A 288,358-nucleotide genomic window follows, 5' to 3' on the forward strand; every position below is an offset into this window, starting at 1 on the left:
GATTACAAAACCGCCGACAGGATAATAAAAAGTGATCGATAGATTCTGGTTCATTGCAGAGGTAGCATAATGGTGATGCCGCCAGACCACATCTGTGCAAGTAAAAATTTAGTTGTGGAATACGGCAACGCAGTCTTGTAAATGTTACTTCGAATTGCCGGTTGGGACACCACTGTCGATTCCAAGAATAATTTAGATGTATAAAGTCTGTTGATTTTGCTAGTGCGAAGCTTTTATTGTCTTCAGTCAAAGAAAACTGCCTATATCTGGCTGCAGTGATATACGCAGTTGCAGGCAGCACAGATATCGCCGGACCGTTTAAAGAAGCTCGTGCTAAAGAATCAGCTATTTCATTAAGTTGGATGTCTCGGCGGCCTGGTACCCATACTAAATGAACTAACTTTAAGTGGGGAGGAGCTAATGTATAAAACGTGTTTAAAGCTGTCAAATTTGTAGATGCGTTAAGCGCGCTGCATACAGAAAGTGAATCTGTGACAATAATAACTTTTGTAACATATAGCGGTAACTTTCGCAATGCAAGAATTATTGCCAGAAGTTCGGCCTGGAAAGCTGATGTGTAATCTGGCAGGCGAAGTGAAAAAGACCAATCGAGGGATGGTGAGTATATTGTCACGTAGCAGTGACGCTGAAGTAAACAGTCGTAAAACTGTGTATGACGAAACTGGTTGTTTATTGGGCGAACCTGTGCCCACAAAAGCAAGCTACTCTCGAAGCACAACGAAAGCGGCGAACACAGTCGGCGGTCGTCGAAATCTGATCCGCGGTGAAACGCGTCGGCTTTTATACCTGAGTCATCGAAGGTTCCAGATTAATCCCTGATGCCCGCGGATGTTCCAGAAAGTTCTAGGCAATTCGCGTCGGTCATACAATCAGATAACATAAGCGTCGGTGAAAACAGGCAACGGAATGAAGCATCGATAACGTTTTAGAAACTTCCGATACAGGCGCGTCCTTCGCCAAGCGATAACGTTTAACATTTGTTAGCCGGTGGAAAGCGGCCACCGGTGAAAGATAAACATGTATACGTGTCAATATTCCCACGCCTGCCTTCTCCTCACACGAGGAAGCATCAGTCGCTATTACATTTATTGGGAAATGGACCAAATAATCTTGCAAAAGGGCATTCAAATATGTTGGTGGCAGCAGTTTTGCGTTATTGGGGAAAATGTCTGCAAATTCTATTTTAAGGGACAATGTGGACCTATCAAACGGAATGATTTCCCTAATGTGAACATTTAAAGGTGCTAATTGTGCCTGCACAAATACAACCTGTGGGGTATGTAACCGAGGCCACGTGATCTCAAAAAATGAATTTGGTTCACTAATAAATGTATATTCTGTACGTCTAAGAGGCGATTCGTAAGCCCTTAAGTAGGTTTGAACCGTAAGCATACAGAATCTCGTGTGAAGAGAAGGTAAGCGCGCTTCCTGGTATAACACATTATTAGCAACGAATTTAGGCAGGCCTAAGCATATTCGAAGAGCTTCTCTCTCTAAGAGAACAAGTGGTCTTATTTTATATTGTGCACCTCCTGAAAACAGAACAGATCCAAATTCTATAATCGGTCGTACATACATACGGTAGATCATAATTAATGTGTCACTTCGCAAACTAGAACGCCGGTTACTGATTCTACGTAATAAACCTACAGCTCGTGTCCCTTTCGTTGCAATATTTTCTATGTGAGAACGCCAGCAAAGTTTTTCCTCATATGTGATACCCAGGTACTTAAGCGACTCTACTTGTGGAATTCTCTGATCATATACTAATGATAAATGTATCGGCCCGGAAAGCGGAAAGACAAGGACTGCACTTTTGTTTACGTTTAGAGACAGGTGAAGAGTGTGAAACAACATCTCTAGCATAGTGAGGTATGTTTGCAAGGACAGGTAAAGGGAATTGATGTCTCTTGCTGTCGCGAAAAATGCGATGTCGTCTGCATAGACATAGAGATGAACTTCCCGGCTCAGTGGAATCGAACTCATCAAAAGGTTAAATAGGACAGGAGACAGAACAGCCCCCTGGGGCACCCCTCTTGTCTGATCGAATTTTGTTGAAGAAACGCCGTTTTGAAAACAATAAAATTTTCTATTTCTTAAAAATGCAAAAATCCATGTCGTTATATATCTCGGAAAATTGTAGGACTGTAATCTGTCCAGTAGTAGTGGGTACTCGACACTGTCATAAGCTTTCGCCACGTCAAGAGTCACTAAAGCACTCAATTCTTTTCTATTTCTAGCAAGTTGGATACGGATTTCCAAGTCTACATGCGCACACCAGATAGAGAGACCAGGCCGGAAACCTATTTCACTTGGGTTCAGTAACGAATCTTTAGATATATGATCTATCATGCGACCATATAGAACTCTTTCAATAAGTTTTACCATATTTGAGGCAAGAGAAATAGGTCGAATATTGTCAAGATTGTAGCCAGCTCCTTGTTTTTTAAGTAGCGGAATTATTTTGGCTGTCCTCCGTTCTTGAGGAATCGAAGCATTTTTTAGAGAATAATTCACGGTGTTTAGAAGTTCCTCAGGAGACATTGCAAACAAAATTTTTAGCATGGCATTGGAAATGCCATCAGGACCTGGTGCTGAGGCAGGCAAAGATCTAACGATATTGGAAAGCTCCGACACTGTGACTTCCACAAAGTCATCCGTGATGGGAGGTCTTAATTGTCGATTCGGCAAACGTGATGTTAAGCGTTGAGCTAATCCCTTTCCTATGAATTCTAATGAAGCAGATATCTCGCGTGGTGAAAGAATTATCGATGTAGTATTCGCTGATGTCGGTATGAACTTTCTATACCGAAGGAATCTGAACAGTGCTTTTTTGTTGTTAGGCTTAGAGAGGAATTCATGATGTTTTTTATCATATTCGTCTTTGGCATTCGATACAGTTCTCTTGAATGTGGCAGCTGCAAACTTATAATCACTCCAGTTACTCGGAGACTGATTGTAAAGTAACTTTTTCCAAGCGGCTTTTCGTCTTCTATAATCCCGCGTGCACTCCGAATTCCACCAACGAGAGTGAAAAAAAGATGGCTGACTAATGGAGTAGCACACGAGGAATAAGGATTATAAACAGGGATAAGATGCCTCAGAAAGGCTGGCCAACGTTTCGATAGGAGGACCTATCTTAGGTCCTCCTATCGAAACGTTGGCCAGCCTTTCTGAGGCACCTTATCCCTGTTTATAATCCTTATACCAAGGAGAGTGAGTACGTTTATCTTTGTTAATATTGAACTGAGATCTTTTATATGAACTTTTTAATACCGCGCAAAGACTCATGGCTTTGATGCCATCCGGCACCGTTATCTGGGAGTTGAGGGTCACTTTTAATACACTCTTAAATTTCTGGTAATTGACAAAAATTCGCGACGGAGACTCTAAAGAAGTAAGAGGGGACAGAATATCAAATATAATGTGTAGATGGTCACTGTTTGAAGCAGAGTCGACTGTAGACCAGGAAGTGACGCACATCCCCGAACTGGGAAATGTTAGATCCAATGCTGATTTATAACGGCCTTGAATAAACGTAACTGTTTTCGTGTTTAAGCAACAAAATTTTTGATTAATTGCCCAGTCCGATAATCTTTTTCCACATGAGTCTGTTCGGAAACGCCAAGCCACATGGTGTGAATTAAAGTCTCCCGCTATCACAATTTCTTTCCTACAAGATTTGACAACGGTATTAAGGCATCGAATATCTTGAACACCTGCGGGAAAATATGTATTAACTTAAGAAAACGAAGAACAACCAGGAATAGTTACATCTATTGCTAGTATCTCGCACTCCCTAGACATATAGACCTACACCACGGCGCTACGTCACGAAAATGCGGTGGCGCTGTCGCCGGAATTTAGTTTCGCTTGGTAGGCACTCCGCCGCCGAGCCGTCGCCCTTGTCGCGCCTACCACAGCAGCCGCTGGGTTTCGCGGGTGGTTGTGCGGTTCCATCTGTGAGGTCTTTATTCTACGATTTTACAATGAAAGAAACGCAGTATGTGGATGAGCTGAGTTGCGTCGAAATACGCAAGAGACTAAAGTTTTCATAGGTTTCCTGTGGATGAAAACAGTCGCAAGCAATGGGCCGCCGCGGAAAAAAGCGAAAGTTGGATTATGATACCAGATCATCCATTATGCGCAAAATATTTCGTAACCATTAAGCTTCTCTTTTATTTTGATTGGCGTGCATTAGCCGATGTTAGGATCGTTACGATCTTAGGATCATATACGATCTTAGGATCCTTATTAGCGTGCCATTATAATTGCTTGCCGCACTGTGGGAAAGCTAGATTAGGATTAGCCTTGAATGTAGGTCGAGCGAGCAGATGCCCCACAAAACACGTCACATTCGAATTTGTTTTCATCTCAAAGAATTGAGCCACCAGCAGTGTAAATATCCTATCACACGTTCATATACGCAGGCAGCAGGGTCACAGCTGCGTTTATTGCAGTGTGGAAGTCATAAATGCGCTTAAACGTGTCAGTTAAATTTCGAGCGCGAAAAAAAATGTACAGTGTTAGTACAGAGTTGGAGCGATCGGACGGCCGCGTACAACAGCTAGCTCACATTGCGCGGGCCTACACAGGCGGCGTCGCCGTAGGGCCGGTACCTTGCCAGTCCCATCACCGAGGCGATCGCTTCTATCGCCGCTCACGGCGACGTAGAAATCGGCTACAGCTTGTTTTTAACATAAAATAGTTCTTAATAGAAAAGCTATCTCGAATTTACGCGTGTTTCGTAAAGCAGCGCCCAGTACTAAACCACTGGCGCGATCTGGAGCAACGACCCGACGGCATTTCGTCTCGCAGACGGAAACCGAAGCACCGGCTGTCTCAGCGATGCGGCTCGGCTGGCTTGCAAGTACTACGTTTCGTTTGTTATTCGCACCAACGACACCGACAAAACCGATTCATTTAAGCCCACGTTAATCGGGTTGTCGAAAATAAGCGCGCAATGATGAGCAGCAGGCCAGGCCGCAAGCGCTGTCGGCCGTCACTGCGGCGGTCAACGAGCTAGGCCTAGCGTCTCGTTCGGCCGTATCCCGATGGGGGCGAGATGCAAGAACGTGCATTGGGTGCACATTAAAGAGTCTCACGTAGTCAAAATTAATCCGGCGCCCCCATTACTGTGGGCTTCATAATGAAATCGTGGTTTTAACTCCCTCACCCCATTAAAAAAAAAAAATGCGTCATCCGCGCGTGCAAGCGGTGGCGGCGAACGTGGGCGGAGCCAAACGTTGGGCGGAGCCTACGCGACGTCGCTATAGGGCCTAAAATATATCGACGGTGCCTACCGCTGTTTACAAACATGGCGTAGGTCTATACTGATGTGATATTGTTGCTTTGTGGCATATTTTATTTGTTATCAGGAAAGCGAGTCCTCCGCCTCTCGATGGACGGTCCAATCGAAATAAATGGTAGTTTCTTATGTGGAAATCTTGGCCATGTGAGAGCCAAGTCTCCTGCAAAAGAATAATGTCGGGAGAAAATTGAGAACAAAAATATACTAAATCTGTGGCTGCAGAAATAATGCAACGGCAGTTCCACTGTAATACCTTTAAAACACCTATGATGAATTAATGCCTACTGTAGAAATCACTTGCTCTAAGATACTGTCTTTTAAAAAATCTTTCTTCGAAACACTGTATTTACCGTGTTTAGCGGGTTTTCATTTATGGATAGAACTTGAAGAATTGGGGTTAGCATCGGATTTTGAAATGTTATCTTTAACAATTTTTTTGGTTTTGGAGTGCGGGACAGAGGTGGATAAATTATCATTAGGTGATCTTGTGCGTTTAAGCGTCGGAAGATCCATTTCTACGTCCTCGTTTTTTTCCGACACTGATCCAGAGAAGCATCCATTGTCGGTCTGCTGAGTTGAAGTTGATGGTCTTGTATTTTTAGTGCTTTCTGCAATGACTGGCGAGGGATCTATTAGTTGCCCAGCGTTCGATGTAATGGGATTTGTAGGAATCTGTGAGCTAGTGTTATGGCTCGCTACAGAACTGAAAAGCTGAATCATTTGTGATGTCATCACATGAGCTAGAGGCTCCGATAGGTTTCATGTTAGTCGTTCCATAGCTTTTGACAGCCGTTTTTCGACAGCTATCGCAATAGCATCGGAAAGGGTTGAGTCTGCAACCATTTGTTGACGGGCTGTCACTCCTGCATATCCCTTAGATCTTCCCTGGACCTCAGCAACAGCATCAGGGCGTGAGCAACGTCTCCTTTCAATTACTTCCAGAATTTGAAGTTCCTGTGTTCTCGCAGGACAGTTCGAGTAGTTAGCGTGGTGACCACCACTACAGAGAGAGCATTTCTCTTCTTCGGATGAGCAATCAGTAAAATTGTGGTTGTCACCGCAATTACGGCAGCGTAGAGAAGATCTGCAGCCCCTCACGTTGTGACCAAATCGGCAACAGTTGGCGCATTGTAGAATACGTGGAGCCAGAGCTTCAACCTTATAAATTAGGGGCCAGACCTTGATTTCTGTTGGGCGGATCGTCCCAGCACATGTAACTATCACTGACTCAGTCGGAATCTTCTTATTGTCAATTACTCGGCTACACCGGTAAACAGAGATGACACCAGCCACCAAAAACATCTCTAAAATTTCTTCAGGTGCCAAACTGACGTCTACACCTCGAACAATGCCTCTAGAGCATGCAAGATGGGGTGGGACAAAACATCTCACCGGATGTGAAGTGAATGTTGAGCAATTCAGCAGTTCCTTGGCACAGTTGTGGTCTGGCGAGCAACATAATATACCTCCCCTGCCGAACTGGCGGACCTCAGTGATCTGTCGGAAGTGAGTTGATGCCTTCTGCAATTCCACCTAAATCTTTTTCGGGTTCTTCATATTGATTATGCCCCCGTCGGTAGGCACCATGGCCACGGGAACGTTGCCGGTTCGCAACACTACATTTGCTAGTAGGTACAGCGTTTGACCGCTGGCGCCACGCTGCGCCGCTCGCACGTACCGCGTTTCTAGGTGGTTCCGTTCACCGAGGGCGCTCGAACGCAATGATATGGTTTGCACGAATGCAACACTTGGAAGCGTGGCTGTATGGCTGAGTGGTTACGGCGCTCGCTTCGGGATCTTGCGTACGCGGGTTCGAAACCCGCTCTGGCTGCTTCTTTTTTAAATATCACGCTTTTCTTTTTTTCTCTCTCACTGTTTGCCAGCGCGGTCGCTTGAACCCCGGCGCCACGGCGGCAGCCGTGGTGCCGGGCGCCGACGCGAAGCGGCGGTCGTTGGGGTGTTGCGGAGCGCAGCGTAGCAACACCCCAAATAAAAAAATACTGCTCCAGTCAGGTAGACTGCTCCCTCCCTGATAGTGAGATTATATTTGGATCGTCAAAACAGTGATGCGTTTATAATACCACCGATCCCAACAGCAGGCTAAGTCACCACCAACCCAGCGTTTTCTCCGTCAACGCCTCCTCCGTTCCAACGGCGGCGGCTCGAAACATGGTACGCGCGAGCGGCGCAGCGTGGCGCCAGCGGTCAAACGCTGTACCTACTAGCAAATGGAAATACGCTGCCGGTTCCACTGCGGAGAAAAAAATCACAGCATATCCACGGGGTGAATGATGATGAGTGGGGCGAAGCTCCGGGGGATCATTCTGGTAAACCACAGCTACGGACGAGAGATAAAGAGAGCGCGCGTCGGGAACGAGAAAGAAAGAGAGCTCGCGTCGGGAACGAACGCCCTTGTGCAATGCAGCGCCCCTATCTACGGACGAGAAAGAGAGCGCGCGTCGGGAACGAACGCCCTTGTGCACCGCAGCGCACCTAGCTACTGACGAGAGAGAAAAACGCCGGAAGCGTTCTCCGGAATCCGGAAGCTGGCTTCCGGAACTGGAAGCGGAACCGGAAGCGGAAGTCGGCTTCCGGTTATACTATACATATACATATATATGTATATATGCGTATACATATATATACGGACACACAACGCCATCTATTGAGCAATTCATAAACTAGAGGTGGCTACATACTACTACTACTACTACTACTACTACTACTACTACTACTACTACTACTACAGAGGAGGGAATGACCCACACCCTAAGGAGCGTCGCCCCTACAAACTCAAGCGGTAGCTTGAGCTGCCATGAGCTGTAATGGGACACAGATAAGAGGTGTGGAAGAGGAGGACGTTTGCCAAGGCGTCTCTCCGTGATCCCTTGGCAAACGTCCTCCTCTTCCACACCTCTTATCTGTGTCCCATTGCAGCTCATGGCACATACCCGAATAACACTACACTTTCACGCTTGTAACGACATATATATATATATATATATATATATATATATATATATATATATATATGTGTGTGTGTGTGTGTGTGTGTGTGTGTGTGTGTGTGTGTGTGTGTGTTTGTGGTGAACTCCAAAATAACAACGAAAGCACAAAAACTTATAAAACGGAGGCTTATACGCGTCCTGGCATAAGTTATGTCGGCAGCTTTCTAATGATTTTAATTATTTGTGAAAAAGAGGTGGACACTTTGTATCATTTATCTGCAAATTAGGACTCTACCTTTACAAGAATTGTCATAATACTTATTTTGGGTACCGAAGAAGCGAAAAAAAGTATCGTGTGCTACTTAGTACTGTTCTGCTCGTGGTGCAATTGAGAATTCCATTCACTGAAGGTATGTTTATAGGTTGTAACTCTCCAGGGAGGCTTTTTGATTTTGCATTTTCATACCAGTTGGTCAGATTCTCCTTGCCAGTACCTTCCATTGAGGTACTGAAATTTAACATTTATTGTTGTATTTTAAGGACTGTGTATGCTTGCCATTTTCTCTGTTTCTCTCACTTGTGTATTCTGAGTATTAGCGGCCATGGTGTCTTTAGTGAAACCATGAATTGTCATGATAATAAACAGCAGTGAGTAGCGAACAGGCTGTTCACTGTTTCAAGTGAAATTGAAGTTTCTTCGATACACACAGTAATATTATACAGAGATGGACGAACAACATCATTGGTACATCATCGCTACTTGATTGTTAGTTTGATTTGTTATTCAAGGATTTACCCTTGATATCTAACTTCTACAATGTATACATCAAGTGCGCTGATGCAGGAAGTTCCTTGAGAGCGTGGTATTTTTTTGCGCAAACAGAAGTACTCTTTGGCTTTATTTCATGTTTCTTGGCACATTTTTGGTGTTCCTAGCATGGTACAAACTACTTATGGCAGTGTCATTTCTTGGCCAACATAAACATATATTTGCCTAATTTATAACTTAGTTGTCGAAGCTGTTTTGCCTTTGCTTTCCATAAGAATGACTAATATATTGTGCACTGGAGCATTCAGCAGTAGTGAATTTATCTACAATAAGTTGTCGAAGCACACGAATTATCATAACTGTCTAGATTCATAAAACTTCCGGTTATGAAGTGGTCACTTCAGTGGGGCCTAAACCAGCTGCACTATGACGACATTAGGCCGCATAATATTTGAAACAGGTTTACAGCCAGAGCAAGAAATGGCTGATGTCAGCAGACCACTTTTGCCTTTTTTGTCAGCAGCGACTGGCTCTGCCTTTTCTCAACAAGCTGGGGCTACTACTTCTCAGCCCATGTACCTCATCCTGTAAACCGCACTTTAGTGACACCTGTATCACACACGGCAGAAAGCAAGAAGCATCCTCACGTTGCCCTCACGCATTAAATGGTTTCACATGAAGTAATTTCAGCGTTGCCGCTGAAACCTATGATCACCAGATTATGTGGGAAAAACAAAAGTTTTGCATTAAAATACGCGTTATACTTTTGTAGAATTAGTACTGAATTAAGAAAAAAGCAGTGGCATGTTTTCTGGATTCCTTATTTTATGTGTAGGATATATTATCCTTTGCTTTGCATGCTGCCTATGGTTGGGAACATGTGTGCCGAGAGCTATCTTTCAAACTTCTTGAACAATAATATTTTCTATCCGAAGAACGCAGCTGTTTTTACCCGAACATTCCAGATGTTAGAACTACGTTGTGGGGAAACTCTGTCTTTGTCATTTTTTAAAATTAATTGTGTCTGAAACAGCGGAGCTGTGATTTACAATAGTGTCATAGTATTTGGCAGGACTTAAAAATGCGTTTTTATTCATGCAATGTGAAGGTCAAGCTTCGATGCAAAGGCAAACGAGGCTTTTGGTTGGAACGACAAGTTATGGCGGCTGTTCTTTCTAATGTTAAAAACATCTTTAGAATTCGTCTGTGGCATACAGCATAAATCTATTCGTTGAGCTCGCTAACTCGAAGAGGCGTGCATTGCGTGCAATTGCAATCAAAATGCACATTTGAAATGAAATCTTTTGAAACATGTTCATAACTATTTACTTTTCCGCGCATATTTCAATATACAGCTTGAAAACAGCGGCGTTTAAGTCCATTTATGCGTAAAAAAATTTGAAACTAGCACCACAATTGACACATGTACTGCCAAACTTGCGGCAAAATTCACTGTTGCTCACTTTTTAACGAAACACTTGTTTGTGCATAAAGCTGAAAAATTACTGCAACATCGTCGCAAACTACGGAAACACAAATGAAGCTTGCGCCATCCTCGGAATTTATTTCACGTGCAAATAACTTATGGAGACATAAATATGGATTCGTAAATTGCGACATGTGCTCCAAAGTTTGATTGCGATAGCAATTATATGGACACTTCAAGCGGATTTCTCCCGTCGCCGTGAGGTCCCGTTAAAGCCCAAGGGCGATAAAATCGTCGCCGCGCGCCGTATGCTGTAGAGCACTGCACGGGCCGATTTTTTGAGCCCGGGCCCGTTTTTACGTTGGGCTGCTTGCCCGAGCCCGACCAAAAGTTTTTTAGAGAGACCCTGGCCCGGCCCAGGCCCAGAAATAATCCACGTTACCCGCCCGGCCCGACCCGCGACCCCTTCACCCTAGGCCCGAGCCCGTGCCGAGACCGAAAAAGACATGTTTTTCAAGTCGAGATGCGTGAAAGATAACTCGCTGCACGTTACATACACACCACCAGAAAGTCTGAGCCCGGCCCGGGCCCGCGTCAAAAACCCGAGCCCGGCCCGGGCCTGGGTTAAAAAGCACATGCCAAGCCCGGCCCGAGCCGGGCCCGGGCTTTCGGGTAAGCCCGAGCTCGTGCAGTGCTCTAGTATGCTGTATGTGCGAGTGAAAGCGCGTGAGAGACGCGTGCTTTCACAGAGAGCGAACGCACGGCGGAGAGCAAACGCGACCGTCGCGCGAAAGGCCATGGGGGGATGGGAGGGAGGGGGACGACGTTGTGCTGCGGCACCAACGGCGCAAGGGGCACTGGCAACTCAGTCTGGCACGCGAAAGGAGGAAAGCGGGAAGGCAGCGGGGGAAGGAGGGGGGGGGCTTCTACTCTGCCCGCAGCTGCGTACTTGTAGTTTGCCCAGCTGCGGCAGTTGTCCGCACTAAAGCCCCTCAGTAAAAAAAGTGGCGCCATCTCCTCTCTCCTCCTCCTGCGCCGGCGTTCACTCTTTCTTCTGTCGACCGTGGCTCCCCCTACGCGTTGCTGAACTAGCAGGCGCTCTCCGAATGAAACGCTGTGGCTACGTGTTGCTCGCACTCTTGAACTCGTATTTTGATTGGAATTTTTCGCGTTATATTAGGACTGGCTGCTGAAACAACGAGAGGACGCATAAATGCAGTTGCGCTTAAATGGCTGTACTGTTAGCGGTGATACAGTGAACCTAAAGCCTCTAAGTCGGGCTTTAACTGAGCCATGCCACGCGCGACCTCGGCGTTGGTTGACCTAGCGCCGTCTTCTCCGCGTTTCCGTAGCTCCAGTCTCTCGTTGGCCAGCGGCTAATGTGCACAGCGGGCCTCTAACAATGACTACGCTGCGGGAGTAAATGATCCACCAGCTGTATATATGCTGTTGTCTTACAGGTTTCACTGACTAGTGAGCTACCGATCATTCGGCGGAAGCGGTCCGTCGATAATGAGGCTAGTGACTTCGCTCGCTTGCAGGAAGCCTTACACTACTCCAAACATTTTTTAATTTTTTTGCGGATTTGAGTAGCGCGGCAGCGGTCATCTTACAGGTGCATGCGAGGCTGCTTTTGCGGATCATATTGCCACACAGGCCACACAAACACAACGCCATGGATTGTGTAACCGAGTCAACAAAAACCACGCGCATTTCAAGACATGATGAAATCCGGCCACGAAAGTTGCAAATGCAGCGCGAACATGCAGCGCGAACAATGCGGCACTTAGGAGGGAGAAAAACTAACGAAGCCTTACACAGCAAGTGGCAGCATGTGAGATTAGGGATCATTGAAAGATCGCTCGCTTACCTCACACAGCCGGGACCATTGTGTTGGGTTGAAATCAGCCCGGCTGATTCTTTGAAGCCAGACCTTCCTTTGCGCCGCGTCTCGCTTCGCAGATGGAATCCGAAAGAGTCGCTTGCCGTCTGTTTCGCGTGTTCTGCACCCGAATGCCGAGCAACACGGCATCGCAAACACTACGCCTTAAAAGGGCAAAGGAGACGCGATGCGTGGTGCCTCCCCATACACCGCTCGCAATGGTCTGGCACCGCGATGGCGGCGGGAGCAAAAAACAAGCAAGAAAAAAAGCGCGCGAGAGCACGTGACAGCATTCGGCCAATCGGAGGGCCGAGCGCCGAGAGAACGGTCAGGAGAGGACTAAAGCGGCGATCTTCAAAACATGGCGCTACTTTTCTTTATTGAGGGGCTTTAGTCCGCACCGTATCTTGAAAGCGATCTGCAGACTGCTCGTAGCTTTGTATGCGCTGTGCGTTCGCCGCTCAGTTTCCGTTGAAGCGATAGACCGCACGAACCTTCCCACGCTGCTGCTGCTGCGCTTGCTCACGCCAACGTTTTCACAGTGGTTGTCTGCGGTCGTCGAGTAGGATTTGTTCATATTGGCTTTTGCGCACTGACACCATGCTTGTTAATTCAGTTAGTAAGCGAATCTGTCCAACTTTATACAGCCGATAAAACTACTATCATTTTTCTGATCCTACACTTCTAGAACGAAACGCAGCAGCCCAATGGCAGCGCCGCACAGCTTACCTCGAGCTACGAGCACGACGAGACCCTGAAGCGAAAGCTCGAGCAACACCCTTAATCGTCCAAGGAGCTTCGCTCCATCATCAGCATTCACTTCGTGGATCGGCTGCAATTTTTGATTTCTTGCGGAAATTATGTCCGTATCTGATTGTAATACAGTTTAGGAAGTCGAATTGTGTGAAATGCTAAGGTGATTTAAAAAATTCTGTTAACGATATAAGAAACTACGCCCGCATACTACATGTGGGGACGGCATAACAAGTGTCTTACTGGCTGCACCAAGTTTTGAAAATTGTCTGTCGCAAATAAAACAATTTTAACCCTTGAAAAATCTCTCTAGATGAAGCGGCCGATACTTCTGCGAGAAATAAAAAATTGCCGCCGATCCACGAAGTGAATGCTGATGATGGAGCGAAGCTCCTTTGACGATTACGGCTGCTGCTCGAGCTTTCGTTTCGGGGTCTTGCTGCCGTTGCCGGCGTGCTACTGCTCCTCGTGCTCGTAGCTCGAGGTTAGCTGCGCGGCGTTGCCATTGGGCTGCCGCGTCTCGTTCTCGAAGTGTAGGATCAGAGTCACGACGTTTGCACTCACGTTCGCGCTCCTCCATACTGCAGAGCTAAGTGTAGCGACAGCGGCGCGGCGCCGGCGCAACACCTGCGCGCGGTCGGTATGCACGCTGCGTGCGTGACGGGGAGCTACGATGACGACGGCGACAACGCACATCGTGAGAGCCTGAGGACCTTCGCTCCTAAAATGTCCAATTCAATAAATAACATATTTACACTGTCCGCGATAGCGCGCCCTGCTGTTATTGCGTATGTGCACACAAGTGCTTAAAAGGTCGTGCTCTGTGCGCTATGGGCCGATTCCTGGTGTAACCATGAGCCCGTAAATTGCGATATCTTTAGTAAGAAAATTTGGAGGACGCTTAAGGTTCGCCTTCAAGAGTGGAACGCGATAGCATTCAAAGATCCTTGACTGTTTCTCACACTTCCCAGCAACTGCAGCTTATGTAACTGTAGTAGTAGTAAATAAACTTTATTACAAAGATAGAGTTTTGTCTTGCCCCGAAGGGCCATCGCTAATGGTCGGGGCCCCTAGTCCAGGGCTCCGCTGGCTCTTGCCATCATCTCTGCTCTCTCTATCAGCTTGAGCTGGTCGTCGAGGGCCGAGCTGAACAGCAGTGCCTCCCATTGCTCCCTCGTGGTGTTCGTGTCGTGGTGTTCTATGTTGCGTAGCGTGCATTCCCACGTAATTTGGCATAGGGTTGGTGCGGCCACGCACCACGTGCATTCGTCCCTGTAGGCTGTGGGGTGCATGCGATGTAATATGTGTAGGTTCGTGTAAGTGCCTGTCTGAAGCCTACGCCAGGCAGCAACATCCTCCGTCTTTAGTATTCGATGGGGTGGGGGATATCGCAAGCGACTCCCTCTGTGGTAGTTCAGGATTGCTGAATACTCGGGGTCAACTGGGTCAGGGTCATCTGCAGTCGGCGTGATGAGTGCTCGGTTATGTGCAAATTCTTGAGCTGCTCTGTCGGCATAACCGTAATGTTTACCGGGAAACGCTGGCGCTTAACGCTATGCACGAAAGCGCGCTTTCTGGTAGAAACGTGGCCTCTCTCGTGGACCGGCCCTCTTTTATTGTTTGTGCCTTTAATATTTAAGCCTGAGAAGATTTAGCATAAAAGGCATGCGCAGTCGGTGTTTCGTTTTGTGGCAATTGTTTGTAGGCTGTCACTCTCAAAATTCCGAGGAATAAGTTTGTAAAGAATGCAAGACAAAGTGTGAGCAACTTTAGCGGTAAAATATATTTGGAGGGCCTGCGTGCTTGGGGATGATTTTCTCGGTCGCGGGCACCAACGCTGTCGCCGATGCCGGATTTTCTGCGACACGGGGCCCTAAACGCTATCGCGTTAAAACTGCAGATGACCGAGCGACAAAATTGGTACAGTTGGCGGGGAATGATCCATGTACAGGGTGTTTCATTTTAGCTGGACCAAATTTTTAAAAATTGCCTGTGGCAGATAGCATAATTATAATCCTTGATTTAACCTACTCGATGAGGCGGGCATTATTCCACGTGAAATCAAAAACGCCTAATTGAATAATTAACAACATTACGCTAATTAACTTTTTAATTATTATTTTACGGCACATCTTTCAATCTACGAATTATAGCCACTGAGTTCGCAAGGCGTATCCACTTGGAACGAATTCTCAGGACTGAACCAGTTTCGAGATATTAATTTTCAAAATGTCCGACGAAATGCATGGGTGTTCAGTAATATTTCTGAGGAAAACGCTGTTTTACGCATGAAGCACAAAAGTAACTGGAACACCAATGGATTTCGTCGGATAATTTGAAAATTACTATCTCGAAACTGGTTCAGTTCAGAAGGAGCACCCGCGCACACCTCGCGCTGGGTGCTCCGTCCGCCCTAAAACCAACAGAAACTCCAGCCGCTTATTTACTTCAGACTTAAATTCCTTCACTTCGTCTCACAGGACCATAACCCACGTAGAAGGCGCCATTTCATGCTAAATATACCTCGCGAGTGCGAAAAAATCTACCAGAAACTGCCGCCGAGCGTATACCACAGCATACAACACGGGCGTTCACCCAAGCCATCATGCCAACTGCCCATAGATGGCGCCACTGCCTACGCAATGGCGGCGCCCATGAAAAAACGGCCTATAGCAACAACGAGCCACGACCATGGCCGGTTGTTCGAGCGAGGCCTTGAGCTGGCATACAAACCCTTACTACTTGAGACGGGTGTGAAAACCGGCTCATACAACTTCGATGTCTTTGGTGCATCAGTTGTCAGATCGGAATACATATGTAAAGAATTTTTTTATAAGCCTGCTAATCTGCGGCTGTGTTGTATTGGTATTGTTTCTGCGTTGATGCTAAAGGGGCGTGCACCACCTTCATTTATTGACCACTGTATCCCAACACGTTGTAATCGTGTAACCTAACCATATACTTAACAATGTGCTGAATAGTTCCACAAATGCGCGACGTTATGCGGCTTGTCATGGAGAGCAAAACAGTGCAGAGCTACTGCGCAGAACTGAAAATAATGCGACAGTCGGTTTACGTATAACGAGAGGGAGGACCTTAGTGTTTCCGAGAATAAGAATTGTTCAGAGAAAGTCAGACATTAACATTCGGGTAAGAAAATGAAAGTCCACAACCTATAAATAGTATTCCCGCAGTGCCACAACATCACAAGAGTTAGCGGCAGTGTTAATCAGAAAGTACCTCGCATCAAGCAGCACGTTCGGTAAGTACTCACCTTCCATTAATCCGTTAAGCGCTTGAGCGCTGGAGTTATTTGTTGAAATGTGTTGTTTAGGTGCATATGGTGCCTTCAGCGAGATATAGTGGTAACTGCTTTTATCAATGAGACCCAGACTTTGCTTCTGGATTTCTGAGATGTTGAATTTTTTTTTGTCATGCCTCTAGAAATTTTCGGGAGGTGCTAATATTCCTGCGTTTATATGACTGCCGCTCTTCTAACCGAGGGAGTAAATCAAACAGTCAACCATAATGTTGTTTCCAACAAGACATTGGGAGAATCAATACATTTCGACGCTCCCAGTTTCTTTGTGTCCCCCGAAATAGTGCTTTGCGATAAAGGTATCACGGTTGCCGGCTGACTCGCGTCATTCATTTAAATGGAAAGCATTCTATGCCACTTGCCTGGCACATTGCTGTTGGTAGGTCGGCATCTTTTACAGGATAATTGAGTGTCCAATATTGGGGTTTTAACAACTGAAATAACCGGATGCTCTACTAACTACACCTAAACGCATTTCTTTCTTAGTTACCACATGAAACGAAAAACATACAATAATAGATATAACATGTGAGTATCTACCTGCAGTGAGTGGAAGGCTGGTTGCGTTTACTTATGTACTTAGAGATGTCCAATTACATCTAGTACAAAAAGTAGTTGAACTTCAGCACCTTGGTAGTTCAATACAATTGTACGTTGTGAACAAGGTTACCATTGACAGAACGTCTTAGAAGATATAGCTTCGAATACTTGTTCGTGACCTCCATATGCTGTGGTGACTGCATTGACAAGGTGAAATCGTATGCCATGTTCATCTATTGGAAGATCAGTGTGCCGTTTTATTTGAAGGACACCCCAAGAGAAGGCAGTGCTCCACTATTCACAGTAAACGTGTACAGTTGCTGGTTTCCGACACAGAAGGCAATTTAGTTCCCGTGCGACAAACATGCCTCATTGTTCGTGCCATCATTTTGCTCACAGCTTGTCAGTTTGAAATGCAGAATAAACTTTTCAGTCCTACAGACATTAACTTGCTTTTCACAAGTTTCAAGACATCGCTTCCTGTTTTCTCCTGATGAAGGGATTCATAAAAAATGTCGCAGTTTCGCCCGAAAGGCGAAGCATCAATTGCGATAGCAAATTGGTAAAGAGCTATTCGGAGTAGGGATAGTAGAGTAGTTTTATCGGCCGCATAAACTTGGACACATTCGCTTTCTAACTGAATTGACAAGCGTGGTGTCATCACGCACAAGCAAACATGAATAGATCACACTGAATGACAGCAGACAACGACTGTCAAAACGCTGGCGCGGCCGCTGCAGTGGGCGAAAAATCGTGCGGTCTATCGCTTCAACGGAAACTGAGCGGCGAATGGACAGCGTATAAAGGTCAGAGCCGTGTGGAGACATGGCCGGGCTCGACTGGCGCGCTCGCTCGCTCGCTTCTTAAGAAGCGAGTGCGCGCGCCAGTCGAGCCCGGCCGTGGTGGAGATAAAGAGACGGTGCGGGCGACGGCTACCACAGCCAGTGCAAGCGTATTTGTTGGCAGAGTAGAAGCTGCTCCCCCCGTCCCTCCCGCGCTGCCTCCCCGCTTTTTTATTGCGATAGCAATTATATGGACACTTCAACCGGATTTCTGCCGTCGGCGTCGCCGTCGCCGTTACCCTCGCCGTCGTCGTCGCCGTCGCCGTGAGGTTCCCTATAGATAAAATCTTCGCCGCGCGCCGTATGCCCGAGCGGAAGCGTGCGGGGACGCGCGCTATCACGGAGAGCGAACGCACTCAATCTCCCACGCGCAAGCAAGGAAGCGGGAAGCCAGCGCCGGAGGGAGCGGGGAGGGGGGGGGGGCGCAGTTCTACTCTGCCAACAACTGCGCTCGCCGCTCGCTCGCACCGTCGCTTATCTGCACACGGCCCTGACCCTTATGCGCCGTGCATTCGCCGCTCAGTTTCCGTTGAAGCGATAGACCGCACGTACCTTCGCCCGTTGCTGCGGCGTATGCGCTTGCTGCCAGCGTTTTGACAGTGGTTGTCTGCAGTCATTCAGTGTGATCTATTCATGTTTGTTTGTGCGCGCTCACACCACGCTTGTTCAATCAGTTAGTAATAGTCGGGCCACATTTTCCAACGCACGCTACACATGCAATGCTGCCCGGGTCGGCAGTGCAGCGCTACAGGTGTGTCCCTTCGCACGCGCTGCCCACGGGAAGCGCTTCTCATCAACACCACCGTTTCACACGCGCCATCTCGTGGTCATCGAGTCTCTCTTCATGTCGGTCTACTTACGCCGCAGCACACCTGCTTACTTAATCAGCTCATGTTTACTACAATTCATATTGCTACCAAAGCCGCTCACCTTACTTCGTATGACATTGCTGTGTTGCTATCGCATTCATTGCTTCGCCCTTAGAGCGAAACTGTGACATTTTTTTTTTGCTATCGCGTGGGAAATTGCGTTGCGAGTTCTCCTTGCGCTGGGTTGCAAGATAAGCATTTGGTGCCGTAGCACAGCGTCGCCCCGCCTCCCTCCCCCCCCCCCCCCCCCATACCCCCCCCCGGCCTTTTGGGCGACAATCGCGTTTGCTTTCCGCCGTGCGTTCGCTCTGCGTGATAGCGCGCGTCCCCCCCGCGCGCTTTTACTCGTACGGCGCGCGGGGACGATTTTATCGCCCTTGGAATCTATACGGAACCTGACGGCGACGGCGGCGACGACGGCGACGCCGACGGCAGAAATCCCGTTGAAGTGTCCATATAATTGCTATCGCAATAAAATTGCGGCCAGCTTGACACAAGCGGTGCCAAGTCTGAACAAACAGCGGAGCTAGGCGACGTTCCTTAGCAACTAGTTGATGTAGGCTTAACGTGGCTTAACTTGGCCTTTCCTATGCTATCGTGGCAAGGCTAGGCTATCAGGGCAAGGCTAGGCTATCATGGCAAGGCTGGGCGTTGACGCTTGACTTGATTCTCGCGTTCTCGGTATTCCGGATCGGCTCGGCGACATCACATATCAGCGACTTTTTTGGGGGAGGTAGGCTGGATCGGCACGAAGACGGCGATTCCTTTCCCGCGTGGCTTGAAGGCGCTTCTCTCGTCGGGCAGCCATATATCGGTAGAGCGGAGAAATGCCCGGGCGCCGGCGCACGCACGCTTTCATTAGCGCGGTCACATGACTCTGCTGAACACCTGCTCGGCGCAGCTATGACGTCAATGTCCAGGCTTCTCTTGCGCGCTATGCTCGCGCCGCGCCGCGCATCCGGAGCTTGTGTCCTCCCCGAAGCTGAAAACGACTGGTTGGTGGTTGTAGATAAATTCATCAAGAATGTGGTCATTTCCCCCAGCTTGTCCTCTTCTTCGATGACATGCTTAACATAATTTTTCCACTTCTGTGCATTGACTTGTGCGATGGCGTCCGCAATAAGCTTTTTAAGTTATTTCAGCGTGGCTAGCTTCCATAACAACACTGCTCGTGCCAAGCTTGCGCCTCGAGCACGCGCTGCGCATCTTTATTTTTCGCTTTGTTTACAGTCGGCACCAAGGCGGCGGCTGAGAGCGCCGACCGAAGCGCCGCGCGTTGTGGCGTCGGTGGACGCTACAACGGTATTTGATGCAGTCAACTTTCACTGCATTGATTAGCTGCATCAACTCTGCTTTTGCCATCTCTTCATTCCAAGGAATGCCTTTTTGGGAAAGCCATGCTTGCATTTTTGTTTTCAGGCTGATCATGCATGGTACTTTTTCTTGTCTCACCAAGTGGTAGGGTGCATTGTCGAGGACAATCACACTGCCCGAGGGTGGGCGCAGCAGCAGCGTTTCTTGAAACCACTTCTCACAGTGGTGCCCGTCCATCTCCTCGTGGTAGTCTCCTGTGCTATTTTTTGCTTGAAATACTTCTTCTGCCCCTTGAACCAAACCGCTCTCGTTACCGCAGTGCGTCACAATCAGTGGGCCCCCTTACCGCTGGGATTCTGCAGTCCAACAGACAGTCCGCACTTCTCGGCTTGCTCTGCCGTTTTCACACTCTCGTCGACTCACACCCGATTCGTAGTGTGTCCGACGTTAACCCATGTTTTGTCCGTGTTGAAAATTGGCCTACCTTTGCGACGCAGTTGTCATATTTGATGCAAGTACTTGCGGCGCCACTGAATGCCGTGAGTAGCTTCGATAAGGAACACATTACGGTACCGTTTTTGAAATCGGAAGCCGATCTTCCTGAGCGTGCGATGCATTGTCGATGATGACAGTGAAGGCAGCGTTTCACCTGCGTTAAAGTGGTCGGTAAGCTTCTTCACTGTAGGTATTTCATTTCTCTTGAAATAGTCATGGACCACTCTTCGGAGGACACCTGAATCGATATCGTTGACTTTCTTTTCCTTTCGCGACCTTTGCCGCCACGGGATAACTTCTTCGGGGATGCCACTTCGTCATTTCTGCCAAGTTCTGTGACCCACTTGTAAAGGGAGTGTTCGCTGACGTTTGTCAGGAGTGCGTTTCTCTTTAAAACCGCGTTAACACTGGCGCACTTGCCGAGTTCTCTGTGGACCGCACCAAACACATTTAGGGCCACCAACTTCGCCTCCTTCGAGAAATCGGATAACTTTGAGATGTAACGCCCGCCCTGGTGATTCACTGGACGCCATTTGTTGTGTACACACCCGACGGACGACACTGCGAACACGGATTCCGCCGTCCGTCTGGGTGTGAAGAGCATCCAGACGACGAACGAAGAGCGCACATTCGAGCCAACGACAACGCTGAAGTGGAATACATGGCGGTACCGCCCGAAGCGAGTGCCTTCCGACTGGAACCTATAAAGTCGTCGTTGTGCGCTGTGTGGCCCGTAAGTTCCAAAATGACGCTTGTGTTCAGCTTCAGGTTTGTGTCCTGACTCTTTAACAGCATTGGTTTAGTAACTATACTGCGCTATTTCCAAGAACCATTACCAAATTCTAGGCGCATTAGGCTTAGCAGACGTGCAAAAAGAAATACTTATCTCGCAAATAACGACAAGACGTATCTGGTGCTTTGTCCTCAGCGAGAGATGAAACAAAGCAATGGCTGATTTCATCATTTATTTATTGCTATTGGCGCAGTGCACAAGTAGCAAGCGCAAGTTCGGATCGAAGTGGGCGGTCCGTTCTGCGTGGGTGCTGCCATGTTGATTTGTAACCACAGTTGCTGGCGTTTACCGATACAACAATGAAAGGCATACGATGCACATGCGAAGTGGTGTTAAACGTATTATCTATCTTTGTGACATGACATGTGCCAAAAAAGCGCGGATGTCTCAACCCTGCCAAGTACAAGGCCGTTACATATGCAACTATGTTTTGCTGCGCAAGCATGCGGCTTGCTTACACTCCGTAGCTTTGGTAGTGGTGAACGGTAGTGGTGAGATGGAGTATAGTGGCACTGCCACAAAGTTATCGAGAAGCTTTATTTTGGGGGGCCTCCGAAATCGGGTGACCTCCAAGGTTGCACTAGTGGCGCACCGGTGCGCTTAGGAGGAACGTAGCCTCGAATCGGTGCGCCGCTCTGCTCTCCTCCTCGCACCGATATATGTGCAGATCGCCGTTTCTCCCAGCGGCAGTTTGAAACAGTAGCGGTGTCATGGCGAATTAGTGCGATTCTAACCTGTGATTGCTGCGATGTCATATAACTCAATGTCAGTGGGCTTCCACTGCGCTGTATTCGGCTGCAAAATAAACTTTCGGCAAGCTGAATGTGAAAGGCATCTTCGGCCACACCGAGTTCGTGGACTCCGCCTCTGCTGTTGCAGACAAGCGTCGGCTTCGAATTGCCAGCATAACGAAAGTACCTGATGCCATTCGCTTCGTCGCGTGTGTTTTTCCGAAGATTTTGTTTCCAGTGAGCGCATGGTGACGAACTCGGCACCCATCTTCAAACTTACATAGAAAAAACGAAAGTTGTGTATTCGAATCAATTGATGGGAATGGATCAAGTCAAGTATTTTTTCGGGCACGCAAAGTAAAGTTAACCTGTTGAAATGTGCTTCTACGAGTATCATGCTTGGCAACCAACGTTTTGGTGGTAGTTCACCGCGGACGTATTATGACAACAGTTCGTGCTGACGAAGAAAATGAAGCTGTGTTCTTTGTCGTTACGTAACGAAAGCCATGCCTATCGTGTGCCGGCCGCTCCTTGTTCAACATGGGCTCTTGGATGCTTCTGAACCTCGCCGGCAAGCTGTCTGGTTGACAACGCGCATCGCGCGCTGTATTTAGAAAATAAAGTTTGTATTGCAAAGAGTAACTGGTTGGATTTTGAGCACTCTCGAGTCGGCGAGGTGGCCTTGCACAGGCACCACTCGACGCCTAAGAGTGCACATACGCTTTAAAGGCGTTGTTTGCGTGTGGTTGATGGTGATATATTTACGGTCACTGCCACAAATTCTTTGTTTCGAGTACGGGTACACACTTGTCATCTCTCCGCGAAGTGACAAAGCATGCAAAGTCAGTCGTATATGATCCCTTAACAGCCCTTCCGCTGGAGTTATATTACAATTTTTTTGTAAAGCTTCATGCCTGGTTGGGACGTCAACGATGCTTAGGAAATTGCACCACAAAATTATTTGCGAGCACAACAGCTAGCAAAACGTGTTTCCTCTTAGCTTCGTTAGTTACCTGAATTGGAATGTACGCTGATACGGTAAACTACATGGCACGTGCAGACACCTCTGATTGTTAATATCTGAGCAGTACCTTAGTAGAGCTGAGGGCTAGATATACAATATTAATATGTTGCACGTAGGTTACTTATCGACAATGTTCAGATTTGACTTTCCTCTGATCCGATCGCAGACAGAACTGTGGCATCGCCTGTAGGTCTATCAGCATTCGATATTTCGACGACATCAAGGCTCAAAGCGTAGCAAAGACACCCCAAGAGATTTCGCAATCGTAAAAACTTGTTGCGACCTCTCCTGGGAAACGCTAACACTTGACACTCGTCGTAAACAGCGGCCGCATTCTGCGACGATCACTTCGGCGGTACTATCACTTTCGCATGACGTAGTGCTCAACCAGCCAATCAGCTCATCTGATTTTGCTCATCCAGCCAATCAGCGCGCGCCTGATTGGTGTGCTGTCACCGAGGCGACACTATCGCCGAAAGTTATCGTCGCAGATTACGTCTCCTGCACGTTCGTTGAGAACCCTCTAGCGCGATCCCATATGCAGCGTGGCGCCGGATGGTAGACAGCGCTGTTATCGCAAAGTGGCGGGGCCCTCGATTAAACAGTCTACAAGCCATGTACTGCAGCCAGCTTCTCTCTCGCACTTACCTCGGGGCGATCTGCGCCACTTATAGCACACTGGCGAAGTCAAGACGTGTGCTGCGACATTTCTTGCGCGCCGGTGCATCGAAACAATGAGATTTCATTCTTTCCTTTCTGCCGACATTCGTGGGTCAGCGCACTGAAACATCGGGCCGCTGTTCTTGAGGAAACCGTGTAACACGGGTTTCATTTGCTCAAGCAGCGGATGAATTTTAAAGGATTTCTTCTCATTCAACAGCACTGTGAGCGAGGTTAGACCCACATTTAGACGGTTCCTCTATATCAGGCGAGTAAAATGACTCGAAAGCTTGGTCCTTCGTTTTCCTGATAGCTTGGTGTCCAGAGATGAGAGTTTCCCGTGCAACATTATACACTTGGCCACGCGAAGCTTTTGGAATCACCACCTGTTGAAACGTTTTACCTGAAGCCAGGTGTTAACAGTGGCACAGAATTCCTTTATCAATAATAAATCACTGGCATGGGGCCACATTGCCGGGTATTATTGTGGCCGCGTTAGTCCCACCAGCTTTCAATCTCATGTCTTTCTCTAGTTCTTGGCGAAAAGATTGCTGCGTCACATCCAAGTTTCTAAACTTAAGAGTCGTCAGCTTTCGGCATTGTCATTTGCTTGAGATACCAGCCGGAAGTGAGCCATGTGTTTCGCATCGATCCTTGGTGTTCACTTCACAGTTGGGTGCTTCATTAGTCGTCGGTTTCTATTGGCTCGCTGACTCCTTCCATGTTATGTCTTGGTCATTAGCGTCATGGAAGCCGGGAACATTTCCTACGATGACATTGCAAAGAGGTGGCGTCATACACTTGATTGTTGCCGTTCCAGAAAAATAGGATGAAAGCATGTCTATCTTTGCTTCAGGTACCTCGATGCAACTACCATCCGCCAATAAAATGGTGGAGGTAGTACGCGTGAGAGCTACACCTGGAACTAGGGAACAACGCACAACAAGTGTATGGCTTCCAGTATTCCTGCAGACAAGGATGGTGTTGCCGAACACCTCTCCCGGTAACACCGGCAAGTGGTGTTTAATCGTTGCGGTATGTTTTTAGCGCGCTGAAAATGTGTTTATTTTGTTGCTAGTCATCTGTAGATTCGCGCGTGTCCGATTTATCGTCAGGTGACAGGATACAGGCGGCGGTCTTCTTTGAACCGCCGTTATTCTTTGGACATGTCCTCACATCATATTCTGCTCTGCGACAATACCCACGGTAGAGTTGCTTCGGTTTCGTGCGGCGTCCGATGTTCTGTGTCTCGGTCGATCACGGACGAAACATTTGCGTAGAGACTTGGTAGAAGTATACCCGTCTTGCTCTTTGGAACTGCTGTTCTCCGACTTATCCTGGAAAAACAGCAAGCTTGGTATCAGACGACCATGACAATTGCTCAAGAAGTGCTCGGCAAGAATGAGGTTGCGCACGGACGTGAAGCCCTTTTCTGTTTTCGACATTTCCGTCCCGCGGTCAAAGAAGCTCTGCAGTCTCGTGGTGTACTGTTTGCTAATTTCGCCGTCTTGCAGCTAGCTTTGCCGAAACATTTCATGATAGCCTTCGGCTGTGAGACGAAACCTCTAGAGCAAGGTCATTTTTGTCTTCCTGAAATCCATTGACTCTTCTGGTGACATGCGACCGAAGACTGCCAAGGCTTCTTCACTGAGGCACAAACTAAGAGCTGTAGCCCACTTCTCCTCGGATCACGTTTGACCGGTAGCTGCGCGCTCGAATTTCTTTCAGTATGTTTCCAGGCCGTCACGTCTCTTGTTGAACACCGGAATCAGGTTGCGAGGATTTATCAAGCTTGGATGCATGGTATGGATTTCTTTCAGGTTCTCGCTCACGCGCTTTTGTTCGCGGCTTCACTTCACTTTATTTCCTTAAAGACCCCTCTAGGGGGTATTACATAAGGGGTGGGTTTACAATATAGCCACATGACGTCACTTACAAATAAAGTCGGTTACATCATTCCAAAAAGTTGATGGACAAGCGATTGCTGCTATTTGGTGGGAAAGGCCGTTCCATTCTGATGCTGCGCGCGGAAAAAATGAAGATGAAAATGGGCAATGGTGCGGGCACGTGGGCGTGACACTTGAAGTTCATGACCGACGCGAAGAGATATGCGGGCAGGGGGTGCGATGTAAGGTGGATGGCCTTCCTTCGACTTCGGCCAGTCGAAGTCACAGTTGAAGGGCTCTTTGTTCGTTCTCCAGGCGTTCTTATGTCGCCTCTCTTTACGCGACTGGTTCTTCACACGCCTTAACGGATTCCACGTGAAGGTGGTCCAACTGCGCGTCATGTCCATGTCCTTAACTCTATATACCCCCTGTAGTCACACGCGTTCCGCTGCGTTACAACTCTTGTTGATTCATCTTAACTATAAATATCTAGACTCAGTTCAAAGAACTTGTGAGGAAAGGTTAGAAAAAACACGGTAACGGAAATGAAACCTTCGTTGCCAAGAGGACGGAGGGCGTTTGCATTTTTGACTGACTCAATTTCAATAAAATGACGAGAGGCAGCATTAGATGAACCATTTTAGTACTATACACTTGCCTACTACTAGTCAATAAATAAAGTAAGATCCCACAGAACTACAGAGTTCTAGACCGTGGTATATAGATAATATTTGTGAGCGTGCATCCTGTGGACGTCGATTTACTGTCGGCGAATTGGTAGATCCCGCTTCACGATGTTGAGAGGATTGAGCGTGGCATGGGCGGACAGGTCATTAACGGACTAGAAGCGAACAACAGGTAAGGCCTGGCACAGCCTGGCCCCAGACAATCAACAAAGTGCGCAGGGCTGCAACTCGCCATAATCCAAGTGAAGAGGACAATGGCTTGCAGAGGAATCGCCAGGCAGCTTGGATTCGGGACCAGAACCCAACGAGCTCTTGCAGCCTGGGTTGCTAGCTTCGGTGCTGCTCTCCGAGCTTCTCTCAGCACTTGTTTTTCCTTTTTCCCGTTCGTCTCGTGTTATTTAGCTATAAACCATATTTGTTCTTTCATCATTTCCGATCTCCTTTTTTTTTCTCTTCCATGCACCACATGTCAGCATCTTGCCTCTTTGTTTTCGGCGTCGTCATCGCGTCATTTCGCCGACGCACCGCACAGCACCACGGACACCGCGCACCTCAAGTGAATACCGCGCACAGTATGACAACTACCTTCATATTGCCGCAAGTCTGCTACTAAGCATGTTTTCTACGACGGTAGCCAGCGAGCCACTCTTTCCGAAGAGCGCCTCCTACGTCTCGCGCGCCTGCTTGGTTTCGTGGGGTGGCGCAACGTATGCCGCTCGTGCACGCGCACGAGACAGTGGCGTGGACCAATACTGGGGGAAGAAGAGGGAGAAGTGCGTTCGGCGCAAAGACGCTCGTGTGGAACGTTATCGTAAGATCTTCGTGTACACAGCTAGTTTTAGAGCTCAGGTTCGCCTTTAATAAACCAATTATTGCATTCTACTCCTCGTAATACTGTTGCATTCTGGTGGAGGTGAGGCGTAGGATTGGAAGTCCCCTGGGTGCCAAAGACCGGAGTCCCGAGGCTCAGCGATTGGATTCTGGAGAACTGATTCCAGTGCCGACTTCGGGGAGACCCGCCTGAATCCGGACCGCTTCCCGCTGCTACGGCAACTCAGATGGTGTGTTCCGCTGACGCCACAACGATGACTAGCCAGGCGACATCATCCGAGGTCATCTTGTACCCACCGCGCATGCCCGAGCCGTTCCACGGTGACCCGTACGAAGACGTAGAGGATTGGTTGGAGCACTTCGAGAGGGTCGCAGAGGTTAATGGCTGGGACCGGGTACGGAAACGTCACCACTTGTACTTCGCGTTATGGGATTAAGACATGGTATGAGAATCACGAAGTGGTGTTACGTTTTTGGGAAGAGTTTTGGCGACATCTACTTGCTGCGTTTGCAAGCACCGATCGCCGAGAGAAGGATACTCTACAAGCCAGGAACCAACGCACCAACGAGAGTGTCGGCATGTATATCGAGGACACGTCGCGCCGGTTCAAACGTGCCTATCCAAACATGCCCGAGGAGAAGAAAGTGAGCCATATTATGCGTGGCGCGAAGGAGGAGCTATTTGCAGGGTTGGTACGCAACTCGCCACGTACTGTTGCAGAGTTTCGCACCGAGGCGACGACGATAGAGAAGGCCCTGCCGCAGTGCACCCACCATTGCAACAGTGATGTTAGCAGCGCACCTGTGGACGGTCTTTCGGCAGGCCGGAGCAATTTCACCGAAGCGTTGAGAGAGCTGGTGCGATCGATCGTGAAAGAAGAGCTTCGGAAGCTGCCGCAACCGGAAGTCGCGTCAACTGTCGGTTCTCTCGCCGCGTCATTCGGGATGAAGTTAGGCACGCCATGTTACAACCGCAACCGAAGGTGCAGCCTGTTTCACTAGGGCAACCACTGCAGGAACGCCTCGTACCAACATACGCTGACGCTTTATGTCAACCTGCCAAGCAGACTGTACCATTCCCAGTGCCTGCCCACCAGCTCCGCGCACTGCATCTTCCCAGGGAGAGTACAGACCACGGAAAAGCGACGTGTGGCGCACACCCGACAGGACGCCGCTCTGCTTCCATTGAGGAGAGGCTGGACACATGTACAGATGGTGTCCGTATCGACCAGTCGGCCTTTGTGGATTTTCTGTCAATGCGCCTTGCCCCCGATGGACCATCGATATCGAAGGTTACTTGTCGAGAAGTCAACTTGCAGCTGCCAGTTACCAACACCTTTTCAAGTCCACCAAGACGTCGTTCGTAAGCCTGCGCCCGGAAAACTAAAGCCAGTGAGCGACCTGGGGAGGCAAGGTCGCTGACGTTCGACAAAGCGAAGACCCTCCGTCAATGTCACATCGTAGTAGCGACAAGCAGAAAGCGACGAATACCCCCGATAAGTACGCAGGAAATTCAGACTTACTTGTTGCCATGGGTGGGCGAGAATCGAATGCTTTAGTAGACACGAGTCCTGATTATTCGGTTGTATGCTATGGACTCGCAAAGCAGCTGAAGAAGGTTTTGCAGCTGAAGAAAGGTCACCTTATTAAACCTCTAGGAATATGCACCGCAAGAATTCTAATTCGAGGTCTAACTTACGTTATCGAATTCCTAGCACTTCCGGACTGCTCAAGATACATTATACTAGGTATGGATTTTCTGCACGCAAACGGTGTTATAATTCACCTGCAGAATTCTAGCGTACCCTTCGCTACGAAGCTGGCCATTGTCATGAAGGAGCCTGAGAAGCCGGACTACATTGCCTTGCGAGTTCTCGACGCAGACGTAACTGTGCCACCACCACGATGCAGTGTACTGCTTCGCGTAAGAAATGAAGAATTCGTTGACTCGGAGGGTATAGCGTACGGCAATGTCGAGCTATTGCTGAAGAAAGGTATTTGCATTGCTAGGGGCATTATTCGCTTACGCGATGGGCTTGCCGATGTATTGCTGACAAACTTCGGAAATGAACCTCAGCATGTCGCGAAAAACAGTGCCATTGCCTTCCTGCACAGCTTTACTGCAGTGACAAGCTTATGTACCCTGGAGTCAGAGCTACCTCCTGGAAAAACTACGAATAAGGCCGCAGCAGCAGTGGCCATCAGCCCACACCTATCGCCAGCCGAGGCAAAAATCATACAAGACCTCACAGGTGATTTTGCAGACTGTTTCTCTACTTCCTCAAGAGTACGGCGAGCGCAGATGGTTAAACACCTTATATTTCTCTGGGGATACATTGGAACAACTTTGAATTTTAGGAACGTTCTGTACATTTAGGAACTTTTTGCAAAACATAAATTTCGAGTTAATTTGATGTTGCCTTTCAGGAAAACGTGACAGCTGAACGCTCGAGAAAAAATATAGCGTCAGTGATTTTTCTTTGCAGAGATATGTAGATAGTTTGCGTGATTTTTCGTTTAACTAAAACTTTATTTTCGGATTTCGCGAGTTATGAAAACGAACGCTGTATCAGGTTAGATACTAGTTATTCTGCAGTCTACTTCAGCTGATTTTTAGATATCGCCGAATGGTCGTGGCCACACGCACGTGGAGAGTAGCGCGCCTTACAAACGGGCTGCGCGGATCACTATTAGTAATGGTATACTCTACAGATTTAATTTCTCTTCGACGTATTATGTAAGGGTATGTCTAAGGCTGTGCGTGTCTCACACGAGCATTTATAAGACGGCAGCATTTGAGTTTCATTTAGTGTGGAAAAGCACTTATAAATAAGCGTGAATCTCCTTATAGGCTTGAACGCGTACTTTGCGTTTTTTTTTCGTGGGTCGCCCACAATAGTTTTGACCGTAAAGTGAAAGCGAGTCTGATAGTAATTCCGTGAAGTCCACGAGGCTCTCAGTGGCACTCTTACGTGCGTTAAAACCGATGTAGATTACGAACAGACAGTTCATGGCGTTTGTGCCGCATACGACAGTTCGATGACCATTCCTGTAGGGTCATCCTGCAGTGAAGTTGCAGCATGACGGTGTTGTATACCGAGACGTGTAATGTTCTGTACAGTTTCTTTTTGTTAGTAAGCTGACGGTCGTAAGTCCAAATTCTCCAGCAGTCCACTACATTTTCAGGCATGGAGTGGCGCCCGACACCGGCAAAAAAAAAATCGCCGAGCACTAGTGGGGCTGTACTAGTCAAGGCGCAACCAAATTAGGAAGGCCCACTAAGCTTCAACAAAGTCACTCCCTCACCAGAACAGGAATTCGGCCTCCCTGGTGCATTATTCGGCCACTATCTCCAAAATGTCCCCTCCAATTTACCCATGGCCCTCAGTCCCCAGCGGCTGCGGACTACCTGACCAAGGCGGCGGTCAGACCAGCTACGCAGTAGAGGGTGCGAAGAATCTCCGGGTCCAGACAGGCCGCCAATGTAAACTGAACCTGGCAATGTTCAACACGCGCACCCTATCGAGTGAGGCTAGCCTAGCAGGGCTATTTGAAGAATTATCAGGTATTGCATGGGATATTATTGGCCTTAGTAAGGTGAGAACTGGTGAGCTTATACAGTGCTGACTAACGGCCACGCCTTCTGCTACAGAGGTCTTCCAGATAGGAGAGAATTCGGAGTAGGATTTCTAGTCCATAAGGACATAGCGGGCAACATTGATGAATTCTACAGCATTAATGAGAGGGTAGCAGTTGTCGTAATAAAGCTGAATAGGAGGTATAGAATGAAGGTTGTACAAGCCTACGCTCCAACCTCCAGTGACGATGATGAAGAAATAGAACAGTTTTATGAAAATTTCGAATTAGCAATGATAAAGGTGCAAACTGAGTATACTGTAGTCATGGGTGACTTCAATGCAAAAGTAGGGGAAAAGCAGGCTGGCGAGCAAGCAATTGGCAACTACGGCATCGATTCTAGGAACACTAGAGGAGAGATGGTAGAATTCGCGGAAAGGAATAGGCTCCCAATAATGAATACCTTCTTGAGGAAGCGCAGCAACAGGAAGTGGACCAGGAAAAGCCGTAATGGAAAAACAAGGAATGAAATTGATTTCATACTCTCTGCCGATCCCAGCATAGTGCAGGATCTAGAAGTGTTAGTTAAGGTAAAGTGCAGTGACCAATATTTCTTTCAAGGTCTAATATTTCTCTCAATTTGAAGAAAGAAAGAATGAAATTAGTCAAGAAGAACCAGGCCAACCTGGACGCAGTAAGGGCAAAAGCAGACCGATTCAGGCTGGTGCAGATTTATGCAGATTTAGAACAGATATGCAGGAAGATAACGACAACATAGAGGTAATGAATAAAACCGTAACTAGGTTGATCTCAAAAGCAGCAATTAAAGTGGGAGGTAAGGCAGCAAGGCAACCAGCAGGTAAGCTCTCCCAAGGAACAAAGGACCTATTAGAGAAACGGCAAAACATGAAAGTGTCAAACTCGGGAGGTCAAATAGAATTCTCGGAACTGTCGAAAGTGATCAACAAGAAGAAAGTAAGGGATATCCGATATTATAACCTGGAAACGATATAGGAAGCAGCAAAAAATGGACGAAGCATGAATTCTGTGACAAGAAAACTAGGCATAGGACAAGACAAAATGTATGCGCTGAAAGATAAGCAGGGTAATATCATCAGCAATTTCGATGACAGTAAAAGCAGCGGAAGAATTCTATACTGACCTGTACAGTTCTCAGAGCAGCCAAGCTACTTTCATTCGAAGTAGTTATGAACAGGATACAGAGGCCCCTTCAATAACTAGCGAGGAAGTTATAAGGGCCTTGAAAGACATGGCCAGGGGAAGAGCTGCTGGAGAAGATGGAATAACGATTGATTTAATCAAGGATGGAGGAGATATCATACTTGAAAAGTTTGCGGCCCTTCATACACAATGCCTTATGACTTCAAGTGTACCAGAAAGCGGGAAGAACGACAAAATTATACTCATCCACAAGAAGGGAAACGTTAAAGAAGGGAATAATTAGAGACTGATTAGCTTGCTCACAGTATGGTATAAAATATTGACCAAGATGATTTGCAATAGAATCAGGGCAACACTTGACTTCAGTCAAGCAAGAGAACAGGCTGGCTTCAGGAAGGGATATTCAACGATAGATCATATCTATGTCATCAACCAGGTAATAGAGAAATCTGCGGAGTACAATCAACCTCTCTATATGGCTTTCATAGATTATGAAAAAGCATTTGATTCAATACAGATACCAGCAGTCATAGAGGCATTACGTAACCAATGGGTACAGGATGCATACACGAATATATTGGCAAATATCTACAAGGATTGCACAGCAACCTTGGTTTTCCAAAAGAAAAGTAGAAAGTTACGTATGAAGAAAGGGGTCAGGCAAAGAGACACAACCTCTCCAATGCTATTCACTGCGTGCTTAGAAGTACTCAAGCTCTTAGACTAGGAAGGCTTAGGAGTGAGGATCAACGGCGAATATCTCAGCACCTTCGGTTTCCAGATGACGTCCTATTCAGCAACAATTAGGGCGAATTACAACAAATGACTGAGGACCTTGAAAAGAAAGTGCACGAGTGGGGTTGAAGATTAATATGCAGAAAACAAATGCAATGTTCAATAGTCTGGCAAGGAAACAATAATTCACGATCGCCAGTCAGCTTTAGATTCTCTAAAGGAGTACGTTTATCTGGATCAGTTACTCACAGGGGACCCTAATCGTGAGAAAAATTTACACAAGAATAAAATTACGTTGGAGTGCATACGGCAGGCGTTGCTAGATCCTGACTGTGAGCTTACCACTGCCGTTGAATGAAAAGTGTACAATCATTGCATTCCACCGGTGCTAACATATGGGGAAGAAATTTGGAGGTTAATAAAGAAGCTCGAGAACAACCTAAGGACCGCAGAAAGAGCGATGGAACGAAAAATATTAGGCCTATCCTTAAGAGACAGGAAGAAAGTGGTGTGGATCGAGAGCAAATGGGGATAGCCAATATTCTAATTGACATTAAGAGAAAAAATGACACTAGGCAGGCCATGTAATGCGTAGGAAGTATAACCGGTGGACCGTTAGAGTTGCACAATAGAGTTGCAGAACGACCGCCGGTAGTCGAGGAACGGACGACCAGCACCGAGGCCCGGAAGAGAAGCTCGTTTATTTTTATGCGTTTCCTTTATTTATTTTTATGCGTTTATTTTTATGCGTTTATGCGAAGCATCAATGGGGCTCTTGCTTTGCCCAGGGGGCGCTGCGAAAATCGGGCGCCCTCTGTCCTGAACTGGGTACTACCAAGCTCGGTCGTCTGCTTGGGAAAGCACGTTTACATTATGGACCCACCACTTTCGGTTGTGTAGCTACCACGGCCTGCAGTGAATATCGGGCGCCGAAGATTTTTTCGGGGGTGGCACGCTGCGTAAAGGCAAGAAATTATGCAATGCCAAGCACGTGTACGCCGTTCAAGAATTAAGCGGCGAAGTTTAGCGCGGTGTCTATCGCAAGTGATGCGAGTCGCGTACGAAGTTGAACTTCAGGTAAGGTTTACACGCTGCTAGATTCAGGCGCACAAACACGAGGAAATGCTTGCTATAATTAAATTAACAGCAGCGATAAGCAGACATCATGTGCACGGAACTGCTCAAGCACACGACGGTAAGCGCCAAGACGGCAGCGGTCTTCCAGCATGCCGCGAAACGGTGAGCCTCCTGCAAACTTTGTTGACTGCATGTCGCTAGACAAGTAGTTATGCCTGCCGTGTAGTAGTGGCCATCTGTCCCTTTAGCAACTGATAAATAACTGATGCAATGTATACGAGCTCGCAGTAATATGCGTGCGAATCTCACGCTGCAGCGCGAGCTCGTGCGCTGCTCGCTTGATGTAGCTGTTAATGACAGCGCTCGAACATCGATGTGCTGTAATGAATACTGCCTTGCTGCGCTGCGTTAACGTGTTGGCTTGAGGTCAAGGATGAGCACATTTAACTATCGTACCTGTGCTGCTCGTAGTGAGGTAGTGAAGTTATTATCCAGCACGCCCGACGGTCCGCTGCGTGAGACCTTGACGGAAAACTGTAGAATCTGATGTTGGGATTCAGGCCTTCTTGATCGTGGCAGGCCACGACGCAGCAGTAACGACGGTGACGCTCTTTCGAGGCTGAGCTAGGTCCCTCCGGATCGGCGTCACCGATTCCTTCTGCTTCCAGTATTACGTCCCACGGCACACGGACAGTCCACGCGGACAGTAAGGATAGTAGGTTTATCGGCTGTGTAAACTTGGACAGATTCGCTTACTAACTGAACTTAACAAGCATGGTGACAGTGTGCACAAGCAAACGTGAATAGATCCTACTCGACAACAGCCGACAACCGCTGTGAAAACGCTGGCGTGAACAAGCGTAGAGGCAGCAGCGAGCCACTGTTCGTGCGGTCTATCGCTTCAATGGAAACAGAGCGGCGAATGCACAGCGCATGCAAAGCTATGAGCCGTCTGCAGATCGCTTTCAAGATAGGGTGCGGACGACTGCCGCAGCCGGGCAAAGTACAAGTACGCAGTTGCAGGCAGAGAGAAGCCGCACCCGCGCTGCCTTCCCACTTTCCTTCTTTCGCGTGCGAGACTGAGTCGCCAGTTCACCTTGCGCTGTTGGTGCCGCAGCACAATGTCGCCTCGCGGTGACGATGACAGTGACGCCGACGGCAGAAATCTACTTGAAGTGTCCATATAATTGCTATTGCAATAAAAGGAAAACAAGTGTGGGCAAGCACGGCAATCTTATCCGAAAATGCAAGCATGAACACAAGGGAAGCACTGCAGACATAACGCTTAGCTGGCGACACTCGATACGGGCGGCGATGAATAGGAGGGGAATCACCGGTATTGATGTGATGTCTAACTGCTGCAGTTTGGGCTAAAGGACGATCGTTATAGTGAAACTATTGTGATATAAGAACAGGACGTGGTAGAGCTCATCAGCGTGTGCGGACAGCAAGTCGAGCGCAATCATTTTCTGCAAGTTGGCGATGGTACAAGTTACAGACTGCGATAGTAGAGTAGGGTCGGTTGAACTGTTGTCTATTACAATAGATGCTACTGTGTGATCCTCGAAGGCGCAAAGGTGGCCCACAGACATCCCGCGTGGAAGCACTTGTGTCGTCAAGCGGAAATTGACCATTGGCAGGCAGACGCAATTCGCCGTAATAGATAAAACTGTATGAGTTACTGTGATACCATGTGTAAGGAGAGCTACTTGCATGTAAGTCGCAATGTAGTGACCGTCGGGCACTGATGGGGATGACAATAAGTAAATGTAAGTCAGTGCCGAAGGTGGCAAGCAAATGAAGTCCACGGAACTGAGGCAAATGGGGGTGCTTGAGCGTGGTCCATAACGGGCAGGTCCAGGCGGTGAGTACGGTCTGCACACTATCAGAGCAGAATGCGTGGAGGGGAACGCCAAGCCGAGGATAATGTCGTGGGGAGAGTGGGCAATGACTGTGAAGGGAAGGATAGTAGAGTGATCGACGAAGGAGAGGATAATGTCGTGGGGACAGTGGGCAATGACTGTGAAGAGAAGGATAGTAGAGTGATCGACGAAGGAGAGGATAATGTCGTGGGGACAGTGGACAATGACTGTGAAGAGAAGGATAGTAGAGTGATCGACGAAGGAGAGGATAATGTCGTGGGGACAGTGGGCAATGACTGTGAAGAGAAGGATTGTAGAATGATCGACGAAGGAGAGGATAATGTCGTGGGGACAGTGGGCAATGACTGTGAAGAGAAGGATAGTAGAGTGACCGACGAAGGAGAAAAATCAAATTATGGGGTTTTACATGCCAAAACCACGATCTGATTATGAGGCACGCCGCAGTGGGGGACTTCGGAAATTTGGACCACCTGGGGTTCTTTAAGCACCTAAATCTAAGTACACGGGTGTTTTCGCATTTCGCCCCCATCGAAATGCGGCCGCCGTGGCCGGGATTCGATCCCGCGACCTCGTACTCAGCAGCCCAATACCATAGCCACTGAGCAACCACGGCGGGTGATCGACGAAGGAGACTCGGGTGGCACACATGCCAAATAAGGGAGTTGTTCCGCCGTCGGCGACGCGGACAACAGGCGTCGTGGCAGGGGTTGTTATTTTCTTAAGGCGGTTACGAAAGTCAGCGCTCATGACAGATCAATCGCACCAGTGTTTGTAAGAGCGCATACAGGAACACCATCTACTTGCACTTTAAGAAGGTTCATATGAGTGGGCAGCGTCAGTAGAGAATTTGGTGGCGTAGGGTGCAATGCAGCGTCACTTGACGTGCTGCATCGTCTAGTTTTTTCCGACTGCGAGCGTCCGTAGGAAGCCAGGGAAAATGAGGAACAGGGATGGGGCGAGCGATATTTACGGCGTTAGGGCCAAGGCGACCGTGAATATGGGCGGTTCTGTGCATGAGGTTCAGTGGGGGCGTTATCGGACCGTGCGGCATGGGTACGAGAAGAGTCACTTGGGCGAGAGTAGCCAGCATAGGTGCCATGGTCTGGGCCGGGGAACCCGGCGACTATGACACTGACGAGAAATGCACCCGATTCGACGGCAGTTAAAACAAATGGGCTTGTCGTCAGCAGTGCGCCATTATGACGGGTTGCGAAAACGTGGTGGAAAATAGGATGTGGGACAGAGCGGGATCAAAGAATCCGAGCGCTGGTCAGGGCGATGGGCCGAGCAGACGGAGGCAAAACTAATGTTCGCTAACTCTTGGCGGTCAACTGCCTGAATTAGGGAAACCTTGAGCGCAGGTGTGTTAGGGGATTCGAAGGCAGCCGGATAGGCGGTCTCAATCTCTCGCCGGACGATCCGAGTAACATCGCCACGGTTGTTGGGACGCGGAGCGTCGGCAGCGGAAGATGTCGCCGCGGTGTTTGGTAGACGGGCAAATTGTTGGTCGATACATCGGCTTTTTACTAGTCACAAACGGCGGCACTCTGTGATAGCTGCATCCACCGTCCCCACGTTGTTGAAGACGAGCAAATTGAAGGCGTCATCAGCAATACCTTTCAGAATGTGGGAAACCTTGTCTGGCTCAGTCATGCTTGCGTCACCTTTGCGGCACAGAGCCAAGACGTCTTGAATGTACTGACGTAGGGCTCAGTTGACGTCTGCACGCGGCAGGATAACGCCTTCCTCGCGGCAAGTTGGTGACTGAGGGTGGCCGAACAAGTCTCCGAGCATTTGCTCAAGCGTATCCCAACTTCGTGTGTCCTAAACCGTACTCGAGGTGTGCCACCGAGGTAAAAGACTACGTTGGCGAGCATGGCAGTAGGGCCCCACCTGTTATTCCATGGTGCTCAGCCGTTCGCACAGGCTGATTCAGTCCTCAACGTGTTTCCCATCTTTCCCCGAGAACACGCCAGGATCACGAGGGGCGGAGAGTGCGACATTGGTTGTCGGAGCCGGTTGAGTCGAGCTACCGTCTACGGGAGCCATGACGGAAAGCTCTGCGCACCGTCCACAGCGAAGCTCCGTGACGAGCTGCAGGGAACGTCCACCTCCACCAAATATGTTAGGTGGGAAGACACAGACGCGACGCTATATACAAGTATATTTACAAATCAATACGCTGCACTTGGCCAAAATGCCACAGCCCGCGCTATCCTGTTATCGTTGTCGTCGTCTTCGCGTCAGTGGCCTCTTCGTCATCGGACATCGGAAATACTGGTCCGTAGCAATATTGTTGACCATTTGAAATGCATTGGTGTGACATTTACTGCACACCTTACTAGTGACAAATCTAGCTCGAATAACTGAAATAATTGGTCATCTCAGATACATTCTTTCTGCAAGCCTTAAAATACTGATTTGTAATTCTATTTTTTAATCACATAATAACTACTGCCAACTTGTCTGGTGTTGAACTTCGTTCTCGAACCTATAAAGCATTTACGTTATGCAGAAACGATACCAGCGCTATGTGTGCAATAATGATTTCATTGCAACAACTGCAGGTTTTTTCATAGAACGCATGTTATCACGGCTCACAAAGTACACCACTATCATTTTAGTACTACATCTAAATATGAAGTGAGATATAATATACATAACCTGGGTACTCTGGCACCTTTAGAAAAATATCAGCAATATTACGGTATACCAGACATGGAGAATATTCGAACGTTGGACCCCGTTTGAACTCTCCCATGGAACACCTATGTTGTTCTTTGCCGTCACCGTTAAACCATTATCTGGTATTTTGATTTATTTGGTCCACTGCCAAACTTAGATCTATGTTTGCAGAAGAAGAAAACTGATTTTACTTATTCTGGCGTTTATTTTTTCAGACCATTGTGCTTCATTTTTGTTCTGCACTGAATAAGTGTTTACATTTGTTAATTGACGGTGTTACCCATTGTTGTTGCCCAAGCGCTCGTCTTTACGTTGGGGCTGCGAACTCGTCAAGCTGCCTACTGGCAGCGTTTTTTTCCGTTGTCCTCCATCTGTATTGTACATGGTGGGAAATGAAGATTTGATTTGAAAAGCACAAGCTTATTATGAGGCACGCCGTAGAGGGGAACTCGGGAATAATTCGGACTGCCTGGAGTTCTTTACCGTGCACCCACTGCACTGTACAAGGGCGCCTTTGCATTTCGCTCCCATCGAAATGCAGCAGCCGCGGTTTAGATTTGGTCAAGCGACCTTTAGCACCTTAGCGCCTAAGCCTATAAGCAAACACGGCGTGGAGTGCTGAAAATGCTATTCAAATTATTAGGAATAGGCAATGCAGTGTCTACGTCATCCGTTAAAAGTCGGTTTCAGGAAACATTCTAAGGTAAAATAAAAAAGCACAATAAAATGACATGTACAAAACTGGACAAAACAAGCGCTCAATGAGCGTTTGTGTTATTCATTGTTGTAATGAGCGCTAGTGTTGTTGAGACACGAGTGTGTCGTTCTGCAGAAGCTCTCAATGAGCGCTTGCGTTGTTCCGTCTGGTTTATGTCCTTTTTTCGGGCGTTTTAAATTTTGCTATACACCATGAACCCACTAGCTCAGCCGCAAACCTTATTGCGCCTGGATACGTTGTTCTAGCACTGAGTGGCAACACTTCTCATAAAAAAATTCAAAGCGGTGATACAACCTTCAAGACATAACATGGCAACAATTCTGGTAACGCTTACGAAAACATTAGTTAAATGCCCACAGCGAAAAATTGGCCAAGGCTTCATCAATGATTGTTGGTGCAAGCGAAAATCTGATGCCAATGTTCCCGTTCTGGGCTATGTTTCGCAGTATACGGGAAGCGTTCTTGCTCGGCACTGCATCTTCGTCGCCGTTGGAACTTTTCCGGGGTGGTGACGCGATGGGGGAAAATTTGGAGCACTTAGTAAAGGGAAAGGTAAAACCTTAAACGACATGTCACACAAACAATGCGCTAGACAGCACGTGCTGGTGAAGCAAAAGGCAAAGTGGACATTCACAACTTGTTTATGAAGGTATATATATATATATATATATATACACCTTCATAAACAAGTTGTGTAAGTCCACTTTGGCTTTTGTCCACTTTATATGTATATATTCATCCCAAGTGGATACGTCATGCAACGCTATCTGCTACAATTCGTATATTGCAATATGGGCTGTACGGTAATTATTTAGAATTTAGTTAGTGACTTTTTGGGAATTGGTAGTATGCAAAATACGTTTCATTAGTGTCCTGTAATGTCCGCCTTTCTGAATAATCCAGCTCAAGTACTATGTTTATGTTATCTGCAACAGCCAATTTTTTCTGACTTTCCATAAAGCTTAAAAATGATCACCCTACATATAACGTGGCTCGGTTCAGCCCCATATGGGATAAATCGTTCAGGTTTTCTTATCGTCATTGAAGAATAGCAAATTCCCAGCGGCATATAGCCAGAGACCCTACTGCGGCGGAGACTGCGCATGGCGCGGCGGAGCACTGCCGCGCGGGCCCTACGTTGAATGCCGTCTGCGGGTGGGTACAGAGTGCTGGCGGCTTCGTGTGTGGTGTGTTCTTGCCCACCTAGTTAGCGTAGAAGCTAGAGGCAGCGCGAAGGCTAGTTTGCTCAATGCTGCTGCTTCTCTTGCTCACGCCAGTGTTTTGTCGGCGAGTTTCCGCGGCGATGGAATGAGATGTGTTCATATTTGCCTGTGCACGCGTGACACCATGCTGTTCAATTTAGTTATTAAGGGAATGTTTACAACTTTTTACGGCCGATAAAACGGCTACCCTTATTTCGTATAGCTGTCTAAAAATTTGCTATCGCAATCGTTAGCCTTTCGGGTGAATCTGCAGCATTTTTTGCTATCTCCGTCTCTCTCGCCCTGTCATTGGACTGAAGCGTCTGCGCATCGTGCTAGTTTTATCAAGTTTGGTGTGCTTTTACTACAACTCTGACGCCTAGAACTAGGCTACGTCGTGTGTACGGTCAGAATGGAGGATAAGAAAACTACCGTTCGGCGCCCGATGTCACTGCAAGGAGGAAACGAAAATAAATTAATATGCGGCTCACAAAGAACACCAGTCGTGCAGCAAATGATACGTCGTAGTTAGCGCTGAAAACAGGCAAGGTAGACTTTCTTAAGATTAAAAGGTTCTTGCTCTGCACTTTGTCTCTTGTGACACATTACCAGCGAGTTCTGCTGCATCAACTTTCGATGCATGGCTGCCGTTTGTTGATGGGCCTGGGTGTTGTAGCTTTGTTCACCAACTTTCATTTCCCCTAACGTTATCCTTGCATTACCTTAATTAAGAACTACAGATAATTTCCCATATGCTGTCCTTCTTGCAACTGATTTTATTTCTATATTGTGGGCATTTATTGTGCACTTCTTCATCATCTGTACATTATCATCATCATGCGTGTGGCCTTCATCTTCATCGCGCGTGCGGGCGCATCATCAGCGTGTACTGTGCCGAAGGCTGTTCATGCCAGTTGTGGACGCCGCCCTTCTTCGCTGTGTCGTCTCTCAGGCTCATAAAGGCCCGCACTTACTGTGACGCCACAAGTGGTGGAGGTGCTTCTTGGTTCCCCGTCCTCTACGCCCCTGGCCTACTCCCTGGAGCTTCGTTCGGGTCGCCGCTTGTGCCCACTGTCCGTCGGAATGTCGCAGGACGAGCAGCCTGGCGCTTCTGCCCTAACCATCCCGCCTCCACAAGCCGCACCTTCTGTGATCATCAGCGGCCACCAGCGTTATCCCCATCTGTTCGCTGGTCTTCGCGGAGAAGATGCTGAGGACTGACTGGATGATTATGAGCGCGTTAACTCTGCTAATCGGTGGGAGGATCTCCACAAGCTCCGCCATGTCTCGTTCTACCTGAGCGGTGTGGGGAAGACCTGGTTTTTCAACCACGAGATTGATTTCTCCGATTGGATGAACTTCAAGCAGCAGCTTCGGGAAGTTTTTGGTATGCCGGCGGTTCACTCCACTCTTGCGAAGAAAACTCTGGTTGCTCGCAAACAACACTCCGCTGAGTCCTACACATCGTGCATCGAGGATGTGCTTCCACTCTGTCGCCGTGTCAATGATCCCGTGGCTGAGTCAGACAGGATACGCCACATTCTCAAAGGTATTGGGACTGTGGCCTTCAATGAGCTCGCCGTCAAGAACCCGGCTACCGCCGCTGACATCGTCTTGACGTGCCAGAGCCTCGACGAGCTCAAATCCGTACGCTTGCAGCCGGAGTTCAGCGAACACCGTTCTGCGGCAGACCCTGACTTGCGTATGATGATCCGGGCGATCATAAGCTGTTGCGACTTTCGACGGTCCGAGTGGCCACGAAGGGTTCCATGTATGGTGCCGTACCAGGTGCCAAAGAGGAGGAGATATCTAGGGAGATTAGAAAACTGTTTTTATATACAAAATGTACATTAATTTACAAGAAGGGCTCCATGATATTGGAGCCGACTACATGCTAACATCTTTGCATGTTGTAGTGTTTCTTACTCTGAGCGTTCTCTACATGGTCAAGCGTCTCTAGCGTCTCTACATGGTCGAGCGTGTCTAGCGTCTCTACATGGTCGAGCGTCTCACAACACTCAAGTCCCCTGTTTTATCCCTTCCGTTTCGCTCTTTCACTCGACGAGGGAATACACTTTAGTTCTTTTAGCCAATGACAGTCTTTGATCAGGTGGCCATATCCCGCACGTGATGTGTCGTCGTTTCCCGCCGGGCTCCGCCTCCAATCTTGCTAGGTCGCCCCCGAACACAGACAGTGGTTGACACCTTGGGAACCGAACGTTGATGCCGCTCCTACGGGATAAATTGCCAGACACTGACCCTTTTCAAGATTTGCCTCTCCATAGCGGTCAGTTCGCGGAACCGGGGAGGGCGGTGGCTGTCTCGAAAGGGCGCCAGGTTGGCACGTCGCAGTCGGCGCCGGGCCTCGTCGTGGTTCGGGTGGCGCTGGTAATTCACGGAACCGCACCAAAGGGGCGACGCGGCCGTTTAGCGACGCATGAGGTAGCCTGGATACCAACTGCTAATCCCTCAGTCCCAGGTGTCAATTCTCGGCCGCGAGAACGGGCGCCAGGTTGGCGAGTCTGAGTCGGCGCCGGCCTCCTTTTGTCCCGAAGGACCGCCAGACATAACAGCACCCCCGCCGCCAGATGATGCATAGGGGGGTCAAGTTGTTCTATGCAACTCGTCTGGTTTGATGCCTGCTTTGCTCAAAGCCATGGGGCCGCTGCTTCCAGGAATGAGGATCTTCCCGCCAAAGGCCTCTTCAAATAGGTATGCTCTGATTGGACTGCAGAAATGCGAGATGACAAGCTCCAAGGAGCGACCTTTGTCAGCCACACACAATGCTGCAATCGCCACTGCAAGCCACTCTCATCGCCAGACTTTACCAGTTCCAAAAATCTGACAACCCCGCATCTAAAGAAAACCCTAAAACTAAAGGTGAGCGTTGATCCGGACAAGTACCAAGAAACTTGCGATTATGTGTCTTCGCAAACTGACTAGAGCACTGCACGGGCTCGGGCTTACCCGAAAGCCCGGGCCCGGCCCGGCCCGTGGGCCGGGCCGGGCCTGGTAGAGGAGTTTTTTCACGGGCTCGGGCCGGGCTCGGGCGCGGCGTGTGCTTCTTGACCCGGGCCCGGGTCGGGCTCGGGTTTTTTGACGCGGGCCCGGGCCGGGCTCGGGCTTTCTGCGAGTTATTCTCGGGCTTCTCAACTCTGAAAAACATGTATTTTTTGGTCTCGGGCCGGGTTCGGGCTGGGTTCGAGTCGGGCTCGGGCCGGGCTCGGGCTTAAGGTAAAGGGGTGGCGGGCCGGGCCGGGCAGGTAACGGAGATTATTTCCGGGCCCGGGCCGGGCCCGGGTCTCGCCATAAAAGTTTTGATCGGGCTCGGGCGGGCCGCCCAATGTAAAAACGGGCCCGGGCCGGGCCCGGGCCGCAAAAATAGGCCCGTGCAGGTGCTCTAAAACAGACACCAACTGGGTTTATATAATGAAGCTAAGTAATTATGAATTAGAGCTTCCACAGATCAGGAAGGCGAAGGGAGAACTGGTCTTCACGTATTCACATTCCGTAGTACTCAGCACAAGAGAGCTACATAATCATTACATAATGCCGAAAATACTAAATAAACAAATGGGAAAACCATCTACGTCTTATTACAAACGCATGCAAAAGCGGGACTCCCTAACTTCGCAACTTGCGTGTGACATGCCAAACTATATGCAACTGACATTTTGCATTTCACTTCTATAGCTGTTGTTGCGTAAACACTCCCCTTTAATAGTTGGTCTAACCTGCGCCGAATAGGCTAACAACATAACCAAGAACTGCGGCATTCTTTACGCCTGTCAAACTTTCAAAACTCATCTAATCTCCCGCATACAAAATACAAAAGAAGAAAAAATCCTACCCGTCTTCCTGTTTTCTCTATTTTCGGGCCTCAAACGCACCCCTTTCTTTCAAACGCACTCGAGGGGGGTCGCGCATTCCGGGGATTTGGCAAGGTGCCGTCGCGAAGAAGGCAAAAGCCACTAATTCGCCTGACGCACCTCGTCGCTACGACTGTAGCACAGCAGCCTCCAAGTACTGGGAGGGGGAGGCAATCACCGAACCGCGCGCACACTATCCGATTATCCGCGAGGCCATCGCCTTTCATTGCCCCCGCGAGTGATCGGCCACGGTGGCAGCATACCGGATGCTTCCTTTTGTCCCTCGGGCTGCAATGTACTTGACGCGATGCGGTCAGGCGACGGTCACCACGCCTGAATCTATGCGAAACTCTCCTTTTCGCGAGGTGCGTCACGCAGATCCCCGATCTCAGCAAACGCCTAAGCTTGGGAGTTGCCCTCCTTCGCTTTTTCACATTATCTGGCTGGATCACGATCTTCGCGCGTTTATCAATGTCGCCTTGGCGCTTCGCACGTCTGACTCTAGACGCCCTGACCGCGTCTGCCTTTCTCGTCTTGAGCCTACGCCTTTTATGTTTGGCATGCTTCGTTGGTCCTGCGGCATCAGCACACGCACTTGAAATTTCATTGCCCTCTCGCGTTTCACAGTGCATCTGCCTTTGTGATAGAACATAACCAGATTTTACCATTGAGCAAGCTAGCTCGTCATGAAGTCTATCTTCAGTTGGCCTAGCTCTATCACCGCCGTCGACAGCATGCAAAACTCCTTGCTGGCCTTCGAAGTCGGCCTCTGTTTTCAATACAGCCTTACTGAATGGCGAACAGCCGTTTCTTCGCGCTTGTGAGTGTGTGCGTGAACTACTGACACAACAACCCTCTCAGCGCTCTCTAAACTAACACTGTTGCTGTCATCTTGGCCTTCGCAGTCGGCCACGAGTTCTAGGGCGCGAAAACCACCGCTCTCTTCGGTGACTGCATTCACCTCGCTTCCGGCTACTAACACGTCTAACTCATCACTGTTTACAGCTGCCTCTGGAATCGTTCCATGGTCCTGTGACCGCTGCTCAATAGGGAATGCGCCTATCAGTTTCTGAGTCTCCTCACGTGCTATTACCGTGAAAGCTCCCTTGCTGGAGATGGATTTTCCTGGTTCCGTCAGCATTTGCTCCGACCTATTCGAGAAACAATGCGTGACCTTGTCTGGCAGGCTGGCCGAAATTGCCGCCGCCGTACACACTCGGCCTAAAGGGCCTTCCGTTACCGAAGTGGGAAAACCGCCGCTCCCTTTGCTTTGTGTGTGTGTCACCCGCATCACACCTTTTCCAAAGCTTTCTAATCTAGCCTTTTCATTGCTAGCTGTACCTTCGACTGGGTCGGCTTTTTCTCTCTCATTTGGGCCTTCGAAGTCGGCCTGCCATGCTACACCAAAGCGCCTGAACAAAGCTCTCTTCGCCCTGCCGTAGTCGCGCGCTTTCTCCTCGGACAAGCAATGCAAGAAACACGCACCGACACTAAACGGGAGAAGTGCTCCTAATCGCTCGGCCCACGAGTCCCGTCTGACACCCTCCTTCTCACACACTCGTTCAAAACCGGCGAGGAAATTAACAACACCCTCGTCTGTCTCGAAAGTGTGGAGCTGGCGTCGCGCTGTCCGCCATCTGAGCATCTGATTTTCCCGTCCGAGCTCTTTCATCCTAAGAGCGTGCCGTTGCGCTGCCTCTTGCTCGCGCCTCTCTCGAATTTCGGCATCGTGCTTGCGCCTTTCGGCTTCTTCCCGCTCGCGCCTCTCGCGCTTCTCTACAGCTTCAAGCTCGCGCCTCTTGCACTCCTCTGCCTTTTGCTTTCTTTCCTCAATTGTCTCCCAAGCCTCGTCAGCTTCCTCGACCGTCACCTCTTCTGCCTTCATGACGTCGAGAACCGCTTCTTTCGTTTTTGCGGAGTCGGCCGAAATGCCTAACTCCTCGCAAATTAGAAGGAGGTCCTGCACTTTGAATTTCTCCATAGCGATCTCGTTTGCTTTCAAAATTCACACTTCCTAAAATTCGCTATTTAAAGAAGGTGAATTTCCCGAAACGGTGCCCGCCAGAAAACACAAAGTAACTCTACTAGCAACTACGTACTTGTACTAGAGAGAGTTCTGGCGACATGAAGAGCAAACTCAGGCACTAAGCCCGTCCTTATCGTTACCATCAGAAGATCGCAGAATTTCCTCTCTTCGCTTATGAAACAATTTTCCTGGCCTCTCCGGCCTTCTCCCAACACACTTCCTCATTCTGTAAAAGCTCCAATTGTTGACGTTTGCCTACCGCAGGGATAACCAAAATGCCCACCGGCTCGCAACTTTTGAGGAGTTCCTGGATTTCAATCTTATCCGCATTTACAGTACACCCTGTGTTTCTTCCCCTTAGTAACTTAGCGCACGAGACACTATATTCTTCGTCTGCGAGATGAAATCACTAACACCAAACCACCATTACCGACTTAGTCACCTGTGCTCATTAGCACAGGTGACTAAGTCGGTAATGGTTGTTTGGTGTTAGTGATTTCATCTCGCAGACCAAGAATATAGTGTCTCGTGGGCTAAGGGGAAGAAACACAGGGTGTACTGTAAATGCGGATAAGATTGAAATCCAGGTCTGGCGAAAAGAGAAGCAAACACGTAGCACTCACTACACCGATGTAGCCAACGCCGGCCGCTCCCATAAGCTGCCTGCCACTGTTGCGAAAGCCGAAGTCCGAGCGGCCACGAGGGTTCCAGGTATGGTGCTGTGTCAGGTGCCAGGAGGAGGAGATATCCAGGGAGATTAGAAAACTGTTTTTATATACAAAATGTACATTAATTTACAAGAAGGGCTCCATGATATTGGAGCCATCTACATGCTAACATCTTTGCATGTTGTAGCGTTTCTATCTCCGAGCGTTCTCTACGTGGTCAGGGGGACGCCGCTAGGGGGCCAAACGGAGCGGTCACGCTTCGCATCAGCTCCTGCCTCGACGCCTCATTTCACCCGGAAAACCTCGACGTCGCCGAAAATGCAGTACTTCATCGTCTCCTACTAATCAAGCGAAATCCGTGGATAACCGGTTTTCAACCGTAAGTCCAAATTTTTCCGTTCTGTGCTTGTTCGAAGAACCGCGGAGAAGAACGCTGCTCTAAGCCTAAGCGGCGTCGGGCCTTCGGCCCGACGGAACGCTGCTCCAGCTCGTGCGGGACGCGCCAGGATGGCTGACGACGACGCGTCTGCGACAATCGGAGCCACGACGCCGATCGAAAAGAACCCCCAACGCGAAGACAACGCTACCGACCTCTCGCAAAAGAAAACCCTTGACAACGGGGGATGGTTTACTGCAAAATACCACAACTCAAGGCTGATCGCCGTTCCGGAGGCCGGGACCGCAGCGGTGGACAAATCAGCGTCTAGCCAGCCCAAACTAAAGGCTAATTCCCTTCGCCAAGAGAAGCTACCTCCACTGCCGAAGAGCGATTTCAAAGTCATCAGTAGACCGAAGAATGGGCTCGACATCAGTCAACTGAGCACGCATCAGATGGCCCGGGCTATAACCAAAGCATGTGGAAACCCATACATGTGTAACGAAGGCAACTTGCTTATACGGTTGCACAACGGATCGAACATCGCCATAATCAGCACGCCAAGCATGGAGACTGCCAATGTTGTGCAGAGCGTTCCTAGTCTACGTTTTGGTGCAAAAGACTATGCAGTGACGGCTTACGTGGCAGCGCCGGACAATTCGTGTAAAGGTGTGATTCACGGACTGGACGCCGGTACAACGCCGACAGAATTACTAGCCCATCTTCGGGTACGTACCCAAGGAGTGAAAATACTTTATGCAAGAATGCTTGGAAACTCCCAAACCGCAGTCATTACCTTCGAGGGCAAGATCGTCCCCCGCTACGTTTACTACTACGGCGGCGAGACACGTTGCTACCTCTATCGGTCATCGCGGCAAGTCTGCTATATTTGCTTCAAGCCTGGGCATAGGGCGGATGTTTGCCCGACACCTGACGCCGTTGTCTGCTCGAACTGCGCCGAACCAGTCATCGAGGACGGACACACCTGCGAGCCCAGGTGTGCGCTATGCAAGGAAGCGCACCCCACACGAGCAAAGGAGTGCAAGAAACGCCTCAGGAAACCGAGGAGCCCACGGGCGAGAAAACAAGAGGAACCAGACGCCGAAGCCAGGAACGCCGGCGGACGTGGCCGGACCAGGAAACGCTGGTTCAGTAGAGACTCCAGCTCGACATCCAGGTCCATATCAAGGTCGAGATCCGCGTCCAAGACCCGGCAGGCTCCGGAAACGAAAAAGAAGCAACAGAAGAAGACCATAGCCAAGAAGGAAGAAGACAGTAAGGTGAGCTGGAAAGCGCATCTTTTCCCAGCCTCTCCCACTGCTCCAAAGAACACAAACACGCAGAACGACGAAGTAAATGAGCTTAGGCAAACTATTCAGACTCTCAGGGCAGAAAATGCTGAGCTTAGATAGAAGCTCAACGAGCTCATAGATGAACTTAAGGCACTGAGAACAGGGCAGCCAAACTCAAACCCGCAAACAGACGAAACTCAGTCGGCCACCATAGGGCGGCAGGAATTCACAACTTCCATGGTAGCCATGAACAATACGCTAGCGAATCTTAGCAACCTCGTTTCTAACCTCCAAGAGGAGGCGCGCAAGGATAGAGAACGCCTAGTACAATTTACGGGCATGAAATCCAGAACTAAACCCTATACTAGGCCATCAGCTGACCATGGCGAGCTGCCGTAAATGCTCGATCAAGTTGGAAACCCTCGATATATGGCAGTGGAACTGCCGTGGGATTCGCAGAAAGCAGGGTCTTCTTAAACAACACATCACTAACTGCAGAGCTCCGCCAGATATAATCGCCCTGCAGGAAACCGGCTGCTCACCCACTCTTGCGGGCTACTCAGTCTATGAGGGGCTCGGGCAAAGTAAGGTCGCGACGCTGGTTGCCAAAGCGGTCACCGCAATCAGACACGACATCGACGCAACGGACATTGACCACGTCTTTATTGAAATCATTACCCAAAAAAGAAGCCAAGAAAGCATCTTTCTCCTCAACATTTACAGCCCACCCAGCCAGAGGAAAGCAAACTTCGGCTACCTGCTACGCAAGGCAGAACAAGCAGCAGGCAAGTAGGGTCTTGTCATCCTGGGAGATTTTAATGCCTGGCACAAAAGCTGGGGCTACGTTAAGGAAACTCAAAAAGGCAGGGATCTAGCCAGAGAAGCGGATCACAGAAGGCTCAGTCTCATCACAGACCACACCCAACCCACGCGAGTGGGGAACAGTATCAACCGAGATTCATGCCCAGACTTGGCATTCGTCAGAGGGGTAAGGGATGCTCGATGGGAAAATGACGGGGAAACACTCGGCAGTGACCATTGCATTTTGCGCATCAAGATAGAAACCATCCCGATCAGGAAAAGACTTGGCAAGGCTAGGCTCACCGACTGGGTAGCCTATAGAAAAACTAGGGCGGAGTCCGAAGATGCTGAGATCACAGACATTACGAGCTGGGTCGCAGGAATCAAGGCAGACTGCAAAAGGCTAACCCGCGAGGTAGCCCTCACCACCAACACACCCGAGGTGGATAAGCATCTGTTACACCTATGGGACGCCCGACGTGGGCTACTAAAAAGATGGAAACGGCAGAAGCACAACAGGAAACTCAAGCTTAAGATCGTCGAGGTCACCAGACAAGCCGAAGAGTATGCGACAGAACTGTCAGGACGCCACTGGGACCAAAAATGCAACGAGCTACAGGGGACCCTAGGCTGGAAAAAGAGATGGGCCTTGCTAAGGGCTCTTATAGACCCAACCATGACCAAGTCCGAAAATCGTAAGACGACCCAACGAATCGCGCACGGATTCCAAGGCACAGATCGGGAAATGCTAGAGAACATCAAGCAGCGCTATGTTGGGGATACAACGGACGTCAACTGCACTTTGGCATACAAGGGTGAAGCAAATCCCGCTCTAGATGAACCCATTACCACAGAAGAAGTCAGACACGCTGTGATGTCTGCCACAAAGAACACCGCGCCAGGAAAGGATGGCATCACCAACGCCATGATAAGGAACCTAGACGAAAACTCGATCAAACGATTTACAGAATTCGTCAATAAACACTGGCAACGGGGGACCATCCCGGACGACTGGAGACATGCGGAAATAGTAATGATTCCGAAGTCCGGAAAGACTCCCTGCCTGGAAAATATGCGACCCATTTCACTAACGTCCTGCTTGGGAAAAGTATACGAGAGAATTGTGTTTCAGAGGTTGGAGACCTACCTGGAGGATAACGAGCTCATGCCGCACACTATGTTTGGATTCAGAAAATGCCTCTCAACACAAGACATCCTCCTGCAGATTAAGGAGGAGGTGCTTGCTAACATCCCGAAATACGGAGAACATATCTTGCTTGCGCTCGATCTTAAAGCGGCCTTCGACAACGTAAGTCATAGAGCTGTGCTGGAGGGGCTCAGCAACATTGGTTGCGGGCAGAGAATACACAACTACGTCAAAGCTTTCCTCAGTAACAGAACCGCCACCATTGGTATAGGAGGCATCAGGACTGACACCTTCAAAGCGCCCCCAAAGGGAACACCGCAAGGTTCTGTGATATCCCCTATGCTTTTTAACATTGTTATGATCGGCTTAGCACGGAACCTCGAAAAAATTGAAGGACTCAGGCATGCCATCTACGCAGACGACGTCACAATCTGGGTGACCAGGGGATCCTTAGGAGAAAAACAAGACCTTCTGCAGAGTGCAGCAGATACAGTCCACGCATACACCGCACACTGCGGACTTGCATGCTCCCCGGAGAAATCCGAAGTGCTCAGAGTCTACAGAAGAGGATACAATCTGCAAAACTCCATAGACATCTACATAGGGGGGAAGAAGATTCCGGAGGTATCCCAAGTTAAGATCCTTGGCATGTGGATACAAAGCAACTGTCGTTTAGATCACACAATCAGACAGCTCGCAAACACCACAGCGCAGATCACGAGGATGATCGCACGAATTTCAAACAGACGACGAGGTATGAAGGAAGAGGACACATGTAGGCTAGTACAGGCCCTCGTGGTCAGTAGAATTGTATACAGTGTCCCCTATCAAACCCCACTCGAGCAGGAAAAGGAACAATTGGAGGCAATCCTTAGGAAAGCTTATAAATGCGCTCTCGGACTGCTGGTCAACACCTCGACGGAGAAATTCTTTAAATTGGGCATAAACAACACAGTGCAAGAACACATCGAAGCTCACCTTCTCGCGCAGAAAATGAGACTCATGCAGACCCCCACGGGCAGGAACACGCTGAAGATACTGGGCATGAGGGATGCTTGCGGAGAAATTAGCAGCACGGATAGCATACCTAAAGATATTCGAGAGATCATTGAGATCAGCCCGATACCGAGAAACATGCATCCTAAAATACACAAGGCCAGAAGAAAGGCAAGATCGGAAGCACACGAAAGATATTTCGTGGGGAGAAAAGACGTGTTATACGTCGACGCGACCACATACAAGGAACACTCCGGGGCGGTAGTCAGCGTTGTTGATCACCAGCTTAGGGAAATCAATTGCGCTTCGATCAAAGGCAACAACATCCTCGAGGCTGAGGAAGCGGCAATCGCACTCGCCATCACCCACCAGGGCGAAGAGGCCACTACAGAAATACTTACGGACTCGCAAGAAGCGTGCAGAAGGTACAGCAGTGGACGAATATCCACTGTGGCCATCCGCATACTCAAGAGGAGAAAAATCACCTTCTCGAGATGCTTCATTACGTGGACACCAGGCCATGAGACTGTGACAGGGAACCAGCGTGCCGACGCCAACGCCCGAGCATACGCCAACCGGGGGGCGCACCACGACGGGGAACTGGACACAGTCACCAGACGCTATGGAGCAACTTTAGAAAATCAAAGAGCCCTAAGGAGGATCTACCCCCCTCCCCACAAAGACCTTAGTAGAGAGCAGTCGGTCGCCTGGAGACAACTACAGACTAATACATACCCCAATCTGAGTTTACTCAGCAAAATCTATCCGGCAACATATGACAATAAATGCCCGCTATGCGGGGAACGCGCGACGCTTTACCACGTTACATGGGCTTGCCAAAAACCAAATGTAGCGCCAGTACACAAAACACCAACACCGGAGCAGTGGGAGGCTGCGCTATCCTGCTCGAAGCCTGAAGAACAGCTCAAGCTGATCGACAGAGCTCGCAAGATGGCAAAGGCCACAGGGGCCCTGGACTGAGGGCTCCACCTACGCCGGGAAACCTCCTTTGTAAAAATAAAGTTTTTCATTCATTCATACGTGGTCAAGCGTCTCTAGCGTCTCTACATGGTCGAGCGTCTCTAACGTCTCTACATGGTCGAGCGTCTCACAACACTCAAGTCCCCTGTTTTATCCCTTCTGTTTCCCTCTTTCACTCGACGAGGGAATACACTTTAGTTATTTTAGCCCATGGCAGTCTTTTATCAGGTGGCCATATCCCGCACGTGATGTGTCGTCGTTTCCCGCCGGGTTCCGCCTCCAATCTTGCTAGGTCGCCCCCGAACACAGGCAGCGGTTGACACCTTGGGAACCGAACGTTGATGTCGTTCCCCCGGGATTGCCAGACACTGGCCCCTTTCAAGATTCGCCTCTCCATAGCGGTCAGTTTGCGGAACCAGGGAGGGTGGTGGCTGTCTCGGACTTGACCCCTTCAGCTCGGACTTGACCCCTTCGCAGACGCAACAGCTCCTTGCCTTGTTGAAGAAGCATGAAGCTTCATTTGACGCTCATTCTTCGACATTGGGACAGACGACCGTCACAGCGCATCGGATTCAGACAGATGGCAGATCCGTCGTGCGTCGCCGACCGTATCGCGTGTCTCTAGCTGAGCGCAAAATTATTGAGCAAAACGTCGCCGACATGCTGCAACGTGAGATAATTCACCCCTCTGCTAGCCCTTGGTCGTCTCCCATTCTTTTGGTCCGAAAGAAAGATGGCTCCATGCGTTTCTGTGTAGATTACCGAGAGCTCAACAAGATCACGCGCAAGGATGTTTACCACATGCCTCGTATTGACGATGCCCTAGGTTCCCGGCAAGGTGCCGAGTACTTCTCCAGTCTTGATCTGCGTTCAGGTTACTGGCAAATTCCGATGCACGAAGCCGACAAAGAAAAAACAGCGTTTGCCACCCCAAATGGTCTTTATGTGTCCAACGTCATGCCCTTCGGCCTCTGCAATGCTCCCGCAACTTTTGAGCGCATGATTGACACCGTTCTGCGTGGCCTGAAGTGGAAGACCTGCTTGCGCTATCTGGATGATATAGTTATTTTCTCGGCGACATTCAGCACCTGCAACGTCTCGACGAGGTTCTCACGTGCATAGCCAACGCTGGTCTTCAGCTCAACACCAAAAAGTATCATTTTGCAAGCAAGATGATCATGGTCGTAGGTCATATTGTAAGCAAGAATGGTGTTCGACCTGATCCTGACAAGATTTCGGCGGTGCTTCACTTTCCTCGTCCAGAAAAAAACCAAGGACCTACGCAGTTTCCTCGGCATCGCCTCCTATTTTCGCCGATTTCTTCGCGATTTCGCCTGTATAGCTGCACCTTTACACCACTTACTTCATTCTGGTGCTCCCTTCGTGTGGTCACCTGAATGTGAATCTGCCTTTGACCAGCTAAAGGGCGCCCTCACATCTGAACCTGTCCTGTGCCATTTGATGAGACTGCACCCACACTCTTGCACACGGATGCTAGCAGCCATGGCATCGGTGCTGGGCTCCTCCAGCTAGACAACTCTTCACGTGAGAGAGTCGTTGCGTATGCCAGCCGCGTGCTCACACCTGCCGAGAAGAACTATACCATCACCGAGCAGGAGTGCCTCGCTGTCGTTTGGTCCGTCCAGAAATTTCGCCCTTATCTCCACGGCCGCCATTTTACCATCGTTACGGATCATCACGCCTTATGCTGGCTTTCCACACTCAAGAACTTGTCAGGGCGTCTTGGACACTGGATTCTTCGTCTGCAAGAATATGACTTTGAAATCATCTACAAGTCTGGTAAGAAGCACAAAGACGCACACGCTCTTTCTCGCTGCCCGCTTCCTACAGCCGCACTCATCAATGGTTCCGCCACCGCCTCCAGTGACGCACTCACTGACGTCTCTTCTACGGCGGTTTTGTCCTTCGCCACTCTTGATCATCTCACTTCGCACGACTATGAATCATTTTTCGGCTCAACAACTCGCCGCTCGTACTGTCGCCGTATTATAGACCACCTTCGTGGAGCTTCGCGCCCGCCTAACGCTCGGCTTCGTCGACAGCTGACACAATTTAAGCTGGAAAACTCCGTGCTGTACCGTCATATCCACCATCCTGATGGGCGACGCTGGTTGCCCGTGCTACCTCGTTGCCTTCGTGCGTGTGTCCTTCAGGCCTTTCATGATGATTCGACTGCTGGCCACCTTGGCATGCAGAAAACTTACGACAGCATAAGAAGTCGCTTCTACTGGCCTGGCCTGTCTACCAGTGTGGTGAGATACATCGCTTCCTGTGCCATTTGTCAGCGTCGAAAACGTCCAACATCAGCTTCTGCCGGGCAACTACTACCAGTCTCATGTCGTGCGGAACCATTTCAGGTTGTTGGCATCGATCTCTATGGGCCACTTTCCATGACTCCCGCGGTAGTAATAGATAGTGACAGCCGTCGACCACCTGACGCGCTATACCAAAACAGCTTGTGTAAGTTAAACATCGGCTTCCCAAGTCGCTGCCTTCATACTTCAATCCATAATCCTAAAGTCCCTATATAAGAAAAGTACCGCCATCCTTTGATAAACGCCGCTTCTCTCTCTCCCTTATCTCCGGTTGGACGATGATAGCGCGCGCTTTTCACTTCTTTATATTTTCTTTTTTTCCGCCTCTGAGCCATGTTGAAAGCCCTCTGCGCAGCCGCAGTCGCCGGCGGCGGCGGCGGCGCGCGCCCGGCCTGAAAGCTTCAGCGTGGACTTTCTAGGTGTGCCACCGTCGACTTGACTTTCGCAAGCAAAAAGTAAAGAAAAAAGCAAGCGCTTTAGCAGAGGAGGCGGCTGTGGAAAGAGTAGATGGCGGAACTTTTCTTATATATGGACTTTACATAATCCTGCGCCATGGCGCCCCTCGTGTCCTTCTGAGCGACCGCGGAAAGAAACTCCTTTCCCAACTGGTAAGCGAAGTGCTCAAAGCCTCTGGCATCACTCACAGGACTACATCAAGTTATCATCCTCAGACCTACGGCCTGACTGAGCAGTTTTATCGTACGGTCTCCGACATGATAGCCGCCTATTCAACCAGATCACAGCAACTGTTATACAATTTTGCCATTCGTCACCTTCGCGTATAAAACCGCCGTTCAACGCACAACCGGTTACTCGCCATTCTACCTCGTTTATGGCCGTTCACCCAGTTCCTTTCTCGATGTTTCTTTCTTGTCTGCCGCTGTCAGTCCATTCCGATCTTCCTACAAAGAATATGTTTCCCGCCTCGTCCATTGTCGCCAGCGTGCCCGCGTCAACACCGCAGCCAGACAACGGGACCGCGAGGATCATTAGGACGCATATCATCGCGTACTATTCTACTAGCCTGGCGATAAAGTGCTGCTCTGGACACCAGTTCGCACTTATGGGTTGCGCGAAAAGTTTCAGTTTCAGTTTATTGGCCCCTACACGGTCCTGGAAATGACTTCTCCAGTTAATTATTGAGTGGCCCCTGTTGTTTCATCAATTGACCGCCGTTGCCGCTCTACCGAAGTGGTCCACGTTTCTCGTATGAAGCCCTTCACGCGGCGTTCCCCGTATCTTTAGGCAGCAGCCAGGATGGCCGCTTTGGCGCGAGGGAAATTAGTGTGGGCATTTATTGTGCACAGCTCTACGCAGTCTCACATTCGATGAACAGCTATGGGCAGTCCAACGGGCCCGCGAAGCGGCCGATAGGCTAGGCATTTCGGTCCCAACGTGGGAGTGGCCCGCTTCGGGCTAGGAAACTAGCGCGACACAATGGACCTAAATAAAAATTTTCCATCCATCCATTTATTGTGCACTTCTTCATCTTCTGTACATTATCATCATAATGCGTGTGCCCTCCATCTTCATCGAGCGTGCGGGCGCATCATCAGCGTGGACTGTGCCGAAGGCTGTTCATGCCGGTTGTGGACGCCGCCCTTCTTCGCCGTGTCGTCTCTCGGGCTCAATAAAGGTCCGCCCTTACTGTGACATCACAATATTTATTTGTAAGGCCCTCAAGGTGCATCGTGACACGCATTGTTTATTTTTCTTCGGTCACCGCTTTTCACCGGCTAACAAGTTAAACGTTATCTCTCGGCGCAAGACGCACCTGCATGTATCAGAAGTTTCTCGAATGTTCCAGCTAGCGGATTGTTCCATCCACTGGCAATTGTCACCAAACCTTCTGTAATCTTATTGCATGCGCTAGGCGAATTGTGCAGTACCTTCGGGAAGCCACGCAGGCACAAACTATTACAATCGAACCATCGACGAGTCATGCATAAAAGCCGACGCACTTGACTCGCAGATAAGATTTTCGACAATCACCGACTTTTCTCGCCGTTATCGTTGTGCTTGAATGTAATTTGTTTTGCTAGGCACAAGTTCGTCCAATAAAGAGTTAAATTTGTAGCTCACAATTCTGACACTGCGTCGTTCTTTAACGTCACTACAACGTGACATGTGGTGGAGGTGTGCATTTGCGTTCATGTACCGGAGGCCCCCGCAGCGCCATGACCCAAATCCGAACCCCCACGACAGCACCAGCATCGTCCCGGGCCATCGAGCTAGCCTCCGGCTGCAACACCTGCCCCCAGAGCAATTAATTCTACCGCTGACGACCAGAAAGACTTAAACTAAGTCGAGAGCCACGATGAAGAAACCAGCATCGTCAGCGGCCATCATACTTCGACAGCCCGAGGAGCCACCAGCTTACCATGGATCATCGTTTGAAGACCCCGAAACCTCGGACCACGATCACGACTTTCAACTGGAGTGCCGACAAGCTGCACCATGTCTATTTTATTGCGATCGCAATTATATGGTCACTCCAAGCGCATTTTTGTCATCGCACTCGGCGTCGCCGTGAGGTTCCGTATGTGTGCTGTGTGTGCGAGTGAAAGCTTGCGAGGGTGAGCCGGCAGCCGCAGCCTAATCTCGTGCACGCGAGAGAGGAAGGCGGCCGGAAGCGCGCGCTCTTCGTTCGCTCGCGGGGCTCGGGAAGGAGGCGACGGAGACGGTAGAGGTGGGGGGGGGGGGGGGGGGGGGCGTTCTGGGCCGGTATTTTGTAGCGATGCGTTATGCTCACGACCGCCGCTCACGACCGGCTGATCCCGTTGATAACGTGAGCGGGTCGTCGCTCTGACCACTGACCAAGCGCGAAACGCGCGAAAAGGCATTAGCATCGGAAAGGAACCGCTAGAAAATACCGGCCCTGCTCTTGCGGCTGCTGCTGACGGAGCTGCCGCGCGGACACCGTATTTTGAAAGCGATCTGCTTTGTGACCGAAGTGTGCGCCGGCGGGTACCTCATCTTCAAAGCGAACAGCGATGGGTACAAAGAGCATGCGCCGTGTGCAGTAGCTTCGTATGCTCTGTGCTTTCGATGTTCGCGTTCAATTGAACCGTTAGACGGCACGAAGGTCAATTAGAACCGCTGCTGCTGGCGCGATTTCTCACTCCAGCTCTTTGACGAGTTTCCGCGGTCATCGAGCGAGATACGGTCATGTTTGCCGGTGCGCGCGTGACACCGTGCTTGTTTATTTAGTTAGTAGGCGAATATTTACAACTTTATACGGCCGATAAAACTACTATCCTTACTTCGTATAGGTGTCTACTAATTAGCTATCGCAATCGATGATTCGCCTTTCGGGCGAAACTGCGACTTTTTAATGCGAAGCATTTCTTGGCGAATATTTGCTACTTTGACCGTATCTATCGATCTTGCCGCCTACGACTTTGTGCTCTCATGGTAGTTTCGTTAACTTGGTATGTACCAAAATTGACATACTATGACAAGAGTATATGACGAACATAAATGATATGTCATGGCATGAATATCATGACATGCGTGTCATGTAGGTCATGATAATGACCCAGCGAAAAAGTTGAACACGCAAAAACTACTGAAATGGGTTCGGACGTGGGTACTAAGTGAAGAAAACACTACAGGGTGCTGGTAAGAGTAATAGTCATGAGCATGACTCAGCAAAAATGACAATGACTCAGCGAAAAAAGATTAACACTCAAAAACCACTGGAATGGGTTCGGACGTGGGTACTAAGTAAAGGAAACACTACAGGAGGCTGGTAGAAGTCATAGTCATGAGCATGACTCAGCAAAATGACAATGACTCAGCGCAAAAAGTATAGCACTCAAAAACCACTGGAATGGGTTCGGCCTAGGTTCTAAGGGAAGCAAACACTAAAGGATACTGGTAGAAGTCATAGTCATGCGTATGACTAAGGCTTTCGCCTCAAGGTCTCTTACGTGTAGCTAAAGGGACTCCTGAGGACTCATGACATGAATGTCATGACATGCGTGTCATGTAGGTCATGAAGGAGCTGCCTACGTCTTCGTGCTCTCAAGGTCGTTTTGTTAACTTGGTAGGCTATCCGCCCTCTGCTTCGCATAACATCAATTCCCACAGGATGTAGGATCTGCCGGCTTTTTTTTTTCTTTGGATGACGCTGCTCGACGTGTTTCGACAACAGAGAGAACACCTTAGCGAAGCTGAACTTGCTTCATGAGGACTTCTTATAAACGTTCGTGAGCGTCGTATTCTATAAAATTGCTGTACTTCTCTAGGAAACCCGAGTACAGCCACCGAATCAGAACATCGCTGGTCAGCGAGCCACTGACCACATACCACGAAATTGCCCAATACTACCGCCTCGCAAGACGGACAAAACCCCCACCTCATCCCAAGCTCACCAAGGGGCAAGAAGTCACCTGGCGCCGACTCCAAACGCACTCCTTTCCCACCCCACAAATATACGCACACTTTTACCCTGACTTGACAGACCCACACTGCTCATTATGTGGGTCCATAGCCTCCTTAAATCACATTCTCTTGGACTGCAGAGAAGATCTCCCCCCACCAGATCTCCTGGCCGCTCCCTCGCCTGAAGCGTGGGAAGCGATACTCATGAACCCGAACCTGGTGGTTCAACTTCGGGCCATCAAAAGAGCTGAGGAGGTGGCTGTAAGGCACCACCTGGTAGCCACCCCTCACTAAGCAAATTAACAAAATAAAGTTGTTTCCTCCTCCTCTGAAGATTAGTACGGTTGCTGATGCGGAATGTGGGAGAATAGCTATTCGCAGGAGTGATACACACAAGACTGTCGCTGCGTTTGTTCGAGTTTATTTCGGAATCTACAACAATAGGGGGGGGGGGGCGCTTTAAATTGCGCACCAGGCAATACAACCGCCATGCGCTGACAACAAGCTACGCCGAAACTCAAGCGCTAGGCAACGACGACCTGCGCGAGGGAATCAGAGCTGTTGTACGGGAAGTGCTGCAGAAGTTGAGACCCAGGTCGCAGCCCCAGGTGGCCTCAATAGCTGACGTAGTCAAGAAAGAACTGCAGCGGTCACTGGCAATAACAGAAGTTCCTGCATCGCCGCTACTCAAACCGGAAGCGATGACTTACGCCACCATCGCCCGCCGTCAAGGTTTCCCTCCGTGCACGCGCCAGGACCCCGTAACGCCGCTATTCCGTCGTCCACCGCGCCGCCGCCAGTACGCCCACCCATCGCCCAGCGTAGCATGCCAAGGAAGACTGACATTTGGAGTGCCCTCGATCACCACCCACTGTCTTACCACTGCGGAGAAGCGGACCACGTCTACGGCCGGTGCAGATACCGTGAAATGGGACTACGCGGAGTTTTGGGTAAACGCGCCGCGTCGACAGCTTGGCGAACGGCCTCGTGAGATCGCGGGCTACATCGCAGCCACTCAGTGGAGACCCCAACGTCCTTCCCATTCGCCTTCACCAGGACGTTACCTGTTGCCGCAGCGCCGATCATTCACTGGCACAGCCCATGGGCCATGTCGTAAGGTCATATCCGTAAGGTCATAACCATGTCGTAAGGTCATATCCGGAAAACTAAAAGTGGAAACCGATGGAAGTGCGGTTGCTGTCTGGTGAAATGAAGAAGACCCTCCGGCCGCCGATGAAGACGCTGAAATAACGATATCGACAATGTAGTGACGCCACCTGAACGATATCTCGAAGCCACGTAAACGCCGCCTAAACAAGACCTGACGACTCGACGTAACATCAGCGAGACAGCGCGACGCAGCCGTGATCCGACGCCCTGACCTAACCGTAATGGTAGTCCATGAACCACCGACCTCGACGTGCTTCTTGAAGGCCACGCAGTTACTGCTTTAGTGGACACAGGAGTCGATTATTCCGTCATGAGTGAACCCTTCGCCACCCATTTCAGGAAAGTTAAAACTGCATGGCAAGGCCCTCAAATCCGGACCACGGGAACACACCTGATACCACCGACTGGAATCTCAACGGCAAGCATTACCGTTCATGACAGGGCCTACCCTGCGGCCTTCATTATCGTCTAACAGTGCTCGCGAGACGTAATTCTCGACATGGAGTTATTGTACCAAAACGGCGCGATTGTCATTATTTGTAAAATTTGCCTCAATTTGCTATCGCAATCGATGCTCCACCTTTCTGGCTATACTGCGACTTTTTTATGCAGACGTGCAATATATTGGTGTTGAGTACCTAACACAAGGTGGTATACAGGCAGTATTGCAAGAAACGTTGTAGGTTCTATTGTGTTCGTGGAGTAATATTCGGCTGAAAGGATGATTTTAGGTATAACATCGATGAGAGACGGGTGCGTTCTACCGAGATTAAGCCCAGTCGCGATTGGACTCTTCCATCGCTATTGGCTTCATGCGCAATTACGATCGCAAGTCAATAGCGGTGAGACATTAGATGTCAATCATGTTGCATTGTGGTCAAAAGCCTCCGGCGAGACTGTCGTTTATACAGTTTAACATTACAGTACATGCATTTTTACGCAGGACGTGTAGCCTAACATTGCTACCTACGTCTATTGGATAAATCAAAGATGCAGGACTAAGTACTGCAGCAGAGAAAAGATGATTAGGATCCATTTATGCACATAATGAAATATTAGGTTTTCTGTGCCACACCAACACAATAAAAATGCTCCGGGCATATTTATTTATTTGCCAAAACCATCATATCATTAAGAGACACGCCGTAGTCTGAAATGACGATCTCGACAACGTAGTGATATCTCGTCTGGCTTCAATTTTACTTCCCGGAGTTCTTTAACGTGCACCTAAATCTATGTAGACGAGCGTTCTTGCTTTACGCCCTCATTGGAATGCGGCCACCGCCGCCGGTATCACGCCGATGACCTCGACCTGAACACTGAAACGCCATAGCTACTGAGATACCACAGCAGGCCTGTTCTTAATTTTTAATAACCTAGTACTGTTCTGTTTTCAGTAATGAAGTCTAATCTACAAAGAAATGTTTTCCAAAGGGCATATTTATGCCTTATAAAACGCCTTCATACGTTATCGAAGTTTCTGATGTGGCAGCCTGTTTTTTCTTTTATTTCAGACGCAGGGAGGAACCATGATAACCAAGTTCTTCACATCTACTGTTCTGCTACTTTTATTATGCTCATTATACACCTTCAGCAAAGGTAAGTGTTATTTTTGTATTTCTATCATTAATAATTCTTCTATAGGCATTGAATTGCAAGGCTAAACACAAAGAGCATTCTGCTTGTCGCTGGTTATGTCACCCGTACGTGGCTAAGCACTGAACTAGCATACACTTATACTATAAACAACATTGAGACGGCGCAGCCCCTCAGTCTTAGCCAGAAGGCTTCAGTCCTGACCAGCAGCATCCAGTCCCGGCAAGCGCCACCGCTCCACGTCTTCCTCTTCCTCTTTTCTTGTAGAACAAGTCTCGATGTGGCGGATCTTGGCGGCAGTTCCCACACTGCCCCTCCGTCTGAAAACGTGATGGCACTGATCCGCGGTAATATGAAGCAACGGTACGGGGCTCCGGCGGTTGGGTAAAACCCAGCATACTGGTGCACCGAACGTGGATGCGGCGGAACAGGCAGTGTCCCAGATGCCAAGATCTGCCAGGAGCCTGAAGCTCCTAAACCTGGCTGGCTTCCTACACCCTACACCAGGTGAAGATGCGCAGACTGGTTAGTGCAGCCTCCAAGTTGGCGAAGATCTGCAGCAGACCCAAAGTCCTAAACCCTTTTCGAACGCACACAGGGTCTCCTTCACCGACCTCATTCCAGAGAGAGCATGCAGCAGAATGACTGCCATGGTACCGCAGAGATCGACCAGGCACCCCAGATGCACACGTGACCAAAGGGCAAGTATGCAGACGGTCATCGCTGAACGAGGGTATCCGTCTCCCAGCAGGCATTCCATCTCGAGAGAAGCGGCTCCTTGGAGTGGTGCACCAGCTACTTGCGGTTCGGCTTGCATGCTTGCGGAAAACGATACCGCAACGTCGCCGCCACTAGCTTCTTCCGCTGACAACTAGCTCTTGAACTCCCAGTACTGAATACGGCTCACCAGATGCTCCCCCTACTCCCAGCCAACTTCACAGATGTCTTAAAGGTGGGGACGCAGCTACGCCTCGAGGTGGTGTCGGCGCCATGCGGTTGGTGACGTCCTATATGGCGACGTCCTTTTCCCGAGTTCAGCGTCGGGGGCCGCAATGGCACGTTAAGTCCAACGATCAACTCGATGGCGGCCACCGTTTATAGTGTGAGGGGGTTTATTTACAAAGCAGTTGACACTACATTAGATATAATTCAGTTTAGAAACTCCGCCGCCGGAGCCGGGCGCGACTTGCTCCTAGGGAGTGTGAGGGCGCTGCGGTCAGCGCTTGCGGAAAACCCCTTGATGTTGAAAAGTAGCGGCACTCTTTGATCTACGCCACAACACCCTCACCGGCACTGTCAACCTCCTCTTTTTCTCCCTCTCTTTCACGGAGCCAGCGCATCCGCCACGCTGAATGGCTGCGGCGCGCCATACTACCCTGTCAGGTGACCTTGACGTCACGAAAAGGGCGCGAAGCTTCCTTTCGCGCGTTTTTATTTTCTCCTGCCCGCCATGCGCTTGCCAAGCGGTGGTCGCCCTGCCGCTCGGAACGTGCGTTTCCTCAGTTTTTCCGTGTTTTCGTAAGAATCTGAGCTTCGTTCTCCGTGGAAATGTCTTGCTGCTGCACGTTTTAATGCAGCAGCAGAGGTCAGAGAAAGGGATAGCATTAGTGTCTATTCCCCGAGGACAACGGAATGTCGTTCGCCGGAATCAGTGGCACCATAACATCCGGAGAAAGGATTTCGCGCGTTCTAAGCAGGTCGTTTTTTGCGAGGTGAACCTTACAGCTTTCCTTATATTTGTAGATGAAGTTGCATGGAGATTTTATTGCTCTTGGCATCGCTCGACTCTTCGTTCAGTTCAATACAGAGCACCTATAACTGCGCATACAGTTTTTTTCTTTGTTCTTCCAAGTGAGTCGCTTAACTTTTTTTGCTGACTCTTCGTGCAGTGACAAAGCTTTTTTTTTGTTCTCGCGTGTGCGTTAGTTTTCAAATGTATGTAATTTATAAGTGAATGCCTGTAACTCATATTCTGTAAATGTGTGTGCGTGCGTGTATGTATATTTGTGTATGTGTGTGCGCGTGTGCATGTATGTGTATGTATGTGTCTGTGTGTGCGTGTGTAAGTATGTGTCTGCACGTGCGCGTGCCTGTCTTTGTGCGCGCAAAGGAGAAGTACTTCTTAGTTAACGTGGTACTTTTTTTCTAACCACCCATCGGTCCGGTCCGCAACCTTCGGCGCCGCCTAGATCATTCTGTAGTTCAGTGCCGTCATATATGAAATACTGGTAGCGATTTTCATCATGTGAAAAAGCGCGCGTAAGTATTATTTGTTAATTAAACCAAAAAATTATCTTCTTTCCTGCATATAGGCATATGAACTTGAGTTGGCTAAGCGAAGTATGAAAATAAGTCAATTAACAACCACTCAATGATATCTTGGCAGCCGCCGTGAAGTAAAAAGCCATACGCACGGAGGCGAAGTTACGTATCTGGCATGTATTATTCGCGGATGCTCATGAAGTACAAGCCACGCGCTTCTAATAATCTCCCCCACTTCTGATAAACTTGACATCTTCAATTCTGTAAGTTAATTATCGAGTGCCATAGTCTTAGAAGTTTCCGTGTGAGCAATCAGCTTTTTTTTTTCCGAGAGAGAGACTTAGGGTAGTCCCAGAGGTGATGGAATGCAATTTCTCGTCGTTTCATAGTGACGGAATACAGGCGCGTGTGTAAAGCCTTCTATATTGGCTGTATCGCAAACACAGCACGTATTTTACACAGTGGCATGGGTACAAAGGCTCCTGGCCCACTCTTTTTTGGCGAATTCACTTTAAGTAAACTATCACATTTCTTCTTGGTTACCTTCTCTGAGCCTTTTAAGAGCCACGATTATGAACCAAATTCTTGTGTATACTCTACGCTGCTTATATTATATGGCCCCAACACACCTTCGCGTTACGGACAACCCAAGTGGCGATGTTATAGGCAAACAGCTCAGCCACTGTGGTTTTGCTTTGTTTTCATCACCTTTTGTGTTTGTGAACTGCGTTTGCGCTTCGTGACTTCATTCAACAGTCGACATTCCATTCAGTGAGTGACTGCTGATATATTTGTACGCTACAACGAACAGGCAATAAGTCGTTGGCTTTCACGGCCGACTGCAACGGCCAGCCGCTGTCCGCCACGAAGCGCTGCATTCCTCGGCGCGTTTTGGTTGTCACATGCAGAATGAGTTGATATTCAGCCAATATGCCGACGTGTTTCGTGCCTGGCTGTACGAGCGGGTACAGAAGCAAGGTCTCTCCTCAAATCCACAGAAGCAACCCAGACTAGCCGCACTTTTTTGCGGCACAATCGGACCCAGAGCTTCTGAAAGGTGGGCAAGAGCTATTACCCATGCCGAAAAATTGCTCGGCAAGACATGCAAAGTGTGCGACGTTCACTTCCAGTCGTCATACATAATCAAAACATACAAGCATGTGATCAATGGCGAGGTTGTAGATTGAATGGTGTGCATGGACGCTGAGAAGTGGTGACCTTCTGACGGAATTCCCAAACTTGTCCATTTATCTGTCTTCTGCATCTAAAAGGCGGCGGTGACAAAAAAAAAAACAACAAAAAACGAGAGAGCAAGTGCTTATAAGCTTGCAGAGCCTGTGGCTTGCCAGCCACCTTACGAAGAGCCACAAGAGCTCCCGAGTGATTCCGTGCGCACTGTACCTCGTGAACATAATTGAGAGTTGTGCTTCACTGCGGCTGCATCGAATTTGGCAATTGTCACTTGTGGAAGAGGAGCCAGGGGACAGGGGGCAAGCAGTTTTCTGCGAAGTAGGGATGAGCGAAGGTATTTTCTATATTCTGAAGAGCGTTGAACTCGAATGCATTTCTTCGCACAAAAAAAGTGTCAAGAGAATAAATGTGCAGTGAAAGCACAAAAAGAAAGAAAGAAAGCAAAACTTGTTTAATGTTGAACAATATAGTTGCTTCCTGAAATATGTAAGTAAGGTTCATTACATTTGGAAATTTAATACCCGATTGTGTCGTGCCGTTTATCTTAGTTTCGTGCGTGCATTATATTAGTGTTGTCTATCGCGGAAAACTTCCAGTAAAACTACCAGCGATGAATATATACAAAGCATGGGAATAACTGCTAGTGAGGACCGTGAAACAGAAGTGGGTTTCGGCCAGAACATCTGATTGGCGGCAAAAACATTCTACTTCTTCCTATCAAGGTGACGCACGCATTTGCTGTCAACCCAAATGAGGACCATGTATACCAAGTGCACAGTGTTAGCATCAGATTATTGTTGCAGATTTTCAAGATAGGTATAACATATATGATACAGCGGCGCGTTGCGACATGTATTTTGAGCATCAGCCACAAGCAAAGAGCGGAACACTGAAGACAAAAGCTGCAACGGGCGTGGTAAAGTCCGCCGGTTCACTAAACATCACGCGCATTAAGACCAGAGGAGAGAAAAATGCACATCGTAGCACACACATACATAAAGGCACGTCACTAATAAACACTGCCTTGGCTAACACACCGAACCCAACCTTCTACTTTGACGCTGGTACGCGCGAACGTAATAACTTCTTCCAACGAAGTCAACAACAATGTTCAAACCTTAACTTGCATGATAATCTTGCAGCAAATAAAAAAAAGACGTACGCTCGTGTAATTTGATGTAGGTGCACGTTCAAGAACGGCCTGTTTCGTATTCAGATCGCAGTTTTGGCACGTACGTAAAGCCCCTTAATTTATTTTTTAAACAGTTTTACGTTTCTTTGTTCTGCAAACGCCGCGTGTCCCTTCAGTTGACAATGCCAGAAGAAGAAGAAGAAAAAAAAAACGCTTTACTTTTTCAAATAACGGTAATGTGCCATATGCCTATTAGGTGTAAACGTGTGTAATTTCTCGCGTAAGTTGCGGAAAAATGATTTTGTAAAATTGTGATCAACTGCAGGGGAAAAGTGTTGAAAAATCTCATCGCTTTTGTTCCAGCGCACGACACAGGCTCTGTATTGTGGTGCTTGATAGCGGGCTATCAAGCGTTTATCAAGGTTCCCCGCTAAATTTAGCGGGAGGACCTCGCACATTACGAATTGCAGTACCCTGTAAATATACTATACGACCAACCCATCGAACTGGCCCCAATTTCGCGAATGAAATAATTAAATATTACTCGGAAACGCTCAAGAAAGCTGCATACATTATAGCTCGACGCACGTGGCTGTGTCTCTCATAATCGAACAAGTGAATAAACGTGTACAGTGAGTGGAGTACACTAAACGAGATACTCGATTTTTCTTGGCAATGTCGGTATTGCGAAAAACGCACGGCAGGAAGTTTCCTTGGATCACAAGTATATTATGCATTGGCTGCCACAGTGGGCGTAAACACAGCGGCTGCCGCCGCCGAACTCCTGGCCTCGGACCGCGGTCGTAACCGGCGACGCGTCGTAAGGAAACGGCGGTTCTTGTTCCTTGCCTATTCGCGAAGCCTCGTCGAGCACCGCACTTGGCGTTCGAACCCGCAGTAAACCAGTCGGGCCACTGCCACGGGCAACGCCGTCCTCGACGCGGAAAAGGCGGACGTTGATGGAAGTGCCAGGGTGGACCGGCATGATGAAAGGCGCCCCACACTCCATGTACCACTGTCGCTGCTGTTTTGCTTTATTGACGCCGTGCATTGAGGACAAAGGAGAAAAAAAAAGACAAAGTAGAGGAAACGAAAGAGGAATAAACGGGACGCCGCGGCAGAGAGCACACAGTGAAAAGTGCGTGGTCGGTGCATGCACGAATAACGAACGCCAACAATTAGGAGTGAAAGAAGAATGGGAGTAGGGAGAAACGAAGGCAAGAAAGAAAGAAAGAAAGAAAGAAAGAAAGAAAGAAAGAAAGAAAAAATATCACAGTTTTGCCCTAAGGGCGAAGCAATGAATGCGACAGCAACACAGCAATGTCCTACGAAGTAAGGTGAGCGGCTTTGGTAGCAATATGAATTGTAGTAAACATGAGCTGATTAAGTAAGCAGGTGTGCTGCGGCGTAAGTAGACCGACATGAAGAGAGACTCGATGACCACGAGAAGGCGCGTGTGAAACCGTGGTGTTGATGAGAAGCGCTTCCCGTGGGCAGCGCGTGCGAAGGGACACACCTGTAGCGCTGCACTGCCGATCCGGGCAGCATTGCATGTGTAGCGTGCGTTGGAAAATGTGGCCCGACTACTACTAACTGAATGAACAAGCGTGGTGTGATCGCGCACAAACAAACACGAATAGATCACACTGAATGACTGCAGACAACGACTGTCAAAACGCTCGCAGCGAGCGTATATACGCCGCAGCGGGCGAAGGTACGTGCGGTCTATCGCTTCAACGGAAACTGAGCGGCGAATGCACGGCGCATAAAGGTCACAGCCGTGTGGAGATAAGAGACGGTGGGGGCGAGCGAGCGCGGTTGTTGGCAGAGTAGAAGTGCGCCCCCCCCCCCCCCCTCCGCGCTCCCTCCGGCGCTGGCTTCCCGCTTCCTTGCTTGCGCGCGGGTGATTGAGTGCGTTCGCTCTCCGTGATAGCGCGCGTCCCCGCACGCTTCCGCTCGGGCATACGGCGCGCGGCGAAGATTTTATCTATAGGGAACCTCACGGCGACGGCGACGACGACGGCAGAAATCCGGTTGAAGTGTCCATATAATTGCTATCGCAATAAAAATAATAGGTAGCTGCTGAAGATCAGGTATTTTAGGAGCTCGCTACACAAGCACAACATTGGAGCTAGCAGAAGACGCTTGCATCGATAGCTCAACCCTCGACTGCAGCGCCGTGGTGGAAGCAACCGCAGCGGGCCGGCTGCTCTCCATGGGCGCAGCGGAGAGTTTCGAAATTGAAGTAGATTTATAAACATTGATGAAGGCGACGGAAAATAAGCCGAGGTAGAGGAGAGCTCATAGTCGCCAGCTACAGGTGCAGCTGGCACCGCGGATGTTGTCGTGCAGGCTGGGGCAGGCGTCGCTACCTACTGTGAAACTGGCGCCCCGTCTTCCTCCGCGACCATGGTCAGTCCCTGAAGGGTGCCGAGGCCCCAGATTGGACTACAGTGCGGGGGACGGCATGGTCTCAGTCAGAAGGCCTGTCCTAACCAGCAGCGTCCAGCCACGGCTCACGCCACTACAAACGTGTTCTGCGCCCTCTTCTCTTCTACAGTAATCTCGATGTCGCTAATCATGGCGGCAGTTTCCACAATACATATTCATCCGTTACACACATACATCACGCATTTTCTGAGCAAGATAGTGCAGGTCTAGCACAGTTACAGTTACATAGCTTATTTAGTGCCGGTTAATGCTTCTACAACTTTTGAGTAGAATTTTCCATATATTGCGTTAACGTATAGTACCAAAATGGGATTTTTATCTACACTTTAAGCTCTAAGAAAACTTGAGCACTAAGATTAGAAATTATGGTAGAGATTCGCGGAATTATTATGCCGGGTGCATTGTAGTCGTCGGTTATCCTAGGATAACATATTAATAAGCGGTTCTTCTTTTGCGGTACAAAGAGTTACAGGCAGTCTTCTACAACATATTTAAAAGAATTCCATAACATATTCGCTTTATCAACAACCGTCATTGCATCGAAAGCTAATCAAGGATTTATGTGCCGTCTGCATTATTGAAATTGCCCACAAGAACTTCGGCGCTTTTTTTAAAACATATTTTCATTCTGAGTGAAGCCAGGTCACGCCTGCGATCTGAAATTTCGTCGTCGCTATAAATATTACTCTGAAAAGCATCCTGTGATAGCAATGCTGAATGCGGTATTGTTTTGGGCTCACGTTGTACTCGTGTTGGTTTATTACCTACCTGAATTAAGTTATACTTAAGTGTGAGTTCTAGCGTACACTTAGCATTATTCCTGTTGGTGGGTTCTGTAATCTCTAAATTCCAATCAACTCCCGGCAAATTGAAGTCATCGGTAATTATGAGCCGAATGCTGATGCTTTTTACTGCCACTACGTAATCATCAAGTTTATCGAAAAATTCACTAGAGCTACCTCAAAGTTTGCAATCAGCGATTATGATAGTTGTTTCACCAATGAACACTTTGCACCAGACATTTTCAATCACAGTAATGCATGGCAGGGGTAGATATTTTAATGTGTTGTTTATCAGCAACGTTACCCCTTCACCTCTCGTTTCTCTATAGCATTGAATAACATTGTGCGAACTCGGAAATAAATCGTCATCATTGACATCGCTATTCAGCAAAATTTCGGTTACCGCAAGCAGATCGGGTGCGATACCGTCCGGTAAGCGCGACGGGTTAAGAAGAAAGACGTAGGTTCAGGGAAGGAGAACCTCAGACAGACATCCTTCACACGACTATGCGAAATAAGTTGTGAGTCTCTTATAGTATGGTAAGTGTCGAGGCTTGCCTAATTTGCTGCGGGCCGTAACGTAATAGATATGACACAGTTCACTCAGCGTGTTGCCATTATTTACACGTTCTAACCCAATTCCGACTGCGACGTGTACTTTGTTTATATAAGCACTACGTGGTCATATTTGGTGGCGTTTATCGTTATGTACGCCAGCAGGCTTGAATTCATGGGCACGCGAGGGTGATTGCGAAAACTTGATTATGAAAATTCTATATTCAGCACGGTTGTTTTGAAAAATTTGAGGCTCGAGCATGAAAAGTGATCTTAGGAAAGCAACTCTCTGCCTTTTGCGGTTACTTACTAGCCTTCTTGAGAGCGAATAGCTTTTGTTTGCCTGCTTCGTTTGTGTTCGTCGTTGGCGGTCGGCAGGTGGATTTTCGATACAGTGGCACCGATGACAAGCGTACGTGCTCTCCCAAAATCGAGTTACGTGGCGCGGTTTTCGCCGAACCACCGCATCATAAGTCTTTCGGACGTATGTGCTAATTCGCGTGAGCTTTAAAATGTGTTAAGGTGAAGTTTGTGAAAAGTGTGTAAAGTGTGATGTAGCGTACGCGTACGCCATACATCAGGAATCGTCATGGGACGATGTTAGCGCTCCTTTATATACTTAAAAAATTGTTATCAAAGCAGGGCAGAAAGCTGCAGTTAGTGAATTTGTACAACCCTTCACATACAAATTTATGGCGTACACAACGTTACTCGGAGCTGGAAAGCTAACGCGAGCGCTTAAAGTGCACTGCCTTGCTATGCGTGCATTCACTCTCCGAAATGTCGACTGCTACGCTGAAGTATAATAGACGGCGCCACGGCCGAGAAGGGAGCCCGAAAGAGAGAACAAACGAGGAAGAGCGAAGGCAGAGAAGGAGAGTGTCGCTACTATGCGAAGCTTCCGGGGTTTAGTCACCCTTGCACCTTTTTGATGCCAACTTTGGTGACTTGGCCACAGGGGGGTGCCGTTCTTCAATGAACATCATTGATGCAAACTTGGGTAATTAGATATGTGTCACTGGGAATCTGCAAGTCTACAATGATGAAAAAAATCCCTTAAATTTCACCAATGCTGAGCCTGAAATCGAACAACGTTACACGCGTCCTCAAGGACATTTACCCGACGATAGTGTAGGCTCCGCCACAAAGTGAAGAAGAGCCTGGTTGCCACATCACGCGTTTCTCAGCGTTCGCACGCACCGGCGTGTCACGCATTTCAGGGGCTACGCGCAATCTGCGTGGCGGCAGAGCTAGATGGCACTGAGTGAGTTTAGAGACGCGCGAAAGAGGAGACCCGCTGCACTACACGCCTCTTACATAGCTCGTTTCGATGGTGGTTATACGTTGTGCCGCTGTATTGATTCAATGCTAAAGGACACTAAAGGCAAATACTAAGTCAAGCTAAAGTGATGGATTAGTGCTCGAGTATCTCCAAGACGTCAATATTATCGCGAACGGAGCCTTACTAATCGAGGAATTGAGGTAAATGCAGGACACGATTAGAGACTCCCCCGGGACATTCAGGTACTTGGCCGATGACGAAGGCACTCCTCAATTAAATTATGTCGCCAATACTCAACCACTCGTTATGAAAAAAAAATCATTGCGTTGTACTATAAGACGAAAGTAAATGCTACTTCACTAGTTCTGTTTCATTTTTAGAGAAAAGAACTCATTGACATTACACCGTTGACAACAACGCGGGCGGTCGAAAGGTTTTGTTTTCGCTGACTCTGCGCCGCCCGCGCTTTCGGTTTCAGTAGTTCCGTAAACCCGTAGTGCTGCGCTCGTGTTGCTGGCTCGCGAACTTCGCACAAACTGCAAGTAGCAGGGAATTCCACTTCCATGTGATCATAGAATAAAGAGCGATGTTGCGGGATACCTGAACGGCCCACGCCGCTTGACCAAAACCAGCTGCACCGGCTAAGCAGCGGTGCATCGTACCGCCGTCTGTCGGGCGCCGTTTTACTCACCTATGGCAGCAAAGGGCGGTGATGACGTCTCCAACGTCACCCCTTCCTGGTTGGCGTGGCGGGAGATTTGAATTGCCATAAAGGTACTCGGGCCCGTCACATGCAGTTTTCTCGTAAACTAAGTTTTTTCTTTGCACGGAACAAGCGTTACGAGGTTTCTGGAATGGCATTTAAACCGTCCTCGTCGACTTAGTATTTGCCTTCAGTGTCCCTTGCTAAAGCATTACCGTTGACAGTCATCAGGAGATGGTTTCCGCCACAATTGTTCTCCTCGAAACATTGCGCCATCTGGTGGGGCTGTCGAGCAGTCAACGCGTGGCATTCTAGACGAGAAACGTGGTGCGCCTGCGCATGCGTACGCTGACAATAATTTCCTCGCTTCCCCCACACTAAAAGACACATACTCAATGCCCCAAGTTAGCGACAGATTTATTAAAGAGGGGCCCACACTCATTACATTCATGGCGAAGCTCACTACCGCATTAGAATTAAAGGTGTTCTTTGAAAAGCGGCACACACCGACTGCATTTGTGGCTCAGCCTGCTAATGCGTCGCGTTGCTGTCCTAGAGGAACCCTTGTGACGCAGGTTTGAGGCTGCTCTGCATCAAAGAAATTTAAGGGATAGTTTTTTATTTATTTATTTATCAATATTGTAAGCCTTGAAAGGCTCATACAGGTGTGGACATACAAACAGTACAGGCGTAGCGCTTTGTCATACAGTGGTTTCAGCTAGCTCAAAACAAAAAGGCAATGGTTGCAATTGACGCGCCATGTAAGCAAGAAGTAAATACAAGGAAACAAAAACAAACTATACAGTGCTTACGCCTTGAAAAGTGTAAGAAGCAGTTAATACAGAAAAAAATGCACATTGGGTGTGCCGTGTAATGTACAAACAGTATCAAGTGTAATGTGTATTGACATACCATCCAACGGACAAACGTGCGCAAGAACCGAGCGCAGAAAAGTACGAAAGAACGTACGGACACCGCCGCGTGTGCAAGAAGGTGGGGGCAATGCGTCATTGATAAATTTTTGCGGAACGCTCAGCCAAGACGACCACAATGCGTGCATCATTCCGATAATGACTCGAGGTGCAATCCGAATGCCGACACGAATGAGTGCACAGATTGTGAGAAAATAATGTCACTTGGGAGGGAATTGCACAGATCTAATGTTGAAGGAAAAAAAGAGTATTTTAGTGTGCGACAACGCGAAAAGAATGGTCTAATACATTTACCATGGTTAGTTCGACTAGAGTGACGTCCGGGGGGCACCAAGTAGCCGGATTTTGTTAAGTTTATCAGGCCATGGTGAAGAAGATAAAGGAACTTCAAACGGGCCAACCTCCTCCGACCAGCAAGTGTTGGTATACCTGCTTGTGTGCGAAGCACAGTTACGCTATCATACCTTGAATGCTTTGTGTATATTGTTACGGGGAGATTTAAAGAAAAGGGGGTTTATTCACACTATGTACAAGAAGACTAAATGTTGGCCAACAACAACAAAGATGGCGAACCACAGTTTCACCTCTTCCTCGTCTCTTCGGCTCTATGCTTCAGCATCTTCGTTGTCTGCCGGACAACTGGCTCATAACACTACCCTCCGGCGGCGAAAGCACCGACTCGGTGCAGGTGAACGAAGCATACATGAAAAAAAAACAAAAAACAAAAAAAACTAGCACACAAGGTATTAAGGGGTGTCCGGGGCACGATAGGGCTTGAGGCGGACAACGTGTACAATGTCCTTGCGGAGAGGAGCAGAGGATGACGAAGGCAGCAGTGGAGCGATTTCATAAGTGACATCAGTCACTTGGCGGCACACGCGATATGGACCGGTGTACTGGAAGAGCAGTTTTTCGGATAAGCCAACGCGTCGTGCTGGGGACCACAGGAGAACGAGCGATCCAGGGACAAAGTGGGTGGTCCTGTGGTGGCTGTTGTAGCGAGACTGATGGTGGATTTGGGACTCAGAAAATCGAGTGCGAGCAACTTGACGTGCATGGTCGGCACGTGCAATGTGTCTCTTGAGCATATTCAGTGGGTGGGCACCCAGAAGAAGGCACCAGGGTGTCCATAGGCAATGTAGGGTTGCGACCGTATAAGAGGAAGAACGGCGAATAGCCAGCGGTATCATGCCTGGAAGTGTTGTAGGCGAATGTCACAAACGGTAGTGCAACGTCCCAGTCGTGGTGGTCGGCAGACACATACATGGCCAACATGTCAGTAAGGGTGCGGTTCAGGCGTTCTGTCAAGCCATTCGTCTGTGGATGGTAGGCTGTAGTCAGTTTATGTTGCGTCGCGCAGGATCTTAGAATGTCATCGATCACCCTGGACAGGAACTGTCTCCCACGGTCAGTGAGCAGTTGCCGAGGAGCTCCGTGCTGGAGTATGACGTTATGCAGCAAGAAGTCTGCAACGTCGGTGGCACAGCTAGTGGGAAGTGCACGCGTAATGGCAAACCGCGTCGCATAATCTGTGGCGGCATCGGCGATCCACTTGTTCCCAGAGGTGGATAGGGGAAACGGACCAAGTAAATCGAGACCGACGCGGTGAAAAGGCTCGTAAGGAATGTCCAGAGGCTGAAGATGTCCTGCAGGCGGCAGAGTCAACTTTTTTCGGCGCTGACAAAGGTCGCATGAGCCCACGTAACGGCGCACTGAGCGGGACATCCCAGGCCAATTGAAACGGCGGCGCGCGCGGTCGTATGTGCGTGACACGCCAAGATGTCCCGCCGTTGGTGCGTCGTGGAGCTGCACCAGGACAGTGGAACGGAGGTGAGCCGGGATGACTAACAACAGGTCAGGACCGTCAGGGAGTAAACTGCGACGATATAACGTGTCGTTTTGGAGTACAAAGAGGCGGAGGGAAGGATCAGGAGCGTGGGAGTGCAATTTGTCGATGATCTTGCGTAGAGACTCGTCAAGGCGTTGTTCGGCAGCGATGTTGAAGAGTTGAGAGATGGAAAGAACACACGGGCTGGAGTCGCTCAGGGCAGCGTCTGGTGGATCTACTGGGTATCTGGAGAGGCAGTCGGCATCCTGGTGCAAGCGGCCAGACTTGTAAACGACGGTATACGAGTATTCTTGAAGTCGCAGTGCCCATCGACCAAGGCGACCAGTGGGATCTTTGAGAGAGGACAGCCAGCATAGAGCATGGTGGTCAGTAATAACGGTGAAGGGTCGGCCGTAGAGGTAAGGGCGAAACTTGGCGATGGCCCAAACTAGAGCGAGACACTCTCGCTCTGTGATAGAATAGTTTTGCTCAGCCGAGGAAAGAAGGCGACTGGCATAAGCAATAACGCAGTCCTGACCATGCTGACGTTGGGCTAGAACTGCGCCGATTCCATGGCCACTGGCGTCGGTACGGACTTCTGTGGGCGCAGATTCGTCGAAGTGAGCCAACACTGGTGGTGATGTAAGTATTCCTATCAGCTGTGAGAAGGCGGACGCTTGTGCAGGACCCCAAGAAAAGGTCGCGTCTTTCTTAAGCAGGCAGGTGAGGGGCCGTGCTAGAGCTGCAAAATCTTTCACAAACCGCCGAAAATAAGAACACAGGCCGAAAACGGAACGGACGTCCTGAGTAGAGCGAGGTGTCGGAAAGTTGGCAACGGCGCTAACTTTGGCAGGGTCAGGCCGTATACCTGTAGCATCGACAAGATGGCCAAGTACTGTGATCTCGCGGCGACCGAAGCGGCATTTGGCAGAGTTAAGTTGAAGACCTGCATTGCGAAAGGATGCGCAGAATAGCCGAGAGTCTACTTAGATGACTGGAGAACGTAGGCGAGAAAATCACTACGTCATCGAGATAGCACAGGCAAGTAGACCACTTGAAACCACGAAGAAGGGAGTCCACCATTCTTTCGAATGTTGCGGGGGCATTGCACAAGCCAAATGGCATAACTTTGAACTGGTAGAGCCCATCGGGTGTTATAAAGGCGGTCTTGTCCCTGTCTTTTTCGTCAACGGCGATTTGCCAATAGCAGGACCGAAGGTCTATAGAAGAAAAGTACTGTGCGCCATGCAAAGAGTCGAGGGCGTCGTCAATTCGCGGCAGAGGGTACACGTCCTTTTTAGTAATCTTGTTTAGGTGGCGAGAGTCGACGCAGAACCGCCAGGTGTTGTCTTCTTTTCTGACAAGCACCACAGGGGACGTCCAAGGACTCGTAGATGGTTCGATGAAGTCCTTTGTAAGCATTTTCTCGACTTCGGTTTGAATTACGCGACGTTCAGTCGCAGACACTCTGTAAGGACGCCTATGGATGGGACTGGCGTTGCCGGTGTCAATGCGATGAGTCACAACTTTTGTCTGGCTAAGATGGGGCGAAGCAAAATCGAAAACGTCGCTGTAAGCGGCTAGCAAACGACGAAGGTCGTCAGACTGAGCAGCCGAAAGGTCGGGGGCGATCATGGTGTCAAAATGTGCATCAAATGAAGTACTAGTGTCAGGGCTTCCAGAAGACAGGGGCGCATCCATAGTAAGGGCCACAGGGTCGTGTGCGTCTAAAGGTGCTATATGTCCCAGCGTGATACCTTCGGGAAGAAACTGTGGAGTCCGTCCAAAGTTCAGAATAGGGATACATGCCCGGTTCGCAGAAACAGTCACAACAGAGTGAGGGAGGGCTACCCGCCTTGTTAAAAGAGCGTCTAGGGAAGGAGAGATGACGTAGTCGCCGTCACAAATGGCGGAATCAGAGGTCAGTGTGACATACGTCGCGGCGGCTGGTCGAAGGCGAACAAACTCGGCGACACATAAACGCGGCTGTGACTCGGTGGGGAGATCGGGTACAAAAGGAAGTTCCAACTGGAGAAGGCCAGAAGAGCAGTCGATGAGGGCAGAATGGGTACTCAGGAAGTCGTGGCCGAGGATGACTTCATGTGGACACTGCTGCAGAACGGCGAATAGAACTGAGGTCTGGTGACTGGCGAAGCTCACACGCGCAGTGCACATCCCAACGACGCAAGATGTGCCGCCGTCGGCTACACGAGCGACAGGCGACGCCACGGGCGTCAGAACCTTGCGGAGACGACGAGAAAGGCGAGCGCTCATAACGATAATTGCGCCCCCGTGTCTATGAGCGCCGAAACAGGCACGCCGTCCACTTCTATGTCCAAAAGGTTTTGTCGGGTCGTCAGGGTCAACAGAGGATTTCCGGGTCGGTTGGTCAATGCAGCATCACCTCCGGGAGCTGCACCGGTCAGTTTTCCGAAGAGGGACGGCGGGGGTATGGCGACGGTGAGCGACGGGCAATCGGTGAGCGAGAACGCCGGTTCTGTGGGGACGGCGAGCGGCGATCGTAGTGTGGAGTCGGAGCAGCAACATCACAGTGCGGCAGGTCATTGCGGGCATGAAAAGGTGAGAACCGGCTGTCTTCTGGGCGGTAAGCGTACGCGGGACGAGGAGACGAAATCTGACGATAGCGACAATGGCGGGAAATATGACCAACTCCATTGCAATTAAAGCATATGGGCTTGTCGTCATGTGTGCGCCACCGGTTTGGGTCGCGGTATCGGAGGTAGGTCGATTGTGGGCGGGGAGGTCGAAAGAAATTGCCGACCGTAGGGCTACTGACAGAACAGATGGGATGGATGCCTGCGTTCGCCAGCTCTTCGCGTACGACAGCTTGAAGCAGAGATACTGCCGGGCGGGACTCGTCGTAAGAACGTACCGGGGGAACCGACGGAGACGCAGCCTCAATCTCATGCCGGACAAGACGCAGCAAGTTTTCGGTACCAGGCGGCTGGACGTCTTCACACGATGAGCTAGCGGCGGTATTAGGGAGCCGAACGAATTGTTGTGAGACACGACGGCTCTTTGCTTCTTCAAAGCGTTGGCACTCTCTTATAATGTCGTCGACCGTCGAGCAGTCCTTGTACACGAGTAAATTAAAGGCGTCGTCTGCGATGCCTTTAAGAATGTGGCTGACCTTGTCAGCTTCGAGCATCTTGTCATCGACCCGCCGACAGAGTGCTAATACATCTTGAATGTACACAACCTACGGTTCAGTCGATGTTTGGGCCCGGCACGAAAGTTCCTTCTTGGCGGCTCGCTGGCGGCCAAGTGGCTTCCCAAAGAGTTCCTGCAGTTTTTGCTTGCAAGTGTCCCAACTGGTCAATTCCTCCTCGTGTGTTCGGAACCAACCACGGGCCGTTCCCTCGAGGTAATAAATCATGTTCGCCAGCATTAGAGTCGGGTCCCAACGGTTGCTCTTGCTGGCGCATTCGTATTCGATTAGCCAGTCTTCAACGTCCTTGTTGTCAGTGCCCGAGAAGGCGCCAGGGTCCCGGAGTTGAGTCAAGACAATCGGTGCTGGGGTAGCCGAAGCTGAAGCAGCGGGCCTCTCAGTCGACATGGTCGAAGGGCCCACGAGGTTTCCGCTTCGAAGTTCCGTGATGTGCTGGTGATGTACCCCACACTTCCACCAAGATGTTACGGGGAGATTTACAGAAAAGGGGGTTTATTCACACTATGTACAAGAAGACTAAATGTTGGCCAACAACAACAAAGATGGCGAACCACAGTTTCACCTCTTCCTCGTCTCTTCGGCTCTATGCTTCAGCATCTTCTTTGTCTGCCGGACAACTGGCTCATAACAATATGAAGTGGAGCGCCCTGCCTTGAATCTTTTCTAACGGTAAGTTTAAATATTTTTGATGCGGGTTCCATGCTATGCTGCCGTATTCTAATATCGACCTGACCAGGGTTTTTTTTATGGGGTTTTACGTGCCAAAACCAGTTCTGATTATGAGGCACGCCGTAGTGGGGGACTCCGGAAATTTTGACCACCTGGGGTTCTTTAACGTGCACCTAAATCTAAGTACACGGGTGTTTTCGCATTTCGCCCCCATCGAAATGCGGCCGCCGTGGCTGGGATTCGATCCCGCGACCTCGTGCTCAGCAGCCTAACACCATAGCCACTGAGCAACCACGGCGGGTGGCCTGACCAGGGTTTTATAAGCAGTTAATTTCACTGAGGTGGGGCTGTCGCTAGCTTTCTTCGTAAAAATCCGAGTTGTTCGAACGCGCGTGCGCAAACGTTATTGATATGTACGTCCGATTTCAACGATCTTGTTATTGTGACACCTAGATATTTCACTGAGTCTACTCGTTCCAACGAAGTATTGATTAATTTATTTTTCGTTATTCTGGAGCAGCGTTCTAGAGGAACCCTTGTGACGCAGGTTTGAGGCTGCTCTGCATCAAAGAAATTTAGAGGGATACGGACACGAAATCTGAAAATTTTACGAAAATGCTGAAAATGAATCCTCCGTGTGTGATTATATCGAAAAGAAGTAGTCACTTAGCTCATTTTTGAGCCGGTGGCTTTATTTTTGGCGTTTTTGTGAGCGTGGGCCTCGCCGCCCGACCAGCGGGAGTTGGAAGGCGTGACGTCATGACGTCGGATAGCCAGCCGGCCGGCTGCGGTCATTCGAAGCGCGCCAACGTCATTTCTTCTGTAAACTTGCTTTTTCAAGAACGCACGCAGGCGAAGCAGCTACGGGGTACTTCAGCACTGCGTGCCACGGCGGCCAATTTCGATGGGGGCGAACTGTGAAAACACCCGTGTACTTAGATTTAGGTGCACGTTAAAGAACCCCAGGTGAAGATTTTATCGCCCTTGGAATCTATACGGAACCTCACGGCGACGGTGACGACGACGGCAGAAATCCGGTTGAAGTGTCTATATAATTGCTATCACAATAAAAAAAACAACGCCGTCCTCCTCTCGTGGCCTTTCCGGTATTCCCAGCGGTCGTCACGATGTCAACAGGGTGAATCTGGTGATGTCAGCCTCGGGGACGATGCCCATTGGTCGAACAAGAACCTACGGCTTCCGGTTTGTCTGCTAGCAGGTACGCGCGCTCCCTGCTCTTCCTTGTCGTGTTGCTCGCTTGTGCGCCCTTGCGAATCGGTAATTACAGCCCGCAACGCAAGTGCCAAATCGCTCGCGTTCCAACACAGTCGTGCTTAGCGGTCTCATTAGCTGCGCGAAGAGAGTGCGACAGTGTTGGCCTTTCTCGTTGTCCGTAACGCATTGGGTGCCAATATAAGCAGCTAAACGAGAATTTGGGCTCGCTCAGCCCTCGGAGGGTGCTAAATATGCCAACATAGAACTTTTGGTCGAGAAAATACATTCCATCACCTCGTAACCTAAGTCTCTCGCTCAAAGGCTGATTGCTTACACGGACTGCTAAGACTGGCATTAACTTACAGACTTCTCAAGTTTATCATTGAGTCAGAAACTTAATGAGCATGCGCGAATAATACATAATACCACTTATCTACCTATATATTGCGGCATGCCTTCGCAACATAAAGTACATATGCTCGCGAAACTTTGCTTAAGCACGCCGCTTCACAAGTATTGCATGCACACACATTGTACGCTACAGGCATTTGAAAACTGCGCGCTCACGGCTCGAAGAGTCAACGAAAATTTCAGCCGTAAACTATATGCACAGTTATCGGTGCTCTGTATTAAACTGAACGAAGAGTCCGGCTATGCGAAGAGCATTAAAGAGTGCGCACAGTGTTGGCCTTTCTAGACGAGCGCGCAACACAGGGTCTATAGCGGCACACTTCGCATGAACACGGGCTGGCATTGCAGAAACAGCGGGTAGCCGAGAAGCGCAGAGTCCACGTCCCCGTTACCGGCACGGTAACTCGTTGCATGCCGTTTGCCATTCGCGGGCCGCCGTTCGACGGCGGTTTTCCTCGCGAACGGCGATATTTCCTTGCCGTAGAGAGGATGAGACCGGGACCCATTTGCGTGGTAGTCTTACCGCCACCGCCGCCGATCGCTCAACGGCGCCGATATTCTCGCTAGGCCTTTTCCGGCTCCCCTCAAAGCTAAAACAGATGGCGCTTCGGAATGAATTACCGACGCTCAGAAGCCGCAATATTTTGTTACCGTTGTTATCGCTCTTCGCAATAATTGTACACGAAGAAGAAAACATGCTTATATTAGCGGCGGCGTCGGCTGCGATCCGAGCACAGCCGAGCCGGTCGTCTCGCGTCGGTAGCCGTGCACGGCAGCTGAGCTCGACAAGTTCATGTTTCAAGAGTTCAGGAGTTCATGTTTAACGTTTGACAGTGGATATCGTTCTTCATAAAATTTATAATTTATGCATCACTATCTCTAGGGAAAATTATTTTGCTTGGAACAGAAGCTGCAGCCGATGTTTTCGTCGCCGGTGGCGGAGGCGCGCAGCTTCGCAGTCGTCGATTGGCACGTTGATCGCCCTGCGGGCGGTGCGCCGGCCGAACTACCGTCCACTTTGGACATCTCTCGCGCGGCAGACGTTCTAGGGCACGGGAGGCCGGTTCGCCGTCGGTACATTTGCCGCTAGCGTGGACGTGCGTTAACTGGAAGTGGGAGGTGTTTTGAGGAGCGCGTTGGCGATGACGTATGTTACGTGACCTTTGGAGCAGCACTCGGCGAGGAGGAGAGACCAGCCGACGAGGAGAATAGCGAAGGAAAGAGCGAAACGAGCGAGGGCCGCTTTTAGATCACCAAACGCGTGTAACTCCGCTATTACGGCACCATTTCGAAAAATTCTCGCGGCTACGTGTTCGTTGTAGACTCGTGCACAACTGCAACACCACAACTAAATTTCGACCTCTGGGTGGTTTAGGGGCCCTTTAAGATTTTTAGGGGCGAAGCACCTTAGGGCCGAGCATTGTCCCGCCCTCGTAGTCGTCCGTAGCTCTGGTTTGCATGGAGTCTGCTGCGGGCGTTGCGGTGCACAACGGCGTTCGTTCCCGACGCGCGCTGTCTTTCTCCCTTCAGCCATGGATGATAACGGTCACTTCTGATAACGGCGCGCCCACTATGGATGAAAAGGAGAGATTGGCGGCTCAGCTGCAAGCGGAGTCGAGGGCTCGCAAAGCTGCTGCAGCACGGCGACGCCGGCATTCGGACCCGGAGCTGAGGGCTCACAAAGCTGCAGCAGTACGGCAACGCCGGCAAGCGTACCCGGAGCTGAGGGCTCGTAAAGCTCGCGCTTGAACCGAGCATCGGCGCCACCAACCTCAGGTAGAGAACGCTTCCGGCGATTTGCCGCCGCTTCCCGCGCTGTCTGCCACCTCAGGGTCCGCTTGCCGGCGTCGCGCTTGAACCGAGCATCGGCGTCAGCAACCTCAGAGAGAACGCTTCCGGCGTTTTGCCGCCGCTTCTCGCGCTCTCGCCGCCTCTGGGTCCGGTTGCCGTCGTCGGGGGATTCACGGTTACCCGAATGATTTCCGGTGCTTCGACCACTCATCATCATTCACTTCGTGGATACGCGGTGTTTTTTTAATTTGGCATTAGGGACATGCGAAAACCTGAACCCGAAGATGAGTTTGTGTTGGGCGCATGCACTGTGGCCAAACGCTAGCCGTCAGGGGCCTCCAGCTTTGGGGGCCAATATGCTAAAACAGCCTGTCAATGCGTAAGCAATCTTACGATACTTCGCGCACTTTCCGGGGGCTATGTATGTATGTGTATATGTATGTATGTATGCAAGTGTGTATGCATGTATGTATATATATATATATGTATGTATGTATGTATGTATGTATGTATGTATGTATGTATGTATGTATGTATACAGGCATGCATGCCAGCGCCTGTGCGTCCAATGTGCCCTGTTTTCGTCTTTCCCTGCGCTCAACCACCGTTAGTAGGCTGCGCCACAAATTCACTGGGTATGGCCGCTCTTCAGTGAACATTTCGCCAAATTGGGTCACAAAGTATGCGCCACTGATTGTGTGGCAAACTAGGAAACAATTCTCAGCGTTCGCAGGCAGCAGTGCGCCACGCGTCTCGTCTGAGAGGTCACACATGGACTTCTCGGTAGTGCTACTAGATGAACAGCCTGCCCAGAAAGAAGCGCGAGAGCGCAGCTCGGTGTCCGCATGACGCGTTTTTCAGGGTTCGCATGCGTCGCCGCTCCATGCATTTCGGAGACCACGCGCATTCTTTGCAACGGCGGCACTAGATGGCGCCAAGTGTTCTTAAGGAGCCGCCAAAGAGGAATCCCGCTGCAGCACAGGCCTCATACGTAACTTGTTTCGATGGCGGCAATATGTTGTGCCGCTATAATGAACAAATGCTAGCGCATTACCATCGACTGTCATTTTATGATGGATTCTGTCGCAACTTTTTAACAATGATATATCTATAAAGGAAGACGCTGTGCATCTAGTCAGCCGGTTTTCACTGAGTAGGCGCACATATTGTGACAACATGTGACACGAAGGCAGGGACACTATCTTGAAGCGAAAGAGTAAGCCACTAGCTTTCAGCACTTTCTCTCGATAGCACCTGAGACGTTGGTGCTTGCGTATTATCCCTACCACGCACCGTGTTCTCATCGTGCTTCCCTAAGACCTTGTGTAGGCCTTTCATCTATACCGGTCTTTCGTTACCTCGTTATTACCCATATTAACGCCGGCGACCATTGTAGCGCTGTTGGAATTAAGTATATGGCAAATTTATATGTATAAACCTTTAAAGAATTTTGTTTTAATTACTGCTTTTTCGAAGCATAAAATTTTCCATGAAATGCAAATGTTTGATTTCGGAGCAGTGTACAATTGAGCTACGTTTATGAGTACACTGATGAAAATAACTGATCCATGGTGTGCTTTGTTTATTTCAAGATGACTTTCGGGATCTTTCGGAGGAAAACTGGAATATTTTAGGCAACGTGCGGAAGGTAAGCTGGAAAACCGGGGAATTTCTTCTCAGCAATTCAAAAAATTAAAAAATTAAAGGCAATAATTTTGACTGCATTGGTTTTCTATACTACGCCTATAGTGTTAGAGCGAAGCTCTGCACCTCTAGCCCTCGTAAGCACCACCCGTATGCGTCCCCAGGGGTGGGAGGAGGGTACACTGGCCGGCTTACGGCGCGTGGACGGTTATGCGTGGGCCTGTCCCGGGGTTTGTGCAGTACCGGCTCGACCAGCGGCGGAGGTGAAACAGGCTACAAGCGCTCCGTAATCTTCCTCACATAAGTTTAATATTGTGGGTCTAAATAGAACATATAATTCGGAGTTCTAAAAGGAACAATATATATATATATATATATATATATATATATATATATATATGTATATTGTAAAGGAACAGAGACACAGAGATAGTACCCGTTTCTTGCTTGCTTGCTTCCTATACCATGGCGCATACCCATCACGGGGAATTGGCCAAAATGCCGGCGGTTAAACAGGTGGGGCGGGTGGAGAAAACTGTCGGGAAAAAGTATTTTGAGGGTACAGCTGAATTTATTCAATGAAACTAACTGATGTTAGAGCCGCTTTTTATTTTATCATATAGGGAATCGTGAGCTTTTTGAAAGGTGGATAAACTTCAATCAGTTGAGTTGGAATTTGTATTTTAATAAATAATAAATCAGTAAATACACTAGGTATTCTCCTTGTGCCACAAAGGAACTCGCATACGGCCCGGCATACGTTCCTGTGGCTAAAATCCAGTGTAGATGCCCCAAAGGATAGAATGTTTTCAGTGTTTATAGCGATGCCTATTTTTCGAAACGGAATTTCGAAGTGTTTCTTTCTCTGGATTGCGAATCGGCGGCAGGTTAATAAAAAATGATCAATGGTTTCAGGTTCTTTGCAGAAATGACAGAGCGGACATCGCCAGACCAGACCTGTGTAGATAAAAATTTAGGGGTGGAATACGGCATGGTAATTTTGTAAGGGAGATTTCCAATTTGCGTAAGCAAATGCTTTAAGGCCGTGATTTTGGAATGTGTGTTTCACAGAATAATTTAAGAAAGATAATTTTCTAAACCTAGCCGCAGCGATATAAGCAGAAGTTGGCAGAACATGCATGACTGGTCCATGTAGGAATGCACGTGCGAGTGCGTCGGCCATTTCATTTAAACACCAACCACGGTGAGCCGGTACCCATATTAAGCACACCAGATGCAATGTCGAAGGGATTAATGTTTCTATTTAGTTCAAAACTGTATTGTCTGAGCATGAGGTGAGTGCTGTGCACAATGACAACGAATCGGTTACTATGACAGCTGCCGAAGAATTTCCAGGAAGTTTTCGAAGAGCTCATGTAATTGCTAGTAATTCTGCCTGAAATATACGTGTAAAATCAGGAAGTCGCATTGAATAGTACCTGGGCCAGCCGTTCTATTATCTGCGTCCTCCTTGTCCGCTTCTCGTTCGCTCCCCAGCGCCCGTCGTGCGAGCGCCCACTCCCAAGTGTCGGTTTTCTTTATTACACTCCGACACGCTGCCGCCAATTGCTTCGAGAATGAGAAGTCGCCAAAAATGGTTGTGGTGGGCGGCATTGGCTGTTTCGGGACGGCCGTTGAAAAAGCGCGCGATGAGATTCTAGAAGTTAAAGGACGGCCGGCTACACCGACGTGCCGTACAAGCAGCGAAACCATCTAATCACTCGTCGGGTGCATCTTCGCAGCATTGCCAACGCACTCGAACTGCCTGAACTCGGCGAAATGCCGCGTGTCACCGAGTCTTGCATGTACATTGATGGACCCAATGGCAATTCCTGGTCACCGTCTCGTGGGCGAGTGCAAGGGCATTGTCGTTGCCCACCAGGAGGTGGTTCGTTCCAAAGTACAGTTGCGTCTGCGCCAAAACCTGTCTCTTGTGCGTCGGATAGGTAGACTTGGGATGCACTGGAAGATCTTCGGTTGTGATCTCAGCTGTGTTGGTCACTGCGAATTCTTTGAGCAAGGTGTGGCTGAGCGTGGCACGAACCGTGCCTTCGGCCAATGGCTGTCCTCAGGAACGGTGATATGGCAACGGAGGGTCAGAAAGTATCTCGTTTTGGTGGTCCGTGGACCCATCGGGAGTCTGGAGGGGCAGGACGTCTGGTACGGGAGGAACCGGTGCATCATCACTGTACCTGATCATTGAAGAGTGTGAAGGCCACATCAACGACTGCTGTGCACCGAAAATGGTCATTGTCTCTGGCATTGATGGTATGGTGTCGAATGCTACAGCGGGGCAGGTGGCGAGGCCATCAACCAAGCCATTCCCGGGTGCAGCTCCAGCAGCGAGACAGTGCAGCTTCCGAGCGTCGTCGCGTTTTTGTCGCAGCAGCTCAGTTTATGTAGTCCGCCATGTGTAAGTAGCAGCGGTGACCAGCTGCCTGTTTAAATGTTGTGGTGGAGCTGATAGTGTCTGTTGGTGATTAGACGCCCGGTGGTGAATCGACGCGGGATCAGTGGTCGCCATGCGCATCCACCGTCTGGGTTGAAGCCGACGGCGACACCCGGTGAGCCGGCGCCGTCGGCTCACCGGGTGTCTCGACAAGGGTCCTCCTTGACAAGGGGCCTCCCTGCTGGGCACACCTCCCGCAGGACCGAAGCGGTAGCGCTCCGGAGCGTCGTGCGAAGAACTGCGCTGATTGAACTCACCGCAGACATAAAAAAGCGGACCGAAAGCAGCCACCAGAGCTGCACTCCATTCAGGCCACGACCCCTATTTGATGCCTGCGTAGTTCTCGCATGTCTTGGCGACACCGGAAAGTCGTTTCGCCGCAACCAGTTATCTTGTGTGGTCTGACCAGGCATGACGATCACCCAAGGCATTGATGTTACGAACCCAATGGATGACGTCGTCTTGAAAGCCGCGAAAACTCGGTATTTCCACGAACGCCGGCTGCAGGGAAGCGTGGACGGCGTTCCCAGGCAGGACGCAACCGCTGACAGACGCGAAAGCGGTCGTCATAACCTGGAGCTGTTGTGTCCGCTCGGCGATGGTGTGGATGAGGTTATCCAAACATCCCTGTCCTAGAACCACCGAGGAGGCTTGGACGCCGTCCCCGTACGATGCAGCGGGTACTTGCGACCTTGGTATGGTGGCGGGCTCCATGCCTGAGGAAGTGTGAACGGCGTTCCTGGGAAGGAGGGACCCGGCATGGCGAAGAACCGTGCGAGGAACACCTAAGAGTGAAGCGCCTTAAGGCAGGTTGATTGTAGACTGCGCCCTTGTAACGAAACAGACACACAGAGAGAGCACCTGTTCCTGGGCCAGTTATTCGATTATGGTATCGCATGGTATGCCTTATCTGATGGCGCCCACCCACTGCTGGGGATTGGCCAAGATTGGGATGGTATTAGGCAACCTATGTTAATAGTAAAATTGGTAAAGCTAACGGGAGGAAATGAACAAAAAGAAAATTTTAAGAATTCAGGAAAATCTCCTTGAAGCAATTATGAATTCCTCGTCCTCTTCTCGTTCGCGCCGTAGCGCACGTCATGCGAGCGCCCGCTCCCAAGTGTCGCTTTTTAAATGTGAAGCATTTCTTGGCAAACATTTGCTACTTTGACCGTATCTATCTATCCAGCCGCCTATGACTTTGTGCTCTCATGCTTGTTTCGTTAACTTGGTATGTACCAAAATTGACATACTATGACAAGAGTATATGACGAACATAAATGATATGTCGTGACATGATTATCATGACATGCGTGTCATGTAGGTCATGACAATGACCCAGCTAAAAAGTTTAACACTAAAAAAATTACATCTTCCCGTAGGGGAACCCTGAGTAGTATGCGAAGCAGCCATGGGGTCGACTCAAGGTGGTTTTATCAGCTGTATAAACTTGGATATGCAGCAGCACCAGCAAGGCGCAGAACTGTTGTCGACGCCGTCGGCGTTTTGCCCGCGTTCGCACCGAACGCGCGCGGCGTTGGTGACTGTTGCCGGTGCCTCTGGGGCTAGAGCACTGCACGGGCCGATGTTTTCAGCCCGGGCCCGGCCCGGAGCCGTTTTTACGCTGGGCTGCCCGCCCGAGCCCAAACAAAACATTTATGGCGAGACCCGGGCCCGGCCCGGGCCCGGAAATAATGTACGTTACCCGCCCGGCCCGGCCCGCCACCCCTTTACCTTAGGCCCGAGCCCGGCCCGAGCCCGGCTCGAAACCGGCCCGAACCCGGCCCGAGACCGAAAAATACATGTTTTTCAGAGTTGAGAAGCCCGAGAATAACTCGCTGCATGTTACATCCACACCACCAGAAAGCCCGAGCCCGGCCCGGGCCCGGGTCAAAAAGCACACGCCGTGCCCGAGCCCGGCCCGGGCCCGGGTCAAAAAGCACACGCCGTGCCCGAGCCCGGCCCGAGCCCGTGAAAAAACTGCTCTACCCGGCCCGGCCCGGGCTTTCGGGTAAGCCCGAGCCCGTCTGGGGCGCCTACCGTCGCGCCTCTGACCTAAGCTGCTGCGCATTATCGCGCGCGGAGCCGCAGGTGTTGCCATTCGTTGCGAAATCCGGAGAGGAGAGGAGTGTCGGAGAGGAGAGGAGGAACGCCGAGAGGAGAGGAGGGGGAGGAGGATGCACATGCGCAGTAGGGGTGTGGACGCCGCACGGCGGATGGAGGGAGGGAGGGAGTGACATAGCCCCGACCATAAGCTGCTCCGCATCTAAAACACTCAAATGGGTTCGGACGTGGGTATTAAGTGAAGGAAACACTACAGGATGCTGGTAGAAGTAATAGTCATGAGCATGACTCAGCAAAAATGACAATGACTCAGCGCAAAAAGTATAGCACTCAAAAACCACTGGAATGGGATCGGATGTGGGCACTAAGCGAAGGGAACACTAAAGGACGATGGTAGAAATCAGTCATGAGCATGACTCAGCAAAAATGACAATGGCTTAGCGAATAAATATTAACACTCAAAAGCCACTGAAATGGGTTCGGACGTGGGTACTAAGTGAAGGTAACACTACAGGATGCTGGTAGAAGTAATAGTCATGAGCGTGACTCAGCATAAATGACAATGACTCAGTGAAAAAATATTAACTCTCAAAAGCACTGGAATGGGTTCGGACGTGGGCACTAAGTGAAGGGAACACTAAAGGACGGTGGTAGAAATCATAGTCGTGAGCATGACACAGCATAAATGACAATGACTCAGCGAAAAAGATTAACACTCAAAAACCACTGAAATGGGTTCGGACGTGGGTATGGGAAGCAAATACTAAAGGATACTGGTAGAAGTCAATAGTCATGCATTACTAAGGCTTTTGCCTTAAGGTCTCTTCGGTGTAGCTAAAGTTTATCCTGAGGACTCATGACATGAATTTCATGACATGCGTGTCATGTAGGTCATGAAAGAGCCGCCTACGTCTTCGTGCTCTCATGGTCGTTTCGTTAACTTGGTAGGCTATCCGCCCTCTGCTTCGCATAACATCGATTCCCACGGGGCGTGGGATCTGCCAGCTTTTCTTCGTTAGAATATATATATATATATATATATATATATATATATATATATTATAAGGCCGAGACCGACCGAGCTGTCAAGCGCTTTTTATTCCAAAAAGCAAACGCCCCAGCTCATGCGCGAAGAAGTAGAAGAACAGGGAAGGTGATGATGGCTATGTACAAATGAAAAGGACGAAGTACGTTAATAGTGCTTACACTAACTTCCCCCCGTCATGGAAGCGGCCAGCCTGGCCGCAGATTACATATTATCTAAACGGGGAGTGAAGGGCTTCATCCGCGAGACGTGAACAATTTCGGCATTCCGGCGGCGCCGGTCAGTGACGGAGTGTACTGGGCGCACGAGATAGTTCACTGCAGATGTTTGCTGCACAACGGTGTATGGGCCAATATAGCGTTGAAGGAACTTCTCACATAGGCCTGGAGTTCGGGCTGGAGTCCAAAGCAAGACTTGGTCTCCAGGGAGGTCACGGCGTTTGTTGTCGCAGCGACGTTTGCGCTCAGCTTGAGTAGCTTCCGTACTTTGCCGGGCGATTTGACGGCAATGTGCAACTCTGGCAGCAAAATCTTCTGGAAGGGACGTGGTAGGCGAAGAAGGTGCTAAAAAGAATTCTCTGTCAAATATGGTGGAAGGAGATCTTCCATATACAAGGAAGAAAGGGCTGTAACCGGTAGTCCGTTGAATAGCAGTATTATAGGCGAATGTCACAAAAGGAAGAATTTTATCCCAGTTAGTGTGGTCAGGCCGGATGTACATGGAAATCATGTCAGACAGCGTACGGTGGAAGCGCTCAGTGAGGCCATTGGTCTGCGGATGATAGGTAGAAGTAGATTTGTGCACGGTATCAGTGGCCCGAAGAACTTCCTCCAGAACTTGGGAAATAAACGCCTTGCCACGGTCAGTCAGAAGAACGCGAGGAGCCCCGTGGCGCAAGACGATGGAGCGCAAGAAAAAGTCAGCAACCTCAGACGCGGTACCGGCTCGCAGAGGGGCAGTCTCGGCATATCTGGTTAAATGGTCGACCGAAGTGACAATCCAACGGTGACCAGAGGGTGTCAAAGGCAAGGGACCATATAAATCAATGCCAACAAATTCAAAAGGTGCGTCCGGGCAAGGCAGAGGTTGTAGTAAACCGGCAGGAGGGGAAGTCGAGCGTTTTCGGTGCTGACATGACGCACAGGAGGCAATATATTTGGCCACCGTTGTGGATAGGCCAGGCCAGAAGCAGCGGGTCTTGATGCGGTCGTAAGTCTTGTGGAAGCCTAAGTGGCCAGCCGATGCGTCGTCGTGAAGTGCCTCTAATACGCGCCGGCGAAGGCAGCGAGGTAGAACTGGGACCCACCGGTGACCTGTTGGGTGATAAACGTAGCGGTGTAGCACGCCACTTTGCAGGCGAAATTGTCGAAGTTGGCGTCGCAAGCGGCTGTTGGGTGGTTCGGCGAATCCACTAAGGCGATCCATGAGAGTTCGACAGTAGGAGTCGGCCCGCTGAAGCAAGACGAGATCAGAGCGTGATGAAAGCGTAGCTAGGTCCAGGGGCGTTATCGAGAGCTGGTGTGAGGCAGGCGTAGCATCGGAACGACGTGGTGGGGAAGGCGACGGCGCGTTACCGGGAGAGAGCGAGAGTGGGCAGCGAGACAATGCGTCTGCATCATGATGACTTTTTCCAGACTTGTACGTTATTGCAAAGTCATATTCCTGCAAGCGGAGTATCCAGCGTCCTAAGCGTCCTGACATGTTTTTCATTGATGACAGCCAACACAGAGCATGATGGTCGGTGACGATGGTGAAGTGGCGGCCGTAAAGGTATGGACGAAATTTCTGAATCGACCAGACGATAGCCAGGCACTCTTGCTCTGTAATGGTGTAGTTCCGGTCAGCTGGAGAAAGTGTTCGGCTGGCATATGCGATGACTTGCTCTTTAGAGGCTGCATTACGTTGCAGAAGTATTGCGCGAATACCTTGTGCGCTGGCGTCAGTATGGAGTATGGTGGGGGCTCGATCATCGAAGTGGCGAAGCACAGGGCCGGAAGTAAGATGTTGCTTAAGAGCTTGAAAAGCTGATTCGCATTCGTTAGTCCATGTGAAAGAGGCACCGGTAACCAGTAGCTTGTGTAGAGGAGCTGCTATGGCAGCAAAGTTGCGTATAAATCGACGAAAATATGAAGCCAAGCCGAGGAAACTACGTAGATCTTTCTGCGGCTGGGGCCGAGGAAAATGTAGAACAGCACTAATCTTTTCGGGGGCTGGCTGGATGCCATCTTTTGAGACGACGTGGCCCAATACTTTTATAGTCTTGCTTGCAAATTTGCATTTTTTGTATTGATCTGGAGACCAGCATTTGCAAGGCACTTGAGAACTTCGTCTAATCGATGAAGATGTTGGCTGAAGTTAGACGAAAAGATGACAATATCGTCCAGATAACAGAGGCAGGTCTTCCATTTTAGTCCACGAAGTACGTTATCTATCATGCGCTCAAATGTGGCGGGAGCGTTACAAAGACCAAAAGGCATCACGTTAAATTCATAAAGTCCGTCTGGTGTAGCGAATGCGGTCTTTTCTTTGTCAGTCTCGTTCATCGGAATTTGCCAATAGCCTGATCGAAGATCAAGGCTGGAGAAATATTCCGCCCCTTGCAGTGTGTCCAAAGCGTCGTCGATTCGAGGTATTGGATATACGTCCTTGCGTGTGATCTTATTGAGCGCTCGATAGTCGACGCAAAAGCGAACGGAGCCATCCTTTTTCTTTACCAGAACCACGGGAGAAGCCCAGGAACTAGATGAAGGTCTAATTATCTTCCGCGCAAGCATGTCAGCAACCTGTTGTTCAATGACCCTCCGTTCGGACGGCGAGACACGATAGGGGCGTCGTCGTATGATAGCGGAACCATCGGTTTCGATGCGGTGTGAAGCCACAGAAGTTTGGCTCAACACAGGGGAACAGCTATCGAAACAGGCTTTGTGCTTCGCTAAGACCGCCAGTAAGGCTTCGGACTGCGCGGCGGTTAGGTCAGAACCAAGAACGGCTGGGGGAGGGAAGGAATCATCCAAACCCGAGGTAGGTGCTGGCGATGAAGAAGGGCAAAGCGTGACTATAGAGATAGGTTGAGTGTCGGCGAGGGTTGCCACAGTCATCCCTTTGGGCAGCATCACAGGATCTGGGGTCGTGTTGCAGGCAGACAGAAGGGCGCGGCCACGTGAAAACCGGACGAGACAGGCGGCAATGAGGATTCCACGAGAAGTACAGGGGGAAGAAGGGGCGACTAGAGCGTCTCCGTCGGCGATCTGCCGGGATGTTACGGATACAACGTCTTCGTGACCAGGACGCAGGACGTAGTCTTCATCAATGGCCAAGTTCACGCATGAAGGTGAAGAATCTGTAACAGGTACAAGCGCTGTATCCGCGATGTGGACAACTTCCTCTCTACATGAAATGACGGCTGAAGCAGAATGTAGGAAGTCCCAACCCAAGATAAGTTCATGGATACACGTTGGAAGCACGATAAACTCAATGTGGTGGCGAATGCCGTCGATGAAAACACGAGCAGTACACTGTCCGTCGGGGTGTATGAATGCATTATTAGCACCACGCAAAATAGGTCCAAGATAAGGCGTTTTCACTTTCCGGAGCCGGGAACACAGATCACTACGAAGAACAGAAACGGCGGCACCGGTATCGATGAGAGCAGTGCTTACAATATATACATAAAGACAGTGCACATGATTTAGCAAGTTCGCCTTTGAGTGCTTTCTTTGTTTAAATTCAAATCCTGTTTTATGAAAAATGAGAGGGGAAATGAGTGTGGCGATGGCGCCTAAGCACGTGGCCAGCGATTCTGTGGTTATAGCGTCCCGCAGCGTCGGAGGTGCCGAGGGATGCAGCAGCGGTTGCGGCAGGTATACATGGGACCGCCACAAGGCTTGTGTCAGTGTATAGTGTGGTGAGGTATGAAAAAAAGTTGTCGCAGTTTCACCTGAAAGGCGAAGCATCAATTGCGATAGCAAACTTGTAGAGAGCTATACGGAGTAATGATATTAGCTTTATCAGCTGTATAAACTTGGACATGCAGCATCATCGGCAACACGCAGAACTGTTGTCGACGCCATCGGTGTTTTGCCCGCGTTCGCTCAAAATGCGTGCGTTGTTGGTGACTGTTGCCGGAGCCTCTGATATAAATAGGCACTGCGTGCCGCAGCTAAACGTCGCCTCCCTTCCCTCCCCCTCCCCCACGGCCTCTCGCTCGTCGGAAGAAGGCGCGTTTGCTCTACATACACGGTGATTGTGAAGGAGAACAGAGACGCCTACTTCTGCAGCCCTTAAGCGAGCACGGCGCAGAACGCGCGTTTGTTCTCCGCCGTGCGTTCACTCCCCGTGAAAGACGCGCCCCTCGCGCCCTTTCACTCGCACATACAGCGTTCGGCGCGCGGCGACGATTTCTTCTCCAAATGACGTCATACGGAACCTCACGGCGACGGCGACGGCAGAAATCTGCTTTTGGGTGTCCATATAATTGCTATCGCAATAAAAATGTTTGATTACATAACGTATGCATCCCATGAAAGCAGGTAATCTAGTAATGCAGGTTTTGCTGCTAATCCGCCCCCATAATAATATTGCGTCCGCACGAATTTTTAAAAAAGAAGCAGCCTAGCAACAGATTTCATTGTGGCAGCAGCGCTATGGGTAGACAACGCATAGTAAAGACTCCTGAGGAGCCGCGTAAATACGAGGAGCGCAAAAGGGAAACAAAACGGCAGTATGACCAGCTGCGGAGTGCTGCGACATTTCATGAGCCGCATTCCTCAAAAGGCTCAGCGCAAGCAGCAAGCCAGGGAAGACCCGAACAATCTTGCGCAAGAGGCTCAGCGCAAGCGACATGCCCGACAGGATGAGGTTGTTCGCATCAGAGAAGCCGAGCGCAAGCATCGTATACCTCCCACAGCTGTTGTTGTGGTGGACAGAACAATTTCGCTGGACATCCGGTTTCGGAGGGCGGGGATGGCGAGTCATGTTTTTTCTGAGTTAAGATACATAAAATTTACGGGACGCTTTTAATTTTCAAGCTTCTGAATTGCTAGGGTACGAAACTTCACGCTACAAAGGTGTACATTTCTTCGTACGTAATTGAATGATGATTCTGATATAACACACGTGCCATCTTCGTGGAAAAAAAAAACGGGAACGGGAACGGGAGAACTAAATTGTAGCCATACAGATATATTGTAGAAATAGTTCATTAATGAAACTTCTTCGGGGGCAAGTTTATGCACTTTCGCGTTCAGGCTCGACTACGAAAATAGATGGAAGCCTCCCAAAGCCCAGGCCTCGCCATGACCTGGGCCATGCGCATGGCACATGAATTCACGCGCCATGCCGAGATTTGTATTTGCTCTGGTTGTCCTAGAAGTGCTACTAAAGTAGGCCCTGAACGTATGTCGTGCCCGCCGTATATAATTAAATTATGCAGAGATCTGCCCATAACTGACCGCCTTTATTGTTTCGAAGCTTACCTTGGCTCAAACCAACACTTCTAAACGTCTACATGCAAACACGACAGGTCATTCATTATTCCGAAAAATGTTTGTCTCAAATAAATGGTCCATCTGAAGCCAATTTGTGTCGTATTGCTAGCGTAGGTTACAAAGAGTTCAATATTTTGTTAAAATGCTGTAGGTAAAGGTACGTCTCGCATCCCCTAAACCTTTTAGAAGTGCGTTAAACAGATCCGGCAGTTTATTACGAAAGTATGTACCACGAATTACGTTGGTTTCGGCATGTTTGACGTTTAGATGATTCGGGTTGAAGCACTCGCAACAGCTAAATAGACACTTTCCTCGCCTCAATGTTCTTGATATGCTTGTTGTGGTAAAGCGCACCTAAGTGAGCGCAGACGCTGTAGCGTATTCATGGGCGTATTCATCCCTGCTGCAACAATTTAGCGCATCCGCTTCCACGGTGTTTATGCGCCCTGTCACAGAAAAAAAAATCGTTGCCTCTCGAGGCTATGCTATCGCTTTCACTCACGGTCCGTCATGTGAAGACAGAAACATTTCGTAATGTAATGGCAGGTGACGAAGCGAAAAGCACTTAAAAAATCGTGCTGAATGTAAGCATACCCTTCCATAAACCGTGCTGTGGCATTCTTTAGTACTCAGAAAGTACCAAACAACTGGATGTGCGCTACAAGATCTGACAACAAGTGCGACGAGTTGCTTTGTACGAGCTCTGTTAATTTCTGTTGTTTCATGTTGCATGTCCCAAATTGCTTTTTGCAGAGCTTGCACTTACTTCTAGAAAAAAATATAAAAAATTTAAAGATTTGTGACCGCTAAACCACAATCGTGAGTGAAGAGGACGTGACAACATGTGCTTCTCGCAAGTAGACCAATCATCAAATTACCTTGATTTACACATTGACGTGAGTGATGGTTGCGCCATTTCGGTATTTTCGTTAAGTGTGAGAAGCAAAGTCAGAGTGATTAATATAGAGTTTCTTCCTATGAGGAGACAGAATGACGCAATGTTGAGGACGCGTCAGTTCACGGCGCACGCGGAGATTGCGAGACCGCAAAAACCTAAGAACTAGAACCGTGGAAAGCGAGGCGAACAGAGGTCTACAGACGGGCAATTCCGGAAAGCGTTCCTTGCGAAGATGAGGCTTGTTCCAGCAGCCATGAGAAGGTTAAGAAGGTGCTGGATAGCTTCCCTGTGCATCACCACAAAGGCGACTTTCCTGAATCATTTAAAGTAGACCTAGATACCGCGGCTAAAATCCCACGCAGCACAGGGCTGCGGAGGTGGCTCAGGGCTCGAGCTTCGGAGAGTGCGCAATGCAGGCGCCCACCCAAACCGAGTCAGTGGACATCTCAGAAAGCGTTTCTTGAGGGTACGCGACTTGTTGCAGGAACCCTAAATGGGCAATGTGGAGCTGGATACGTTCTTCGCGCATCAGCACTTAAGCGCCTCTCTGGCAGTGTCGAACGTAAAGAGCGAAGACGTCGCACAACTAGAGCGATTCCTGAAGGCACGGCTTGCGGGGACGGGGCTTCTTCCAGCAGCCACAATGTTAGGGAGGCAATAGAAACCTTACTCCTAACTCCGCACCTGAGCCACATTCCATAATCGTCAAGACTAGAGAATGCCATCGCGGCCGAGCGGAACAAGATCCCAATGCTCGGGGGCTTCAGAGGCACAATTAGTGACCGCCTGACAAGGCAAGGATTTCGCAGACGGCTCTGGGTCAAAAGAGCGAAGTTTTTCGCGCAGCGAATACTCGAGAAAGACGCCACACCTCAGCACATAAGACAAGGAAACAGGCCATCATGGAGAAAGACAAGGTGTTCATTATGGCGGTCGAGAAACGGAGGTGTTGCCAAAAGCGGATTGGAACAGAACAGGGGACGTGTGTGCGAGGAAGGTTGTGGCTGAAATTTTCAACGTAACTGAGACAGGCGTGCATGAACCGGCCCAGTCGAGAAGCCACTGAAGTCGAATGAGCCGTGAAATCTAGCACAAAGGCAGAATGGCTATTCTTCCAGCATTTACGGCTTCCCCTTCTGCCTTCCCATAGACTGCAGAAGCCAGTGTATGTCTTGCACCCATTGCTGCCCTAGGCGAGGCCAAAAGGGTTTTGACTGCAACTCAATGGAGCGCACACACATCATCATCATCATCATAATCATCATCATCACCACCATCATCATCTTATTTATGTCCACTGTAGGACGAAGGCCTCTCCCTGTGATCTCCAATTACCCCTGTGTTGTGTTAGCTGATTGCAACTTGCGCCTGCAAATTTCCTAACTTCATCACCCCGCCTAGTTTTCTGCCGTCCTCGACTTCGCTTCCCTTCTCTTGGTATCCATACTGTAACTCTAATGGTCCACCGGTTACCCATACTACGCATTACATGGCCTGCCCAGCTCCATTTCGTCCACTTAATATCAAATTGAATATTGGCTACTCTCGTTTGTTCTCTGATACACACCGCTCGCTTCCTGTCTCTTAACTTTAGGCCCAACATTTTTCGTTCCATCGCTGTTTGTGCGGTCCTTAACTTGTTCTTGAGCTTCTTTGGTAACCTCCAAGTTTCTGCCCCATATGTTAGCACCAGTAGAATGCAAAGATGGTACACTTTTCTTTTCAACGGCAGTGGTAAGCTTCCAGTCAGGATTTGACAATGCCTGCCGTATGCACTCCAACCCAATTTTATTCTTCTGTCGACGCAGAAACGCGACGACCATATCGCGTTTCTGCGTCGGAAGGCCGAGTAATTCAAAATGAAGTGACCAAAATGCTAGATAAAATCATCATTGAGCCTTCTTCGAGTCCCTGGGCGTCACCTGTGGTGTTGGTTAAGAAGAAGGACGGCACGTGGCGCTTCTGTGTAGACTACCGCCATTTGAACAAAATTACTAAGAAGGACGTCTACCCGCTCCCACGAATCGACGACGCCCTTGACTGCCTTCACGGTTCCGGCTATTTCTCTTCTATTGATCTTCGCTCTGGATACTGGCAGATTGCTGTCGACGACATGGACAGAGAAAAAAACCGCGTTCGTAACACCTGATGGCCTATACCAATTTAAGGTAATGCCGTTTGGGCTATGCAAAGCCTCGGCCACCTTTGAGCGTATGATGGACTCCTTGCTCCAAGGTTTTAAATGGACCACGTGTCTCTGTTACCTCGACGACGTCATCGTCTTCTCTCCAACGTTCGACTCTCACCTTGAGCGTCTAACAGCTATACTTGATGTATTTCGAAAGGCGAAGCTGCAACTCAACTCGTCCAAATGTCGTTTTGGCCGCCGCCAAATTACTGTTCTGGGCCATCTCGTCGACGCTTCCGGAGTGCAGCCTGATCCCGACAAAACTCGCGCCGTCCGAGACTTTCCGGTTCCGAAGACAGCCGCAGACGTTCGCAGTTATGTTGGGCTATGCTCGTACTTTCGTGGTTTTGTTCAGGATTTCGCGGCAATTGCTAGACCCCTTACTAATCTTCTGAAGAAAGGCGTACAATTTTCGTGGGGTACTTCAGAAGCCACCGCCTTCTCTCGTCTCGTCACTCTTCTCACCTCACCGCCCATTCTCGCCCACTTCGACCCTGATGCCCCTACAGAATTGCGTACAGATGCCAGCGGTCATGGTGTAGGTGCCGTCATAGCCCAGCGTCAGCGTGGCCAGGATCGCGTTATTGCTTACGCAAGCCGCCTCCTCTCACCATCGGAGCGCAACTATTCCATTACGGAAAGAGAATGCCTTGCTGTTGTCTGGGCAGTTGCGAAGTTCCGCCCTTACCTTTACACTCGCCCTTTCTCTGTCGTCACTGACCATCATGTTCTCTGCTGGCTCTCATCGCTAAAAGATCCTACAGGCCGGCTTGGTCGATGGGCTTTGAGGCTACAAGAATTTTCATATTTCGTGGTGTACAAGTCTCGCCGCCTGCACCAAGACGCTGACAGCTTGTCGCGTTACCCTATTGAAGACTCTGACTCCTCCTATACTGACAGTGCTGCTTCCGTTTTCTCAGTATCCCAGCTCCTTCATTTCGCCGACGAGCAACGTCGTGATGCCTACACCAGAGCACTCATCGACCGTTTGGAACACTCTCCGGCCGATACTACTCTATGCCTCTTCGTACTCCGCGACGGTACTCTATACCGTCGTAACCTTCATCCAGACGGCTCCGAGTTCCTACTTGTAGTCCCTAAACACCTCCGCTCAACTGATCTAGAAGAGCTTCACGACGCCCCAACGGCAGGACACCTCGGCGTCTCTCGAACCTATGACCGAGTACGTCGCCGTTTCTTCTGGCCGGGCCTTGCCCGTTCCGTACGGCGTTACGTCGCCGCTTGTGAACTTTGCCAACGCCGCAAGAAGCCTTCCCAGCTCCCCGCTGGTTACCTGCAGCCGCTCGACATCCCTGCCGAGCCCTTTCATCGTGTTGGCTTAGACCTTCTCGGCCCCTTTCCGGAATCTAAATCCGGAAACAAGTGGATTGCCGTCACTGCGGACTACGCGACCCTACGCCGTAACACGCGCTCTTCCGACCAGTTGCGCTACTGACGTCGCGGACTTCCTCCTACACGATATCATTTTGATGCATGGTGCTCCGCGTCAAATGCTCACCGACCGTGGCCGTACGTTCTTGTCCAAAGTCATTGACGACATCATGCGTGCCTGCTCAATACAGCACAAAATTACCACCTCCTACCACCCACAAACGAACGGCCTCACTGAGCGTTTGAACCGCACGCTTACAGACATGCTATCGAAGTACGTTTCCGCCGACCACCGTGACTGGGACCTGGCTCTACCTTACATTACCTTTACATACAACTCTTCCTGTCTCGAAACTGCTGGCTTTTCCCTGTTTTACCTCTTGTATAGCCGAGAACCGACGCTACCACTAGACACTGTGCTTCCGTTCCCCACAGCTTAAACTAGCGATTATGCCCGTGATGCAATCGCCCGTGCTGACCATGCTCGCCAACTTGCGCGTGTTCGTCTGCAAGTGTCGCAAGAAAAACAGAAACAACGCTACGACCTCCGTCACCGTGATGTGCATTTTGCGCCCGGCAACCTCGTGTTGCTTTGGTCACCATCGCGTAAAGTTGGCCTTTGTGAAAAACTGCTCTCCTGTTACACAGGCCCATATCGCGTGCTCCGCCAAGTGACCGATGTCACCTACGATATCGTTCTAGCCACGCCCACTACGTCCTCCGCTGTGACCACCAGTGATATTGTCCACGTCGCCCGGCTGAAACCCTACACCTCTCCAAGCGCCTTGGATATTTAACAGCATCGTGACGGCGCTTTTGCCGCCGGGGGGGGGGGGGGGTAGTATTACGATAGCATCGAAAGATGTTGAAGAGACGAGCCGCCGCGCGAAAGACGATGAAGTGTGTCTGTGCTCTTGGTGCGAGCGATTGTGGGCCTGGCTGTCTGGCTTCAGTGTAAATAGCCTGTAAATAGCCTCTTTCGTCTGTGTCCTTCCACACGTAACAATACTAACGGGTCTTATGCAAGTTAATGGCTCTATAATTCTTCAATTCTTTAACGTCTCTCTTCTTATGAATGAGTACAATGTTGGCGTTATCCAGCTTTCTGGCACACTTGAAGTCGTGAGGCATTGCGTATAAAGGGCCGCAAGCTTTTCAAGCATGATATCTCCTCCATCTTTGATTAAATCGACTGTTAGTCCATCTTCTCCAGCGGCTTTTCCCCTGGTCATGTCTTTCATGGCCCTTCTAACTTCGTCGCTACTTATAGAAGGGGCCTCTGTATCCTGTTGATTACTACTTCGAATGAAAGTAGGTTGGCTGCTCTGGACACTGTGCAGGTCTGTACAGAATTCTTCCGCTGCTTTTACTGTGTCATCGAAATTGCTGATATATTACCCTGCTTATATTTCAGTGCATACATTTTGCCTTGTCGTAAGCCAAGTTTTTTTCTCACCAATTTCATGCTGCGTCCATATTTTACGGCTTCCTCAATCTTTTCCATGTTATCATTTCAGATATCCCTTACTTTCTTCTAATTGATCAGTTTCGACAGTTCATCGAATTTTAGGTGATATCTCGAGTTTGACATTTTCATGTTTTGCGTTTCTTTATTAGGTCCTTTGTTACTTGGGAGAGCTTACCTACTGGTTGCCCTTGGTGCCTTACGTCCCACTTCAATTGCTGCTTCTGAGATCAGCCTAGTTACGGTTTCATTCATATTCATTCATTCGGTTCTAAAGCTGCATATTTGTTGGCGAGCACCTGCATGCATTGGTCTGCTTTTACCCTTACTGCGTCTCGGTTGGCCTGTTTCTTCATGAAAAATCTTATTATTTCTCTCTTCAAATTGATAGAAATCGTAGACCTTACTAACCTATGGTTACTGCACATTACCCTACCTAACACTTCTACATCCTGCACTATGCTGAAATCGGCAGAGTATGAAATCTATTTCGTTCCTTGTTTCTCCATTAGGGCTTTTCGAGATCCACTTCCTGTTGCTGCGCTTCCCGAGGAAGGTGTTCATTATTCAGAGCCTATTCGTTACCGCGAATTCTACCACCATCTCTCTTCTAGTGTTCCTAAAATAGAAGCCGTTGTTGCTAATTGCTTGCTCACCAGCCTGCTTTTCCCCCACTTTTGCATTCAAGTCTTCCATGACTACAGTATACTGAGTTTGCACCTTTCTCATTGCTAATTCAACATCTTCAACTGTTAAACTGTTCCATTTCTTCGTCATCGTGACTAGAGGTTGGGGCGTAGGCTTGTACTGCCTTCATTTTGTACCTCCTATTCAGCTTTATTACAACGACTGCTGCCCTCTCATTAATGCTGTAGAATTCATCAATGTTGCCCGCTATGTTGTTATGGACTAGAAATCCTACCCCGGATTCTCTCTTTTCTGGAAGGCCTCTGTAGCAGAGGACGTGGCCGTTAGTCAGCACTGTGTAAGCCTCACCAGTTCTTCTAACCTCACTAAGGCCAATATCTCAGGCAATGCCTGATAATTCTTGAAATAGTCCTGCTAAGCTAGCCTAACTCGAGAAGGTGCGCGTGTTGAACGTTGCCAGGTTCAGTATCCATTAGCGGCCTGTCCGGACCCAGAGTTTCTTAGCATCCTCTGCCACGTAGCAGGTCAGACCGCCGCCTTGGTCAGGTGCTCCGCAGCCACTGGGAACTGAGGGCCATGGGTTAATTGTCGGAGTCATGAGGGAGGTAGTGGCCGAATACTGCACCAGCGAGGCCAATTCCTGTTCTCGTGAGGGAGCGACTTTGATGAAGCTTAAAGGGCCTTCCTAGTTTGGTTGCACCTGAACTAGTATAGCCCCACTGGCTCTCAGCAATGCTCCTGTCATACTATACCAATTTTGGTACCAACAAAGTTAACGAAACCACCTTGAGTGCGCCCAGGCGTAGGCGGCTGTTTCATGACCTACATAACACGGATGTCATGACATTCAAGTCATGACATATCAATTATGTTCGCCATATACTCTTGTCATAGTATGCCAATTTTGGTACATAACCACTTAGCGAAACGACCATGAGAGCACAAAGACGTAGGCGGCTAGATAGATCGATAGATAGATGGATAGATAGATAGATAGATAGATAGATAGATAGATAGATACTGTGAAAGTAGCAAATGTTTGCCAAGAAATGCTTCGCATTTTAAAAAATAGTACTACATTGAAGAAAGCAAGCAGCGAAGCAGGCAATGTTGACTCTTACCGACTCAGCAGGCAGCAGGTTCTTCCAGGGGCTCAGGGGCCAAGGGGCGCTGGGACAGCGGTGCATCCGACCAGGCAGCTGAAACGGGGCGACACTGCACAAGAAAAAGCGAATGTACTACATGCAAAAACAACTAGCCGCCGCGGCTCCCAGGAGGGTGTGAGCTGATCCCGAAGCTCGCGCAGGTGGGGGCCGAGCGGGGATAGTCATGCAGAGAGAGGTGCACAAAGAATCAAAGCAGCTGCTGTAACCCGGCTGAGACGCGTAGCTGCTGCAGTAGATAAAGAGAGTGGAAGATGGTCAAGCTAACGCAGCACTACACTTTGATCTTAGCCCAAAAGGCTGAACCGCGCCGTCCATGCCTAGAGCACCTAGAGTGCCCAAAGCGCGACGCGAATACACGGGGGAGCGTGAAACTTTTCCGGGGAACTGCCACGCCGCCGTGGCGGGTGTCTACGGCGCGCCTGACATTAACGCGATAGCGTAAGTGTCCCGTGAAGCAGAAAATCCGGCTTCGGCGCCGGCGTCAGCATTGATGTCGGCGTCCGTGGCGGAGGAAACCATCCTCAACCACCCCGACCGCGCAGGCCCTCCGCGTGGCGCAAGGTGTTAGCGAAGGAGAAATTCACCCCGAACCAGCCGACCACGCAGGCCTTCCACGTGGTGCAAGGTTTTGGTGAATAAAAATTGAATTTCTCACAGTGAAATCCGTGACAAAAATGGTGAAGTACGACTTAACAACAACCTAAAGACATGGTGGCGTCGGATTGTAATTTGAATGTGCGAGAAAACATAATTCTGTTACGAGGAAACTAAAAAAAATGTCACAGTTTCGCCCTAAGGGCGAAGCAATGAATGCGATACCAACACAGCAATGTCATACGAAGTAAGGTGAGCGGCTTTGGTAGCAATTTGAATTGTAGTAAACATGAGCTGATTAATTAAGCAGGTGTGCTGCGGCGTAAGTAGACCGACATGAAGAGAGACTCGATGACCACGAGAAGACGCGTGTGAAACGGTGGTGTTGATGAGAAGCGCTTCCCGTGGGCAGAGCGTGCGAAGGGACACACCTGTAGCGCTGCACTGCCGACCCGGGCAGCATTGCATGTGTAGCGTGCGTTGGAAAATGTGGCCCAACTATTACTAACTGATTGAACAAGCGTGGTTTGAGCGCGCACAAACAAACATGAATACATCACACTGAATGACTGGAGACAACGACTGTCAAAACGCTGGCAGCAAGCGCATACGCCGCAGAAACGGGCGAAGGTACGTGCGGTCTATTGCTTCAACGGAAACTGAGTGGCGAATGCACGGCGCATAAAGGTCAGAGCCGTGTGGAGAGAAGCGACCGCGCGAGCGAGCGACGAGCGCGGTTGTTGGCAGAGTAGAAGTGCCCCCCCCCCCCCCCCCCCGCTCCCTCCGGCGCTGGCTTGCCGCTTCCTTGCTTGCGCGTGGGAGATTGAGTGCGTTCGCTCTCCGTGATAGCGCGCGTCCCCGCACGCTTCCGCTCGGGCATACGGCGCGCGGCGAAGATTTTATCTATAGGGAACCTCACAGCGACGGCGACGAGGACGGCGACGGCAACGGCGACGGTGACGGGGACACCGACGGCAGAAATCCGGTTGAAGTGTCCATATAATTGCTATCGCAATAAAACAAACACACCCCTTTTCCTGCATTTCTACCATACCAACAGCGGCGCGCTCGGATAGAGTACATGCGAAAATTCTATCCAGATGGCGCTCGCATCCCCCGCCGGTCTGTTTGAAGAAAGGCTCAGGAACATGGATGAAAATAAATGGGCGGCTAAAGTGCACAAGTATCTCTACATGAAAAGCGTGGACACAGAATGGAGGAAGAGGTCAAGGAAGTTGGCAACCAAGTACAGGATAATCGAAACTGTAAATAGACAACCAGGTGTCATCAGAAAGAAAGTGAGAGAAATAGAGACCGTGAATTGGATGCAAAGAATGGAAACAAAAAGGACAATGTAGATTTACAAGAATGAGAAGAAAGAAATTAGAAGGGAAAATTTGTACGATAACACAAAGGGCAGTGCCTTGCTATTTGAGGCTCGAGCCGGTTGCCTAAGGACGAAAACATATCGGAACAAATATTCGGAACTAGATGAGACATGTGTATGCTGCAGTAAAGATTCAGAGACCACTCAGCACATCCTAATGGAATGCGACGGGATCTACCCAACGAGAACCGTAGGTAACGTGCAACTCCCAGAAACGCTTGGGTTTAAAGTGGAAGGCAACAAACAGATCAGCCGTAGAGATCAGCAAGAGACGATTAGAGTACTGGTGGAAAAAAAGCAGGGAAAAGATGGATACGACCTGATCTCTTAAAATCATAGGCAGCGGTACAAGGTAAATTTTTGAAAAATAAAAATAATGAGAGTTATACAAAAATGCTAGATAAAGAACATGTATATTATACCTGATTAAATCAAGCAGGTTAGGTGACTATTTGTCGCCGCCTCGTTTCAAAGGGGATGCCAATAAATCATCATCATCGTCAAATGCACGCGCTAGAGACTGCGCGCACTAGAGAAATTGTTCTCTTTTGCGAGCAAGAGTATGTCCCATTAAAAAAGAAACACACTAATAGGGAATACCCGTGGTTAACGAGAGAAATGATTTATTTGAAACGTAAGGTTAAGGTAAGACGTAAATGCAGTAATTCAATGACCTTTCAAGCCTTACTCTGAACCTGGGGGAGCAAACAAGATCGGCGAAAGAGCGTTTTTTTTCAGTCACTTTGCAGTCATTTATGAACAAAATCCCCCAAAGTTCTGGCGCTATCTCTCAAATAATAATAATAATAATAATAATAATAATAATAATAATAATAATAATAATAATAATAATAATAATAATAATAATAATAATAATAATAAACGGTGTATATAATGTCACGTAGTAGTGACGCTGAAGTAAACAGTCGTAAAACTGTATGACAAAACTTATTCTTTATTGGGCGAACCTGTGCCCACAAAAGTAAGCTGCGCTCGCAGCACAACGAAAGCGGCGAACACAGTCGGCGATCGTCGAAATCAGATCAGCGGCGAACCGCGTTGGCTTTTATACATGAGTCATCGAATGTTCCAGGTTATTCCCTGGTGCCCGCGTGTCTTCCAGAAAGTTCTAGACAATTCGCGTCGGTCATACAATCTGATAACATAAGCGTCGGTGAATCCAGACAACGGAAAGAAGCATCGATAACGTTCGAGAAACTTCCGATACATGCAGGCGCGTCCTGCGCCGTGCGATAACGGTTAACATTTGTGAGCCGGTGAAGAGCTGTCACCGGTGAAAGATAAACAAGTACACTTGGCAATAAGATATAAAAGTTTTGGGTGAAAGTAGTGTTACAGGCCGCCTCCTTGCATTAAGGAAGAAGACGACAATCGCCGGGGGACGCTGCGCGTGTTCAGCCACCTTGGCCATCTCTGTCAACAGTCCCTGTATATAAATCCTGTCCCGCTTTTATCTATTTGACGTCCCGTCACACATTGGTGGAGGTGATGGGTAGCCGGGCGAATGGTCGTTCAATACGGCGGCTCTTAGCCTCCTTGAAGCGCTGACAGTCCTCGATCATGGCATCGACGGTAGCACAATTTCTGCACATGAGCAAATTGAATGCGTCGTCCGCCATTCTTTTCAGGCCGTGGCCTTGTCAAACTCTGGAGTGTTACTGTCAGCTTTACGGCACAGCGCCAGCACATCCGGCATGTACGACAAATATGATTCCGTGGATGTCTGGGCGCGAATTGGCAGCTGTTGCTTCGCAGCGATTTTTCGACTGGAGGCCTTACCGAACAGGTCACGGAGCATTTGTTCGAATGTATCCCACCTCCCAAAGTCAGCCTCGTGATTGTCATACCACAACTTCGCCGTTCCACTAAGACATTGGTCAGAATGATTGTCAGGTCCAAGTGGTTGGAATCGCTCACCCGTTCGTATCGAGTGAGCCACTCCTCAATGTCCTTCCGTTGAACGTTCCAGGGTCTCGGGGTTGGATACAATCGGTGTCCGCGGCGCAGAAGCAGATTCCGGTTGGTGGGCCATGGTGGTCGCACCGCAGCGCCGACCACTTCGGAGCTCCGTCGTCTGGCGAGAATACCCCGAACCGCTGAACAGCAAAGTGACGACACATTACGATCTATAATTGGCCGCCTCCATTTCCGTCAGCCCGACCCATCGCTTCGTCTGTTTGAGCTTCACGACGATATTCTTTACCGTCGTAGCACCACTCCCAATGGCCCAGAGCTTCTGCTTGTTCTCCCCAAGCATCTTCGTGCTACTGTTCTCCAAGAACTCCACGATGCTCCGACCGCTGGCCATATTGGCGTATCCCGCACATACGATCGCGTGCGGCGCCGGTTTTTCTGGCCTGGTCTGTACCGATCTGTTCGACGCTACGTTGCTGCGTGTGACCTTTGTCAGCGGCGTAAACGGTCCTCGGGGTCGCCTGCATGCCTTCTGAATCCTATTCATATACCCCAGGAGCCATTCTACCGCGTCAGTCTTGACCTCCTCGGTCCATTTCCTACGTCTGCTTCATGGAACAAGTGGATCGCAGTTGCGACCGACTACACTACGCGTTTTGCCACCACGCGAGCTTTGCAGACTAGTTGCGCCACTTACGTCGCCGATTTCCTCCTTCCTGGCGTCATCCTTCGTCATGGTGCTCCTCGGCAACTGCTCACAGACTGAGGCCGCTACTTCATGACGAAAGTTGTCGATGACCTCCTTCGTTCCTGTTCTGTGGAACACAAGCTCACTTCTGCGTACCACCCGCAGACCAACGGGCTCACTGAAAGGCTGAACCGCACCTTAACCGATATGCTGTCGATGTACGTGTCTAACGATCATCGGGACTGGGACAGCGCTTTGACATACGTCACGTTCGCGTACAACTCCTCCCGTCACAACACCGCCGGTTTTTCGCCATTTGAACTCCTGTATGGGCACCACCCTGCATTTCCTTTTGACACGCTACTACCTGCTGTTACACAACATACCAGGGAGTAGGCCCGCGATGCTGCCGCGCGAGCCCATCTGGCACGTCAGATCGCTCATCCCGACTACTACCCGACTCGCAATTATGCCAAAAGGACCATTATGACCGCAGCCACCGGCACCTCTGCTTTTCTCCGGGATCTCTTGTGCTTCTCTGGACTCCTTCTCGTCGCGTCGGTCTCTCCGAAAAGCTTTTATTGCGTTACACTGGACCATACAAGGTTTTACGGCAACATAGTGACGTGAACTGTGAAATCATCCCACTGAACAGTTCTTCACCATGTACCCTGCCATCTTCGGACGTCGTGCACGTATCCCGACTTAAGCCGTACTTTTCCGTCGCCTGCTCGTGTAATTAGTCTCCGCCGAGACGGCGCTCAGCCCGCCGGGGCGGTTAGATGTTACGGGCCGCCTTCTTGCATTAAGTAAGACGACGATTGCTGGGGTACGCTGTGCGTGTTCAGCCATCTTGGCCATCTCTGTCAACAGTCCCTGTATAGAAATCCTGCCCCGCTTTTATCTATTTGACGCCCCGTCACAGTATTGTTGACTCGACCGTCATTTCTAACGAATTTAGTGCATTTTTCCAATCCGTCTTCACGCGTACAGTTTAACATGCGCTGTTACCGTAATATGTCTATGGTAGTCCTATGCCTGAGGTAGAGATAACTAAGGACGGCGTTCTTGGCCTCTTGCATAGGCTAGATGTGAAGAAATCATCTGTTCTTGACCAACTATCCAATACATTTCTGAGTAGATATGCTGTATGGGTGGCCAAAGATTTACATCACATTTTCGTTATATCTTTAAGCACTGCAGTAATTCCTGATGATTGGCGCTCGGCAAAAATCATTCCGGTGCATAAATCTGGCTCTTCTCTTATAATTAACAACTACATGCCCGTATCTTCATCTAGCACCTGTTGTAAATTATTCGAACACATTGGGTGTGTTCCAATACTCGCCTCAGACGGCTAAATAGACAGATAAGCGGACGGCGGCCGTCTTAAGTCTCGTTCCAATTCTCACGAAGATGTCAAAGTAGACAGCATCGCGAAGACAGCATCGAAGTCAACAACGATGCAGGCTACTTTCCTGTCTAAACAAGATGGCGACGGAGCAGGACGTAGAAACTCATAAACTCTACGGGAAGGTTGTTTGCGCATGCAAAAAGGTAGACACGCTTTTCTATACCCTAAATGTAAGTCAGATCACGTTTTTCATAGGTTCGCAGGCAAAAATACTTAAAATACAGAACTAATGTGTGCTTTTCTCAACTTTCTTTTGGTCGACGCGAGGTGGCGTCACGTCGCAGAAGAGTCTTCCAGACGGCTCCAAACGCGTTCCATTACTTGGACTCGAAGCTGTCTTGGCTGTATTCGTAGACGTCAAAGTAGACTGTCTACGATGATGGAAAGAATTTGAAGACAGCCATTATCTTTAAGGCCATTATTACTTAGAAAATAATAATTTGCTTTATCCCTAACAGCATGGCTTTAGATCCGGTTTAGCTTCTGTAACCCAACTAGCTGAAATAACTGATGAATTAATTCGTACACTCAATATAAAAGGCCAAACAGACGATAATTTTTTGCATTTTTCAAAAGCGTTTCATGTCGTTCCTCAGAAAGATTTGCTAACAAAACTAAAGGCAATTGGCATTGAACAGAAAGTAGTGGCATGGATTGAATCTTAAGAGATAGAAAGCAGCGTGTTGTCATAGATGGGAGTGTCTCCGAAGATTTGGAGTTGTACTCTGGTATTCCACAGGGTTCGGATCTCGGGCCTCTCCTTAATGATATTAATTTTCTTGCGTCGAACCACCAATCCAGATTAAGCTATTTGCAGACGACTGTCTTGTATACACAGCCATAAATAACCGAGATGAAAAAAAATTAATTAAACAATTCCTTACACTCCATTGATGCATAGTGTTCAAGGTGGGGCTTAAGAATGAACACTTATAAAACAGCTTCCATTACGTTTAGCAACAAAAAGAAGCCCCTTGACTTTACTTGCTCTTTAGGTACCGCTACAATCACCAGAACTGACAAAGTTAAATATTTAGGCATCACACCAGTAACTTCAATTGGGAACCGCATGTTGAAAATGTCTGTCGGGGTGCACTACAGAAATTGTCGTTTTTGAATAGAAAACTGCGTAATACCCTTCCTGCAGTAAAAATAAATGCATAAAAAGTGTTAGTATATGAGGGTAGGGTATTTGGACCCCTTGCGAACAATATTTCATTAATAAAATCAAAAGAGTACAGAATTGAACTTTGCGTTTTATTTATTATGTTTACTCCCGTCACTCTAGTATCAGCAACTTCCGTAATAGGGCCAGCCTACAAAAACTTGAGCAGTGCAGCATTATATCTAGATTAGCATTTATTTACCAACTTTATCACGAGAACTTTAAGTTATCACGGGAACGATATCTTCAGGATCCCTTCAAACGATCAGAGAGAACTCACCACAGTAAAACTATTAGACAACCAGTCAGCCACATTGATGTTCACAAGTTCTCTTTATTTCCTCCCACAATTTATTACTGGAATAGATTATCTGAGGAGGCAGTGAACTCCGCCTCGTTGGAATCATTTGTTCAATGTATAATATAAACTGTTGTTGAAATTCGAGTCAAATATTGAAGTACACTCCGAGTTGATGATATTGCCAGGTTTTTGCATTTTTGTATGTATTATATTTTTTCAATTATGTTAAGTTTTTGTTTAAATTTACTTCTCTTGTTTGTATTCTAAGTATCCACTCCTGCATGGGCCCGAGAAGGGCGTGCAGTATTTGTAAAGAAAAAAAATGGGACTTCCCTTACCAAATGAGTTTTGGACAAGCGCGCGCGTCAGGGCAATAGCAAACAATTAATAAAATAATAAAAGAAAGGTGCTAGGGTCTTCACATATGAATATAACACGGCCTATATTGCCGCTAGAAAAACATCTTCCCAGCAATAGATTTCTGTTTAAAAGTGAAACCGACTTTAAGGGAATCGGTGTAAGCTTGGTCTTTATTAGGTTCTTTCCCACGTTCTGTGTTGCAGTGGAGCCCACTGAAAGAAAAATGCCATGGGAACAGCGTCCGATAACGCTATCGCGTTCCACTCTTAAAGGCGAAGCTTAAGCGTCCTCCAATTTTTTTGGCCGGTATGAGCCAAGAATGCCATAATTTAGCTCCTATAATATACTACGTTACTACAAGGTGATACTGCAGTGACTCACCGCACAGAGAACGGGTTTGTGTGCTGTGATACGGGGATATTGAATATGTCCTTCTGTGTGGGCAGGTTTGTACCCGCGATGGTCCAAACTTACACGGCTGTTTTAGGCACATATTAATCGCTCACTTCATCGTGAGCCGAGGTATCTTAATTTAGTTAAGTGTGGCATGACGAACGTAAACGTGCTGCTAATCAGAATAAGCACGAGATGGCGCACATAACCAGGAGAACGAAGGAGATACAAACGGCTTGCTCATGCTAACGCTTTGCGCTCTTCATTTACTTTCTTTTATTTCAAGCGTTCAAACTGCTTTATAGTTAAGACTGCCTTCCGCCCTCTGTTGTTTCCTTCTTAACATGAAAGTAAATTTAGCAATTTATTCCGTATGATCGCTGGTTCGTACAGAGCAAATATACTTGCTGATCAATTAATACGTAGCTGTAATTACACAATGAAAAGAGGCAACCTAATTATTACAAGGACGTAAACGTTTCATGCTTTACTGTCACTGAAGGCAAGAACTGTACTGATATTCAAAGTTAATAGCAATATTTGTAGTCCATCAAAGGTTCTAATTTCCACAACTATGTCAATATAATGCAAGCACACATAACATCGTCGTGAGCCATAAATACCTGTTAGTTTACGTAACAATAATACGTTAGGCAACAAGTTACGCCTACAACTTTCCCATGGGCGATCCATTTGCATATGATAGCATGAGACAAGTTTCTTCTGAAAGGAAAGAGTGAACAGTGTCGTGATATCTGACTAACCAAGAAAGAATACATTAGTCAGCTCAGCGCAGCTATGATTACACATCTCTGCAGGACAAGGAAGGCTTGCTGTACCTCTCTGGCTATCTCTTTAGATTTATTAGAGATTTGGAAAACCATTTCCCAAGCTGTTTCAGTACTCGGGAACTTCAAGAAAGCGTGATGGACGTTATTGAGCTCATCAGGAAAAAAAAAGAGGAAAGAACGGGCAAGATTGCACTGGGTCCTGCAAAGCTAGGCACAGCGAAATTATCGATCAAGTATTACTGGCGGCTACTGCTAGGTCTTAACTCGGTTTAACTTAACTACGCCTGTTGGGACGGTATTCATGAGCGATCATTTTCAGAGGCACCTTCCCTTTCGCGACATTTCGCGTGACTAACGCTAGAAGCGTCGGCGCCTCCGAGCGACAGCGTTCCTGGCATGCCACAAACGCAGGCAGGCTAACCAATGTTGGCACATGCATTGCCAAGAACGCTGTTGCTTGCCGAGGCCGAACGCGCTGGAGTCTAGCCGCTCGATATCTAGCGAAAGTTGATAGGACTAGGCGCAGCCCCATTTATGGCAAACTCCGATGCCAAGTGCATGTACACTGGGTGTACACGTCAGTTATGGCGTAAATGGTTGCTAAGGGACACGTACCAGATATTTTCGGTAGTTTCGGCGTGGCGGGAAACGGTTTACCAGCTGCTGCGGTAGCTCGGCGCGGCGGCTGCGCGGAGTGTTCCTGTCGGTGGGCGTCGCTTTGCGGTTGCTACGGCGTTGCTACTGCTTCCGGGCATGCGCGCTTAGGCGAGGTTGGGCCAGGAGGTGCGCAGTTGTGGCTGCGTTGTTGCTAGGCAACAGCGCGGAGTTTTGTGCAGATTTCGGACGTTTTTCCTTCAGCTTTAACAGCTTCGCTGTTAAAAGCCTTTAGTTGCGGTAGGATGCCCCAGTCACGCGCACTCACTTGCCGCGGAAATGATTGCTTTCTATGTAGCTACTCGTCTCCATTTGTTTGTAATGTCTCTGAAACGCGCGAACGCTAACCGCCGTGAATCTTCAAAATATCAGGAGTTAAGCCACTGTACGTGAGACTGCAGTATTTGAACGTGTTTAAAACGTTGTCATCTATTGCACTTTTTTATGGTGAAGCAACCTCAGCATCTCGCAGGAGCATTTCATATTGATGTACAGTGACCACTTTATATAGAAACAAGGCCGATGCATGAGTGACCCCAGCTGACTCTGAAACATCGAGTCTGTACCTGTTCGTATACCCGATATTTGTGGCCTCACATAATTTTTATCAGACACGGCACATAGATCTCTGTATTTGTTCATTATATTTATTATTTACATAGAGCAGGATTTTATTCCTGAACATTTTTCTAAAGGGGATGAAACAACGTATTTACGTTAGTACATTGTCGTATTTTTGATTCGACAGTTATTCAATTTAGACTGCAAAAATTCTGCTACTTATATCTTTATTTTACCTTAATCTGGATATCTGTAAAGCCTCTTTTCGTGGGACACCTTTTGTGAAAAAACTTGCGGAATAAAGTTTGCTTGCCTGGCACTGCCTTTCTTTCTAATGGCTGCATTTAATACAAGCTTCGTCTATGCACGGTGAAGCTCGCTGCTGCACGCTATCTCTGAGGCGAAATAAGCTAACTTTATTACGGCGCTACGGCCATCTTTACTCTATCTATCGTTTCCCTTACACCCTCTTTCTGTGCACTTTGCATAATAAAGTACTAGTCGAGGCTAACTTATTGTCGAATGAAGAAGTGGATATGGCTGTAAACGACTGGCGACCGTGACTGAAAAGCGGTGAGCGGAGCCCTCACTGCACCTAAGTATTGCAGTTGAAGGCTCGAGTAATGTACATTTTAACGCCATGCGTTAAGGGCCCCGTGTCGCAGAGATTCTGGCGTCGGCATCGGTGCCAGCATAAGCATTGGCGTCCGTGGCCGAGAAATTCATCCCGAACCACCCTGACCACTTAGGCTCTCCGCGTGGCGTAAGGCGTTAGTGAGCAAAAATTGAATTTCTCAAAGTAAAATTCGTCAGGAAAATCGTAAAGTACGACTTAACTACAACCTAAAAATATGATAGCGTCGGATTGTAATTTGAATATACGAGAAAACCTAATTCTGTTACGAGGAAACTCAAGCCCCTTTCCAGGATTTCTACCATAACAACAGCGGTGCGCTCGGGTAGGTTACTTGCAAAAACCCCATCCAGATGGCACTCGCCTCCTCGGCAGCGTAAAATGGTAGCGGCGCGCAGAGGCGAAGGTGGAGAAAAAGGAAAGCTGCAGTTTCCGGGAAGCCTGACAAGCCTTCATGGATCTTTGAACGCTACCGCGTTCCACTCTTAAAGGCGAAGCTTAAGCCTTGCAAATTTTTAACGTGATAGCGTTAAGGGCCCCGTGATGCAGAAAATCCAGCGTCGGCGTCGATCTCGAGGTGTTGCGTCTGCGGCCAACAAAATCGTCCTGAACCATCAGGACCACACAGGCCCTGCCCGTGGCGCAGATGCGCTGGTGAAATAATTGAAATTCTGAAATTAAAATGCGTCATAAAAATCATTTAAGTACGACGTAACCACAACCTACAGGTTTGTAAGCACCTGATTGCAATTTTAATATACTAGAAAGCATAATTCTGTTACGATGAAACTCAAATCCCTTTTGCAGCATTTCTGCCATAACAACAGCGGTGCGCTCGGGTAGGTTACTTGCGAAAACCCCGTCCAGTTGACGCTCGCCTTCTCGGCAGCGTAAAATGGTAGCGGCGCGCAGAGGTGAAGGTGGAGAAAAAAGAAAGCTGCAGTTGCCGGGAAGCCTGACAAGCATTCAGGAATCTTTGAAAGCTATCGCGCTCCACTCTTAAAGGCGAAGCTTAAGCACCCTCGAAATTTTTTCTTTACTCTTACTTCTTGCATCCATCACCCTTGTGCCAGCTTAACAATTCGAATAACTTCGTTTTAGTTGTCTGCTTGTGCGTTTGACTTCATTTTGCGCATTTCTACGCATGCACAGTTCCCAAATTTCCGTTCCCGAACTCTAGCACTGGAACTAGGCCACGCTGATTCAGTTCGACACATCATTTTAACAGCGGAGTTGTTTAAGCTTTTCGTTTCCCCGCATAGCGTTCGCAAAAAGTCGCCTAGCGAAGACGTCACTGCGCATTGCATAGCAACCACTTGCCAAAGCTGTGCCTCACTTCTCCTTGCTCCGCCGCCGCGCCAGCGATGACGTCACTGGGCGTTGCATAGCACAACTTCCAACACCGACACTGCGTTGCAATGCCGACACCGCGTTCCAGCAGACCCGCTCCGTCAATGCGGTCGCCTAGCTATCACTTATCCAGCTTCGCCCTGCCATGTCATTGCTTCGTGCCGCAATTCTTGATTTGCTAAGTTATGATGGCACTTTGTGAAGCTTGGCCATGACGTCACACTGATTAAAGAGATCATGTCGCCGCGACGGCGACACACACAACTTTCGTAGACTTCGCACTGAGTAAATGTAACATGGGATGGCCGAAGAGGTACAAGACTACCGAAGAAGAAGCCGCTCAGCTGGAAGCTCGTCGTGCCGCCAGCCGAGAACGAATGCGACGATTGCGTGCTAATCCGGAGTATCGCGCCGAGGCCGCTGCTGCGAGGATCCTGAGTTCCGAGCTCGGAAATGCGAGCGTAGGCGACTGAGCCTAGCCTAGCAAACTTAGCCTAGCAAAATTTAGCCGAACCTAGGACAACATACTCGAGCCTAGCTAAACTGGAGGTGATCACCATCTCCGCTGTTTTCCTGGCCTTGCACAACTTAGTGCAAGCTGCGCATATATTTTTTTCTGCATTATCATGCTGCCCCAGCACTGAGACAACGCTTAAAGATGGGTAAGTTCCATGCCCTTCTGCAGCATTGAAGTTAAATAGCCTCCAAGTTTCTTGCGTAGAAACTGAACGCAAGAAACTACCGCGCGAAACAGACGCTCTTCGCTTTCCGCAGGCTTCCCGAGCGCATAAATCCCACGGGTCCAGCACTGTAACGGTGCGGCAGTTCCCCGCAAAGGCTTCACGCGGAAGCCGGTGCTTTGGACACTCTCCGAGAAATTAAGTCACTCTAGCCATGCATATATGCTCGCACCGCCCTCTCTTTGTCGGCGTTCTGAGCGCTCGCGTTACTAGTTTCCTTCCGCTCTCCCGTGGTGGTGGTGCCGTCGAAATGTCGCACGTGTCTAGTTTCCTCGGGCTCCTTGGGGCGGCGGTGTCGTCGTCCATGCGAATGTATATAACAACCCAGAAAGAAAAGTTGCTCATCTCCATTTTTAATTTCACTTCTCTTCAGTTATCGTAATGGGGAGTCCGCCTATAGTCCGGACTTCCTAGGAGCAACGCGCCTACGAAGAGCAACGTCTCGCATGCGCAGAACTATATTATTCAATTATCCACATGTGATACGAGAATGTGTGTGCGTACCTATCGTCAGGATGACCACCAATCAAGACAATAAATGTGTTGCTGCCTTTGTTGAAAATTCTGTGTCACCTCTGTGTCGCGTGTTAAACAGCTTCCCTGGTCATCTACCTTCACAGAGTGGAGTGGGTCAAAATTTTTTCATAGTAATTTTAATAATTTTAAGCATTGACATAGAGATTTGTAGAGACAAACCATTCTTGGGTAATTCAATGCTTACAGAGTAGGGGCATTTATCCGTTACCATTGTTTGTAGGATTTCGATTGGGTGAACAGGTTTCGGGGCAGCAATATTTTTTTCAAGGTCCTTGCCCGTAGATAGAGTGTAACTTTTTGCTATTTAGGTTTATAGTGCCATTCTATGAATTTTTAAATTTAGACTTGAAGTGGTCAATAGAGTCCAGTACATTTCGCATTCTAGGTGCGGTACTGGCAGCTAGCATTGAGGGAACGAGCAACTCAGTACGCAGCACTTATTCGTTTGACCATTTTCAATCGCAGTCACCAATTCCGTGGTTGAAAAATGCGCCTTTTTTCTTTTTCTTTGGCCACTTTGGAATCACGCGCCACGCAGGCTAATCCTTAGTTCTGAAAGGCCGAGTTTTGAGACATGGGACACTTTACCAGGAGGGGATCCCAATTCGTTTGATAAATTTCGGCCTATCCATACCATGTGACCCGATTGACATCAGTCTCGGAGAAGTTCCGAGAAGGGGATGCAAAGGTGGCTAAAAGCAATCTGTGCATGGGGTAGTCGAAAGTTCGCCGCACGCGAGGTTGCCTTTGGCATATGAGTGAGGAAGAGTGCAGTACTCTTGAAGTAGGCCACTCATAAGCTTGCCCGCTACTTGCCTCGCACCACGGAGTAAGATAAACAGAGGCGCCGACTCCGCCGCCGCGCAACGCATACGCTCGGGACAAAGCGTGCAACGCAAATTATACATTGCGTAGCGCCATTTGTCGAGGCGCGTGGAAAACACTCAACAGCTTGCTTCCATGTGCGCACGCACTGAGTGGCGGAGACCGGCGGCGCAGAACGGGCAGCGCGGCACCCGCAGAGCGTGTCGTCTGCTACAAACGTGGACCCTCGGCCGTCTCAATTTGACAGCAATCAAACACAAAAAATATATGCGCACAAATAATAAAAGCCCAAATAAACACGCGGTAGCGCTTTTATGCACGCATACGAAACATATTTAGATGTCTTTAGAGGAAACAGACGATAAATGATGCTGCACAAAAAGACACAACAGAAGTACTTGTTTTTCACTCCTCTACGTCTGCGCGGAAGCGAAGGTGCGAAATTTTCGTCTTCCTCGCTTTGTTTACTATGTCTGCAGTATGTTTATTCATGCCGGGCAGAACAAGGTATCTTGATACTTGTGCGTGAACAGACTGAGCAACAGGACAGTGTTTTGTTCCCGGCTGTAAATCTGGTTATGGCAAAGGACGCGAGAAGTTTTCGCTCTTTGCTTCGACATCTGATCTTCAACTACTGCACCAGTGGCTTCAAAAAATTCCTGAAAGTAAGCGAGCGCTTAAAGCAATGGACAAAATATGTGCGCGACACTTCGAGAAGCAGCTTATTTTTGATAGTTACTTCAGCAAAGACAAAGGCGACGTCCTACTAGATGTAAAGAAAGTGCCTCGACTTCGAAGCGGAGCAGTTCCATCAATTTGTTTAGGGAAGCCTGGCGTAGCTCAATGATGCTGAATGCCAGGAGGAACCAGAAGACGCCAATGCGGAAGGAGCTCAATTTAAATTTGTCTACAACTACACACAGTGCAGGTGCCTTTGCTTGTCCAGAGACATGCCGTAATGTAGAGAGAGAGAAAGGGAAAGAAAGACAAGGAGCTTAGCCAGTGTAAATACCGGCTGGCTAACCTGTAAATTCTCAGCCTTGCCTTCGAGATGATTCCCCCAGTTATGCAGACACATAATCTGAGCTTCTCTTGTGAAATAATGAGCAGGAAACACTGGCAGGAATTCCTAATTATTATGTTTAATGAGAATGTGGCGATTCTGCTCGCAAGAGAACCGGGCGACACGAAAAGCACCGCGAGAAACAAAGAAGCACGGGAAGCATCTTAGCATTTGATGCGTGCTCAGATAAAAGAGTGATAAACGTCAGCTTTTCCATAAAAACTTCTTTTCGTTGTCGTCTGTCATTGCTTGAGACCACCCGAACGGCCGTTACATCGCCTTACCATTTGCTATAGCTTTTCTTTCCGTCTTAGTTTCCGTAATTTGTTTATTTTCTGTTCCTGTGCCTTGTAAAGTTCCATGTAGGCCACCTGACAAATGCCCTGCATTTGGCCTGTATAAAAGAAATTAAATAAAGTGATACATGACTTGTTTCTCCTGCTAACGTCACTCCGTGAACCGCAAGAGCTAGGCGCGCTACAGGCGTCAGGGCGTGCGCGGAGCATCTGAGAAGCAGGTGCCGCGAGAGAGCCCCCGCGTCTTTGCTCCTCTCCGCTGCAGAGTTGTTCTTAATTCGTAGCGCCGTCTGGCGAACACGCTGTGAAGCAGGAGCCGGCGTTGCAGAATGTGACCCTTCCAGACGAGCGGAGTCGGCGCTCCTGTCTTATCTTACTCCGTGCCTCGCACGCTGTTCAAATAACTGCCCGTTGTGACAGCTGCGAAGTACGTCTCCTAGTTGGTCACCTACTCCGACAGTGTGGCTCGGTCGAACAGGGAAAGCAGAACGCGTTTGTCTTCAGCTGAGGCTTCCCAGTTTATTGGCATAGCTAACTATGATTCAGATCCTTGGTGTATTTTTAGGGGCGAAGATCCTTATATAGGGTCTAGCCTTGTCCGCCCGGCGTCGTCCGTGCTCACATCGACTGCCACGCCATCTGTCTGTCATGGATGAAACGTTGCATGCAGCGGCTCAGCGTCTATACACGAGATGGCGCTGCTGTGTATGGCATGTTCCAGACCATACAATCTCTTTCTGCCATGGACGAACGCAAGGCGTGGCATGCTGCGGCTCAGCGTCTACACAGGCAGCAAGCTACTCTGGCGGCGGGGGCTCGGGAAGCATCGGCAAAGCAGCAAAAATGCCAATCGGACCCGGAGTTGAGGGCGCGGGAAGCATCTGTAAAGCGCTAAAAATGCCAATTGGACCAGGATTTGAGGGCGCGGGAAGCATCGGCAAAGCACTAGAAATGCCAATCGGACCAGGATTTGAGGGAGCGGGAAACATCGGCAAAGCGCTAAAAACGCCAATCGTACCAGGATTTGAGGGCGCGGGAAGCATCGGCAAAACGCTAAAAATGCCAATCGGACCAGGATTTGAGGGCGCGGGAAGCATCGGCAAAGCGCTAAAACGCCAATCGGACCAGGATTTGAGGGCGCGGGAAGCATCGGCAAAGCGCTAAAAACGCCAATCGGACCAGGATTTGAGGGAGCGGGAAGCATCGGCAAAGCGCTAAAAACGCCAATCGGACCAGGATTTGAGGGCGCGGGAAGCATCGGCAAAGCGCTAAAAACGCCAATCGGACCAGGATTTGAGGGCGCGGGAAGCATCGGCAAAGCACTAAAAATGCCAATCGGACCAGGATTTGAGGGAGCGGGAAACATCGGCGAAGCGCTAAAAACGCCAATCGTACCAGGATTTGAGGGCGCGGGAAGCATCGGCAAAACGCTAAAAATGTCAATCGGACCCGGAGTTGAGGGCGCGGGAAGCATCTGTAAAGCGCTAAAAATGCCAATTGGACCAGGATTTGAGGGCGCGGGAAGCATCGGCAAAGCAGCAAAAATGCCAATCGGACCCGGAGTTGAGGGCACGGGAAGCATCTGTAAAGCGCTAAAAATGCCAATTGGACCAGGATTTGAGGGCGCGGGAAGCATCGGCAAAGCAGCAAAAATGCCAATCGGACCCGGAGTTGAGAGCGCGGGAAGCATCTGTAAAGCGCTAAAAATGCCAATTGGACCAGGATTTGAGGGCGCGGGAAGCATCGGCAAAGCACTAGAAATGCCAATCGGACCAGGATTTGAGGGAGCGGGAAACATCGGCAAAGCGCTAAAAACGCCAATCGTACCAGGATTTGAGGGTGCGGGAAGCATCGGCAAAACGCTAAAAATGCCAATCGGACCAGGATTTGAGGGCGCGGGAAGCATCGGCAAAGCGCTAAAAACGCCAATCGGACCAGGATTTGAGGGCGCGGGAAGCATCGGCAAAGCGCTAAAAACGCCAATCGGACCAGGATTTGAGGGAGCGGGAAGCATCGGCAAAGCGCTAAAAACGCCAATCGGACCAGGATTTGAGGGCGCGGGAAGCATCTGTAAAGCGCTAAAAATGCCAATTGGACCAGGATTTGAGGGCGCGGGAAGCATCCGCAAAGCACTAAAAATGCCAATCGGACCAGGATTTGAGGGAGCGGGAAACATCGGCAAAGCGCTAAAAACGCCAATCGTACCAGGATTTGAGGGCGCGGGAAGCATCGGCAAAGCGCTAAAAATGCCAATCGGACCCGGAGTTGAGGGCGCGGGAAGCATCTGTAAAGCGCTAAAAATGCCAATTGGACCAGGATTTGAGGGCGTGGGAAGCATCGGCAAAGCGCTAAAAATGCCAATCGGACCAGGATTTGAGGGCGCGGGAAGCATCGGCAAAGCGCTAAAAACGCCAATCGGACCAGGATTTGAGGGCGCGGGAAGCATCGGCAAAGCGCTAAAAATGCCAATCGGACCAGGATTTGAGGGCGCGGGAAGCATCGGCAAGGCGCTAAAACGCCAATCGGACCAAGATTTGAGGGCGCGGGAAGCATCGGCAAAGCGCTAAATACGCCAATCGGACCAGGATTTGAGGGCGCGGGAAGCGGTGGCTCGGCAGCAAGCTGCCCCGGAGGCGAGAGCGAGGAAAGCGGCGGCAAAGCGGCAACGCCGACAACAAGCTGCTCTCTTACGGTGCATCTACTACAAGCAACCCACGACCACGAGGGGAAAGTGCATAGACCAAATCTTTGCAAACGTTAGGATGTATCCGCTAGAAGAACTGCTGGCTCTGCATTTCACCGACCATAAACAGTAATAATTAAATCGAAACCCAACCCGGAACTCAACACGATATACGTGTTATGAGCAATAAAACACATTTTATATACTGTACACCGCGTTGTCAAGCATTTACATGCGCGAGTGGGGCAATGTCACGGGTGATTTTACGGTATTATGATCCCCAGTGCTTCACCCCACTCATGATGATTCACTTCTTGAATATGCGGTGATTGTTTTTCTTTTACCGTTTTCACGCGCTGTGTAGTTTGATAAGTTTCTTATGCCCCGATGAGAAACATCAAGTGTTTTAACAGCGGAGCTGTTTAAGCCGGCCGCAATGTGTGCCACCTGCCCCTGCGTTGCCTATAGCAACCGCCTCGCGGATCCTCGCGCGCTATATGTTCGAAAGAGAGAAGAGAAAATGAGAGCGCGCGCGAGAGAGAGAGAGTGCGCGCGTCACGCGCTATGCTAGGGAGAGAGAAAGAGAAAATGAGAGCGAGAGAGAGTATGCGCGAGGCGTGCACTGGTGGTTTGGTTGATATGGTTTGCACGAATGCAACCATTGCAGCGTGGCTGTCTGGCTGAGTGGTTACGGCGCTCGCTTCGGAATCATGCGTACGCGGGTTCGAAAGCCGCTCTGGCTACATTTTTTAATTTTTTTATAGTATCACGCTTTTCCCTTTTTTTTCTCTCACTGTTTGCCAGCGCGGTCGCTTGAACCCCGGCGCCACGGCGGCAGCCGTGGTGCCGGGCGCCGACGCATCCCGGCATGTCATCTCCTGCGCGCCCCCAGTTCACTGTGCATACCTTTCGCCCCACTTCCCCTACGTGTGATCGGACTGCAAGTGCTTCGCGCGGCGTTCCCCGACGCCACGGACCACGAGGAAATGCTTATACACTTGGTAGAACTTAGCATCACTTGGCATTTTTTTCGGATAACTTAGCATCACTTCGTATAGCCAGGACCAGCTAGGACCCGATCAGCTCCACTGTGTCTCTAGCTTTGCACCACTAGTGCAAGCTACCCCGACTTTCTTGTTGTTATTGTTTATGTTCTAACGATTTCCATTTTGTCGTTGACCTCAGAGCTACGTAAGTTGCGCCTTCTTTGAGACAGTATTGAACCAAAATTTATGAAAACGTTCGGTACGCTACAGTTTACACTTCGTTTAGGGCCGTTTGGGCAGCGCCCCTCTATAGCTGCCTGTCTGGCGCAGGCTGTTTCTAATTTCTCGATTAGTGATGGGACAGAGTATGATTACCTGGTATATCTCGGAGAAGGTTTGTGTGCTTGCCTTGTCGCTGCTCGGGTATTGTGCGGGTTTGATCGTTATTGAAAATTCCTAGTCCACGACCTACATTGAGCACTTCGTCCGAAATGGCCCTCAATCACGGAAATGATCCACTCAACGGGCACAAAGCTGAGCCTGCTGAGCTACCAAGGCCTTTTCAAAGGGCACCGATGAGCTGCCCCCTTGCGACTACTCTTCACGGCGGTGGACGGGCTGTTGGGATCGGGCATTTACCCGGCGAAACAAGTCTCTCATGGAGAACGCGACAATGACAAACGAACCGATGCCCTCGCCAGAGCCATCTCCAACTGCGATGATTGAAGCTAGCAGTTGGATACTGCCAGGACGAGTTTGCGCAATTTGTTAAAGAAGATTCCTTCACATGAGCTGGAACCCTTTCTATTTTCCCTCTCGTCTCCGGGCAACTAAGAAGGAGCGAACTAGAAACAGACTACCCTTCTGGAATACCACCGGCCCTAAAGTACCACGTCCGTGTTGGAGGCAGCGTCATTGTGCTTCCCTCTTTCCTTGTTCGTGCGTGTGTTTTGGGCCAAGCCAACACCAAGCTCTCCTTGGAGGAAAAGGGCTGCAAACGTCAGAGGTGGCCTAAGGTGACAGACAGACAGCCAAAGGACTTTGTTGGTGTTCCTGAGGGACCGCTTTAGGGTACCTTCCTTTTCCGGTACGGGGCGCTCTTGTTCCCATGCACACTGTTATCTAAAGTGACAGATGATTCATGTTCCAAAGAGTGAATGCCTGGCACTCTCGTTTTAGGCGTGCTAGGGAACAACCGCGTCGCATACCGCAATTTATCTACTCGGGTGATCGGTCACTTGTGATAATATTTTTCCGCTGCAGCTGTACAGCAACGCAAGAGAGAGCGAGTTTGAAAAAATTGGAGATTCAGATCACTGCCATGTCGCTCCTTTCGGCGACCCTAAACTGCATCCCTAAAATGCGGTGACTGCAGTCGTCAGCGATCACCGAATTTTCAACCCTGACGATCTCTACTCACTCATTAGAGCAAGACAATCTTTACAAGTTGATACCGCGGATAAAAGTACTATCCTTACTTCGTATGGCTCTCTGCTAATTTGCTATCGCAATTGATACTTCGCCTTTCGGCGGAAACTGCAACTTTTTCTTAGCACGCGATTATGTTAATAAAGGTCCCGCCAAAACGACCAGGTTGCAGTATTTAATTCTGCATGATCTGCATGATGTCGTTGATCTATATTGCGCCGAACTTGGAGGAGTGCTTAACGTCGAAAGTACTGATGTGCGGGAAACATTTTAGAGCGAACGCTCTACTACGCATGTCTCGCAAGGTCATTCATCGCGTTGCAGTTAGCTTGAGCCGCCGGAGTGCAAGTGTGGTAGGTGTAACGTCACGCCACGTGATCCGCTGCGGAGAGGCGTCGGAACTGCGCTCGCTCGGAGCCTCGCCGCTGCGGTACCACGTGACCAGGCGAGGGTTTAACGGCTGCTTCGCCAGCGCTTGGTAGCTCAGTCTCACCATAGATGGCGTGCCGGCTGGGCCTTCTGTGCGTGTGTTTCAGCGCAAGCGAAAAGATGAATCCAATCATCCAGTTGATATAGCTAGACGGGAGGATGCGAAATCTCAAGCAAAGGCAAAGTTGGCTGCTGAAACACCGGAGCAAAGGGAGGCCAGATTAGCACTTTATAGAGAAACGTACCAAGCGCGGAAGCGTGTCTTAATGAAACGATGTGCGCATAGTCTTTGCAAAACCAAAGAGTCCTTTCGCTCATGACAACTTGGTTTACAAGATTTAAACCTATTTCTTTTTTATTGCAGATGCTGAACAACACCGAACGACTTTTGCTGTATTTGGCAGTGAATGGGCCAGTACGAGGGAACACACGGTATTGCTGGTCGTCGCGCAGAACGCACAACCTCACACGTGGCTATAAAGCATACCGTCATCTTATAACCTTTTATGACAATAGTTCATCGGTATGTATCAGGTGATTATGGGTCAGTTTCACTAGACCGGACATAATGCACTCGATCGTTTACCTTCTTGCCATTTCGAATACAGCGGTATTATTTCTAAGAAAACTATCTGCATCGAATGTTGCACATTACTTGTCAAAACCTATTATTATGAAGCGAGATATGTTTGTATTGGAGAGTAGTGGTTTGGAATTAAGATAAAATCAATTAAAACTGTGTTGGCATATGTATATATATATATATATATATATACATTGTACGCAATATTTCCAATTGTCTATTTCGGAAGCACCACAGGGGAAGCCCATGGCCTGCACGAAGCTCAATATGTTATGAGCAAGCGAGTTATCTTTTTTTAGGATGATGGGTCTCCAGTAGGGGAGACGCTGTACCACCATCAGGGAATTGTGTTCTCACCGCCAGTGATTCTATGCTTCGAAAAAGACATTGGCCCTAGAGGACGGTTTGCAATTTTACGTCTACCGGTACGACAGATGGAGGCGACGTACTTTAAAAGCTCAGTGCGCTGGGCGTGTTGGTATAGGACTTAGGCAAAAGGGAGACAGACATAATGCTGCGCTTGGTGGTATCCACGCCTTCCCTTTGCCCTCGTCTGTTGGCATTAAATTGTTATCCCAGTGCCTCAACAACATACCAAGCACGAGGTCGGAAGCAATCGTTCTTGCTATAATCTATTCGACATTTTAGACCTGTGCGTTTACCTTAAAAATGTGCTACTCCATTTTAAAGCGAGAGCTTTACTAACCTAGTCGAGCCGAGTTTCGCCGTCACCAGCAATTTAACCTTCATTTGACCCCAGCTGCGCTGTAGCCTTGGCAACGCATAACGTGACTCGCCGCGCCGAGCTCCACCACCGCTGTTTGCGCTAGCGGCCACCACTGGCTTGGCGCATGCGCTCTCCGCAGCTGGATCGCCGCCAGACCACGTCACACGGCGCGCGCCTGCTAAGAGGAGCGCCGCTATCGCCTAGTGTGTGAGCTTGGCCATGGATGACAGCGAGGTCGGGCCGTCTTCTCTGTGCGTTGGGCAGGAGCGGGAGGCTTCCAGCCCTCGTCGGCAAGCGGCGTCTGACCAGCCCGCGGATATCACCCGGCGAGCTCCTTCACTGGAGCGGCTCCGGAGTGCCAAGCCTAATCACAGTCACGTCTAGCCACCAACCTTGGCACAGCCGTCATACCTGGTTTAACGATGAGTGACTACCTAAATATAATGATTACAGCTAAATCAAAGGGTTATCCAGGGTTATCTGAGCTAAGCCGTAGCCATTTTTTTTCGTTACGTGCTAAACAATTTACAAAGTAGTCTGATCCCCAATTCTTGTTTATCTTGGGCAAGCATGAAGTTACGAACTTCGGAGAATGGAATAATGAACATTGGAGAGGTGTCAGACGGGCGCAAGGCTTGTGTCATTCTACTGAGGGAAAATGTAATCCGGCCAAGCAAATTTATTTACGCTGTGTGGGGCGGACGCTGGGATCGGAAGAAGCTATGATTGTACATTCTGGAAAACTTGCTTCTCTGACTGATTACTTACGGGGAATGAATAACGCAACTACACACCTTCAAACGTCCGAAAGCTGAAGCTGCAGTAACTACCTCACACTGTCACTCTCAAATGACCCAGGCTGTGAATGATAAATTAGTCAACCGCTGTTAGCCCGTCACACCTTCTAAACAAATCTTTATTATAAAGTAAAATTAGTGTTTGTGATGTTCAGTCCGGTCTAGCTGTCTTTTTTCGTGCTCCTTTAGTTTCGCATTATACCATGAACAAACTATCCCAGCAACAAGTATCGTTACACCGTTTATTACAACAATGCTTCGGGCTGCCCATGCATCATTGTCAAAAACTGCAGACTCCATGAAATTTGTTGCTTCAGAAACAAAATGCGGATAAGTACGCCATTGATCATGATAACTATGTGCACTCTAAGTTGAACAGTGAACCAGACACCTTAGTTTGCGTCCAATATTTAATTATAGTAACTCAATATAGGTAGTAATTTTGCAGGAAATTGACTACTGTGCGCACGATATGAATTCCACGAAGTATTCCATAAATCGGAAATGATTTTTTTAATTATAGACCGAAAATAGGCAAAAGGCTCACTTTTCACGTTTTTATCTCTTTTTAGATTTACCAACGACTAATAAAACTCAATTTACCTTAATTTTGTCAGAGAAGCTCCGTAGATGCAGAGCAAAACGTTTACTATGTGGAAAACTACATTTTGTTCACCACGTGCTCTTTCATTTCCAGTATTTTGGTACTCGATAACCAGATTTCCGCACTTTTCTCAGCTAAGGTATATTTCAGTGTGAAGCAAAGCCTAGTCTTGGAAAAGTAGTCTTTGTTCCGGGTTGCGGAATGGGCCTTCTGGCTAATATTAACGCGATAGCGTTAAGGTCCCCGTGTCGTAGAAATCCGGCGTCGGCGTCGGCGTAAGCATCGGCGTCTGGCGGAAATAATCATGCCGAACCACATCATCCCGAGCCACCTCGACTAGGCGGGCGGCCCCATCGCGTAGCGCAAGGCGTTAGTGAACAAAAATAGATTTTTTCAAAGTAATATCTGTCAGAAAAATCGCAAAGTACGACTTATCCAGAATCTCTAGACGTGATAGCGCCGGATTGTAATTTGAGTATACGAGAAAAAAAAAAAACTGATAAGCAGCCAGGCATCTTTGAATGCTATCGCATTCCACTCTTAAAGGTGAAGCTGAAGCGTCCTCCAATTCTGATGGTATTTCGCTGTACTTTGGTTCTAAGCAACATTGAGGAGAATGTTGAAAACCGATCCTTTCTAACTTTTAAATGTTTAGCGTAAATTAAAAATATTAAGGATCCCTTTTGCGACTGTCCTTATCTGCTTCCTATCTCAACGCACTGTACCAAATTGCGGATACTTGAGCCCTAAAAACCCAAGCTCAACTTATTTTGTGACTCAGCAGAGGCAAAGAAGACACAATCTGAGTCACTGTTGTTCGCTACCAAAAAAAAAAAAAAATCAAGCGCACGCTTGCACTACGCCGCGCAAAGCTCAAGACACAGCCAAGCCGGCCGATTGAGTACGTCTCTTGGTTGTAGCTAGGTTATCTGTCTCTCTTTCTCTCAATTTCGTTCTCTCTCCTTCTTTCTCTTTCTTTCTCTCTCTCACTCTCGCTCTCGTTTTCCCTTTCTCTCTCCAAAAGGAAACTGTGTTGCAATCGCCAGTACAATGCAACCACATGTTGCCCATAAATGCACGTTCTGCGAGCGTGGATGTATAGCGCAGTGGTTATTGCGCTCGCCTTCGGACCGTGGGTACCGGTGTTCGAATCCTGCCTTGCCGAGAGCGTTCGTTTTGTTTTATTTATTCATTTCTCTCGAGCGGCGAGCGCAGGCGCCCTAGGATGACGTCATGGCGCATGCGAATTTGCGCGCAGGTGGCGGGAGCCCGGCGGAGCCATGTCTGTGTGGCGTGGCCTGCTTGCCATGGCTACGGCACGGCAGTTTCGAGCCACGCGCACAAATTACGACTTGCTTAACCCCTTGATCGCTTCGCACGAGCACAGCTCGTCTTTGCCGAACTGTCCCAAAACCGTTTTGGGCGACTGTAGCTGGTCCGCTCGAGATAATATCTCCTTTTGAGCGTTTCGAACGAGACGCGCTCGTTTGCGGACTAGTTGGTGTGTCGCTTCGCAGAAGGCAGCACTGGGCAGGCAATTTCTGTTTTTTCAACCGGCGTTTCACATTTCTTTGGGGGGAAACCCGCGTTAAAAAGAAATGGCGTCCAGTGGTTGCGACACATGTGTTTCTGGTCCGTCGTCGCGGAAAAGAAGAATTTCGCCGTCGTTCAGCTCTTTGGACGGTAATGATTCAGAAACCGAAGTTCACTTCGTTGCTGGAAACGAAACAGTAGCAATCACTTCGAAATTAGCAGTTCATCACATGAAGAAGACTGCTCAGAAGACACTATTGCGAGTGCGCGTCAGTGGCGGCGCATCGATGTGAAGGACATCCCCACAAAGGCTCCTCGGTTTCTGTTCTTGGGCGTACCTGATAAGGCGTTCAATATAATATTGCCTGGTGACTTCATAAAACTTTCCGAACAGCGCTCTTGCTCTGTTTTTTATTGTTGATTACCAGCAGGTAGCTGGCCTTCTGTATCATGAGCAATAATAAACTTTAATAGGCTAATTTGACTTAGTATGTGCTTGAATTGTTTTTCAATACCTAAAACTTGCTTCTTAGAAGGAAAATATTCAATATAAATTTTAAAAAACGTAAGCAGTTTGGGTGCAGAAATTGTCTTAATAATACAACGGTTAGGGGTTTAACTACGGAAGAAGACGACGGCGGTCGAACCAATGCTGATGATAATAATTTCGTGGCACACGCACAAATTACGGTTGGCTTAAGCGCCTTCGCTCTTAAAAAGAAAGAAAAAGAAAATGACCTTGGAATGCAATATCAATGGAATCGCAATTTCGCTTTTAAAGCCAAACAGATTATAGGGATGATCATGCAGGGTCGGCATTATTAACAGTTTTCAAGAGCAACGGCACTGAATGCATTTTGTTTCAAAACGGCTTTAAAAGGACCCAATTTTCGCTACTCTTGTTATTTTGGCGTTCTTTCAATTATATTACGAAGTGAATGCGTAGTGTAGCGGCATAGATTTTGCTTTAATTGCTCAAAACTCTCTGAAAATATGCCAGAAAAAATTTCAGGTCTGTCGTCAAAGTTGAAATAGCCCCACAATGCCGCTAATTTCGGGGTTAGTGAAAATTTGAAAAATTAAATTATGGGGTTTTACGTGCCGAAACCATGATCTGATTATGAGGCACGCCGTAGTGCGACTCCGGAAATTTCGACCAACTGGGGTTCTTTAACGTGCACCTCAATGTAAGTACACGGGTGTTTTCACATTTCGCCCCCCATCGAAATGCGGCCGCGGTGGCCGGGATTCAATCCCGCGGGCGGATGGACGGATGGGCGGATAGACGAACAGATGGATAAATGGATGGGTGGATAGATAAACGCCCGAAAGTGCGTTAGGTACCATACGAAGGCTCATCGCATTGACCCTCTTAAGTTTTTTTCCTATTTCAGCACACCCTATAAATAATGTGAAAATTGTGACATGCGATTATTATTCTTAGGGTATTTCAGGCACTTTCCAAATACTGTCTGTCTCTATTCACTTATCTATGTCTCTCCGTGTTTCTAACCATATTCCGCCAACTTAGGCCATCGGGAGCGGGTAGTTCATGGCCTAACGGGTAGCGCATCGGGCTGCTTTGTTGAAGAAGGAGGGTTCGAAACCACCCGTTAGATCAACTTCAGCAGCTTTATGAACGTCCTTGATGACAATTTGGAGCACTGGTACATGCAACTAGTTATGAGCCACTCTTGAGTACACCTCTTTGAGCCCGATTTGGGTAACTAGGTATGTGCCATTACTTATTTGCCGCTAATTCAGTGGCAAAAAAAGGTAATTTATGTTCCTCCGGTGCTCGGCTGAAGTGAACACTTCCCGGCACCGCACTTCCCGGCAGCGCCAGTGTGGGCACTGGGAAGTGCGAGGAACCCCACAGCCTAACGCGTTTCGGCTTTGACAATAGGAGGCGCTATAACGTAAAATGATTCCGAACTGTTCTGATTCCAATTTCTGCAATCAGCCTCCCCGATTGGTCAGAAGATTTTCGGGCCACTCCCAACTTCGCCTGTCTGTCACGCGACGTCACGAAAACCGCGATAGCTCCCCATCTGATATAACGTGTACACACTGATTATGAATGATTAAACAGCACAAAATAAAAAGAATAATTTCTGATTCGGGGCCTTTTCACCATCAGCCCTCTGCTATTCGTCCAATGTTTTCTGGCTACGCCCATTTCGCCTGTGTGTCACGCGACCTCTCGAAACCGCGAAAACTCACCACGTCAAAGTAACGTGTACGCAAAAAATGCATTAATATGCTGAACACAACTGAAAAGTTTTCTGAATGGCCATAGACTAGAGCACTGCACGGGCTCGGGCTTAACCGAAAGCCCGGGCCGGGCCGGCTAGAACAGTTTTTTCACGGGCTCGGGCCGGGCTTGGGCACGGCGTGTGCTTTTTGACCCGGGCCCGGGCCGGGCTCGGCTTTTTTGACGCGGGCCCGGGCCGGGCTCGGGCTTTCTGGTAGTGTGCATGTAACGTGCAGCGAGTTATTCTCGGGCGTCTCAACTCTGAAAAACATTATTTTTCGGTCTCGGGCCGGGTTCGGGCCGGTTTCGAGTCGGGCTCGGGCCGGGTTCGGGCCTAAGGTAAAGGGGTTGCGGGCCGGGCCGGGCTGGGCGGGTAACGTAGATTATTTCCGGGCCCGGACCAGGCCCAGGCCTCACCATAAAAGTTTTGATCGGGCTCGGGCGGGCAGCCCAACGTAAAAATGGGCCCGGGCCGGGCCCAGGCTGAAAAAATCGGCCCGTGCAGTGCTCTAACACAGACTGCCCCGTTCCGAAAGGAATAGAAGATGGCTGCCCGCCGATCGCTCAGGCCCTCGCTACTCGCACCGGCCGGTGATCATGTATTTAATTGCACATAATAAACCTTTTTGCGTGGCAGTAAAACGTCATCGAGCCCTTTCGGCATGCATACGACATCGCTCTGTCAACCAACTTTTCCTTGCTGAGGATCCGTTTTAGCCGCATTCTTATCCTTCCGTTGCACGCCACCGCAATTTTCGACCAGCCACTGCTACCTAAGTAAGGCGAAGCGGACCAATATCGGAGAAGCCGGCACCACCCTCTTCATGCGGTTATCTATTTTCACTGTGCTGGCTCGGCCCCATCGAAACCCTCTCCACTAGAGTGTGCTCCTCGCCTCTTGTCAGCCAATTAGATAAGAAAAACCGCTGAGTGTAGACAATGTTATTGGTTTTGAAAGCGAACAAAGGTGACCTCCTATAAACGAGGAGACTTTTTGATTGGGTTGTTCAGACAACGCTGCGGGTTAACGCCCGAGGCTTGCGTTGGTGGTTACGTAAATTTGACGTCAGGAGTTTGGAATGAAAACAGTTTGGAATCACTTTACGTTATAGCGCCCAGCGTGTCGCTACATTTCTTGAGTGCTAATTGCATTAACATCAACATTGTTCGTGAGATGGTTTCTGTCGGAATTGTTTTACGCATGAACTTTGGGGGCTTCCCTGAAGCATTTTCTGCCTAATAAAGCGGCTTTACTCGCCGCGGTGGCAAGCTTAGCGGCTATAATGTGGCACGGGGAAGCATGGCGTCGCGAGATCAAATCCCGGCCGCGGCGGCAGCCTTTAGATGAGGCGCAATGCAAAAAATTCACAGCATATCCACGGGGTGAATGATGATGAGTGGGGCGAAGCTCCGGAGGGAATCATCGGTAAACCGTGAAACTCTTCCGTGAAATTCGCCCAGTGCATCATATAAAGAGTGTGAAACACCTGTCTATATTAAACATCAAACTTTTATTGTACTGTTGGTTTACGTGGTCCCTTCATTATCACCGCTTTGTGATCGGTGAAATGCAGGGAAAGTGGTTTTTGTATGGTTGTTAACGTAAAGTTGGCAAACACTACATCGATGCAAGTTCCCCTGATGGTGGTTGGCTTCGGGTGGTCTAACGATATGCATCTGAGTCCATATCTGATTGCCATGTGTTGCATCAACCAGTCCTTACTTCTGTCTGCAACGTCGACGTTGAAATCGCCGACAAGTAGAAACAGTCTGTTTCTCGAACGGCTGGATCTTCGCGACGCTGCCGTGCCGCTTCGGCCTCACCTTCTAGCACTACGGGGTTTTCCCGGCGTCGCCGAGCAGCCTGACGGCACGCTTCGGCATCTCGTTCTCGCACGGCCGGATTCTGTCTGCGAGCGCGCGCTTCCGCCGCCTTGTCTTCCATCCGGCGACTCCGAGCGAAAGAGAAAGCGCGCCAAGGTCAAGCGCCTTTTCTTATTATAAGTGATATTATTTCCAAGGACATATACACACAACGCCATCTATTGAGCAATTCATAAACTAGAGGTAGCAGCCTGACGACACGCTTCGGCGTCTCTTTCACGTACGGACACACAACGCCATCTTTTGAGCAATTCATAAACTAGAGGTGGCTACATACTACTACTGCTACAGAGTAGGGAACGACCCACACCCTAAGGAGCTTCGCCCCTAAAACGCTGGTGTCCTGTGCATTGGGGGCGCGTTGAAGATTCTCCGGTGGTCGAAATTAAACCGCAGTTCCCCACTACGGAATGCCTCATAATCAAATCGTGGTTTTGGCACGTAAAACCCCAGAATCCGATAAAGCAGCTTTTGACATTAGGGCAACATTTGAATTTCTTGCTTTCTTGTCAATACTTGACGTACTCGTTGAGATAAAACCTGAGTTGATTTATGTATGCTCCTCTGTTACAGCGCCAACTTTGGGGATTTAGGTACGTTTCTTGCATGTTTCTTTTCTTACACAAATAACTTGTTTTAGGCGTTGTAATTGTTCAATCAATACACCATTATCAGAACGTTTTCAGGACTAAGGCTTTCTCGGTATTATATACTGATGACAAACTACGTACGAGTTTTAGTAAAGTTAGGCGGCTCGGACCAGACACATATACACAACAAGAACTGTTTCTGGAGGAATTGAAAGCAAGCAGAAGAGAATTGCCCATTATGTCTGTATTTTCCAAAGCTGTTTTATCGCTTTTTATGGATGTCTTAACAGCATAGATTTTGAAAATTTCATTTATTTGCGGGAAGACAAAACGGTCTAAGTGCCTCCAGTCTACGTGTACATTTATATTGTTTATTATTTTTTGATACAGTTGTTTCATCAGTCAGTTGTGCGAAGCGTATGATGAAGATGAAAGCTGCAGGGCTCCGAGATCTCCGTGTCGCTTTGTTTGCTCTTGTATTTAGCACTGAAGTGCCGCAGCTAGTTGGGCGAGTCGGTGATTGGAACTTTACTTACTACGCGGTCTTGTTATATCGTTCTTCCTTACTTTCTAGACTATTTCGTTTTCTCTCTAACTAAAGGCGCAAGTATTTTGTGCCACTATGCTTACCTAAGGTAGTCGTCGCCACAAGTCAGCATGAGAGAGAGTATTATGTCTTTCGTTATCAATGTTACCATCTTTGTCTCCAGGAACTGCCGATCACTCCTGGTGCAGCAATAAGGCTGTCGCCCATACGGTTTGGCATCTGGTTGTTGCTTAATCTCATGTTCAATGCCTTAATAAAGTCTAATTTCAACAGGGGAAAGGAGATGGATGCTGTTGCACGACACATTTCACAGCCTCATGCTTTTCAGGCGTGAGTTGTGGGCCAAGAGAGATACCAGTGAGGGGCTCGCTAGTGGGATCTGTAGATAGGTGGTCTCCACTGGAATTAGCTTGAACGGCAGCAGTAGAAGGTGCCTGTTGCACGTCAGCTACGGTTGCGTTTGTCAGCTTGCTCCACAATGGCCCATCCACATCTGGTTCGTGTTTCATTGAAGTGGCTCTGCTGCACAACATGGAGAGTCAAAGCGTGTTAAAGCTGACGTGTTGAGAATGACAGCATTTGCCATTCGCAGCATCTGTAACTCTCTGCATTGCACTGAGACATTCTTAGAAGCCTGGTAGATAACACAGGTAGCTGAGGGGGCTTGATGTGGAGTAACGCTTGCGCACCGTAGAACTAGTCCTCTCCTAGGATTAGTGGACTGACATTATGTCTGAGTAGAGCAGCTTCAACGATTGCAGATAATGAGCCAATATTGATCTTCAAGAATGTGCATCCCTCAGGCATCACTGAGCTTCCTCCCACAACAAACAATGGTGGTTTTGTCCATGGTCCCACCTTGAGATTCGTTGCTAAGTGTGCGGCCAGCATAGTTACATTCGACTCACTGTCTGGAAAGGCACTGACTTCTCCAAGCTAGGCATTCTACATGGGTTGTCACTAAGGCGCATCTGAGCTTGGAGCCCAGCAAGGTATCTCCAACATGGTCAACATATGCCATTGGTACTTTTGGTATTGCCTGCGGGTTGCGAGCCTGTCCTGGCTCAGTGCACTTGCTGGCCGAGGGCCCTTTCTTGCTGCACCTGTAACAAACAGCATCTTTCAAGTCGTGACCTTTTCGATATGCAGTAGCACCATATTTGGATGAAATGGTCTAGTACCTTGCTTCCTGTTCAGGTGGTGACAGGTTAACAATGCGTGAGTGTTGCGGTGATACAGGCTGTAAAATATCACTCTCAGAATAGCAGTCTAAGCTTAAACCACATACTCGTATTTTCTTGTCATAGATATTGTCTTGAAGATTATTCCGGAGTCCCATTATTGAAAACTATGGAAGAAGAAGAGGTTTAGAACGCGTGAGGCGAGGGCTCGCGCAGCCGCTATCGTATGAGTTGGTTCAATAAACCGTAACCGGCGGACGCGCAGCCGCTTCGTTCCTTACATTTATGGTGCCGAAACCCGGGAGACGACTGGCGTCCTGCACCGACGACGAATCAACTGCGACGCAGCAGAGGCGTACTTCGATCCGCTGCTACAAGGCTCATCTCGTCCGCTACCGAAGCGCTACAAGCCGAGCATCCTTCGCCATCCGACCTGCAAGTTATTTTGGATGCCCTGCAGAGCAAGGACTCGGCGCTAGCAGCGCTCAACGAGACGATTGCCGACCTCATGGATGACGGTGACAAGTATGAGGCGGAAGCCACCGTCGCTCTGGAGTACCACGACAAGATCCGCAACACCATGAGCCGGGTCCGCTTCATTCTGAATTCTGCTGCAAGAGCCGGAGACAGCGCCACACAGGGCGTTCTGAGCGACACCGCCACCCAAGGCGTCTCCACTCAAGGAAGTTCCCGTGCACCGTTACACCGAGTTGCCCTACCGAAACTACAGGCACCCGTTTTCTCCGGTGAACTTCGCGAGTGGCAGGGCTTCTGGGAACATTTCAAGGCCACGATCCATAACAACCGCGAGCTGTCCGACATCGAGAAATTTTCGTACTTAAGATCCTACTTAACCGGCACAGCGAAGCGTGCAATCGAAGATGTGCGTCTGGCGGAAGCGAACTACGCTGTAGCAGTGAAAATGCTCGGAGAGAGGTTCGGTCGTCATACCGCCCTCCTTGACGACCACATCAACTGTTTACTTGCCATCGCGCCCATTGATCGCTCTTCTCAGGTATCGCAGCTGCGGGAACTGTACGAAGAGGTGCACTTTCGTACAAGCTGCCTCGACAGCCTCGGGGTTCCAGCGTCAGAATACGTGGTCATCCTTCATCGCGTCCTTATGCGATCGATCACTTCCCGAAGATATCGCTATACTCTACCGTCAACGCATGAAGGAGACTGAGCCCGATGACGGGGCTACTCCGAGGTCGCAGCAAGAAGAGGTGCGAAAGGTCATGAAGTTCCTGCAAGTGCAAGTCGAGAGCAGAGAAGAGAGCCAGGCCTCCCGTTCAAGGTGCCTACCCAAAAATACCTCTGCGGGACACGGGCGATGCCAACCTTGTCTACCACCTCCGGTACCGTCAGCATTAGCCTTGGCCACAGGATCTGCATCGAATGAGCACTCCTGTTGTGTACTGTGTGATAACCGTGACCACACCATAAAGGACTGCCACGCCACATTGTCAGCCAACGAGATCAGACGCCGGCTTGCTGGAAAGAACTGTTGTTTTAAATGTGGCAGAGAGGGCCATGTAACACGAATGTGCCGCAACGCCGCGTGGCTCAAGTGCAAATTATGCTCTAAACGTCACCTTTCCGTACTTTGCGCCATATGGATCCAAGATCGCAACTACCCGTCTCCGGAGAGCAGTGATCCACTTGTGAACCATGATCCAACGAAAAGTGTCAAGCCGCCAGTGACAAGTGCGCCAGCTAGTAGTGATACGTCTGCACCTATCTTGATGCAAACGGCCACAGTTTGGGCGTCCGAAAAACACAATTCCGTGTTAGTTCGACTACTGCTTGACACCGGCAGCCAGAGAACCTTTTCTTTATTCGGCGCGACCTGTCCAAAAGGCTCGACCTGCCTTCCCTCGAGACAGAAGACCTCTCCCTCTGGACGTTTGGCACTTCTAATTGTTCCCGCCCTTACAGCTGTCGAAGCGTCAAGCTCGAACTTCATAGTCGGTTCGACTCACGCGGTGTCACCGTAGAAGCGTTGGAGGTAGCGGAAGTCTACACCGTGAAGACTCCAGCCATCGGACAGGATCTCCTCGCACAGTTAAGTGAACGCAAGATGTTTTTCGCAGATGAGAATCGACTAAGCGATCGGCCGATACCGAGAATCAGTGTCCTTATAGGATCAGATTACTATTGGCGCATAGTGACAAGAAGAATAGAACGTCTAAGCAGCGATCTATGCGCGCTTGAGACGGTCTTCGGTTGGCTGGTGCAAGGCGCGGCTACCCAGTAAGGCCCGCCAATGCCTTGCCTAATTGGAACTCCAGAGCATCTGCCCTATTTCTTGCGTGTGAGCGGAATGGGCAAACCGCACATGACATTGCTGACCCGACGGAGATGCGGCGACTTGGTGCAATAGGCATCACCGACACCGAGAAGACGCCAACGACGCCTACTCAATTTTTATCTATACTCAGAAAGTCGCAACAGAAGCCGTCCTCCTACAGCCGCGAAAAGAATGTCGACGAGCTCAGTCAGGTTCGTTCCAGCCCGTGCTCGAAGTTTCAGTCCAACCTGTTCGACCACGACGACACGCGACATCTGAACGAGTCGCCAACGCGGTACACCAAGGTTCACCAAGGCATTCGTTCAAAGTTCCAGAGAACAACTACAAGCCCATGATGAAATCTACCATTGTTGTAAACAGCGTTTTTGCTAAGCAAGAGAGTAGGCTCCACGAGAACCCCCGAGGGACGAGTGACTGTGACAGAGAAGGCATGAAACAGCCCCTGAAAAGAGTGAGGTCACCTGAATCAAGACAGATACGAAGGTCAAAGTCGACGAGGATGCCAAAGATACCAGTTGCTGAATCGCTCATCTACCCCTACAGTCTTGCACGAGGCCAAAGCAGTCAACACGCAAAGCGCTCAGATCGCACGTCAAAGGCCACTCACTGGATGCAAGCCAACCTCTAGAGTGATAAGTACATTCTTCTGAGTTACTTCGTGAACAAAGTGTGGGAACACGGAAATTGCCGCTGCAAAATCACCACTCCTCCTACCGCCACCGCAGTGAGGAGACCGACCATCACCGCAAATCAGTGCTCGAAACAGTAGCCCCGCGTAGAGCACTGCACGGGCTCGGGCTTACCCGAAAGCCCGGGCACGGCCCGGCCCGTGGGCCGGGCCGGGCCGGGTAGCACAGTTTTTTCACGGGCTCGGGCCGGGTTCGGGCACGGCGTGTGCTTTTTGACCCGGGCCCGGGCCGGGCTCGGGTTTTTGACGCGGGCCCGGGCCGGGCCCGGGCTTTCTGGTGGTGCGCATGTAACGTGCAGCGAGTTATTCTCGGGGCGTCTGAACTCTGAAAAACATTATTTTTCGGTCTCGGGCCGGGTTCGGGCCGGTTTCGAGTCGGGCTTGGGCCGGGCTCGGGCCTAAGGTAAAGGGGGTGGCGCCTCCTACCGCCACCGCAGTGAGGAGACCGACCATCACCGCAAATCAGTGCTCGAAACAGTAGCCCCGCGTAGAGCACTGCACGGGCTCGGGCTTACCCGAAAGCCCGGGCACGGCCCGGCCCGTGGGCCGGGCCGGGCCGGGTAGCACAGTTTTTTCACGGGCTCGGGCCGGGTTCGGGCACGGCGTGTGCTTTTTGACCCGGGCCCGGGCCGGGCTCGGGTTTTTTGACGCGGGCCCGGGCCGGGCCCGGGCTTTCTGGTGGTGCGCATGTAACGTGCAGCGAGTTATTCTCGGGCGTCTGAACTCTGAAAAACATTATTTTTCGGTCTCGGGCCGGGTTCGGGCCGGTTTCGAGTCGGGCTTGGGCCGGGCTCGGGCCTAAGGTAAAGGGGTGGCGGGCCGGGCCGGGCCGGGCGGGTAACATATATTATTTCCGGGCCCGAGCCGGGCCCAGGCCTCACCATAAACGTTTTGATTGGGCTCTGGCGGGCAGCCCAACGTAAAAACGGGCCCGGGCCGGGCCCAGGCTGAAAAACTCGGCCCGTGCAGTGCTCTAGCCCCGAGACCAGCTACAGCCCAACGTCAGCGACCTGACCATACGTGAAAACCCCGACCCGATCGTATGCTACCGCACCGATTTTATCGGCCAAAAGGCTCACCTTCATCGACCAACAGGGCTACATCGCGCCGACAATGGCAAGTCCACCACCGCCGGAGACGCCCGACGACTCGAACTTCTACTGCAGGCACGGTCAAGTGAAAGTGTGCGACATTCTCAGCACTGCGGCTCCGCCCATCGCTCGGACGCCGTCGGTTGATTCATGGGCTTCCGTTCCATCCTGGTGGGATGGCAGCAGCAACCGCAACCGCTGGCACCGCAGCAGCCAGCTCGTCTCGTTGTTGTTGCGCACTCGGAAAACGGCAAGAGAATGCACCTGTTGCGCCGAAGAAAACATGCCACGAGCGCAACGAAAGCTCGCCCCAACGGCCTTTCTCGTCAAACCTTCAGCAACGCAGCTGGCCGCTCCCAGACTACGGTAGCCTTCCGCGGAAGAGGCTCTTCGCGTCTCAAGATCCCGCAGAGCCCTCGTCCTGGTCCTCGCCGCGCGAGGTCCGTCCGCCGCTACCCTGGCCGACATGGCCAACTTGTTCAAGCGCTTCCTTACCATCTTCGGCTACAAGCTGGACCGCAAGTTAGGCTACTTCAAGGCTCACGTCAAGAAGAATGACAACGGCGGTGAGCCGGCCTGGAGCAGCGTTCGCTTACCCATCGACGACCTGCGTCGCAAGAAAAAGATTCGGAAAGTTGGAGGACCGCAATGTCGTGCTCCAGGAGTAGCCAGCCTTCAGGGCTTGCTGCAACTACTGGCAGGTCCACAGCCTTCCCTGCCTTGAACCTGGAAAATCCACCTGTCCTTTCATCTCGCCTTCCTTCCCCACCTTCCTCCATGAACCGCCCGTCTACCAAAAGACTTCGTACCGCACTCCTGTTATACCGAAGTCCTATTAAGCCCCCGAATTCAGCCAGTTGTTCGCTTACCATTCTGTGAACGCCGTTGGATCTAATTCCGCGCACTGCTGTGCCTATGCCAACTCGAAGCGCCAGAAACCCCGACAGCAACCGTCGTTTCCCGCAAATGTGTTATCGTCTCTTTCCTATAAGACCGACTTCTATAACCTCCGCCACGTTCGACATGCTTCCAGCACATCCAGAGTCGTCTGCTAACTCCAGCTTCAATGTGCCACCCCTCTTCACTGCACTGTGTACCAGATGTTTTTAAGTGCTCTAAAAGGGTCATTCCTGATACGTAGTACTGATGATCGACCCGCAGGACCGAAGTCCTGTGCAGCGTATCTACCTTCTGAAAGCGCACACGCGCAACACGGCCGCGGGAGTGTATTGAAAACTATAGAAGAGGTTTAGAACGCGTGAGACGAGGGCTCGCGCAGGCGCTATCGTGCGAGTTGGTTCAATCACGGCCGCTGGATAAAAATCATCCAGCGGCCGTGGTTCAATAAACCGCAACCGGCGGACGCGCAGTCGCTTCGTTCCGTACACCCCTACGGCATGCCTCATAATCAGATCGTGGTTTTGCCACGTAAAACCCCATAATTTAAGAACAGCTTCTGCTTCTGCTGTCTCCAGGTGTTGAGAAATAAAATGCCTGAGTGTGAAACATTGTGCAAATGAGTGAGTGAAATAACTTTATTTAGGTCCAGAACATTGTGCAAGTGTCAGATATTTGACATATCTTCCTAGTTTTATTCACACATCTATGTTCGCTTACTGTGGTTGGTTTTGCGCTTGCGCGGAAACCAGCAACTGTAAGCACCTTGGTATCCGGACGTCTTATTATTTCCCGTGACATGCAAGACATATTTGCACGCATTGTTACTTCCTCGGGATTTGTCGGGTATGCTTCGAACTTTTCACATACTTTCATGAGATCGTAGAACATGGTGGGATTTGTCACATGACTAAGAGGGGCCAGTTGGTTCCATGTGTTATGGCACAAAATTTTGCGGTGCAAATTTAGTTGGCACATAGATAGATAAACTTTAATTCAAAGATAGTTTTGTCTTGCCCCAATGGGGCATCGCTAATGGTCGGGGTCCCTAGTCCAGGGCTCCGCTGGCTCCTGCCATCTTCTCTGCGCTCTGGATCAGCTTCAGCTGGTCGTCGAGGGCCGAGCTGGACAGCAGTGCCTCCCATTGCTCCCTCGTGGTGTTCGTGTCATGGTGTTCTATGTTGTGTAGCGTGCACTCCCATGTAATGTGGTGTAGGGTTGGTGTGGCCTCACACCACGGGCATTCGTCCCTGTAGGCTGTGGGGTGCAGGCGATGTAATATGTGTAGGTTCGTGTAAGTGCCTGTCTGGAGCCTACACCAGGCAGCGGCATCCTCCGTCTTTAGTATTCGATGGGGTGGGGGATATCGCAAGCGACTCCCTCTGTGGTAGTTCAGGATTGCTGAATACTCGGGGTCAACTGGGTCAGGGTCATCTGCAGTCGGCGTGATGAGTGCTCGGTTATGTGCAAATTCTCGAGCTGCTCTGTAGGCATACAGGTTACCCGTGATGGCAGCGTGACCCGGTATCCAAATGATGGTTATGATGGTGTTGTCGTCAGTGTCCTCCTTGGGTATTTGGGCTAGGACTTGTGCCGCAGGTCTTGCGATTCTTCCCTGTAGGAAGTTGCGGCAGGCCTGCTGGGAGTCAGTGAGGATCGTCAGTGGTTTGCTTGCGTGTTGGCCTTCGCGGATCGCTAACGCAATGGCCAGCTCTTCCGCTTCCGTGATCGTGCAGGGGCGAGTCGATGCACTGGAAGTACGTGGCCTCGGCGGTCGCAGACCACTGCCACTGCGCCCTTTTTCTTCGTTCCGTACATAGCGGCGTCCGTAAAACGGGCCGTGGTATCGAACCTGAATGTTTTCTCTATGTATTTGGCCCTCGCTTTCCTCCTTCCGGAGTGTAGGTTAGGGTCCATGTTGCGTGGTATTGGGGCAATGTGATACCAGTCCTGGACGTGACGAGGTATCGTGCAGGTTTCTTGGGTTCGTATTGTTGTGGCTTTGAAGCCCAAGGTTTGCAGGACCTGCCGGCCCGTGTGAGTCTGCGCAAGTCTCTGTTGTTTTGAGACGTGAAGGGCTTCTGTGAGTTCGCTGAGGGTGTTGTGTAACCCCAGCGCCAATAATTTCTCAGTCGATGTACTCATCGGCAGGCGGAGAGCGGTCTTGAAAGCCATCCTCAAGAGCATGTCGGCCTGTTTCGTCTCGGATTGTGTGAGATGGTAGTAGGGCAGGCTGTATGTGATTCTGCTCACCACCAGGCTTTTGACCATTCGGAGTGTGTCCCCTTCCTTCATGCCTCTATTCTTCGATGTTACACGGGATATCATGCGTGATATCGCCTTGACACTGGTTTTGAGGAGCGTAAGGGTGTGTGTAGCACGCTGGTTAGACTGCAGCCACATGCCCAGCACCCTGAGCAAGGACGTTTCTGGTATGAGGCTCCCGTTGAGGTGTACCTCGATTTTTCGTCGTGGGTCTTTGGGGACAGTGTGGTTATCCCGGCCTCGCCAGACTCGTATGAGTTCAGATTTCTCGGGCGAGCATTGTAGTCCCCGTTGGCTGAGGTATTCTTGGATGAGCGTCGTATGCCCCAGCGGAAGCGTGCGGGGACGCGCGCTATCACGGCGAGCGAACGCACTCAATCTCCCACGCGCAAGCAAGGAAGCGGAAAGCCAGCGCCGGAGGGAGCAGGGGGGGGGGGGGCACTTCTCTGCCAACAACCGCGCTCGTAGCTCGTCCGCACAGTCTCTTATCTCTCCCACGCGCACGCAAGGAAGCGGGAAGCCAGCGCCGGAGGGAGCGGGAGGGGGGGGGGCGCACTTCTACGCTGCCAACAACCGCGCTCGTCGTTCGTTCTACCGCACCGTCTCTTATCTCCACACGGCTCTGACCTTTATTTCGCCGCTCAGTTTCCGTTGAAGCGATAGACCGCACGTATACCTTCGCCCGCTGCCAGCGTTTTGACAGTCGTTGGCTGCAGTCATTCAGTGTGATCTATTCATGTTTGTTTATGCGCGCTCACACCACGCTTGTTCATTCAGTTAGTAATAGTCGGGCCACATTTTCCAACGCACGCTACACATGCAATGCTGCCCAGATCGGCAGTGCAGCACTACAGGTGTGTCCCTTCGCACGCGCTGCCCACGGTAAGCGCTTCTCATCAACACCACCGTTTCACACGTGCCTTCTCGTGGTCATCGAGTCTCTCTTCATGTCGGTCTACTTACGCCGCAGCACACCTGCTTACTTAATCTGCTCATGTTTACTACAATTCATATTGCTACCAGCATTGTAGTCCCCGTTGGCTGAGGTATTCTTGGATGAGGTCAGCTGCAGTTTGCAGCCGTTCTTCTTTTTCAATAAGGGACCCTGTTGTGGTCCAGAGTGTTAGGTCATCTGCGTAGAAGGCGTGGCGGAGGCCTTCTACGTCCTGCAGTTTTCTTGCGAGGCCGATCATGGCGACAATGACGAGCGTGGGTGAGATGACTGCTCCTTGTGGTGTGCCCTTGTTGGGAGGGAGGTATACTGCAGTCTGGATCTTACCAATCTTGAGCTCTGCCGTGCGGTGGCTTAGGAAGCTCTGAACGTACTTGTACGTTCGCTCACCGCAGTTGGTGTTGGCGAGCCCTTCTAGGATTCCTTGGTGGCTGACGTTGTCGAAAGCTCCTTTGATGTCGATTGCTAGGAGGGCATGTTCGCCGCTGCGGGGAACACTGCTGAGGACTTCTTCCTTGATTTGGAGTAAAACGTCTTGTGTGGACAAGCCTGCGCGGAAACCAAACATGGTGTCTGGAAGGTGCTTGTCGTCTTCTAAATGTCTCTGTAGTATCTTGTGTATGATTTTCTCGTACACCTTGCCGAGGCAGGATGTGAGCGAGATTTGTCTCAGATTTTCAATTGCCAATTTCTTCCCCGGTTTGGGGATCATGATTATGCGTGCGTGTTTCCACATCGCCGGCACCGTACCTTGTTCCCGGTGTTGGTTGAGAAAGGCCGTGAGCGCGGAGATAGCCTTGTCTCTAAGGTTTCTGATCATGGCGTTCGTGATACAGTCCGTGCCCGCCGCTGTGTTACGGGTGGTGACTGCGATGGCCGCTCTCACCTCGTTTTCTGTGATGGGTTCGTCCAAAAGTGGGTTGGGTTGTCCCATGTATGGTGTTGTACATGGTTGCGTGGAAGCTGGATCTCCATAGCACTTGTTCTTGATGGCATCGATGAGGTCTTGTTGGCTGCCTCGGTAGGTGTGTAGTAACCTCTCCAGGGCCTTGTGCCCCTCTCCTTTGGTTTTGGTGGGGTCCAGGATGGCTTTGATTATGTGCCACGTCTTGGCGGTACCCAGGGTGCCACCGAAGGAGTCGCAGAATCTATACTAGTTCGCCGAGGTGAGTTGCATGGCATATTCTTCTCCTTCCGCTGTTATTTGTGCTATGCGTGTCTTCAGTTTCCTGTTGTACTTCTGTGTTTTCCAACGGTGGGTGAGGCCTCGTTTGGCGTCCCACAGGTGTAGTAGGTGGGGATCCACCTCTGGGGTATCTTCCGTTCTGGCAATTTCCTTTGTATGGTGTTGTTTCTGTCGACGGAGGTTGTCGCACCAGTCTTCCAGGTTCGTGATTGTGTCTCTGTCCTGTTCTTGGGCGTCCCTGATTTTTCGCCAGTCAGTGATTTTGGCTGTGCCGATCTGCTTGCGTAGGCGTACGGTTTGTAGCGTTATGTTCAGTATGTATTGATCGCTGCCTAAGTTTTCGAGCGTGTTGAGCCATTCGGCTCGCGTGGTTTGTGTGATGAAGGTGAGGTCGGGAGTGGTGTCGCGTGTTACGCTGTTCCCTTCCCTCGTCGGAGTGTTCGGGTCTGTGATCAGTGTGAGGTGACTGTTCCATTAGTGTTTCTAGCTGGAGACCCTTCCAGTCCTGCCTTTGATACCCCCATAGCGTGTTCTGAGCGTTGAAATCGCCCATGATTACCAGAGGGCGGTCTTTGGCAAGGCGGAGAGTGTCCCTGAAGAGTTTGCCAATGTTTGCCCGCCTTTGGCTGGGGGGGGGGGGGGGGCAGTAGACGTTTAGAACAAAGGCACTCTTTCTCTGATTGCCTTTGTACACGAATTCTAGGAGTACATGTTGTACGTCTACGTCGTGTATATATTTCTGTTGTATAGTTGTTATGTTTGTCTACGAGTGTGGCTACCTTCCATTTGTCGTCTTGACTTGCGTGGTATTCCTCGTAGCCATGTAGTGTTGGTCGGGTACCGGGCTCTTGTAGGGCTATGACCCCTGGCGGCTTTGAGGATTGAGCGATCAATTGTGTCAGTAGCCCTTTTTTCCTTCGGTACCCATGGCAGTTACATTGCCAAATTTCTAAGTTTTCTTTGACTTGCTTGTGTGATCTAGGCATTGTTGGGTGTTGTGGTCGGTGATGGTATGATCGGTGATGGGTTTTGTGGTCCTATGTCCTGCCGCAGGTGTGACTTTGCAGAGGTTCTGTTGTAGTGTTTTTCGGCAGTTTTATGGAGTGAAGCTGGCCCTTAAGCTTGCTGTCTACAGCGGCTTCCATGTGCTTGATTGCTGCCTCTGTGCGTTGTAGGGCAGTCTGTGCTATTTGTTCCAACTGGGCGCGTGTAGCATCCATGAAGGCTTGCATCTGGGTTTGGATGGCATCGACATTGGTTTGTAGGTCAATGATGGCCTGGTGTGGTGCCATCTCTTGTGGTTTTTGTGTGAGCTGTATCACTTGTTGGAGTTGTCTGTTTTCTTGTGTGAGTTTTTGTATCTTTGCGCGCATGCTCGCGAGTTCCTGTTCGAATTTCGTGGGCGGTGGCGTCTGTGGCTTTTTGTAGGAGGGGGAGGCTACTGCTGCCAAGCTTACCTCTTGTTCTTTAGTGTTGGTCCTCTTGGGTGAGGCTTCCTTGGTCTTCCGTTGGTTTTGCTGGGACCCTTTTATATTTGGGTGCCGCTATGATGGGTGCACCCTGCTGCTGTTGCTTGGGCGTCGACTGAGATCGCCGTCTGGGCGACCGGAAATGAGGATGGGGCCGCGAACAGGAGCGGGACCTGGACCTCGGGCTGGAACCGGACCGGGATCTGTAGGTCATCGACCACTCTGAGTAGTCGGAGTCGGAGTGTTCCCGCTCGGAGCTGAACCACCGTGGGCGGGGATGTCGTTGGATTTTGGAAGCGGTGGTGGGGGCTGGTTTCCCTCGGGGGGGGGGGGGGGGTGGGGGGAGGCGGGGGTGCGCTTTAGTTTAGTTGGCACACACTGAGATAAACAGCCACAGCGACATCTCACTCAGTCCCGTTTAATTTTACTCCACAAGATTGCATAGACCCTTTTGACGAGGCTCCCATGGGCACCGCCATGTTTGATCACGTGTTGACGCGTCCGTTGCTTCCCTCAGCTGCATCCGCAACATCCGTGCATGACGCCCGGTGCGACTAAGCAAACTTCTGTTTCGGCGGATATCGTAGACGGTGGGTGATTGGGTGGACGACCCAAAGCTTTGGTCACAGCTTCCAAGGACATGTAAGTGCTTTCGGAGCTCATTACGCCTTGTCCAAATGACGTGAGCACCGTTAACGGTGCTTGCACTGACAGCGGTGGTAGAAATGTATTCCAAGCTGTTCAAACTTTCACGCTTATGAATAGAATCAAGATAGGGGTCTTTTTCCTTACGTTCAATGTTTGGCAAACACTTTGAAGCAGTGGCTTGTCATGTTTCTGACTCAGTAAAGTTCCTCGGCGTGGTCACTATGTAATTGTTTTTTCTTTCTGCCTAGTTTCTCGCGGGTGGGCTCAGTTACGACAAATTTACTCTTGCTGCGCACAAGAGCTTGGAACGTAGCTGCTCGGTAATTTCCAATAGCTTGTACCAAAGACGTATTATCGCTAGTCACTAGCTTACTCTGTGGACCGTCGCGAAACGTTCAGCTCCGAACATTCGTGTGTTGGTGTGTCGCCGACACTCATACTTCGGCGCATTGATACTAGCGTGCCCCTATTCACTTCTTCTTGACACGTTGGCGATAGAGTTTGCGTAAGTTTGCGTGTTAAATGGGGTAGGTGCATGTAAATAAATTGCGAGAAACTTTCTATGCCAGAAAGAGGCGCTACTCATTTTTTCCGCGTGTAACAAGCATACTTACTTTTGCCGATATTCCAAGGTTGAAGTCCCTTAGCTTAGTGACATAGTACTGGCAGATAAGTTAATTTTTTTATACTCGAGGAAAGCCGTGAATCGCGAAGCGCCGGCAATACAGGCATTCCTTATGTCTGTATTGGAGAACTGGAGTCTATGAACGTGGCCACACAGATTATTCAATCCTTAATATCCCAGTCACTATTTTGCAGCCAACTACTACACACGTATTCCCTCTACAGTTCCATATTTTGCAACATAAATGGAACACAGTGCGTTAGCGAACACGCAGTTTCATTTCAAACAGCTGGTCGCTCAGTAGCAGGGCAAAAGCGGTAGTGCTTTCGTATTCGTCCGCATTCGCTGAGGCAAGGTGCGGCGCGCCGCCGAAAGCGTCTTCTTGTTCATCTAAAGCAAAATGCACCGTGAAAAGAGTCTACATAACGGCTGCTTTACGCCAGGGCTCAATAACTTGAAGAGGGGGCCAGTGCCGTTTATTTCTTATTTTTACGAAAACCGCGTTTACTTTTATGCAGAAGACATAATCCATTTTATTAGATTATTCTGCTGTCCTTGCGTAACTATGAAAACGAAATATGCAGCATCTTAGTATGGTATTTCGAAACAAGGATTATCGTCTTTATAGATTGGTAAAACATTAAACACTAAACACGTACAGTAAAGTGGCCTGCGTGCTATTTATTTGAACACAAATTCATTCTTATGCAGAAGTTCAGATATGAGCTATGCAAATTATAATAGACGAAGCACCCAGACTCTGCTGTGTACATATTGTACAGAAGTTATTTTATTCATGTGAACAGCATTTATTTTCATATAATATAAAAGTTACATTGCCCATTTACAACTTTTCAGGACGGGAGACTATATTGTTCGGGCCCGTCATGGACATCCAGGAATATTCCTAATAGCCACCTACCGTAAGCGATCACCCCAAATATTTTTATAGATTAAGCAGAACGCACAAAGGTAATTGCATTGTTGAGTGACATTCAGAATGAGCATGTCAATGACAAAACGTCACGTAATGGACCAATCCCACGACGTTTAGGGCGCATGCGCCGCGGTCCTGTCGATGCCATGACAACTGTATTCCTATCCGATTTCTCGCCGTACTTGGATTTAAGAGTACATTGATTAGAATGCCTTCATGACATTGTTTTACGATGCTATTATAGATTTTTCCAGTGCATGTTACGCGGTAGTGGCAAGGTGCGTTCTGAACTCCACTCCTATTCGTCAACATTTTAAGCGTGAAATGCATTTAGCTCCCGTTGTCGGTGACCTCCAAGAGATCTTTTGCCAAAATCCAGACCCATTATCCTGGCGCTCACGACGAGAATGTGACTGTGAACGAAACGAGAACATCCGGGAATCGTTGCGAGAGCAAAACGAGATCATCCAGGCAACCAGCCAGAACTTAAGAAAATGCAGTCTCTGGCCCCCAACCCCTTGTAGAGAACCGCATTACATACGCTAGTTGCTGCCCGAACAAGTTACAAAAAAATGTTGCTTTGGATTTCTTTCTAATGTTTGTTCACATATCACTCAAGCTGTAACTGAAGTTTAATTTGTCATTTCCAATAGCGACGTTCAAAAGGCAGATACAGTGCACCGTACACTACAATTGTCATATCTTTTGGCGCTGAGACAGGGTTGCCTGTGCTCTTTCTAATGCCAGCGGTCCGTGAGTTCCGCGGCACAGGTATTGTACAGCTTCTTTCGAGAGATAGCGCCATGCTGCGTGACCGAGGCCGGCAGCGTCAGGTGCACCGGGAATCGTTATTCGACCGAGACGAGACTCGCAACGAGGTTCAGTTCACAACAGGTTCATTTTGGCTCCTTAAGCTTTCAGGCCTGCGTCGCGGCACCAACCTGCTTTGCTGGTAGCCATTTCATGCTTATATCTGCTCTCGATTACGGCAGATCCACCATTTATTTATTTTGACCTCCCTGGCTTTTTACCTCAAGAGGATAGCGGCACGACATGCTTCTTACCATCGTTTCGCTTCAACCCGCTAAGGGCTACTATTGGCGCATGCTTTGCGGCAGCGGTGAAACTCTTCGTCAAAACTGTCTATCACATAACCAGTAGCTTTAAACGCGTCAATGTTGCACATGCGCCGATGTGATGTGCCCATGAAACAATAGAGGGCAACCGCACATCAGCTATTTACCATTCTTTGGCCCTAATTTCCTATTTCCTGATACTGGAGACTAGAAACCTATATATATATATATATATATATATATATATATACATGCACACGCCTGCATGTATCGGAAGTTTCTTCAATGGAATGTTATCGATGGTTCTATTTTGTAGCATTGGCGTAGCCATTTTTGTAGCCATTGTGTAGCATTTTCTGGAAAACACTCCGGCACCAAAGATAGAACCTTCGATGATTTCTGTATTAAAGCCGACGCGCTTGACGCGCTGATTAGATTTCGACGATCGTCGACTGTGTTCGCCGCTATCGCAGTGCATTGAGTGTAACTTGCTTTGTGGGCACAGGTTCGCCCAATAAAAAAGTTGGTATAGTCACGCACAGTTATTCTGTGTATTCTGCACCATCACTACTACGTTATATCTGGTGAAGGTGCTTTGCGGTCATGCAGCGGATGCCCCCATGAAGCCGTGATTCGAGCCCGAACTCCGAGGACAACACCAAGGTCACCAAGGGCCAGCGAGGTAGCCGCAGGCTGCAAGGATTGTCACCGGAGCACGGACTTTTGCATGATACGACAATGGCCAACTTAAAAACCAAAATGGCAGCCCCAGCGTCACCCATTGTGCTTCAACAACCCAGGGAACCTCCTACCTTTCATGGAGCTCCGGAAATTTGTGGATAATCTGGAAACCTGGCTCGAGACTTTCGAAAGAATCTCAGCCTTCAACAACTGGACCGCTGATGATAAGCTACGCCACGTGTACTTCTTCTTGGAAGATGCTCTGAGGAAATGGTTCGTGGATAGGGAGTCCACCCTTACAACGTGGGACCTGTTCCGCAGTAACTTCCTGAGGACCTTCACGAGCGTCGCTAGGAAAGAAAGGGCCGACGTTTTATTGAGACAACAAGAGTGCAATTACCGAACGAGAGCATCTCAATACTGAAATATAGTCACGCAGGTGACTCACCTAGGTCTTCTGCCATGCCAACACCAACACGTCTGAAGAAAATAAAGTTCAGTTCTTGATGCGGGGTGGGATAGAGAAACTATTCGCGCTATTTATACGCAACTCGCCGTATTTATACCCGAGGAAGACGGACATTTGGCGCGCCCCCGATGACCACGCGGTCTGCTACCACTGCGGGGAGGCCGGCCATGTATACCGCCGATGCCCATACCGCGCGATGGGTCTACGAGGGTTCGCCGTCAACGCGCCACGTCCACAGTTTGGCGAGCGACTACGAGACATCGCCGACTACATTGCCGGAACTCAGTGTAGACCCCAACTTCTTTCGCGTTTGCCATCACCAGGACGCTATCTGTCGCCGCAGCGCGGACCACACACTGACCCAGCCCGGGGAGGGTTCGCAAGCCCCTATCCGGAAAACTAAAACCAGCAATCGATGGAGGTGCGGTAGCTGTACGTCGAAATGGCGAAGATGCTCCGCCGCTGACGACGACGTTTCAAGATCTATCCGGACCACGCAGCAGCGACACGCCGCCATCCCAACGAATCCTGGAAGCCAAGAATACGTCGACAAAAGACGACCTGACGACGCGACGTACCAGCCACAGTTCAACGCGCCGTAGCCATGATCTGACGCCAAGACCTAACTGCAACAGAAGACAAACGACCACTGACCTCGACGTGCTTTTCGACGGCCACAAAGTCACCGCTCTTGTACACACTGGAGTCTACTACTCCGTGATCAGTGGATTATTCGCCGCCAAGTTCAAGAAAGTCAAGACTGCATGGGACAGTCCTCACGTTCGGACAACTGGAGGGCACCTCATAATGCCGACTGAAATCTGCACGGAAAGAATTACAGTTCATCAGTGGACCTACCCTGCCGCGTTCGTTGTCCTCCAACAGTGCTCGCGAGACGTAATTATCGGCATGGACTTCCTGCACCAACAAGGCACAATCATCGACCTGAAGTCGAAGTCAATAACGCTGTCCACAGACCAAGTGATACGGATGGAGAGGCCTTTCAGTTGGCATGCCTTGAGTGTACTTGAGGACGAAGTCAGCGTTCCGCCTCCATTCAGGATTGTAATTTGAGTTGGCGTCATCGAGGGCGACCAACGTCTACTGCTCGACCATGAAATTTGCGTCGCCAGAGGGATCTCTCGACTGCACGGAGGGAAAGCGAAAGTGATGCTGACGAACTTCAGCCAGGAATTCAAACACTTCAACAATTGTACTACGATCGTATACATCGAGGAAATTGTGGAAACAAGCAGTGCGTCTTCTCGAATTCTGCCCCATCTACCCCGACGACCATAGTTCCCGAACCAGACTTTGACATAAATCCAAGTCTCCCCATGGGTATACAAGCAGCAACAGCTCAGAAGTCTTCTCCGACGATACAAAGACACCTTTTCGATGTCATGGAGGATTCGACAAACACCAGTTGCAAAGCAGCGTGAATTGCTGGCCTGGTTGGTTAATGTTGTAAAGCGAAAAAAAAAAAACAGTGATAACTAAGACGCAGGACCAGAAGGAGGCGCACACACACACAGTCGCCGGACTTGAAACTTATTTATTGAAGCATCCACGTACTTTTATACACCGCTTTTCCAGCGCAAACGCACGTGCAGAAGAAGGAACCCAAACAGACACATTGAAGAAATCAAACAACCCCCGATAAAAATCGCCACTCTTTCTCCGTGATAAGCACGGAAGCGTCGCTTTTGCAAACCCGCTCGTTCTTTTTGATAAAACGCTTTAAGCAGTTCGTGCTCCTGCTTGGACCTCCCTCTGCCGATGATGCTATTGCTGTAAAACAAAGGCGAGCAGCGGTTACAATCTTTCACATGCAACGCCAAGTTGCTCCCTGTACCCGATCGCAGCGTGTTGTCGTTTTCCCTGAGGCGTTAATTTAGGCACTGCCCCGTCTGGCCGATATATACTTTCCCACAAGCCATGGGGATTGAATAAACCGCCCCCACCGCGCACTTAGTGAACTCTGTCCGGTGCTTGGGCTTGCAGGCTGAATCTCGTTCGAGGCCGGAGATGCGGACGAAAAGGCCAGAAAGCTTACGGGGAGCTGAAAACACCAGGTTAACATCTAATTTCCGGGACACTCTTTTCAGCCCGTGGGAAATTTTATGGCAATAGGGGATCACGTCAATGTTTCTTGTCAGTTCTAATGGGCGATCTGAATTCTCACGTGCTTTCCTCATTTTTCTTGCGAAAGTTTCACCAACCGACAACAAAATAGACGAAGGAAAACCGGAAGCTTTAAGCCGATCCACATGCTCCGCAAGACATTGCTGCATAACGTGCGGGCAACTTTCCTTCAGTGCGTTCATGAAACACATATTCGCAATACTGCGTTTAACCCAGAAGGGTGCGGGGAACGCGGCAGCCACGATGACATCGTCCAAGTTTGGGCTGGTCAAGCGGTGAAGACGGTGGTGGGGTGCGTCGGCGCCGACAGCAACATAGAATCCGGCCCCCGCTGATGCTGCGACCGTGGTGACAAGCCCGCGACGACGGGACGCGGTTTGCTCTATCGAAGTTAGCGTGGTGCCAACGTGTGAATGTTAGTCGGACCCGTGAACATAGGTTCGGTGTTGAGGGCGGGCGCTTTCGAAGTGCGCTGTAGCAGCGTCCGGCTTGGCACCTGTGTAAAATCGGTTGGATGCAGCGACGAAAACCAGAGAAGCAGTGGGGCTGCCGGCCGCGCTGGGCACGAGTTCTCCGACGCGGAGCACCGCAAGCCAAGGAGGCATCCTTGGGGCCAAACGTCAAGGCAGTGTCGTTCGGGCGTTGAAGCCAAGACACTGAACGTGTGCTGCGAGAGGGGGCAGGCGACAAGGGCTCCACGGGAAAGACGCTGGCGTAGCTGGGAAGTGCAGTGCACGTGATAACTGGCGGACCAGTCTCACCGCAGTGTTGCCGCAGGATTTCACTCGTAACAGGTGGACTGATATGCGTCTCGACAACCGTCAAGGCATGGCTCGCTGCTGAGTCATCTCCACGGCTTGGACTGGGGACGTCATGTAACTCGGGTGGGGGTGGAGTGCATGCCGACTCTTTAGTATGCTCGGGCGTGGATGCAAGGTGGTCGTTGCTGAGGACTAGCGGGCTCACCAGTTGTGTAGTTGATGGTTCGGGCAGTGTGGCGGGAGGTTGTTTGTCGTCGGGGAACGAACGAGACGCGGGAGGCGCAGTTGTCTTGTTGTCTCCGCACAGTGGCTCCTGTGGTGTAGGTGCGGCGCAAGATTCGCGAGCAGTGGCGTAGCGTTCACCCGGCGCCGATGGTGAAGAGGACGACGTAGTTTGAGCCATTCCTTCAGAAGCGTCAGCCGTTGAAGGAAACTGTGTCGTGCTGCGTAAGTGATCGGGAACTGGTACGCCAAAGTGTTGAAAGAAGGCGGTCTTGAGGCCCTCGTACATGTTCTGGTCTGATGACGGAAGGTCAAGACAAGAGAAGACGTCGCTGGGAATTTCTCGCTTGAGGAGTAGGTACCGCCAGAGCTGTGACGATACGCCATTTACGTATAGCTGTGCGTCTACCTGCGCGAACCACACGATAGGGCTGTGCGGACGGTAGGGCCACAGTTGCAAACGCCAAGGGTCGTCGAGCGTTGGTGGGCGCCACTCTTCTTCCAGCTGGTCCATGGCCGCGGGCAGGGCTCGGTAGCAGGCGATGCTGAATCGGTCCTTGTTGATACTCTGAGGATCACGTCCGGGTCATCAATGTAAGAAACCGAGGGGTCGCCGCGGAGCGCACGACCAAGAGGACCAGCTCAGCAGACTTTTTGAACGGACTGGAGCGTGCCGTGCTTGCGGCGTTAGCACGCGCCGCCCAACTTTATTCTCCTCGGCTGTCAAGCCGAGAGCGCCGATCTTGGGGTCGCTGCGTTGCGACGTCGGTTGGCGCTACAAGGCTATGCTCTCCCGACAAATCACTGCACACCCCTATTCGACACCTTCCTTTTCCGGGCGTCTGCTACAATGCCGACAAGCTCAACCGCACTCGCCCGCTCACCGCACCACCATCAAAATAATTGCGGTGAAAGTGTTAGGCATTCTGCTCACATTTCCGCTGGAGACAGAACTGCTGGACTCATGGCGACATATTTGGCGCAGAAAGAGACGCTCATTCGGAGCAATTGGCGGCCAGGTCTGCCAGGCTCACTTAGCCTGTGTACATCACCACCAGCACCACCCTATTACAAAGCTAGTAGATGTCTTTATTTTGATATTAATTTAGGAATTAAAAAATGTCACAGTTTCGCCCTAAGGGCGAATCAATGAATGCGATAGCAACACAGCAATGTCATACGAAGTAAGGTGAGCGGCTTTGGTAGCAATATGAATTGTAGTAAACATGAGCTGATTAAGTAAGCAGGTGTGCTGCGGCGTAAGTAGACCGACATGAAGAGAGACTCGATGACCACGAGAAGACACGTGTGAAACGGTGGTGTTGATGAGAAGCGCTTCCCGTGGGCAGCGCGTGCGAAGGGACACACCTGTAGTGCTGCACTGCCGATCTGGGCAGCATTGCATGTGTAGCGTGCGTTGGAAAATGTGGCCCGACTATTACTAACTGAATGAACAAGCGTGGTGTGAGCGCGCACAAACAAACATGAATAGATCACACTGAATGACTGCAGCCAACGACTGTCAAAACGCTGGCAGCGGGCGAAGGTATACGTGCGGTCTATCGCTTCAACGGAAACTGAGCGGCGAAATAAAGGTCAGAGCCGTGTGGAGATAAGAGACGGTGCGGTAGAACGAACGACGAGCGCGGTTGTTGGCAGCGTAGAAGTGCGCCCCCCCCCCCCCTCCCGCTCCCTCCGGTCTGGCTTCCCGCTTCCTTGCGTGCGCGTGGGAGAGATAAGAGACTGTGCGGACGAGCGACGAGCGCGGTTGTTGGCAGAGAAGTGCCCCCCCCCCCCCCTGCTCCCTCCGGCGCTGGCTTTCCGCTTCCTTGCTTGCGCGTGGGAGATTGAGTGCGTTCGCTCGCCGTGATAGCGCGCGTCCCCGCACGCTTCCGCTGGGGCATACGGCGCGCGGCGAAGATTTTATCTATACGGAACCTCACGGCGACGGCGACGGCGACGGCGACGCCGACGGCAGAAATCCGGTTGAAGTGTCCATATAATTGCTACCGCAATAAAAAAAACTTCCATAATAAATGGTTCGTATGGCCTCAAGGCAAACGGCCCATCCCCCGTATCGGTATAGTATGTGATCGCGCTGCACACAGTTGCAGGTGCGGTTCTAAGGCCGCGCATAGGCTCATTATCAGCTACCTCGCCAGTCCGTACCGTCTAAAGGACTGGTCGACAACGCTGTCAAGCGCCAACCGACGACAAAACGCGCGCTCCCTTAACATATGATCACTGTCGAGGGCACGGAAAGGTATTAAAGTAGCCCTAAAAAAGAAATGCAGAAGGAAGCCATGACTATCAATACACCCAATTGAAGACAGAAAACTTCAGAAGTCTATGTAACATCCACACCTGCTTCCCTGCCTATCAACACTTTGACATCATATCGACGTTCATCGCTTCTCTTTAGCTTCTCCTCAGCTGACAAAACACGATGATGCCTCGCTCCAGGTCAACCGTTGGTTCTTGCTGCTTCAGGATACCGCTTTACGACAGCGGCGAAATGCACAAAGGGGCGCACAAATCAATTTTGGAAACTGGTAATAAATCGTAGGTTCGCGATGTCAGGGTCTGGAGCCCTTAATTACGCTGTCTGCCATAGCCCAAGTGGCCCCTCATAGAAGTCAACGCTAATCAGTCAACATCACCACGATGCTCAGTGCCAACGTTGCCATAAATGTTCAAGTGCACGTCAGAATACGGCATAGCACCGTACTCAAATCCCACAGCGGTTCAACATTCTAGCTAGTTTCGGTTCAAATCGGTTCAACTCGACACTGACGCACTTTGTTCAGAGCAGTCACTGCCCATATAGTACGATACCAAGGTGGTATGGTATGTGCCGCTTGAGTGGTATCCAAGCGGCATCCGACGCCCTTCTGTAAACATGCGAACGCGGCTCAAGAGCAACAGTTCGTTAAAATTCCCCCCGAATTTCGTATGTTCTAAAACATCATCAGCGTACTTTTATGTTCACTGCGGGGCGAAGGCCTCTCCCAGCGATCTCTAATTACGCCTGACCTGCGCTAGCTTATTTCAAGTTATGCCTGCAAATTTCCTGATTTTATTACAACACCTAATTTTCCGCCGTACCCAACTGCGCTTCCTTTCCCCTAGCACCCACTCTGTACTTCTAATGGACCACCGATTATCTGCCCTTTAAATTAAGCGGCATGCCTAGCTCCTATTTTATTGCGATAGCAATTGTATGGACACTTAAAGCGGATTTCTGCCGTCGGCGTCACCGTCGCCGTCGCCGTGAGGTTCTGTATAAAGTCCAAGGGCGATAAAATCATCGCCACGCGCCGTATGCGCGAGTGAAAGCGCGCGGGGGACGCGCGCTATCACGGAGAGCGAACGCACGGCTGAAAGCAAACGCGACTTCCGTCATGCAAAAGGCCGGGGGGGGGGAGGGTACGGGAGGGAGGGAGGCGGGGCGACGCTGTGCTGCGGCACCAAATGCGTATCTTGCAACCGGGCGCAAAGGGAACTGCCGAAGCAATCTCCAACGCGAAAGGAGGAAAGCGGGAAGGCAGAGTGGAAAGGGAGGGGGGGGGCAGCTTCTACTCTGCCAAAAACTGCGCTTGTACTTGAGACGGTGCGGGCGACCGCCGCAGCCGGGCGGTTGCCCGCACCGTCTCTTTAAAACGATCTCCACACGGCTCTGACCTTTTCGCTGTGCATTCGCCGCTCTATTCCCGTTGAAGCGATAGACAGCACGAACCTTGGCTCGCTGCGGCGGCTGCGGTTGCTGCCAGCGTTTTGACAGTGGTTGTCTGCGGTCATTGAGTGTGATCTATCCATGTTTGCTTGTGCGCGCTGACACCACGCTTGTTAATCCAGTTAGTAAGCGAGTGTGTCCAAGTTTATGCAGCCGATAAAACTACCATCCCTACTCCGAATAGCTCTCTGCTAATTTCTTATCGCAATTGATGCTTCGCCTTTCGGGCGAAACTGCGACATTTCTTTTTCTCTTAATTTCAACTAACACTACCCCCGTTTGCTCTCTGATCCACAGCGCTCTCTTCCTCTCTCTTAGCGTTATACAGGCATATCATTTTTTTTTTTCATTTCATCGCTTGTTTGAGCGGTCCTTAACTTATTCTCACACTTCATTGTTAACTTCAACGTTTCTGCCCTATATGATAGTACTGGAAAAATTGAATGATTTCACGCTTTTCTTTTCAACGACAGCGGTGAGCTCCCGGTCACGATTTGGTAATGCCGGCCGTATGCACTCCGACCCATTTTCATCCCGATGTAAATTTTTGTCTCGTGATCAGGGTTTCCTATCAGTAATTGACCAATATAAACTTACTCCTCTACATACTCTAGAGCCTGACTGCTGATCATGGATTCTTGTTCGCTTGACATGTTATTCAACATTATCTTTGTTAACCTACTCTGACACATTCTCGGTTAAGGTCCTCAATAAATTGTTGCAATGTGTCTCCAGCGTTGCTGAACCGGTCAATGTCATCGGCAAGCTGAAGGTTGTTGACATATTCGCTGTTTAGCATCGCCTTTGATCCTCCCCAATCTAATAGCTTGAATACTTCTCCTAAGCATTCAATTAGTATAACTGGAGAGATTGTGTCTGCTTGCCTGACATTTTCTCGATAAGTATTTTTCCACTTTTCATGCGGCTAAATAAAACATGTGAAGCCGCAACTGTCACTGAGGCAGAGTCGAAACCTCAGAAGTTGCGGATACGTGTGATGTATGAAGGCAAATATGGAAGTAAATGAAATAATTATGAGTTGTCAGCCGTATGCCGCCAGCACCCCGGCCTTTATGTGAAGTTCATTCAGTCCTTCAGTACGATCCCTACGATATGCACTTACAAAGCTAATTACATAGAAATGTTGTAACGATGTCAATGCTCATCTTGCTGATACGACGCGTTTTGGTGACCGCGCTTAGCGTCGGGCACGCTCTACATTGTTCATTGCACGATACTGGGCCACTGTGACCGGCTTTGTCGCGCCGTCATGTTGGCCTGACTACTGCACAGCAGGAGCGAATCATCGTAAGACTGTTGCCGGCTGGACGAAAATTCTTGCGCTGGATTCACAAACGCCTATGAAGGGTTTCTTAGGTAAGAGTGAGAGGAAGAAGCTATAGAAAGAACATCGCACGAAGCGACTGAAAGACGTGAGTGACGTCATTTCACCCAGGACTGATGTTAGCATGTGGTTTAAAATAAGCACCTCGAGCCAATCATAGGAAGACGATGGCTGTCGTCTGCTGTGGCACTTTCTTTTTTTCTTTTTGCCGTCTGCTTTTACCGTTGGCTGTTGCATGTACTGGCTTTGTGCATGCAAAACAGAAACACTGTGGTGTCTTTATGAGCGTTATGCTGCGCTCGCTTTTACCAAAAACAAAGTGTCTCCAGTTATACGTCTCTTTGTAGTTATAAACATAAGTTTGTGTGTGTGTGTGTGTGTGTGTGTGTGTGTGTGTGTGTGCCCACGCGCGTGCGTGCGTGTAGTCTGTGGACGCATGCGACAATTCGTTTCGTTCGTGAGATGCATTTTATTTCACATCATCACAATGCTGGTATTTCACATCATCACAATACGCATTTTCTTTTTTTTTATTTCATCGTATTGACGTCCCACCTCATATCCTAGACAGAATTTCCATCCGCCGTGCGCATACTGCACACTGTAGGCCACATAATGAGCAACACCGTGGGCACAGACACTACGTCCCTTCAACTATATACTGAATTAAAACTATGAGCTATATAATAGGCACAACACAGACGACAACAGCGAATTGTGCAACAACAAGTTTTGATAACTAGAAATGTTTCATCGTTTTTTCATTGTTTCATCTCTCATGGAGAATTATAGCCTCAAAGCGTTGGAAAAAAAGTTGCAGTGGCTTAGCTCGGCTATGCCAGGATATACGTAGCGTTAGCAAATGTTCAGCTTATTATTCTTAGCTTATTCTTAAGATTATTCTTAAGATAAGATTATTCTTATGAGTCAAGCTTCTCCGTTCTTCTGCGCTGTTGAGCAGCATTTGCGCTCTCCTTCTCCATGGCTATACCACACTGGCAAAGGCCAGTCAGAAGCGCAGCGGCTCCAGCGCAGTGTCAGAGGGCGACTACACAGCGAGCGCGCGCCGGCGCCAGTGCGTCTACCACGGCTACGACGTCACTCCTCTGGAATGCGCAGACCGGCGGCGGTGAGTCGCGCGCGGCGGAGTGCGCGAGAGGTGCCGGCTCCGGTGGCTCCGGTGCGCAAGCCGTGTGACATCACTGATCCTTGCGCATGCGCAGCACGGCTCTTGATGTGCCGCGCGAAACGGGCTTGGCTAGGCCAGTGTAGCTAACGCTACAAAATAATCATCCGCAGCCCTATGAGCAAGAGAACGCTCAAACTAGAAAAAATACGATAGAATTGGGCTCCAAACACATCAATGACAAACTTGACGGTTATCAGGGACGGACACGGCACTTATGTTTGCTGACACCCAATGGAGTGTCATGACGAGCATGAAAAGTCAGGCTGCTGCGCGCATACAGAAACACAGCCTGTCAGACACTAGGCAGAAGTACGCCGCACAGCATTAATGCTACTGCCTTCCACAGCAGGGCACGTTCAAGCAATTATGCACTGAAACAGCTCAATGCACTTTGAGATGACAAATCAGAGTGCGCCACAAAGATATAAGCACGCGCCATCCTCGGCTATCAGTTGTGGCCTCTGGCCAATCAGCCGCAACAGCGCGTTCCAACGCTTAACCGCGTCAGCTCGAGCGGCGCAGCTATAGACATAATGATGTTCGTAAGACTACTACAATCATATCGTAGAAATTTCTTCTTAAGTCGTCATCTGCGATGGCTGTTTAGATTTTGTGAATCGACTTACGCTTACTATTGGCGGAACTACTGAAGTTCGCACCTGTGCTACCCTTACATAGGTGCATTTTTTCGTCTACAGCACTCCTCTTTGCAGCGGCGGGCATCACAAGTTTGCTGATCTTACGAACAGTTTTAGCTTTGTGAATACGCTTTTTTCGTAAGATTTTTCTTACGCCAAAATTTGTCCGTAAGTTCGCTGAGTGAATTCCGCCCCATGTTCTTTTAACAGGCACTAAAAACATTTAAAGGGCCCCTAAACCACCTGAGATATTTTGTGAACATTTCAAGTAAATATGCGCAACGAGTTCAGAATGCAATTACGATCAACGATGCCAAACGCTGCAGCGCTACGCGCCGCGGGCGCGCCACAAAACCATAAAAACAATGCCGTCCTCCTCCCTTCGCCTTTTCGGAACGGAACCCCAGCGGTCGATACGACGTCAGCAGGGGAAATCTGGTGATGTCAATGGTGGAAACGATGTCCATTGGTCGAACAAGAACCTACGACTTCCGGTTTGTCTGCTAGCAGGTACGCGCGCTCCCTGCTCGTCCTTGCCGTGTTGCTCGCTTGTGCGCGCTTGCGCATCGGTATTTACAGACCGCAACGCAAGTGCCAAATCGCTCGTGTTCCAACACAGTCATGCTTAGCGGTCTGATTAGCTGCGCGAATAGAGTACGACAGTGTTGGCCTTTCCAGACGTGCGCGCAACACTGGGTCTATAGCGGCACGCTTCGCATAACACGCGCCGGCACCGCAGCAACATCGGGTAGCCGAAAAGCGCCGAGTCCACGTTACCGGCACGCTAACTCGCCGCACGCCGTTTGCCATTCGCGGGCCGCCGTTCGACAGCGGTTTTGCTCGCGAGCGGCGAGATTTCCTTGCCCTACGTAGAGAGGATGAGACCGGGACTCATTTGTGCGGCAGCCTCTCCGCCGCTGATCACTCGACGGCGCCGATATCGTCGCTAGGCCTTTTCCGGTTCCCTTCAAAGCTAAAGCGGACGGCGCTTCGAAATGCATTACCGACGCTCACAAGCCGCAATATTTTCTTATCGTTGTTATCGCTCTTCGCAAAAATAAAGAAGAAAAATGCGCTGATATTAGCGGCGCCGTCGGCTGCGATGCGAGCACAGCCGAGCCGGTCGTCTCCCGTCGGTAGCCGTGCACTCAGCAGCAGCCAATGTTTTCGTTGCCGGTGGCGGAGGCGCGCAGCTTCGCGGTCGTCGATTGGCCCGTTGATGGTGCAGCGGGCGAGGCGCCGGCCGAATTGTCTACTTTGGACGCTTCTCGCGCGGCAGACAGGAGGCCGCTAGCATGGCTAGCGTCGACGTGCCTTAACCGGAAGTAGGCGTTTTGAGAAGCGCGTTGGCGATGACGTAGGTCACGTGACATTTTGCGCAGCACTAGGCGAGGAGGGGAGACCAGCCGACGAGGAGAGAAGCGAAGGAAAGAGCGAAATGAGCGAGGGCCGTTTTTCGATCATCAAACGCGTGTAACTCCGCTATTACGGCACCATTTCGAAAAATTCTCGCGGCTACGTGTTCGTTGTAGACTCGTGCACAACTGCAACACCACAACTAAATTTCGACCTCCGGGTGGTTTAGGGGCTCTTTAAATATGTATTCCAAGCTGTTCAAACTTTCACGCTTATGAATAGAATCAAGATAGGGGTCTTTTTCGTTACGTTCAATGTTTGGCAAACACTTTGAAGCAGTGGCTTGTCATGTTTCTGACTCAGTAAAGTTCCTCGGCGTGGTCACTATCTAATTGTTTTTTCTTTCTGCCTAATTTCTCGCGGGTGGGCTCAGTTACGACAAATTTGCTCTTGCTGCGCACAAGAGTTGGAGAAAGAAAATTAAAAGTTGGAGAAAGATTTAGTATGATGAAAAATCATCGACATATCTGTACACCCTAATAACACGCGAGTCATTAAGTGCTTCACGTAACGCTGAATCGAACTTAGCCAAAAACACGTTACACAGAACAGGCGCGACACTCGAACCAATATAGATGCCTTGTTTTTGAACCGCATACTTGTCGCCATGCTGTACGATGGTGGACTTAATTGCACACTCAGAAGCTCCAGGAAAGACTCGAGTACAATTCCGCATTTGTTCTCAAAGGCAACAGTCCCGTTATCTTCGATGAATTCTCGCACTGCTTCTCGAAGTTCGTCCTGGGGTATTGAATTAAATGAAATTATGGGGTTTTACGTCCCAACACCACGATCTGATTATGAGGTACGCCGTTGCGTGGGACTCCAAAAAATTTCGACCACCTGCGGTTCTTCAACGTGCACCTAAATCTAAGTACACGTGTGTTTTGCATGTCGTCTTCATGGAAATGCGGCCGCCGTGACCGGGATTTTATCCCGCGACCTCCTGCTTAGCAGCCCAACACTGGGGTATTGAATAGAACATGTCCTCAATGACGAACGAGAAGGCAGCATTCGCACTGGGAAAACTGTTTCTAAGGTGCGCCACGAGCGACAACGAGCTCTGTACCGCAAGATGATCCGGTGGCGCAAGTCCCTTTAAGGCTCGTTGCAAAAAGCTTGACACCCACTTCTGCCAAGAGCCCTCTTCAGTCACAATGGCCCTAAATGGGCAGCCGGGCTTATGCGTCTTGGTAGTGTAGAACACTGTATATATATATATATATATATATATATATATATATATATATATATAATGATGAAGGCTGGTCCACCAGCCGAAGTGTTTGACAGTAAAAATAATCTGGTTCCACGTACTGATATAATCTCGACCGGGTGAGGTGGGTCGTCACCGCAGGAATCAGGAGACGACGATGAAGGCGGGCATCGTGATGATGAAAAATAGAAAAGATTGTATTCACTTCATTGGTACATGGTTTTGACTCTATCCGAGTCTCGAGCGGTTCTGATTAACACGGGGGCCAGGACGGCCTTAAATCCCCTCGTGGTGGCCGGCGTTTCCTTCGTGGAAGTCCTCTCTCCGGTGGTCAAGTTGACGACCTCCTCGCCCTCGGGTCCTCCTTCTTGGTAGCTCGCCGTTTTCGTCTACTCCGTAGAGGTGAGAGCTCTCTCGGGGCTGAAGGGGATTATCTCGTCACGGGAAAAGCGCTGGGGCTTGCTTGCCACATTGGAGAGATACAGATTCCAGGCATAACCTGGCGATGACTTCTTCGGGGAACTTGTGGAAGTGTCAGACCTCTGTCGGGCGGTCAAGTTGGCGACCTCCTCTCCCTCGGGTCTTCCTTCTTGGTAGCTCGCTGTTTTCGTCTGCTCCGTAGAGGTCAGACGCTCTCTCGGGGATGAAAGAGGATTATCTCGTCACGGGAAAGGCGCTCGAGCTTGATTCCCACATTTCACAGGTGCAGTTCCAAGCCGATCATAACAGCCCGTCCACCGCCACAGGAGGTCTCGAAGGGGTTGCAGCATCCAAGCACCTCGAAGAGACCATAGACCCCGTGCCTCTGCTTTGTTTCGCCGTTCGTTCCAAGGCAAGCCAGGTGACACCCTCTGGAAATAGACCACGCCAAGCCCAAGGCACAACAAACAGAGAGCACCCAACTAACCATGAGAACTGCCAGGTTCACACATTCTTCACGCAAAACCTTATCAGAATTAAACCTGCAGCCCTCGTTCGAGCTTCCCGAAAATTAACAAAAGGAAAAAAACAGACTTAAGTGCATTTTTCAATTAACCTAATACCTAACGTTTTTTTTTCTCCTGCCCGGGAAAGCCACATTTATTGGGAGACCGAGAGTGCATTGAAAATGATCAGACGGATAAATGCTGCGCAGTGAGTTAGTTACTCGTTGGGTCAATAGTATCTGCCAGTACCAGCGGTTCAAGGCAAAATGTACTGCTCTGTGATGACCGCCTGAACTCCTAATTAAGCTGATTCATAAAGTGGCATTTAAAGCCAGAAAACAAGCCATACTCTATCTGCAATGGTAGCCGATAAACGCACCTACCCTGTAAGCATTGAATTACCCAAAATGGTTTGTTTCTACAAACCTCCATATCAATGCCTATCTACAAAACAGCGCCACGAGCCACCACCGTCGCAAAACCTGCTTCGCAGTTTTATTCGCGTAACTGGCGCGCATAACAATCATCACAACGAATCACCGAGATTAACGCGGAACCTTTGAAATTAAAAGAAATAAGGGCTTAATAACTAACAAATGAAAAAAAATGCAACGTGCTCTATTTACAAATTTACAAACGGGAACCTTATGGAGGCGCCCAATTCGACAATTACTACCTCCTAATGCGCACTCGACTAGGTCGCAATCTGAAAGTCATTGGGCCTCGCCATGGACAATAAAGGGTGCCAGACACACACTGCCCCCTCCTGTCACCTGTCAATTCGTGTGGCCGCAGCTTTCTTTTGCGTCTCAGGGAGGGAGGCCGTAAACGCGAGGAGAATCGCCATTCTTCCTTTGCTCTCCCTCTCACGGCGCATTCCCCCTCATTGACTGTTTGACTGGCCCTGTGCTTGCGCGCGTACCTCATCCAGGTTGCCCCTTTCAGCCGCATTCCTACTCGCGGAGACGCGCCCTGTTCTGTTGTCAGCCGCCTTTGGCGACGTCTCCATTTTCTCAGCCACCATAGCGAGCCCTTTGAAGTTCTGCGTGGTGGCCTGTTCCCTTCGCTTACGGGCTGCGGTGTGTATGTCTCGAATTTGCGCTGTGCTAAATACTTCGCTCGTTTGCGCTGTCTGAAAAATTTTTGCCTCGCCAGGCGGTCACCGAATGTGCCTGTGCAATCCTCGATCGTCCGGGTCCTGCCCTGTTTGGCCGCCATATCAGTCTCCTCTCCTTTGGACGATTCCGGAACCCCGCTCAAATGCGGAGGTACAAGGGAGGTTTTCAGCGCCTCCTTGACCTTTTTAGGACTGCTAAAACAAGCCTTGTCTCCGCAAGGAACGTGCTCCGGAATAGCCACTGCTTCTACCTTCGCGACGTAATTGCTCTCTTCTGCCGCGATTTCTTCTTTAACAACCTTCAAATGGTCTAAATAGCCCTCCGAATGTGACAGCTCCAAATTAGTTTCTAATTCCTCTACCAGCCTCTGCTGCGGTATGCCCACTGAGCCGAATGCCTCCTCGCTAGCACCTTTTCCCCCGCTTTCATTAGTTATGTGCTGCGCTTCCTGAGTAGCTATGTCATGAGGCCTTTTTCCTTCTTCATTGCCTTGCCTTATCTCCGCCGCGATCTCATGAGCCTGGGGACGCGGGAGAGCTTGGGCCGTATAGTCGCCAAAACTCAGACCCTTTTTCTTTAGCAGCATTTCCGAGCGATTTGAAAATAAGTAGGGGTATTGTTTGGACAGATTCTGCGATACCGCGGCTTCAGTCATCAATAGTCCGAAGGGCCCCTCGATCTTTACGCTGGCTATGGGCAAGCAAACACTATCCTCCTCAACTACCTGCCGGATCCACGCATGTTCCCCGGTAAAATCCTCAGGTTGCACATACGCAGGGTGGACGATGTCGATTGTCGCAGCCGAGTCCCTAAGTACCCTACATGGCGTTCCGTTCACTGCGAGGTCGCGAATGTAGGGTTCTAAGAGCTCCAAGTTTCCGTCGTCATTTACGAAAGAAAAAACAATCCTAGGCTTCTGACAGCCGATCGCAAGGTGTCCAGGCTCCTGGCAACGGAAACAGACGACCGGTTTTCTTGCCTCAAACGCCCTCTCTGTTTTTCTTTCGTCTTTCGCTGCACTGTTATTCTGGCCTAAATTATCTGTCGGCATGTCTTTGGTCTCACTTCCAGCTTTCTCTTTGTGAAAGGGGCGCCTGTTTTCCTCTTTGCCGAATTTAGTCAACGGCCTGACGCGCGTTTTCTCGGATTCGCGACGTGCGGCGAATTCATCTGCTAGCACTGCAGCACGTTCTAAGCCCTTCTCGCCCGACCTATCTTGAATCCACAGGCGCATCTCTTCGCTCAAGGACCCATAGAACTGCTCCATGCAGATTAGCTCAACAACCTTGTCGTGACAACCGAACGCATCTTCCCCTTTTAGCCACTCAATTAAATTGGCTTTCAGTTTGTAAGTGAAATCTTGAAAAGACTCGCCCGGTGTCCTAGCTGCCTCCCGAAAACGGCGGCGGAAAGCCTCCGCTGAGAGCCGATATTTCCTTAGCAACGCAGCTTTTACTTTCTGATAATCTTCTGACTCGTCCTTCGTTAGCCTTGCAATTATTTCGGTTGCTTCGCCAGGAAGAACGGTCAGAATCTGTTGCGGCCAACTCTCTAGTGCCAACCCGTTTTTCTCACAGGTTCGTTCAAAAGTAACGAGAAACAAACCCATGTCATCGTTCACTTTGTACGACGGCATGAGATCCCTTACCTTCACTCCTGTTTCACCTGAACGTCTTTCATCTACTGAGAGGTTATTTGCTGTTTGCCTGGCCAGATCCCGCTGCACGTCTAGTTCTTTTAGCCTTATTTCGTGAGCTCTCTGTTCCTCGCGTTCCTTTCTTTCTGCAGCTTCCTTTTGATCAGCTCTCTGCCTTTCTTCTGCAGCACTTCGTTCAGCTTTCTCAGACCTTTGCCTTTCCCTCTCTTCTGCAGCGTTTTGCTCAGCTTTCTCAGCTCGTTTCTCTATCTCTTCCCATGCTTCTGAAATTTCGTTCTCAAGAGCCCCGCACTTCTCAATCGCGTCAATAAGCTGCGGCTTTCTCTGACTTTTCCCGACCTCAATTCCCAGCTCTTCACAAATTACCAACAACTCTGGCTTTCTCCGTTTGCTCAAATCCATGGTCAATCCCGAACGAGGACTTTCTTACTCTGCTGTGACGTGAGGAAGCTTTCAACAGGAGCCTGCACGTACAGAAACTAATTTACCGTTTTAGAAAACACACAAGCTAAAACCTGGCAAATTCTCAAAGAAAGTCAAGCGCTCACCATTCTGCTGAAGCCAGGACGAAGGGTGGAGTATCCCATTGCTGCCAACCAGCTGATATAATCTCGACCGGGTGAGGTGGGTCGTCACCGCAGGAATCAGGAGACGACGATGAAGGCGGGCATCGTGATGATGAAAAATAGAAAAGATTGTATTCACTTCATTGGTACATGGTTTTGACTCTATCCGAGTCTCGAGCGGTTCTGATTAACACGGGGGCCAGGACGGCCTTAAATCCCCTCGTGGTGGCCGGCGTTTCCTTCGTGGAAGTCCTCTCTCCGGTGGTCAAGTTGACGACCTCCTCGCCCTCGGGTCCTCCTTCTTGGTAGCTCGCCGTTTTCGTCTACTCCGTAGAGGTGAGAGCTCTCTCGGGGCTGAAGGGGATTATCTCGTCACGGGAAAAGCGCTGGGGCTTGCTTCCCACATTGGAGAGATACAGATTCCAGGCATAACCTGGCGATGACTCCTTCGGGGAACTTGTGGAAGTGTCAGACCTCTGTCGGGCGGTCAAGTTGGCGACCTCCTCTCCCTCGGGTCTTCCTTCTTGGTAGCTCGCTGTTTTCGTCTGCTCCGTAGAGGTCAGACGCTCTCTCGGGGATGAAAGAGGATTATCTCGTCACGGGAAAGGCGCTCGAGCTTGATTCCCACATTTCACAGGTGCAGCTCCAAGCCGATCATAACAGTACGTCGTGTTTATTCGTTCATTCTATATATATAACCGTGCAGAAAGGGCACCAAGGGGCCCGATTTTTAAGCATATCATAAGAAGCCAATAAACATAGACACCAAGGACAACGTAGGCGAAATTGCCTCTACTTACTAATTGAAATAATGAAATGCTAAATAATTGGTAATGACAGTGGATGAAAAAACAGCTTGCCGCAGGTGACGAATGATCCCACGCCTTCGCATTACGCGTGCGATGCTGCTAACAACTGAGCTACCGCGGCGCCGTTTTCCTATCCACTTTCTGGGGTATTTATGTTTTACTACTTGAACTAACCCCGGGAGTTGGTTCCAGTCGGCTGCGCCGTGGTAAAGAGGCAATCAGACTAGAGCACTGCACGGGACCGGGCCGGGCCGTCCGAAGCGTTTGTCGGCGAGGTGGGGCCGGGCCCGGGCTTAGAGCCGCGGGCCCGGGCCGGGCTCGGGTTTGAAGCCACGGGCCCGGGCCAGACTCGGGCCCGCTCATTGAAGGGCCTAAGTAGGCCTTCGAGCACACGCGACCATTATGCATTGCATGGTTCAGTGCATTCTGTACCAAGCTGAAGTGACACGTGCAAGATGACTGTCATCATCATCATCATCAGCTTATATTTATGTCCACTGCAGGACGAAGGCCTCTCCCTGCGATCTCCAATTAACCCTGTCTTGCGCTAGCTGATTCCAACTTGCACCTGCGAATTTCCTAACTTCATCACCCCACCTAGTTTTCTGCCGTCCTGGACTGCACTTCCCTTCTCTTGGTATCCATTCTGTAGCTCTCATGGTCCATCGGTTATCCATCCTACGCATTACATGGCCGGCCCAGCTCCATTTTTTCCGCTTAATGTCAACTAGAATATCGGTTACACCCGTTTGTTCTCAGATCCACACCGCTCTCTTGACTGTATATCTTATCACATGACTATATATTATCAAAGAAAATAGTAAAACAGATGAAGTTCACATTTTTAACAGCGGAGCTGTTTCAGCCGGGCCTAATGTGTCCGCTGAATCCAAAAATGTGTGCCGATCGTGGCAGCAGTGCAGAAAGGGTCCAAGCGCAATGGCACATACACCTGTGAACTAGCGAAGCTGAGTCTAGATAAGTCTAGCTAAGAATGGTGGGTACTAATTGCCTATCGATAGGAAATTATAGCCAATCAGTAGCTAGTCGATAGCGATCAATAATCAATAAATTCCTGAAAATGCTGGGGATGACTTGGTAGTGCTTAGCCTAGCCCAAATACGTGGCCAATACCTCACGATAGCAAATCGACAGCGAATCAATAGCTAATCGATAATGGATCAATTATCAATAAATTTGGATAACTTGGTAATGCTTAGCCTATCCCAAATACGTGGCCAATATCTTGCAATAGACAATCGATAGCCAATCAATAGCTAATCGATAATCAATCAATAATAAATAAATTCCGGGAAATGCTGGGGATGACTTGGTAGTGCTTAGTCTAGCCCAAAAGCCAGGACTAGCTAGGTGCCCATCACCTCCGCTGTCTCTTTAGCATTGCGCCGCCAGTCCAAGCTGCGCTAATTTTTTTTTCTTTTCCGCAAAAACGAACGTTGTTTCCGCGTAAGGAAAAATAAATTGTACAAAGAACCACTCCTCAAACCATTTCCATGTTACGGCTTTTGCGATCGCACTATTACCAGTGTCGATACTATGGCATTATTTTAGCGCTAAGGCCAGTTACTTTTGTGCCTCAATGCATAAAACAGCGTTTTCCTCATAAAGTTAACTGGACGCCCATGCATTTCGTCGGACACTTTGAAAATTAATATCTCGAAACTGGTTCAGTCCTGAGAATTCGTTCCAAGTGGATACGCCTTGCGAACTCAGCGGCTATAATTCGTAGATTGAAAGGTGTGCCGTAAAATAATTAATTAAAAAGGTAATTCTCGTAATTAAGTTAAATATTGAATTAGGCGTTCTGACCATCCATTAGGCCATCCATGTCAGAATTAGCTTAGAACTACATAAAACAATTAGCCTCCTTAGAGCGTCGTCGCATTAATGCGAACACAAGAAATCCTGAGATATGGTCAATTCCATACTTCAGAACACCCTATAAGCATCAGTCGTTAATACATTACCTACCATTCACATTTAACAGATACAAAAATGGCGGTAATTTCAGTAATAAAGAACTCAGCTGACACTTTGGTCGCTTGTAATGCATCTGATGTGATTATTATTCTGCCTTTGTGTATGGTTCTGAGTATATAATGTAAATCCTGTATCGTTTTCTTAGCAAATGTTGATCTTGTAAAATTCAGTCTCATGCTATGTTGTATAGCTGGTGTTGCGTTGTTTTGTATAGCTAGTATAGTTATTGTAGTGTTGTTTAAAATGCATTCTGTTAAAACTTTTTCCAATTCTGTTAACTCGCCGTGACGCAAATATTCTTTGTCTTTCCGTTCATAGCTATTTCGTCTATGAGGAATTCCAGCGATTGCTGGAAATATATGTGAATTATTGTGCATGTGTGCACACTGTTTGCTGTACTATTGCCTTACCTGGTCTTATGGGTCACGTCAAGCTACATATGTAGCTGTTAGTCCAAAATGACCGTCCAGCATGTAAACTGGACAATCAATTAATTTGATTTGATTGATTTCGTCGGACACTTTGAAAACTATTATCTCGGAACTGGTTTAGTCCTGAGAATTCGTTCCAAGTGGATACGCCTTGCGAACTCAGCGGCTATAATTCGTAGATTGAAAGGTGTGCCGTAAAATAATTAATTAAAAAGGTAATTCTCGTAATTAAGTTAAATATTCAATTAGACGTTCTGACCATCCATTAGGCCATCCATGTCAGAATTAGCTTAGAACTACATAAAACAATTAGCCTCCTTAGAGCGTCGTCGCATTAATGCGAACACAAGAAATCCTGAGATATGGTCAATTCCATACTTCAGAACACCCTATAAGCATCAGTCGTTAAGACATTACCTACCATTCACATTTAACAGACACAAAAATGGCGGTAATTTCAGTAATAAAGAACTCAGCTGACACTTTGGTCGCTTGTAATGTATCTGATGTGATTATTATTCTGCCTTTGTGTATGGTTCTGAGTATATAATGTAAATCCTGTATCGTTTTCTTAGCAAATGTTGATCTTGTAAAATTCAGTCTCATGCTATGTTGTATAGCTGGTGTTGCGTTTGCTGCACTATTGCCTTACCTGGTCTTATGGGTCACGTCAAGCTACATATGTAGCTGTTAGTCCAAAGTGACCGTCCAGCATGTAAACTGGACAATCAATTAATCTGATTTGATTGATTTCGTCGGACACTTTGAAAACTATTATCTCGAAACTGGTTTAGTCCTGAGAATTCGTTCCAAGTGGGTACGCCTTGCGAACTCGGCGGCTATAATTCGTAGATTGAAAGATGTGCCATAAAATAATTAAGTAAAACGTTAAATGGCATAATTATGGTAATTCTTCAATTAGGCGTTTTGATTTCTCGTGGAAATAATCGCCGCCTCATCGAGTACTTTAGATCAAGGATTATAACTCTGCTATCTCCCACAGGCAATCTTTCAAAATTTGGTTCAGCTAAAATGAAACGCCCTGTATATTTGCATGCTAAATGACATCATAGAACCATATCATACAAATCAAGGTAAGTGCATGCGCACCACCAGAAAAATAGTAGCACAGACAATGGGCCGGATTACTGATGTTGCAGTGGGAGAAACAAAGATTTCGGCCTTTTATTGCTTATATACTGCAGCTTATTAAACCTCTAGAAGGTGAGGCTGAGAGGTACGGGACAATCTGTAAGTAAAAAAAAAAGAATTTTTTTTTCTTACAGGCCGGGCCTGGTCATGCACACGCGGGCCCTAGCTAAGCCTAGTAATGAACGCCCGGGCCCAGGCCGGGCCCGGGCTCAGTAACACGGGCCCGGGTCGGGCCCGGGCTTGGAACCACGGGCCCGGGTTGGTCTCGGTCATGTACGCCCGGGCCCGGGCCGGGCTCGGGCTTTGTATTACGGGCCCGGGCTGGGCTCGGGCCTCGTAAAGCGGGCCCGGGCCGGGCTCGGGCCGAAAAATCAGGCCCGTGCAGTGCTCTAAATCAGACAGTCGGCCGTCCGCCAGAACGCCTGTTTTAGTTCTGCTTCCTCTCTTCTCGCAAAGCGGCCGCAGTCCGAGCGCCCGAGCCCAACTGCGTATCTTTGTCTTCATGAGATGCACTACAATATGTACATATGCCCGGAGGACAACACTTTGTTTTTTTAATCGCGACGTTTTAACCACCACCACCTCACTCGAGGCATTTTATTGCGATTTCAATGATATGGACACTACAGGCGCATTTCTGCGCTCGGCCTTGCTGTCGCGGTGAGGTTCCGTATAATGTCCAAGGGCGATAAAATTGTCTCCGCACGCAGTCTGCTGTATGTGCGAGTGAAAGCGTGGGAGGGTGAGCCGGCGATTGTGGCTCAATCTCGCGCACGCAAGCGAAGGAAGCGGGGAGGCAGCGCGCCGTCTTCCTTTGCTCGAAAAGCTCCGGGCGGAGGGTAAGGAGGAAGGGGGGGGGGGGGTGGGGGGCGTTCCACTACGGGTGGCCCGGGCGGCCGCTGCCTCTTGAAAGCAAACTGCGGTGGGAACAGAGTTCGCCATTCGCTGCGTTTTCGCGACTTAGTTCGAGTTGATGCGAGCGGCAGCTCGGCCACCACGGCCGGGTTTTCATCGCGCGACCTCGTGCTTAGCAACGCAATACCATAGCCGCTAAGCAGTGTTGCACACGTCCCTCTAAAACAGGAACGAAAGCTCGTTCCTCGTTCGTTACCAATATTGAAACGAGATCCCGTTACAAGTTCCTTTAATGCGAAAGGAACGTGTTCCAATTACACTTCGAACATTGGAACGTGTCGTTACATTAACGCTACATTTCACTGCGTTAGCAATTATATATGGACACTCCAGGCGAATTTATGCCGTCAGCGTCGCCGTGAGGCTCCGTATGAACCCCAACGGCGATGAAATCGTCGCCGCGCACCGTATGCTGTATGCGCGAGTGAAAGCGCGTGTCCCTCGCGCGCTTTCACGAGGAGCGAACGTACGGCGGAGAGCAAACGCGAGTTCTTTCGTAGCGCGAAAGGTCGTGTGGGGACGGGAAGGTGGGAGAGGAGGCGACGTTTACCTGCAGCAGCAAATGCGTATTTATATAAAAACGTTGCGAGGCGAGAAGGTGGTAAAGACTTCTGACGCTGCTCGACGAATGTCCCGTTCTGATCTCGTCGAAAACCTCCGAGCGGCCGCCAGAGGCACCGGCAACAGTGACCAACGCCGCGCGCGTTGGGTGCGAAAGCGGGCCAAACGCCGACGTTGTCGACAACAGTTCTGCGCGTTGCTGGTGCTGCTACATGTCGAAGTTTATACAGCTGATAAAAAACGTTGTCGCAGTTTCACCTGAAAGGCGAAGCATCAATTGCGATAGCAAATTTGTAGAGAGCTATACGGAGTAATGATATTAGCTTTATGAGCTGTATAAACTTGGACATGCAGCCGCACCGGCAACACGCAGAACTGTTGTCGACGCCGTCGGCGTTTTGCCCGCGTTCGCTCAAAATGCGTGCGGCGTTGGTGACTGTTGCCGGAGCCTCTGATATAAATAGGCACTTGGTGCCGCAGCTAAACGTCGCCTCCCTTCCATCCCCCCCCTCCCCCACGGCCTCTCGCGCGTCGGAAGAAGGTGCGTTTGCTCTACATATATGGTGATTGTAAAGGTGGAAAGAGACGCCTACTTCTGCAGCCCTTTTAAGGGAGCACGGCGCAGAACGCGCGTTTGTTCTCCGCCGTGCGTTCATTCCCCGTGAAAGCGCGCGCCCCTCGCCCCCTTTCACTCGCACATACAGCGTTCGGCGCGCGGCGACGATTTCATCTCCATTGACGTCATACGGAACCTCACGGCGACGGCGACGACGACGGCAGAAATCTGCTTTTGAGTGTCCATATAATTGCTATCGCAATAAAACTAACCTTACCCCGTATAGCTCTCTACCAATTTGCCATCGCAATTGATGCTTCGCCTATCGGGATAAACTGTGACATTTTTTATGATTATTTAATTAAAATATGGTGTCTGATAATCCTGAGGCGAAATAAAATGAGTAATTTAAAACTCACATCGAACTACGTATGTTATGCGAATTTGAACATCGCCGGCAGCAGATTATCTGGAAATAAAAAAGTTGTCGCAGTTTCACCTGAAAGGCGAAGCATCAATTGCGATAGCAAACTTGTAGAGAGCTATACGGAGTAATGATATTAGCTTTATCAGCGGTATAAACTTGGACATGCAGCAGCATCGGCAGCACGCAGAACTGTTGTCGACGCCATCGGCGTTTTGCCCGCGTTAGCTCAAAATGCGTGCGGCGTTGGTGACTGTTGCCGGAGCCTCTGATATAAATAGGCACTTGGTGCCGCAGCTAAACGTCGCCTCCCTTCCCTCCCCCTCCCCCACGGCCTCTCGAGCGTCTGAAGAAGGCACGTTTGCTCTACATATATGGTGATTGTAAAGGAGAAAAGAGACGCCTACTTCAGCAGCCCTTAAGCGAGCACGGCGCAGAACGCGCGTTTGTTCTCCGCCGTGCGTTCACTCCCCGTGAAAGACGCGCCCCTCGCGCCCTTTCACTCGCACATACAGCGTTCGGCGCGCGGCGACGATTTCATCTCCAAATGACGTCATACGGAACCTCACGGCGACGGCGACGGCGACGGCAACGGCGACGCCGACGGCAGAAATCTGCTTTTGAGTGTCCATATAATTGCTATCGCAATAAAAGAAGCCAAAGAAACGCTCCTATAAGAATTTTTTCAGGGAGCACCAGACAAACTCCATAGATGTTTAATTGCAACTTTGGTGCTCGTCCATTACAAGTGCAAAACATACCGCACTTACCACTTCGGTCTTCAAATGCGCAGTCAAGATACTGCGCTTCAGATGTGCAAATAGAAAGTTACTCATATGCACCAATATAATTAAATTTCTTGCACAAGAAACCACATCGAAAGCAACGATACATAGGCGTTTAATGAATGCTGACTCAATATTGGAGTATGAGTGGGAAAAATAAATGTCCGGAATACATATTCACAACTTTGTTAAGTCCCTTGTTTGAACTTAGTTATAGTTGCATCTCGATGTTGGTGCCTGACAGACGAACCCGTTTTTCAAGCGAAGCTTGTATTGCCTCACAAGTGTTGGCGGTGGTGGTGGTGTCACGCTAAAACCCTATCGAAAACGTGTCGAAAACTCGCGTCTCGTTCGCTTGGTACATACCAAAATTGGCATGGAAGCTAGGGTACGAATGTATGACTAACATGACTGATAGGTCATGACGTCAATAACTTCACATGCACGATTAACGATAATAAAATCGCGTGTGGCGCATGCCTGCATTGGATATGGGCGTGTGAGCCAGGGACAAGAATGAAAGGAAGGAAGGAAGAGATAACGAAAGACAGAAATCACGTGTGGCTCATACCGGGGCCGCACATTTGAGCTCCGCTCCCAGACTAGAGCAGGTGCGGCGAAAGCTGCGCCGGCACCGGATCACGTGACGCGCTCGACCAATCAGGGTCGTTTGGTGTGTCAAGGGACACACCAAACGACCCTGACACCAAACGCTCCGCCGGGCGTTCTTCGCCTCATATCAGTTTCAGCGTCCGGATGGGAAGGCCCGCGCGTGGTGCGTTCCGCCGATGAACAGGCTGCGTTTGAGCGACAGCGCCGCGAGCTCGCTCCGAAAAAGGCTCGTCGTTGACGTGCCGATTTTAGCCGGAGGGCTTGCGAAGCCCAGGCGAAATGTCAGCGAAGAGCTGCAGACCCCAAGTTGCGGGAGCGCAACGTTGAGGCCAAACGTCAGCGAAGAGCCGCCGACCGTGAATTTAGGGCAAAAGAAGCGGAACGCCTGCAACAACGTCGTCTTGCCACAAGCTTCGCTTACCCCCATTTTCTCTTCAGGGAAAGGGCTGGTGATTTTTTCGTTAGCACTTCATTAGCAATGTTGAAGAGCCGTTCCACTGAAGCGTTTGAAGGTACTGCCGTGTTGTATTTGGGGAAATGTTGGTTCAATCCCTCGAAGTTCTTCATCTGCGACAGCGGGTAGTCAACTGGTACCAGCAAGTACCGCGACAGCTCATCCTGTGCGTCGGCTGGAAAGGTTCGGTGTCCGTGAGGACTGGAAACTTTCCATCCGCTGCGATGTCCCTCGAGTGGCGCTGCGATCCTGGCGTCACGGTTCATTTGCGGCCGGCCGGCATGCCGGCATGGAGGAAAGAAACTACAGGAGGGAGCGTCACGTGGCAATCTTGAAGCCTAGCAATAAAAACATGCAACAGAGATCTGACGAAAAAAAATGCCCCACAGTCACGTGACAGGCAAGCGGTAGTTCTTTGCGCCTCACGTGGGCGCCCATCCGCCCTGCGTGACGTGCTGCGTACGTGCGTGCGCCTGTTCAATGCCGTGGAACGTTTTTCTGTCGTTCTTTCATAAACGCAACGAGTTACTGTTGTAGTTGCACCACCCTTAATGGAACGGTGGCGTCATTCCGTTCCTCCCAAAAGGAACTGGGAGGAACGCACGCCCGTGAAATTAAATGCGGTGTTCCCCAAGGCAGTATCCTAGGGCCGCTGTTGTTCGTGATATATATAAATGATATTGTAAACATTGAAACCTCAGCTAACTAAATAATGTATGCAGACGACACAAGCATATTCATTGCGGGAACACATGCTAATGATCTCGTAAAATGTGGAAATCTAATTCTGCATAAAAAAGTTGTCGCAGTTTCACCTGAAAGGCGAAGCATCAATTGCGATAGCAAATTTGTCAGTGGCGTAGCCAGGGGGGGGGGTTGGGGGGGTTCAAACCCCCCCCCGAAATTTTTTCCGCACCCCCCCCCCCCCTTACCCGCCCTTTGTTTTCGTCGCTTCGCGCTGACATAATTCATGAAACCGGTGCTACTATCACAATTTCATTCCTGGGCGTTTCCGTTTGGTTGGTAATTTACAGCGAATCATGTCTGCATATGGAAAAAAACTGTCACGGTGTTTGTTAAGGCTTTGACACTCTGTGAAGTTTTGGGCGAGAATGTGACGGCCGCATTCTGAAGCAACAAATGTGCAACAAATGAAGCAACAAATGCGGCAGCCGCATTTTAGATGATGGCGAAAACGCTCGAGGCCCGTTTACTTAGATTTAGGTGCACGTTAAAGACCCCAGGTGGTCGAAATGTCCGGTATACATTTCCGCCGCTTCCCTTCAGGTGCAGGTTAGACCGCGCTCGCGCAGGATCTTAGGCTACGTTCACACTTGGTCTCGAAACTGTAGGAAGCGGCAAAATCTTGCAAAAATCCGCCCGCCTAGGCGGCAAAACAGGCAGAAAAACAGGCTGTGAGCCAAATCAGTCTCGGGCCGATTTTTTCGCCATGACGAAGCGGAAACGCGGCGGAAAGTCGTTAGATCTGCTTCACTGCAAGCTACACTAGCATGTAAACAACCGGTCGTAAAATTGAACATGGCACCAGAAGTGTAGGCTGTAATGCTGATCGATGCGATCAAGAACCAGCCCTTGCTCTACGACAAGAGTGGCACTAAAACGTACTGTCAGCAATACTCGCGATAGTATTAACGTCGCGCGACCGGAGGTGCGGCAACGAAGCCTTGGCGTGACCCAACTTCTCGCGCTTTTGCAAAGCCAGGCGAACCCACCACCGCCGTTTCCGAGGTGTCCGCGTCTTCCGTTTATTCATTGTCCATTTCTAGAAAACAAGTAGGTAGAAGTATAAAAGCCATTTCTTCTTCCACTTCCACGGCAGACAATAGTTAGGCAGATTCCTCGTTGGCGCTCCATAATTCTCCTCGCACGTGTACGGTATGTTGCAGAAGTCGCGCGGTGCTTTTCTCGTCGCGACGATAGATTGGGAGCGTAGGTCTCACGTAGGACGCGCAGGCTTTGGCGAGCCCCAACACAAGGGCCAGCCCGGGTTTTAGCTGTGGTGTTCCCGTTGCCCCTTTGGTGTCCTGGAGGTGCCGACAATACGAAATGATGAAATGTTATTACAACTTGTAAATAAAAGCTATTAAAGAAATATTCTCACGCCTAGGCACCAACCTATGACTCAGCGCTACCGCGCCCGTGTGCGGAGAATTACGGAACGCCAACGAGGAATTTACCGAAGGTCGCAGATGACACGCGAAGTTGCGTAAAATTATCACTTTTGATGACGGTACGTGGGTCAAAGAATGAACATACCGCTTGACATAATGCGATAACGAGCGCCACCACGCCGACAAACGTACGCAGACGAGATGGATCTGGACGAAAACGGTAGCGGCGGCCGCGGCGGCAGCAAAACAAATGTGAACAACTTGGACAGCTAGGCGCGGAAAAAAATTTCCGGCCGCTTTGGCCTTTCCGCCCGCTTGCCGCTTCCCAAGTGTGAACGTAGGCTTAGTCTGCGCGAGAAACGTCTCTTGTTTGCGATTGCGCCCCTACGGAAGGCTGGTAATTACTGTTGTGTTGTTGAATCACAAACCAGCAATTACGGAAGGCTGGTAGTTGCTGTTTCAGTTGTGGAATCCCAAACCAGCGATGTACACACGTAGGGGTTGATGACAGCAGTGAAATTCCAGCGACTCGCAATAGAATGCACGAAACAGACAGCCGACAAGCATGAATTACTGCTGTGCGCAGTACAGCGTAAGTAAACTCTTGTTGCAGGCGCTGACAGTTCTCGTCGGAGTTCACGCGTCCTGAGAAATTGATTATGTGCACTATGTACTGAACAATACCGGAGTTCATTCCTGCATCACTAGTACACCAATCAGTCGAGATTCTGTGAGGTACAAAGCCGCTTCCTGTTTGCACCGGCGTAAGTGAAGCAGAAATGAGTTGCACGCACTACTTAAAATGCGTACACATGCCATATCTATGCTGTGCGGTGAAATATTCTGTACAATTCTGAATCTGTTGACGTAAAGGCAAATGACGGCTGCACGCTCACACACAGCGGAAGATACAGCGGCCCATGCACTTGCCGCAGGAAATGCAACCCTCTCGTATGAGGGAGCAAGGCGACGAAAGCTTCGAAAAAAAAAAAAGCCTTACGCGTTTTTGCGCGTATTTAAGTTTTCTAGCGCAAAGACGCAGCGAACAAGCTATTGCTATGGGAGTAGGTATGGCCTGGTCACACGTGCATTTTCACACGTATAGCCGTCCTTGACTTGTGAAACGCACTTCGCCCCGACGAGGACGACGCCATCTACGCTTAACGGAAATGAACAATTAATGATGTCTTCTCCGATCGCACGGGTCGTCTCAATGATGCGTTTTCGAAGACTGGTCCATTCAGTGGCGCGATGAGAGACCGTTGCTCCAAACGCCCACTGTACCTGTCGTACTTACTGTATTTACTGAGCTTACTTTACTTTTTACTTAATTTCTTCACAAGCACACGCACACGCGAGGGGGGGGGGGGGGAGAGTCCCATGTCTTTGATATACATGTATAGAGTGTGCTTAACCTACCGACATTTATTATCGATCACGTGACCTAGAAAAAAGCAGAAGCCTGCCCCCCTCCCCGGTTGGGCCGGTGAACCCCTCCCGAAAAAAATTTCTGGCTACGCCCCTGAAATTTGTAGAGAGCTATACGGACTAATGATAGTAGCTGTATCAGCTGTATAAACTTGGACATGCAGCAGCACCAGCAACACGCAGAACTGTTGTCGACGCCGTCGGAGTTTTGCCCGCGTTCGCACAAAATGCGTGCGGCGTTGGTGACTATTGCCGGAGCCTCTGATATAAATAGGCACTTGGTGCCGCAGCTAAACGTCGCCTCCCTTCCCTCCCCCCCCCCCCCCCCCGCACGGCCTTTCGTGCGTCAGAAGAAGGCGCGTTTGCTCTACATATATGGTGATTTAAACGAGGAAAGAGACGCCTACTTCTGCAGCCCTTAAGGGAGCACGGCACAGAACGCGCGTTTGTTCTCCGCCGTGCGTTCATTCCCCGTGAAAGCGCGCGTCCCTCGCGCCCATTCACTCGCACATACAGCGTTCGGCGGCGCGCGGCGACTATTTCATCTCCATTGACGTCATACGGAACCTCACGGCGACGGCGACGGCGACGGCGACGCCGACGGCAGAAATCTGCTTTGGAGTGTCCATATAATTGCTATCGCAATAATAAATGCATGGTCTGTCTAAAACTCATTATTAAGAAATTGCTGTAAAACAAAAGATGTTTTATTCCACCCAAAATTCGTGCCATGTAACCTCGGTGACGTCCTACACTTACAGGACTCTGTCACTGAAATATCTCCTCGAGCTAAATCCCTGGGAGTAATGTTTAACGAATTTATGCTTTGGGACTACCACACTGACTACTTACGCACTAAACTTTCGAAGGCTTTAGGCATGCTAAGCAAGTGTATATATTTTCTTCCAGTCCACCAGAACCGTTTAGTTTACACTGCTTTGTTAACATCACATTTGCGTTACTGCCATATCGTATGGGGAAATAGCACTGAGAAAGTCTGTATAAGCTAATCATAATGCAAAAAAATTCTGTCCGAGCGATTTCAAAGCAGCCATATGATGCACACGTAACTGCGTTGTATACTAAACTCAATATTTTGAAATTACACAATTTGTACGATTTTAAGTTACTATCTAGTCTAAAATGTGAAATACGTACGGACACACACTATTTGAGAGCATTATAAAACTCGCAAAAGAGCGCTTCTTTACGCTCATTGAGGCGCACATGTACCAAGATCTCGCACCAACTATGGAATTCAGATGATTCAGTCTAGCGTCCCACAGCTTTTAAATAAATTCCACCTGATGATAGAGAATTTGCGTGTACTTTCGAGAAATTACTTGTATGTGCTTTTTGTATAATGCTTGTTATCATTCGCTTTTTTAGTTCATTTGTTTATAAAATGCAGTAGTTTTCATCTTGCATCTCTTGTTTACCTTATGTTGCAGCTTAAACAGTATTGTTGTTGATGTATTATTTACTTCTCCGAAAGTGTCCGCTATTGTTTAGCAAACTAGTATCGCAGCTGAAACAGTCTTTGTCTACATGTATTACTTCTCCTAAAGTGCCCGCTGCCGGGTACTGGGAGGTGGGGCCAGTCAAGCTACATGATGTAGCTTTTTGCCACTTTCCTAACCACTTCTCATGTGCAATTTTCTTTTGTACTTTGTGTGGTAAAATAAATCAACTTCAACTTCAACTATTTCTAGGAACGCTGTTCCGTACAACAATGCCGCTAATCCACCACGGTGGGTCATCTCGAAGCAAAATAAAACGCTTCCATCAGCTCGCTGGAGATTCTTCATTCTGCCCAGAATCGTGATCGTCCAAAGCAGCGGAGCGCACATACAAAATCTACAGCGCGCAGTCAAATGCGCAATGCCATTGTTTCTTATCGAAAGGTCGTGATCCCTTGCACGATCATAAAGCAGCGGCTAATTTGCCCGATTACAATTTCCCATGCTTGCTACGTTGTGCATTGGCTTTTTCTTTATAGGGAGGCGCATTTCGGTAAGGACGGACTGCCAAAACCCCCGTGTACTATGCATGGGGTGCAAGTGAAAAAAACCACATGTGGTTAGGATAAATTCCAAGCCCCCACGACGACGTGCCTCATAATCTCATTGTGGTTTAGGAACGTATTACCCAAGATTTTACGTTTTATTGACTTGTTGTAAACGTCAGTTAAGTTTTAGCAAGTCGTACAAAAGTACATTTCAAAAATCGGGATATATATATAGAGAGAGGGAAAAAACATTTATTTAGACCATCGAGTTGATCTTGAGGACGAGTGGGTGGTGTCCTCATTCCAGGACTATACTGGCCATGGCTGCTCAACGTACTTGCTGGACGAGAGCTTCTTGTCCCGCCAGGGTATCGCCGGTCAACTGTACCTCCCACCGCTCAAATGACGTGTTAGGCGTCTTTAAATGTTCAGGTCTGCCCCCGCACCCCCACGAGATGTGAAAGAGCGTAGGGCGTGTGTCGCCGCACCAGGGGCAGATGCCGTGATATGTTTGTGGGTATATTTTGCTGTATCTGTGTAGGTTTGGGAATGTGTTTGTTTGGATAAGTCTGAGGGCTATTGCGTCTTCAGTGCTGAGCTTTTTGTGAGGGGGAGGATAAATCCTGCGGTTGAGTCGCTGGATCTCGAGTCGGTCGCAGTAATTTGATGGCAGGGACACAAAGGTAAAGGGTGGGGATTGATCAGACGATTGGTTTTGCCCCGCTCGTTTAATTAGCGCTAGAGCTAAGGCGTTCGCCCTTTCGTTCCAATCCAGTCACGCGTGACCCGGCGTCCACGTGATTTGATGGGATTTTTGCAGCCTCGGGCCTATAATCTTAGCCGCCAGCACCGGTGTTCGTCCGTTGGTAAAGTTGCGGCAGGCCTGTTGCGAGTCGGTAACGACATGAACTTCCCTGCCCACCCTGTCATGTTGCTTTATTACTAGCGCCGCGGCTATGGTCTCAGCCGCTGCTGGGGTCTCTGCCCTGACGGAGGCCGCGAGGGTTAAGGAGTTGTCTCTCCCGTTCACGGCAGCTACCGCGAAGAGGCCCCCAGCAGGGTACGCCGCCACGTCCACGTACGTTACGTTCGGGTCATCCTTGAATTGTCGGCGCTGTCCGTCGACCCGCGCCTTGCGTCGTCCTTCATGTAATTCATGACTCATGTGCTTTGGTATGGGGTTGCCCGTATGGGGTTGGCCAGTGATCGTTGCCCATCGAGGGCACGAAGCTCCGTTGCCGTGCCGGTCCGGTGGAGGATGGCTCTGCTCGCCGCCGTGTTCTGTAGTCTGGCTTTTTGCGAAGGCATAACCGCGTCCGACAGCTCAGCGAAGGTGTTGTGGATCCCGAGAGCCGCTAACTTCTCGTTTGAGGTGGTAACAGGGAGACCCAGGGCCGTTTTGTACGCGCCTCTGATGATGGCATCGACTTGTTCTTGGTCGCGTTTGTTTAGCGAGTCGTAGTGATACGGCATGCTAAACGTTACTCTGCTGATCACCAGAGCCTGGACGAGGTGGAGCGTGTCCTCTTCTCGCATGCCCTTGCGGCTTCTTGTTATTCGCTTGATAATCCGCGAGATCTGGTTGGTGGTGGACCTTAGGGTTTGGATGGTGTGGGTGGCTTTCAAGTTGCTCTGGATCCAAAAACCCAGTATCCTAGTCTTTTTGCTTTCCCTGATCTTGTAGTCCTCGAGATAGAGTTCGATAGGGCCGGGTGACTTGTAGATTCCTCCTCCATGCACCCGGATCACCTCGGACTTCTCGGGCGCACAACGCATCCCGCTCGCTGCCGCAAATCTCTCCACGGCCGTCGCGGCCTCCTGAAGGGTCGCCTCCTTTTGCGCGAGGGAGCCCTTGGTGGCCCAGAGCGTGATGTCGTCTGCGTATAGGGCGTAACCTAGGTCCGGGATCTTCCGCAGCTCTTTGGCCAGCGCTAGCATCGCGATGTTGTAGAGAATCGGGGAGACTATCGCCCCTTGCGGCGTTCCTTTGTTCGGCACGTCGATCGTATCCGATCGAGTCTGGCCTATTCCGATGGTTGCCGTCCGGCCCGTCAGGAACGATTTGACGTAATTAAAGATGCGCTCTCCGCAGCTGATGTTGTTCAGTCCCTTGAGAATGGCCTCGTGAGAGATGTTATCGAAGGCCCCTTTCAGGTCGAGTGCGAGCAGGAGGTGTTCTCCTCCCTTTGGGATGCCCTTGAGAACTTCTTCCCTCAGGATTAGGAAAGCATCTTGCGCAGATAGTCCCGGCCTGAAGCCAAGCATGTTGTGCGGGAAGAGGTCACCGTCCTCTATGTAGTGTTGGAGGCGGGCTCCGATGACCCTCTCGTGCAGCTTGCCGAGGCACGAAGTCAGCGAGATGGGACGTAGGGCGTCGATCGCGGGCTTCTTGCCTGGTTTGGGAATGGTCACGACTTCCGAGTGTTTCCACTCGTTCGGTACGTGGCCCTTGCTCCAGAGTTCCTCGTTTAGGTATTCGGTCAAGTCCAGGATGTGCTTCGGGCTCAGGTTTCTAATCATGGCATTGGTGATTTTGTCGGCCCCGGGAGCAGTGTTGCGCTGTTAGGCTCGTGCCGCGGCATACACCTCTTCCTCCGTGATCGGAGCGTCCAGTTCTGGTCTTGGTTCCCCTTCGTATTTTAGGAGGCAGGGTCGTATGGGGTCGCTACCCAGGTATCTGCTTTTTAGGGTCTCAATCAGATGCTGGTCATTCCCGGGGAATTTGTGAGCGATTTCTTGAAGCGTCCGACTGGTTGTCGATTTGGCCTTGTCGGGCTCGATCAGGCAACGCAGGATGGCCCACGTCTTCACCGTGCTCATGGTACCCTTGAGCGAGGTGCAAAACTGGACCCAATTTTTCTGCGTCAGCTCGGTCGCGTAATCCCTGGCTTCTTCTGTTATATGCGCGATTCGTAGACGGAGTTTCCGGTTTAACCGCTGTCGCTTCCACCGTTTGAGGAGGCCCTCACGGGCTTCCCACAGGTGTAAGAGCCGGCGGTCGACTTCAGGCATCTCGACCGTGCGCTGGATAGTTTTGGTGGTTTGGATGTGGCCGTCTCGGAGGTGCTGCATGCATTCCGCTAAGTCCGTTATACCGCTTTCGGGTGGGGAGTACTGCCTGTATGCCTCCCAGTCCGTGAGCCTAATTTCTCCAATTGTTCTCTTGAGTTTCGGGGTGGACACCGAGATGCTGAGGATGTAGTGATCGCTGCCCAGTGTTTCGCCCAGGTGCGTCCATGAGTATTCCCTTACGTTTTTGACAAATGACAGGTCCGGAAACGTGTCCCGACTAACGCTGTTGCCTACTTATCGATTCGAGGCCCGTTTGGTCAACCGCATCGATGAGCGACCTCCCCTTCTGCGTGTCTTGTTGGTAGCCCCAAGCCGTGTGTCTAGCGTTCATATCTCCCACCACTACCAGCTGGTTGCAGCCAGCGGCTCTCGCGCTGTCGTGAATGATGTTGCGGAAGTCGTCCTTTTGAGGCCTCGGCGGACTGTACAAATTCAAAATGAAAGTGCTACGTCTGCCCCTCTTCTGCGGGAGGACTTCTACTAGCACGTGATTAATATCATGATGTTGATAATGTTGTCCCACGGCCGTCACCGTTTTGTGAACTAAAACCGCAACCTTTGGTGATCCCACGTGTTTAATTACGTATTAACCCCGTAGCTTGATGGGCTGGTTCCCGACCTCTTGAAGGCAGATGACGTCGGGGGGGGGGGGGGTATGGGTGATTTTGGATGAAGAGCAGGAGCGAACTTGCCTTCTTGTTGAAAGAGCGACAATTCCACTGCCAGATCTCGAGGTGTTCGTGGGCGCTGCGTGTGATGTTAGCCATTGCTGACGTTCATGCCGCCGCCGTCGCAGTTGTCGGCGTCGCTGACGTCACCCGTATTGTTTATGCGCCTGTACGCCTTGATGCGTGTGTTGTTGTTTTCGTCGTCAACCCGCTTGCGCGAGCCAAACTCAACCTTGCGTATTCTTCTTTCAAGGTCTTCCTTGCTTAGTGTGTTCTCCTTGACCTTATTGTTTAATTCGCCCATCTTGTAAAGCATCTGTTGCATCGTAGCATAAATGCTTTCGAGGGTGACTACACTTGACTGGCCTGCTGCTGCCGAGACAGCACCGGGGAGCGAGGAGGACCTGGTGGTTCTTGAGTGCGGAGGACTGGAGATGGCGGGCTGGTAGCCTATCGTTCCGCTTTGCGGCCCTGCCTGTGTGTTGTTGTTTGTTTTGCTTAGCATCGCTTCTAAGCGTTGCATGCGTTGATTTAGGTCGTTAACCTGAGCTTTGAGTTTTTTATTTTCTTCCCTGATGCGCGTACATTCTGGGGAGCATTTACTATTGTCACTGGTATTTTGAGCGGAGGAGGTACTAAACTGATTCCGGCTCACCTTGTCGTTGGCTTGTTCCTTCTTGCCCGGATGGTTTTTCTGCTTAGACGTGCATAACGAGGTAGAAGGCGGCCGCTGCCCTTGCTTCTCTCCTGGCTTTGGCCACTCCGAGCAGAATCGCGACCTGGACCTGGACTGGGACTGTGATCGGGACCTGGACCGGGACCTTCACCTAGACTGGGCCCGGCACCTCGAACGGCTCGCCGAGGACGCCGAGCTGAACCACCGCAGGTGGCTTCGCCTTGGCCTTCCTCCATCAGTGTCGTCGTCTTCCGTCCGCCTTCCAGGCTGAGGATGCTTTTTGGTGGTAGTGCTGTTGTTTTTGAGCCTTTGCTTGCACTCGCGAGACCCCGTCGCGTGGGCTTCGCCGCAGACGGCGCACTTAAGCGAGCACTCGCGGTCGTCCGTGGGGTCGTGCGTCCCGCAAGCGAGACATATCTTGATGTTCGGGGTAGGACAAACGTCCGATCGGTGTCCCATGCGCTGGCACACGTAGCAGATTTGTTTTGTGGGTTTGTAGGGGTGGCACTCGGTCTCCCCTCCGTAGTAGTAGACGTATCGTGGAACTACGTGAGAGCTGAACGTGATCACGGCCGTCGTGGTCTTTCCTAGCATGCGGGCTTGCACGATTTCCACGCCTTGGGTCCTCACCCTTAGATGGGTCATAAGCTCCTCGGGCGGGGTATCCGGGTCGATTCCATGAATGACACCCCGGGCCACTCCGTCCGGTGCCGCAACGTAAGAGTTGACTTCGTAAAGGTTGCCGCCCAACACAATCCGCGTGATCTTGCGCGCAATATCCGCGACCTCCTGATCTGGGGTACTAACAATGATTATGTTGGAACCGGGTCTCAAGCGCACGAGAAAATGCGAATCGTCAACTTTTCCTCCGCAGGCGGCCGAGACGACTTTCGAGATTTGGTGGTTCGTGAAGCTCTTCAGCTGAAGGCCTTTCTTGGGTCGGATGATGATTTTGAAGTCGCTACGTGGCAGGGGGGGGGGGGGAGTCGTCGCCTTTTCTTAAAAGAAGGCTTCTTTGATGCCCCAGCGCTTGCAGCTGCGTAGGATGTTGAAGATAACGTGGTGGTTGAGGAGGGTGATACCGGAGAGATCACTCTGCCTGCCACGCGTACTTGCTCGCCTCTGCCGAGCTTCTTCTTCGTTCTTCGCTTGAGGTGTAAAGACCAATTGGAATAAGGACATTCCGATGGCCTCCCTTGCGAAAGGCCCTCGTCCATAATGGCAGAGTCGTCATGGCGATCTTCCGAGATGTCTTGGAAGTCCATGGCTGTGGTTTCTTGCGACGTAGGCCCGGCGGTAGCTTGGACAATAGCACCGGGGGTGGGTGGGGCTGTAATAACAGCACCACCTCCACTCCCTCCGGTAGAAGTAGAAGCGACCGGCTGGGATCCAGCGATGTGCGCCATAGTGAGCGTCGAGAAAGCGTAGCAAGCGAGCGTGCGGTGGCAAAGGCGGCGGAACGCCTCGCCTACCTCCGCGCTGCCACGTACGGCGGCGTCAGGCTTAACACGGCAGGGCCGCCCCGGAGAACTTCAAAGTCCAAAAGCGCAAAATAATATGCAATCACGATCTCCAAACTTCTCATGGGGGTTCCGGATGACTTCACGAAGGCCTTCCGAGACTTCGGTCCTCCGATGTGAATTTCTTACAAGAATAAGGAAAGTAGACAGAGCCCATGCGAAGCACGTCTACTCCGCTCGGCTCTTCTTCTTCTTCCCAAAAATCGGGATAAAAATGTGCATGCTCACTTCAAGCCCTGTGATGTTCCAAGAAAGCCACCTTATCAAACCATGTTGGCAAATCCACAATAATGTCGGTCCAATAATTCCGGCCTTGTTGAACTGCCGTGCTAGTATTGTTTGCTTCATGTGCAAACAGGGCCAGCGTTGGATCTCTATCAGAATGACCCAGCCAGAATTCCTTCCACGCTGTTAATCTTAGGCCATCATTTGACCAGGAACTACATTGGCACAACCCGTATTGGAACCATGTGCACGTTCGTGGGCCAGGGACTGCCGATACGTATCAAACGTTGGTCCGAGCTGACATGCCGCCTGGCGTGTGGCGACCTCGGCTGGGAAAGCGGTTTTCTGAACCAACTACAGCCAGTAACGCTCCGCCTGACTTATTTCTGGTTTCGGCTGGTTTCGGAAAGCGTTGGAAGTAAGCCTCAAAATTCAGGCGGTTACTCTGAGAAGTCTGGAGAATGAGGTGTAGTTTTCAAGGTCCAGCAGTGCTGTCGGTGGATGTATGGCTTGCTGTGAGACTGCGGTTGGGCACGCGAACGCAACTTCGCTCTTCCAAGTCATACACCGTTAGCGTAACGCAAGGGTACAAAGGCCAGTTGCCTTTTGGTTCAGCCTACCACAGAGGTCCAGTCGACCACTTTGTTTCTCGTGTTAAAACCACTGCTGCTACTCCGCGCGTCAAAAGGTCTGCGAGGTGTCTGCGCTCACGCAGTGCCGCCAATTGTAGCCTTGAGTGAAAGTCTGAATCTCACAAACACGGTTTCTTACGAAGGTCTGCAAGCGGTTAGCGCCGCCGATACTCAATGTAACGCCATGAGACCTCGGGCGTTTTCTGGATGTAATGTCATTATCTCGCCGCTGAAAGACGCTCAAGAAGCTCCGAAGGCTTTGAGAAATTGTCTTCAGTAGTGCAAGGCGAGACCTGCTAATAAGGAGTCGGACGGTAAAGCTGCCGTTGGCTAGTGGTTGGCGTACAAACACTGTGACTGCGTACCAATGAAGGCTGGCATCAGCGAACAAATGTTTTGTCGCACCTCCATGATCTTGCGATGTCAGTGAAGCAATGTAGAATGCGAAGGGTAGACAGGACAGACATTGCGATACCCAGTTCTTCCACAAGTCCTGAACATCAGGTGGAAGAGGCTCTTCCCCATCGATGCCCTGCCAAGATGGCCGTTGGAACAGGAGTCGAGCTCTCACATGGAATGGAGCCACGAAGCCCTATGAGTCAAAAACGTCACAGGCCTACCCGGCACACGCAGCAGTCACAGCGCAAGCTGGTGAAGCGGTTCAAGAGTAGCTCCAATTTGGGCACCACGCTTCGCGGCAGTCTGTTCGCCTCGTTTACACGAGAATGATCTGAACTGTCCGCCCGGCGTCGACGGTGAGCTGTGGCTTGTAATTCTCTCTGCACAGCAGTGTGCTGAGCCCGATCAAGTCCTTACAACTGCAACTTATACGTCGGGCACGCTGCGTTTGCAGGCACATTAACTAGATGGCGCCACCATACTGGTGGAGGCTCGGCAGCTCGGGAGCGCGTTGATTGCCCGCCTCGTCTGAATCGCATCTCGTCGTCTGCGCCTGCGCAGGCTGCGTTTGAAGGCACCTTACCTAGATGGCGCCACCATACTGGCGGAGGCTCGGGTCGTCTGCCCCTGTATAGGGCATTTTCCGCTTCCCGATAGCAAACGCTTGCGTGGCTCAGTGGTAGACTATCTCCCACGCAGCGGGCGCGGGCTCGATCCCGGCTGGAAATGGGTACTTTTTCGGCATTTCCAGCGATAGCGGTTACGGCGGCCCTACGCCGGCAGCGGCAGCATCATCGCGAACCGAAACGACTATTGGAATGAGCCCATAACAGCTTACGCTGTAAAACCTGGCGAAGGCTTGTAAAAGGGTTCGCATCGTCGATGGTTGAGTTGAAATGTATGAGAGTACAGCGTGCGCGATGAGGATGATGTCCCAAAGCGGATCAAGCACCTTGGACTTAGAGCTCTGCTCACTAACATTCTCAGGCGAGAGGCCGTCGTTCAAGAACTGGGTGCAGAGCCGGTGGGTGTTTGAGCACCATTTTCTGAGTTCCATTTCTGCATCGGTAATAATGGCATTCGCTTCCCGGTAAATTTCCAACGCCTCCTCTTCAGAAGACGCGCCTATAACTAAGTCGTCCACGTCTTAGAATGACCGTTGCAGGCGGGCTGAAATGTCCGAGTGTGTTGTGTTCCATGTTTCGAGGTGGTGCTGCAGGGTTTCTGACAGCAAGAACGGGCTGCGAAAGGGACCCGGGTCATGCGCCACTCGACCATTGTCGGGACGAGATGATCACATGTCGTTAGTCTGTCGATTCACAGGAAACGCAGAGCAATCGGATACATATCTCTTGCGATCGGATACATATCTGGAGGAAGGCCTTCCGGATGTAAGCGGTGAGAACGAACTTGATCCATCTAAACTGCAGGAGCCGCTGCAGGAGTTCGGGACCGAGCTTGATGCCTTTATAAAGCATGTCGTTTAAAAAACGGTTCGCCGTATTCATGCGATGAGGCGTCGAACACGACGCGGACCTTCCTAGTCACGGCGTCGTATCGTACTATTACATTATGAGGTAGGTAGACGACAGTCTGTCCGAGGGGTCCAGACGGTACTACCCTTTTCGCATGGCCTTACTCAAAGTGCTCGCTGATGTCGGCATCGTATTCCTGCGGAAGTGCTGGGTGATGTTCGAAGTGCTGCCGCTGACGCTTGAGCCTGCCTTCAGCTACGCTCCGGTTCGTAAATGAAGTGAGACCTGGCGTCTTGAACATCAGTGGTACTACGTAGCGTGCTGCGCTCTTTTGTACTGCGCTGCGAAAGTGGATGAGCGCCGGGTGCTTGCTGACGTCGTGACTCTCGTGTCTGTCGGTTATACCAATGGCATCCAACCTTCACATCTCTGATGGGTTTCTAGGTCGGAACTCAGTGCGCCAGAAGTCGGAACAAGACAGGAACAAGGCAGTTGCACGGGCGTTTCGCGGTCAAAGAGGGTGGCAGATGATAGCGTACATTCCGTGAATGACCCAGCCAAATATAGTCTCTACTGCACATAGGTTGTGGGTGAAACGTTCGACGTGTCCGGTCACTAACCTGCAATAATTGAATGAACCGATTACAACGCTTATCGTCGAGCCTTCGAGTTGGTCCTCTTGAGGTTCGCCAGCAAGGGCTACATTGCGGTCAAGCGCCATATTAATAGCGGTGCGTTCTATGTCCATACCCTGTACGGTACAGACTTCTGGCACTTCCATAGCGTCAAGAGCGATGTCAATTGACTCAATGCGGCCACGGAGTGTGACGTTTACTCTTCGGCATTGGTAATGTTGTGATGAGTTGCAGCCGCCCAATGTAAACATGTCTATTTCTTCATTTCCAATACAAGGCAGAGATAGCTGCTGCGAGAAGTCTTTAAAATAAAGGCCCGTTGGCTGCCGATGTTAAACGTATTATCGTGGACAGTCATCGTGAGATGGGTTATTTCAACGCGGTAACGTTGGGGGCCCCGTGTCGCTGAAAATCTGGTGTCGGCATCCGGCGTGGGCGTCCCGTGAGAGAAAAAAATATCCTATTGACCCTTTTCGCGGAGATGTTTGTTCTAGAGAAACGAGATGGCGCTTTCGGCGGCGCGCAGTACGTCTCCTCAGCGAACGCGCACGAATACGAAACCATTACAGCTTCTACCTTGCCTCTACGCGGTGAGGTGTCGGAAATTCAACTGGGTTTGAGCTCACGCGCCGTGATTCAATTATGCTGGATTTAATCATGTGGATTGAAGACATGTGCAGTAGTTTGCTACAGAAATAGTGACTTCCATATTAAGGAGGAGGAGGAAAAAAGAGGAAGGAAAGGCAGGTAGTTCAACCAGACGCACGTCCGGTTTGCTACCCTACATGAGGGAAGCGGTTACAGAAGGAAATAAGAGAGACGGAAGAAGGCACTTTCAGTTTGAATTAAGGAATGTAATGAATATGTGTGGACAAGTTCGCGGACCGCTGCTGCAACGGTCCATACGTGTTTCTAGCACTTCGAGATGTACAGCTTTCCTCGAGGATAAAGAAATTTGCTCATCCGCCAGTATTGTATCGCTAAAGTTCAACGGTAAACTTTAACGGTAAGGGCTTCATCCCCAGTACGTGGGCAAGAGGGAGTACCACTCGTTAAACAATGATAAAGGGAATAGCACCGCTTCCTGTCATAGTGAGTTTCGCGCACAGCATCTACACCGATCTACCCCAACTGGCACGGAAACTTACGCCCACTCTTTGGCCAACGTGTCATGAATAAGTGAATGAGTGCACACTTGAATATATGCGCACTATATACGCTCAGTAAATGATGGTACCACACCGATAGCGCACGAATGGTAGAAGCTGAATGTTTCGTGACGGTCCACACGAGTAAGCGAGTTACTAGCCATAATACGTATTTGCTATAAGGTATTGCAATGTGCAGAACAGCTACGTTTCAAGCCTTGTGCGCAGCAAGAACAAATCTATCGGTACTGAGCACAACCGCGAGCGATTAAGCAGGAAATAACCAGATAGTGACCGCACTGAGGAACTTTAGTGAGTCAGAAACATGACAAGCTGCTGCTTCAAAATATTTGGCCAAATAAAGAACGAAGAGCAAAACGCCCTTATCCTGATTCACTTGATGAGCGAAGAGCTTCAAATACATATTTAGCACGGTTTTTTGAACAAGCACCACATACGCTGCTCGTGCCATCTGGGCATATATTAATCAGATCCGAAAGCGCTTTTGCATGTTCTCTGAATCTGTGGCCAAACCTTCGCGTCATCCACCCAATAACCGTCTACGATATCTCCCGAAACAGAGGTTTGCTAAGCCGCACCGGCGTCATACACATTCATTGTAAACACGGATGTACTTGAGGCAAGCAATGGACGCGTCACCATGTGATCAAACATGGCAGAGCCCACGGGATCACAGGGAAAAGGACCAATATGCCACTAAAGTTGCTCACACTTCTTTTTTACATTCTCTCGAAAGTTATTCCTCGCAATTTTCAAAATGACAGCCCACAAACAAATTTCACGAAACAAAACAGCGACAGCGCATGCCTTTTATCGTAAATTTTCTCAGACTTAAATGTTAAAAGCGCCAAACATAACAGAAGATCAGCCCACGCAAGAGGCCGCGTTTCTACCAGAAAGCTCTCCTTCGTGCATAGCGTTCGCGCCAGCGTTTCGCTGCAAACATTACGGTTACATAAGCTGCACTTGCCGGGAAGCGTGAGAGGCCGTCAGGTATCTTTGAATGCTATCGCGTCCTCCAAATTTTTAAGCATGAAAAGCTTTTAGCTCCCGTTGTCGGCGACGTTCAAGAGACCTTGAGCGAATATCCAGAGCTGTTATCCGGGCACTCAATACGAGAATGGGCGCGAGAATGAAACGAGAAGCTGCGAGAACATCTGGGCACCGTTGCGTGATCAAAACGAGATCACCCGGGCAGCCAGTCAAAACTAAATGAAATACGGTCTCTGGCCCCCAACCCCTTGTACAAGACCGCATTACGCAGGCTAGTTACTGCCCAAACAAGTTAAAAAAATATATTGCTTCAGTGTTCTTCCTAATGTTTGATCACACTATCACTTAAGCAGCAACTTCTTTTACGCTGAACTTTTATTTGTCGTTTCCAATAGCGACGTTCAAAAGGCAGATACAGCGCACCATACACTTGATTGTCATATTTTTTGCGCTGAGACAGTGTTGCCTGTACTCGTCTCAACGCCAGCGGTCCGCGAGTTCCGCGGCGCGAGTTCCGCGGCGCGGGTTTTGTGCCGCCTCTTCCAAAGGGCCATCGTCCGACAAGCAAGACGGCGTGCGGAAGCCAGTATAGGGCCCGTGTCTAGGGGCTCCAGGGCTCCACCCATTGATTGTTTTATTCATCAATAAGGTGGTTGTTCTTCCTGCGCCACCTCCTTCGAGAGATGCCGCCACGATGCATAACCTGACCGGCAGCGTCCGCGGATGGTTGTTTCGCCGAGACGAGACTTTCAACCAGGTTCAGTTCAAAACAGGTTCATTTCGGCTCCGTAAGCTTTTAGGCCTGCGTCGCGGCACCAAGCTGCTTTGTTTGTGGCCATTTCAAGCTTACATCTACTCTCGATTATGGGAGAGCCAGCAATTTTTAATTGAAGCTTTATTAGCCCCGAGAACGACCTACAGGGCGCTGCGAGCGCCGCTCGCGTGACGTCAGGGCACGGACTCGCGCCTGTCGTCTGCTGCCGTTCGGGCGCTGTCCGGGCGCCTGCTGCAGTGTTTCAGTTTGTTTTCTGTCGTTCACTGTGCTTGTATACTTATGACGGTCATCCAAAATACATTTTTACGACTTCTTCATTCGCGCAAAGAGCTTATTTCATAGACGACAATTTATTTCTCAAGGGCAACGCTGCAGTGCGAGCCGAAGGAGCTCAGACCAGCCCTTTGCGTGTTTTTCATGCGCGGATCTAGACTTTGCAGATTGAGGGACTAATAAAAAAGCATAAATAGCACGTGACTAATAAAAGCATAAACGCATAAACATAGCACATAAGAATCCCGTTAGGATAACATACCTGCAGTGGTGCGACGAGCATGTCACTATGTCTGCTACATATGACTGTTACCTTTACCTTGATTTCAACCCAATATTTGCTTATGACGGGTAGCTCATGGTACAGTATCTAATCTAATAACACGAGGACCTGACACTGTAGTTTAGAATCAACCAGCACCGCTTGTTTCTTTAAGTGCTTCTCAAAATTAAGTCGTTCTTCATCGGTTAATTTTAAGTTGCGGTAATTTGAAGTAAAGCTAATTGAGGCTTACAGCTATTTGCATAATACGTGGAGGAATGTACCAATATTTATTCACCGTTCCGTGCTAAACGTTCAACTCACTTGTGCAATTTACTGCTGCTTGTGTTTTCTTTTTTTTTTTTTGAGGAACAGACATCACGAATCTGTTTGGCGAACTTAAACAGGCTGCTCGGCCATATGTTTTTAGTGAAATATGCCTTTTGGACCGTATGGCTACAGCTAGAAAGAAGCCGAAGCCTCATTCATTAGTAGTACGGGGCTTATTGAAGATATCATTATTCCCCTACGGAGGTCAAAAATCCAGTGAAATCATTTGAGGCTTGTAGTGTCTTCTCTATGAGGCGGGTATGTGAGGTTCTCTTTTATGTACTGACGAAGTAAATAGTTCTCAGTTTGTGTAGTTAAACAAACGCAGGATCGAGACATGGTGAGGCAGAAGGTATTTGAATTTTCCTCTTCAGCGCAGCCTAAGCTGCGCTGTATAGCCTCGATTATACCTTAGGCATTGCAATTGGCGCTGAAAGAACTGCTTCATAGTTTCAATTCGAAGTTGTAGTGAACTGATGTGTTTCGCGAATAATGCATGCCTCGCCATAACGACAGTCGGTTGATTTATTTGCGTAAGGGCTGTGTCATGATGTCGATAAAGGGAACTGAGGGTCACTATGAAACATTTTCTAGCTTGCAGTTTATACCCTCTTTATCTTAACCACGAAACTGTTCTTTCAGGTGATTACTGTTATGGTATTCGTGAAGTATATACATACTATACGTGACGCGCCGTCGTCTTAACAGCCATGAGCAATGCATGTTCTGGGTGCCTGTTTCAGAGAACGGTGAATGTATTAGCAAACGTTTTAATGCAAAATGCGTGCCTAACTCTTCCTTTTACGCGTTAATAAATTACCCGTATTTGACTAGAACAACTCACCATATTAATAAGAATCATCATAAAAGATTCGCTGTACGGTTTCCTTCTAACACGCATTTAGAATATTGACATCAAATACCAATACCAAGATTTTTCTTCCTTGTAAAATGCAATGTCTCTCATAGCTAAGCACTAAGGGAACTTTAAGTGTTTTGCGGAGCATCATACACAACTCCGTGTGTTGAAATTGTAGACATTCTTTTTACGCAAAGTTTATGGACAGATACATATACGCATTGCTAAACCAGTAGACCCCTTCAATGGTACATAGCTGGCGATATCCACGCCGCAAATTTTCACGACAAGCGATTTTGAAGACGACACTGCCGTTCAGGTATGACAGTAAAAAGAAGCCGACATATCCTTCAATAAGTACGGCTCGAGCCACCAATACTCCAAGCATGCACGAAGGGAACGAGCGCGCGCATCAGCCGAGCGAGCACCGTCCTGGCCGTGACGTCACTCGTAGAGAGCGCCACTCCAACTTCTCGCCGCTAATAGACTCACAAGTGTCGGCGGCGGTTTGTGGTGGTGGTGGTGTTACACTGCAAAGTGGGTCGATGCTGGCGATGTGAAAAAAGGGTCCAAGCTCAATGGCACATACCCCTATGGGCTAGGGTACCTGTCACGCTCCCTTGAATTAACCGTGTCACACGTGGCACCCAAAGAGACGCATTCACCAGCCATTCCCCTATCGAGAAAATGGGGGCAAGCGAAGCTTGTCGTCCGATTCTAGCGTGAGGGCCTCCGAAGCCCAGGCGAAACGATAGCGAAGAGCTTGCCTCAAGCTTTGCTTACCCCCATTTTCTGGACTGGAGAAGGGCTCTGATTTTTTTTCTAGAGTTGATGCATATTGATACGCGTAATGTAGGGAGATCAGCCATCGCGATTTAGGCAGGCACGTCCTGCTTTTTCCGCCATGCATGGTCACGCTGTCCCACCACTTGCACATCGGCCAGTATTTTATCCCGCTTTGTCCCGTCCGGGCCGTTAGTTGCATCCCCAAATACCTGTTCTTCGGTGCCGAATTGTTTGTTCGCTTTCGCGGCTGTGGTGGCGCCCCAGTCAAAAGACTTGACAGACAGTCAGAAAAGCGCAATACTTCCGGAAGTGAGGCGACAGCACGTATGAATTTGTACTGGTCTGCAACAAGAATCATTTCCTTACCATCAGGCTATCATTGACAATAGTACATTTGATGACAAATGCGTGATTCTGACCATTCACGCGAGGGCAAGAGAACGGTTGGCTTTCCTAAATGTTATCACCCTGCTGCAATGCGCGACCATTTCCGGCTCGTACGTTTTCTCGATGCAGCTATAATAAAATTCTCGATGCGTGGGCTAACGAGCTGTACAAGCGAAAGCGCTTCATGCCATCTTGCTTGTCACGCATGTGGTCTTGGAAGTACATGGTATAATACAGAAACGCAAGTACAAGTTTGCTGGATAGCTTGGAAAAAAGTTTCCGTTCACACCAACATAATTTGGAATAATTGCAGAATCTCATTGCTTTCACCGACGGCTCCTGCCTCCGTCCATCCATCCACGCCGTCCCGCTTTGGCGTCTGAAGAATTCGGTTGCATATTAAAATGCGCGACCCAAATTTTCAGTTCATCGCGTGACTTGGATTGTCATAACGTTTAGGTGACCACACGTAAGCAGTGTATATTGGTTCGATCACGGCTGCAAGAACTCACATGGTGACAATGTAAGTGGTGCTACGCGGGTCGTGTTGGTAAATAAACCTATTTTTTAGCTTAAAATCAAGCACGACAGCATGAGTTTCAAAGACACTCATACCGTTTCTCAAACGACGCCAAGAACTTATGTACTCTGCACGCTCAACTTTCACAATATATTCTTCATATTTCACAGTTGACATGACACAGTGAGCTTCGAGATTTATGTGGGCACTTGCGCCGAAGTTCCCAATGCTTTTTTTTTTTTTCAATGATGGCGCTTGACCGTAACTTGTCAGTATTGGCATGCTCTGTTTAGCCATCAGTATTTGCACGATTAACAAAGACAGAGTTTCTCTCTTTTTGGGCAAATACAATACTCGTGAATTTTTTTCTTTCAGGTAACGGCTCCATAGACAGGGACTTCACTGAATATTATACCATTGTCGGTGCTGATGATTCATGCTTTGTTATGCGTTCAGAAACACCAAGTAAACGTAAGACAACTCATTTTTGATTCCCTTTCGTAATAAAAAAGATGGTAAAGAATTGCTACACACGAACTAATCAGTAACAATATTAAAAAGAGTAAGCAGTACAATATCAATAACCAGTACCAATATTAAAAAGAGTAAGCAGTACAATATCAATAACCAGTAACAGTATTAGTACCTGTAAAAACTAAAATATCAGTCATCAGTAACAGTAATCAGTACAAAAAGAATGTCAACCAAGTGTTGACACTCAAGAAGACAAGGTCGACGTACTCGTACATGGTGCTTTAAAAAATTCGATCAACAAATGCTCATTATATGTCTCCATCCTATCTCCTTTTTTACATTAATTATTCACTCATTTCGTATCTTATACATATTGTAAGTTAAGCGCACTTACGTTAATCGTTTATATTTGGTTGACCCTTTCTTCTTGGGCAAGACAGGCCGATCACAGAGATTGTGCAGTCTATGGTGCAATGTGGTTAATTTTCAACAATAGTAGTGCTAATTATGCCCCCGCCATTAATTTTACCGACTCTGCGCCTAGTTCTAGCTTCTTGTGGGCGCCGCCAAAGCCCCATTCATGACAGTACTCTGGCGCGAGCCCTGCTTAGTTCAAGCGAACTAGCTTGAATTTCCAAACTGTACCCTGCGGCACCATTGGCTCAACTTGTCTGTATCTACCATGGTGCAACTTTTACATGGGTATCCTGGTTTCTGAATAATTTTTGTCTAAATTTGGCACTAAATACGCCGGTACCCAATTTTGAAATACTCTCTGCGACTTATTCTCGCTTCTGGCCTCGTTGAAACGAACACTTTGAGACCCTTTGCGACTCACTACGACGCTTTGAAAGCGCGAAAGTGCTGTGTTTTTTCTGGAAGTGGTAACAGGATAGCTCGGTCATAAACACATCAAACCCACTTGATATCAGCTAAGCAGACCTTGTCTTTAAAGGAACACTACAGAGAAACCGGAAGTTGAGCTTAAATGGTAGATTATCCTTTCACGATCACAGCCATACCATTCTTACTGCAAACAGATGTTTAATAAGCGAGAAAATAGCGAAAAACTGAAGGATAGGTACTGACGCTCTTTCGAATTTTCCGCACTACATGTTGGTGACGTCGGAGATTACAAATGCAGGCCGCTCGCGATTGGTCGAGAGCGATTTATTGCTGTTAATAAAACGCGAAATGAAATACACCTTTAACGTACATAAACAGCATTTGCCAACTTTTTAAACAGTTTCAACCCAGGAAGTACAAGTTTAGCACAAAATTAAATAAATAAGAAAAAAATGACATGGCGATACATCCGGTCGTGATAGTTTCGTAGTTTCGTTTTTAGTCAATGCATCGTCGCGCGCGCCTCTTCCGCTCTACGGTGTTTTTTTGCGTGTTGCGTGGCTCGAAAAACGTTGACTTCGCGGGAAACAGCCAGAAAATGCCTCGTGTGTGTATTGTTGAGGGCTGTATAAATGACCCACGGCGCTTGCTCAGGGGCAGCGGCAATGTTGACTCGATTGTGTCCTTTCATGTGGTGTCGCGCGGTGAGCCCCGGTTCCCCGGCGTTCGCAATGGCTCAGTGCTCTGCCGATGATAAAACGGCAAAAGAGCCAGAAAAGCCGACGGTGTGCTCTCTGCGTTTCTCGCCCTCGGATTATGTGTATAATCCTGCCCTCGGAAAGTATCTTGGCGTGCCCCAGAGGCCAGTCCTTTCTCGACCAGCCGTTCCCTCAATGCGGCCTTCATCAAACCCCCTACCGGTGCCCCTGCAGCAGCAACTGGCGGGTCGGTGAGTGCTGAATGTCATTAAATAAAGCCACGAAATAACCATACCGAGTACGTGCGCAACTTTCTGCGCTTGTTCTGTCGGGAACATCGTCGCCTGGCGGACCGGACGCTTCGCCTTCCGTCGACGAAAACGAAGCTCTGTTTTCCGCCGGCGCGGCCGGCGGCTCACCGCCATCGCACGCGGAAACACCTACCGCTCGAGCACGGAGGATCATTTCGCGCTCCGTTTCACTGAATATCGTTTCACCGAATATGGCTGAAATGCAGTCCTGCTTCCCTGGCGAGCTCTTCGTTGCAAGGTTCAGTGGCAGCAACGGTATCCATCGCGGCGAACGCCAACGCAGCGACCATGCATGCAGCCATGATGCATCCAGCGCCTCGGCTGTTTACGCAAGCGGTGACGTATCATGGCGCATTCTGATTCGCAGAGAGCAACGAAATCTGTGACGACACTGCTTCAGTGCCAAATCTGGGTGAGAGAAATTGAGGAAGAGATATTTGGTCTTTGTTTACGAATTTCTCCGCTAATAACTCATATTTTTGCACCCAACAAAAACTGCATGCATTCCTGAAGGTCCCTCTTTTATTCCAGCTGAACTTCCTGTTTCTCTTTAGTGTCCCTTTAAAAAGCGAAAGTGAAAATTACTATGGGGATAGAGTCCTTTTTTGTAGTTTCTTTCATTCCTTAGTTTCTTTTTGTCTTGATACCCATTTGATTACAAAATCTGTTGCGGTTTTTGGCTTCCCCTCTAGATACCTCACCATGCGTAATAATGCGGCAGAAGTAATGTAATCGTTCTTCATTATTGACTACACAATAAAAAATACATTCCTAATTTCATAAGGACATAGCAGAGGTTGAGGATTACAGCAAGAATATATCAGCTACCTGCTGTTTGCAAATTCCATTCTCCTCTGTAGCGACGCTTGTGAACAACAGTTGAGAACATTGTTATCCAACGAACTACAAGGGAACGTTCGGAGATGTACAAGAAAGCAGAGCAAATACAGGGCCTGTCATGAAAACAATTATCTTGCGATAGAAAATCAGCCGCTTGAAGCAGTGGAATATACGAGGGCTTTTTTTTTCATTTGTACAAAATTTTATAGTAAATGACCTGTGACAGAACAGATATGTTCTACATGGCAGAGTGTGAGATTTCTGGAAGAGATGTAAGCTATAGTTTCATGTTACATAGCCGTATCTAGACAGCTCAAAGAATGTTGACTAATGAGCATTTTAACTATACAGGTCAATGAGGTGAGCACCTTATACCATGGCACAAACAGCGAACACTCATGCGGAGTCGTTTTATGAACGCGACTTTCGCCATTTGCGGATAGAGAAGAAAAGGTTAAAGGGACACTAAAGAGAAACAGGAAGTTCAGCTGGAATAAAAGAGGGACCGTCCTTCAGGAATGCATGCAGTTTTTGTTGGGTGCAAAAATACGAGTTATTAGCGGAAAAATTCGTAAACAAAGACCAAATATCTCTTCTTCAATTTCTCTCACACCAGATTTGGCGCTGAAGCAGTGTCGTCACAGATTTCATTGCTCTCAGGGAATCAGAATGCGCCATGATACGTCACCGCTTGCGTAAACGACCGAGGCGCTGGATGCACCATGGCTGCATGCATGGTTGCTGCGTTTGCGTTCGCCGCGATGGATACCGTTGCTGCCACTGAACCTTGCAACGAAGAGCTCGCCAGGGAGGCAGGACTGCATTTCAGCGATATTCAGTGAAACGGAGCGTGAAATGATCCTCCGTGCTCGAGCGGTAGGTGTTTCCGCGTGCGATGGCGGTCAGCCGCCGGCCGCGCCGGCGGAAACAGAGCTTCGTTTTCGTCGACGGAAGGCGAAGCGTCCTGTCCGCCAGGTGACGATGTTCCCGACAGAACAAGCGTAGAAAGTTGCGCACGTACTCGGTATGGTTATTTCGTGGCTTTATTTAATGACATTCAGCACTCACCGAGCCGCCAGTTTGCTGCTGCAGGGGCACCGGTAGGGGGTTTGATGAAGGCCGCATTGAGCGAACAGCTGCTCTAGAAGGACTGGCCTCTGGGGCACGCCTAGATACTTTCCGAGGGCAATATTATACACATAATCTGAGGGCGAGAAATGCAGAGAGCACACCATCGGGTTCTCTGGCTCTTTTGACGTTTTATCATCGGCAGAGCACAGCCATTGCGAACGCCGGGGAGCCGGGGCTCTCCGCGCGACACCACATGAAAGGACACAATCAAGTCAACCTGTCGCTGCCCCTGAGCAAGCGCCTTGGGCCATTTATACAGCCCTCACACTAGACACACGAGGCATTTTCTGGCTGTTTCCCGCGAAGTCAACGTTTTTCGAGCCACGCAACACGCAACCAAACACCGTAGAGCGGAACAGGCGCGCGCAACGATGCCTTCAGCAAAAACGAAACTACGAGACTATCACGGCCGCATGTATCGCCATGCCATTTTTTCTTATTCATTTAATTTTGTGCTAAACTTGTACTTCCTCGCTTGAAACGGTTTAAAAAGTTGGCAAATGCTGTTTATGTACGTTTAAGGTGTATTTCATTTTGCGTTTTATTAACAGCGATAAATCGCTCTCGACCAATCGCGACCGGCCTGCATTTGTAATCTCCGACGTCACGAACGTGTAGTGAGGGAAATTCGAAGGGGCGTCAGCACCTATCCTTCAGTTTTTCGCTATTTTCTCGCTTATTAAACATCTCTTTACAGTAAGAATGGTATGGCTGTGATCGTGAAAGGATAATCTACCATTTAAGCACAGCTTCCAGTTTCTCTTTAGTGTCCCTTTAATGTATCCCAATGCGCAATGCATCACACAAAGGCCGACAATAATCCAGAGCAGCCCGAAAATTCAATTTCTTTAACCCTATATGCACTTGAGAAGAACATACAGGTATAATAACCTAATATTTACTGACACGTCTACTTGCTTATCTTTCTCGGGTGACCGCTTTTCACCGGTTCACAAATGTTAAACGTTGTCGCTAAGCGCAGGACGCGCCTGTATGTACTGGACGTTTCTCGAATGTGATCGATGGTTCCATCCGTTGTGTGTTCCCAGGCAGCACAACCAGGCTGGCCCAAGCACGGCAATATCCCGGCAAACACCGGCACAAATATAGGCCCGAAACCGGCAGCGCTACCCGCGTCAAGAATGGCCCAGCGCGGCCATGCCACTAAAGGGCCTATTTCGGCCATTGTGTGGCAGCGCCAATACAGGCAGATAGCCGGCTCTGCCGTTCATTGCCATTCTAGTGTCCCACCTTGCCTACTGGCAGCGCCGGTATTGGTCAATAGCCGGCTCTTAGTTAATTTATTGTCCCGCATTATCCACTGGCATGGCCCTATTGGCAGATTGTGATGTATGTGGGCGATGCCGTTATTTCCTACAATTTTAAATTACGCAAATATTGCACGATAGCTCGATGCAACATGCCATAATCTACTATAAAATCACCAAATAATATACACAATTTATTTATTGGTCTTAAAATAGGTTGATACAGATTGTCGCTCGTATCTCCAATCCTGTGGGCCACATACGAAAGCTTTGTTTATGACGCTACGGGGGGTTGAGCCGCTTCGGCGTAACGCCGCCTTCTGCAATAGTCGACGGCGTCTGGCAGCCTTATTCTTATGAAGTCTTGCGCTTGGTTGATGTCGATGTCTGCGTCTCTCAGGCACCATCTGCATACAATACATATACTTTTATTATCAGAACACTGTCAGCATTGCATAATATAAGCAAAAGGTACAAAACTGAGAAATTAAATGCGTATCACCTGTTCCCACTCTGCATAGCCGCGTGTTAAACAGTCTCTTGCTTTTATTTCCATCCATGCTGTACGGCAGTTGAACTGCATGGTCCATGATGGCGTTCAATATAGTGAAGGCAATCTCCCACAGATATGATTTCTCCATTCAAACAAATTATTGAAGCTGAAAAAAAGAAACAGAAATACGAAAAAATTTGGTAGGAAATTCCGCTGCATCTAAACATGCGATTTTTGTTCTAACTAGGCAATTTTGATGAATTATGCCTTCATCGCGAGACTTCTCGTAAGTGCTTGTGGGTAGCTGTACTTAGTCTTTGGCAATGCGTAAGCTTTTAGAACAGAGGTAGCAAAGAAAGGGTGCTTTGTTTCATGATAAACACCTAAGCAAGCTGCAATACAACAGATTATACTCTTGCAGGAAGTTCTGAACACCAGTCAGCTCGCAGAATGTACTTCCTGAGTAAGGAATTACGACAATCCAACTTTGGTCTTCTTGAGTGTACTAGCCGAAATGTGCCGTGCTGCGTGTTTTCAAACAGACAGTGCGTTTCAGCTGACGCTGAAGCGGTGCAGCACCGTCTACGTACATAGTAAGAAGTGGCCGTACATTATCTCTGTAAAAAAAGAAAATACACGTATTAGGCAATGCACTTAGTTGAAGCACTATACTTGAGAATAAAAATAAGACAATTGTACTTACCTTGCGATAATTGAGCTTATTTCGCAGTAAATGCAGTTTTCCAACGTTTGGCTAGTTGTTCATGTTTCACCCAATAGCAATGTGGAACCAAGCTTGTAGTGGCGAAGGTCAAGCCGCTGGTACTGAACACGTTGCTGGACAAGTTGATGCATGCTTCGCAAGCAAAACATGGTGAAAGAAATATGGGCTACGACAGCTCACAGGCAGAAGCAGAATGTGTACGGGTCCCTCGTCCTCCGAGAGTCACCACGTTTCTTTGGAAGCGGGCGACGTCCCCGCAGGGAGCAACATATTTGACAATTATTCACGCTTCTTTGTGCGCCCATCCGGTTCTGATTAGCAACGCAGGCTCGGCTGTGCGCATTATAGACCGTGCATACCTTCGACACTGCAAAGCGAGGGAACGCAGGGAAAACGTGGTGAGAGTGAAACGCATTCTTGGGGCTTTGACGTCACTTCGCCTGATAGTAGTGAAGAACGACAAGCGGACGTTTTTTTTATTCTTTTATTTATTTATTTATTTTTATTTTTACAAAAGCTGCTGCGGCTGAAGGATCCGTAGCACTTGTGCTGATTTTAAAATATATTATAGCTGAAATGTAAAACATGACAAATGAACCTGTAAAACAACTCAAAGTGATCAATGAATGTGTTCATTGTTATTCTTTTGCCACTGCTTATCCCAGGAGAACGGTAGAGCAAGACAACGTGTGCGCAAAGGGGTAGTCCGGCGCACAGCATCACTTGCTAACATGCCCCCATGGATTTCTTGCTTCTAGTTAAATAACACAACCTCCCCCTTCGAAAAAAAAATGAATAGACACATAGGAGCGGCAGCCGTATCTAAGAAACATCGCGACAATACATTACGCGGCGCATAACATATCAGTGAAGCCCAAATAGCGAGTACAAGAATCTCGTTCAAGTTCGCCATATTAATTTAATTAATTATGTTAGTATAGTGTCAAAGCCCGAAGGCTTTACATAAAAAAAGCGGGTAGTTTTTTTTTTCTTCTTTTCATAAACAAGAAAGCTTCAAACGTGGCCGCTGCGAGAAGAAACGTAGGTGGGAGGTTGAAAAATATGTCTTTTAAGCAGCGGGAGTAATAAAATAAATCGTAATAAACAAACACAAGCGAGATCGCATACGGCGACAAGGTAAACCAAGCGATGATTTTGTAGAAGCCGCATTGGCTACACGTGAGTAATTGTATGTAACAAAACAAGGACGGCAAGGTTTTGGGCACTTTCGAGAGTTGCGAGACAGAACTGGTGTACTCGAAGATCTGAGACCCCACCATAGATTTATAAAATAAAAGCTTCCCATGAAGAAAATTTTGGAGCGAGAAACCAAACATGTGGTTGGCATTGGTAAATTGAAAACTCAATATACACATTCCAAAAATGTTGTGTGTGATGTGTATACCGAGATATTTATCTACAAGAGGGAGAAGTTACCAGAGGTGTGTCGTTGAGGGTGCAAGTGGGAGCCTGAATTTAATAAGGAATTAGGAAGCTTATGTATGCCTCCTTGCAAAGTCAAAACAACGATAGATTTATTTATTAGCTCATATAAGATGCAAACGGCAGCAAAAAATTTATTCAAATCTGTGTTGCTCTCACAAAAAGAGTTCACCTACTTGAAAAATGTATATATATTTATATATATTTTAGTAGTTTTTTTCTTTATGCTAGTTCCACTTTTTAATCAGAAATTAATTTTATTCAGTAGCTTACATTATTATCCAGTAGCATTCTTCTTTTTTTACATTCTATATTCCTGTATTCTCCTTAATCTTAGCCTCGTTCTTCGTTCTCAGTCCTAGGTCGGTAACTTAACTCTTTCAGCCATCCGTCAAGGTTCGGAATGGCGCGGCGGGCCACGAACATTCCTGTTCTTTTTTTTTATTTTTCTTTATTTTCTGTTCTCTTCCAACGGAGAGCGCCTTGTGTAGTCGTCTTGGTCGTCTGACCAAACCTTTTCTCTTCACTCCCCCCCTCCCACCCCCGTATATCTCTTGTGGCGTTGTCTCTGTTCTCGGCCTTCCCTTTTCTTTTCAGTGTAGATATATTTGGCGTCGTGCAAAATAAGCATTTCATTGTAAATTAGCGTTGGGCTTGTCTCACATTCTTGTCTCTTCTATTGGCTGTTTTTTTTTAGAAATATGCACCAATAGCCCAGCAGAAACCTCTTTTTCAACATGGCGCAATTTCTTTTTGTCCCCGGTTCTTTCTGCGGAGAGGAATTTACGCCTACTGTGCCAGTTGGTCTGAAAAAAGTCATCTGGCATAAAAAAAACAAAAAAAAACAAAAAACAAAAACAAAAAAAAAACACGCAAGACAGAGTTTTCCGGGAAAGGCACCTAAGATTATAATGAAGCTGGCCACAGGAGACACTACTGCACAGTTCGATATGCTCTCTATGCAGAAAAATAATATAGCGAGCAGTCATCTAAAATGCCTTGTATTTTACTGGCAATAAAATTTACAGCCGCTACAGAAAATGAGCTAGCGACGGCATTACTGGCAAGCGGTACAGATGATTGCACCATAAAGTTATGCAGTATTTTGCAATTCACTACCTGCAACACTACTTAAACGACGCACATGTAAGCGCACATGCTTTTTAATTATATACCCCCTTGAATTTGTTATTGCGCCTATCGAGAATGCACACGGCATGCGCGCATTGGATGGATGGATGGAAAAACTTTATTTTGGTCCATTGGGTCGCGCTAGATTCCTAGCCCGAAGCGGGCCGCTCCCACGTTGACGCATTATAATGGAGTGCCCTTGTGCCACTTGTTAACAATGTCCGATCGAATGATTCAACACAATAAATACAATTACGCGAAAGTTAACAGCCTTTGTAATAAAACGAAAAAAATATTCAGAACTTACATAATAACTTAGTAAGAAACAAAAAAAATACCAGAGTGATATCGTTGCAGTTGGCGTGCGTGGTGAAAAATTCAAATAAAAATTGCATGCTGTAAACATATATAATCGGGAATGGCCAGCGAATGCTGCGTGAAAGGAAATATTGAAATGCCGTTCTGTTTGACAGGCCGATATTTACGGGTCTATCAGAACTGCTAAACAATGTGGCTATGCCTATAGCTTCGAATTGACGTTCTTAACCAATGTTTAGAGATGTACAGCCAATGACGGCATTCTTACGGCAAAGCAGGCCCGGGATAGCCAGTTGCGACGCCCAGCCTAGCCATTAACGGGCATTCACCGGCAAAGCAGGGCCATCGCTGGATGTCTGTTACAGTGGCTTTGCCAGCACTGGCATTACGGAGGCAACGGCGGGCCTTCGCGGCCCAGCCAGTGCCGGCTGAAAACCATCATTGGCCCTAGTTGGCCCCATGTGATGTGCTGCCTGGGTTATCAACGAACCTTCTGTAATCTCAAGGTGTACGCGACGGGTATTGTGTAGTACTTTCTGGAGAACACGCGGGCTCCAGCGATTACTTTGGAAAAAGAAAGAAATTAAACAAGACAGGACTCTCGGCGAAAACTCGCAACACGTCCCGCTAGTATTAATGCCGTCGGTTAGCTGCCGCGATCATAAAAAAAAAATGTGAAATTAAGTTAAAATACATTATTGTGTTTCTTTTTATTCTTTCCCGCTGAAGCTAAAAAGTTATACTTTGCTACTTACTTTTCTTGCGTTACATAGCAACAGGCCAACGGCTCGCCAGACGCCACCGAAGCGAGAGAGGCCGGCTGCGCAAGTGAGCGTTCATCTGTTCGGCCATCCATCCATCAGTTTTTTTTTTTTTTTTGGGGGGGGGGATGTAGCTTCGTTGTTCGGGCTACTTGCGTATTCTTGCGTGCCTTCAGTGTAGGACTGCGCAGGATGATTCCTTCCACTCAGCCTCAAGTATATAGCCTCCATTGCGGACATCGTCCGAGAGGAGATCCAGCAGTTACTTGGAGGGCCTGAATTGCCGCGGCCTCAGCCGGAAGCTATGAGCTACGCTGCCATACACCACCATCACATTCATCCTTCGCCCCCGCACCAGGGCCCGGTAACGCCGCAGTTCCGTCGTCCGCCGCCGTCGTAGCCGTCAGCTCGCCCGCCGGTCGCCCAGCGCCGCTACCCAACGAAGACAGATGGCACGCTCGAGACCCCCGCTGCTCTGCTATTACTGCGGAGAAGCTTGAATGGACGCTCTGTCCGTTGCATCGGTCAAGCAGAGTGTGCTGCGACCTTAATAGACACCCGGACAAAGAGTGGTAAAAAAATGTCAAAAAATGTTTCGCCCTAAGGGCGAAGCAATCAATGCGATACCAACACAGCAATGTCATACGAAGTAAGGTGAGCGGCTTTGGTAGCAATATGAATTGTAGTAAACATGAGCTGATTAAGTAAGCAGGTGTGCTGCGGCGTAAGTAGACCGACATGAAGAGAGACTCGATGACCACGAGAAGGCGCGTGTGAAACGGTGGTGTTGATGAGAAGCGCTTACCGTGGGCAGCGCGTGCGAAGGGACACACCTGTAGTGCTGCACTGCCGATCTGGGCAGCATTGCATGTGTAGCGTGCGTTGGAAAATGTGGCCCGACTATTACTAACTGAATGAACAAGCGTGGTGTGAGCGCGCACAAACAAGCATGAATAGATCACACTGAATGACTGCAGACAACGACTGTGAAAACGCTGGCAGCAAGCGCATATACGCCGCAGCGGGCGAAGGTACGTGCGGTCTATCGCTTCAACGGAAACTGAGCGGCGAATGCACGGCGCATAAAGGTCAGAGCCGTGTGGAGATCAGCGACGGTGCGAGCGAGCGACGAGCGCGGTTGTTGGCAGAGTAGAAGTGCGCCCCCCCCCCCCCCCCGCTCCCTCCGGCGCTAGCTTCCCGCTTCCTTGCTTGCGCGTGGGAGATTGAGTGCGTTCGCTCTCCGTGATAGCACGCGTCCCCGCACGCTTCCGCTCGGGCATACGGCGCGCGGCGAAGATTTTATCTATAGGGAACCTCACAGCGACGGCGACGCCGACGCCGACGGCAGAAATCCGGTTGAAGTGTCCATATAATTGCTATCGAAATGAAATTACACTGACGCTCACTTCATGAACGCGGGTCACACGCAGGCGTATGGACGCCACGAACGTGCACCGCTGCTTCGAAGTAAAGGGCGCGAACGAGGTCGTGGATGCTGCATTGATCTCGATCGTGCGACGCCTTGCGGTGGTAGCGCGCTTGTGTAACGTCGGCAACAGCTTCGCTGTACACCCACTTTCACAGGGTGAAATGGAGGCGGAAATGTTTTAGTACCATTCGTTGCGGAAAACAACGCCGTCATTTCTGTATCATGGAACATATAATGCTTTCCCATTAACAAGCCGATGAAATGCTGCACGACCACATCATCCAGCCATAGCAAAGCCCGTGGGCATCTCCTGTAGTCTTGGTGAAGAAAAAGGACGGAACCTTACGTTTCTGCGTCGATTATCGCCAACTGAACGAGATCACGAAGAAGGACGTATACCCCCTCCCACGGATAGACTACGCATTGGATCGGCTTTGCAACGCGAAATATTTCTCGTCGATGAATCTCAAGACTGGCTACTGGCAAAGTGAAGTCGACGAGAGAGATCGCGAGAAGACCGCCTTCATAACACTGGACGGCCTCTACGAGTCTGGTCAAGCCATTGGGACTGTTCTCGGCACCTACAATGTTCCAGCGTGTGGTGGACACTGTATTAGCAGGGTTGAAGTAGCAGACTTGTCTCGCTTATTTGGATGACGTCGTTGTCTTCGCCGGGAATTTTGAGGATAAGCTTAGGCGGCTTGGGACAGTACTAGAGGCCACGAAGTCATCAGGGCTCATTCTGAAGCCGGAAAAGTGCCCCTCTTCCTACGATGAACTGCTGTTCCTGGCCCACATCTTGAGCAAATATGGAGCCCATCTTGATCGGCAAAACACATCTGCCATTGCTGACTTTCCACAGCCCGCCGACAGCAAAGGAGTGCGCATTTTCCTTGGCCAGTTTACTTACGACAGGCACTTCGTCGCAGACTTTTCAGGCAGACTTTTCACCCATTGACATATTTCACAAAATCTGACGTCGAGTTGAAGTGGGGAACGCTACAAATCGAAGCATTTGAAGAGCTTAAACGACGCCCGCAGTCACCACCAATACACGCCCACTTCGATGAAGACGCCGACACTGATATGCACACCGATGCAAGTAGCCTAGGCCTCGGCGCCATCCAATCCCAAAGGAAAGACAGATTTGAAAGGGTCATTGCTTACGCTAGCCGGCCCTGTCGAAAGCAGAATCCAATTATTCGACGACGCAAAAAGAATGGCTAGTAATCATTTCGGCTACCACGAAATTCCGCTCTTACCTATTGGCAGGCTCTTCAAAGTCGTAAGCGGCCACCATGTCTTGGGTTGACTGACTGAACAAACTTTATTGAAACCAGCAAGAGGTGGTTGCTGAGCCTAGCCCTCCCACGTGGGGACATCGAGGTGTTGCCTCTTCGCCGACTCACAGACTTGCTGGTTTCTGCCAGAGTTGGTCGTCGAGGTTGTAACTACGCGGGACAGTTTGCTATATCGATGAGAGGGTCGTGGGGTTAGTGTCGGGGTATTGTTGTGTACAGTCCGAAAGCATGTGTGGAAGTGTGGCTGGCTGTGTCTTGCAAATGTGACACGTGGGATTGGGGGAAATGTCCGGGTAGATCTTGTTGTAACGGTGTAAGAAGGGGTAGGTATTGGTTTGTAGCAGGCGGAAAGTTATAGCCTGCGCTCGGGATAGTTTGTGTGGGCCAGGGAAAGTTCTACGCTCTAAGTAGAATTATTTCACTAGATAATTGTAGCGTGTCAGGCGATCCCTAACGGTGGGGTTGCCTCCCCGGCACCCACGCGGTTAACGATCCCTCGCGCTAGGGAGTGGGTAACCTCATTGAGGTTGGGGAGGTGCGGGTGGACGGTGCCTACATGAGCTGGGAACCAGACCAGCAATAGCGCACCCAGGATCTCTGCCAGGGGGGGGGGGGGGGTTGACAGTTTGCCAATACCATCTAAACAGCACTAATTTTGATTTCTTCACGGGAAATGGTCAGAAAATGCGCTTTTTGCGAGTGTGCAGACGATTGCGCGTCTTACATCTTTTTTGCAGCACTCAAATGCGTAAGGAAAGAAAAGGGGTTAGGAAAGGAAAGTCGTCCTCAGGGGAGCGGGGGGGGGGGGTTACAACCCCTGAATCCCCCTCCGTCGGTGCGCCACTGCAGACCAGTGTAACCTGATGGTCGGTTGAGCGGGGTGCTTGTTGCAAGATGCGCAAGGCTTGGTGTGGGATGCGGCCGTTGATGTAGTTGATAACGGCGGAGCGGGAGTCAGAAACGACGGTATGACATGTTGGGTCTGGGGTGGCTAGCGCGATGGCCACTTCTTCATGTTCCTCAGCGTATCAGGTTACTAGGCTGATAGCATGGTGGTGAGGGCCTTCACGCGTGGTGACGGCTGTAAAGCGGGTACCGTGAGGATATTCGGCGGCGTTGACGAAACTCACACCGTCCTGGCGAGCAAGGGCTTTGGTGAGAGTCATGGCACGCGCTGTGCGTCGTGCGCGGTTGTATTCGCGGTGCATGTTTCTCGGGATAGGGTCGGCGTGAATCCACGCTCGTATGGTGGAGGGGATCTGGTGTTTATCGCCGTGTTGATGGTGGTAGGTGATACTAAGCGAGGTGAGGATGTGGCGGACCGTCACTGTGAGAGTGAGTCTCTCCAGCTGAGATGGGCGTTGGGCATCGATGAGCTCGTCCAGTGTGTTATGGACGCCTGGTTGAAGGAGGAGGTCAGTGCTGGTGTAACTGGGGAGGCCGAGGGCTTGTTTATAGACACCGCGTAGGAGGATGTTGAGTTCGGTTTGTTCAGCCTTGTACCAGTTTAAATACGCAGCAACGTAGGCGACGTGGCAAATTACGAATGATTGGAGTTCTCGCAGGAAAGTCTCCTCTTCCATACTCTCACGGCGATTGGAGACCCGCTTCAAAAGTGTGATGGTGTTGGATGCATTGACCTTGATTTTCTCTAGGGCAATGCCATTCGCTCCGTTCGCCTCTATTATTATTAGTAGAGTAGGAGTTCCGGCTTCGCAGGGGAGAAGCGAAGCGCCGTGCCTTGGAGATATGTCTCGACTGTTTCAGTGGCGGATTGCAGTGCCGTTTCTATTTGGCCTACATTGCCTTGGTGGGCCCAGATGGTTATATCATCAGCATAGAGGGTGTGGGTGACACTGTACACTTGTTGCAACTCCTTTACAAGATCGATCATGACGAGATTAAAGAGCATTGGGGAGATAACGGAGCACTAGGGCGTTCCCGCGCTGCCCAGAGTCTGGGCGTCGGAGCGGAGATCCCCCACCGAGAGGAAGGCCGTGCTATTATAGAGAAATTCTCCGACGTAATTATAAGTGCGCGCACCGAGGTTAAGTTGTGAGATGCGGACAAATGTTGGAATGGATTATGCTGTCAAAGGCTTTTTCGAGGTCGAGGCCGAGTATAGCATTCGTAGTACGTGTTCTACCTTCTAGTATATGGTGCTTAAGCTGTAGCATGGCGTCTTGGGTCGACAGGTGGGCCCGGAAGCCAATGACCGAAACGCTGCAGTGTCTTCCAGATGGGTATTAATGCGAGTGAGGAAGGCATGCTCCATAACCTTTCCCACACATGAGGTTAGTTAGATGGGGCGAAGGTGATCGAGGCTAGAGGGTTTGCCAGGTTTGGGAATAAGGATGACCTTTGCTGTTTTCCAGGACGGGAGAATGGGACCATTACGCCAGCAGTCATTGATATAATCTGTGAGGTGGGTGACGAAGGCGTCATCCAGGTTACGGAGGGCTTTGTTAGTGACCCCATGGGGGCCAGGGGCAGAGCGGCTGTTTAATTTGTGCAGGGCGCCTTGGATCTCAGCGACACTAAAGTCTTCGTCCAGTGGGGGGATGGGGGCCCCGGCGTAGGAGCCGTGAGGTTGCACCAGGCCCACGGGAAGATACTTGTTATTGAGGCAGTGTAAGACTTGGGCGCAGCCCTGTTTCTTCTTATCTGTATAGAGAAGTTTAGTGAGGCGATATTGGGAAGAGCGGGTGGTTTGTCTATCGAGAAGGTGTTTAAGAAGCTTTCAAGAAGAGAGACAGTGGATCTGTCCGTCAGCAGTATTGCACAGTTTCGGCCACTGTTGACGGCTGAGGGTGAGGCAATGGCCTTCGATTTCCTTGTTGAGGAGGGCTATTTTAGGGCGGGGGCGCCTGTTGGTACGTCGCCATTTCCAGCGCGATAGGATCGATGTTTTAGCCACGAGGAGATGGGCCAGTCTGCTGTCCGTGCGCTCGACGGGGGCATCGGTGGTAACGGTGTGCGTGGCTGCCTTGGTATCGGATTGGAGATTTCGGGTGCATGCATCAATATCCGCTATGCGTTCCGCGTGCTGGTCAGCAGATCGATGCTTGCGAAATGCATCCCAGTCAACCCAGGTGAACTCACGGGGTTTGGCGGTGACTGCAGCTATCCGAGATCATGTAGTGTGTTGCTCCATTGGCCGTTGGTAACGTTCTTGGTAAATGTCAGGTCGGGGGTCGTGTCGCGCGAAGTGGAGTTACCGAGGCATGTGGGGAACGTGGGGTCTGTAATGAAAGTGAGGCCAAGGTCCTGGGAGTCTTGCCAGAGGTTTTGAGCAGCCATAGTAGAGTAGCCATATCCTCAACCCGTGTGGCGGAGGTTGAAGTCTCCCCCGATAACGAGGGGGTTGGTGCCAGCTACGTGAAGGTATTTCTTGAAGAGGGTAAGAAAGCGGCTTCGAACTTTGGCAGAGGGATGACTGTACACGTTAAGGAGAAAAATAATTTCCTTGCGTTTCCTGGTGGGTATAAGTTCAACGAGAAGGTGTTCGATGTTTCGGACGAGGAGATTGTGTTCAATGGCGGTGAGTCTCTTGTGGACGAAGGTGCAGAGGCGGCGAGAAGCGTGTGATGGGATGAAAGCTTGGTAACCTGGGAGAGTGACCGAATTGATATGGGTTTCTTGAATCATGATGACATCCGGTTGCTGGGTGAGGGTACGTATAGGATCTGACGGATGACTGGTTGTTTGCGGAGACAGCCTCAGCCGTTCCACTGCCAGATAAGTGTATCGTTGTTAGTGTGGGGCATGATGGTGATAGGGGAATGTCATCAAGGGCAGTGTCGGGGTTTCGTGGCCAGGGGGAGCGGGCATGGGGAAAGTTTGTAGGTGGGTTTCAATGTTTGTCACGTGCTGTGCCAGGGCCAGAAGGGCGTGTTTTCCTGGCCCACGTCAAAGCACGATGGAAACTCAGTTTCCATCGTGCTTTGAAGTGAGAGTAGCATGTCCTTAACCTCTGAGCGCACATGGCCCTCGGCTCCCTCTTGGAGGGCCCGCTTATTGGGGGCCGGTGTCAGTGGAGCGTTGTGGGTAGAGGACGCGGACGCTTCGGCGGGTGGTGTAGGTGCGGGTGTTTTTGATTGTTTTATGTCGCGAACCTCTTGGAAGAGCTTGTGAATTAGGTCGCGCATAATGGCGTTTTCTTTTTTTTTTTGAGGTGAGTTATTTCTGTGTTATCATTGGTGTTAGTGGGCTGGGGGGAAGGTGTGTTGCGACCCTCTCGCGAGGCGCCCGTGAGGGCTTCTGCGAAGCTCACCTTGTCAGTAGGAGACTTCGCGGGTGGAGTGAAGGCACACCTGGATCGGGAACGGCGCTGTCTCAAACGTGAAGGGGTCCGGGAACAATTATGCCTCGAGCGTGATCGAGAGTGGGATCTGGAGCAGGGCTTGGAGTTCATGGGCGGGAAGTCGCTTTCTTGAAGGGTGGCTTGCATTGCAGCTCGGCGTTCCGCGATGCGTTTGCGAATAACGTACGGTGTCTTGTAGCGAGCCGTACACTATTTGTCCGCCGTAAGATGTGGGCCGCTGCACAACGAGGATTTGAGGTTACACGTGTGATCGGGAGGTGGTTTGCGGACTCCGCAACCTCGGCAGATCGTGTTATTGGGAAAAGGGCAGACATCCATGCGGTGTCCGAGGTGGCCACATTGGTAGCAAATTTCTATTTATTGCGGTATAATGAGCATTGGATTAAGGTGGCTCCGTAACAGACCAGATATGGCATGTCGGGGCCGCTGAAGGCGATGACCAAGGTGGTTGTCATTCCAATGCGTTTTGCGGCTAGTGCGAGAGGGTTGCCGGTATTGAAGATATTGGCGTTGATTTGCTGTGGCGTATCGGAGGGGAATACCTCAGATGACTCCCTTCGTGGTGTCTTCGGCGGCCGTCTCGTACGCGTTAACATCGTCCAGCCTTGTGTTGGCTGCGAAATATAAAGGACCCTTCAGGACGCCTCGTACGATGGAGTATGATACTCTAGGAACTTGACATCACCGTCTTCTACAAATCGGGACGGAAGAACTTTGATGCCGACTGCCTATCACGCACCCCCACTTATCCGCCGCTGCAGGACGACGAGAATGACGACGCCTTCCTGGGAACAATAAGCGCGGAAGACTTCGCTGAACCGCAACGAGCAGATCCGGTTCTAAAAAAGCTCGTAGAGTACTTACAAGGTAACACAGACGTTGTCCCTAGGGCATTTAGGCGAGGATTGTCTTCGTTTTCCCTGTAACACGACGTACTCGCAAAGAACTTCTAACGTGCCCGCGCCAAATACCTTCTTGTCGTTATTCGAGCACTGCGTCCAGAGCTACTGCACGCCCTACATGACGGTCCGACCACTAGACACCTTGGAATCTCCGTCACGCTATCGAGTATACAAGCGAAGTATTACTGGCCGTGCCTGATTGCTGATGTTGCCCACTACATCAGAACATGCCGGGCAAGACACCACAAAAAAAGGTGTCGCAGTTTCACCCGACAGGCCAAGCATAAATTACGATAGCAAATTAGTAGAGAGCTATACGGAGTAAGGATAGCAGTTTTATGAGCTGTATCAGCTTGGACATGCAGCAGCACCGGCAAGACGCAGAACTGTTGTCGACGCCGTCGGCGTCTTGCCCGCGTTCGCATCAAACGCGCGCGGCGTTGGTGACTGTTGCCGGTGCCGCTGGGGGCGGCTCGGAGGTTTTCGACCAGATCAGAACGGGACACGCAGCGTCGGAAATCTTTACCACTTTCTCGCGTCACAACGTTTTTATATAAATAGGCATTTGGTGCCGCAGCTACACGTCGCCTCCCACGGGGGTCCACACCCAAACTTGGTCCCCGGGGTTGTAGGACACGTCCCTGTGGCGGATGTTGTAGCGTCGTGCGTCTGCCTGCTGCTGCTGGCCGATATGCAGCCGCGCGAGCTGCCGAGCTTCCTCAGCACGCCCTGCAAATTCTTCGGCGTCAGTTGTCGATAGGTCTGCTTCTTGACACGGCAGCATGGCGTCCAGCATCGTCTGGACTTCACGACCGTAGAGAAGGCGAAAGGGCGGGAAGCGCGTCGTCTCTTGCACGGCGGTGTTATACGCGAAGGTCACGTAAGGCAAGATCCGATCCCATGTTTTGTGTTGAACGTCGATGCACATTGCGAGCATGTCTGCGACCGTCTTATTCAGTCGCTTGGTAAGTCCGTTGGTCTGCGGATGATACGCGGTCGTCTTGCGATGCCTGGTGTTGCTCAATTCAAAAACCTCGTCCATAAGCTGCGCTGTGAATGCTGTCCCTCTGTTATTACAGTGGAGGGAGCACCGTGACGCAAGACGATGTGGCGCATGAAGAACTGCGCTACCTCTGAGGCCGTGGCTCGTGGGATCGCCTGCGTCTCAGCATAGCGTGTTAAATAATCAGTCGCGACGATCACCCATTTGTTGCCGTCGGCAGAAAGAGGAAACGGTCCGAGAATGTCCCTGCCGACTTGGTCGAAAGGCGTGTGAGGTGCTTCAATTGGCTGAAGTAAGCCAGCCGGTTGAACGGATGGTGCCTTGCGGCGCTGGCATTCACGACAGCCTTTAACGTACTGTTTGACGCTTGCCGAAAGCCCGGGCCAATAGTACATTTCGCTTACTCTAGCGAGTGTTCGTGAAAAGCCTAAATGACCAGATGTTGGTTCGTCATGGCAAGCGAAGAGGATGTCGCGCATGTCCCTTGGAACCACCAGGAGGTACGCACGGCTGGTCGAACGAGCATTCTCCTTATAAAGCACGTTGTCTCGCAGACAGAAGGACGTCAGCGAGCGGGACAGATGGCGCGGTATGGTTGTGTCGCGGCCCTCTAAATGATCGATGATCGGTCTAATCTCAGCGTTGTCACGCTGCCGTCTGCTGAAGTCCGACGAACTAATGGCGCCCAGGAAGCCGTCATCATCCTCTGTTTCCTGACTGGCAGGATTAATGGGTGCGCGGGACAGCGTGTCAGCGTCTTCATGCTTACGGCCAGACTTATAAACGATGGTGATGTCAAATTCCTGTAGCCGCAAGCTCCACCGTGCCAGTCGTCCTGAAGGGTCGCGCATGCTTGCCAACCAACAGAGGGCATGGTGGTCGGTCACTACTTTGAAGGGACGACCATAGAGATAGGGGCGAAACTTTATGATCGCCCACACGACCGCGAGGCACTCTTTCTCCGTAGTCGAATAATTCGCCTCGGAACGGGACAGGGAGCGGCTGGCATACGCTATAACTTTTTCCACTCCATCTTGGAGCTGGACGAGCACTGCGCCAAGGCGAATGCTGCTGGCATCGGTATGCACCTGAGTATCAGCATCATCGTCAAAATGTGCAAGAACGGGTGCTGACTGCAGGCGCTGTCGTAATTCAGCAAAAGCCGCCTGTTGCTCATTATGGCACACAAATGGCGTATCGTCCCTTGTAAGGCGTGTCAGGGGTTCCGCTATCTTCGAAAAGCTTTTAATAAACCGGCGATAGTAGGCGCACAAACCCAGGAAGCGCCGGATGACCTTCTCATCGGCAGGAGCTGGAAACGCGGCCACAGCGGCAAGCTTGTCTGGATCGGGTCGGACCTTTTTGGCACTTACTACATGCCCGAGGAACTTGAGCTCTTCGTAACCAAAGTGGTACTTATCGGGCTTAAGTGTGAGGTCTGCCGATCGGATGGCTTCTAGCACACTCCTTAGGCGGTGAAGATGCTTCTCGAACGTTTCAGAGAAGATGACCACATCATCCAGGTACACAAGACAGGCCTGCCACTTCAGTCCAGTAAGGACAGTGTCCATCATTCGCTGGAAAGTAGCCGGGGCTGAACACAAGCCAAAAGGAAGCACTCGAAATTCATAGAGCCCATCTGGAGTCACAAAGGCTGTTTTCTCGCGGTCGCGTTCGTCTACCTCGATTTGCCAGTACCCGCTTTTTAAATCGAGAGAAGAAAAATAGTGGGCACGCCGTAGTCTATCTAACGACTGGTCGATACGCGGCAGCGGGTACACGTCATTTTTAGTCACGTTGTTGAGCTTGCGGTAGTCTACACACAAGCGTAGCGTTCCGTCTTTCTTTTTGACAAGAACGACCGGAGACGACCACGGGCTGTTGGAAGGTTCGATGACGCCATCGTCAAGCATCTCCCAGACTTGCGTACGTATGGCTTCGCGTTCTTTTGCCGACACGCGGTAAGGCTGCTGGTGTATCGGGCGTGCGTCTTCGTACGTGATGATATTGTGTTTAGTGATGGAAGTCTGGCGTACCTTGGAAGAATGTGCGAAGCAGGTCCTGAATTCAAGCAAGAGCTTGCGCAGTGCTGTCTGGCTATCGGTCGACAGCAGAATTGATGTCGAGATGGCCCAGAGACGTGTCTGCTGTCTCCACTACTTCTGACGTCAAACAGTTGTTAACGTTTGCTACTGCGTCTGCAAACGCTAACGAAGTGCCGCGGAACAGGTGTCGGTGCTCGTAGCTAAAGTTGGTAACAAGCACTTGCGAATGACCAGCACGAATCTGTATGACACTTCGAGCCACACAAACACCTTGCTTCAGTAGGTGTTCCAAGTTACTTTCGGCCACCGCTTCGCCATCGCGTAAGCCCCAGCATGTGACGTCGACGAGGACACTGGCTCGTGGAGGAAACGTTAGATTGTCTGCCAAAACACGAAGTACGTCATTGCGTTGGCCGGCTTGCACGTCGATTGCTCGTTCGGCAGAGAAAGTTATACGACGCCCTTGCAGATCGATAATCGCGCCGTACTCCTGCAGGAATTCAACCCCAAGAATAACGTCGCGGGAGCATTCGCGTAAGACAAGGCAGCTCGCTACGAATGTAGATCCTTGAATCTCCACTCTAGACGTGCAGGCGCCCAGTGGAGTAACGACGTGGCCGCCAGCCGTCCGAATCTGCGAGTTATGCCAGGGCGTGATCACTTTCTTCAGCTGCGTTGCTATTTTCCCGCTTAGTGTCGTGTAGTCTGCGCCGGTGTCCACTAAAGCACCAACGGCATAACCGTCAATAGTCACTGGTATATCGAGCGAAAGCCGGTCGTCCCGTTCAGCTGCAGGTGATGTCGGATCGGTAGGTTTCCGTAACTGCGTCCGTCGGAGGTCTTCAGCGCTTCGACCGTCAGCGACCTCGCCCCCAAAGATCGCCTCAGTTAGTTTTCCCGGCGGGGACTGGTCGATCGCTCGGAAGAATACCGCTGGGGCGGAGGTGAAAATCGTCTCGGAGACGGCGATCGCGACTGCCGCCTGGCAGGCAGTGGCAAGCGCTGCTGAGAGAGGTAGTCCTCAACGTCCCGGGGTCGCTGGCCGTATCGGGGCGGCAGCGAGTATGCGGAAAAGCCGCGAATCCCAAGGCGCCGGTATGGGCACTGGCGGTACAGGTGGTCAGCTTCACCGCAGTGGAAGCACAGAGGCCGATGATCGGGTGTGCGCCAAACATCCGACTTCCGAGGGGACGGGCGTCTGTCGTCGACGTAGTGAACCGCTTGCTCCGAATGGTGGGCAAATGGAGCGGCATGAACATCGGGCGGCGTCGTTTACCCAGCGTCGCAGTATGGTATCAGCTGCGCCGACTGAACTGACACCGTAGGAGGAGCACGAACGAACAGCGGCGGAGAGGAAGCAGGGCGCTTCAGGGCTTCCGCGTAGGTCGCACGGGGGTACTCAGGAGGTACTGGCGGGCGTTAGCAGGAGGCAAGGTGTCACGGAGCGCCTGGTGCAGTTCGTCCTTTATAATGCTTGCTATGGAGCTTACCGTAGGTTGCGGTGTTACGGTGGCCTTCTGCAACTCTTCACGCACTACAGAGCGGATGAGTTCTCGCAGAGAGTCACCGTTGCTTCCTATGGCCGCGAAAATGTCAGCAGTAGACATGCTGTTCGCTTGCCGCTCATATAGGTTCGAGCGATGCAGAAGCATCTTTGCCATGGTCACGGCATCGGACAAGAACTCCGCGACCGTCTTCGGAGGGCTGCGTACGAGGCCAGCGAAAAGTTGCTCCTTGACCCCGCGCATCAGATGACGTAACTTCTTCTCCTCCGTCATCCTTGGATCCGCTCGTCGGAAGAGGCGCCTCATGTATTCGACGTACGTGGTCACAGTTTCGTTTGGCAACTGGACGCGGGCCTGAATCGCTCGTTCCGCTCGTTCGTAGCGATCAGCACTGGTGTAGGTCTCCAAGAGCTGCCGACAAAACTCGCGCCACGACGTCAGTTGCTCCTCGTGGTTCTGAAACCACGTACGCGTGCCATCCTCCAGGTAGAAGTAGACGTGCCTGAGTTTATCCGTTTCGTTCCATTTGTTCACGGAGGCCACGCGCTCGAAGTCGACCATCCAGTCTTCGACGTCTTCGAACACTTCCATGAAACGTCTTCGGGATCCGTGGGCTCTCAAGGGTGTAGCGGTTCGACATCGTGCTTCCCGTACCGGTTGGGGCGGTTTGAAGGGAAGCGCTGGTCATACCGGTTGATGTGGTGGGAACTATAGCGTTGACGACTTCTGGAGACAGTCCCCTGATCCTGCGGCTGGCCCGATGCACGGGAGTGTCGACAGGCACTGAATTCGTAGCGCGGATCCTTGGAGGGGTCTGCAACATCCGTGAAGACGCTTACCCAGCACCTCCATCAGTTTGTCGCGAGCCTCGATAAGTAGTCCTGAAGGTTTAATAAACGTAGAGTTCGTAGACGCGACCGACGGAGCTGGCTCGAGCATAGAAGGAGCGCGCGGTCTTTCTTCTTCTCTTGGGCTCGACCCACTCTTGCCCTCGACCCACTACCTACAGGTGGCAGTATCAAGGGTATAACGAGGCGGCCGGGCGTAAAGGAGAAATAAGGGGCTGTAGCCGGTAGTTTCGTGCTGGGCGGTGTTAAATGCATATGTAACGAAAGGTAGAACACTGTCCCAGTTCTTGTGATCTGTTGAGACGTACATGGACAACATGTTGGAGAGAGGTCTGTTGGTGCGTTCCGTAAGGCCGTTCGTTTGGGGATGGTATACGGCGTAGAGTGTCGAAAACTTGAACAACATAGACGAAGCATCTCTTCCACGACATCTGCAGTAAACTGTCGCCCACGATCGCTAATAACGACCTTAGGAGGCCCGTGTCGGAGAATGATAAATCGTAGCTAGAAAAGGCGCACGTCGGCTGCAGTAGCCGATGGTATTGCAGCCGTCTCACAGTAGCGTGTTAGGTGGTCAGTGCATACAACGATCCAACGATTTCCGTTAGAGGATCGTGGAAACGGGCCGAGAAGTTCGACGCCGACTTGCTCGAATGGAGTCCTTGGTGGTGGAACAGGGTGTAGTCTACCAGAAGGAGTACTCGTGGAACGCTTGCGCCGTTGACATTCGTTGCAGCTAGACTCGTACTGCCGCGTCGTCTGATGCAGATTAGGCCAGTAAAATCTTTCTTGAAGATGGCAAAGTATTCTAGCTGCTCCCAAATGACAGGAGGTTGGGTCATCATGCATAGCCCGCAAGATGGAAGTGCGTAGACTTTTCGGGACCACGAGGAGATATCGTGAGCCTGTGGTAGATTAGTTCTTATATAAAAGCTCATCACGTGTGCAAAAGCGATTGGCTGTTGATTTCTTTTGGCAGCCAGCTGTTGCTTTAAAGTGTCGTCGTTTTGCTGCTAAGTCTTAAAGGTATTTATATTAGGAAATGCTGGCTCCAAGGATACGATGTAGTGGTCGAAGTTGTCCGCGTCACAGTCCGTTGTGGGAAGCGGTAGCCGCGAAAGGCAGTCTGCATCGGCGTGCCGTCGACCGCTTTTATAGGAAACGGTGAAGTCGTACTCCTGCAGACGGAGGGTCTAACGTGCAAGCATACCAGATGGATCACGCAGATTGACGAGCCAGCACAAACAGTGATGGTCTGTGATGATGGTGAAAGGGCGTCCGTACAAGTATGACCGAAAGCGCTGTATTGCGAAAATCACTGCGAGACATTCCTTTTCCGTGACGGTGTAATTGCGCTCGGGCTTGCTTAGAAAGCGAGTCGCGTACGCTAAGACGTGTTCTTTGGTGTCGAAGCGTTGAATAAAAACAGCGCCGACACCAATACCGCTGGCATCCGTGTGCAGTTCTGTTGAAGCCGCAGGGTCGAAGTGTTTGAGAACGGGATGGGACGTCAAACGGAACTTCAGCTCACGAAAAGCAGACGGACATTCTGGGGTCCCGTCAAATTGAATGCCTTTCTGAAGCAGACACGTCAATGGATGCACGATGTGAGCAAATCCGGGAATAAACCGACAGAAGAATGAGCAAAAAGGCCCAAGAAGCTTCGCAGCTCTCTTACTGAGCGAGGTTGTGGAAAGGCTTCGACCGCAGCCGTTTGCCCTGGATCAGGTCTTATGCCTTCTTTGTCCACTAGGTGGCCTAGAACCAGCGTTTGGCGTTCGCCAAAGCGACACTTTTTGGAGTTTAATACCAAGCGTGCTTTGCCTAGGCACTCTAGCACAAGATTGAGCCATGTGTTGTGTTCACAAAACGTGCGTCCGAAAATCACGACATCATCCAAATAACACATGCAGACTTCCCACTTCAAACAACGCAGAATGTTGTCCATGAATCGCTCAAAAGTTGCGGGCGCGTTACACAGCCCGAACGGCATCACATTAAATTCGAAGAGGCCGTCTGGCGTAACGAATGCCGTTTTTTCCTTGTCTGCCTGGTGCATCGGAATCTGACAGTATCCGGGCCGCAAGTCTACGCTCGAAAAGTATGAGGCCGAAGAAAGGCAATCTATAGCATCATCAATCCGTGGCAAAGGGTATACGTCTTGATAACGGCGTTGAGGCTGCGGTAATCAACGCAAAATCGCCATGTGCCATCTTTCTTTCTGACTAGAATTACTGGGGCTGCCCACGGACTACTCGACTCTTGGATAACGTTTTTCTTTAGCATGTCACGGACTTGTTCATTGATCACCTTGCGCTCCGAAGGGGACACCTGGTATGGCTTTTGTCGCAGAGGCTGGTGAGATCCTGTGTCTATGCGGTGATGGACACGAGAAGGGGGAAAGGATGGTGGAGCCTCTTGCTGGGAAAAGTCGAACACTGCGAAGTGCTTTCGTAGAATATTCGCGAGCTCCTGACGTTGGTTTGTACTGAGCGATTTGTTTACCATAGCCATTATGGAAGTGTCCGGCGCGCATGCAGTTGAATGGGACTCCTTCGTGGCAACGCGGCCTTCTGCAAGGATGGCGAGCGCCAACACTTGATGTTCACGAATAGCTGCAAGTTTCAGACCCTCTGGTAGTACTGTGGGTTCATTGGTGCAATTTATCGTCCATAAGACAGTACGCCCGTCAATAACCGACAGCGTGCAATAGGGGACCAGAACATTCTTCTTAATGCAACTAAGGGGAAGAGGCTCTACGGTAGCATCAAATGTTCTGTCGGTTGCAGAAGAACAGGCGACTGGGACACAATTGGCGGATAACGGCGGTACGACGGTATCTATAGACACACAAAGGGCACTTTCACTCTCGTAACATGGCGGGTGATCTACAAATAAGTCCGGAAGACTCGATTCTACAGTTATTTCACCCGTTCGGCAACAAACGTTGGCACCACACAGCTTCAGAAAATCGAGGCCCAGAATTACGTCATGCGTAGCATGAGATAAAACTACGAACTCCGCGTTATATGTTTCACTGCCCAAGCTAACTTTCACACTGCACAGACCTACAGGGTATAATAGTTCTCCACTCACTCCACGAAACATATCGGCACGGTCCCATGAAAACAGCACTGCGAGAGAATGCGAGACTTATTACTGAAACGGTCGCTCCTGTGTCCACTAAGGCCATTGTTGAGACGCCGTCTACACGCACACACACCTTATTTTTAACATGTAAATTCGTGGAGGTATTTCTGTCAAAATCGAAGACTGTCCAGCGGCCTCACCTCCAACGGCCGCGCTGTCTAGTTTTCCGGCGAGGGCGACGGGTAGCGGCGCCGGGGAGACGGTGGCCGGTGCACGTGAGGAGCAGGCGGTGGTGTCAAGCTCCGATCGTAGGCAGGGGAACGGTTTCGCAGTGTTTCCAGGGTCTCGTTGGACATACGGCTTGAATAGGTGTACGCACGGCCAACGCGTTGCTGGCCAGGTATTGATCGGTCGTACCTTGGCGGCTTGCGGCGTGGTGGGGCCGCGTTACAGTACCTGGCAATGTGGCCCTCGACACCACCGTTGTAGGACAAGGGAGGAGGGCGATTGACGAAATGTCGCTCAAAGCGCTCAGCCGGCAGAGGTCGTCGAACTGGGTACATCATGTCAGTACGCTGAGCAGGAGCCGCACGCCACTGTGCACCACGGTTGGGTTGAAAGCGTTGCCCACATCGCTGTTCGGACGAACACGTCTCCGGATGTGCCCACGTAGTTCTAGCCACCTCGACGTCCGTGACACACACAGACGGTGGAATAGTAGCGCATGGTGCTGTGGGCGCTGAGTGTGATACTGGGTACGTAGCCGGCGGTTGAACTTTGTTGTACTATAATCCATTGTGTCGCCGCAGTTCTTCGCGTACTATTTTCCGGATAATAGAGGCAAGGTCGGTGGACGGGCTCGTATCGACGCTGGCGACAGTGGTCATGTTTACCAGTCGTCCAAATTTGGGTGCGATACGACGGGTCCTAAACGTCTCAAATGTGCGGCAGTGACGCAAGACATCTGAGACGGAGGTGAGGTCTTCTCTACATATCAGGAAATTGTAGACGACTTCCGCGATACCTTTCAAAAGATGTCCGACTAGGTCTTCTTCAGACATCCGCGGATTTACGATCTTGCACAGCTTGAGCACCTCTTCTATATAAGTAGTGCATGTCTCTCCCTGACTTTGAGCTCTTTGGGCAAGCGTTCGCTTCGCACGTTTCTTTTTTGCACCAGAGTCGCCAAAACATTTTACTATTTCCTCAACAAACCGTTTCCATGTTGTTAAAGGCTGTTCGTGATTCTCGAAACACATCAGTGTGGTTTCTCTCATAAATAGGACGACGTTGTCAAGCTTGGTGACCGAGTTCCAGTTGTTATATTGGCTCACCCGATTGTAGTGCGTAAGTCACTCGTCCACGTCTTCTCCCGCTTTTCCCGCGAACCAGCGTGGCTCCATGTAATGTTGTGCGGGTGCAGCTGCCGTTGACCCTTGCGCGGTTGCAACTGGTGCTGGGTCTGGTCCTCCGTGCTGTGGCATGATGACTGTTGTCGGTGAGAGACCGGCAAGGCGGCGGCTCCGGCGAAATTCAAGCGCTTGGGACTCCGTAGTACGTCGACATCGTGTACCCAGCACCTCCACCACTCTGTTACGGGTTATTCTGTTAAGAGAGGGTTTATTGGGACACGACGTAACCGACTGCCTTGAGTGCCAACCTAGGTTCCGTGATCCCTTGGCAAAAACGTCCTTTTCTTACACACCTCTTATCTGCGTCCCACTACAGCGTATGACATGTACCCAAATGACACAACACTTTGACGCTTGTAACAACATATATATATATATATATATATATATATATATATGATTGTAAAGGAGGAAAGAGAAACTTAATTCTGCAGCCCTTCATGGAGCACGGCGCGGAACGCGCGTTTGCTCTCCGCCGTGAGTTCGCTTCCCGTGCAAGCACGCGTCCCTCGCGCCCTTTCACTCCCACATACAGCATACGGCGCGCGGCGACGCTTTCATTGCCATTGACGTCATACGGAACCTCACGGCGACGGCGACGGTAACGGTGACGGCGACGCCGAAGGCAGAAATCCGCTTTGGAGTGTCCATATAATTGCTATCGCAATAAAAGGCCAGCGAGGTTCCTACAACCGATCCAGCAACCTTAGCGACCATTCTAGCAGATATCAATGGACTTGTGAAGGCGAAAATTAGTGGATTAGTCGTGGCTACTAACTACGTTACCCGCTGCGCCGAAGCGAAAGCCCTACCCAAAGATACTGCCGTCGAAGTAGCGAAATTATTCGTCGAGAGCATCGTGTTACGACGTGGTGACACAGAAGTCCTGATCACCGACACAGTAACTGCTTTTACGGCTGGCTTACTCAAGCCATCCTGTAATATAGCCAGACAAGTCACCGCCTACTATCCGCAGATGAAGGACCTTACACTGTAGAGCACTGCACTGGCTCGGGCCCACCCGAAAGCGTTTCTCGGCGGGCTCGGGCTTAAAGCCGTGGGCCCGGGCCGGGCTTGAGGCCACGGGCCCGGGCCGCATGCGTGCTCACTCATTAAAGGGCCTAAGTCAGGCCTTCAAGCACAACCGAACACCATGCATTGCATGGTCGAATGCATTCTGTGCCAAGCTGAAGTGACACGTGTAAGAAGGATGACTCTTTGTCAGCATCATCATCAGCTGCCTATATTTATGGCCACTGCAGGACGAAGGCCTCTCCCTGTGATCTCTAATTACCCCTGTCTTGCGCTAACGTATTCCAACTTGCGCCTGCAAATTTCCTAACTTCATCACCCCATCTGGTTTTCTGCCGACCTCGACTGCACTTCCCTTCTCTTGGTATCCATTCTGTAACCCTAATGGTCCACCGGTTATCCATCCTACGCATTAATGGCTTGCCCAGCTCCACTTTTTCCACTTAATGTCAATTAGAATATCGGCTATCCCGTTTTTTTTATCCAAACCGCTCTCTTCCTGTCTCTTAACGTTAGGTCTAACATTTTACGTTCCATCGCTCTTTGTGCGGTCCTTAACTTGTTCTCGGGCTTCCTTGTTAACCTCCAAGGTTCTGCCCCATATATTAACACCGGTAGAATGCATTGATTGTACACTTTTCTTTTCAATGACAGTGGTAAGCCCCCATTCACGATTTGGCCATGCCTGCCGTATGCACTCCAACCCAATTTTATTCTCCTGTAAATTTCTTTCTCATGATGAGGGTCCCCTGTGAGTAATTTACCTAGATAAACGTACTCCTTTACAGACTCTAGAGGCTGACTGGCGATCCTGAATTCTGGTTCCCTTGCTATGCTATTGAACATTACCTTTGTCTTCTGTATATTAATCTTGAACCCTACTCTTACACTTTCTCGGTTTAGGTTCTTTATAGGACCTGTCAATGTAGGACAATGACATATAGGACAATGTCATATGCAAACCAAAGGTTGCTTAGACATTCGCCGTTGTTCCTCACTCGTAAGCCTTCCCAGTCTAAGGGTTTGAATACTTCTTCGAAGCACGCAGTGAATAGCATTGGAGAGATTGTCTCCTTGCCTGACCCCTTTCTTGATAGGTATCTTTCTACTTTTCTTGTGGAGAACCAAGGTTGCTGTGCAATCCTTGTGGATATTGGCCAAGATATTCACGTATGCCGTGGAATGGTGGCGTAGAGCAGAGGTAGAACACCCGGCTTGTAATGCGAAGGCCGTAAGTTCGAATCCTGCTCCAGTCCACTGCATTTTCAGGCATGGAGTCACGCATGACACCTGCAAAAAATATATCGCTGAGAGCTAGTGGGGCTATACTAGTCCAGGTGCAATAAAATTAGGAAGGCCCAGTATGCTTCAACAAAGTCACTCCCTCACCAGAACAGGAATTGGCCTCCCTGGTGCAGTATTCGACCACTACCTCCCTCATGACTCTTTGTATATCTTATCAAAGAAATAGAAAGTTTGCTTTTCATTTTTCTAAATACGCTTAGCCCATGAGAAAAAAAAAGAGAACTACGCGGTTATCTTAGGTTGACGTATCCAACAGTTTCGGTCAGTGGACCGACCTTTTGCATAGGAGGTCCACCGACCCAAACAGTTGGGTAAATAAACCGAAGACAACCGCGAAGTTGTGCTTCTCAGTTTTCTATATATATATATATATATATATATATATATATATATATATTGTTACAGGAAGAAGGCATGCCCACGAATGTAGAAGCATGTATATTTACAAGCGATGTCTATGGCGTTCAGGCAACGGCCAGAGTCTTCGTCTTCCTCTCTTTAGTGTCCCCTTCTTCTTTCCCTTCACCGTAACATCACCCTCCCGGTGGGGTTAGCTCCGTCCCGGTGCAGATTATAGAGCCTCACCTAATGGGGAGACATAGGGCCTGAGTCTGGCGACGTGAACAACATCGCCGGTGAGGTTGGGAGGCACTGAAGGCTGACTGACTGGGGCGATCTCGTATGTCCCGTCGGACAGTTGTCGTAAGATCTGGCATGGACCAGAATAACGGGAAAGAAGTTTCTCCGACAAGCCGACGCGATGTGAAGGCGTCCAGACAAGGACAAGGGAACCAGGTGAAAAATGGTGATCTCGGTGCCGAAGGTCGTAGCGTCGCTTTTGAGAAGCTTGCGAGACTGTGAAGCAATGACGCGCGACCTCTCGGGCCTGGGCGGCTAAGGCAATAGCATCGCGAGCATAGCCAGTGCTGGGTGATTGTACTGCGGAAGGTAGCAACGTGTCGAAGGGCAAGGTGGGGTCGCGGCCATACAAAAGGTAAAATGGTGAGAATCCGGCAGTGTCGTGACGCGACGAGTTGTATGCGAAAGTGATGCATGGTAAAGCGACGTCCCAGTCACGGTGACCGTCGGAAACATACATGGCCAGCATTTCAGTTAGTGTGCGGTTGAGTCGTTCGGTGAGGCCGTTTGTTTGAGGGTGGTATGCGGTAGCAAGCTGGTGTTCTGTAGAACAGGAGCGGTGCAGATCATCGACGACCTTCGACAGAAAGTAGCGGCCGCGATCCGTGAGTAACTGGCGAGGGGTGCCGTGGTGCAGGATGACGTCGTATATTAAGAAGTCGGCGACATCTGTAGCACAGCTGGTTGGCATCGCTCGTGAGATGGCATATCTCGTGGCATAATCTGTTGCTACAGCAATCAATTTGTTTCCTTTCATGGAAATTTGAAAGGGGCCAAGGAGGTCGAGGTCCACACGGACGAAGGGCTCTGTAGGGATATTAATTGGTTAAAGTAAACCAGCAGGAGGCATAGCAGGCGTCTTCCGGCACTGACACAGGTCGCAAGAAGCGACATAAGGGCGCACAGAGCGATAAATGCCGGGCCAGAAGCGGCGCCGCAGGCAGTCGTAAGTACGAGTGATGCCCAGATGTCCAGCAGTAGGAGCGTCGTGAAGTTGCTGCAGCACGGCCAGTCGAAGGTGCTTTGGAACGACTAGGAGGAGCTCCGGGCCATCAGGACGAACGCTACGACGGTATAATGTTCGATCGCGCAAGGTGAACATCCGGAGGGACCGGTCATTAGGCGAGGAGTTTAGGCGTTCCATAATTGTGTGAAGAACAGGATCTTGGCATTGCTCGTCGCCAATATGGAGAAAGCCGGAGAGGGACAGAATACTGATGTCCGAGTCTGCATCGCTATCGTCCGGTTGATCCACGGGATTGCGGGACAGACAGTCAGCCTCTTTATGCAGGCGCCCTGACTTATACATAATAGAAAATGTATATTCATGTAGATGCAGTGCCCAACGTGCAAGTCGTCCAGTTGGGTCCTTCAAAGAGGAGAGCCAGCAGAGGGCGTGATGATCAGCTACGACGCAGAAGCTGCGACCGAAAAGGTACGGCCGAAATTTCGCGATCGCACATACGAGCGCGAGACATTCCCTCTCAGTAATGGAGTAATTTCGCTCGGGCGTGGAAAGAAGGCGGCAGGCGTAAGCGATGACACGGTCTTGGCTCCATTGACGTTGAGCGAGGACAGCGCCGATGCCATAACCACTCGCGTCAGTTCGTACTTCAGTGGGTGCAGAAGGGTCAAAGTGTAACAGAATCGGGGAAGTTGTAAGCCGCTCGATCAGGGTAGAGAAGGCTTTCGCCTGCAGTTGTACCGAAGAGAAAGAGACATCTTTCTTAAGAAGGTCAGTGAGAGGGTGAGCGATGTCGGCAAAATTTTTCACAAATCGCCGGAAATAAGAGCATAAAAGCCCAGAAAACTAGGGACATCGTTTGTTGAGCAAGGCACAGGAAAATTTCGCATGGCATGAACTTTCTGTGGATCATGTTTGGATGCCGGTGGCGTTTACGAGATGGCCGAGCATGGTAAATACGCGGCGACCGAAATGGCACTTGGAGGAGTTTAGCTGAAGGCAAGCCCTGCGAAACATGGAGAGTATGCTCGTGCAGCGCCTCAGGGCTCTCAAAGTTCGGCGAAAACAAAATCACATCGTCGAGGTAACAGAGGCATGTAGACCACTTCAAGCCGCGCAGGAGAGAGTCCATCATGCGCTCGAATGTGGCTGGCGCATTGCATAATCCAAAGGGGATGACTTTAAATTGGTACAGACCGTCCGGTGTGACGTAGGCGGTTTTCTCGCGGTCCATCTCGTCGACGCTAATCTGCCAATAGCCGGAGCGGAGGTCAATTGATGAAAAGTATTGGGATCCGTGAAGGCAGTCAAGAGCGTCGTGAATGCGAGGCAGCTATACCTTAGCTATACCTTCTTTGTTATCCTGTTGAGGTGACGGTAGTCAAAGCAGAAGCGCCACGAGTTGTCTTTTTTCTTTACTAAGACAACCGGTGATGCCCACGGGATACTGGAAGGTTCAATAATGTCCTTGTCTATCATCTTGTCGACCTCTTTCTGTATAATGGCCCTTTCTGTTGCGTAGACACGATATGGCCGCCTATGAATGGGGCTGGCGTCACCGGTGTTGAGGTGATGCGTGACAACAGATGTCTGACCAAGTGGACGGTCGTCCAAATCAAAGATATCCCGATAAGATGATAGGAGGTGATGAAGAGTTATTTGCTTGGAAGGAAGCTCAGGGGAAATCATCTTACAAATATCGTCCGCAGGCGTCGAGCACGAAGGAGTGGGTGACAAAGGTCCGTTGGTACTGAGGAAGGATTCAGAGGCCAAAGAAGAAATCTGAAATTCGTCCAAAGGAGTGATAAGTGCTATGGCAATACCGTGTGGCAGCACATGCGCCGAAAATCCGAAATTGAGGATGGGCACGCGAGCGTAGTTTTCGAGGATCCGGATTAAGGTGCTCGGTAGGGCAATATTGCGTGACAAAACCACGTCAGTAAGCGGCGACACGACGTACTCGCCATCAGGTACGGGAGGACAGGGTGTCAGGAGGACATTTGTAGCCGCCTGTGGAGACAGCCTTGCAAACTCAGCAGACCATAATCGGGGTGAAGCACAAGTTGTTGCGTCGGCAGGAAGCGGCAGATCCATCTGTATAACACCTGCGGAGCAGTCAATTTGGGCAGAGTGTTTCGAAAGGAAGTCGAGGCCGAGAATTAGGTCGTGTGGACACTGCTCAAGGACGATAAATAACACAACGCTATAATGGCCCGCAATGGTCACAGGTGCTGTGCACATTCCAAAAACAGGTGAACATCAGCGACTCGCACAGGGCACGGTACGGCGGGCGCCAGAACATTTTTGAGCATTCGGCGGAGAGGAGCGCTCATAACTGAAAGCTGCGCTCCTGTGTCAACGAGAGATGTAACAGGAACACCATCGACTTCAATATCCAGTAGGTTTCCACGTGTAGGTAGGGTCCCGGCCCACAAATCCTCTGTTGGATTTGTGGGCCGGGTCGGAGTTGCAGCTTCACCTCCGGGAGCTGCACCTAGTTTCCCGAAGGGATGCGACCGGTTGTAGATGGGCACGCAGAGCGGTGAACGAGAGGTGAACGGGACCGTCGGCCTTGTGTAGACGGGGAGCGGCTGGATCTTGGTGGAGCACTATCGGCGTTGATGTTCCTAGGCGGCGTGTAGGGCGAGAAAGTGCGATTGTCTGGTACTTGGCAGTAGTTACTCGGAGACGACCACCGAGGAGGCGACGACCAGCGGTTACGGCAATTACGGGCGATGTGTCCAATACCGGAACAATTAAAACAGATGGTTCTGGCATCCGCTGTGCGCCAGTCAGCTAGGTTGCGACGGAGTGGCGGAAAGCTTTGCGTCTGGGAGCGAGCGGCCGGAGAAATCTGGTAGGTGTTCGTATGGCGGACCGAGCAAAGAGATGGAATGCCCAAACTCGCTATTTCCTCCCGAACGACCGCTTGTATTAGCCAGATAGCGGGCACGCTTTCCCGACAGTTGGAACGAACTGGAGCTGGAGCCATGGCCTCAAGCTCACTGCGAACGATACGCGCTATAACTTCCGGTCCTGTCGGCTGAACGAACCGCGGAGGGTATTCACACGAAGATGTCGCGGCGGTATTGGGCAATCTGTCGAAATTTGAGGGACGTGGCGGTCTTTCGCTTGTTCGAAGCGCCGGCACTCCTTTATAATTGCATCCACAGTGGCACAATCCTTACACATCAGGAAGTTGAAGGCATCGTCTGCAGTACCTTTTAGTATGTGACCAATCTTGTCTGCCTCGGTCATGTTGTTATCAGCCTTGCGGCAGAGAGCCAGCACATCCTGTATGTAAACGACATAGGATTCTGTGGACATCTGTGCGCTGCATGCAAGTTCTTTTTTTGCTGCCAACTGACGACCGACAGGTCTTCGAAACAGGTCTCGCATCTTTTCTTTGTAGACATCCCAGCTCGTTAGGTCAGCTTCATGCGTATCGTACCATCGCTTCGCAGTTCCTCTCACATAAAACATCAGGTTTGCTAGCATCATTGTAGGATCCCACCTGTTGTTGTCGCACACTCGCTCGTACGTGGCAATACAGTCCTCGACGTCGGCGTTGTCCGTGCCACAAAATGTCCCCGGGTCCCGCGGATGAGTGAGGATGACCATTGGCATTGACTGCTGAGGCGTTGTCGGTTGTGTCGGCGATTGATCTGCCATTGTGGCGGCAGGGAGATGACGTCCGCTGCGAAGTTCCGTGATGGTACCCCGCACCTTCCACCAAAATGTTACAGGAAGAAGGCCGGCCCCCGAGTGTAGAAGAATGCATATTTACAAGCGATGTTGTTGTTGTTGTTGCCTCAAAAAACATGGCTCGTACCCACGAGGGGGATTGGCCACACTGGATAAAATGTAAACATACACCATGCATAAACATGCACCTAACAATGAACAAAATGGTAAAGGTGAATAATCAAAATTAAGATTTTGGTAACTCCTTAACACAGATTTTAAGATGTCCTATACATAAATTAACTAAATAAAAATTAAGAGAAAACTAACTACAAAAATAAACATAAAATAACATGTCCCACGGCCGGTGCCCTAGCAGCGTAACCTTCCGGATGCTTCAATAAATTTGTGAACAGCAGTGATCATAGAACCCTGATTTGGGCCTAATTGACAGGCCCCAAAAGACAAAATGTTTGGCGTTGTAAGTGCCAAACCTAGATTACTGCTTGAAAATAACAGAAACATTCTACAGAGGGAGGAGAAGCGGTGGCAAGAAAGAAAGAAATGGTCAATAGTCTCCGGTTGTTTACAAAACGAGCAGAGGTCAGTGATTGATAAACCGGATCTTGAAGATAAAAATTTAGGTGGGGAACTCTGCAGCGGAAAGTTGACAGCGTCACCTCACATTGGCGTGAAAGGCACTTGCTCGTGTTCCACCGAAATTTTAAATGTTGAAAATCGTCTGAAGAAAGTATGGACGAGTCATGGCAACTCAGCAATAAAAGGCGTTTAAATCTAGCTCCTGTTATAAAAGAGAAATCAGGAAGAATATTTATGACCGGACCATTTAGTGATGTCGAAGCGAGCGAGTCAGCTGATTCATTTAAAAAGATTCCACTATGTCCGGGGACCCAGACAAAGCGGACTTCGGATAAATTTTCTGGGGCAAGAGTCGAAAATATACTCAGTAGGTGTGACTGATTATTGGAAGTTAAATGTGCACAGACCGAAAGCGCATCTGTAACAACTATTACCTTGGAATTCTGTGGACCCAATTTTCGGATGGCAAGAATAACTGCCAGAAATTCTGCAAGCGATATACAAGCGATGTATATGGCGTTCAGGCAACGGCCAGAGTCTTCGTCTTCCTCTCTTTAGTGTCCCCTTCGTCTTTCCCTTCACCGTAACATTATATATAACAGATATATAAACAAAGCCAGAAGAATGCGTCTGAAACCCGAAGCACGAAGATTAGACAAATCCACGCAATACCCATCGTATATTCGCATACAAAATGACATAATAGAAACATATTGTACAAATCAAAGTAAATACATACGCACCAGCGGAAAAATAACAGCACAGGCAATGGGCAGGCAGGTCACTGATGTTCCCATGGGAGAAACAAATATTTCGGTCTTTTATTGCTTATATACTACAGCTAATGAAACCTCGAGAAGGTTAGACTGACAGGTGCGGTACAATCTGTAAGTCAAAAAATGTCACAGTTTCGCCTTAAGGGCGAAGCAATGAATGCGATAGCAACACAGCAATGTCATACGAAGTAAGGTGAGCGGCTTTGGTAGCAATATGAAGTGTAGTAAACATGAGCTTTAAGTAAGCAGGTGTGCTGCGGCGTAAGTAGACCGACATGAAGAGAGACTGGATGACCACGAGAAGGCGCGTGTGAAACAGTGGTGTTGATGAGAAGCGCTTCCCGTGGGCAGCGCGAGCGAAGGGACACACCAGTAGCGCTGCACTGCCGATCCGGGCAGCATTGCATGTGTAGCGTGCGTTGGAAAATGTGGCCCGACTATTACTAACTCAATGAACAAGCGTGGTGTGAGCGCGCACAAACAAACAGGAATAGATCACACTGAATGACTGCAGACAACGACTGTCAAAACGCTGGCAGCAAGCATACGCCGCTGCGGGCGAAGGTACGTGCGTCTATCGCTTCAACGGAAACTGAGCGGCGAATGTACAGGGTCGTCCACTCTTAGTACGAACACGGCGCCGCGTGGCCGCGCTCCGCGGAGCGCCAGCGCACGTGGCGCGGGGGCGCATCGAAGCTAAGCGGCGCAGGCGCACAGGGGCTTGGAGGCGGTGCTTCGTGTCGTCAGCTAAAGTGCGCGAGCGCGCTGCGCTTTAGACACAACAGGCGGCACAAACACGGCTCGCTCGCGCGCTTTAGCAGACGACACGAAGCCCCGCCTAGAAGCCCCTGTGCGCTTGCGCCGCTTAGCTTCGATGCGCGGCCGCACCATGTGCGCTGGCGCTCCGCGTAGAGCGGCCACGCGGCGCCGTGTTCGTACTAAGAGTGGACGACCCTGTACGGCGCATAAAGGTCAGAGCCGCGTGGAGATAAGAGACGGTGCGCGCGAGCGACGAATGACGAGCGCGGTTGTTGGCAGAGAAGTGCGCCCCCCCCCCCCCCCCCGCTCCCTCCGGCGCTCGCTTCCCGCTTCCTTGCTTGCGCGTGGGAGATTGAGTGCGTTCGCTCTCCGTGATAGCGCGCGTCCCCGCACGCTTCCGCTCGGGCATACGGCGCGCGGCGAAGATTTTATCTATAGGGAACCTCACGGCGACGGCGACGACGACTGCGACGGCGACGGCGACGACGACTGCGACGGCGACGGCGACGCCGACGGCAGAAATCCGCTTGAAGTGTCCATATAATTGCTATCACAATAAAAATAATTCTTTTATAACTGGCCGGCCCTGGTCATGCACGCGCATGCCCTAGCTAAGCTTAGTAATGAACGGCCCGGCCCGGGCTCAGTAACACGGGCCCGAGCTTGGAACCATGGGTCCGGGCCGGGCCCGGGCTGGTCTCGGTCATGTACGCCCTGGATCGGGCTTTGAATTACGGGCCCGGGCAGGGCTCGGGCCGAAATGTCAGGCCCGTTCAGTGCTCTATTACAGAGTGCCTGAATGTTATCGCACCTTATCCATGGACGTCGACGTCGAACACAAGACCTGGGGTGTAGTCTTTCCTTACAGAACGTTCCCTTACTACACGGCAGTGCAAGAAATAACGCAGATCACGCCGTTCAAGCTGGTTTACCGAAGGAACCCGACGACGACTCTCGACGTCGTGCTCCTTCACGTCGTCGATGAAGAGAACCTCGAGGTCGCCACCTATCTGCAGCGCGCCGAAGAAACACGAGAACTCTCCCGTCTGCGCATCAAGAACCAGCAAAGGGCGGACCACCGACACTACTATCTTCGACGACGCTACGTAGAGTACCAGCCCGGCGACCGTGTTGGGTTTGTATCCTGGTACACCGACGAGGACTTAGTGAGAAGCTTGGTTACGCTATTTCGGACCCTACAAGATCATCTGACGTATTAACGCTGTGCACTACGATGTCCTACCAGATGACACTATGCAATCACAGCAGGGCCTCTATAGACCTGAGGTTGTCCACGTTGTGCGCCTTAAGCATTTCTACGCCCGCTGACGAAGTTCGGGACATTGTGACATTGTTTCTCAAAGGACGGACCACTTGCTTTGTCGTTGATTTTTTCTTTACTATGGGTACTTGTGTATTTTGCTCTTCTGTTTGTTTGTAGCATCGTGACGATGCTTAAGAGCGGGACATTGAGACGTGCAGGTGCCAAGTGCATTCATGGCCCAGCTCGCTAAAGCGTTGACGGGAAAGGTGTTCAATGAAATAAAAGCCGAAGTTTCGCCCGAAAGGCAAAGCATCCACTGCGATAGAAAATTAGTACACAGCTATAGAATTCAGAATAGTAGTTTTATCAGCCGTACAAACTTGGAACTACTCGCTTACTAACTAGATTAACAAGCATGGTGTCAACGCGCACAGGCAAACATAGACACATCACACTCGATGACCTACGGACACTCACTGTCAAAACGGTCAAAACGCTGGTGCCAGGAAGCGCGGCAGCAGCTGCGGGCTAAGTGACCTTCGTGCTGTGTATCATTTCAACGCAAACTGAGCGACTATATAGAACACCGCACGCACAAAGGCATGAGCCGCCTGCAGATCGCTATAAAGACAAGGTGTGCGGGACCGCACGCAGCCCTGCAAAGTACGCAGTTGGGGCACGAGTAAACGCCGTCCCCTCCGTCCCGCGCTGCTTTCCCGCTTCCCTTCCTGCGCGCGCGAGATTGAGCGGCGATGGTATGTCCCCATGAGCGTGGTCGCGAAATACGCAGTAGCTGTCGGAGAACAACGTACAGACCTAGTGGCACATATCCAGTGCTCGAAGTCGGCGTCAAAGAGTTTCTTCCAACATTGATACCTACCCAATCCCACGTTTACAGTAACCCATGTCGGCGTCAAACGTTTGTTAAAGATCGGCACGTATATAGGTATACACATTGCTACCTGTCACGGAGCGGCATATTTTCGAGAGTTTGAGGCGTTTTTGACGCCAATTAACGGGCGTCAAAAACATGGATTGATCACTGTACAGCGTATAACTTCTCGACACGCCGAATTACGGGCGTCAAAAACGTGGGCTCCTGACTGTGCAGCGTATAATTTATTCCACATCGACACGCCGAAATACGGGCGTCAAACGCCTCGTGGCCTCACGGGGTGCCGTCTCGATTCGAGACGCGACACGCCGATTACGGACCCAGAAGTGTGCGTGTACGTCCGCGTGGTATGCCGGGCTTGACCTTGGCCCTTGACCTTAGGAGAGAGGAGAATCTGCGGTTCTTCGTCCATGGTGAAAGTGCCACGGCTAAGACTGTTGGGAGCTAGGAGCCGTGAATTAGGAGAACTCTACATACCGGCAGTTTCGATGACACAGGGAATTAGGGAAAGGCAGGGCTATTTAAGCGCAGGTTTTGGGCCCTGCTGATTAGTCTAGAAGCTGAACCCATGAACTGCGGAGAAGCAGTTGGGGGGGGGGGGGCGGCTAGTGCCGTCCAGTATCGCCTGGGCCGCCTGGCCACGTCGGAACTTCCGGCAACTTGTTGACGTACGAGACGTCAAACCAGCGTCTGCAACGAAGCTCACGGTAGTTCACCTCAAGTTAGCTCAACCTGCTTGAGGGAAGTCGTCAGATCTAGACTCCCGGGAAACCCAGCTCAGCAATCGCATCCACCTCGACAAGATCGGACCGCCAGCATTCTTCGGGAAAGCTTTGTGCACCGACCTCACGGTTTATGGACTTGCTGCTGCTACCCGGTCATGCGTATGACACCTTTGTTTTCTTTCGAACTTAGATTTTTTTTAAACTTTGTTTTAGTGAAATGCTGTTAAGTGTATTCTTGTTTATTTGATCCTCGCACTGCTTCATTTGTATATCTACTGTTAATTGCTCGTATTTATTTGTCTTCATCATTGTGTTATATTAAGTTCAGGTGTGTTAGTTTGTCAGGTGTTTTTTTATTTGCGTATAATTATCAGCCCATAAATATCTTGTTTTTTTTGTTTACTCCCGACTCTGTCTCTTTTCACTGTGCTCGCTTCTGTACGGAACGACCAACCAGCTTGTCTACCCCGTCGATCAACTTCGCGCCGACGACGAATCGGGGACAGCTGTGACACTACCTATTCAGTGACCGAAGTTGGTTCGATGGTTGGTTTCGAACGCTGTTGCCGCAGCATAGCAGCCCGATGCGCTATCATTCGAACATTGACGGTCCACACATTGACCCAGGTAGGCGGGAAAAGGTTCAATACAAACACAGATAGATAGAAACATACAATCATACATTGATAGTCTCCGGAAAGTGCGTGACGTATCCAAAGAATACTAACGCAACTCCCGCGGGCTGCCAACACGCTCCACTGTCAGCGCGGCACGCGCCAGATAAGGGTGCGACTGTTTTCACAACAAATCCGTGCAGGGGCGGGGCCTCGCCTCGATGACGTATGACCATTTAATTTTTTTTGCTTCCTCTCTGCTTCGCGGCGTTGGAACGGAGAACACGCTGGGCTGTTGTTGACTAGGCAGAACTGTGGCTGCTGTTAAGGGCTCGATGGTATTACTAAATAAACGCATCGCTGTTTTGATGATCCATGTATAATCTCACTATCAGGGAGGGAGCATTCTACCTGACTGGAGCAGTATTTCTTTATTTGGGGTGTTGCTACGCTGCGCTGCGCAATACCCCAACGACCGCCGCTTTGCGTCGGCGCCGGGCACCGCTGCTTCCGCTGCAGCACCGGGGCACAACCGACCACGCCACCAAACAGAGTAGAAAGAAAAGAAGAAACTGGTGATACCAAGAAAGAAAAGAAAATTAAACTTCTTGTCGAGGCGGGATTCGAACCTGCGTACCGCCCCCGCTCTCAAAGCGACCGCGGTAACCACTAGGCCATACAGCCACGCATTCATGCGAACCACATGATTGCGTTCAAGCGTCACCGTCTTCGTCGAAAAAAAAAGAAAATGGTGATACCTCATCGGAGGCGAGGCACCGCCCCTGCACGGATTTGTTGTGAAAACAGTTGCACCGGCAAGGCGCGTGCCAGCCACGACCCTCGCGCTCTTGATCGCGTTACCGCGCTCTCGCTGCCCTCCCCACCATTCCACTTGCTCACGGGGTAACAAGGCGTTCACCAAGCCGCATTCCTTCTCCGGTCATCCTCGCACGCTTTCGCTCGCGCCCACAGTATACAGCTCGTGGAGCGCCATAGAATCGTGTCGTACTTTTAATTTATACGCAAGTTACGGAACATTACGCTGTTCCGCTTCGACGGTGCCCTTGATCGCGCAGGCGCGTCATTTGAGAGGTGCGTCGTGCAAACGAGCACTTGTAATTCAATAATTTGATCATCCGCGTCAGCGGAAGTTCCCATTTATTGTTTCGGTATTCCTTCGCGGCAGCAGTAAAATTTCGTTATATTGAAACTGTATAATCATCCTTAGTTATATTGCAGTTCTAAATAGGTGGTGTTCAATCCACAAGATGTTAGACTTTTTGTTTTGTGTCATCAAAGTTCGCAGTATCAATATTTTGCTTAGGAGCAATGACACGACTTGTAAGCAGTTGTGGGTGGAGCGACGTAGATGATTCCTAGCTATACCGAAGTAATGAAAGAATATGAGATTAAATCGCCTAATGAAACTCATTGATTCAAATCAAGCTGGATTATATTTTATCAACTCCGCTGATGCACAAGCAAAAAAAAAGCAATGCAGCACTTTACCTGTACATGGAGTTCTGGACAGGCCGCGTATTTTACTTATTGTGAATTTCTCCTTTCAGAATTACCAAGCTGCTTTTACTGGGTACAACGCACTATAGAAGGAAATCACTCACAATGTGATCAAGCGTACCTTGGGAATTGCTTCATGATAACTGGACAGTACTACAATCTAAGTGATTATATAGGAAAGTGCGATTTCAGCTCCATGTGATACAACTTCTTCAGAGTTGCAGACATGTCCATTATCTTACAATGCTCCAAGTTGTTGTTGCGAGCCGGCTAATAAAAAATTCTAGAATTTATGAGCATTTATGCGCCATATTGTTACGACGCAACCAAGAGTGGCGACAAAGTCAGAAGATGATGATTTGACGTGTCGAGCTGTAATCAGTCTGGACAGCTTCTTGTTTGTATATCGTTGCCTTTCTTGTGAATAGTGTAAATACACCTGTATATCTGACTTCCACAACGTAAGAAATTGGGGGGAACTGCGGGGTACCCACGAGAGAAAACAATGGAGCTCCGCAGTGTTTGTCACCTCGGATGGGATAGCATGATGGATAAAACAGGTTCCAAAATGGCCCGGCCCACATCAACGCCTACAATCCCCATAGCTGCCCTCGCTTTGCCGTGGGATCCAGAAACGTGCTGCAGCACCAGCCACCTCGACGTGGAAGACTGGTTCGCCACCTATGAGCGTGTAAGTGCCCACAACAAACTGGATTCGATGATTATGTTAGCTAACATGGCGTTCTACCTACAAGCCAAAGCGAAGGTGTAGTACGATAACGACGAGGAAGAGCTGAAGGACTGGAACACGTGCAAGCAGAAGCTGAGGGACGTGTTCGGCTGTCCCGCTGGGCGAAAGAGCGCCGTTAAGAACTAGCGACCCGCGTCCGCACGTCCACAGAATCATAAGTCTCTTAGATCCAGGACGTGCTGGCTCTATGCCGTAAGGTCGACAGCGATAGGGCTTAGTCAGACAAGGTTGAACATGCACTGAAGGTGATCTCTGATGATGCTTTCAACCTGCTCAGGCGCAAAAATTGGAAAACAGTACAGGACATCATAAAAGAGTGTCAACGCTTTGAGCAGGCTAAGAGCCACCGCATTGAATGCCGTTCCCACGTCTTCCGAACACAGCCGCGACATCCTCTTGTGACGACAGGCTAGGAATGCAGCGACCATCGTCATCAGACGACCTGACGCAGATAGTATGGCGAGAACTTGAAGCCATGGACTTTATTTCCCACCCCAGTGATCCATTTGTCTCCGCGAAGAAATCGCTAATCTTGGACTTCTTTCTGTATGCGCCGTTGCGGCTTCACAGCTGTCTAATGCTCCTCGCCCATCCAATGGTGAGCGGTATCCTGCACACTACCGAAATCCAGCCAAATTGCAAACCACAAACGATCGACCAATATGTTTTGCCTGTCGGCGTATCGGTCGCGTGGCTCGCCATTGTAACCGTACTGTCTCCTCCCCTCAGTGATCACCATTTCCCAATTATTATCGTCCCGGACAGAGCCCGTGTCGTTACCAGCCTGCATTTGAGATCCAACAGCCAAACAATGACGCGTGCGCCATCTGTAACAGTCCCTCGTCATCATTCCGTCGCCACTAGTCCCGTTCGCTACCAGCTCCTCGGCTATCGTCCCTATCACCACAGGCTCGTCGCCCCCGTCTTCGATGCAGCCCCGACGCCCGTCTCCGGAAACTTTAGCGATGCAGCTCCCGGAGTTGACGCTACATTGGCGACTCGACCGCAGCGCAGAACCCTTTGACCACTTTGCCGAGCAACCAGAACTTGATGGACGTTGTAGTCGGTGGCGTCAGTGTCCCAGCACTCATTGACACTGACGCGCACATATCCGTAATGAGTGCCCAAAGTCCTCACACCTGCTGCATCGCGCACCCTACGCGTCACCGACGGAGGCATGCCTACCGTACATGGTAAGTACACTGCTCACATCGGTATTGCGGGGCGCCTAACCACTGTGCTATTAGCCGTTGTGGAACAATGAACTGACGACGTTACACTCGGCCTTGACTTTTGATTGTCCCATTCAGCCCTCTATAACTGCGCATCTCGTGTCATTCAGCTTGAGCTACCCCGCGGCTGCTATAGTCTACCTGTCACACCGCCACGGTTATGCTCTGCCGAAGACAGCCGCCTGCCACCCCCCCCCCCCTCAAGCCACTGCATACGTCACTCTAATGTCATTTCCACATGTTCCTGACGGACGGCGTCTATGTGCTATGTCCCACCACTGACATCCTGCCTGAAATGAATTTGGCCGTTCCCCATTCCGTACTTACTGTCACAGGCAGTCAGATTTCACTCGTTTTTCTCAATTTTCACGACTTGACACAAATTGGTGCCAGATGTTCTTGGGAGACGTCTTGCATGTCGACGATCTGATAATACAACTTGGGATGATCTGTTGCAGATTCGTTATAGGTGCGTAAGCACGGTTCCGTCTTTGGAGTTCGGTTGGGACACCTTGATTTCCTTAAGAAGCTTCTTTGTGTTCGGCTGAGACACCTTCGTTTCCTTTGGAGGACTAACGCTTCCGCTCCAACGCACCATCCACTACGCTGGTTGTTTACGATGTGCGAATCACCGCATATGAAGACTCACGACGCCATATACAAGAACGAAGTGGCGTAGTAGCCGAGATCGCGAGCCAGCGTCTCTTCATGTTTTGTTTCCCACACGACGTTTCCTTTTACACAAGGCGTGCATGTGCTCCCGTTTCTTTAAAGGGCCCCTAAACCACCTCCGATATTTTTTGAACGTTTCAAGTAAACACGCCCATCGAGTTCAGAATGTCGTCACGACCAACGATGCGAAACACGGCAGCGCTACGCGCCGCGGGCACGCCACAAAATAAAACAACAATGCCGTGCTCCTCTCCGGGCCTTTCCGGTTTCCCCAGCGGTCGTCATGACGTCACCAAGGTGCATCTGGTGATGTGAACGGGGGCGAGGATGTCGATTGGTCGAACAAGAACCTACGACTTCCGGTTAGTCTGCTAGCAGGTACGTGCGCTCCCTGCTCTCGCTCGTCGTGTTGCTCGCTTGCGCGACCTTGCGAATCAGTAATTACAGCCCGCAACGCAAGTGCCAAATCGCTCACGTTCCAGCACAGTCGTGCTTAGCGGTCTGATTAGTCGTGCTTAGCTGTCAACACAGGGTCCACAGCGGCACGCTTCCCATGAGCACGGGCCGGCACGGCAGCAACAGCGGGTAGCCGAGAAGCGTGAATTCGCGGCTAAGGCCCGTCCACGTTACCGGCACGGTATTTCGCCGCACGCCGTTTGCCATTCGCAGGCCTCCGTTCGACGGAGGTTTTGCTCGCGAACGGCGACATTTCCTTGCCATGGAGAGCATGAGACTGGGATCCATTTGTGCGGCCGCCTCACCGCCGTTGATCGCTCGACGGGCGCCGATATTGTCGTTTGGGCTTCTCCGGTTCACTTCAAAGCTAAAGTGGACGGCGCTTCGGAAAGAATTACCGACGCCCACAAGACGAAATATTTCCGCGACAGCGTTAAGGGCCCCGTGTCGCAGAAAATTCGGCATCGGCGTGCGATGTCGGCGTCCGTGGCGCAGAAAATCTTCCCCGACCACCCCGACCGCGCAGGCGCTCCACGTGGTGCGAGGTTTTGGTGAACAAAAATTTAATTTCTCACAGTGAAATCTGTCAGAAAAATGGTAAAGTACGATTTAATCACAATCTACAGAAAAGGTGGCGTCGGATTATAATTTGAATGTACGAGAAAACATATTTCTGTTACGAGGAAACTCAAACAAACCACTTTTCGAGCATTTCTACCAGACCTACAGCTGCGCGCTCAGGCACGGCGCACCAGTCGAGCCCGGCCGTGGCTCAGGTAGTTTACTTGAGAAAATGGTGTCCAGATGGCGCTCGCATCCTCGGCAGGTTAAGGTCCCTGTATGTTCCAAAGGTAGCGCAAACCATTGTTCATATAGGAAAGGAGAATTTCCTCCCCGCGTTCTACCCCTCTCCTGCATTCTTCGCAGTTTTCCGCTCGCCCATTGGACGAGGCTTGACACGTGACGAATAACCTGTGTGGCTTTCTTTATCGCGGTTACAGGAAAACCAAGGTCGATCCACATAGGTCGCGAAGCTTCGGGCGAAAAGCGGTTCAGAACCAATTGTCACCGACATCAACAAGGGTGGTTATGGGAGCAGCGATTGAAGCGCGACTATGTTTGGAGGGAATAAAGACTGGGAAAGAAAAAAGCGTTTTTAAATTAAAGCAAGACACAGTTAGAGTCATTCAACGAAAATAAAATTCCTAATTCATTTTATATACGCATGGCAAGAAAGGATACAACTGTATTTTACTAGATCATTATCAATAAATACATTTTTTCAGGGCCGACCATGAGAGCGCCCATCGATAGCGGCGGGCGTTGACGCCGCTATCACTTGCAATGCCATGCAACTCTTGGAGTGCGTGGAAAGGCGCGCTCGTAAAGTTCACCTGTTACAATACGCCCCCCTCACATGTTGTGTTGTGTTGCATGTCGACGTTTGTCTGAATTAGGTGACGCGGGTAGTTTTATTGTTTCTTAACCTGTGCAGTCAAAAGTAGCGAGTTGCGACCATCAGATACTTGTTTACTTTAGTTGTTTTCGTGCAACAGCGCTGGCCGACGGGCTTGGCGTCCGACGAAAGGACGAGCACTCTACGCAATCTACGCCCAAAGTCTTCGTCGGCCTCCAAAGAAAGTATGTTCTGTGCAGCGATGCGATTTCGACACCCGTACGGCTGATCTTTTCCGGCATCGCTTTTCGCGCTGAAAATTCGGAACGCCCATGAAGTCGAATGGCGGGGCATTTGAATATACAGCTCTAATGGCAGGCCTCCGAAAACAAATTTCGCGCCTATGAGAACAAAATGACGTCACTTCTTTTTTTAACGGATATGACGTCAAATTATTTTTTCTTCCGCCGGAAGTGTTCCCTCCTCACACAGATGGCGCTAAGCCCCATGAACCGCCGGTAAGCAACCATGTTTTGAACGTATGAGCTTCTATGGAAGCTTCGCTACCAGGTATATACCTTGGGAAAACGGCGTCATTAGTGAGCGTAGAAACACCGGGACACATGTGCGCTGTGCGTGAGCGTAGGCTTTTTGCATTTTTGAAGACGCGCTCGGTGCAGCATGATGCCGACTTACTGTGGTGTTGGATGTTCGAATAGCATTGCCAAGGGGGGCAAACTTTTTGCACTTCCTCACGCCAAACGAAACCTCAAACGGCGAGCGATATGGCTCCCCCGAATCGGAAGAAAGAAATTTGATTGGCACCGAGAGAGGTCCTTACTAAGGGAGGTTCTGATCGCTGTTCTCACCCAGTTACTAATGAACTCGGGAAGGTGGGTGCATAGGCGCCGACTAGGCACCTATGCACCCACCGAAGCACCCACCGAAGCCCACCCACAAATCCGAAGCCTGCCCCCCCCCCCCCCCTCATTTCTCGCCAAAGTGTCATCACCAGAGTTCTGTTGCCCACATCATTTGCGGTTTCTTTAGAGTTGCCTCAACGTTTCACTGAAAATTTTATTGTGGCTGAAAGCTTACTGCATCAGCGCGGACGTGCACGGCTTTATATTCAGACTTTCGCTTTATTTCTGCAAATCCTGACCATAGGACAATAAGTGCATTAGAAGCGCCAGCGGCGGCTACCTCATAAGCATTTTTTCTCACTTCAATGTTTTTTTTTTAATTTCGACTGTGAACACTATACACCCACATACAATATATTTAAATATATACACAGGAATAAGTTTGTTACATTTTTTAAAGAGAAGGATTTAGCCAAGTAACAATTATTTCTAATTGTAAGGGTAGGTTATGCCTGGAGAATGAATACGTTGCTCTATGTTCACCTCCAATTACCCCTGCCTTGCGCTAGCGTATTCCTACTTGCGCCTGCAAATTGGAATACGCTTGGAATACAGGGATAATTGGAGATCGCAGGGAGAGGCCTTCGTCCTGCAGTAGACATAAAATATAGACTGATGATGATGATGATGTTCACTTCTCACCCGCCGCGGTGGCTCAGTCAGCTAAGGCGTTGCGCTGCTGAACACGAGATCGCGGGATCGAATCCCGGCCGCGGCGGCCGTATTTCGATGGAGGCAAAATGCAAAAACGCCCGTGTACTTGCGTTTTACTGCACGTTAAACAACCCCAGGTGATCAAAATTAATCCGGAGCCCTCCACTACGGCGTGTCTCATAATCAAAATTGGTTTTGGCACGTAAAACCCCCAAAAGAAGAAGAATGTTCACCTCTCTTCAAATTGCTTTGCGTGCTTTTTTTGACCCTGCAAAAGAAAAACCTGCAGTCATCAGTGGCCCCTTCAGCAGAGTCTTTTATCAGCGGCATGTGAAATGCACATGAATGTTGTGTGTCTGAGTATTGCTACTGTTTCCAGTAGGAAATGCTAACGATTCACGAAAAAAACCAACCAAAAACTGTTCTAATAGTTTACAACATTTATTAGGGATGGAAACATCCCCACATGCCTGCAGCGGTCATAAATAAAAATAATTTACTCAGTAACCGAAGTAAGGCTAAGCCGGATTCACTCGCAATCAGAAGCAATAGCCGCCATGCGCAGCAGCGCTTATACTCGCACTAAACGTAAAAAGAAGAAAAAAAGAAAGAGGCGCAGTGTCGCCCGAACGGCGAAGCATCGATTGCAATAGAAAATTAGTAGACCGCTATATGAAGTAAGGATAGTAGTTTTATCGGCCGTATAAACTTGCAAACATTTGCTATACTAACTGAATTATCAAGCATGTTGTCAGCGCGCCCAAGCAAACATGAACACAGCACTCTCGATGACCTCTCACACTAACCGTCAAAACGCTGGCGTATGAAAGTGCGGCACCAGCAGCAGCAAGCAGTGATCTTCGTACTGTCGATCGCTTCAACGGAAACTGAGCGGCAAAAACACAGGAGGAGGAAAAAACTTTATTAAAAAATTTTAGACAGTAGATCTGAAGGCCTTGGCCTCTAGGTGGCCTCGGTTGAGGCGACCTGAAGAGCCCAGGTCGTGAGATTTTCATGGACGGTCTTGTCTTCTGACCTTAAGAGGGCCTCCCAGGCTTCCTCCGAGGGAGCTGGCAGTAGTTTTTTCGGAGGGGGCTTGGCAGAGCATCCCCATAAGATATGGTTTTGGGTGGCCAGCTGGTTCTGGCCACAATTTAGGCAAATTGGGTCCACCTGTCCGCACGTAATATATGCCAATCTGTGAGGGCAGGGGAAAGAGTCAGTTTGTATCTGACGTAAAATCGTGGCCTGTTCCCTGGATAGCTCCTTATTAGGAACTGGATAGATTTTCCCAACCTCTTTGAAAAATCTGGCAAATTCATTAAATGTGGTCACTGGCTCGCTCCAGAAGTCCACCGAGTCTGAGGAGCACCCCGCCCGGTTGGTTAAGCCTCGGGCTGTTTGGTGCGCTGCCTCGTTCCCGGCATTTCCCGAGTGAGCAGGGACCCATACTAGTTCTGTGGTGTGGTCGGTTTGGAGAGAGTTGCTGATACTATTCGAATGTTTGCCTATGTGTCCCTTGTGACGGCACGCTTGGAATCACTTAGGACTTTTTAGGGGCGAAGCTCCTTAGGGTGTGGGTCGTTCCCTCCTCTGTAGTAGTAGTAGTAGAGTGTACTAGACAATGGTTGAGTGGGCCGAACGGCGCTCTCCCGCTGAGGCGCCGCGTGTGGAAAAATTGTGTGAGGGCGCTGCGAGCGAACTGGATTGGGGCGGAGACGCGCTCCGCGGCATATTCAACGTACTTTCGCTGCTGGCGCCGAGGCCGATTGCGCATAGTAGCTCTTAAAATAGTTCTTTATGTCAACTGCGAATTTATGTTTACACCATTTTTCCAAACATATATATTTGAGACAAGAATTATAGAGCGCGACGTCTTCAATTTTGCTGTCGTTGTCAAGCGCGTCGTCTGCTAGCGAGCGTGCGTTCGCTACGCGGATGCTGGCGAACGCCCAGTTTTTCTCGCAGAACGTCTTTGCAGTACATTTTTTTATTGCGATAGCAATTATATAGACACTCAAAAGCAGATTTCTGCCGTCGGCGTCGCCGTCGCCGTATGAGGTTCCGTATGACGTCATTTGGAGAAGAAATCGTCGCCGCGCGCCGAACGCTGTATGTGCGAGTGAAAGGGCGCGAGGGGCGCGTCTTTCACGGGGAGTGAACGCACGGCGGAGAACAAACGCGCGTTCCGCGCCGTGCTCGCTTAAGGGCTGCAGAAGTAGGCGTCTCTTTTATTGCGATAGCAATTATATGGACACTCAAAAGCAGATTTCTGCCGTCGGCGTCGCCGTCGCCGTCGCCGTCGCCGTCGCCGTCGCCGTCGCCGTCGCCGTGAGGTTCCGTATGACGTCATTTGGAGATGAAATCGTCGCCGCGCGCCGAACGCTGTATGTGCGAGTGAAAGGGCGCGAGGGGCGCGTCTTTCACGGGGTGTGAACGCACGGCGGAGAATAAACGCGCGTTCTGCGCCGTGCTCGCTTAAGGGCTGCAGAATTAGGCGTCTCGTTTCTCCTTTACAATCACCATATATGTAGAGCAAACGCGCCTTCTTCAGACGCGCGAGAGGCCGTGGGGGAGGGGGAAGGAAGGGACGCGACGTTTAGCTGCGGCACCAAGTGCCTATTTATATGAGAGGCTCCAGCAACAGTCACCAACGCCGCACGCATTTAGAGCTAACGCGGGCAAAACGCCGATGACGTCGACAACAGTTCTGCGTGTTGTTGCTACCAAAGCCGCTCACCTTACTTCGTATGAGATTGCTGTGTTGCTATCGCATTCATTGCTTCGCCCTTAGGGCGAAACTGTGACATTTTTTTCTCCTTTACAATCACCATATATGTAGAGCAAACGCACCTTCTTCCGACGCGCGAGAAGCCGTGGGGGAGGGGGAGGGAAGGGAGGCGACGTTTAGCTGCGGCACCAAGTGCCTATTTATATCACAGGCTCCGGCAACTGTCACCAACGCCGCACGCATTTTGAGCGAACGCGGGCAAAACGCCGATGGCGTCGACAACAGTTCTGCGTGTTGCCGATGCTGCTGCATGTCCAAGTTTATACAGCTGATAAAGGGTGGCGTGGAGTAGAGGTAGAACACCCGACTTCAAATCTGAAGGTCGTAAGTTCGAATCCTGCTCCATTCCACTACATTTTCAGGCATGGAGTGGTGCCTGACACCGGCAAAGAAAAAAAATACATGTTGCCGAGAGCTAGTGGGGCTATACTAGTTCAGGTGCAACCAAACTAGGCAGGCCCACTAAGCTTCATCAAAGTTACTCCCTCACCAGAACAGGAATTGGCCTCCCTCGTGCAGTATTCGGCCACTACCTCCCTCATGACTCCGACAATTAACCCATGGCCCTCAGTTCCCAGTGGCTACGGAGCACCTGACCAAGGCGGCGGTCAGACCTGCTACGCGGCAGAGGGTGCTAAGAATCTCTGGGTCAAGGCAGGCCGCCAATGGAAACTGAACCTGGCAACGTTCAACACGCGCACCCTCTCGAGTGAGGCTAGCTTAGCAGGACTATTTGAAGAATTATCAGGCATTTCCTGGGATATTATTGGCCTTAGTGAGGTTAGAAGAACTGGTGAGGCTTACACAGTACTGACTAACGGCCACGTCCTCTGCTACAGAGGTCTTCCAGATAAGAAAGAATCCGGGGTAGGATTTCTAGTGCATAACAACGTATCGGGCAACATTGATGAATTCTACAGCATTAATGAAAGGGTAGCAGTCGTCGTAATAAAGCTGAATAGGAGGTACAAAATGAAGGTAGTACAAGCCTATGCCCCAACCTCTAGTCACGATGATGAAGAAATAGAACAGTTTTATGAAGATGTTGAACTAGCAATGAGAAAGGTGCAAACTCAGTATACTTTAGTCATGGGCGACTTCGATGCAAAAGTGGGGAAAAAGCAGGTTGGTGAGCAAGCCATTGGTAACTACGGCATCGATTCTAGGAATGCAAGAGGAGAGATGTTAGTAGAATTCGCGGAAAGGAATAGGCTCCGAATAATGAATACCTTCTTCAAGAAGCGCAGCAACAGGAAGTGGACCTGGAAAAGCCCTAATGGAGAAACAAGGAATGAAATAGATTTCATACTCTCTGCCGATCCAAGCATAGTGCAGGATGTAGAAGTGTTAGGTAAGGTAAAGTGCAGTGACCATAGGTTAGTGATGTCTAGGATTTCTCTCAATTTGAAGAGAGAAAGAGTGAAATTAGTCAAGAGGAAACAGGCTAACCTAGAGGCAGTAAGGGTAAAAGCAGGGTAAATTCAAGCTGGTGCTCACAAGCAAATATGTAGCTTTAGAAAAGGAAGATAAAGACAACATAGAGGTAATGAATGAAACCGTAACTAGGTTGGTCTCAGAAGCAGCAATTGAATTAGGAGGTAAGGCACCAAGGCAACCAGTAGGTAAGCTCTCCCAAGAAACAAAGGACCTAATAAAGAAACGACAAAACATGAAAGTGTCCAACTCAAGAGATCAGATAGAATTCGCTGAACTGTCAAAACTGATCAACAAGAAGAAAGTAAGGGATATTCGAAATTATAACGTGGGAAAAATTGAGGAAGCCGTAAAATATGGACGCAGCATGAAATCAGTAAGAAGAAAACTAGGCATAGGACAAGGCAAGATGTATGCACTGAAAGATAAGCATGGTAATATCATCAGCAATTTCGATGACATAGTAAAAGCAGCAGAAGAATTCTATACTGACCTGTACAGTAGCCAAAACAGCCAAGCTTCTTCCATTCGAAATAGTGATGAACCGGATACAGAAGCTCCTTCTATAACTAGCGATGAAGTTAGAAGGGCCTTGAAAGACATGACCAGGGGAAAAGCGCCTGGAGAAGATGGAATAACAGTAGATTTGATCAAATATGGAGGAGATATCATGCTTGAAAAGCTTGCGGCCCTTTATACGCAATGCCTCACAACTTCAAGTGTACCAGAGAGCTGGAAGAACGCCAACATTATACTTATCCATAAGAAGGGAGACGTTAAAGAATTGAAGAATTACAGACCCATTAGCTTGCTTTCAGTATTGTATAAAATATTCACCAAGATAATTTCCAATAGAATCAGGACAACACTTGACTTCAGTCAACCAAGAGAACAGGCTGGCTTCAGGAAGGGATATTCTACGATGGACCATATCCATGCCATCAATCAGGTAATCGAGAAATCTGCGGAGTACAATCAACCTCTCTATATGGCTTTGATAGATTATGAAAAGGCATTCGATTCAGTAGAGATATCAGCAGTCATAGAGGCATTGCGTAATCAAGGAGTGGAGGAGGCATACGTGAATATCTTGGCAAATATCTACAAGGATTCCACAGCTACCTTGGTTCTCCACAAGAAAAGTAGAAAGATACCTATCAAGAAAGGGGTCAGGCAAGGAGACACAATCTCTCCAATGCTATTCACTGCATGCTTAGAAGAAGTATTCAAGCTCTTAGACTGGGAAGGATTAGGAGTGAGGATCGATGGCGAATATCTCAGCAACCTTCGGTTTGCAGATGACATTGTCCTATTGAGCAACAATGGAGAGGAATTACAACAAATGATTGAGGACCTTCAACGAGAAAGTGCAAGAATTGGGTTGAAGATGAATATGCAGAAGACAAAGATAATGTTCAATAGCCTGGCAAGGGAACAAGAATTCAGGATCGCCAGTCAGCCTCTAGAATCTGTAAATGAATATGTTTATCTAGGTCAATTACTCACAGGGGATCCTGATCATGAGAAAGAAATTTACAGAAGAATAAAATTAGGTTGGAGTGCATACGGCAGGCATTGCCAAATCCTGACTGGGAGCTTACCACTGTCGTTGAAAAGAAAAGTGTACAATCATTGCATTCTACCGGTGCTAACATACGGGGCAGAAACTTGGAGGTTAACAAAGAAGCTCGAGAACAAGTTAAGGACCGCACAAAGAGCAATGGAACGAAAAATCTTAGGAGTAACGTTAAGAGACAGGAAGAGAGCGGTGTGGATCAGAGAACAAACGGGGGTAGACGATATTCTAGTTGACATTAAGCGGAAGAAATGGAGCTGGGCAGGCCATGTAATGCGTAGGATGGATAACCGGTGGACCATTAGGGTTACAGAATGGATACCAAGAGAAGGGAAGCGCAGTCGAGGACGGCAGAAAGTCAGGTGGGATGATGAGGTCAGGAAATTCGCTGGCGCAAGTTGGAATACGCTAGCGCAAGACAGGGGTAATTGGAGATCGCAGGGAGAGGCCTTCGTCCTGCAGTGGACATAAATATAGGCTGATGATGATGATGATGATGAAAGCTAATATCATTACTCCGTATAGCTCTCTACAAGTTTGCTATCGCAATTGATGCTTCGCCTTTCAGGTGAAACTGCGACCACTTTTTTATGTTTAGTTGCTTTGTTGTGTCCATGAATCTTGACGGCTGGTACCAAATGTAGTTTTAGCCAAGTGAACTGCTGTTTTTACCACTGTCTTCTAAAAGTAACTGGTATCTCTGCAACATGAAGCTACGAAAGAAAATTTTATTATTGATATCATGTTATTTTACGCACGCTTCTTGTTGGTGGATGTTGATCAGGGACAATCACCGAAGAAAACAGCATTAGAGTGAAATAAACTAGGTTTATTTACTGCGTGGCACGAAGAATGACCAATCTATTTCTAGATAATTCAATCAAAGGGTGCATAGACATATATGTTCACGATATATATGCAAAGGAAAAAATAACAAATAGTCTAAATGCACGAATTCAAAAAACGAGAACTCCCGACCGGAATAAGCGCACGTCTTTGCAGTAACACACTTATTAGGGAATACTGCACATAAAACTCTCATTCGCAGAAATAATATTCATAGCAGGCAAAAACATCTTATATATATGCAGGTGTTGTTGATATACTGTACGACGCCGAATAGTCGTTCCCGTTCGAATGTAACGCATAACAGCACTGTTGAAGCCTCAAAGGTGAGGGACCGATGGAAGTGAGGACTGTTATTCCGGATGATTGTGCTGCCGGAGAGTCGTGGCTATTGCGGAGAGGCGCAGTTCATGGGGGAATTAACGCACGGGTGTTAATAAGTCCTGCTTAACAAGTTCCTAGCTGTCATTCAATATAAACGCCCCGTTTTGGGGCAGCCTGTACATCTGCTAACTTGATTCAGACAAGTAAAACTTTTATTGTGATAGCAATTATATGGACACTCAAAAGCATATTTCTGCCGTCGGCGTCGCTGTCGCCGTGAGGTTCCGTATGACGTCATTTGGAGAAGAAATCGTCGCCGCGCACCGAACGCTGTATGTGCGAGTGAAAGGGCACGAGGGGCGCGTCTTTCACGGGGAGTGAACGCACGGCGGAGAACAAACGCGCGTTCTGCGCAGTGCTCTATTAGGGGCTGCAGAAGTAGGCGTCTCTTTTCTCCTTTACAATCACCATATATGTAAGCAAATGCGCCTTCTTCCGACGCGCGAGAGGCCGTGGGGGAGGGGGAGGGAAGGGAGGCGACGTTTAGCTGCGGAACGCAGTGCCTATTTATATCAGAGGCTCCGGCAACAGTCACCAACGCCGCACGCATTTTGAGCGAACGCGGGCAAAACGCCGATGGCGTCGACAACAGTTCTGCGTGTTGCCGATGCTGCTGCATGTCCAAGTTTATACAGCTGATAAAGCTAATATCATTACTCCGTATAGCTCTCTACAAGTTTGCTATCGCAATTGATGCTTCGCCTTTCAGGTGAAACTGCGACAACTTTTTTTTTGACAGTCTCATCATGTTTGCAACCCATTAAAACTGGGTGTCCCATGTGGTACCACACTTATATTCTTCAACGAACGCAACAGATCTGCACATCTCTGCGTGCATGTAAGGCATGCCGTTCCTTTAATTGTTTCATTATGATCGTTATGATAGTGAACCGAATAACTGAAAGCAGCCGTTTATAATGTAAAAGCTGCTGAGTTGAGCGGACATACATTGGGAACGGCATTACATTTATGTATGAAATATAGGATAAGGGCGTAACATGTTTTTCTCGGAAATCAGACTGGAGAATGATTTACCCCTAGAAAAAAGCCGAAGAACGCAGCCACTTACTATTTTCTCTCTTTTTTTTTAATTTAAACAAATTCTTTGGTTTTACGTGGCAAAACTACGATATCATTATAAGGCACCCGGTTTAGTTTTTACGACTTGGGTTCTTTAACGTGCACCTAAATATAAGTGCACGAGTCTTTTTCTACTTCTTTCCCATCGAATTCCGTGACCTGGATTGAACCCGCAAGCTCCAGTTTTGCAGCGCAACGCCGTATCCACTATATAGCCACTAATTAGGCTACCGAGCTTTCTCTTCTTTTGTTTCTTTTTTGAAGTATCGACTGGGAAAAAAATTCCACGTGCGGCTTACGGCCAAATATAAGCATATAGAATAACTAACTAAAACCATTTTCGGCGCTCGATCGCGGTCCGACTGCAATAAATGACCCCGTACCAATTACTCCGCTTTCTATTACGCGAGGAAGGCGGAAACTTGAATGGGATGTTGCGCTGCAGTTTACTCTTTCTTTCTTTTTAACTTTAACAATGCTTCCCGTAAATCTGAGTACAGGCGCCGGATGGGGCGGATATGCTCTACTTGTTTGAAGCGGCAAGGAAGAAGGTTACATATGTCTCTTCGTCTGCTTTTCGCAAGACCTACTGATGGAAGACTATATGCGTAACAATACGCACGAGAGATACATGCTGCTTGAAGAGCGCGAAAAATATTTGTTCTCCAAAGGGAACCGTACAATAACATAGTAGAATGAAAGCCGACACTGCGGCCGCAAAGCACGCGCAATTACCGAGCGGCATTAAAAAATAAAATAAAATAAAAAAAGAGAAAAAAAGGAATTTATTCTTAAGGCATAAATACATGTCATATGCAATTATGAACACCATTTGAGCTGTCTGAACGCGAATACCAGCGCGCGAAGTAGTACGAATGACCCTGCCGAGCTGTATCGCCAGCAGTTTCCAACGGCGCGACCTTGATGCGGCCCAATCCAGTTCGATCGCAGCGCCGCCACAGTATTTTTCCACGTCGGGCGCCTCACTGCAAAGCATGCGCCGCCCCAGCCGCTCGTCCCACTCGACCGTATTCTAGTACACTCTAGTAGTAGTATGTAGCCACCTCTAGTTTATGAATTGCTCAATAGATGGCGTAAGTGGTAGCCACCTGTACTTTTATGAAGTGTTCACTAGATGGCGTAAGTCTGTAGCTCTGGTTGGCATGGAGACCGCTATGTATGTATGTACACGCATATATGCATATATATGTATTGTATAACCGGAAGCCGACTTCCGCTTCCGTTTCCACTTCCGGTTGCGCTTCCGTTTCCGGAAGCCAGCTTCCGGCGTTTTTCTCTCTCGTCCGTAGCTAGGTGTGCTGCGGTGCACAAGGGCGTTCGTTCCCGACGCGCGTTCTCTTTCTCTCGTTGCCGACGCGCGCTCTCTTTCTCGTCCGTAGCTAGGGGTGCTGCGGTGCACAAGGGTGTTCGTTCCCGACGCGCGCTCTCTTTCTCTCTCGTTCCCGACGCGCGCTCTCTTTATCTCTCGTCAGTAGCTGTGGTTTACCCGAATGATCCCCCGGTGCTTCGCCCACTCATCATCATTCACTTCGTGGATATGCTGTGATTGTTTTTTTCGGTTTGAGAGTGAGTGCTAGCGCTATGGCCGCCTCCTCTGCTTCTAGGGTGGAGGGTGATTTAACGGATGCTGCAGTTCGGACGGTACCGTCTCTAGTCACCGCACAGATGATGTAATTTTGGGGGCCCTGTTTGGCCGCATCTACATAGACCACTTCTGTGTCATGTTTAAGTTTTTCGTCAAGTGCCTCGGCCCTTGCTTTGCGTCTATGATCACGTATACCGCCCAGAATGTGTTTGGGCAAGGAGCGCACCAGTAAGTATCGTCTTATCTCGTCTGGTAACCTTTTTCTGCCCGCTGAGGCTGCAACGGGGTCAACTCCCAGCCGTCCTAGGATGTATCGACCCGTCTCCGATCTGGACAGACGTTCCCTTTGCGATGTTCTGTGTGCTTTTATTGACCCTTTTCGCGGAGCAGTTTGCGTTAGAGAAACGAGATGGCGCTCACGGCGGCGCGCCATGCCTCTCCTCAGCGACCGCGCACGAATACGAAACCATTACCGCTTCTACCTTGCTTCTGTGCGATCAGCTGTCGGAAATGCAACTAAGCTTTCGCTAACACACTGTGCTCCAATCATGCTAGATTGAATCATGTGGATTGAAGGCATGTGCAATAGTTCGCTGCAAAAATAGTGACTGGCATGTTAAGAAATAGAATGAATCAGCGTGGCCAAGTTCGTGGACTGTCCGAACGTGTTACTGGCACTTCGTGATGTACGGCTTTCCTCGAGGATACAGAAATTTGTTTATCCGCCAGCCTTGTATCGCTAACCTTCAAAGAAAGGGCTTCATCCCCAGAACGTCGGTAAGAGTGAGTACCACTCGTTAAACAATGACAAAGGGAGTAGCACCGCCTCCTGTCATAGTAAGTTTCGCGCACGTGTATCTATACACATCTGTCCCAACTGGCAGGAGCACTTACGCCCACTCTATCGCCGACGTTTCAAGAATAAGTGAATGGGCGCACACTTGAATATATGCGCACTGTATACGCACAATAAGTGACGGTACTACATCGATAGCGCACGAATGGTCGAAGCTGAATGTTTCGTGACGGTCCACAAGAGTAAGCGAGTTACTAGCTGTAATATATATTTGCTACAAGGTATTACAATGTACAAAATTGCTACGTTTCAAGCCTTGTGCGCAGCAAGAACAAATCTATCGGATTCAGAACTGAGCACACCCGCGAGCGATTAGGCAGAAAATAATCAGATAGTGGCCGCACCAAGAAACTTCACTGAGTCAGAAACTGACAAGACACTGCTCTAATATGTTTGCCGAATAAACAATAAAGAGCAAAACACACTAATCCTGACTGAATTCCTCAGCGGAATGTTTGGATAGCTTGGAATACATATTTAGCCCCGCTTTTAGAACAAGCACCATATACGCTGCTTGCGCCGTTTGGACATAGCCTAATCAGCTCCGAAAGCGCTTCTGCATGTTCTCTGAAGCTGTGAACAAAGCTTCGTGTTGTTCACCTAGTCACCGTCTACGATATCTCCGAAAAGAGAGGTTTTCTAAGCCGCGCCGGCGTCATACACATCCACAAACAAGGAGGCAACGGAGGCTGTTGAGGCAAGCAATGGACGCGTCGCCACGTGATCAAACATGGCAGCGCCTACGGGATCGCCGCGAAAAGGGCCAATAAGCTCGTCTAGCGTGTTGTAGACTCCTAGTTTGAACATTGTGTCAGTACTGGCATAACGTGGAAGGCCTAGGGCTGCCTTGTATGCCATGCGTATTACACTATCAATTTTTGTCTTGTAGAGGCGGAGATGGTATTACGGGAAGGCATAGACGATGTGGTTTATCAGAAAAGCCTGAGTTAACCTGCATACGTCAGCTTCCCTCATACCTCTACGTTTTGTGGCTATCCTTTTGATGAGGCCAATGATCTGCCGGGCTGTGTTTTTTAGCCGGGCAATGGCCTCCGTATTCTGCGTGTTATGTTGGACTAGCATGCCGAGCACACGAATAGTTAAGACCGGTTGAACTGGCCTGCCGTTCATATGCACTGTTATGTGGACATCTGTCCTGTCGTCACGAGGCTTGTTAGACTTATCTCTGATAATCAGTAGCTCAGATTTCTGCGCCGAGCAAGTTAGTCCGTTATGTTGGACATAGGTTTACACCGTGTCCACCGCTTCTTGCAATGCGAAGCATATCCGAACCACTGTTGGTCCAGATGGTAACATCATCCGCATATACGGAGTGGGGGATTTTGTTCAGTAGCGGTGGTAGCTTCCTCATAGTCACATTAAAGAGAAAGGGGGAGAGGACAGTGCCCTGGGGTGTGCCTCTGGTGCCTAGCCAAAACGGGCGCTCCTAAGTCCCCCTAAATGGATCTCCGCTGGTCTGTCGCTAAGAAAACTGGCGATGTAGTTGTAGGCCCGTACACCCACATCCATTTCGGACAAACCGGTCAATATAGAGGCGTGCGACAAGTTATCAAAGCCTTACTGACATCCAGGCCCAATATGGTACGGGTGGCTCTTACGGGTCCGGGGTGTAAGATGTCGTTTTGGATCTGCCACAGGATATCTTGCGTGGATAGATTCGAACGGAAGCCTATCATGGTATGCGGGAAAAGTTCACCGCGTTCCTCGAATTCGTTGAGTCTGCCTAAAATGACATGCTCCAGTACTTTGCCTAGGCAAGACGTGAGCGATATGGGACGCAGATTTTCCCAGCTCAATTTCTTGCCCGGCTTGGGAATGAAGATGACTTTTGCATGTTTCCAACTCTCTGGAATAATACCTTTGGCCCAGTAAGAGTTGAGAATTTTGGTAATTTCGGAAATGGAGTGGTCATCCAGATTTCGCAGCATCTTATGTGTTACCTTGTCTTCACCGGCTGCTGCTGTCGTTTTAATGCGGAGTAAGACTTCTCTAACTTCCGCCTCTAGAATATCTCTATCTAACGTTTCATTTGCCTTTCCTGTGCACCCGGTAGGTAGGGGGATATATCTTTGGCAATTCACACAGCGCGTACAAAAGTATTAGCCGTCTGCGGATCGCTTTCAAGATACCGCGCGCAGATTACCGCCAAAATAAAGCGCGCGACCCGCGTATGCAGTACTCCCCAGGCACACGGACAGCCGCAGTCACTACAAACTAGCAGATACGAGCCGCGCTTGTCCCCCCCCCCCCCCCCCCTTCCCCCTTTTTTTTTCAAAGCGCACGCTTTATCGATAAAGTGACCGAGCGTTCAAGACTTGTACTCTGGGCATGCGCCGCTGCCTTCTCCTCTGAGCCTTGCAAGAACCCTAAGCTTAGCGCGCTGCCACTGCGCCGTCTATAGTGATGTCTTGTGAGCATTAGCAGGAGGCACCTATGCGTTTGAGCAGGTGGAGAATCCGAGATAGGAGAACCAAGCGAAGCGCCATTGTGTCCGTTGTGGTTTTCATGCGCACAACTTTGGAAATGTAGAGGACTTTAAAAAGCTCGCTGGTTTTTCAACGAGGTAGCACCATCGTGTCCAGGCCCTTTGGATGCGCCTCACTCGTCTCACTTGTGAAATTAAGCGAGTGCCTGCCCATGCAGACAAGTTCACAACTGACGTCTGCGACCTGATCGGTCCGAACAGGTGAGTGAAGTCTTCCATTATTAACGCATACCCCTTCGAATACTCGGCGTTTTTAGTAGAGGTTCACTGTCGCAGTAAGCGTCGTCAGCACGAAAGCAATGTGAAGTGCATCGTCATGATACTTTGACTTGCGTTAACTATAATACTATACGCGCGCGATCGTACATGGTTCTTTATGGCAGCCTTGCGCATCTGGCGGCGTCAAAGTCGGCTACCACGTCAGCAGGAGCGCTTAAGTCACCCAGAGTGACCAAAAGTGGTCGGCGCTGACTCATTCGGAAAATTGTTCGATCTCGTTCTAATGGTGCGTCTTTATGAACATTGCGTGGCGGTAAGTTTTAATAAAAGGAAAAAGTGGGAGCTATCGCATAGTTCTGAGCCGTTCTGTACCAAGACGGCAGTCTTACAGAGAGAGTGCGCCTACAATAAGGCATGTACGAGGTATTCAGTTGGCAAAACTTATCAGGCGCTAATACGAGCCGAAGAGGCAGTGAGGGAACCTTCAGGAACAAGTGAAAAGTGAACGTGCGTGGTTTTTATTGTGTAAGGCAATTACTGTGTAAGACAACTACTGTGTTTATGTAAGGATCGTGTAGGCGCGGAATGCTTGATCGCGTTGAGAATCGGCCTTTGAGGATTATTCGTTCTCGCAAAATTGGTTCCCAGTGGCAGACCTATTATTCCAGTTTAAGAAATTGAGAGAATAGCCTTTAAAAATAGCAACAGTTTGCTTAAGTGGCAATAGATTGACATAATGGCGTTGTATGTAGTTTGAATAATGTATTCCAAAATGTATGGTCATGCTGCACAACGTATTCACAAACATGCTAAGAGCCACACAACTCATTTCTATTTTCACAATAGCCGTGATCTGCTCCTTTGTGGTAGTTCTTTAACGTGTGACACTTTGTTCAGTGTGCTCATGCCGCTCCCGCGCCCGAAAAGTCATTCCTGTGTCAAATTATGAGCCCGAGCTCCTTCGCAGTGAAGCCAGCACACATTGCCATGACGAAAGTTAAAACGTGCATGCGAGCGCCAGCAACGAAAGTGGGTAGACACTCAGGCGTAAGAAAAAGCAAGCTGCATATTCGCTTGGCTCATCGCTCATCGGAACAATTCGTTTTCGCGGCTCTCGGCAAAAGAAATTCGCCGACTGCGGTTTAATGTACCGCGGTGTCACGGCGCCTGTAAACAAAGTAACTGCACCGTCTGCATGACTGTGAGAGATCTAACGGGGCAATCATGACCCGGTGGCACTTTGAGGGACTAGGAACAGGAGATAGAGCGTGTTATCTTATACCACCGTCGCGCGGCAGCGCGCTCAAAGAATTAAAATAACATGACGTGTGGATGTAGTTCACAAATGTAGCGCCTGCATCTTCTTTTTACATGAAACATCTTATCTGCTTTATATTTTTGTTTGATGGCAACAACAATGTAGCTGCAGAGATCACAAGTGTCTGGTTATTGGCGACCGATGATTATACTGTGATATTTTTGTTTGTGTTCTGCTTCTCTTTTATTTCAAAAAGAGAAAAGTTGACGGCGCAGTAATGATGACATCGCAAATTGGACAGCGCAAACACAAATATCGCAGTATAGGGGATGCATCATCGCACCGCACGATCAAACCAGACGTGCGCGCCTGTCAATGGTGATAACTGGACGGCGCGCCCTATACCTTCAGGCTTGTTATGCTTCGACCACGCGCTCCGCTGTTCGCATTTATTTTCATCGTGATAGTACATATGCCATGTGTATTCGCGTATAGCTTGTAGACAAATGTAGGTTGATCGTCCCATATTCGTTGAAACGTGAGGGTATAAAATTATTCGCATGCTGGTCGGCCCATGTTCTGAAGAAATGTATTTCTAATTTCAAGAAGACGCATACCTTTATTGCAGCGCGCACTAAATGATATTATGGGTAGCCGAAAATTTTTACAGCTCATTGCCACAGGCGGCGCCGTCATTCAGACATGGAAAATCCTATTTTTTGGTGAAAATTGGGGTTTTTTACCGCGGGATAATTCTTCATGCTTCCAGAAATGGTCAAGGCTCTTTTGTCTTTTTTTTAATTGAGCAGGGTTCCTACGCGCTTTACCAACTCCGAATATGAATATTATACCAAACTTTGTATGCTTATGCGAGCGTCTATTCAGAATGTTATTCATTTCCCTTGCAGACTGTTCAAAAGCAATGCAAAAAAGTTGCAGTGGCTTAGCTCGGCTATGCCAGGATATACGTAGCGTTAGCAAAGGTTCAGCTGATTATTCTTAGCTTTCCTGGTTGTCTCCTACGCTCAACCGCTAATTGCCAGGCAACTACTTCGGGATCCGATGAGTCAAGCTTCTCCGTTCTTCTGCGCTGTTGAGCAGCATTTGCGCTCTCCTTCTTCATGGCTATACCACACTGGCAAACGCCAGTCAGAAGCGCAGCGGCTCCAGCGCAGTGTCAGACGGCGACTGCACAGCGAGCGCGCGCCGGCGCCAGTGCGTCTACCACGGCTACGACGTCACTCCTCTGGAATGCGCAGACCGGCGGCGGCGGAGTGCGCGAGAGGTGCCGGCTCCGGTGGCTCCGGTGCGCAAGCCGTGTGACATCACTGATCCTTGCGCATGCGCAGCACGGCTCTTGATGTGCCGCGCGAAACGGGCTTGGCTAGGCCAGTGTAGCTAACGCTGCAAAATATCTGAACAAGAAACGGAAAGCCCCCGATGAAGACTGTGAGGAGAGCCGTCCCTCATCCAGCATTTCCAGTTCAGTCCCTGAAGCTCCACCGCGCGCTGATGACACTAGCACACCAAGCTCTGTGTGCACTGCAGAAGCCGGTCCTTCCAAAATTCAATCCATCGGCGAGGTTTCATCATCATCATCAGCCTATATTTTTGTCCACTGCAGGACGAAGGCCTCTCCCTGCGATCTCCAATTACCCCTGTCTTGCGCTAGCGTATTCCAACTTGCGCCTGCGAATTTCCTGACCTCATCATCCCACCTGACTTTCTGCCGTCCTCGACTGCGCTTCCCTTCTCTTGGTATCCATTCTGTAACCCTAATGGTCCACCGGTTATCCATCCTACGCATTACATGGCCTGCCCAGCTCCATTTCTTCCGCTTAATGTCAACTAGAATATCGTCTACCCCCGTTTGTTCTCTGATCCACACCGCTCTCTTCCTGTCTCTAACGTTACTCCTAAGATTTTTCGTTCCATTGCTCTTTGTGCGGTCCTTAACTTGTTCTCGAGCTTCTTTGTTAACCTCCAAGTTTCTGCCCCGTATGTTAGCACCGGTAGAATGCAATGATTGTACACTTTTCTTTTCAACGACAGTGGCAAGCTCCCAGTCAGGATTTGGCAATGCCTGCCGTATGCACTCCAACCTAATTTTATTCTTCTGTAAATTTCTTTCTCATGATCAGGGTCCCCTGTGAGTAATTGACCTAGATAAACATTAATTTACAGATTCTAGAGGCTGACTGGCGATCCTGAATTCTTGTTCTCTTGCCAGGCTATTGAACATTATCTTTGTCTTCTGCATATTCATCTTCAACCCAATTCTTGCACTTTCTCGATGAAGGTCCTCAATCATTTGTTGTAATTCCTCTCCATTGTTGCTCAATAGGACAATGTCATCTGCAAACCGAAGGTTGCTGAGATATTCGCCATCGATCCTCACTCCTAATCCTTCCCAGTCTAAGAGCTTGAATACTTCTTCTAAGCATGCAGTGAATAGCATTGGAGAGATTGTGTCTCCTTGCCTGACCCCTTTCTTGATAGGTATCTTTCTACTTTTCTTGTGGAGAACCAAGGTAGCTGTGGAATCCTTGTAGATATTTGCCAAGATATTCACGTATGCCTCCTCCACTCCTTGATTACGCAATGCCTCTATGACTGCTGATATCTCTACTGAATCGAATGCCTTTTCATAATCTATGAAAGCCATATAGAGAGGTTGATTGTACTCCGCAGATTTCTCGATTACCTGATTGATGGCATGGATATGGTCCATCGTAGAATATCCCTTCCTGAAGCCAGCCTGTTCTCTTGGTTGACTGAAGTCAAGTGTTGTCCTGATTCTATTGGAAATTATCTTGGTGAATATTTTATACAATACTGAAAGCAAGCTAATGGGTCTGTAATTCTTCAATTCTTTAACGTCTCCCTTCTTATGGATAAGTATAATGTTGGCGTTCTTCCAGCTCTCTGGTACACTTGAAGTTGTGAGGCATTGCGTATAAAGGGCCGCAAGCTTTTCAAGCATGATATCTCCTCCATCTTTGATCAAATCTACTGTTATTCCATCTTCTCCAGGCGCTTTTCCCCTGGTCATGTCTTTCAAGACCCTTCTAACTTCATCGCTAGTTATAGAAGGAGCTTCTGTATCCGGTTGATCACTATTTCGAATGGAAGAAGCTTGGCTGTTTTGGCGAGGTTTATGATGCACCATCTACAGAAAAACAAGGGCGGCGCTTCCAGCCTACCTGGAAAAGTACCTACAAGTTGTTATCTTACAATGTCCACAGTGACAAGGCGTTTTGCGAGACCTGTTGCACAGCATAAGAGATGAAACTGCCGCTCCCTCACACTTCCCAAGACGAGGATTCTTACCTGGCATTTGTGAAAAATGGTTTCTCAAACTGGAAAAAGGCAATTGACAGATTTAAATCCCATGAGAGGTCTAATTGTCATAAGGAGGCATGTAATGCCGTCGTAGCTGCAAAAGGCAGCGCGAATGTGGCATATGCTCGCGCCAAGGGAAAGGCGAAAGAAATGGACGACGCCCGACAGGCTCTCCTAGCAACACTGTCGTCACTACTGTACCTGTCGGCCCAAGGCTTAGCAATACGTGGCCACGAAGACACAGAGAGTAATTTTAGGCAGCTGCTGGAACTCCGGGCTAATGATATTCCTTCATTGCGATCGTGGCTTTTAAGAACAAAATACAAATGGATTTCTCACCAGATTTTAAACGAGATGGTGGAACTCATGGCACATGACATCCTTCGTTCGCTCACAGACGAAGTTCGTGCGGCAGAGCACTACGCTGTCATTATGGACGAGACCGCAGACATTTCTGCCAAAGAACAACTTTCAGTTTGTTTTCGGGTGGTCACAGAAAGCCTGGAAGTAGAGGAGCTGTTCTGCGGGTTTTTCAACACGACGGACACCACAGCGACGAGCCTCTTTGCTATATTGAAAGACATTCTTTGTAGATTTAATCTGCCCATTGAAAAGTGCCGCGGGCAGTGCTATGATGGTGCGGCAAACATGAGAGGAAAGCACCGAGGAGTACAAGCTCTCATGCAAGAATAGGAACCTCGCGCGCTATATGTAGACTGCCTAGCGCACATCCTGAATTTGGTTTTGCATGATGTCGGCCAGAAAGTAGACATGTGCCGTGATTTTCTTTACGCCGTCACTGAACTGATAAACTTCGTGACGTGCTCTCCAAAGCGCGTTGCTTCTTTTCAAGAGATTCAGGTAGAAGAGGATGTGAACTTGCGAAACTTCTGCCCGACAAGGTGGACGCTAAAGGCTTCATCACTGCGATCAGTTCTTTGAAATTATAGCAGTCTCATAACGTTTTTCTCTGAAACAGCACCCGAGAGAGAGAGATAAAACTTTATTTTGTCCATGATGGGGTCTGGGGGCGGCGGGGGTTGGGAGACTAACCCCCAGGCCTCCCCTTCCTCAGACGGCGGCCAGCCCTTGTTTTCTGGCGGCGTCTTCGGCCATCCGGACGGCCCAGAGCTGCTCTTCTGGGTCCAAGCTGAGCAGCAAAGTCTCCCACTGCTCGGCCGTAGTTATGATGTGTGTAGTGTTAGTGCGGAGAGTGTTGGTGGGTGTAGCTTTCGGGCATGCCCAGATGATGTGATCGAGGTCAGCGCGGGCCTCGCAGGCTTTGCAGAGTGGGGAGTATGCATCGGGGTAAATTCGGTGGTATAGCACGGGGTTTGGGAAAGTTCGCGTCTGAAGTAGTCGCCAAGTGGTGGATTGTGATTTATTCAGTGTTTTGTGTGCTGGTGGGTAGCGTAATCGCTCTCTGCAGTAGTGGAGGAGGATTTCTCTGAATGTGACCATGCGGTCGCGCGCGTGTCCGCGGTGCAGAACTAAGGGCTCATCAGGACTGGAAGATGCAGGAGACGGATGATGCGCCTGGTGTGCGAGAGCTCGGGCGGCATCGTGGGCGGCTTCGTTTCCAGCCAGACCCGAATGACCAGGGGCCCAGATGATCTGTACGCGGCGTTGCCTTGAGGCGGGAGTGTCGGAGAGTATTTTCTGTGCTTGGGGTGCTATGAGTCCTCTTGTGTAGTTGCGAATGGCCGTTTTTGAATCGCTGATGATGTAGTGTGCATTGGTAGAGGCATAAGCCAAGGCGATGGCCGTTTCCTCTCCTTCTTCGGGTTGAGTGGCGAGTATTGATACGGCCGCGGCGAGGCGGTACTGCGAGCCCGCGACTACGGCGACCGCCATGGCGTTCTGGTGGGGGTATTCCGCGGTGTCCACGTAGGCTACATCTGCGGCGTGGTCGTAGCGCTTTTGTAGATGTTTAGCTCTGTCTGCACGTCGCTCCTGATTGTGTTCTGGGTGCATATTACGAGGTATGGGCGATATAACTAACTGAGCGCGAATGTTTGGAGGGACGGGTACTTTTGGTCCGAATTGGGTGGTGTAGGTTATGCCTAGGGTGCGCAGAATGTGTCTGCCCGTGGTGGAGTTGGCGAGTCGTTCATATTGGCTTATACGCTGAGCTTCAATAAGCTCGTCTATGGTATTGTGAAGGCCGAGGGCATCCAGTTTCTCGTTAGATGTGGAAAATGGAAGCTGTAGGGCTTGCTTATAGGCCCTCTTAATCATGGTGTTGAGTTTGAGCTTGTCAGTCGCATTGAGGTGAAGGTACGGGGCGACGTAGGTGATCCTGCTAAGGGCGTAGTAGGTTACCAGACGAATGAGGTTGTTTTCTTTCATGCCGTGATGTCGACTTGCGATGCGTGCTATAAGGCGAGTTGTTTGGTGTACATGACTATCTAATTGCTTGAGCATCTCCGTGTTTCTGCCGTTTTGTTGGATGCGTAAGCCAAGGATACGGATGCTAGGCACTGTAGGTATGAGTTGCTGATGCACGTGGAGTTGTATCTCGGGGGGATGAGGGTCTGGGCGTCGACCTCCCCACGTAGGCCTGTATAGAAGGAGCTCCGATTTCTGTGGGGAGCAACCAAGGCCGCGTGGTTCTACGTATGCAACAACCTCGTTGATGGCTTGCTGCAGCGTGTCTTCGATGTCCCCGTCGCTGCCCCCGGTGACCCACAGGGTGATGTCGTCCGCGTAGAGGCTATGCTTGAGGTTGGGGATGCTAGCTAATGCAGGCGGTAATCCGAGCAAGGCCACGTTAAACAGAAACGGGGACAGAACCGATCCTTGCGGCGTACCTTTGCTGCCAAGGTGAATAATTGGCGACTGCAGCCCTCCGATGGTGATGGTGGCAGTGCGACCTGTCAGGAAATCCTTGACGTAATTATATGTTCGGTGTCCAGCCTGGAGTTGTGCCAGTTGGGTCAGTATGGCCTCATGCGTGACGTTATCGAAAGCCTTAGTTAGGTCTAGCCCCAAGATGGCTCTGGTGTCCAGCCTCGAGCTTTTATCGCCATCGATAATTTGGTGTTTGAGCTGAATCATGATGTCCTGAGTAGAAAGTTTAGCGCGGAAGCCAACCATAGTATTGGGGAAGAGATCGTTGTCGTCCATATGTTTGTGTAAGCGTGTGAGAATGACGTGTTCCAGGACCTTTCCGACGCATGAAGTAAGTGAGATGGGGCGGATGTTTTCGAGTAGGAGGCGCTTCCCGGGTTTGGGAATCATAATGATTTTGGCTTCTTTCCATTGTGGAGGGAGTTGTCCAGTTTGCCAGTACTCGTTAAAATAAGCCGTGAGGGCTGTTAGAGAATCCTCATTTAGGTTTCGAAGCATTTTATTAGTAATGCCATCAGGTCCCGGGGCCGAGTTAGGGCGGAGTGCGAGGATGGCTGCACGTACTTCTGCTGAATGTATGGGCGCGTCCAGATGGTCATTAGCGGTGCCAGTGTATGCTGGAGCGGGTGTAGTAGGTTGAGGTCCTACGCAGCGGTCTATTAGCTCTTGAAGAATTTGTGCGTCCGTGCCCGGATGGGTGTGAATAATCTTTTGCAAGTTGTGCTGTTGTGTGTTCTTGCTGTTGGCCGGATCGAGGAGGCAACGAAGGATATTCCACGTTTTGGGTAGGTTTGGTTGCCGCTCCATGCTGTCGCATGTACTGTGCCAATTTTGACGAGTAAGTTGTTGTGCATAGTCTTCGATATGAAGGGCGAGCATGGCAATGCGTTTTCTGAGCGTTCGGTTGAGCTTGTTGCGTTGGTATCTGCGCTGCAGACTGGCGAGGGCTTCCCACATATGCAGTAACTTGCTATCTGCCTCCTGCAGATTGGCTTCCTCTGGCACCGATTTAGTTGCTTCGCTCACATCTTGCAGCAAGGATGCGACCCAATCTTCCAAAGGCTGTTGGGTACCGGAGAGAGAGGTGATGGCTCTGGCCTGCCGGAAAGCGTCCCAGTCGGTGAGGCGGAGTTGACGGCCCTTGGGCTTTCGCGGGCCCGCTCGAACTGTGGTTTGGATTATATAGTGGTCGCTGCCCAAGTTGTCTTGTGTGTTAATCCAGTCTGCCTGTTGTATTCGTTTTGCGAATGTCAGGTCCGGAGTAGTGTCTCTGCTAACGCTGTTTCCCATACGAGTTGGACAGGTTGGATCCGTGACAAGAGTAAGACCTAGGTTCTGTCCGTCAAGCCATAGTTGTCTTCCCTTTCGGCGGTCCACCGGGTATCCCCATGCCACCGCAGGGGCGTTTAGGTCCCCTACAATGAGCAGGGGGGCTCCTCTGGCTACTTGATCTGCTTTGGTGAAGAGTCGCAGAAATCTATGTTGTTGTTTGGGGCTGCTATATACATTGAGGATGAAGAGGCTCTGTTGCGTGCGCTTTGCAGGCGGGATGATCTCCAGGAGAATGTGAGCACCCGAAGAGCGAACTGAGGCCGGTGCGAAAGCCAGCGGATTTTTAAAAATGCTGTTCAAGTTTGAATTGTTTTAAATGTTGACGCTTCTGACAAAAGTGTTTTCACGAATGGAAGCACTGAATACCGCCTTGCAAAAAAGAACGCTCAGGTTTGACCAAGCGGAGAAAATGGTGAAATCCGTCACTGCAAGCGTCACTGAACTGAGGCAAAGTTTTCCCTTGGTTTGGGAGGAGGTGTTGGCAGAGGCAGGAAAAGTAGGAGTTGAGGACCCGTGTATTCCAGCTGCTAGGCGAAAGAAAACTCCACACCGCCTATCAAGAAGGTTCCTCAGCTCGCGGTTTCACATCAGCGCAGGACATGTACCGTGAGAGGTACGTACTACGAAGTACTTGACACTGTACTGTCCTCGTTAAGCGACAGATATCCACCTGAGATGTGGCAGCATATGTCACACATTGAGCAGTTTGCCACAGGAAAGCAAGACGAAGCATACATAACAAAGTTGTACGGTGACGACCTTGAACGAGGACGGCTGATTTTGCACAGAGACATGCTCATTGGCATCGTAGGCCAACAAAAGTCGGCATCATTGCACACATTCGAGGACGTCGTGCAGATGTTTTCGGGGGAGAAGGGCGAACACCTGCGAAACCTTTTGGCGGAAATGGCCAAGCTAACAAAACTTGCTTTGACCATACCGGTCTCGTCAAGCACATCCGAGAGGTCCTTTTCTTGTCTTCGGCAACTGAAAACGTGCCTGCGGTCGACAACTGGGCAAGCCCGTTTGAACCATCTGGCCATTTTGCACACTCACAAAGAACTCTCCAGCAAAATCAATTTAAATAAAATTGCCGACGACTTCATTGCTAGAACAAGTGCCCGAAGGAACACATTTTCCCTCAAGGTGAAACCATCCCATCAGAGAACGAAATGATGTCTTTACTAGGAAAGAGAAAGTTGCCAACTCACAAGTTAAAGCTAACTATTTGGCTAAGAAAACAAAGCAAAAAGTTATATCCAGGAACGAAAACGGGGTGCATGACAGGGCAAGTAGGGTGAGGCCTTTTGGGTACACAAAGACGCTTCGTTGCGCTATTTCTAAAGCTTCCCAGTCTATGCTGGGCTTTTTTTATTAATATTTATTTGTCATATGCTGCATTAGCTGCTCAAGAACGCAATCCACGCTCTTACTACTTCCTCTCGTGCCCTTTCCCACTGTTGACATATCGTTGTCTTCACCTCCACCAAAAAGATGTTACGGGGAGTATTTAATTAACCGTGAACGGCTAGCGCTTGCCTAGTCAAGACTGCACAGAGCGCACAGGTTTCAGCAGGTTTTCAGTCCGACGAGAGAGCCTCTGACCCAGCCCCACTACAATGTCTTTGTCTTTGTCATTGCTCGTGACAATATGACTGTATTTCTGCGCCTGATAATTTATTACTCTATAATCATTTATTCCGCCGCCGGGAAATAAATGAAACCAGTGGAAAAGGCATGCTTTGACAAGTAAATAAAGTATTGCGTCATGGAGTCACGTTGTTTTATGCTAATAATTGTAGTCATAAGTTGTGTACAGAAATTGTTATATATTGTGTATGTTTTATATATGTTATGTCTTATCTTTTCAACTGACCTTTAGTCAGGAAAATATTTCTTGACTGTGTCTTTGTATATTAAAACTTTCACAAATCGTTACATGGCTGTTTTCATTTATGTGTAGTTGTGCGACTTATAGGCACAAAACACACATATCTCCCTAACGTGAATAACTTAATCGGCTTTTCGCATGGCTCATCCGAGAGACGCGAGTCTCTTTCTGGTACGAGGGGACTCAGGTTCTGAAATTGAACTATATATATGACTGCTTAGGCAAGCTGGTCGCCCCCCTCCCCCGGGAAAATGAAAACGTTCCGCCTATGGGTGGGTGCGTTCTCGAGTTCACCATCACCCAACGACTGAGTAAAAAAAAAACTCCCGGTTTATGCGCTGCGGCAAACAAAAGGAAGCCTTTCGGCAATATTAATACCAGCCTGACTTCTCATAAAATGAGCATAATGGAAGAGTCGCCAATTGAAGAGCAAAACGCAGAAATCGCGCACACACACGGGTACCAAGGCATATAACTGAGCGGTTAAGAAAATCGCGCGGATGCGTTTCGAAAAAACAAAGTAAATGTAAATGTCTCCGCCGTGTTGTGTGCCCATAGTTTGATGTAGCTCTTTGTTTTCGTAAATGCGTCAGGTAAAAAGAACACCATTCGATTCCGAGAAACAATCAGATGTAGGATTGCGAGAAACAATCATGTTTAGGATTGCGTTTAACTTGTTCTACCTTTTAGTTGCCTCATCTGAGCGACGCAGATTCTACTAATAATTGAAGGTACTACATATCTTACGTCGATATCTTACGTACCAAGGGCCCAGAACAGTCGCGTTCCAAGCAAGCGCTTCAACGCTCCGCATGCGATACGAAATGAAGCGGGCGGTAGCGGCCGCGCGCTTCACTCACTAATGGGGGCCGAGAGAGAGGGGCGAGGAGGAAATGGCGTGGAGAGGAGGAGTTCGCGCTACCTTTGAAAAATACAGGGACTTTACGGCAGGTCAAATTGGGACTTCACCTGCCTAATGCGTTTTGGACACGCGCGCGTCGGGGCAATAGCAAACAAATAATTAAAAAATGTGTTAGGGCATCCACATTTTAATATAAGACCACTTATATTGCCCCTGTAAAAACGTCTTCCCAGCAATGCATTTCTCTTTAAATGTAAAGCCGACTTTAAGGGGTCGGTGTAAGCTTAGTTTTTGTAAGCTGGCTTTCCCGTGTTCGCTGTTGCAGTGAAGCCCACTGCAAGAAAAATGCGATGTGAACGGGGCCCGATAACGGTATCGCGTTCCACTCTTAAAACGAAGCTTAAGCATCCTCCATTTTTTTTCTTACCGTTGCTGTCGCTCTTCGCAATAATTATACAGAAAGAAGAAAATACTCTTACCATATTAGCGGCGCCGTTGGCTGCCATGCGAGCACAGCCGTGCCGGTCGTATGCCGTGGCTAGCCGTGCACTGCAGCTGAGCTGGACAAGTATCGGAGCTCTCGTTAGTGTTTAACATTCGACAGTGGACCTCGTTTTAGGGGCGAAGCTCCTTAGGGTCGAGCCTTGTCCCTCGTCGCGCTGTCGTAGCCACGCTAGTACTCGCCGCTCCCGCTGGAGGCACAGCTGTGCTCTCTTTCTCTTTCTCTCTCGTTCCCGACGCGCGCTCTCTCTCTCGTCCGTAGCTAGGGGCGCTGCGGGGCACAAGGGCTATATAAGCGCTATATATACTCTACACATGTACAGTATATATATATATATATATATATTGTAATATCATCAGCAATTTCGATGACATAATAGAAGCAGCGGAAGAATTCTATACTGACCTGTACAGTGCCCAAACACTCAAGCTACTTTCATTCGAAATAGTGATGAACCGGATACAGAGGCTCCTTCTATAACTAGCGATGAAGTTAGAAGGGCCTTGACAGACATGACCAGGGGAAAAGCTGCTGGAGAAGATGGAAGGATAGGATAGGAATACACTTTATTTGTCCAGCGGTTAAGGCTGTTGGTGCCCGGGGCTAGGCTGCCAGGGGTCCATCGCCGGAGAAAAATCTTTCGAGATCCTCGGCAATGGCCCTGGCCCGCTGGACGGCCCACTCCTGGTCCTCGGGTGCCTCGCTGAGGAGGGCGGCTTGCCATCTCTCAGCGAGGCGCCCCGCTTCAGAGGGTCCTGCTGTTATCTTCCCCCTTCCTCTTGGTCCTCCTTCTTCAGGGCGTTGACATTCCCAAAGTATATGGGCCATATCAGCCCGTTCGTGCTCGCACCACGGGCAGCCGGGCGACGGGTGCAGCGCGGGCCACAGGCGGAAGATGGAATAACAGTAGATTTAATCAAAATGGAGGAGATATCATGCTTGAAATGCTTGCGGCCCTTTATACGCAATGCCTCACGACTTCAAGTTTACCAGAGAGCTGGAAGAACGCCAACATTATACTAATCCATAAGAAGGGAGATGTTAAAGAATTGAAGAATTATAGACCCATTAGCTTGCTTTAAGTATTGTATAAAATATTCACCAAGATAACTTCCAATAGAATCAGGGCAACACTTGACTTCAGCCAACCAAGAGAACAGGCTGGCTTCAGGAAGGGATATTCTACGATGGATCATATCCATATCATCAATAAGGTAATCGAGAAATCTGTGGACTACAATCAACCTCTCTATATGGCTTTCATAGATTATGAAAAGGCATTTGATTCAGTAGAGATACCAGCAGTCATAGAGGCATTGCGTAATCAAGGGGTACAGGAGGCATCCGTGAATATCTTAGCAAACATATACAAGGATTCCACAGCTAGCTTGGTTCTCCACAAGAAAAGTAGAAAGTTAACTATCAAGAAAGGGATCAGGCAAGGAGACACAATCTCTCCAATGCTATTCACTGCATGCTTAAAAGAAGTATTCAAGCTCTTAGACTGGGAAGGCTTAGGAGTGAGGATACACGGCGAATATCTCAGCAACCTTCGGTTTGCAGATGACATTGTCCTATTCAGCAACAATGGCGACGAATTACAGCAAATAATTGAGGACCTTATTCGAGAAAGTGTAAGAATTAGGTTGAAGATGAATATGCGGAAGACAAAGATAATGTTCAATAGCCTCGCAAGAGAACAAGTATTCATTCAGGATCACCAGTCAGCCTCTAGAGTCTGTAAAGGAGTACGTTTATCTAGGTCAATTACTCACAGGGGACCCGGATCATGAGAAAGAAATTTACAGACGAATAAAATTGGGTTGGAGTGCATACGGCAGGCATTGCCAAATCCTGACTGGGAGCTTATCACTGTAGGAGAAAAGAAAAGTGTACAATCATTGCATTCTACCAGTGCTAACATATGGGGCAGAAACTTGGAGGTTACCAAAGAAGCTCGAGAACAAGTTAAGGACCGCACAAAGAGCGATGGAACGAAAAATCTTAGGAGTAACGTTAAGAGACAGGAAGAGAGCGGTGTGGATCACAGAACAAACGGGGATAGCCCGATATTCTAGTTGACATTAAGCGGAAGAAATTGAGCTGGGCAAGCCATTAATGCGTAGGATGGATAACCGGTGGACCATTAGGGTTACAGAATGGATACCAAGAGAAGGGAAGCGCAGTCGAGGTCGGCAGAAAACCAGATGGGGTGATGAAGTTAGGAAATTTGCAGGCGCAAGTTGGAATACGCTAGCGCAAGACAGGGGTAATTGGAGATCGCAGGGAGAAACCTTCGTCCTGCAGTGGACATAAAATAGAGGCTGATGATGATGATGAAGATGATATATTGTAATGAAGAAGAGTAACCTGTGCCTCAGCAGCATCGCCACCGGCATGAGCTCGTGGTTGCTGTCCTTGGCCGAATGCTTGTGACTGCTACCCGTTCGCCTGCATCCGTTGCTAATAAACCTCTTAGCAAGTGGTGGAGGCAGCTGGGTTTCGACCACCCTGGAACTTCGGTGTGGCACTCTACCCCACATCATTTCCGAGGACGCAAGCGGCACTCCTCCAACGGCGCCGCCCACCCTAGTTTGTGCCGGCGCCTTGCGTCTGCGAGATGCCCCCTATCTTCTCCGGCACAGATCAAAATGACGTTGAAGATTGGATCTCCTCATACGAGCTAGTGAGTGCCCATAACCATTGGGACGATGCTACCCAGTTGAAAACCGTAGCATTCTATTTCTCGGACGTTGCGAAACTATGGTTTCTAAACCATGAAGGTGACCTCACTACGTGGTTGGTCTTCAAGACCATGTTTACCCAAGTTTTCGGTCGGCCAGCAGTAAGAAAGCTCCGTGCAGAACACCGTTTGCGCCCATGATCCCAAGAGATCGGAGAGAATTTCACGAGCTACATTGAGGACATTGTTGACCTTTGCAAACGGGTGAACGCGTTGATGTCAGAGGAGGAGAAGATCAACCATATAATGAAGGGTATTGAGGACGACACATTCCTAATGTTATTATCGAACAGTCCTCGCACTGTCGTTGAAGTGATAGAATTATGTCAGAGTTACGACGAGTTGCGCAGGCAACGGCTCCACACCAGACGTCCCCCTGCGCCCGCCGACTCTGTGTCCAGCCTTGGTCTCAGCGACGACCATGCTACCCTGTTTCTGAAGATTCAGGAATTCGCGCAGAGGTCGCTCGCCAGCTATCTTTGATGTTTTGTGTCCCGGAACCATCACCCTCTTTGGCACCTACGATCCGCGACTTCATCCAGGAGCAAGTTTCGCAAGCCATTCCTCCAGCACGTGATCCGACGCCAGTCACTGCAACTCTCACGTACGCAGAAGCAGTTGCCCGACCTCTCCTACAAACGCTCTCGCCGCCCGCTATGCATCGACCACCGACCTTTTCGCCGCCTCCTATGCCGTTACCAGATCGACAGCATTTTCCGACTTCTCAGCCACGAGCTCGAGCTTACCCCCAACAATGGCGCACCTTCGATGACCGCCCAATATGTTTTGCTTGTGGTGGTTTTGGTCATGTGGCGCGCAATTGCCATCGTCGCGTGCTTCCTTTCCCGAACATCTGGCGAGCGCCACCATTCCGCGCTCAATTTTCATCTTCGCCTTCCAGCCTTCCTACCTCTTCCTTTTGTCCTGATCGCTCACCCGCGGCTACCCGCCGCTCACCATCTCCACGTCATCTCTCGCTTTCTCCGATGCGTCGCCGTGCCGGACCCACCGATCAGGAAAACTGATAGCCGCAGTTCCCGAGGCACGAACTGCGTCTACGTCGCAATGCTCAAGTTCTCGTCCTTCTCCAGCGAACGTAATTGAAGTGTATGTCGAAGCAGTCGCCGTCCTGGCACTTGATACAGGAGCCGCAGTATCTGTAATTTCCGCCAAACTCTGTCGCATACTAAAAAAAGTTCTGAGGCTTTTATCCTACCTCTCCCTTCGGACCGCGACCGCTCAAAACATTACGCCTCTCGCTGCCTGTACTGCGGGAGTCTTCATTCAAGGAGTTCTGTATACCATCGAATTCGTCGTACTGCCCTCGTGTTCCCATGACATTACATTAGGCTGGGACTTCTTTGCAAATAACAACGCCGTTATTGACTGTTGCCACGCCGAACTTGAACTTTCTGCGCTTCACGATTTTGAGACAATCGACGACCACCCTTCCAGTGATAAACTGTTTGGGTCCGAAGACAATGCTGTTCCTCCGTGCTCTTCCGTGCTTGTATCCATGTCGTACGCCTCTATTTCTGAGGGCACTGTTCTCCTTACGCCCTCTGAAGTGTCCCTTCGCCGCAAATGTTCTCCGCTGCCCTTTGCTCTCCTTACTCCTCGCAGTGGCGCTTCTACCTTTATTTCATGGCGAATGCCTAGGCCTTGTTCAGCCGGTCGACACCTTTTGCATCTTTGACGCTCCTGCGGCTTCTACTCCTACGGACCTTAGCGCACTTTCTTGTGACCCTGCGGTTGATCAGTCCCTCCTCGACGCTTTCAACCGCTCCATCGACGATGAAACGTCACCTTCACAACGAAGCCAGCTGCTCACTCTGCTGCAGAAGGTCCGCGCCTCTTTTGACAGCCCTGCTTCTGGTTTGGGTCGCACATCAACCATTTTTCACCAGATATATAGATACCGGCAGTCATGCACCTCTACGGCAACGCCCTTATCGGGTATCCGCCTCGGAGCGCCGTGTAATTGATGAGATGCTCAAGCGCAGCGTTGTACAGCCTTCAAACAGTCCCTGGGCGTCACCGGTCGTTCTTGTTAAGAAAAAAGATGGCTCTATTCGGATCTGCGTCGACTACCGACGTCTGAACAAGATAACGCGCAAGGACGTTTACCCGTTACCGCGCATCGCCAACGCCCTCGACTGTTTGCAGGGAGCGGAGTTCTTTTCTTCGCTGGATTTACGTTCCGGATACTGGCAAGTCCCTATGGCACCAACTGATTGACATAAAACATCATTTGTGACAGTTGACGGATTATATGAATTTACCGTGATGCCTTTCGGCCTGTGTGACGCTCCAGCCAGTTTTGAGAGGAGGATGGATAATATTTTACGCGGCCTTATATTAATATTTTACTTCGACCCTGCCGCCCCCACCGAGGACCACCGATGCCAGTGGCGTCGGACTCGGTGCCGTACTCGCGCAACGAAAGGCGGGGTTCGATGAATATGTCGTCGAAGCATGGCTTCGAGCACCATTGCTCGAAGCCATGCTCGCGATGGCGGCGTCGGCGTGCTTCGAATGACCGCTGCCGGCCGGCTGGCTATCCGACGAGTGTGTCGTGACGTCACGCCTTCCAACTCCCGCGGGTCGGGCAGTAAGGCGCGCGCTCACAAAAACGCTAAAAATAAAGCCATCGGCTCAAAAATGAGCTAAGTGACTACTTCTTTCGGTATAATCACACACAGAGGATCCATTTTCAGTATTTTGTAGAGAATGTTCTGCTCGTAGTAACTCGGCTTGTGAGTGCAAAGTTCAAACATCATGTTGCAAAGTTCAATCACTCCCCATGTTGAGGCTAAATGTCATTTTCATTTTAGAAGATATGATGTTGGTTGACATACTTTAAACAACAGGAAAATGACAGTTGAGATGAAATAACGCAGTTTTACTTTAAGTTACAGGAGTGAACATCATTTTCATTCATTTATTAGCAGTACCCTGAAGGCCTGGAGGCATTACAGAGGGGGCATTACATTACATTATATATCTGTTACAGCTATATCTATGATATTTTTGTGTGAAACATGCACTGCGAAGTTACTACAGCTCCATTTCCCCCGAGATTCAATTAGCTGTATGTGTATTTTACAAGCACACTTAGATCAAACAGTTTTTTACACAAGGGGATGCGGTGTGTAGGGAAAGCATGCACAGATCATGCGAGGTCTTTTGCATGACTCTGCAAAGGTTGTGTAAATACATTCCACAGAAAATGTTATTGTTGGACCTTAAAAATATCTGGTGGGTTATTCTTTAACTTCAGACGCTTGCAAAGGACGATGCCACAGCAATGAGTCAACCTTAAAGTGAAGCAGCTACATCCACGGGAACATAACAGCTTCAATTTGAGCCAGTATGTTGATGCACAGCTGTATGCAGCCATAATGCATGTTTACAGTTTTATCATACCTTTTTCATGACTGTGGTAGATGTCCACCACCATTCCTGAAGTAAAATATGCTTTTCTTATACTCAGGCAGGTCTCTCTCAAGCCACAATGGATACGGATATCTCTGAGGGCTTGTCTGATGTGCTAGCAGAGCTACATCTGCTAGCGCGTCCTTGACTGATTCAGTCATCGCTGATGAGCCTTCTGAAATCCAACATGTCCTGGCTTGCTTGACTGTCGTAATGATCACTGAGCTTGCTTAAGACATTTTCTCACATGTGTGCCTTGGTTTATTCATGTTCTGATCTGCTTTGCAAAAATCTGGTGTTTCCCTGTAATATATATTTTGGATTTTACCTTTAAAGTAATTATTTCACTTTCAATAATGCATATGAGACTGTCATACAGCTTTTTGTAAGACGTTTTCGACAGATGTAAAAGATCTATTAGTAATGCTCAGAATGAAGAGAAAGATTGAACTGTTCAACCTATCATTGGCTACATTACAGCCCTTTTTTGACACAGGTGACAAGCATACGGTGTTCAAATTTCATTGTTAACACTGGCAAAAGCAAGTGCTAATGAATGAAAGCCATATATGCTACATCATAACCTCATTTTAGTCAATCTAGAATAAGTACAAGATAAGGAAACTAAAACAAACTGCAGCAAAGCGGTGTTATGTAAGATGAAAAACTACATTTTTTCAGTAAAGTTGGAATAAGGAAAACACACTCCTTCTCTGAATTATACTTCAGCCATGTCCTCTCATTACACACATAAATAAACCCTTGCTAGGCTCCAACATTTGCTACAGTAATAAAATTTATAACATGCCAACTGTGCTGGTAAGCTTTATCACCATTTTTGGGACAGTAGAAAAAAAATACAGTATATAGCCACAGCCACTTATCTCCCTAACAATGTCCTGCTTGCTGGTCATTATTGTGCTTAAATTTTAAATGAAGCCAATGATTCGCTATTAGTCCTGGGTTTTAGCTTCAACTGTGCATCTAGTGTTTCGTTTGGATGGTCAGCAATCTTAAGTTATGTTGCAGTAAGCAGTCCCTCCTCATTGCACTTGGTGTATTTTGTCCAGTCTCCCAGTCCAAGGCCCTCCACAGTCCAGGACGCTCAAGGGTGAAACTTCTGCAGCACTGCCTACACACAACCCAGCGACACCTAGAACAGCAAGGCATTCTATGGTGAGGATAATACTCGACCGCTACAATTTTTACATACTTGTTTCCTTAGGTAACTGCAAGTGAAGTAGCATATATTTTCGTGGCAACTGTTTAGTAGCTGAAGCATAATAAATGTCACTCAGTGAACTGCACGTGGACACTAACACTTATGATCATGGCAACTATCTAATTAATATACTGAAACATTCATATTCGTCTGCAGCGGTATGAGTTTCCTCAGGGTTTGCATTAAACACCAATTAGCAGCCAATAATCCCTTTTCAATTTCTCTTTTCCATTCAAATGACACAATAACTAGAAGACCAACAGGTTTTCACAATTTTCTATGCTCTTTATTTGTTCGATCAGTGACAATTAGCTGTGATGTATGAGCTTAGTATGTTTTGCCCACTCAAACTACAAGGCTTCTGTAAAACATCTCTCATTGAACTATGCTACCTTGGCCTCTTCTCTGTTAGTTGTTTTGTACTATTACCTTTCCTGGACCTGGGCCCAGATGGGCCTGCAGTATTTAGCAAATAAGTAAACAAACAAAATTAAGTGGCACTAGCAAGCTCGTGTGGATGGCAGTTTTATGCCCCCACAGTTTTTAAGTTCACAAAAGTTTAAACGGAAACTGTCGTGGGCAAGGGAATGACCTAAAATTAAGCATTATATTCTTCATAGCTTGCACAAGAGTGTATGCCACAACAATTAAGTACTTTGTTCTGCGTACGTGCTTTCTGTCATGTTGGTCGCTCATGCACCTGTTACAGCGCGTGATATTTTGCAGCCACAGCCAGCACAAGACACGCCTGAAAAGGCCTTTCTGAGGCATGAAGTATGGCGTTACACAATTACAAACGGCGACCAAGAAGAAGATGAAGACTCTACGGCAATCCCATCAACGGCTTTTTCAAAAGGTTGCTCATCTCGGAGATGTAATAGAAGATTTATCTGACAATCGCATTCTAGGAAATGAGGATGTCGCCATATTTCAGTCTTGGTGGGGCAGAAAAAAAAAGACTTGCTCAGGCGTCAACTGCCTCATAAGTCTGGTGCCAGCAGTGTCACCCGCTTACTCGCCAGAGCTCAGGCCATTTGCACTGACTTTGCAGTTTTATTCCCCTAGAGCATATAAATATGTACGAGCTGTTTTCAACGCATGCCTCCCGCATCCAAAGACTGTGTAAATGATATCAATCCATTGATAGGGCTGCTGGCTTTCCAAAAGAGGCAATGACTGCATTGGCTATGAAGGTAAAGCACGACTCTCCACATTATGCAATCTGGTTCTGGATGAGATGGCCATTCAGAGAAGGGGTGTGGGATGGAAAAAGCTTCCATGGATATGTTGACATAGGCATTGATATTGTTACAACGCTGGGAACAAGGTGGAAGAAGAAGGGCACGAGCTGGTGTCGGAAGACAACAACGTTAGGGACTGGCCTGCGCTGCCTGTCTCTTGTAATATCACCTGTAAATAGATTTTACTGTTACTTTCATCCTTGTGTCACATTTTGGTGGAGCTGCGGGGTACATCTCATGCGAGACGGAGCTCCGAAGCGGACGTAGCTTGGCCGTTACCACCATGCCGACTGACGAAGCGGCTACAACGGCGACCACAACGGCGCCCACCATGCCAACCGTCATCTTGGCTCAGCCCCGCCACCCTGGCACGTTTACGGGGACCGACAACCTGGACGTCGAAGATTGGCTGCGGCTGTACGAGCGTGTCAGCGAAAGTAACAGGTGGGACCAGACCGTTATGTTAGGCAATCTGATCTAATACTTGAACGGCACGGCAAGGGTCTGGTTTCAGACACACGAAGAGGAGCTAAGGAGTTGGGAGCAATGTAAGAAAAAGCTCTGCGACCTTTTCGGGAGGACAGTTGGGCGACAACGAGCCGCGAAGAGGGAACTCGGAACTCGCGCCCAGACGTCAACCGAGTCATACGTGACGTATATTCAGGGCGTTCTTGCGCTTTGCCGCAAAGTGGACGAGCGAATGCCGGAAGATGAAAAGGTTAACCATGTGCTGAAGGGCATAGCTGATGACGCCTTTCACCTGCTCGTGTACAAGAACTGCACCAGCATCGACGACATCATAAGTGAATGCAGGCGTTTCGAAGAAGCTAAATCCCGTCGAATTGTCCATCAGTATACCCGTCTTCCGAATACAGCTGCTACATCATCGTGCGAAGACCATTCCGCGCCTCAGCCGACCACGTCCGAAAGCATTGTGCGCACCGTTCGCCGAGAGATAGAGGCCGCATCGCCGGTTAACTCCCAGACGTATGCCCCGAATGATTTTAGACCGACGATTTCCCTAATCCAGTCTGTCGTTCGCGAAGAGCTGGCGAACCTTGGTGTTCCCTCCGTTTGCCCCATCAACCGATCCGACGCCTTTACTACGACTGTCCCGGCTCAGCGGAACCTGTACCTCTCACGGCCCTACCGTAACCCAATGGAATGGCGAACACCAGATGACAGGCCTATTTGCTTTAACTGCCGACGTGTTGGCCATATTTCTCGTCACTGTCGCAACACCTGGACACGCTCATTTCGATCTGCATTCCAACCAGACCATCGCTCACCAGGTAGTCGCCGGCCACCGGAAGAACCCACAGAGCCTTACCACCATGCTGAGGCCTCGCCACCTACACGGCAGAGTCGTTCGCCTACTCCTCGACGGCCCCTGCCTCGCCCAGCTACTCTTCGCCGTTCTCCGTCGCCCATGTACCGGCGCTCGTCGGAAAACTGACGGGTGCAGCTCCGAGGGGTGACGCTGCTACATCGACCCGGACTGAAATTCCTCTGCTGACCCTGCCGACGGATAGAAATTTACTTCAGGTGTATGTGGATGGTGTCCTTGTGACCGCTTTAATTGATACCGGCGCGCACATCTCTGTCATGAGTGACCATCTTCGTCGACGCCTGACTAAAGTGATCACACCTGCTGCGTCCTGTGTTGTGCGGGTCGCCGATGGCAGAACGCCGGCCGTCATAGGAATGTGCGCTGCTCGTGTCAGTGTCTCCGGCCGTCAGACCTCTGTCCTTTTCACTATTCTGGAAGAATGTCCCCACGACGTTATTTAGGGTCTCGATTTTCTATCAGCGCATTCGGCGTTGATTGATTGCTCCGCGGGACTTGTTCAGCTCGATTTGCCCTGCTCTTCTGACCCTCCTGAGGAAGTTTCCAGCAGATTGTGTTCAACCGAGCACATTCGTCTTGCCCCCCAAGCTATGACGTGCGTCGTTCTTTCGCCCTCCCCACCTGTGCCTGATGGCGATTACATCGTCTCTCCTATTTCGGACGTCCCCCTGGCCCATAACATTGCGCTTCCTCACACTGTCGTCAATGTTACGAACAATTCTACGTGCCTGCCTATTCTGAACTTCGGACCATACAGCCACGTTCTACCGCAAGACATTGCTTTAGGCACGCTGTCATCTTGCGAAGACTACCACCTCTCGGCCTTGACGACTGAAACGTCGTCTCAAGGTGCTTCATCGCCTTCTTCACCAACTACCTTACCCGACGTCTCCAACATGATTTCTCCTGATCTCGCGCCTCAACACGCCGACCAGTTACGTCGTTTGCTCGCCTCATTCAGCGACATTTTTGACTTGGATGGTCGCCCTTTAGGTCAGACTTCCATTGCGAAACACATCATTGACACTGGCGACGCCCATCCGATTCACCGGAGACCATATCAGGTGTCCTTGCATGAGCGACAAGTTATTCAAACGGAAGTCGAAAAGATGCTTTCTCGGGGAATAATTGAGCCATCTTCAAGCCGTGGGCGTCCTCTGTAGTCCTAGTTAAAAAGAAGGACAACACCTGGCGCTTCTGCGTGGACTACCGGCACTTGAACAATATCACAAAAAAAGATGTTTATCCTCTCCCTCGCGTCGATGACGCGCTGGACTGCCTTCACGGTGCGAAATATTTTTCTTCCATCGACCTTCGGTCCGGCTACTGGCAGATTGCTGTAGACGACATGGACCGCGAGAAGACAGCGTTTGTAACACCGGATGGCCTATACCAGTTCAAAGTCATTCCTTTCGGCTTGTGTAACGCCCCAGCCACGTTCGAACGTATGATGGACGCACTTCTGCATGGACTCAAGTGGTCCATCTGTCTTTGTTACCTAGATGACGTCATCGTTTTCGCTCCTACGTTTGCCACACACCTCGAGCGCCTTTCATTAGTTCTTTCTGTATTTCGAAATGCTGGCCTCCAGCTTAATTCGTCTAAGTGTCACTTCGGTCACCGCCAAATCACTATCCTTGGCCATCTTGTTGACTCATCTGGTGTGCGCCCAGACCCAGATAAAGTGCGGGCTGTACAGAATTTTCCCGTACCGACCAGCGCCAAGGATGTACGGAGCTTTGTGGGCCTGTGCTCTTACTTCCGCCGCTTTGTTCACAACTTTGCGGAAGTCGCCCGACCTCTTACTTTGCTTCTGAAAGCTGATGCTTCCTTTTCCTGGGGCCCTGAGCAAGCGACCGCCTTCTCGAAGCTCATCTGCCTGTTGACATCTCCACCTATTTTGGCGCACTTCGACCCGTCTGCGCCTACGGAAGTCCGCACTGACGCCAGTGGTCATGGAATCGGCGCCATTTTGTCTCAGCGTCAGCGAGGGAATGACCGTGTGATTGCATACGCAAGTCGTTTGCTTTCTGCTGCTGAACGCAACTGTTCTATCACCGAGCGAGAGTGCCTTGCACTTGTCTGGGCCGTCGCGAAATTTCGTCCATACGGTCGGCCATTTAGAGTCACTACAGACCACCCCGCGCAGTGCTGGCTCTCTTCCCTGAAGGACCCTACAGGCCGCCTCGGTCGCTGGGCATTGCGACTTCAGTAGTACCCGTACACCGTGGCCTACAAGTCGGGTAGTTTACACCAAGATGCCGACTGTTTGTCACGTCATCCTGTCGATCCTCCGGATATTTGTGCGACCGACGCTCCTGCTCCTGTTCCCTCCCTCTCTGCATTCGCTGACCTATCCAGGTACATCATAATAAAATTCAGATTTGTATTAACAAAACACTGGAAAGTAATCAACGACAAGCACTAAAAGTCCAACACGTAAAGTACAGAATGAATAGGAACACAAAGTGTCCAATCGTATGCACCCGTGCTGGTCTTGATTCGGACGATCTCGGAGTAACTCGAAGCAAATCTCGAAGAAGGAACCTCTTCCAGAAATGCAGACGCTCGATGAACTCGTCGGTTAGCTTGCTGGGGAATCCCCTTCTTCCGCAGACGGTCGGTCTTCACGTCGCATCTCTTCACCGGCGCGGTCTGACCCCCCTTCCGATTCGCGCCCGACTCTTTTATAGCCTTCGCCGGCACTTCTCGAACCTTCCTGTCGGAGTCGTGATCCCGTAGCATGAACAAAGCCTGGGAATTTTCAGTCAATTCTCGCATTTCCAGCCGCGGCCGCCGGAGCGTCGTCGAGAAGGGTGGTGACTCATCCGTTGGCGCGCACTCGGGCTTCTTTCTCTCTCGCAACTCACCGCTTGTGTCACTGTTACTAGATTATTTTGCCAGTTTGCAAACTCCGCCGGGATGCAGCGGCAAAACGCGGCCCCTTTCGGCTCCCGCTCGCGAGGTGGCGCCTCCGACGCCATTATCCCGGTCGCATCATGGTTACGGAGCCTCCGCGCTACGTTAAACGCAATTTACGAAGTCAGTTCTGTGCAAGGGGAGTCATTTCCGAGATTGTGAGGAAACATTATTTCGATTGTGCAACTAGAGTATCGTTTCAGCCACTAGAGCGATTCCACACTATAGAGGTGTGACTGTGATGCCTCAATCTAGCTAGTGCTATGCGGGACTCTTCCATTCAGCTGTGAAGATTAATCGGGTTCAGTTTTTTTTAATTCAGTTCTATATAATATTACGTGTTTACGGTGGGTCACGGAACATAAGTATCTGATGCCGCCGAAAATATTGAAACCTAGAACCACTCGTTTGTTCGAGAACAATGCCAGGATACGCCTTTTTTTAAAGCAAGATACCGAAGCACTTCAGTGAAAGCTCGTCGTGTTTAAGGCCATAAAACGCGAAAGACGACGACAACAACACAACTCAAATTGAAAACAATTTAAGGCAAAAACCGCTGATGGCTCATGGGCCGTAAAATCCCACGTCCGCTATTACGGCACCTAAATTCATGGTGCCACCAACAAAGGTCGTGGTTTCTTGTGCCTTAGTTAACTCTACCTTAATTAACATAGACTTCATTAGGGCACTCGAACCCACGACTTTTGATGTTACTTAAGGCAAAGTTAATTAAGACACATAAATAAGATATAGTTAATCATGGCACGCGGACCCACGACCGTTGGTGGGAGTCGAATCCTCAACCATTGGTGTTAATTAGGGCGAAGTTAATCAAGGCGCATTTAATCAAGATGTAGTTAATTAAGACACTCGAACGCGCGACCTTTGGTTTAATTAGGGAGAAGTTCATTAGGGCACACTTAATTAGGGTACTCGAACCCACGATCTTTGGTGGGAAAGAACAAGTAATTGGAAGTAAATGCACGTTAAAGGTGGTCAAAATTAACCCGGAGTCCACACTACCGCGTGCCTCATAATCATATTGAGGTTTCGGAACATATAAAACACCAGAATTTAATTAGATTTTTTAAGCTCACAACGCATTCGAATGAGAATGTCAAGTATTATAATGAATTTCTCGTAAGCGCGCACGCTTTCGCATTCATTCTCTGTAGCGTATGCTAAAGTGACTGTAAACTTACTGAACAATGCCACAAACATCAACTGGGAATCACATTTTAAAAGCCAAAGTTACAAAAGACGCGCTTTTGTGTTTGCTACAGCCATCTTTTCCTTGCTTTCTAATCGATGGTTAATATCTCGGGAGAAAAAGTGCATTCTTGTCACAAGTTGCAGCGGGAGCACACGCCGCACGAGCTGCGTCGATAGATCTCGCTAGGACTCACAGGGATTGCGATCACTGCGCAACAGAGTTGAACGCAATGTTACTAGATTTGTTGAAGGCAACACAAAAAATACCGCATATCCCCGAAGTGAATGATGATGAGTGGGCGAAGCACCTGGCATTATTCGGGTAACTGTGAATAGCCCGCACATTGCCCACTCGAACATGCAAATGAGTGACAGCACATGTGTACGGTATATAGAATGTTGGTTTATTAGTCGTATATGTTATTTAGGTGCGGTCTTCGTTTTCCCTTCATTAGGACTGCCTTGTGATCAGTGCAGCAGCACGGCGACGCCGGAAAGCGGACCCAGAGGTGGCGAGAGCGCGGGAAGCGTCGGCAAAACGCCGGAAGCGTTCTCCGGAAGCCGGAGCTTCGCGTACACACACACACACACACACACACACACACATATATATATTGTCACGACTAAAGAAGACAATGAAGGGATGGACACGAGCGCAAGCATCTCTCTCGCCGAAGAAGTTAAAGTTGGCGCGGACAATTATTGCTGGGCCTTCAATATAGAGCCTGTGTTTGCTGTCGCACCACCGTCGTTCTGTGTGCCGTTTTTCGCATCTTGCGACACTGGTGGAAGTGCTGGGTACTCTCTGATGCCCGGAACTCCTGTGCGGAGTGCAACGCCCAGTTCTAACCCGCAACCAGTTCCTCCAGTGGACACTCCTGTCCACCGCTACAGTCGCCGACTGCGGGGCCTCAGCCCGGAGGTAATCTTCTTGGACAACTCCCCACCAACCGGACCTCTACCTAACGATATGGCAACAGCAGGACCTTCTCAGGTGACTCTGCAGCATCCTCAGACTCCCGAGACATTCCACGGTGATGTTTACGAGGACGTCGAAGATTGGCTCGCGCAATACGAGCGAGTCGCCAAGGCGAATCGGTGGACTGCAGAAGAAAAACTCTCACGCGTCTACTTCGCTCTGGCGGACAGCGCTCGTACGTGGTACGAGAACCGGGAAGCCACACTGACTTCCTGGAATGAGTTTCGACAGCAGCTTTCCACCACCTTCGCAAACAACGATCGTCGCGATTCTGCCCACCAACTAATCGAGTCGCGCATCCAGAAACCGAATGAGAGCGTCGCCATGTTTGCGGAGGACATGACACGCCTGTTCCGCCGCGCTGACCCAGAGATGCCGGAAGCAAAGAAAATCCGCCATCTGATGCGAGGCGTCAAGGAACAACTTTTCGCCGGTCTTCTTCGCAACCCACCGACAACCGTTGCGGAATTCATCTCGGAAGCTACGTCCATCGAACGAGCACTGCAACAACGTTGCCGACCCTTCGATCGCCCAGGCAACGCCTCGAGCAACGTTTCTGCTCTGGCTGCCGGCAATGAGCTTCGTGAGCTCATCCGGGAGGTTGTTCGTGAAGAGATTCGCAACCTCCTTGTGACCCCGCAGGAGTCAGTCGGGGCTTCTGTAGCAGAGGTTGTGCGACAAGAAATCAGGCAGGCATTCTCGTTGCCCGAATCCCTACCAGACCAACGGTCTCTGAACTACGCATCGGCTGTTCATCGTCCTCCTCCAGCAGCAGCCTACAACTCACAACCAATGGCTCGTGCTTTCAACGAGCCGGCATCCCCACCGTACAACGCGCAGCCACTGACCACGCAACCTAGTGTACCTGTGGAAACATCGGCCTACTTCCCTCCGCAGACAACTACAGCTTGGCCGCAGAGGACGCCCACAAGTCGACCATTTGTTCGCAGGACGGAAATGTGGCGCACCGTCGACCGCCGTCCTTTGTGCTTTCATTGTGGAGAAGCCGGCCACGTTTACCGCTTTTGCCCGTATCGTGACCCCGGATACCAGAGCTTTCCACCCACCTTTCCTCGAGTTCGCTTCGAAAACAGGCGCTACGGTGACGATGTTGCTCCACAAGGACATCCGTTCACTCGTCGAACCCGCTCTCCGTCACCTGCACCGAGCTCTTCGCCGCAAGGTCGCAGTTACGCCGATGTAGTCAGGGGCGGCAGGTCCCCAAGCCCTCGTCGGGGAAACTAACAGAAGCGACCTTTGGGGGGGAGGTTGCCGACCGTCAAAATGCTTCAACACCCCCAACACTATCTGTGCAATCGGACAATATGCCTCTGCCGACCCCAAGGGAAGTCGTAAGTGCCGACCTCGCTGTTTTCATAGACGGACACCCAGTAACCGCGTTAGTAGATACTGGGGCCGATTTCTCAATAATTAGCCAGAAACTCTCCGATAACCTTAATAAAGTCAAGACGTCATGGACTGGTCCCCACATAAGAACGGCGGGAGGTCAATTGATGATCCCTACAGGCAAATGCACAGCCAGAATTGATATTGGTAACTCGACGTTTGTTGCAACTTTCGTTATATTGCTGGAGTGCTGCAGAGACGTGATACTGGGAATGGATTTTCTGCACGAATACGGCGCTATTATAAACATTCCGGACAGGTCGGTCACGTTTTGGATGAATGCAGATTTGGCCGTACCCTGTGTCGATCAGCGACGTGAGCATTTACGTATCTTCGAAGACGATGTGACCATCCCTCCGCACTCAAGCACTCTTGTGCCTGTAACATGCGACTCGCCAAGGTGCTCCAGCATGATCGCCGAACAAATTCCTGGTCTGCTGTTTAGTCATGGCGTATCAGTTGCAAGAGGTGTAGTTGACATCACTCGCGGACAGACGGACGTCCTACTAACAAACTTTAGTCCTGAACGCCGGCATCTTACAAGAGGTATGGCAGTCGCGTACGTGGAAGAGCTGAATGAGGTTACCGACTGCATGACTGTTGAACAAGACGATTCCCTCGGTCTGCCGAACGTGCCTCTATCCGTTGATGTCGG

At 49.5% G+C, this 288,358-nt stretch overlaps 1 protein-coding gene across 1 annotated transcript; it reads left to right on the top strand.

The window, feature by feature from the left end:
• Window positions 1-29,229: 29,229 nt before the first annotated feature.
• Window positions 29,230-240,077, top strand: LOC119453853 (uncharacterized). Its single transcript, XM_049666891.1, has 8 exons — window positions 29,230-29,352; window positions 61,721-61,805; window positions 83,789-83,844; window positions 124,220-124,378; window positions 132,811-132,830; window positions 147,546-147,610; window positions 197,082-197,177; window positions 239,829-240,077. Exons 2-8 carry the CDS (start codon window positions 61,736-61,738, stop codon window positions 239,978-239,980), a joined length of 618 nt encoding a protein of 205 aa, XP_049522848.1. The 5' UTR covers window positions 29,230-29,352; window positions 61,721-61,735; the 3' UTR covers window positions 239,981-240,077.
• Window positions 240,078-288,358: the final 48,281 nt, after the last annotated feature.

The sequence above is a fragment of the Dermacentor silvarum genome, chromosome 5 (genome assembly GCF_013339745.2).
Source record: "Dermacentor silvarum isolate Dsil-2018 chromosome 5, BIME_Dsil_1.4, whole genome shotgun sequence".
Lineage (NCBI taxonomy): Eukaryota > Metazoa > Arthropoda > Arachnida > Ixodida > Ixodidae > Dermacentor > Dermacentor silvarum.

Excerpts from the sequence above, each read along its gene's own strand:
- LOC119453853 (XM_049666891.1), top strand. The coding sequence starts at position 61,736 with ATGATAACCAAGTTCTTCACATCTACTGTTCTGCTACTTTTATTATGC. Across the intron at positions 61,806-83,788 it reads ATTATACACCTTCAGCAAAG|ATGACTTTCGGGATCTTTCG; the intron begins GTAAGTGTTATT and ends GTTTATTTCAAG. Across the intron at positions 147,611-197,081 it reads ATTCCTAATAGCCACCTACC|GTAACGGCTCCATAGACAGG; the intron begins GTAAGCGATCAC and ends TTTTTCTTTCAG.